This window comes from Bombus vancouverensis, unplaced genomic scaffold, assembly GCF_051014615.1.
Source record: "Bombus vancouverensis nearcticus unplaced genomic scaffold, iyBomVanc1_principal scaffold0031, whole genome shotgun sequence".
NCBI classification, from domain to species: domain Eukaryota; kingdom Metazoa; phylum Arthropoda; class Insecta; order Hymenoptera; family Apidae; genus Bombus; species Bombus vancouverensis.
Genome location: NW_027468922.1, coordinates 1 through 288,358, shown reverse-complemented (window position 1 = coordinate 288,358; position 288,358 = coordinate 1). Strand labels below are relative to the sequence as shown.

Here is a 288,358-nt window from a genome sequence, read left to right as displayed (position 1 = left end):
GAATGCAATAAAATTCGATGATCTTAATCTGTGACTAACTTTTAGTAGGACTAACTTTACCTTAAGCACATTTTTAGCTAGTAAAATTAAGTTTGCTTTTATTCGATCGAAATGTACGTTGATATCATGTTAAACGTGTATTAATCGCAATTTATTTACTTAATTATAGAACATTTGAATTTTTTATGAAATCTATATAAACGATGATTAAATGGTTAAAGCTTTTCTGTCAATTATGAAAAATATTCCCCCATATTGCCATCACATTTTTAACAGTTAGACGTTAATCATGACGTATGTAATTTTAATACATTGTATATGGACTGGATATATTGTACATTAATTATTTCCCCTTCGTCCATGATCAATTTTCAGGACATGCCCTGTCCCTTATTGTTGATCAAGCAAGCTTCGACTGACCACATTTCCGAAGTTTGTCGACCGTTCCTCGGTGGATTCCACCGATGGACGTCAGATAGCTCTTCGGGCTTGTTTTCTACGATTTTCGATAACTGTAATTCCATTTATTCCCTATTGCTATGCGTTTTCAGCCAGGTATCCTTGGAAATATCGAGTTGGACACGCTCAGCTGGCTCATGGATTGATATTACACGAAAGAGGAAACAAATCAGTTATTTGTAGTATCGACGATTTTTTCCAGGTACGTCGTGAAGAAAACGGTCGCGCACGTGGAACAGAAGGAGAGACAGAGACGCGATTTTTCCTTTTCATGATCATGGGGAATTATTGTAATCGATATTGTAAACAAGTCCTGGCGGAAATATTTTAATCAACTTGCGATTGGTTAAATAGAGTATATCAGGTTGAAGCAATTCTTTATCTCGTCGTAACTTGAAAGATATAATTACCATGAGCGATCGCGTGTATTAGTAATAACTATCGTGTATAATTTAATTAGCTTTTAAGTGAAATAATAATTGCAGGGCGGTTTGAGGAAAATTACGATTTTTAATATCTTTGGAATTATACAGCCCTCCTTAGCTCAAGTAATTTATATAACATTTGTTCATTTCTCGAATCATCACACATGACACGACTTGAGACATCGATATATCTTCATTCTGAGTTAACATTATTCTTTTCTTTTTTCATTCTTCTAAATAATGAAAGTCTAATAACAGGATGTATTGGTATCTCTCATACAAGAATTCTATTGACATTACTTAACTTCCTTCTTATATTCATTAAGACAGGAAAAGATTCAATAACGAAGTTTAGAAAGAATAAAGAAAAAGTTACACACGAGTAAACATATAGCGAGGAATCGATCTCACGAAAGTTCCAATGATGTAACCCGCGAGAGAAAGAAGAAGAAGAAGGAAATAGCGTGCAAGTTCAGGAATCGCCAGCGATCGTATAAAATATTCTATATAACGTTCAACGATCTTAAAATAGAAAAATGTCTTTTGCGAAACTATTGAAATTATTCCAACCCTTGAAAAAATCATTAAAATAATCTTATCTGAAGAATTATTAAAATAATACCCAACTGAAGGATTATTCAAATAATTCCATACTTAAATTATTTCTTACGCCCACTGTTACGCCGGGCCTCTCTGCCTGGCCCAGGTCACATACCGCGGGCCAGACGGACACCAGATGTCCGCTTTTCCGTACGGCGTACCCTCAATATCCTTAAGCACCCGTCATAAACCCGAGTCACTTGCCTGCTAAGGTCCTTCAAAACAAACAAACATCTGTGTTCGAAGCATTTCTAAAGACTATTGTCTACCACGGCGGGACAAGGGAAAGTTGGTTTTTCTCACGCACGCTGCAACTTTCCTCCCACTAACCACTTTCTCTCGAGGGCAGTTAAGACCCTTCGTTTAACCAATTAAAAACGAAGCCTATTCCCTCACTCTCCTAAATAACATCGGCACCAACAAATCCGATGGTCCCGTGCGCTAGACACACCCATCCTTAGCTTTCCTCGGACACAGCATCGTCACTCAACTTCACTTCTTCTACATCGTTGGAAAAGTCAACTACTAAGTATACGCTAATGCCCAACGGGGCAGTCTAAGCATAACGCGAGAGTCGGTCTCGGTATTGTCGAGCATACATTTCCTCTCCTAAATCTCATAGTGCTACGTCCACTAATACACTAAATCTAATTATAAGAGCCCTGCTCTAACGCACATATCTATCTTAGCTTCGTGCGACAAGTTGTTAATTACTTATTTCTCTACGTCAGTGTAATCTAAGTGCTGGAAACATATAATTTATAATTCTGTGAATCACAGGGTTATACAACCTCAATCACCCCTATTATCTCAACGGAAATCAGGGGATCGATCAATTCGTGGTGTCGATTGTTATAATCGTAACGGGGATTTACGACCCCCGTTGACGTCTCTCCTTGCGATTACGTCTCCCCGCGATTGGTCGAAGAAACATGGTCCTTCGAGCCGGATTTCGTGTCGCCCAAAAAGTGCACTGACCAGTGACTATACAGTGTCGCGTGAAATCCAAGTTCCAACCACTTAGTCAGCTGATCAAGGGAACCGCCATCGGAGAGGAGCACCTCCGTCGCTCAGCATCTACACGAGCCAACGCCGCATCGTAACGATCATCAACCGAGTCCCAGATCAACGTCCATTTGATCAAACAAGATCGTTCCTGTTATTAAACTCAAATATGGCCCAAGCTGATCTAATCAGCACGTTACGGCGGAGACGAGGCGCCGTAGCCCGTCGACTTGCAACCATAAGGCGCGAACTCGATGAATACGAAGCGTCTGGGAAGGCAAACAGAATCTTCCTAATATCTTGCCGCAGCTCGTTCGATGAAATTTGGAGGACGATACTCGCGGTTCAAGACGAGCTAGATGGGTTAGATGAGGGGGAAGCTGAGGGTTTAGATTCGTTATCGCAAGAGCATCGGGAGCTTGACGTGCGGTTCCTAGTTCTCTTTGAACAAATATCAGCAACAACCCCGTCGACAACAAAAACACGCGATTCATGCGTGAAACCCGAGCTGACGGAGAATATCGCATCGACTCGGACGCTGATCTTGTCGCATGACATGCGGACCTCATCGCGTGACACTCACAACGTGTCACCCACCCGAGACCCAACGACAACCTCGCTCACGTCATCAGCATCGCAACAATCTGATTCCACGCCATCAGACGCTTTGAATCAGACAGCCGCTCAAGAGTCTCTGGATCAACAGACGGATGAAACCTTACCAGCCGACATGCCGTCTCCTACTACATTATCGCCGAAATGGAGCACACCGACGAATGGGCTGAAACAAAACACCACACTCGTCGATGTCAGTGCAGCCTACAAGGTGGACCACTTGCTCTCAACGCAACAACCCTTAGGCCTGGCCATCCATTTTCCCTGGCAGCTACGGCACCTACGGACGGCAATGACTCATACGGAGCCGAGCATCTTGGACCGAGATGCAAAATCTTCCCGCTCCAGATCCAAACCTAACCAAACGGAAGGTAAGATGTCTCTAATTCTGTCTTTCGCAGTAAACTGGACCACGCCGGTCCAACCACCAAGCATCATCAAGAAGGCGCGATACGAATGGATCAGCGGGGGGAGCCCTGTCCCCCAATCCACCGTAGACCTCCTTCACGTCTTCATTGTGCAACCACACACGGATTTCACGTGCCTTTGTGAAATCGGCGAGTTGTACAACGACACCTCCTGGGACGAGGTGTCTCACGATACTTCATGGGCCGAGCTGTTTCACGACACTTCCTGGTTCGTGAACCGCAATAGAAAGTCGCCAGACAATGCAGATGACCACAGCGATCCAGAACGCAAGGAAGACAACATATCCTCAACGCACCGGACTTTCGACCGTATCTGCGAAGTCACCCTGGCGACAACGGCCTCATCCAGACTACCACAAGTCATACGGCAACGAGCATCTTGGAACGACGTGCCACACAGCTCGTCCTACCAACGAGCCAACCCGATCAAGCAGAATAAGGACAATCAGCAATCAACAAGGAGTCGGGCGGCTGCTCCAATTAACTCCACCTTTAATGAAATTTTGATCGGTACCCTCTCAACGGGGGGAGGATGTTACGCCGGGCCTCTCTGCCTGGCCCAGGTCACATACCGCGGGCCAGACGGACACCAGATGTCCGCTTTTCCGTACGGCGTACCCTCAATATCCTTAAGCACCCGTCATAAACCCGAGTCACTTGCCTGCTAAGGTCCTTCAAAACAAACAAACATCTGTGTTCGAAGCATTTCTAAAGACTATTGTCTACCACGGCGGGACAAGGGAAAGTTGGTTTTTCTCACGCACGCTGCAACTTTCCTCCCACTAACCACTTTCTCTCGAGGGCAGTTAAGACCCTTCGTTTAACCAATTAAAAACGAAGCCTATTCCCTCACTCTCCTAAATAACATCGGCACCAACAAATCCGATGGTCCCGTGCGCTAGACACACCCATCCTTAGCTTTCCTCGGACACAGCATCGTCACTCAACTTCACTTCTTCTACATCGTTGGAAAAGTCAACTACTAAGTATACGCTAATGCCCAACGGGGCAGTCTAAGCATAACGCGAGAGTCGGTCTCGGTATTGTCGAGCATACATTTCCTCTCCTAAATCTCATAGTGCTACGTCCACTAATACACTAAATCTAATTATAAGAGCCCTGCTCTAACGCACATATCTATCTTAGCTTCGTGCGACAAGTTGTTAATTACTTATTTCTCTACGTCAGTGTAATCTAAGTGCTGGAAACATATAATTTATAATTCTGTGAATCACAGGGTTATACAACCTCAATCACCCCTATTATCTCAACGGAAATCAGGGGATCGATCAATTCGTGGTGTCGATTGTTATAATCGTAACGGGGATTTACGACCCCCGTTGACGTCTCTCCTTGCGATTACGTCTCCCCGCGATTGGTCGAAGAAACACCCACTAAAAGCGAAACAGATTCGCTAACAAGTTCAGCGAAGACCAAAGTCAAAGAAAAAGCAAACTCTTCCCCAAAATTAGCAGAGAATCGATCACGCGGCAGTTTTAGTGGCATTAACTGGCATAAAGAAGCAGAGAAAAATGAGATGCAGGTTCACGAATCGCATGAGGATGACGATAGGTCAGGCGATGATATCCTCTCGTCGATACTCGGAGATTTCTTCGCGATTTCGTGCCGTGCCATTCAAATGAATTCAAATGTCTCATCAATAATTCATGAGGCCGGTTATCAAGGCTACAAATCTTAGGCTCGGGTCCTGTGCATCGTCTGTAATGTTTCATGGCACTCGAAAAGATTCTCCATGAGACGTTACAAAATTATATCAATACTAGTAACAACGGCAACAACGGCAACAACGGCAACAACGGCAACAACGGCAACAACGGCAACAACGGCAACAACGGCAACAACGACAACAACGACAACAACGACAACAACGACAACAACGACAACAACGACAACAACGACAACAACGACAACAACGACAACAACGACAACAACGACAACAACGACAACAACGACAACAACGACAACAACGACAACAACGACAACAACGACAACAACGACAACAACGACAACAACGACAACAACAACGACAACAACGACAACGATAATAATAATAACAACAACAATAATAATAACAACAATAATAATAATAACAACAATAATAACAATAATATTAACCGATTAAAACTTTTTCTGGAGACATCAACAAAGATGAACGATGAAGTGTTGTAATCAGGTGAGAGGCAAACGTTGCGTGCCGGAAATGTGAACGTGTCATCGTTAACGCGGCCGGAGGCCCGTCGTCACACTTCCCACTAGGGAGAAACACTTTATCTTGAGTTTCCCTTCGCGGGCTAACCTTGCTGAATTGCTTCAAACAAATGATTTTTTTTTTTTTGCTTTTGTTTTCCAAGGGAATCTAAGGTGGATTTTGAAAGTTGACGAGTTTCGAATCGATTGGATTTTGGAAGGGAAGTAGTGATGCTGTTTCTATTAGTTCCTAGAGAAAATCGTGGAAACTACTTTTTGAGATTTGTACATGTATTTTAGACATTGATTTTAAAAGACCGATATTTGTTTGGTACATTTATTTTTGAATTTTTATCGGTGGGAATTTACAGTGTTTTCACGATTCTGCTTTAACTTAATTTTTCACGCCGTTAACATGTTAGTTGCCACGGTGGTTATCGGTGACCAACTAGGTAAAATAAATTGAATCTTTTAAAATGGTTAAAACAGGAATTTCACGGATTAAAAAATTGTCAACAACATGAACCATTTAAATAACATCGTTGGAGAAAAATTGTACCTGTTGGGGTTATCTGTATTCTGTTAATGTGTAACAGAAATATATTCGAGTATAACGGTATAAGTTCAGTGTATGCTAATCCAGATCTGCACGCTGGCAGCGTGACATTACAATAGAGCCCCGAAGCCATGGGCCTATGGTATTTATAATTCCAAAAATCCAGTTTGTTTACATCTCGCTGCACCATCTACACAAGGCATATTCCAGAAAAGGCTATTGGTCTGGAAGGCTCTTCAAATTAATTTAGTAATAGATAATGCTTAATAGGTTCGAAAATCAGGAAAACTAAACAGTAGAGCAGACGTAGAATTTTCCTGGAAGAGTGGAGTGTTTTCCTCCAACAGTGCCAATACAAAATAACACATTACAAAGAATAGACATTACCTCGTACATCTCAATCTATCTTTTAAAGCAAAATATATAAAAATTGAACGCGTTCAAGAAAATAAACATAACGATAGCTATACAGCATATGGCATATGTCAAATCAAATATAATATATTTTTTAACGTACCAGAATTTCAATAGAATTTTAGCAGAATTTTGCTGGATAATTAGTTTAGACGCGCGGTAGGTTGAACAAAAATTGAAAATCGCTGCATTATATCAATCCGTGTGTAAACAAGAATCACGTATTAGACGTGTAACGTCACGAACAACGATTACAAGTGACTCCAAATTCCCTAGAATTTCTGAAAATATCACGGTGCATCCAGGAGGCATTCTACGACCGGGTTAGCCAAGGACAGGAAGTGTTTTCTTAACGAGTACCGGCGATAAATGGAACAGTTCCAGGGAAATAGTTGCACGATACGGTAAACGTGGTTCGATGGAAGTAATGAGTCGCGTTTTACGTCAAAGTATATCCATCGAAGCTGGGTCCATGGAAGTATCAACTAGACGACAGTGTTATACGATCTTTCAGTGAAACTCCATCTGCATCTATTACTTTATTTCATCGATCAATACTCGCTGATCCACTTCTAATAGGACGAAAGAACAAAAAGAATTCTCGCAACGTGTTAACAAGTTTCTATTGGTCGCAGTTCCGTGACTTTTTCCATTATCCAGAATCAATATACCGATAGATGAATATAAGATGAGGAAGAAAAAACTTCGCTTAAATCTAAGATCGAAATGGTTTGACGTAGCGCGTCATTATCGTAACACGATCGGCAAACGCGTTAGCTTTGGTTGGTGATTCGTTCTCAGCGATTATTAGCGACGTTTGTAGATTCTTTTCGTGGAAACCTTGATGTAACTTGCCTCTCGATCCGCTTTTTAAACGTTCAGACTATTTATTCGAATGGTTTTTCGTTTCAATCGAACGAGCAACCTTGGTTGATTTAGTGAACGTTTATTAGAGAACTCGAGTAATTATGCGAAAGGGAATTATGCTCGATCATCGTTAGTGTCCGGTTTTACGTTACAATAAATCATGTACCTACTCGAATTGATAATTCTATGAACATAATATCGTGTTTACAATGTTTCCATTCTGAATTACGATTTTCCTGCTTTCAAAAACGATGGAAGGAGAAGATTGAAATTTTCCAGTTTTCGCGTTTCACAGTTCGTTCCATTGTTTCATGGGATACATAATTTACGATAAAATTAATTATACAGTACTTTGTCTTAATTTCATTGGAAATAGCATGTAATGCTTAGTTAACGTCATCGAATCGCGAATGACTCATAAACGTTTCGTTTGGACTTATGTTATTATATTTTAGACAATTTTATTCTATTTCAATTTTTCACAGCATCTAACACCTAAACTGTAAAACTTAAGATATTTTATATCTGAAATTACTTTTCTGTCATGATGTTATTGTAAACGAGAATCACGCAGTTTTTCAAGGACTGATCGGAACCGCGTTCATTTTAGCATGTCACATGCCACGGGGGTCATCGGTCACCGACACTCAACTTGTCGGTGCCGCCATGGAGGTCACCGGTAACCGGAGTGCCAAGATTGGTAAAAATAAAATCAAAAAATTTGAACAAATGTCGATTGTTCATTATCACCATCGTTACTACAACGGCGTGACGAAATTAATACAGTATAAAACATATAAAAATAAATTTATTTATACATGAAATATAGACCTATAATACTTCACCGTTACATTTATCGCATAATAAAAAATTCATTATGGCGCCACGGGTAATCCCTGTAAAGCTAGCATTCAACGTGTTGAAAGCTTCTTTCAGTTCGATCAATAGTATTGGCATAAGAATGACGCAAAGGCTCATCGTTGTTGCGTTTATCGAATCAACGAGTTTATATTTATACGTTTTCCGTGATAAACATTTTTTGTTTTTTTCCTCGTCAACCACAGAATTAAAGATTTGTCCAGCTGTTATTACACGTAAGTTATGCAAGGCAGTTTATTTTACATTAGGCCTTCGTGTCTGACCACAACAAATTTAAATATATTTATAAATTCATAATAATTTACATAAGTATAAATAGTTTTTATTTGAAAGAATTTTTAATTGATTTGCAAAGAAGAAGATTTAAACCGAAAGATGGTATCAGTAGAGACCGTCTATAATCAGATTTTATATACAAAACGACAAACTTTAAAATTCTCTACGGTCTTTAACGAGGTTATCTCATCCGTTTGAAATTCTTAACAATTAGTTAAAAATATGAAACATTTAGTAGGGGACCTGTTGCTCTCATCGCTTTAGAATCCGTAAAACTTTCGACCACAAAGTACTTCGTTTGAATAAAAAATCCTGCTCGGTGCAGCACTTTACAATTCTACAAACCTCATTTTCTCTACTTCAAACCTATTTTACGCGTTTTTACGTTCTGTATTCGACTTATGTTCCAGGTACACAGTGTCCATGCTTAAAATTTCACACCGGCGCGATGGTACAAAAATTATTTTATACTGAATCTCGTGTTTTGTTGTTAAAAACTATGGATATTGATAAAAATAAATTTCACGCGAAACTTTAATTTTTGGAATCAAAAATCATTTTAATCGATCAATGAAATTATGAAAATTGTCCAGAGATTCCAAAATTATTAAGATTAATCTTCTCTTAAAGATCCTAAAATTATTAAAAATCAGAGATTTTTAAATCATTAAAAATTGAAGATTCTAAAGTTACTTTATTTATTTATTTACATTTCATAATTTTGCCTTCCGCAGTAAAGCGGACTTCCAGTTACACTTCTCCTTGGGATTCTAACGTTATCAAAAATGATTAAAAGCCTAAAGGCCTAAAAAGTTCTCTGTTTGCTATTTCACTGTTGTATGCTTTCTCACCCTTCTTCCCTAATCGATGAACATCGCTCTAATTCTTTTCTCTCCCTTTACTTTCAATCGCACGAGAGAAGCGTCGAAAAACCCACGACCACGAGGGATGAAAGGATGGTTTCAGGGATGGAGATTCGTGAAAGCAGGCCGCGAGGGAAGAAGTGAACCGAGATTGGTCCGATGTTTGTTCAGCACACAACCGTTTCGTATGTAGAAAGCGTTCATAGAGAGGTGGTTGCGCTCCTTTATGCGCATGCCCAATAAAACAATCTCCAAATAATATTCTGTTCTTCGAATTTACTTTTTCAACGTTCCATGCTTACGGGCTATAATTTTCTTAAGACGCTTAAAACGATCTCTTGAGCTTTCGCCTTTTCGGTGAAAACAAGCATTTTTTTATCTCCACTTTAGACTCGAACGCCAACTTCTTGACGTATTAAAGGATTTTAGAAGTTTCTTACCATTTTACAGTACGTTCTTGTTGAATTTTTGCTGGATGAAAAAACGCTTATCCGATACTTTTAGTATTTGCCTCGAAACTGTTTAACGGTATTATCCTTTTAATAAAATTTAATTATAACGCGCTTTTACGAAATGATAGCGTACACAGTGACTGTTAATAATTTCTGGTCAGAGCGTAATTTTATTTTGAAGTACTTTTTACTTTAATAAAATCCTTCGAGTGAAATGTTCCGCGATATTGTATAATATTTTTCTAAAAAAGAATATATTAATGCTAATCGATGGAACTATTAAAAAGATCGTACAGTTTTTCGAGAATGTTAATAGCCTTCTTGATAAGAAGACATCTCTTGTCCTATCTTGGTATGCGTTAAGGGTTGATGGTATAATTTACTATATTTTGAAGATCAAAGTTACGATATTCATAACAAGTTTATAAAAGTTTTACCTAGCGCCGCTTGATTTTATGTGATTATACTTATACTAAAGTTCTGTATCGCTTATTATACAGTTTTGTTTTTATCAAAAGAAAAGAAAAATACCTCTCATAGGGGTAGTTTGCATATTTTGGTGGAGACTGGTGAGTATAAGTGTCGTTGTCGTTGAGGGCGATGCACTTGGTTTAAGTAGGCTAATGGGAACTTTCGAGTAGCCATCTTCATAACTTTTCGTATCTCTTGCGAACAGCTTCACAATCTGTATAACATTGCGGCTCTTGATTTTCTACAAAAAACACTAAATACCTTCGAACCGTTTAAACACAGAGTGCAACTGGCAAACTTTCATTACAAGATCAAATTTAATTCCACTTGCCTCGATGGACGCAGGCTATCGTTAATTAAAATCCTCCCACCAATTTGTATAAATATATGAATATAATACGAAACCTTTTTAATGAGCTAAAAATAACACGAGATTTTTAGCAAATTTAAAAAAATAAAAGAATTAAGATTAAATTTAGACGTAGTCGAACCTTATTTCGTTAAGTAATTTCCGTGAGAAGTACAGGAAATATAACTGAACATAATGTGGCAGATCCATCATGATAGATTTCGTGATTTTAATGTTACGTGTTCAAAAACGTTATATTAAAAGAGCAATAGTACTAGGATAATTAATATTTCTGAAATGTGTAAGTGCATTTATACTTTCATGCTATTAAAACTGGAATTGTATGAGCGTTTTTATCATCTTCTTGAATAACTGCACTTACACGTCTATTTTACTAAGGTCTTCAGTTGTGATTTATTAAATTGTTTATCATGTTCATTAATTAAACTGTTAAACTGTTCATTAATTTGTATAGTTACAATATCGTACATATTCAATATGAAATTTCATTACTGTAATTTATGGATTGGTTTTACCTTACATTATTGCAACAATATACGTTTCATTATAATAATTTACGTTCCATATTGTAACAATATAGCTGCATAATTTGTGCAAATCAATGCAAACATTTGAGCAAAATATAATCCTTCGAAATATATCTCACAATGTCTTGACGCTTCGTAAAAATGTAAGTTAAATTTTTCAATTAAACATTCTGCTCGTTTCAAACCTCGTTATATGTTATTCAAACCCAATACGAAAGTATTTTAGTGTTAATAATTCGTGTTTCATCGAAACGGGTAAATGTGGATCGCGATTCTAATCGATACCTATTCGATCTTGAATTAATTAAAAAAATTAGCAAAAGCTCGTTACGAGGAGTGCGCACTTTCAAGGGAACTTTTTGCACGGCCGGGAGTAGCGTCGCACCGCGGAGGCAGCCGATTCTTTCATCCCGGAAGCGCACTGGAACTTGGAGATTTTATTACGAGCGTACAGTGATCCTGTTTAATTGCATCCGCTACAAGGCGACCCTCGAAAAGCAATTTCGAGTGTACCGGAGGCTGGATTTATCGCGACCGGTATTCACTGTAAACAGCTAACGGCGTTCCTCTTAATTCTGCCGCCGGCTTCCGATTCTTTACCTTCGCTCTGTTGGCCGCGGTTTTTCTTTCGTTTTCGCGGCACCGCGAAACGAAGAAAAGGCGCTTCTATCGCCGAGTAGGTTTTACTAATAGTCGATGCTCTGTTCTTCCTTATTTATTTATTTCTTTATCGTTTTCATGATTTTTATGGTCCGGGATTAGGTAGCTACCGCGATTAATAAAATACGTAACAAAGAGCAAAGCGTGGAATGCAATAAGGCAAGTTAGAAACTCAAACAACGATATCTATACTACGATACAGCGTATGTTAGAATTAAGCAGGTAGCTTACGATATCATAATTGCTGATACAGATTAATATCTTTGAGAAGATAAAGAAGATCTTCAATGCTTCTGATTTAGACATGCTGCATCTCGTTTGGCAGAGCGAATTTATTTCTTAATTTAATTTACTTTTCATGCATTAACGTTGCTACGATTAAGAAGATTATCATCTACAAATAGGATAAAGTTATGAGAGTGTGTCAGTTTAGTATGTCGAATTTTAAGTCTCATGAGAATGGCTTGCTTTCTCCGATCGGAAAGAAATACTGGACTTTTATCGATATACGTACGGATGTTATGTATGTTGAATGGGGGTGATTCCTGTGGAATCCTATGGAAGGGACGTTTGTACTCTCTGGAGTTTTGTTTCTCATTCTACGTTTTTAATCGAATGGAAACCGAGAGTAAAGATCTAAACACATTTAGCGCATGTCGAGATAAAGGAGTTTTTAAGCTACGCTGTGCCACAAGTTTCGAGCACCTAATGTGCTTCTTGTGTTTAACATCAAATCGCCTTTTGATCGCAATATCTGCAATAATTTACAAACACTGTAGAACCATATTTTACTTTTAACTCAAGTTTGACCAAAATGTGTGACCATTCAATTTTTGACTAGTATGCAACTTTTTACGCACTTATGGGAGACTTAAACGCGAAACATAAGCAAAAATATATGAATAAATTCGAACTATAGTACTTGTTACGTCGCGTAACACGCCACATGGCCGAGGCCACACACTGGGCAATGTGGCAACCAGAGGTCTTCGGATACTCGCAGCGTATCCTCCATAATTTTAAGCACCGTCATAAATCTTATAGATTTCCGAGAAAAGGTCCTTTAAACAAAACAAACATCTGGTCCCGAGAAGTTTCTAAACACTATTGTCTACCACGGCAGGACAAGGGAAAGTTGTTTTTTTGTCACGCACGCGGCAACTTTCCCCCCATTAATCACTTTCTCTCGAGGGCAGTTAAGACCCTTCGTTTAACCAATTAAAAACGAAGGCTAATCCCTCGCTCTCCTAAATAACATCGGCACGAACATATCCGATGGTCCCGTGGGCGAGACCGATCCTTAGCCTTCCCCCGAGACAGCATCGTCTCCCAGGGGGACTGTGTTTGCATCCTTCGAACGAGCAGCATCCTTCGAGCGGGTATCCACCAATCTCGTATATACGCACCAGTGTAGTATCCTCGTCATAAGTTGTGGAATAAACGGTGAAACATAACTTACTACTGTGTCATATTCAATCAACCACCTCTGTTATCCTACCCGAAACAGGGGAACGACTACTTCGCGGCGTCGATTCACCGAATCGTAGCGAGAAGTTACGCCTCTCGCTGACGCGTTTTCCTCGCGACCGCGTCTCTCCGCGAACGGTCGTAACATATGGTCCTTTCAGCTATATTCGTAAAGATATGAATTTGCATAAAAATCCGTAATCTATCTTTGATGGAAACTAAATTGAAAAGGTAAGCCGAATATTTTACATTTTGGGTCTGCGTTGACAACATTTTTGTTTTGTGTGATTTTGTGACATTTATATTTCCGAGATATAAAATGTGAAATTAATATAAAACTTATCACGTGATATTTAGACTTCTATTAATGATACGAGAATTTATGACTCCCCATTTTCTCCTTTTCTCTTTCTACAGTTTCTTTCTTTCTAAAGTCAATCTGCTGAAATAGGAAACGTCACATAATGCTGTATATCATTCAGAAAGTAAAAACCACATCGATTAATAACGTCACCATCAAGGTGTTAGCTAATCCGTGGCCAGGGTCAACGTAATAGCGCACACCTGAGATTGATGACTGCCGTTGATGTATCACTGCTCTGTTATTATGTATTTCTGTAAGAATTCTATTGTGTATTCCATTGTGTCTCGATTAAACCATTCAACAGATTTATCTTAATTTAGTCTATTAATAATTTCGACGTCTCTTTTTCTATCTTGATGAAAGATACATTGGTACATTTACGCGTCTTGAAGTGGCGTTTCCGGTTTATGCTGAATTTTATATATAAATCTTTCCTCTGTATTTTCGAGCTGACATTTTTCGGCATCTACATTCCCATACAAAAGTCTTCATAATAGAAAGGCTATTTATACTCGAGTAAAATCTTCTAAAATTTCAGCGTAGAGTTAACGTATTTCGTAACAAAACGATTAACATAACTGTTTTATTCTTGCGTAATAAAACAAAAAGTAACTACGATATAGAAATAAAACTGACCAATTCTATCGAGGTTAATTAATCGTTCCGTTTCTGCGAAATGAACCCTATCTACGTATTTTGATACGTAAAATTAAAAACTTTTCAAACATCGAAATCGATCAGTTCAGCTTGTCAGATTGACTCCTACATGCTTTATTTAAACAAAGAAAGAATACTTGGAAATGATTGTACATTTGTCATTTTCCCAGTGTCTGCTGGTATTTCTATTCTTTCTTCCAAGAGTAGAAGCTATCGTAACGATTTGTTATATTCGTTACATTAGCATGATCGATCGTGCGGAGCAAATGATCCACGTTTCGTGTACACACGCCCTCGTTACGCCGTGTTTTTCCCTAGTGATCGAGTGGATTTCATCATCGGTAAAATGCACTATATCAGACGTCTCTGACATTAATATTCAAGGTATTTAACGTTTAAAGACGCGGGCGTGTCGAGTAGTGCCTCTCGGTAACAGGCAATTCGATTGGCAAGCAACGAGGGAAAAAGCTGTTACACAATAAAATAATAGCCATTATGACTAATCGCGCGAGTGGAACTCGCGAGTATTGCGACCCTGACTAATTGTAAGCGAGTACGCGAATTGCGGTTGAATGGAACGTGCTGTCGCGTCCCGGAAACTTGAAAAAGTCAAAGGGAAACGCAATTTCGCGATAATGAATGTGGAATGTATTAATGTACATGGTGTCTCATTTTGATCGTTCCACGCAAACATATATCCTAAACTATACGTAATTCGAGAAAGAGCGTACAATACAATTGTACGGTTTCAATTGGCCCATCTTACGACGTTCAATTGGATTTGTCTAAGTGGAAGCGTTTACGAGATTCTAAGATAACCGTTGTTTCTTCCAATTGAATTATACGTTTTATCTTTCATACACCATCCGATGCACTTTTTAGTTCTCTACGGAAAAGTATCAAGGTAGTTGTATCTGAAAATTCTTAGCTTAAAAGATATCTCATTGTTAATTTCATTAAAATTGAGCGTGTGGAGGACAAGAAACATATAAACGTAAGTGCGCTGTGTTATCTTTCCTTGACTTTCATGCGATAAGTTTTACAAGGTTGAAGCTGGAATACCTTTTGAACTAATCATTTTTCCATTGAAGTACTCTAATACTGGTTTGTAGGGAATTAAAAAATCCATCGAATAGCGTATGAAAAAAATGTATGTAGAAATCCATTTGAATAAACGAAGGTCACCTTGAGATCTCGAAGCTATGTATTTTTCGAAGAAACACTTCTTTCGAATAATATACGGTTTAAGAGATATTTGCCTGGCTCGATCAAGACGAGACACCTTGTATATACAGGCTGTTGCAAAAACATGATAGGTGCAAGGATTTTGTTAAAGGGAATAAGAAATAATTTCGAAATACACTTAGCATTGTAATTATTAATATATTTATTTAGCATAACATTGTATTTATTATATCATACTAGTTAATTAGGTCCAAGTGTATTAATTTTGGTATTTGGTAAAATTTTATATTAGGAAAATGAAATATAGAAACTCATTTAATTCTAAGAAATGGTTCTTTATTATTCATATTGCTCGATCATTTTTCAGCATGGGAAAACCATGATTATTCAGAAGCAAATCTGAATTTACTTGAAGCAGTTTTTATATTAATAATTTAAACTGTATTTTTCCTTATTCCCATTATTCCAAAATCAACGCTTTCAACGTAAAATCTAATTTTGTATTTCTATGTAGGGTGACTTAATTTACTAGTCTATAAACGATAATTCAGTTAACGCATTAACAGTCGTCGATGTAATGTAATGTTTCGTAATTAAAGTACTTACTACCAGGTAAGACAATTATCAATGGCTCTGAGGGATTTCCTGGATTTATTTGAGTTAATTCTAGGAAACGATTAAGGTTTAATATTCGTAGGATATCGTTCTGCAAAATTATTAAACGCGAGTATATTACATTGCAACGCGCTGTAGTTAAAGATCTATAATGTTTAAGAGGAAAAAAAAGAAATAAAAAATATCGAGAGATTTTTGAAATCGATGTTCTTAATTTAAAATGTAATTTTGTCTCTTCTTATACTGACATTTAATGAGCTTAATTTACTCAACCCTAATGTAATTAAATTGCAACAACGAATATCTTCGCAATGTTATAATATTAATAATATATAAATATCGTAATATATATTTTTCCACAGTTTTCAATGTCTACTACAAGATCTTCATGTTTGTGACACACGGCATACTATTTGCCGCGATACGAACCGCATCGTTTTTGATTTTCGATCGATTTGAAAAGTTACTATGACATACAGTAACTTAGTTGTATATCAATCTAGTGATAATACGATTTTGATTTGCGCAGAGTACAAGCTATTTCAACAAGTTGGTAAAATTTATTACCATGTAATATGATTTAATACCGTAACGTAATTTAAAAGTCGAAGGATCGAATCCTGAGATTCTAAGATGATTAATAATTAGTCTTGAAGATACGGTCTTGTAATTTAAAGGTATAACAGCATAATGATACAATCTGTAATATAAATGAAGATTCAGTATATCTTAAACGTAAAACGCGGCTATAAAATGTTTCAAAATAGAAATATCCAATGTTTTAGAATCCTAAACCAGTTTGAATCTTCAACAAAACTCCGATTTTTTGAGGAACCTTGACAATACGCTAGCTTTTATAGAAGCTTTTTAAAGCTATGTTAAAGGAAAGAATCAACAAGTTTAACAATCATAATATTTAATACCATTCGCGTCACAACGTTTAAATTTATCAATACACATTATAAAAGTCCAAATAGTTGCATAAAGCCGCGTAAAAATCCTAAAGTATACGAGTTGAAATAAAACTTCTGAAACGGCGAACTTCTGAAAAAACTTCAGACCTCGACGATACGCTATCTTTCACGGAAGCTTTCAAAGTTATCGCGAAGGCAAAAACCAACAATTTTAGCAATTACGCCATTTAGTATAGTTCGCATCACGCCATTTAGATTTATCAATATACATTATGAACGTGCAAATAGTTGCACAATACAGTGTTTAACAATACTAAATCGCACAACTTGAACCTCTTAACGAACCATCGAACTCCTGAGAAATTCCTCTTGACAATAGGCTATCTTTTACAATTCTTTGCCAGTTATCTCAAAGACAAGAATCAACAATTTTAACAATTACAGAAGTGTCATCCGCGTCACGCCATTTAAAACAATCTAACACTTGCGCGTGACAAGCGCGAAACTGGTGTCGCCAGCTCGATTTCCGGCAGACGACACGACGGCCAACTCACTTGACGCCGTTCATCTAACGGCGTTTAAGCTTACTTTAAAATCGATCGATCGCCTGTCGAACAAGTGATTTATGGTGTTCGCGCCGTCCTATGTCAAATTCTTCGAAACATGACGTAAACGTCATGCAACATAGGGCGGAATGATGTCAATTGAAGAGAATTGCGCGAATTGAACGTTGTATACTCAGTTTCATCCAGCACTTTCGCGATGGAACACCGGTTTACGAAACCGTGGCATACAGTTTCGAATTTTCGTGGAAATTCCACGCCCGCGAATAAAATCACACGGATAATCAAGGAGTATTGTGTCCAAGTGGTCGACGTTGTTACAACGAACCTATCCACGGAATTTGTCGTTTTATATCCGTCGCGAATACAATCCGCGAATATGGCCGTAATCCTATCGTTTAATGAGTTTCCAGATCAATGACGACATGCGTTATAATATATCATTCGTTTTTTTGCACCACTATTCTTCATCGTCTGTTATTCTACGCGTTGCTGAAGTATTGTCAACTGCGACGAACTATTGTAAACTGCGTCGCGTTGTCGCAAACCTCGGCTCATAATTATAAAACAACCCTAAAACTTTTAATACGACGAAAGCTGCCTGGTTGAATTTAGCAAAGTTATTTTCCCCTCCTTTTTTTTTTACTGCACGAATCAACCTACGCTAATGAGAGTTTAAGACAAGACGCGTACAATCTTTATCTATTCGACATTTTACAACTGTACGAATAATCTTCTCGGTGGATTAAAAGACCTCGCGTTTCTTTTTTTCAATTAAAAGAAATTGCCTGGCGATTCGTCAAATTCGGTTGATGAACAATTTTTGTACGATCTATGTTTGAAAACGAGCTCTTTAATTCGTTAACGACTCGTAATATATCGTGAATTGGTAGAATATATCGATGGTCATAACTTTTCGCGAGGATATAATTTTTACTGATTAAAAGGAAAGCTTGTTCGATTAACGTTAAAATATTCTCATTTTATCATTGTATATAAATTGTATATAAAACCACTAATTTTTTCAAATACATTAGAACAAGAGGCTGTAACTGGTCAGAATTTGTGGTGAAAATAAAGAAAATGTGCAAACTAATTAAACTATCAATAAATACGACAATTAATTGAATAACTCGCGCACCATATTTCCTTTGATCGAACGTGGATTTTCTATTCGCTCAGATGAAGTTGAAACGAATGGCAATGCTGCTAAAACAAAATACTTGTTGTATGTCGCTTAGATTAACGAGTTGCAAATTCGTTGAACGCTGTAGCATACGAATAAGATGACTACTACATACATTCGCTGTCTCTGCTGCAAATTAATGCTACAGAGTGGAGTTTAAATTTTAAATGAGATAGGAATACAGAATAATTCCAACCTTCAGATGACATTAAAATTGACGTACATTACGAACTGAAAGTTTTGATGTAGCGCTATCCTTAGCATAAATCGTGAAAATAACGAATTAAATATTTGTCCCCTTAATATTAAATGGAAATTTGTAAAATAATCAAATGGAGTGACAGATGGATTTCGTTTGACTACTGCCCGCGTATATTAATTATTTGAACAAATTTATAAGAGAGAGTGAGCTACAAAATTATCGTGGAGAAATATTTGCAGAATGAGGTGGGTAGCAAATGAAGAAGAAATATTTGTATAACAGAATGCAGTTGCAGAATAAAGTTTTCTCAATATTAATAAATTTTTGCAATAAAAAATCCAATTGAAAATATTCCAGGTGGTGTAGTATACTAAGCGAAGTACAAGCGTATCAATTAAAATTACTTTCCAAAAATCTATCCCGACCGAAAAGTTTCAGAAGTTGAAACAAGCTCCTCAGTGATTTTAAAAACCCAACGTCTTTTCAATTAAAAGGTTTTCCATTTAATATTCTTCGATCGAGAAACTTGTCAATTAAAACTCAGATGTTTCAAAATGCTGAACCATGTCAACTATCGTAACTTTTTATCAAAGGGGAGAGAAAGTAAACGAAACGCTGGGAAAATACAAGAGAAAAGAAATTACATGTTGTTTAAGAGTTTATCTCCTCTCGAGCGAATAAACTTTTCTCTCGAGAAATTCGTTGACTCGCACGATCTCTACGTCTCGAATTCTCGCGACTCTGCTTCTCGAGTGCCCTTGGTCACGGCATCGATTAACTTATTAAGAACCAAGTAGCAAAATAATACATAAAAATTGTGTAAACGCAACGTTACGGTGAAAACTCTCTATGATCGTAAACCTGAATCTCGTGTTTTTCATTTTTCATTTTTTTTTTTTTTTTTTTTAGACACAATCATCTTTTCTTCTGAATTTCTTTCTAGAAGAAGAAATGTTACGTCGTGTTAATAAATGGACAGAAATGCTGTGCAATTCTAAGTTTCTGTGATAATTTTCATAGTTGAAAATGGTAATTATCATCGTCTAGGCTTTCTTTGACGAGCATGTATGAAATTTTAGCCCAATGCAGGGTTAAGCTCGTGCCTCGACCGCATATGCAACCCAGTTTCGAAGTTCAGGAGGGACGTCGGTCAAACAATGGTGTAACCCGACCTATGTGGTAATTGCAATTAATCTTCTCAATTTATTTTTGTTGTCCCGTCCCACGGGCTTCCTTGCTTTTTAGAATGTATCGATTTACCTGGAAATCGTGTCCGTGGCGAACAATCCAAATTCGATTTCAAGTTCCATTCGCTGGGACAATAGACTTGATCCGTCGCGGATTTTTGTTTCGTTTCTGTTTTGTACTTAAATTCAGGTAATTCTTTCACGCGAGACCATCTTCAGCGAAATATGTATTCTTGGAATTGTAGACAATTTTACTAATATTATATTTGTTAGAAATATTTTTGAATATACGTAAATATTATTAGAAAATTATTGAAAGATTAATCCTATGTGTGCTATATCTTTATTCACGCGGAGGACTTTGTTTTGAATTTTCCAAGCGTCCATAACAATGTATTTTGTAGTGTTTTATTTGAATTACATAGGACTGAAGATATCTCTTCACTGTTCCTTTAGGTTTTCAAGTTAAGAAACGTTGAAAAACTCTCTATGAAAAATTAATAATTAAAATATTGTATCATAAGATTGCATGTTAAATTTGGTTTATTTCAGTACCAAGTAACGACTTGTTAGATTAAATTCGTGTGAACCGATCGAAGTTAAGAACATAATGAGAGTACAGATTTTTTTTATTGAGAGATCAAATTAAAGATTTTGCCACTATTGTTTCGAAAATTCTTCATCATTTGTGAAACACGTTCTCTCAGAATTTAAAGTCGATCGGTTTTCTAATCAGAAACAAACAAATTGTTTGGTAAATTTATTATCACTTACGAAAATCACAATTTTTCAGTCGACAAGGTTTCCTGGCATGAAATATACGACAAAATTACGTGTTATTTATCGATAAGATTATTTCTCCACTGCCTCGGATTAACTCGAATTCACGCAACTAAATGCAGCAGATTTTTCTCCGGTACACATCTTAATTGCACGTTCGTCGCGATTAATCACAGTTTGATACAATGGAATGAAAGATGCATTAATTATTTCTGCGAAACGCGCTTCCACTAAGCTAACGACTTACAGTTCTCTTATATTTACCCCGCTAAAACAAAGAAATGAAAAACCACCCTCTCAACACTAAGATTGCTAAATCTGTTAAAATGACACAGACCGATTTTTCGTTTGTACATTACAATTGGCAAAATTGTTACGGTTTTCGTTATATCGCTTCAATCATAATTATTTACGCTATTGATCAAACATTTGTAATAAAATTCAAGAATTTAAGAGAAAGTCAGTTCAGGACTTTGTGTTCTGTTAGAAAACTTTTACATCAGAATTCTATCGAACTGAAGAAAATTACCACTGACAAATTTATTGTTTCAAAACAAAAATTACTAGGAGTAATTCGATGTAGCTATAGCTTAACAGGTTTTTAAAATGTGTACATATATTTTTACACATATTAAACCTTCATAATTCGAATACTAAAATCCTACAAGTAAATGTGATAACATTTCTCTTGACAATCTTTGCATAAAATATTTAAGACAAACTTTTAACGACTCGATCGAGGATAAAGAAAACCGATAGTCTTGAGAGAAAGGCACCATATCATATTCACTTTTTTAGATATTCTTAATGAGAAATAGTTTGGACAAACTGTAAATCCAGAAGACTCGCTACGTGCGTAAATGATGTAGAGACATCAGAGAGAAAGGAACCGAAATCGACGCGTAGGAACGTCGGTTTTTAGAAATATTCCATCCAATGTACCGATGAAGCAATGTACTCACGACAGAAATTCGAACGAAATCCTTTCTGGTCCTAGCCGCTACCGAAGAATAATGGCCGTGCAGAGGATTGCCACTTCACTCATCGCCGACTAACCTTGCACTAAAGCTCTGTCACCTCGCTCTGGCAACGATAACAAAACTTGCGGACGTAGTTCAGCATTTTAGAGGCCCTGCATTCGATCAGGGTACGTGGAGAGCGTGCCAGCGTGTAATTCTTCGCCACTTAGAGTGGGTCATTAACGATGCCCTCCACGATCTTTCGAAGCTCGCGTAATTCTCGTGCACGCGCTTCTTATCCTCTTTATTCTTTTTCGTTACGTTCACCTTCTTTGCTTCTTTTCTTTTTTCGATCGAAAAATGCAAGATAAAGTTATGATCTTCGTTATTCGCTGACTCGAGTCGATTATTAGATTGTGTGGATTTTTAAACGTTCGCGGGCAGTTGAAAAGGCTTTCGATGAGAACATTCAACGAATGTCGAAAGCATTGTGATTTTTAAAACGCACGATCCTCTACGAGGAGATCTAATTTTCTATAGTAAACTTGTTCCATATTGTCGTTGCTACTATCTACCATATACTTATTACGCGTGGTTGATAGATGGTTATGCAACGTACATTCTATGCATTTTTGAGAAACTAGAGAAGCTTTGAATAAAAATCACTACTGCATCATAAAAATATTCTATTTTTCGATGGATTCGGTGCTACATAAAAAGATGTCGTTCTCCATAGCGATCTTTTGCATAATTTATTCTTGTTAATCTCAACATTTCTTTAATTAATACTCTCCTAATACCTACCCAATGTAAAAATATTAATTTTCATTGAGACATTAATGTGCATAGATAGAACATTAGTGTGGAGTTTTATCCATCTATAGGAAATTTAGAAACGAGAAAATCCGTAAGACGCTCCTAATATACAAAAATGTATTCTTTATAATGTTCCAGAATATTTGGTAAATAAACAAATTTCTGCTTACAATCTATTTCGTTGATCATTCATTAAAGTATAAACTTTGCCTTTTGACATATCTTTTCTTTTTTTCTCTCATCTAAATAATGTCTTTGATACACGAAGGTATAAATTTACATAAATATCCTTGATCAAATTTGATTCTCACGCGAATAGTATAACGATGTGTTGTCACGATAAGCATTTTTGTATTCGAGTAAAGTCTGATCGAAAAAGAGGACTGAAGAGGGTTATACGATGGAAGAGAGGCTTGCAGAGAAGCTGGGAAACAGTTTACAAGTCGGGCTAGGAAATGGAAGATTGAGTAGTTTAGTTGTATGTTGGAAAAGAGGTTATATGAGAGGGACTGGGAAATAGAATCGAAAAATTATGCGTTCAAGCTTATTGAAAAGAACTTTTTTTAAGAGTGTTCGTAATATATTCATCGTACATGTTTTAAGGAATTTATTTGATACATCTGAGATATATGTAGCTTTTGCTTGTGTAATTCTGCTCATTTCTTATAGATGCCTTTTCTTTGTCGCAATATAATGTTATTCTTAACATGCAATAACATTTCCAATGGTGTTCCCTATCCTCGCATAATACGTATCGGTAATTCTGTCATAATACTTCATCTATGCACATATGCAGTCGACTACGTCAGCGATATGTGTAATACGTTTGTATCAGCTTTAAGATTAAACAATACTGCTATTGAGTTGGAAATTCATCCGATTGTTCGCATCGTACAGTGTGTAGTGTAATAGTGGATATTAAACAATAAATATTTGCTACGATATGTATAACTAATTGCTTCAGTTCGCAGTCAGAATTAGCTCAAACTCGCGCTATATCTAAAAAAATGTTCTTAAGTTACACAGACGGTTGTCTGTCATCTTGGAAGATGCAGTCATTGAAATCAGCGTTTGAATGTCATATTTTCTGGATGATATAATTTTCATCGGTAAAATTAGAACATATGAATTATCACAAACCAGTAATTAAGCCAAGTTTACGCAACGTGTTTATGCACCAGTTATAGTTTACATAAGAAATTCCAAATTATTTACGTAATACGTCATACTAATACGTCAAAAAAATCATTTACTAAAATCCATGTCTCATCGAAATATGAAAAATACGAAAAAGAAAGCAGGAAACTATGGAGAACGATAGAATTCGATGGAGGAATCGGTCTCGTTCGGATAAAGAGGCTCTAGAACGCACGCAGGCCTAGTGGCCCCGATACTGGAAGAGGCCTCCATTGTGCGAAACCCACGAAGATGGAGATAACGTAATGAAACTAACTGGCTTGCTCTGACCACTTAACCAACCCAACTACGGCATAATATTTAACGTACACTCGCCGCCTTCCCCTGTTCACGTGGCCACGTTTACGCGATGGATATAGCGTTACATGAAAACGCGTTGCGAGGGAATCTCGCGTGATGATGAATTCGCTCACGCGGATCATCCCAGCGTGAGTTACAAGTACCTTCACGCGATTGACGGATCAAATATTCATGGCAATTCGATTGGAATTATATTCGTGGGTCATAAAAATTTTCACCTTCGCGATTTTATCGATCTATTCAAGACAGATTGGAAATCGATGTGTCGGAGATGAAAGAACACCTGTCGGAGATAAAAGAACACCGGAGCCTTTGGAACTTTGGATAACCCCGCAACATTGTAACCTAGAGTCTACTAAAACAGTAATTAAACAATTGTAGTTATTCAATCCGATTGTAATTGTTCGAGATAGGTGATAGTGATCTCTGGCTCGAGGCGACAGTCTGTCGCCCAACGTAGCCGCGGCCAACGGGATGACAAAAGGACGTACTCACAAAGTCTAAGTCTGGTTAAAACGTGAAATAACCACTGATCGCGAAGATGTTACTCTTTAGTCGATGAAATCGCGAGCGAGAATGACTTTCCCGTCCCGATGATACCACGGAGGAAAACTATATTGGGGCGTGTCTAAGGACACGAGATCGGATTCGTCGAGAAAAGCCTCCGTTCAGAAAGTAAGGGAAATTGTCGTTGCCGCTAATTGGTCAATCTCTATACCGGTGGTTAGAAAATGATGCTGGCTGTTTTCGAGGGGAAGTTGCTAGTGGGAGACGCCGCTCGTTGAAAAATTGATCTCCCCTATTTTCCCGTAGTGGGGACAAAGATTGTTTGTCTGTTTGATGGACTTTAGTTGACTAAATCTTAAGATTTATAACGAGCCCTCGAGCTAGCTGAACATGTACTGTGGAGACGCATCGACATCTGGCAATTATCTTACTCCAGGAATAGGGTCTGCGCGTGGCGAGCCACGGGACAAAAGCCGTTGGAATATTTACTGTCACGTGTCGCCACGAATATTTCTTTTAAGGTATAGGATTTTAAGCTTTTGAGCTACAGGATTACTCCATACCTTTGTTGAACAAAGCGTTCATCCCTTGGCCGCGGCTACGTTGGGCGACAGACTGTCGCCTCGAGCCAGAGCTCACTATCACCAATCTCGAACAATTACAATCGGATTAAATAACTACAATTGTTTAATTACTGCTATAGTAGACTCTAGGTTACAATGTTGCGGGGTTATCCAAAGTTCCAAAGGCTCCGGTGTTCTTTCATCTCCGACAGATGAAATATTTTTATTCTCTGATTTATAATTTTGGAAGTGTAAGGATTTCGTCGAGTGAACGAAGAATATTCGTAACGGAGTACCACGTCTGTAAATCAGGAATTTTTGATAAATAAGTAACGTAAGGTTTTCTGAAGCAGATTACTGCAAAAAAAAGAAATTCATCATAAATATTTATAATATTAGATAAATATTAAAAATGCCTTTTTATGCAAATGCGAGAGGTATATTACCATGAGACTATGTTCGCATGATAACGATGATAATGGTCGCAGAAACTGTTTTTTGCCTAACGGTATTTTAACATAGACATCGTGTTTTTTGATGGTTACAAAAAAAAAAAATTAAATTTTATAGATTATGTATAATCAATTAATTCAGTGATCAGAATTTTAAAGAAACTTTTTAATAGAATAAATGAGAACTCGAAAGGGCAAATACGTGGAATTGTAACGATGTGTTAAGGTGTAGGAAGATTTAAGATTAAGCTGTTACTGTTAATTTGTGTTTCCGCCTGTTTGCACGCGTCTGACCATAGACAGGCACGCTCTACTGCGGCTGCCAGGCATCCGCTGCACGTGAGCAATCGTATTTGAATATAACATCTGTTTGATTTGTTTTTACCAACTTTGTGTACCACTAATTACCAGTGGCGAAATTCAGAAATTATTCCTATTTCCTCGAAACAAAAAACATAGAATCTCGTCTTTTTAGATATATGATTTTACTTGGATATGTCTTACAGTTCGAACACCTAACCGATTTTCTGTACATTTAGTATTTATAATAATAGACTTTAGACTAGCTTCACGTACGAATATACAGGGTGGTTGGTAACTGGTGGTACAAGCGGAAAGGGGGTGATTCTACGCGAAAAAAGAAAATATAGAATAGAAATCTTTCGTTCGAGGCTTTGTTTTCGAGAAAATCAACTTTGAATCTTATCTCGTTATAACGGATCTCACTGTAGATCGTTGTCTCGATGGAAAAATTAAGAAAAAAATTTTTATTCTATATTTTCGACTTCTTTCACCCCCTTTCCGCTTGTACCATCAGTTACCATCCACATCCATTCCATATACATCCTGTCCATAAAATTATGAAATACCTACATTTTTCAATTATGTTCAAAATTCTACAGACCTCCCCCTTCCCCGAAATCTCATTTTGCGCTTTCGTCAATCACAAAAGTTTATTTGCGAAAACAAGCAGCCCAAGAATAACAATTTGCGTTAGTCTAAAATTACCATCACGCATCAAGGAACGTACCTGACGTCAACAATCCTGAAGTCCCTCCCATATTTAACTCTACTAAGCCAACCACGGGAGTTCCGCGTTCAAAATACCAATCGTTCGTTTATTTGCATGAGAAAAGATTTGTCGGTGGCTGGGGAGGAAACGAGCCGAAGCGCGGATAGGTGAATGTCGGAAGAGAAGGGGAAAACCTTCCGAGTCCTGAAACAATTTTCGTTTCGAACAGCTCGTCCTGCTGGTGGGGAGGGTTGCATAAATATTCGAGGTTGCGCATCGTGCTCGACATAGCTGGAAACTGCTGGCAAGCGAACAAGTGGTGGAGAAGGAGCACCAGGACCTTAGTTTCGCCACAGCTCAGTACCAGTTGCGCTCCATACGAGTGTTCATCCAACCTGCTCGAAAGGGTGGAATTCCAACGTGAAGACATTGAGTTCGGTGACATCGGTGAGTTTAAATCCACTATATCTTCTATGAAATCATCGTGACGCTAAATGTAGTTACAAGAAATCATTCTAATTTATTTCTGTGTGTAATTTCTTTTCTTCATTTCGCGTTGTTTCTTACTTGGTCAAAAAGGTGAGGAACTTTTATGCGAGGATACTGTTGATAAATTTGCATCGTCCATCCTTTATTGAATTTATACGCAAGACCATCGACGTTGAGTTTCGCTCGATCATTGTCTATCGAATAATTATAAAATTTATTCTGATTTTTGTGCGTCTTCGGTCCTTTCCTTAGCTTTGTCCGATTCTTTTTTATTTGATCTGATTGATTGTAGCAATTTAAATACGAGGAGACTGCTGGTCAGTTCGAATCGATTATTTTCTGTGCAGTAATCGTAGCAAAATGAATATATTCTAATTTATACGTGTCCTTTGTCCCACTTTGTGCCCGCTCTTTTTCCCCTACTTTTTACTGTTTCGAGGCATGAATGAATCCTCTAAACTTGTTGCTCTGGCAGTGAATGAAAAGTGAAGTTTAGGATTGGAAAGTGAAATGAAAGTTTCAATTCCTCGTTTGTGTTTCACTTGTGGAAAGAATCTTCATCAGAAGTTTGACATTTTTGATAGACGCAAGTGTTTGTGCTTACATTTAGATTTTAGAAAGAATTTTGAATTGTATATGTCGATTACGTATATTGGTCATTTAAAAAAATCATAAACACTGTTCAAACTTCTAAGGTACAATGAGAAAAATACAATGTTCATCATTTTATCTTTCCCATGCATTACTGTACTATTACTTAGTGCTGGAAGTTATAAATACCTCTTGTCGTAACTTATCAAAATGTTCTGGTCAATGATATAATCCCATTCATCCCCTGTCATTCCCACCCACCATTTACATCTCATAACATAATAATAAAACAGTACTTGACATGATTAATAACATATTAAAAGCATCACCTAGAAGAGATGAATTATTTCAGAATATAAACATTCATGTTTATTAATCCCTTAATGTTTTTGTATTCTAATACTTTTGTATATCGCTTATGCTGTAGGTTGAATATGCAAATTAATATTTTTATAGATATAATTTAAATAATACTCGATAATAGCACTGGATAATATTATATCGAGTACTATTCCTCGAATATTTTACACGTTTTTCCATATTACATAATGGAACATAATTTTTGTCTAAATTACGATGCTTCTAATTAAATTTAAATATAAACGAAAGATTGCTTTCCTTCAAAGTTATTGAAATTCGTAAGAAAAGCGAAAGACAAAACAGAATCGATGTATCGATTAATTCCTTAAAAATTTCTACTCGATAACTGGCCCTTAACATTTCACGAACTATACGCGTTTTAATATTCATGGTTACAAGAAAGTAAGAAGAAAGAAGCCGAAATAGGTCGACGCGTGTTAGCGGCATATTTTTTATTCATGTACCCACTTCAAAGTCGTCTATACGTACCTCACCGACCTAATACGAACAGCTCTCTTTTCGGTCTCCTCCCTTTTATTTCTCTCGCATTTTTCTTCTTCCATTTCCTCCTGCCCCCCTCTCTCTCTCTCTCTCTCTCGTTCGTTCCTTTGGCCTGGATATTTTTCGCGTGGTTCGAGCAACGATGAATTTCCGTGCCGCGAAATTGATGACACGAGGGATAATGAAAATTTATCGAGTATAATAGCCGACGTTCTGATCAAAGACCAAGCCAATCCGTGCCTAAAAAAAAAATTTTTGGATACCGTCAATGAAGCTGTATTATATTTACATATAAACTATATTATATATGGGACGCAGGTGTTCTATATTAAACATAGCTAAATATAGGTAAATGCAATTAAATAGAGTTAAATATACCGTAATGAAATATATTTAGTTTATGAAACTTTTCCTAAATTAAATGGGAAAATTATTCGCATAGTTGGAAATTCGTATAGTATCTATAATAAAAATTTATAAAATAACAAGACAGCTCAGAGGACTTTTCAATATTTTTTATTTCGATATATATACTGCATTTCCATTAATCTTCGTTTCAGATATTTTTAAAAGGTACTTATTAATATCACTTCTAGTCATTTTTTAACATTATTCGATAAAGTTACATTAACAAAATCGTGTTTTTCAATTATACCATTTACTACTCTTTATCTTCATGATTATAATTGATTATACAAGTATCCCATATATCGTAATGAAGCAATTGTGTATAGTTGTAGCATTGTAAAGTTATGACTCTGAGACAACAAAATCGTAAAAATTCTTAAAAAAAATTGGCTGACAGAATATCCTACCAAGTATTATTTTCAGCGAAGCAACAGGTTTTGTCAAACGTATAACCTTTATAAATTTCTGACGTAAAGTATTTCAAATCCAATCTTCTCCAAAAAGAAGAACGTCGTAGGATAAAATTGTACATTTTAAAATGTACATTGTAAAATTATACATTTTCGATTTATTTCTTCACGTAGAAAATTTTACCTTATCCTTTATAGTACGATTAATGAGACACACTAAATATTTGAATGCTACGAAACTCGTAAGAACCAGTTGTACTATACTTTAACCAGTTACACATACTAAACGGTATCAAGTAACTTATCGATCAGTATCGCTTTCCTTTAATATGAAAGAAGGAAATAAACGTAGAACAGAATTTTTACGAACAGAGAAAGTATTAGGCTGTCCGGAAAGTGTCTTTCTTTCGCAAGCGTGTCTTTTACAACGATGCACCTTCGTACAAACGTAAAACCAAGTCTGTGAAATTTATCTCAACAGAACAAATTGGATCGTACGTAATTCGACAAAATAATATAAAACAAAAAAACGTTGTGCGTCTATTATTTCCTCATAAAACGAAAGAAACTTTTTGGACAAGCTAATAGTTTTCGAAAGATTTACGACTTGTCTATGGAAGACGAGGGATTGAAAGAACGCCGAAGAATGAGGTTCAATGGATGAACCAGCAGGAAGTTCTCGAAGCAGCCGCGAATCGCGAGTACCCCCTCGAAAAGAGATGAAAGTGAATCGAAACTGTAAGACTGTTACGACTTTTCTTCTCCGATATTCGTGAATTGAATCACGGTCAACTCAGCTTGAAAGAGAAGTTCGATTAAAAATCTTCTATTGTTAAATTCCTTAGTCACTCAGGCAGATCCATGCGATTAACTCTTAATTAGTATTCTTGGTACAGCAATAGTTACTCAATTTTAGAGTTTCAATAATATACGTTGATTTGTACTTCGTACTTTACGTAATAAGTATCATTGATATTATTTACGGCGTAACACTAAATAATAATTTAAATTTCAATATTGAAATTCTGTAATCATATATTAAAATATTGAAATTGTATACTGAAAGTATTTCATTCTGTTAGCTTAATTTGCTCAGGAGCCACGCTGATCACCTTCATAAATTCAAGCACAGAGAAAAATAACAGAAAACAATTACAAACGCTTTTGAAAATTTACCTTGGAGCCTGTGACTTTTTACAATTCCTTGCGATAGATAATTGCAAATTTGGAAAAATAGATCGTTCGTTTTTTAGCATGCTGAATATTAATTATATACTTAAATAATTAAATCGAGGAATTTTATATTAATTTTATATTTTTCACAAGGCTGATCAGTTTCTCGTGTGAAAATCTCAATGAAAAGAATTCATATGTTATTATTAAATTAATCCTCGTCTTAAATCCTCGTTACTGATCTAATTTATACAAAATAAGGTTACACACTTGCAACAATAAAGAAGCTATAGAGCGGCGAAGATATCCTCAAAGAAGAAGAGAAGAATCAATTATACGAGCCATTATTCGCCACTTACCTAATCTTAAATCTAACTGCAATTGTCCTTTGTTAATTTTATGATTTCCATTACGCGAATCGAGTTGAGTGTAAAAATTCTGTTTTACGACTAAACCATATTTACGACTAAACGAATCCTTACAAAACATATATATAAACATAAACATATATATAAACATTATAATGCAGAGATTGGAACACAATTCAATTTCGTGGACAGCATGTGTTCGTGATCAATCGACGCGTCAGATAATTTATTATTGAATAAACTGGCCGGTGGCGTCTGCGTTTCATGATTGGCAAGTCGATAACGATACAACCGATAGGTAACCGAAATAAATGTTCTACATCTGCGAAGTAAACGTTGTTCTACTAAGCTTTCGACGAGTGAATATTTCTCTTCTTTCTTTCCATCGATAAATCGCGTATCTCTTAGTAACATTCAACTAAATTTTACAAATTTCACCATAGGCAGAGTAATTCTATAGCCGAAAGATAGAAAAAAAGAAAAAAATGGAACAGCGAAAGAACCAAGTCAATTTCCCTCTTTCATCCAGTTTCAGAGCGAAATACGACATATATGATATTTTCATGCTTCAATTTACGATCAAAGGATATTCAGAGTCGCAACTTTTTATCGAATCGAAACTCCCAAGCTGCATGTTTCACGCAGAGGAAATGGGAGAAAGAGTTACATAAACACTGATAAGTGAGCCAGTGAGAAGTTAAATTGATCGATTCCATTTTTAAACAAGTTTTTTCGTTCTAAGATCCGATCGACTAAATCGCTACACTCACTGCTGATATTTATTTAAATTTATGTTTTTATAGAGCGCGACGAATGAGAAGAACCTAGACAGAAATTTATTTTACTTACTGAACTATTAATAGCTGCTAGACTTTGCATATTTGTACACTTTCGCGCGTATTTTTACATCTTTCAATTTACCGTAAAACCTTATTCACATTGAACTCTTCAGAAACCAAACAATTAATCTCAATAGAGTTAACCTTCTTTACAAACAAGGTATTTCTATATTGCAACTATTTTGAAACATATACACGTATGAAATATAAACATATTTTTCATCCTAATTCCGGACACTCTTTTCACATGGATTTCGTGAAAATTATGCGGCCTTGCGATTAAAAGAAATTTTCTCGAGAAGTGTCGCGATTAGGCAACTTATTGGTATTAACAGATTATTAACAGAAAGACAAAATAAACTCCGTTACACAAATCGGATGATCAAGTTTTCGGAGGAGAAAGAGAAAGAGACAGAGAGGGGGAGAGAGAGAGAGAGAAACAAGATTTATTGAAGGGAGAATGAGGGAACGGAAACACTTTGAGGAAACACTTTGAGCTCTATGCTTCGACCTGTCCAGCCGCCAATCGAATTAGCATTGATTTTGCGTCCATATCGTGGAACCATGCCGTATTTATTGTTTACCAGGTTTCCTGTGTCCTATGAATTTCAGTTTTTCCGCAAGATGCCGCAAGATGCAGCTCGTTTTCCTTAGACTCCGATGTGAAATCGCGCGAGAAAGTAAGAATGAAGTCGTTTCCATTGGATCGCGATTGCACTTTATCGTATTAATTAACTCGACATTACAGCGTAGTCCTAGAAAATCGTATTAATCGAGGTAATCCGATGCAATTGATTCACGGCCAGCGTACTGCTGCGCATCCCGCGAGTCGTTGTCTCAATTATTGAATTGCTCGTTGCGAAGTATTGTAGCGGAACCTCGGAAACGAAATTAACGATGTAATTGGGGACAGGATGCATTGTAACGATGGAAAATATTTTAGTTATAACAGCTAATTCGAAGGTTGAAAAATATCGATCGAACTGTTTGCTGGTGTTCGCCCAAGGATTCGAACATGTAGGGGTATAGTGGTTGAACAATTAGATCTGGTCATATCTGTTAATTTTTCTGTCGTTATTGCATAATTCATTGTATTCTTTGGTTTACTATATACACGTATCCCGTTTGATAAATTATATTTCTAATTTTCGTTAATAATATTAATACTTTGCATTCGAAGGTTTCATTTATTCATATTACCAGATACTCCAAGTAATTTCAGTAGAAAGAACGTGTTTTCGTATAATTGGTTAAATATATGCGTAGAATGAAGAGTCATAGCCGCATCACTCATCACCTACTCACTCACTCACTATCATCGCGCAGTGCGATACGATTTTGCTTGGTAGTGTAATATATCTTCGGCCAATACGTCGGTTTATTTTTCTGATCGTATCTTACCTGTTCGTTGCAAGAATACGTGAGATAATTATGATTTGACAGGTTAAGGACAAATTTTTAATTTATTGATTTATTAAATTTTTAATTTATTAATTATTTAATTTATTTGATATTATTAGCGGAGCCCTCGATTGCGAAGGGTTATAGTAGTGTCGAATAAAATTGAAATTGTTAATAGATCATTTTCTGATATTATATTTCAATGGATCTTCGTGGAAATTGGAATAATGTCTGATTCTATTATTTATCTTGGAAAACTTGAAAAACTAATTAATTATTCGTATCGAATTAGTAATATTCGTTTGTTTGTAAAATGTACTTGTCAAGATAGTATTATATAAAAATGCTGAATCTCGACAGGTTAATTTCTCATGTGAGTTTTCACGAAGCTTGAAAAAATAGAATTTGTAATTAGTGTTATTTGCAACAGACATTTATTTTCCCTGAAACCTATGTAGGTCACAAATATTCCTAGTAGCAATGCGTGTGAACTACATTCGCTTCTCTATGTACGTACATATGTACTCTCAAAATTTCATTAAAATCGTTCTTACGTTATTTTAAAATCCATTCTAAAATCGATTCTATGGTGACAACCAACGGTGTAACTTTATAATTCGACGAAATTTTCCAATGCGTTTCAAACAGACAAATTTTTACAATCCCAATATAGAGAAGGTATAAAAATAAAATAGTTATTTTTCTTGCTCGGTTCTAGATGAGAACAATAAAAGTTGCGTGGACAGTGATTAAATTGCTTTAAGGAAAAACCTCCTATTTTTTGTTTTATATATTGACTTTTTGTTGCAATATTTTCCAAGAGCTTCGACTGGCATCGAGTCGTGTAAAATCGTAGAAAAAGGCGCTAGTATTCTTTATAGTTGCATAGCTTCCATCATCGCCTGGGTAATAGGCCTCGCTTCGTCTTTGACGCGACAATCTCGTTACCAAGACTTCGATCCTCGAGTTGCTTAATGCGATATCGACATCAGAACGATGCCTCGACGAGCAATTCATCAAAAAAGTTTTTTAAATTTTATTCGTGTAATCTCGAAAGTGACTCGATATTGACCGAGAATAATACGATGTTTCATTTATTTGTCGAAGCTTGGGTGAAAATTTTCCGCCGACAGATTTTTGATTGCAACCAACGACATTTGAAATTACTGACACGAGAAATAGAAATTTATTGTCATAACTAGCAACGTTGTAAATTGTTCGTATTTGCTTTGATACGAAGATGAATGGAAATTATTAAAATTTAACAATTTAATAGCATTTACAATTATTCGTATTATCTCATTTAATTATATCATAATTGACAATACAGAAGTGTCACTGTTTCTGTATACCTAAATATATTATGTAGTATCGTTTGTTTTTTTACAATAACTGTGCAATTCCATCGTATTGATGCCTTTTCTACTGTAATTCTACTCCTAACTAATTACATTGAATCAACGTCAGTCATTCGCATAATAACAATTCTATTCCCTGATATTCCCAACCCGAAAGCAAATATCCTCTTCCAAATTGTTGCGTATGTATAACCATCCGATTTCTATAGTGATATATTAGCCGTACTGTATTATGTGGATTCTTCGTTGTACGAACGTAAGTAGTCAAGTGAAATTTGTGATGTTCCTTGATCTATGTACGTTACGATCAGTTTGCAACAGGCAACGGCAGTTTTCCTGAGTCGTTGCACGTTCAGCAAGAAATTAATCAGCAGTGAAGAAAAATATAAAGTTCCCCTGTATTTCTAACTTTGTACTCTGTAATGTCACGGTTTCTAATCTTTCATCCATAGTTCACACTTTAAGAAAAATTAATCAATTACATTAATTACGTTGCTTAAAATCATCGAATTTATCTAGTCGGTTAAGCGTGTAAAATCGACGAACGGAAGATTATTCAATGAGAAAACTCGACATTACCAAAATGAACGTTTGCCCATGTTGAAGTAGCATTTAAAGGATGAACGCGATACTCAGCGTCGAGTCGAAAACGTTTCGAGTTCGAGTTTCTATTCGCCTCCATATGAACCCATTGAATAATCGATACGAGTTGCTCGTTGCACGGTAATTCCTTGCTTACAAATTTGAAAGCCACCCCCATAGGCCCTGTTAATCGGTCAGACTAGCGCAGAGACGCGTTTCATTTGCTATAATTCGATCTTCGGACGGTTTAGTTATCGTCGCATTTTGACGCTGCTTACCAGCAGATTAATCTCTAGCAAACAATTGATAGGCGTCACAAACAGACCAGTTGCTTCGTAGTTAGCGAGTCTCTGGACGTTCAGAATATGAGGATCCAGCTGATCCACCATTACAATTAATCGGATTAATTCTCACTCCCTCTCGCCAAGGGATATATGTAATTGATTTTCTGAATCAGGGATGGCTATTCCGATAATATACAGTAAATATAAAATATAGCGAAAATACATAGTAAATCGAATTTTTCCTTTTCATTTCTTAACTTTATCTGTTCTCAAGATACATAGCTTTTGCAGTTTTCCGTAATGGGACAGAAAGCGGAACGTCTTTAGGCTACCATCTTTTTCTTTTTACAATTTAAATTCGTTTCTTCAATGTCCGTTAGAACATTTTCCAGCCAATATTTTCTAAAATTTCACACGTATCCTTCCTTCGCTATAAGACGCGAGATACACGTGTACTTCAGCATCGACGTGTCTTCAACTCATCGACGCCTCTTTCTCGGCGTTTCCCATAGTCCGTTTTCCATTCTGTCCGCGTTTCAACCCCCGACCACATTTTCTGTGCAACGTGTACACACATCCAAATATGGGTTGACTGCGACACGGGAAAACTCAGCGTTAGAAACGAACGAAGAAACGCCTAACCATCGTGAAAGCGATGTGAACGCGGAAATCGGACGAGGCGAAGTTAATTTCGACTATCAGCCAGCTTTGGGCAATGAATCTCGACGATTTCCGCGAGCATATTGGACTTATCTGCTCCAGCACGCCTTACAATCACGATAACACCTTCTGTTGCACGCACGTGAACACGCAACCCCCTCGTTACCCTCGAAACGAGCGGTCAGAGATCCGTGAACAAGATTGAAATTCGTTATGGTTACGGAAGCCGTTTACGAGCCTATGGATTACGAGGGTCGTTTCGAAGAATGCAGTGAGCGATCCCATGGAGCGTAATTCTTAGCCCATTAACGGGCAACGTTGCGTTAGCGAATTTCATCTGTCACCTTTTCCCCAATGAATTTGCGTTATCGAATTCTATTTGTTAACATTATCACCACGACAAGCAATTCCAAGGATGAGCTTCGCGTTTACTTCGTCTCTACTTTTTCTATCTGGATTCTACAATTTCATGAGTTTCAAAGGATGTGGATAAAACGGCATTATGAGAAACTGTTGGTTGATTCTTCATGGGTTAACGTAGTTTTGAAGAAATTCTTCCAGGACCCGGGAAGAATATTAAACATTGAAATCGGATACAGTACCAATTCTGAGAACTTTGAAAATGACACGGTACCACAATGTCGCTATAGAGACTAATATAATGTTACTCTAGAGGCTTTCACTGCTCGAATTGTCACAATTATTTTTTATACTTCCGATCCTTGATCATGCCAAAGCGTTATTTTTAAAAAATAAAATATATAATAGAAGTGTGTATAGAACTGTTGAAAGGGCCCGTGTAACAGACTTTCGTCGATGATCTATACAACTAAAATTCTTAATATTAAATTCAATTCGTAGAATATTCAAATCTATCTATAGTTTGATCGAATCTTCGATTATAAATCGACGTAAAATTTTTGGATACTACAAGCGTAGCCATCGTTCAGTATCTCGTAAACGTCTGATAAAGAAGTACATGTTACAAGGCTTATACGTCAAATCTATAGAACACCTGAATATAACTGACTTCCCAATATTTCAATATTCCAGGTCCCATAGCTATATCGGATGTCGATTAATACGAAACATGAGAAGTCAATCAATCGATATGTTCAATGGCACGTAATCTTGATAAAAGCTGTACAAACTTGCAGTCCTTTCCTTGTTTATAACGGGAAATTGAATACTTTGTAATTAAATTGTAGAAACAGAAGCAATAAAATGTTGCGTGGCCTGTCGCAATAACGTAACGAATCGATATAATGGTTGCCACAGATTAATTAATTAATATCAATCCCGCGATTCTCCATCGCAGCTGTCTTTATTTCCGCGTAGTTTGTATCGAATTCGTCGCGTTTCATCGTGAGAAATCTTCAGCCGTTCCAAAAGTTTCGTAAAGATTAATCCTTCATAATTGAAGAGCGGAAGTAGATAAAGTTGCCAGTATCGAAACTAAAGCTTTCTGGGAAACGACTGTTTATGAGAAATTGTTTGTTTATGGGAATGTTATTTATTAGAAAAATATAACGATACTTATTTATTACGCATATTATAATACTTTATATAATTTTACGATATCTCTATTCTATCGTTTCAAAGATCTGTTAATTAACGATAAAAAAAATATCTTCTTTATATCTTAAGAGAAGATATGTAAGTCCATTATGTAGTTTGCTTAAGAAGGTCAGTAGAGATTTTCTTATCTGATGGGATAATCGAGGCAGATTTATCTACGCACATGTTCAAGCACGATGGAGGGAGTTTGCTGGCACATGGTGCACACAGTCTAATTTAGGGAACTAATCGTATAACATACATCATACACAACCTATATCACGTAAAAACGTGTAAACTGAAACGTTAAAAACTGTACGAATTATTATGATTACACTTCCCTTCATATTTAGTGATATTAACCTTCATACAAACAACCTCTTCAAGGAGAAACAAAATTCTTTTTCGAAAATGGCACTTCCAATTCTTCTTATTCTCACTATTTAATTGCTAGCCGTATCAAGTAACAACGAAAAAAATAATAATATCTAAACGTTAAGCAGGTCCATATTTTTGGGGATACAATTAAAAAAGTAAATCGTCGGTGGAATATTGTTTCACCTATCAAGAATTTTGGAAGATATAATTAGAAAGGTACAACCTGGGTAGAAAATTGTACTCCTTATCGAGCATTTTTGAAAATATAATTGAGAAAGTGGAATCTGGATAGAAAATTGTTTTACCTACGAAGCATTATAAAAAGTAAGTTTAATAAAACTATACCTTGGATATTTCATATATTTTTTCATATTATACGCATTACATTATAGAAGCAAACGCGGACTGCTCAACGTCATAGGCTCAGAATCTAAAACTCTATTCGGAACTCTCCTCGAAAAAGATCTAGAACTCATTAACGAAAATATTGATACATTTGTAGCGGCACTCGACACAGCACAAATACCGCTACTCGACATAAACAACTAACGGACGACGGTAGCGCAGTGGTTAACGCATTAGGTTACGAACTTTCGGGGAAAGTAGTGGGGGGATATATGGGAGGCAGACGTAGAGAGGACGGAGCTGCGAGCGTAATCGAAATCTCCGGAAAACTGGAGAGCTTGGGCAAGGGAGGTAACCAGAGTGGAGGACTAGTGCCCGTGAACGCAAAGCGGATGTGGATACGGGAAGTCTGGCTTGGACAAGGAGTTAAAGCAAAACCAACCAAGTGTGAGGTTAGGACGGTGGAGTAGCCATATTAGGACGCGTGACAACAGCGCCGCTACACGGGCTACCCGAGAAACTACCCAGACGCAGCCATATTGGCGCGTGCGCCGAAGCGCTTCGCGCGGGCCACTTGAAAGTGACAGCGACTGGCAGAGTGGCAAGTGCTGACCGAGCGACATTTCCCGCCCAACGGGGAAACAGACGCAACCATGGCGAAAGGGAAGGAGGTAGAGGAAAACGCTAGGGGACGAAGGGAAACGGAACTGGCTGCGGAGCTGCCACACGTCAGCACCAGGAGCATGACGAAGGCGATGCCGCCAAAGGAGGGACTCTCCCGCTTCACGCTGGACAAGGAGGGAATATGGACTGAGGAAACAACAGAGGAGGAGGAAACCCCCGCCAGAGAAGCACCCCGAGCGAAGAGAAAGAAGTCCAACGAATCCCCCGAACTCCCCGCGGACCCGGCTGAAGAAATGAGAACAGCCACAACGGCGGACATAGGAGCCAAACTGATTCGCCGGGCCGCCGAGGTGGCCAAGGCTGCCGAGGCACCCCGCAACCACAAGGACACGCAGGTGAAAACCCTGAAGGAGGCGGCGAGAACCATCACCGCGGGCGTGACCGAAATAGTGAGGAGAACGGACCCTGTCACCGACGCACTCGCTATAGCGCAAAGACGCATAGCAACACTGGAGGCGGCGGTAGAGGCACTCCGAAAAGAGCCGGCCTCGCGCCCCACCGCGGATGAGAGCAGCTACAGGGCGCGTCTCGCTGCAGTCAAACACCATGCAGAGGAGATGAGATCCTTGCTGCACCGACTGGAGGAACGACTGCAGAGAATAGAAAAAGGAGAAGGAAAGGAGGTCGCTCCTGCCGCGAACACGAGAGGGATGGAGCCTGGAGCCCCAAACGCCCCAGCGCCCAAGGGAGGCCGAACAGCTGTCATCGAATGGCAGACGGTTGAAAGGAAAAGAAGCGGAAAGAAGAAGGAAGCAGGAAAGAAGCAGCCGGCGAAGCTGATCCCCGAGACAGGGGCGGTAAGACAGAGGGAAACTCCGGAGAGTGGATTGGAGAACGCACGAAGAGGGGGAGGCAGGGGGCCCCTCCCGCGCGCACCGCGAACGTCAGCGGTAACAATCACCCTGACGGACAAATCGAGCCAATCCTACGCGGAGGTGCTGGCTGCGGCCAAGGACAGTGTCTCCCTGACCGAGCTCGGAATCAACACGATGAGGATGCGGAAGACCATCGCCGGAGGCGTCATCTTAGAGGTCCCCGAGGACCAGGGAAGGGAGAAGGCCGCAGCGCTCGCAGCACAGCTGACGCGGGCTCTGGACCCGAACGAGGTCCGCGTGGCGACACCCTTCCGAGCCGCGGAGGCAAGGGTGTCCCTGATAGACATAGCGGCCACCAAGGCGGAAATCCAGAACACCCTGGCGAGGAAGAGCGGCTGCAAGCCGGAGGACATCCGGCTGGGAGAAATCCGCCCCGCCCGGAACGGACTTGGCACCGTGTGGATACGAGGCCCTGCCAGTGCAGTGAGGAAACTGGCCCAGGCTGGAAAGGTCGCCATAGGCTGGTCGACGGCGAAGGTCGAAGCCATCGAACGGAGACCGTTGCAGTGCTACAGGTGCCTTGGGATAGGACACACGGGGAAGACCTGCACCGCCAAGGAGGACAAGGGGCACCTGTGCTTCAGATGCGACGAACCAGGCTACCAGGCGAGAGCATGCACTACTGCGAGCCCGAAATGCCTGCTCTGCGAGGCGCTTGGAACACCGTCGGTGCACAGGATGGGGGGACCGGCCTGCGCCCCCTCGAAGAAAGGAACGAAAGGAGCCGCCCGCGGATCCACGGCTGCATGAGGCAGCGAGAAAGGCTCCCCGTCGCAAAGCGACCCTAAGCCCGCGAACAAGGAGGTAGGCACGGAGGAAGCCACAAACAAGGAAAGAACACCAAAGAACTGAGAATGCGCATCCTCCAGACTAACCTGCGAAGGTCAAGGCGAGCACAAGACCTGCTCCACCAAACCATCCGGGAGAGCACGGTCGCCCTAGCGGTGGTGGCGGAACCGTACAGAGTTCTGGATGCCCCGGAGTCGGTCGGAGACACGGACGGAATGGTTGCCGTCACCTGGACATCAACGCCCGGGGCGTTCGCCCACGGAGCCCTGCTGGAACGCGGCAACGGATACGCCGCGGTCGAGTGGGCAGGGATGATGGTGGTGGGGGTGTACGTGTCACCTAACAGCGGACGGGCAGCGTTCGAGGAATTCCTAGACGGAGTTGGCGACTGCGTCAGGCGACGACTCCCCCGACAAGTGCTCGTCCTGGGAGACTTCAACGCGCACTTCACGGAATGGGGGAACGCCAGGACCAACGCGCGCGGCCGCACGCTATCAAACTGGGCCGCGGGACTTGGACTTCTGTTAGTGAACAGGGGCTCGACCAGTACCTGCGTGACGTGCAGAGGGAGCCCATTGTTGACATAACATGGGCCTCCCCCGAGGCATTCAGGCGGATCTCAGGCTGCAGAGTGGCCCAAGGAGTCGAGACGCTGTCGGACCACCTCTACATATTCATGGAGGTGGACGCACCTGGACCTGGAATGCCGACGACAAACGACGGGCACGGCCCGCCGAGGGGGAGGCGCGCGCGCCCACCGCCCAGATGGAAAATAAAAGAAAGGAATGAAGATCTACTCCGAGCGGCTGCTATAGCAACAGCTTGGAGCTGGGAGGCCTCGACAACGACGACCGAAGCAGACGTGGAAGAGGAGGCCGAGAACCTCCGCCAAGCCACGACAACAATCTGCGACGCATCCATGCCACGGGCCACACCGGGCACGGTGCGAAGCAGAGCAGTTTACTGGTGGAACCCCGACATCGTGGAACTGAGGACGAGATGTGTCCGGGCCCGAAGACAGTACCTAAGGGCCCGCCGCTGGCGACGACGCGACGAAGAAGAAGTCTCCTTGCGCTACCGGGCGTACCGCGCGCTACAGCGCTCGCTACAAAAGGAAATTAAAAAAGCGAAGGACCGTGCTTGGTCCGAACTGGTCGAAACAGTCGAGTCGGACCCATGGGGAAGGCCATACAGGAAGGTGACACAGAAACTACGCGCGAAGGGCCCCCTGACAACGACGGAGATGGAACCTGCGCTGCTGACGCGGATCACCGGAACGCTCTTTCTCCCACAAGAAAACAGAGCGGTGGAACGGCCACGGGAAACGACACGACCGCTGGAATGGAGGGACGACTGGGAAGTCACGGAGGAGGAGATATGGGAGGCTACCAGAAGAATGACCCCCCGCAACGTGGCACCGGGCCCGGACGGAATCCCTAGCCGGATCTGGGGGGAAGTGATGGGGGTCATGGCCCCCAGACTCCGGCACCTCTTCACAAGATGCATGAGGGAGGGAGTCTACCCCCGGGCGTGGCGGACGACGAGACTGGTCCTGCTCCATAAAGAGGGCCGACCGACGACCTCGCCGTCAGGCGACGAGGTCGGCAAACTACTCGAGAGGGTAGTCGCCGCCCGCTTGGAACGACACATAGCGGGCCAAGTGCCAGGTTTGCACGAAAGCCAGTACGGCTTCCGGAAGGGGCGCTCGATGATTGACGCGGTCAAACGCGTACGAGCGATTGCGGAGGACATGGTCTCCCGGAAAGGCGTGGCGCTGGCGGTTTCCCTGGACATCGTCAACGCGTTCAACACCATGCCATGGGACAGGATAGTGACGGCCCTGGAGCACTTCGAGGTTCCCAGCTACCTCGTCCGATTGATCCGAGCCTACCTCGACGACAGGTGGGTGTGTTACACCAGTAAGGAAGGAGAGGAAAAGCGATCCGTCGAGCGTGGCGTCCCGCAGGGCTCGGTGCTGGGCCCCATACTATGGAACGTTGCGTACGACGAGGTACTGCGATGTCCGCTACCCCCAGGCGCGGCCATGATATGTTATGCGGACGACACCCTAATCCTGGTCGAGGGTCGTGGCTGGCACGAGACGCTGCGCATTGGCGAAATCGCAACGGCCTGTGCGATCCGTGCCGTGAACGAACTGGGCCTGAGAGTCTCCCCTGCGAAGTCGGAGGCCACAGAGCCGCCCCGCCACCACCCCAACGGACTACGGCCAGAAGAAGTGACAGCGCTAGGGGCAACGACCTCCCCCTAACGCCTACTCAATAGCCGGCTCGAACAAGAGAACGCGAGAAGGGGGTGCAACTGAAGTTAATTCATAAGAGGTTCTTGGAGCACCCCTGTCACGCGCATAAGGTGGTCATCGTGGAGTTTTAGTCGGTAGGAGTCCGACACTACTCTGCTGTTACGCGATTATTGCAGCAGCGGAGTGTCCATGAGGATTTCTCCACGTACAAAAAAAAAAAAAGGTTACGAACATTCGGAACGCGGGATCGAATCCCGGCGACCGAAGTCCGATTTTTATTCCACGATTCTAAATAGGAAGAAAATATAGCAGTACCCCCAGCAGCGACATCTACAGCCGCCAACCACAATCATCACGGACTCGACTCATCCTCTACACATTATTTGACTCCAACAATAAAATAAAAACGATCCTCAGTAATCAAACCGCACTTATCAAACGCTTGCTAGACTATGCTAAGACGAATCAACTCGAAAACGTTAGCAATGTCATACGCAAGATTGAAAACCATAACGAGAAAAACGAAATATTGATCTCTTTACTAATTCAGACTGAATCTACCATATCGGAGCTCCATATTAACATCGACGAAATTTTTAACACTATAGTATCAGGAAAACAAGGAATCATAAACCCGCAAATTATGGAACCCAAACAATTCTTAACAACACTCGACCAAATAACGAAGCAAAACTTTATGAGTAATCATATCGATCTTTCAGTTCAAAACTTTCTACTAATTCTAGATCTAAGTAAACTAAAATTATGGACAAATGATAACAAACTCATATATATGATAACTGTATCGTTTTCAGAAGACAACGAATGGAAAATAACAAAAATTTATCCGATACCTTTCAAGCAAAACTCTGTATTTATCGCACCTGTAGTAGAAACTGATACTAATCAGCTTAGAACGATACACCTTTGTCGATAGCCACTACTTAAACAAATATAAACGAACGGCAATCATCGACATTTGTAAGGGAACTCAGTCAAGTCACAATAGAATCAGTTCACCTAAATGTAGAATCGAATTAACTAATAATCAACAGACAGTCAAAACCTGCCCAACTGCTGTATTCAAGTTGGAAGAATTGACGTTCGTACCCTTACAGACAGAAAATCATTATATCATTATCATTAGGAAAAATGTGCAGATCGACGTATCGTGTAAAACACATAAAATCTTAGAAATCAGACAACCGAGTTTAATTAGCAGCAAAACTGGAGTTCGACTCGAGACGTCGTTGCTTGCGGACGTGTTTGCCGCGAGCTCCCGCTCGTGAGCATAAGGCTAGTTGTAATAGTAGTTGGTTAGGGGTAGATGTGTCATATCGTGGGTGGAATTAGTTTAAAGGAAACATGAGAAATACCAATTTTTAACGAGCTAGATAGTGATGGATAATTCCCATTTGAGATGAATTAGGGTGTCGTGGGTACGTACAGTGATTTTAGTTTATTGTTGACTTGAATAAGATGAGAGGGTTTAACGGATGCAAGAAGTCACAGGCTAAATTGGAAGGCGTAGCGGGGCTAAAATCGATATAACAATTAATGTTATTGAGTGAGTAAGCGTTTAGTGGATTTTAATTGAAGTTAAAGTGAGCTAAATTAATATTAAGTTAATCTATTGGCTAAATTAAAGGAAATAGAAATTAGAATTTGACTAGGATAGGAATTGAAATAAAGTGTAATTACGGTTCGGGAACTATAACAAATGAATAACTACGAGTCACATGTTAAGGTGAACGTAGGTTATAGACAGAAGTCTGGTTCGCGACGCAATTGAGAGCGGACATGTTGGTGGATCGCTCTCGCTAGCTAGGTGTTTGACAATATACGATGATACATGCGTGTGAAAATGCAAGCAGGATTGCTAAGGATTGTGGTGAATTACAAGGGGTGTGAGTGGAATAATATTGAGACGATATCAGAGTGTATGCATATGGAGGCGACAAGGATTATAATCATATGATCGTTTGAGTACAATTAAAGTGGGAGAAACATGAAGCGTGGCGGTCAATATTGGCATGATAAGTTGTAGGGGAATAGCTGTTAAATTAACTCGAGTACAGCAGCAGCAGCGTAGGATAAAAAAGTGTGTGATGCATTAACGGCTCATTGGTGATGGTGTCTATGATGGATAGCGGTGAATAAGTAAAAGGAGGAGTAATATAATATGTGAGTGTTAGCATACGCTGGTGATCTTCAAACCAAACAAGGGAAAAAGAACGAGTAGCATACATTATATGAATAAATATGTCGGGTTTACATTAGAATTAGGGTTAGGGGCGTGAAACGAATCCTCGCTTGGATTACGCGTTGTCGTTATGCAATAGAGAAGACATTGACTAGTGCAAATACGATTATCATAGAACCGGACAAGTAACCGTGGTGATTAGATACTCGAGAAACTAATGACAATGATCCTAGGTTCAATAACGAATCGGCGGTCGACGGGATGATAGATGAACGTACTCACAAAATCTAAGTCGGACGCGTAATATTCACTGGTCGTAAAGAGTTACTCCTTTCATCAATGAGATCGCGAGCGAGAATGCCTTTCCCGTCCCGATGATGCCACAGAGGAAAACTATAATGGGGTGTGTCTAAGGATACGAGATCATCGGATTCGTCGAGAAAAGCCTTCGTTCAGAAAGTAAGGGAAATTGGCGTTGCTGCTAATGGGTCAATCTCCATATCGGTGGTTAGAAAAAGATGCTAGCCGCCCTCGAGGGAAAGTTGCTAGTGGGAGACGCCGCTCGTTGAAAAATAGGTCTCCCCTATTTTCCTGTAGTTGGGACAAAGACCGTTTGTCTGTTTGAAGGACTTTAGTTGACTAAATCTTAAGATTTATAACAGGCCCTCGGGCTAGCTGAACATGTACTGCGGAGACGCATCGACATCTGGCAATCATCTTACTCGAAGAATAGGGTCTGCGTGTGGCGAGCTACGGGACAGAGCCCGTTGGAATGTTTACTGTCGAGTGTTCCAACTATTTCCTTTTTAAAGAGAACTATAGAATTATTCCATGCCTTTGTTAGACAAAGCGTTCATCCCGTGACCGCGGCTACGTTTGGCGACTGACTGTCGCCTCGAGCCCAAGCTCATTATCACAACTCGCGAACAATTACAATCGGATTGAATAACTACAATTGTTCAATTACAGCTATAGTAGACTCTGGGTTGCAATGTTGCGGGATTATCCAAAATTCCAAAGGCTCCGGTGTTCTTTCATCTCCGATATATATTACACTCCGAAGACCTCGATAACCTTCTTGTACGCACGCTTGTTGTCAACCGACCCCACCAGATTCTTCTAACAGCTTCGAATCGTCTTTCGTCTCAACTGAGACCTGGACGCTCTCCGACGCTTACACACACATTCACATGTACAGTGTAAATGTATCGTCTACCTAACAGTAGTAAAATTTATTGTATGAATCCAAAATAGTGGCGGTTCAGAGTGCTATAATAAAAAAGATGTCGAGCGCTAATTTAGAAAGGTTTTTATGCTGAGATTTTAGTCCTCCTGTAGGGATTATCGCCGGGTGTATATCAGAGGCGGCTATTCCGTTACTATCTGGTTATTGTTTCGATAGCTGTGGCATGCAGTATGTTTTGTTCACCCTATTACTGCTTCTTAACATGTGACGTTACTGAGCGTGTGACACTAGCACATCCGATACCAGGCGGGCCCGTCAGCCTCGCGGTAGACGCATCGGATTACGCCATAGGAGCAGTATTACATCAACGCGTGAACGACAAATGGCTGCCGCTAAGATTCGTTACAACATCCTTGACCTCCGCGCAGCAAAAAAATATAGAGCATATGACCGCGAACTTCTTGCTTTGTACACCGCAGTTAAACGTTGTAGATAAGCCGTAGGAGGGAGAAATTTCGCGATATAAACCGATTACAAACCCCTCATGTGCGCGTTCAATCAATATCTACACAAATGTTCGCCGCGACAATTTCGCCATCTTGACTACTTCGGACAGTTCACGACCGACATCCGATACATTAAAGGCTTGGACAATAATGTAACCGACGCTCTATCTGGCATCGAAGCGATAGGGAAATCTGTGGACCATAAAACTCTCGCCGCAGCGCAAGAAAACGACACCGAGCTACGCGACATCGTCAAGTCCGATACATCCGTATTACAATTAAAGAAGATACGTTTTCCTGATTACGGCGTATCAGGCGATTTTGTATGACCGTTTGTATCGAAATCCTTGCGGCACAGCGTATATAATTCGCTCAGGGACTTTCCCATCTTTGGATACGCGCTACGCAAAACATGGAGACGACGTGTTTCGTCCGATCGTCAATAAACAAAGATTGTAGAAACTGGGCACGACAATGCCTGGCAGCCTATGGTCCACGTACCGTCATTCCGGTCCTCAATAAACCTAAGGACCCACCATAAACCTTAACTTTTTAGTTTAATTGTTAGCACATGTTTTCAAGTTAATGTGCTTATCCGGAAGGATTTTCTAATCCTATAAGTGTTTTCGGTTTATGGCTGGTTCTTAGAAAACTCGTCAGGTTTATTAGACTCTGTTAAACATTACGGAGAGAGCGGGTAGTCACCTAATGGGAAAAACGAATGTTTGTCTAACGACAAAGCTGGTTTTTTCCATGAACAAGTTCACCCATGAGCCACGTTGGTAGGAGGCTTCCTCCTCATACCTTTATGCATTAAGGTGGGTTATAATCAAGCGGCATCGCGGACCGTTACCCTCACTTTTCATAACGAAAAGTGTGAACAACGAATCCGCTTCCTTTGTTCAAAAAATACCTACAAACCGAGCTTCCCTCCATAATTACATGAGAGCGGAAGTTCAGTTAACTCTCCATTCTAACATACTCAACACCTCAAGACTTCCTCTACGACAACATATCTACTAGGACTCGAGCTCTGTCTTCAGATCAGTCATCGTCTCTACACTGATTCTCTCATCTAAGAGCAATCCATTTATTCTTCACTTACCTCTTACGTATCGGCGTTACTATCTTGTGTAAAGTTGTTGGAAATACATATTTTATAACCCTGTTAATCGCAGCGTTATATCACCTCAACCACCCCTAATATCTCAACGGGAATCAGGGGATCGATTTGTTCGCGGCGTCGATTATTACAATCGTAACGGGAATTTACGACTTCCGTGGCGAATTTCCTAGCGGAAGCGTCTCCCCGCGATTGGTCGAAAATACAGTATGCTTATGCGAATTTCAAGAAAATTGCAATGGGTTACAATGGATTACAAAGGGAGAGGGAAGTGCAATGAATTATTACGATAAATTGTAAGGGGTGTGAAGTGGGATGAGATGATAGGAGAATTGGTGTGAGTGGAATAGTATTAAGTGAATATCAGGGTGTATGTTACAAGGGAGTCGACGTGGATTATGATCGAGTGAGTAAGTTACAATATGTTTGGGTATAATTAAATGGTAATATCCTAGCTGAACAAAAATAAATGGAATAATTGGAGGATCTAATGTTAAATGTGAGAGAAACAAGAAGTGTAATGCTCGATAATCATGGCGTGATGAGTCATAGGTGAACAATAACAAAGAACATAAAGCAATAAATTATTGAACTATTGAATTAAAATATGAAGAGGAGTTGGTAAAGTCGAATATCTATAGAAAATGCAATTACGAATTTCAATTTAAATGATAAAACTTTAAAAGGAAATAAAATTAGAATTGAATTAGAAGAAGCCAGAGTTAAATAAAATATAATAAAGAGTGGTAATATAATGGAGGAGTATTCTACGTAATATAATTGAAGAGCTATATAAATATAAAGTTTTAAGAAGAAATTTATTTTCAATCTTAAGTAATTTAAATACAATAGCTTAGGATAAATATATTTGGAACTATAATGACTCATCAGATAAAGTCAGTTCATAATGGAAAACAGTGGAAGAATTAGAAAGTGGTAGTATATATCGTTGATTTTCAAAACTAAAAAGGAAAGGAATTAGTAGGAAACAGTAAATAATTTAAAAAGTAATAAATTAATGTATATAACGTATTCGTAAATGTTTAATATGCGTGAGTACGTTGTTGTAGATAATTCGAAAGGACGTTGGTTGTTCGCATTTATTGACGAGTTATTATAGCTCCATAACTACAAATTAATTAATTAATTACAAACTACTAAATTAATGGTTAGGGCAAGAATTGACACAATTCGAATTTTTTACATTAAGCTACGTTATATGGGATAGAATATAGAATATCAAAAAATGTAACTAAATAAAGTTTAGCTAACTAAAAAGTGAAAGATTAAAAAAGCCTTTAATAACAATAACTCATCACGCTAAGCCTGTTTATCGTGTTTTGTTTTTGTTTTAGTCGTTATTTATTTTACTTTTAACTGAATAACGAGAATGGTTTTGTATTAATTGACAACGCAACAGTATTTAAAATTGGCTTCGAGATGATAATTAATATAATAGATTTAAATGTTGTAAGATTATGAAGTATGATAGAGAATGCAATTGCACACGATGGAACACAATAGTACACTAACACTACCCTTTGGGTGGCTTCGACACGGTTAATACCTGCTGGATTGGCACATGAATGTCAGTAGATCGATGAATTGAAGAAAGTACATGTGGGTGGTAGCGAACACGGTGGGGTTTTCTTGTCACTGGGGTCAACTGTGAGTTGATGGGATAGGGGAAATGTAAATGCAAATGCTTATATGCAGTGGAGTGTAGGAAGTAGGGATCACATAATAGTTTGAACGACGTGATGAGACGCGCACGTGTCACACGGTTGCCATATTGGTAAGCGGGCCCCTTCTTTAGGGGCTTTATGATACATAAAGGAGTGGTGCCATCTACATGCATGAAGTAAAGTATTATTCAATATGAAATGGTATGTGTCAATCTGGCTAAGTGGGTCACTTGGTAGCAATGGTTAATTAGGAAAGCTTAGTAACAAGTACCGAGGGACATCTATGCAGTAGGGCTCGATGTGCGCTGTTACGGTGGAAACCCCATGTACCTCCGAATTAAAAAGGGTTTACCCTCCAACGGGCAAGAAAAATCATAATTATTGGCGGAATGAACAGTTGATGAAGTTAAGAAAGGAGGAGGTGATGACGACGAGAAGAAGAACTCAGAGAGCAGTGGCGTGAGGAACTGAAGACGCGGTACAGTGGGTTCAGGAGTTGCAGAAAAAGAAGAGGCAGACGAGGAAACTGATTCGAGCCCTTGTCGATGAGCTTTTCTTAACGAGACCGAGGGGAAATATAAGTAGAATCCACGGGAGTATTAGTGTCAGCGAGGGCTTGATCACGAAGGAAGCGCTACTGGATGCCGGAGCTGAGATGAACCGGAATAAAGCGGTTGGTGTAGATGGCATACCAGGAACGATGGTAAAAGAAATTGAAGATTGCAAAATTACGTGTTGAACAGTGTTATCAACTGAGCACGAAGAAATTCGTTTTTCTTGAAAATGAAGCTTTATACGGAAAGATTTTATTCCACATTTTTCTCTTATTTTTGCACGTAAAATAACTTCCATCTGCTTAATCGGTAACTAACCAAATTTATATGTTTCAAACAGATTTCCAAGATCAATTTTCTCGAAAACAAAGCCTGTTATTCTTTATATCTTTCTTGTTTTTCTTCGTACAAAACTGTTTTTCGTTTGTTCCTAGTACTTGACCGGACCTTATGTTTCACATATTCTAACATACTCTATTCATATAAAAATTCGTATTATAATAATCGTTATTTTCGATATTAAAATTATTATTAAATATTCGTTTAATTAATCTTAAAATTCTGATACAGTTATGAAAAGCTATCAAAAGAATGATGTCTAGATTTTACAAGTATGCCACAAAATATATGTAGAGTTTACATTAGAATTAATGTTAGGGGCGTGAAACGAATCTTCGTTTGGGTTACACGTTGTCGTTATGCATTAGAGAAGACATTGACTAGTGCAAATACGATTATCATAGAACCGGACAAGTAACCGTGGTGATTAGATACTCGAGAAACTAATGACAATGATCCTAGGTTCAATAACGAATCGGCGGTCGACGGGATGATAGATGAACGTACTCACAAAATCTAAGTCGGACGCGTAATATTCACTGGTCGTAAAGGGTTACTCCTTTCATCAGTGAGATTGCGAGCGAGAATGCCTTTCCCGTCCCGATGATGCCACAGAGGAAAACTATAATGGGGTGTGTCTAAGGATACGAGATCATCGGATTCGTCGAGAAAAGCCTTCGTTCAGAAAGTAAGAGAAATTGGCGTTGCTGCTAATTGGTCAATCTCCATATCGGTGGTTAAAAAAGATGCTAGCCGCCCTCGAGGGAAAGTTGCTAGTGGGAGACGCCGCTCGTTGAAAAATAGGTCTCCCCTATTTTCCCGTAGTTGGGACAAAGACCGTTTGTCTGTTTGAAAGACTTTAGTTGACTAAATCTTAAGATTTATAACAGGCTCTCGGGCTAGCTGAACATGTACTGCGGAGACGCATCGACATCTGGCAATCATCTTGCACGAAGAATAGGGTCCGCGTGTGGCGAGCCACGGGACAGAAACCGTTGGAATGTTTACTGTCGAGTGTTACAACTATTTCCTTTTTAAAGAGAGCTATAGAGTTACTCCATACCTTTGTTAGACAAAGCGTTCATTCCTTGTCCGCGGCTACGTTCGGCGACTGACTGTCGCCTCGAGCCCAAGCTCATTATCACAACTCTCGAACAATTACAATCGGATTGAATAACTACAATTGTTCAATTACAGCTATAGTAGACTCTAGGTTACAATGTTGCGGGATTATCCAAAATTCCAAAGGCTCCGGTGTTCTTTCATCTCCGACATATATAGATGAAAGGACACCGGGTCCTTCCTTTGGAATCCATCGGAAAACCCCCAATATTTTAGCCTCTATAACTTAACTCGATTACAATTGTTCGAGATTTGTGATAATGAGCTTGGACTCGAGGCGACAACCAGTCGCCGAACGTAGCCGCGGTCAGGGGATGGACGCTTTGCCTGACAAAGGTATGAGGTAATAGTATAGCTCTCCTTAAAAAGAAATAGTTGTTGCGGCACTCGACAGTAAACATTCCAACGGTTTCTGTCCCGTGGCTCGCCACACGCAGACCCTATTCTCCGGGTAAGACGATTACCAGACGTCGATGCATCTCCACAGTACATGTTCAGCTAGCTTGAGGAGCCGTTATAAATCTTAAAATTTAGTTAACTAAAGTCCTTCACACAGACAAACAGTCTTTATCCTAACAGTCCCTAAATCTCCAACACCTACTACGGGAAGATACGGGAAGTCTGCTTTTCTCAAGGACGACTCTTCCCGCTAGCAACTTTCTCTCGAGGGCGGTTAGCATCCTTCTTCAACTACCAACATAGAAATTAACCAATTAACAGTGACTTCCATTTCCCTCACTTTCCTAAGGAAAACTTTCCTTAACGAATCCGATTATCTCGTACCCTTAGCCACACTTCCGTAGCGTCATCGTCACAGAAAGACAGTTCCTCTACGTTCCTTGAGTAGTCATCATTTTAACTTATATCGCGCACTTTGCTCAATCGCCACCTTAACTCGTCGTCTATCAGTTGTAACCGAGAATTGCGAATCGTTAAGTGTAATCGCAAGTTCTACGCAAAGTATAGAAAGAGAGAATTGTTAATAAATATACGGTTTAAATATCTCCGAGTGTTTCTTTGGCACCTATCACGTCCGACACACTTCAAATTCAGACGACATGATCCGTTAATTTCGCGATTTCCTGTGTCTTCTACGTGACACTATATTCCATTATTGTGTGGAAGAGAAATCGAATAATATTAATAACTTAAAAAGGAAGAAACAAAATCAAGAGAACATGGTAGTCGCCAAAAGAATAAAAATTGAAAAGTTACAAGAAGTACCAAAGATGAAAAGCAAAGGGAAACGAAACAGAGAAAAACGAACGTGTGTTTAACGAACAGGAGAAGAAAAGATTAAACTGAAAGATACCAAACCTTCCAAAAAAGATTTGAGATATGCGCTTATCAATGTTAATAATGGTGACGATAACGAGCAGAAGCCAAGGATATTTGCGTATGGATTTTACTGGGATAACAACCCTGATTTAACTCTCCTTCAACGTAAAGAGTAATCTAGCGATTGTGAAGAAAAGCTAAAACTGAGAAATAAGAAATTAAGTGCCGCTGAACGTTGAGAACAGAAAACACAGAAGGAACGTGAAGTTCGTCAAAGAGAAGAAGCGCTCGTCGATAACCAGTTATCAAATTCTGCAGATCAGTTCGACAGATTAGTTTTAGCAAGTCCAGACAGTTCAATAGTATGGTTACAGTATATGGCGTACCATTTACAAGCAACAGAAATAGAGAAAGTAAGTGCAGTGGCGACAAGAGCGGTGTAGACGACTAATTTCAGGGAACAGAAGGAAAAATTAAACGTTTGGAAGGCTTAGTTGAATTTAGAATCGAAATTTGGAATTCCTGACTCATTAAATGATGTTTTTCAAGAGGCAGTGAGGTCTAACGACTCACTGAAAATATACAGTCACATGTTGACTGTTCATGTCTGGCTGGCAGGCAGATGGAATTAGAGAAAAGAATTAATACCATGATTGGGAAGTTTAAACATATTCCCGAGACATGATTTAATAGTGGAGAAGAATGATTAAAAATGGGTTTGAAGGATAAATCGAGGCACATTATGCAGAGAGCATTGCAATCTTTGCCAGCATCTGAACGTAACAAGTACTTTCTCCAGGACATTCCTATAATTTCATTTATGAAGTAAGCACTCTATGAAATATCAACTCTTTTTAGTTATTATTATCGCACAACTTGTCTTCTACATAGTATTTCTTTTCGAAAGCAAATCTTACCATGCAAATAGGCGTAATACTTTATTCTGAGGAACTTAATGAGATATATCGTTTTGAGGTGGTATGGTGATAGGTGCGTAAGGAACTACTCTTGGTGTTTTTAACGAATAACAGTTTATTAGAACTGTTACGACCGATCGCGGAGAGACGCGGTCGCTAGGAAAACGCGTCAGCGAGAGGCGTAAATTCTCGCTACGATTCGGTGAATCGACGCCGCGAAGTAGTCGTTCCCCTGTTTCGGGTAGGATAACAGAGGTGGTTGATTGAATATTACACAGTAGTAAGTTAGGTCACCGTTTATTCCACAACTTATAACGAGGATAGTTACACTGGTGCGTATGTACGAGATGAGTGAGTGACTGATCTGCGGGTGTGTATACCCGCTCGAAGGATGTTGACCGTTCGAAGGATGTGAAATCAGTGTTTTTGGGAGACGATGCTGTCTCGGTGGAAGGCTAAGGATCGGTCCCTCCAGCGCACGGGACCATCGGATTTGTTGGAGCCGATGTTATTTAGGAGAGTGAGGGAATAGGCTTCGTTTTTAATTGGTTAAACGAAGGGTCTTAACTGTCCTCGAGAGAAAGTGATTAATGGGGGGAAAGTTGCCGCGTGCGTGACAAAAAAAAACAACTTTCCCTTGTCCTGCCGTGGTAGACAATAGTGTTTAGCAACTCCTCGGGACCAGATGTTTGTTTTGTTTAAAGGACCTTTTCTAGTAAATCTATGATTTATGGACGGTGCTTAAGGATAATGAGGGTACGCCGTGCGGACGAGCGGACCTCTGGTGTCCTTCTGGCCCGCGGTGTGTGACCTGGGCCAGGCAGAGAGTCGCGCGGCGTAACATCCTCCCCCCGTTGAGAGGGTACCGATCAAAATTTCATTAAAGGTGGAGTTAATTGGAGCAGCCGCCCGACTCCTTGTTGATTGCTGATTGTCCTTATTCTGCGTGATCGGGTTGGCTCGTTGGTAGGACGCGCTGCGTGGCACGTCGTTCCAAGATGCTCGTTGCCGTATGACTTGTGGTAGTCTGGATGAGGCCGTTGTCGCCAGGGTGACTTCGAAGATACGGTCGAAGGCCCGTTGCCTGGATGGCACGTTGTCCCCTTTGTAGTCTGGATCGCCGTCTTCCTCGCCGATGCCGAGCGATTTCCAGGTGAAATTCACGACCCAAGAAGTGTCGTGAATCTTGCTTCTGGAAGTGTCGTTAAACACCTCGGCCCAGGAAGTATCGTCGAAGGGAACGTCGGTGATGCTTGGTGAAGATTCATCAAGCGCGGTGCGGCGGTTTGAGGTTGATTGGGAGGCTGGACTCCCCCCGATGACCCGCTCGAATCGCATTCTCTTAGTGATGATTCTTGATAGAAGAGAAGCGTTGGGCGTCGTGATTTGGACTTGTTTTGCCATTGGAGAGTGTGGTAGCGTCGTTGCAGCCAAGGGTGACTTCAGGGAGAAGTCCGTGACACGCGACTTGTTCGGTGTGGCGCTCTGTGAACTCAGCAGCGAATCGTTGAGATCAGATAGAATGTTCTGTAAATTACCGATACCATTTGAGTGATTAGTCATGGTATTAATAATGAGGCAATGATTCTGAGTAGGGCCAATTGCAGGCGTAGCACATCTCTGAGGTGGCGAAGTAGGAGTCTTCGCGTTACGTCTCGAAGTGTGACTGTCCGATGCAATGTTTCTAATCTCGGGTGGTGCAGATGACGTGATGTAAGAGAGATGATTGGACGTCGATACGTTGTGTTGGACGTCCATCGTAGAAGTATTGCCCGAAGAAACACTGCCCCTGGATGGTTTGAGCACAGTGGATTTCGAAGCCTTTACAGTAGGTTTCGACTCGACGTTGACCTTGTAACTATCCTGGATGGGATTCAACCCGTTACTATCTAGGTTGTGGGCTGCGGTTAAAGAGTCATGAACGTTCGATGCTAATGTGGTTGTCGTCGGGCCGCGTTTAGGTGACACGTTGCGAGTGTGATGCGATGAGCTTCGCGTGTCTTGCGATGGGATCGGTGGTCTCTGGAACCTGGTCTAGGAGCCTTGTTGCTGCATTCCGGAGGTTTTGGATTCGCTACTCTCTTGGAGGCATCCGTTGAGGAAGAATTAAGTTCGATGAGAGCGCTCAATCGTACTACCAGATCCACATAGACATCGAGTAAGTCCACAGGTGCGAAGTCGTCGAGCTCAAGTAATTGGTCGTTGACAATGTTAAACCGTTTCCAAATGTCGTCCACTTGTTTTCGATAAGTTCTTAAGGTGGCCTTGTAGTGCTGACCAGACTGTTCGTATTCGTCGAGTGATTTCGATACGGCTTGGAATTGGTCGCTTAGATTGCTTCGCTCCCGATGCAAGGAGGTGATTTTCTCTGCGTTTCCGGTTGCCATTGTTTGTTAGATAAGTGGAATGGTTATAACTTACTTCTGTTGAAGATTGTCCAGTTGCGGCAGGAGGTTGCGTGGTTGCGTTTTAACCACCGAATTTTACCTCTTCAAGGGTGACGATCCTTGACGTTACTGACCTCGCTGGGGGGTAACGCTTCCGCTGCTGGTTATGTTGGATTCACGTGGCACTGTATGATAGTGGGTGTCACTGGTGTGCGCTTTTCACTTGACGCGTGATGCGGCTTTGAGGATCGAATGATTCGACCGGTTACGTGTCCACACTTTTCACTTGTCACTGAATCCGGCTCGAAAGATCGAATGTTTCGACCGGATGGGTGACAAAACTATCCACTGCCACTGATAATCCGGCTCGAAGGACCAAGTGTTACGACCGATCGCGGAGAGACGCGGTCGCGAGGAAAACGCGTCAGCGAGAGGCGTAAATTCTCGCTACGATTCGGTGAATCGACGCCGCGAAGTAGTCGTTCCCCTGTTTCGGGTAGGATAACAGAGGTGGTTGATTGAATCTGACACAGTAGTAAGTTAGGTCACCGTTTATTCCACAACTTATAACGAGGATAGTTACACTGGTGCGTATGTACGAGATGAGTGAGTGACTGATCTGCGGGTGTGTATACCCGCTCGAAGGATGTTGACCGTTCGAAGGATGTGAAATCAGTGTTTTTGGGAGACGATGCTGTCTCGGTGGAAGGCTAAGGATCGGTCCCTCCAGCGCACGGGACTATCGGATTTGTTGGAGCCGATGTTATTTAGGAGAGTGAGGGAATAGGCTTCGTTTTTAATTGGTTAAACGAAGGGTCTTAACTGTCCTCGAGAGAAAGTGATTAATGGGGGGAAAGTTGCCGCGTGCGTGACAAAAAAAAACAACTTTCCCTTGTCCTGCCGTGGTAGACAATAGTGTTTAGCAACTCCTCGGGACCAGATGTTTGTTTTGTTTAAAGGACCTTTTCTAGTAAATCTATGATTTATGGACGGTGCTTAAGGATAATGAGGGTACGCCGTGCGGACGAGCGGACCTCTGGTGTCCTTCTGGCCCGCGGTGTGTGACCTGGGCCAGGCAGAGAGTCGCGCGGCGTAACATCCTCCCCCCGTTGAGAGGGTACCGATCAAAATTTCATTAAAGGTGGAGTTAATTGGAGCAGCCGCCCGACTCCTTGTTGATTGCTGATTGTCCTTATTCTGCGTGATCGGGTTGGCTCGTTGGTAGGACGCGCTGCGTGGCACGTCGTTCCAAGATGCTCGTTGCCGTATGACTTGTGGTAGTCTGGATGAGGCCGTTGTCGCCAGGGTGACTTCGAAGATACGGTCGAAGGCCCGTTGCCTGGATGGCACGTTGTCCCCTTTGTAGTCTGGATCGCCGTCTTCCTCGCCGATGCCGAGCGATTTCCAGGTGAAATTCACGACCCAAGAAGTGTCGTGAATCTTGCTTCTGGAAGTGTCGTTAAACACCTCGGCCCAGGAAGTATCGTCGAAGGGAACGTCGGTGATGCTTGGTGAAGATTCATCAAGCGCGGTGCGGCGGTTTGAGGTTGATTGGGAGGCTGGACTCCCCCCGATGACCCGCTCGAATCGCATTCTCTTAGTGATGATTCTTGATAGAAGAGAAGCGTTGGGCGTCGTGATTTGGACTTGTTTTGCCATTGGAGAGTGTGGTAGCGTCGTTGCAGCCAAGGGTGACTTCAGGGAGAAGTCCGTGACACGCGACTTGTTCGGTGTGGCGCTCTGTGAACTCAGCAGCGAATCGTTGAGATCAGATAGAATGTTCTGTAAATTACCGATACCATTTGAGTGATTAGTCATGGTATTAATAATGAGGCAATGATTCTGAGTAGGGCCAATTGCAGGCGTAGCACATCTCTGAGGTGGCGAAGTAGGAGTCTTCGCGTTACGTCTCGAAGTGTGACTGTCCGATGCAATGTTTCTAATCTCGGGTGGTGCAGATGACGTGATGTAAGAGAGATGATTGGACGTCGATACGTTGTGTTGGACGTCCATCGTAGAAGTATTGCCCGAAGAAACACTGCCCCTGGATGGTTTGAGCACAGTGGATTTCGAAGCCTTTACAGTAGGTTTCGACTCGACGTTGACCTTGTAACTATCCTGGATGGGATTCAACCCGTTACTATCTAGGTTGTGGGCTGCGGTTAAAGAGTCATGAACGTTCGATGCTAATGTGGTTGTCGTCGGGCCGCGTTTAGGTGACACGTTGCGAGTGTGATGCGATGAGCTTCGCGTGTCTTGCGATGGGATCGGTGGTCTCTGGAACCTGGTCTAGGAGCCTTGTTGCTGCATTCCGGAGGTTTTGGATTCGCTACTCTCTTGGAGGCATCCGTTGAGGAAGAATTAAGTTCGATGAGAGCGCTCAATCGTACTACCAGATCCACATAGACATCGAGTAAGTCCACAGGTGCGAAGTCGTCGAGCTCAAGTAATTGGTCGTTGACAATGTTAAACCGTTTCCAAATGTCGTCCACTTGTTTTCGATAAGTTCTTAAGGTGGCCTTGTAGTGCTGACCAGACTGTTCGTATTCGTCGAGTGATTTCGATACGGCTTGGAATTGGTCGCTTAGATTGCTTCGCTCCCGATGCAAGGAGGTGATTTTCTCTGCGTTTCCGGTTGCCATTGTTTGTTAGATAAGTGGAATGGTTATAACTTACTTCTGTTGAAGATTGTCCAGTTGCGGCAGGAGGTTGCGTGGTTGCGTTTTAACCACCGAATTTTACCTCTTCAAGGGTGACGATCCTTGACGTTACTGACCTCGCTGGGGGGTAACGCTTCCGCTGCTGGTTATGTTGGATTCACGTGGCACTGTATGATAGTGGGTGTCACTGGTGTGCGCTTTTCACTTGACGCGTGATGCGGCTTTGAGGATCGAATGATTCGACCGGTTACGTGTCCACACTTTTCACTTGTCACTGAATCCGGCTCGAAAGATCGAATGTTTCGACCGGATGGGTGACAAAACTATCCACTGCCACTGATAATCCGGCTCGAAGGACCAAGTGTTACGACCGATCGCGGAGAGACGCGGTCGCGAGGAAAACGCGTCAGCGAGAGGCGTAAATTCTCGCTACGATTCGGTGAATCGACGCCGCGAAGTAGTCGTTCCCCTGTTTCGGGTAGGATAACAGAGGTGGTTGATTGAATCTGACACAGTAGTAAGTTAGGTCACCGTTTATTCCACAACTTATAACGAGGATAGTTACACTGGTGCGTATGTACGAGATGAGTGAGTGACTGATCTGCGGGTGTGTATACCCGCTCGAAGGATGTTGACCGTTCGAAGGATGTGAAATCAGTGTTTTTGGGAGACGATGCTGTCTCGGTGGAAGGCTAAGGATCGGTCCCTCCAGCGCACGGGACTATCGGATTTGTTGGAGCCGATGTTATTTAGGAGAGTGAGGGAATAGGCTTCGTTTTTAATTGGTTAAACGAAGGGTCTTAACTGTCCTCGAGAGAAAGTGATTAATGGGGGGAAAGTTGCCGCGTGCGTGACAAAAAAAAACAACTTTCCCTTGTCCTGCCGTGGTAGACAATAGTGTTTAGCAACTCCTCGGGACCAGATGTTTGTTTTGTTTAAAGGACCTTTTCTAGTAAATCTATGATTTATGGACGGTGCTTAAGGATAATGAGGGTACGCCGTGCGGACGAGCGGACCTCTGGTGTCCTTCTGGCCCGCGGTGTGTGACCTGGGCCAGGCAGAGAGTCGCGCGGCGTAACAAGAACTAATCAACAATCTGAGTTAACAATTAATAATCAACAATTACACTTAACAGACAACGGGTAACAACTAACAAATAACGATAGACACCGAGATGTCGTTCGTCGCGTTGCTATCGAAAGGGACCGAGGAGTTACACTTCTAATGACGCAAGACAGACTGACCCTGCTTTTTGTTTTTCTTCGCGCAGATCCTTCCCTTCGTAGCCCATCGATATCCCCACTAGCGTGCATTCATAAGATGTGCCGCCTGTGCTGGCGCGTGTATGCTCTTCCGAGAATTCGGCGGAAAGAGTGTGAGGATATCGATGATACATTGGGCACGTCGGTGTTGCGCTTTGGTGGCGTCGCGCTTTGTATCCGGAGCCGTTGAAAAGTTCCGTGGCCCGTGCCGCCACAGTTTTATTTTAGAATGAACAGTATAAGACAGATTTATCTTTAAAATTCTTCAACAGGCTCTGATTTTTTTGCTTTACAAGCTGCAGGCAACTGATCCTAAACCAGATGGAGGAACCGGCTACACCGGGGCAATAAGCAACGAGCCAACCCACGTGCGACTACATCACGAATCAAGAACATTATATCCAGAGATGAATTTACCATAGACCTATGGTACGATCCATATTTTTATGTCCATAGTCTATGACTACATTTAGGAAGAAGTAGACGGTGGCCGCGCGGTTTTTGATTTAGCTTCTCAATTTTGGCTACTAACTATTAAAAATTTGTAGTTCGTCCAAAAATTCAAAATGTGTCTTTCTTCAAATTGATCAATGGTACACTTCATACAGAGCATCACATAAATGAATCGGGTAGATATCTCGAGTCGAAACAATATAAATCTACATTATTTAATGTCTTCAGGATGCATCATGGATTATCTCAAAAAATATGCTTAAGATAGACGCAAAACGTAATAACCACGAACGGGAAGTACAAAAACGAAGACTTCTTGGACAAGGGTATCTACCTGGGTACCTACAAAACCAACTTGTATAATTTCAGGCACAATTCAAATGTCGCCGAGACCTCTGAAGAAGTCAATAGCGCCGACGTGGTTGTAACGATCGGTTAGCTAAAACTACTGCTGCACAATGGAGCAGTTGCGTCCCAAACGTACTAAAACATTTTTGATTAGACATATTCCTGGTTTTGTCATTACAGAATAATCAATAAAAAGGACGCACTTAAGATCAGAGAAATTGTAAATATGTCAAGTTATTATTACCTTTTTCATTTTTATATGTATCAATATTAATAGTATTTTGCATATGTGGTAGAAAACTTTACATAACTGGACTGTTTTAGGTATTGTGTAATTAAGGTTGTATTTTCGACCAATCACGGGGAGACGCAATCACGAGGAAAAACGTCAGCGGGAGTCGTAAATTTCCGTTACGATTATAATAATCGACGCCGCGAATAGATCGATCTCCTGATTTCTGTTGAGATAATAAGGGTGGTTGAGGCGGTATAGCGCTGCGATTAACAGGGTTATAAACTATATATTTTCAACAAGTTGATACCGTTGTACTTACAACTTACGCCGTTGCGTATGATATATGTCGTAGACGACGATTTAGCGTATGAAGATGCGATACACATGCACAATATTCTTTGGTAATCGAGCAAGACCCTTACAGTTGAGTTTCTTGTTGTAGTTGACGTAGCAATAGAGGAGACTGATGTTCCGCTCTCATGCAATTACGGAGGAAAGCTCGGTGTGGGTATGTTTTCTTGAACGAAGAAAGCGGATTCGTTGCTCACACTTTTCGTTAGTAAGGTGAAAGTAACGATATGTGATGCCTATTGGTTGTAGTCATGTTACTGAGTGGTGAAAGGAGAAGGAAACCTCCTACCAACCTTGCTAGGGGGTGTCATTGTTTACGGGAAAAAACCGGATTTTCCGTTAGATAAATATCCACTTTTTCCGTTAGGTCACTACCCGCAGTCTCCGTAATTTTTAAGAGCGCCTAATAAACCTAAGCACCTTTCCAATAACCCTCCATAAACCGAAAACCTTTCTAGGCTTAAAAAGTCCCTCAGGACAAAAGGATTAACTTAAAACATGTGTTAAAATAATGACGTTGGAAAGTTAAAGTTTTATGTGGGGCCTTAGGTTTATTGAGGATCTGTTTAATGGTGCTTGGGTCTTGACGGTCTGACAATGAAGGACGTCGCACAGATCATCTTGCGCGAAGTAACGAAGGTTTTGCTCACATGATGTAATGAAATATGTGTCAAAACGTTTTATTATTTTTAATCATTTTGTACACTGCTTCTCTGGATATTCTACAGCCATTTGTTGAACACGAGTCACGACTTCCTCAGTACCATGCTGCTCTTCAAAATTGATGAACTTTTTAAAGAGGATCTTCACCTTTCTAGGCGGTAATGCCTGAACAACTGCTCTCTCTAGAACTTTCCTGTAAATGCAAATTATTAGAAGGTAAATTCTCTATGAAATTAAAAAGACAAAATATAGTTGAAAAAATATTTTTACCTTCCTATATCAGTATCATTAGATTTAATTAGAGAATCAACATAACAAGACCATATATCCACCCGTTTCGGATAAGAACATAGAATTTGCTCAAACAGAGTTACTGCTCTCTCTTTATTTCTGTAGTGTACATACGTTCAGATGCTGGCAAAGATTGGAATGCTCTCTGCATAATATGCCTCGATTTGTCCCCCAAGCCCATTTTTAGTAACCCTTCTCCACAATTAAACCACATTTCGGGAATATGGTTAAATTTTCCAATCATGGTATTAATTGTTTTCTCTAGTTCCATCTGCCTGCTAGCCTCGACATGTACAGTCAACATGTGACTGTATACTTTCAGTGCCTCTTGAAAAACATCATTCAGTGCTTTAGGAATTCCGAATTTAGACTCTAAATTCAACCAAGCCTCCCAAACGTTTAATTTTTCCTTCTGTTCCCTGAAATTAATCGTTTTCACCGCTTCTCTTGCAACTGCTCTTGCTTTCTCGATTTCTGTTGTTTGTAAATGATATGCCATATACTGTAACCATACTATTGAACTGTCTAGACTAGCTAAAACTAATCTGTGGAACTGATGTACAGAATTTGGTAACTGGTTGTTGGCGAGCGCTTCTTCTCTTTGACGTATTTCATGTTTCTCCTGTCTTTTTTGTTCTCGACGTTAATTTCTTATTTCTCAGATTTGGTTTTTCTTCTACTTCATCTTTACTATCGCAAGATGACTCTTTATCCTGAAGGAGAGTTGAGTCAGCATATTCCAAATCTTTTTCGGAAGGTTTGGTCTTCCAGTTTAGTCTTTTCTTCTCCTGTTTGTTCAACACACATTCTCTTTGAATATTCCTTTTCTAAATCTTTCTCTGGTTTCTCTCTGTTTCGTTTCCCTTTGTTTTTCATGTTTCGTCTTCCCGTATCTTTTCAATTTTTATTTCTTTGGCGAGTGCCACATACTCCTGATTTTGTTTCTTTCTTTTTAAGTTATTATTATCATCCGATTTCTCTCTCACATAACACTTCTTTTCAAATGCAGATTTTATGACGCTGAGAGGCATAATATCGGATTTTTGGGAATTTAATGAAGAGTAACATTTAATTTTAAAATGAATAATATAAGGTGTTAGATCTAGCAGTAAACTATTTATGTGACGACGTACAGTTATCGCAGCTAAAGTTCCGTTGCCAATACCTTGAAGGAATATCAAGATAAATCAATTTGTCACCATTAAGATTCTACCACGTAGCAATTTACCGCCAGGAAATTGTATTTATTTATTTTGTTTGGCACTTATTTTATGCATTATTGACGATAACGTGGTTATAATCGTCCCAGAAATTTTGTCCCCTATTTTTTTATTCTCGGAGTAATGATTCTTAGACACTATACCTAGCAAGTTATTCTGCAATTGAACAACCAACCAATCAGGCGTAATTTTTTCAATCTTTCCAGTAACTCTTCGCCCTAATTTAACAGATGCAATGGGTCTGTTTTTGTAATATGAATTTCTTGAAAGTTCTACTAATTTATTAAAATACAGGATCAATGGATCCAATGCTGCCACTATTCTACTTTTAGGATTAGATGGATCATCGTATATTTTCTTTAGCGACAATGTTAGTCCTAATTGTTGTTCTTCCCTGTTAATAGAAAATATTTTTGTCAATGAAATTTAGTTTGTGTGCAGTAGATTAAAATTACGAACGTTACTATGGGACACATATCCAAATGGCGTACATTCTGCAACTGGTAAAATAAGTCTTATACCATCTGACCCCATATCTTTGATCGTACAAGGTATACAGTCTCCTATTTTCAGTTTTTTAAAATTCCTGTACCTTCCTTGAGTTGCAAAATTCCTAATTAAAATTAAATTAGGTACTGTAGCAAACACAAGAGCTGAAAGTGTATGATCAGGAACATATTTTGATGCTAGTAGAGCTGCAATTTCCACACAAGGTGACATGTGACCAGCTGGTAAAAATCCTGTACTAACAGTTTGTCCTTTATATCTACTGACTCTTAAATATAATCCCTGGGTGGATGATTCTATTATTGTGCCCTCTACTTCTTCATCGAGAAAGCGAGAGAGCGGGAATCAAAGACTAATGTAAAATAATGCCTAGCATAATGCTAATGCCACGTATCATATAGTTGCTGAAACTTTCATGCTTCCTACATAGATATAAAGATAAATTGTTTCATTATAAATATTAATAATAAATATTAATTGAATAAATATAGATAACAATGACCACTATAGGTTTCATATATGAAGTATTAGACCGAACGAAGTATGAAATATACTAGTACTCCTTATAACATTTATAATAAAACAATCGTCTACTCAGATTTAATTTTTTCAATTTATAAAAATATGAATTTACACAAACACCCGCACTTTACTTATCATTACTTCCACAACAACGTTCTGTTTCTAAAGTTCAGATTTTTGTAACTGCAGTTAAACGTGACACCCACATAAGCACGCATCATTTTTTTGTATTCTGCTACAATAGCACTTGTAATAGTTCTGCTCATAAAGAAATTTGACAGGCGTGTAATAGACAAAAAATCATTTATAAAGTCGTTTCCCCATTTACCCTTGTGCTACGTGCATTGTTTTTTACATGAAAATGCGACGCATTTACAGTTCGCCAGGCCTATTATACCGACTGCCAGTCATTCGGCTAATCCGTTTCCCATTCTTATTCACCATTCTTCACTCGTCCTACACTCTCTCCCGTAATCACTGTAGTGGCACATGAGTCAGAGGACAATTCAAATCATGTTGTTGTTTTGCCTTGCAAGTAATGTAAGAACAAATAAACTCCATGCAAAACAGTGTCGCCGCTTCGTGCAACCGTAGATCAAACGTAGACGAATTCGAATTTTCCGGTTCTCCCCCGGCCAGTATAAATAAACGGACGCGATCGCGTGCGTTTTAGTGTGGAATAGTATCGAAGAGTATTGAAATGTATCGAACAGTATCGAACAGTACATATAGAGTATCGAATATTATCTACAGAGTATCTCCGATTATTTATCGAGTTACGCGACGAACATTAATGAGTATTTATTCCGCGTCTTGTATTTTGTACCAACGACTCACATATTCGGCTGTAAATAATTTATTTATTTATTTATTCAAGATATATTTGACGGACTGCGACAGCAATATTTCGCTCTCGTTATTTCGCACAACCTATCATCGACCAATTTTCCACATTGGTGAACCCGACGTGATTTGAGTTAGCGAAATTTAGGATTGTGAGTCTGAGTGCGCTAACAATGTTGAGCAAAAACACAACGGTTGCGACTAGTCAAACAATTCGCGTGCCTCCGCTGAAGCCGCTGAAGATCGTGTTCTGGTTCTCTTTATTCGACAGACAACTTGCGGCGGTGGGCGTCACGGGTGACGAAGAAAAATCCACCGCCCTTCTCGGGTGCCTCGAACCAGGATATTTAGAACGGATAAGGGACATTCCATTGGATCCCCCGACCACCGGACAATATGACCAACTAAAAGATGAGTTAATACGAAGTCTGTCCGAGTCCGACAGCGAACGGGGAAAAAGGTTGGTAAAAAACGAAATTATGGTCAACAATTGAGCACTGCAATCAACGTAATCGTGAGTATGTGATACACATGATTATTTGAATTTACGCACGTGAGCTACCATCCATCATGAATCTTATAATACTATACTTATAATTAAATTACAAATTTCAATCCATCATCTTAGCCTTAAAACTTACATACTAAATTAATAATTCAACACTATTAACGCCCATATTTATATAAATAATTTATTTCCATATTTATAATATGACACTTCGTAACCTAAGCAAGTCTCATACAAGTACTAAAAATACTTATAACCTAAAGCACTTAACTATCCAATTAAGTCATAACGTCAACTCTGCATCTAAACTACTATTCCTTTTCATTCTTCATCCTAAAAATCCGTCACAGTTACCACTCAGTCAATTATAATACCATCACTTCTGTGTACACACAATATATAACAGTATAAACCTCCTCTTAACAAATTAACTATAGTAAAGTTTCATTACATTTATACGTCAAACTTATGAAATTCACTGACTAAACCATCCATACTATAATATATTGTTATACAAGTATCAGTTACTAAAAGACTATGGGGAGCCTGAGGCGGCTATGGGTTCTCAGGGCGTAGGACCACGCCCTGGGAATCCCCGACGAATCTGATATTCTCCTATAGCCGGATGGTGACTGGTCGGCGCCTTTGGCACCCGCCAGTTTGCCGATCCGATGCGGAGAACTCTCGGAGAAGTTAGTGGGCCCGTATCTCCCAAGAACACTTACCTCACATTCTTGTGGGGCTCCCCGTCACTCTGCACCAGCTTTGACCGGGGCAGGGTGCGAAAGAGTGAGTGGCACCAGGATGGAAACCCTTGTTGACGACCTCGGCGATTTCTTAGAGTTACAATGGATAGAAAAACGAATCAAAGAATCGTTTACGGTGGGGAGGGATACCATAATACCGGCGCAGCCGCGAGTTGTAAAGCGGCCCCTCTGCGTCGTCATCGAGCAACCGTGGCCATCCGGGGATGGGCCGCCAGTGCCCTGGACACGCTCATGCGTCTGGCGAAGGGGACACGCGAACTGGGCGGACTCGGAGAGGTTCGGAGGAACCCGATGTTATGACCGTCGGCCCGGTATCTTCGTGGGGTGGGATGAGGCGGCGGCGCGGCGGCCGGGGGGGGAGTGAAATCCGACGACGAAATGTCGTCGTGCTCTTACTATTCGACCGTTGCGGGCACGCTCGGCAAGCGATCGTACCGCAGGATTACCGGGTCCGCGGAAAGCACCACCCCCGTCGATAACGGTCGCGGCGGCGGCGCGGGACACCGCACACGGCGGGGGACGCGTCCGCGGGGGATCCGGACTCCGCACCACTGCTGGCTCACGATAAAAGGAAGAAGAGGGGCGCGAAGCGCGGGAAGGATAGCGACAACGACACCGACACCGAGGCTGCCACCGTGGCCGCCGCCACCTTTACCATCCGCGACGGTGCCGACGGCGGCAACGACACGCGGAGTGACGAAATGAGGATCGGACCGGTCGACAAGCAAGCTACCGTGAAGGACGTGGAACCGACCCAGGATCAGAAAGAGGAGGAGGTCGCATACCTGCGAAGGAGGGTGCTTTCAGGAGAGAGAGACGGTGTCTCCAAGAGACGGTTGACCAAGGAATGCACGGAGAGCAGCCAAAAATGATAACATCGACGGTGAAGGACGAGAGGTGAGGATCACCTCTACGAGGGGAACGAAAGAAAATGCTCCCGGGGCCCCAACGGGAACGATTATGGGTCCCCCTCCCCACCTCCTCCACACACCTGGTCAGCGTCGCGCCGTTTCCGCTGTCCCGACGGGTCGGAGAGCAATAATAAACAAACGAAGAAAACGAATAGAGGTCCAGGACCTCGAGATCCACTAGAGGATCTCAAGATCCTGTTCCTCCGCAAGTTGGAAGAGTGTCGGCGATAAATAATGCCAGGGGGGGGGGGCGATCCTCCCGGCTACAGACGCCGGTGTCATGTAAACTTCAGGGTTGGTTGATGAAATAAAATAGCTGAGTCGTAACACAACTATTAATTTTGTTTTAATTAAACTTTATTATGCATTCAGCAATCACAATGTAATACACACTGAATTAACATAAATCACAATTCACTGCAACCACGTTATGTAAGACTTAGTTACAATGATACGTTAAGTACGCGACTGTTATAAGGGGTGAGACCGATAAAGATATGTTGACTATTCTAAGGATACAGAATAAGGAAGTTTTTCTGGCAATAGTGTGTCTGAGGAAGGTTAGGGTTGGGTGTGTCTAAGGACACGGCGCTATCGGATTTGTTGATGACAATTTTGGTTAAGGAAGTGAGGGCAGTAGACACCGTCTCCGATTGGATAATAAGGCGGTTGGTGGACCAGGAAGGGTTTCAGCCGCCCTCGCGAGAAAGTTGCTAACGGAACATAAAAGATGTGAAGAAAACCAACTTTCTATGCTAACACGTGGTAGACAATAAACGTAAAGGAAATCTAAGACAAGAAATACTCGCTTGGTCCGAAGGACATTAACTATGAAAATTCCAAGACCCCTGGTGGGTACTTAAGACTATTGAGGGTACGCGCCAAGGATGTGCAGATATCTGAGTGCCATCCTGTCCGCAGAGTGTGGCCCGGTCTCTGATGTGAATCGACGTTACAGTAGCGTAGCCGTAAGAACCGTACAAGCACGATTGCGGCCGGCGAGAGACACCTTGCGGTCGACCGTGGAGTCGTCGGCCGACGAGGCAGGGTTTATTACCGTCATAGGCGGAGGAAGAGGGAGAGCGAGGCGAAAGAACAGGAAGCCCACGGCGCAACCTCTTCCAACGGTCCATGCGCCGACCGACGCAAGAACCAAGGGACGGGTATTGTTACGCCACGAGGCTTACCACAGGCTGTATTTTCTAACCGTCGCTCGCGGTCCTACAGTGTCGCAGGCAGATCGGCTTATCTGCCTGCCGGATCATATACAATGTATCGACGAGAGCATAGTTGTCGCCAAGCAGCGAGCTCTAGAAACGTCGATTTTTGTCCGTTACGTTTTTCACACAAGAAGAGACATACATGATCATAGGCGCGAGCGGTGGTGTGACCCGAGCATAGTGGGGGCGTCTTCCAAATGAGACAAAGAAATCATCGAAAGGCGATCAAACTTCTGACGAGTCAAACGTGACACAACGAGAAATCTGACGAGCAAAATCAAATAGTCTAACGAATTCATCTAGAGATATCGTAAAGTCGAGTCAACTTTATGTAATATATTCATCATATTATTGTAAAATATATTATTTTATGTTAACCTGTTAATAGTGTTACATTCATTGAACCACCTCTGTTATCTTAACACAAACAGGGGAACGACTATTTCGCGGCGTCGATTAACATAATCGTAGCGAGAATTTACGCTTCTCGCTGACGCGTTTTCCCAGCGAACGCGTCTCTTCACGAACGGTCGTAACAGGTATCGTCGTCTTTTCCATTGTCGACGTTGCGAACAGGGGCCTCGGCGCCCAGGACGGCGACCAACAGTGGCGGAACAAGGGCAGGGACTTTTCGGCGCCGCTCGGCCTCCGGTACGCCCCCGCATGGGAGGGGAATCCAAGCGAGGAGCGGGCAGGGGCGATGGATCCGGAGCGGTATCGCTCACCGTGAGGGACGGCTGGGGCTTCACGTACAGGGATGCGATATCGGTGCTGAAGAGGGAAGTCAAGTTCTCCGAAATCGACTTCACGGAGTTAAGACCGAGGAGGACAAACACGGGGGCGCTGCTGTTCGAAATCTCAGGCCAGGACGCTGGGTGCAAAGCTTCGCGACTGGCCGAGCGGATGGCGGCCACGCTGAAGGATTTGCCAGCCAGGGTAACCGTGCCGCGAAGGACGGCCGAGCTAGGAGTGATCGGACTGGAGGACTCGATCACCTCGGAGGAGGTGGCAGCCGCTGTTGCTGAGGCCGGGGGCTGCCACGCTGATGTCACAGACGAAATTCGAGCAACTGTATATAACAAACCGAAATTCCGAACGCCTTATCGCGTGTGACCGTCCTGTCAGCACCCGTTCTCAGCCGCCTGAGTGGCATTCGATCACTCCAGCCGTTCTCCGAATTTTACACTAAGTATAAACAAAACCTTCTCCCACTCCAACGAATGGAAGAATATAAATGCTCCCTTCAAAATCATCCAGTCAGTCTAATAAAAAAATTCTTAACTAATCCAAGTATCGAAAGTGTATCATCGCAAACCGAAAAAATTGTATAAATTGAGTAAAAAATAAAAAGAACTTAATCTCCTTTTCGGAAATTAACAAGTTCCTTATTTTTACCTTAATTTTACACGACACTGACGAGGTCAACGTGGCAGTCATACGCTCCGCTCCTCGGGACCTCGGATCGGTATGGCTACGCTGCCCGCAGATAACGGGCAGGAAAATCAGCAGAGGAGGAGACGCCCTACCAGGAGGTAGGATTAACATAGGTTGGTCAGCGGCGAGAGTTTCCCCTCTACCTGCGCGCCGACTCCAATGCTTCAGGTTCATGGAGTCGGGTCACGTGCGCCGGGACTGCACATCGATGGCGGACCGGCCGGAGCGTTGCTACGGGTGCGGGGCGGAAGGACATCGCGCCAGGGACTGTTCGGCGCGAGTACCCATGTGTCCGGTATGCGCGGACCTGGGACTGCCCGCGTCGCACCGTATTGGGTCACCGGCATGCAAACAAGGACCGTTCCACGCGACGGTGGGGACGTGGTGACGAGGAAGGAAACGATGCTGCCGTCAACTGACGCCACGAAGGCCAGAAGAGAGGACAGAGAAGTCGGACAAAACGACTGCGAGGGGAACGGCCCGGAGGAGCCTATGAAGACGGAGCCTTCCCCGACGTGAGCGGAAGAAGACGAGGTGGACAACTGCTCCTGCAGTGCAATCTTAACTGCTCCCGCCGGGTTCAGGACTTAATGTTCCAGAGGTTGACGGAGCGGCGGATTGGTCTGGCAGCAGTGGCCCAGCCGTACAGCATTCCCGGCGCGTCACGAGGAGCTGGGGATCTGATAGGCTCGGTCGCCATATTCTGGACCGGGATCGCGGGAAACCCCTCCTGCTCGGTCATCGAGCGGAACGGGGCTTCATAGCCGAGAAATAGGGCGACCTGGCCGTGGTGGCCGTCTACGTGTCGCCCAACATCAGCCGGACCGAATAAGCCTCCTTCCTGGACGGACTCGCGGCTGCGCGAGGCGTTTGGGCGCCTGCCCGACACTGGTCCTCGGGTACATCAACGCCCACTCAACGGCGTGGGGATCCCGCAGGACCAACGGAAGGGGGCGCGACGTGCAGGACTGGGCGTTCGCACTCGACCTCCGGCTTATGACCCGGGGTCGTCTAACACGTGCTTGGCACGGCGGGGCGAGTCCATAGTGGACCTCACATGGGCAAACCCTGCCGCATCGCGCCGTGTTTGCGGTTGGGAGGTCTCCCCGGCGGAGACCCTCTCGGACCACCTTTATATCTTGATGGATGTGGCGGTTGGCGCAGCGATGGGCGACCGTTCGTTGGGTGCGCGCGGTTCCAGCAGCCCACCGGGAAGGAGAAGAAGATTCCCGCAATGGGCGGTGACTGCTATAGCCGTTACTTGGTAGAACGAATCCCCGACCGACGAGGACGCGAAAGCGGGCGCGACTCGGCTGAGCCGCGACATGCACGCGATCTGCGATTCGTGTATGCCGCGGTCTGGAGCCCCGCGCCGCGTCGGCGCTGTGTACTGGTGATCCGAGGGGATCGCTTGTCTACGCGAGGCGTCCATCCACGCTCGGCGCCGGTACACCAGATCCCGCCGTAGGCGGCGGTTAGTCGAAATCACTGGTCCCGGGAGCAACGAACGAGGGAGATGGCAACTTTACCGAAGAGGAGGAGCAGGAGCCTCAACCGCCGGAAGAAGAACCACGTGTCACCGCGAGAAGTTGGAGTCCGGAATCAAGCGTCACCGAGGAAGAACTTGCCGGGGCCGTCGTAGACGCGGAAAGCTCAGGGTCCCGATGGAGTCCCAGCCCTCCTGTGGAAGGACGTCTCCGGGGTCTTGGCCCCGAGAGTAACGCGTCAGTTGCTGTAGAACATCGCGTATGACGCGGTGCTTCGGACGCCGCTGCTTCCGAACTCGGCACTGGCGTGCTACGCCGACGACATGTTGGTGCTGGTCTAGGGCACGGCATGGGGTAGAACCGTCCACCTCGCTAGCGGTGGCCTGCGTGATCGCCGAGATCAAGGGATTGGGACAGAGGGTGTCCCCTGAGAAGTTCGAGGCAATGTGGTTTTGCCGCAAGGCCGATCACGGGAGGCCTCTAGCTGGTTATTGTCTGAGGTTGGAGGGGGCTGAGATCGGGGTTGGAACAAGAATAAAGTATCTGGGTCTGACCCTCGACAGCCACTGGACCGTCGGCGCTCACTTCGAGCGCCTGGCACCGTCTGTTGAGGCGACGGCGAACGCCTCAGGATGTTTGCTGCCTTGGCTGGGCGGGCCCGACGTCGGAGTGCGCCGGCTGTACGCCCGCATGGTGCGATCGAGGCTCCTCTATGGAGCTCCGATCTGGGCGGAGGATCTGATGACAAACCGTCGCAGTCTCCTAGCGGTCAGGAGGCTGCACAGGACGGTGGCCATCAGGGTAGTGAGGGGCTTGCGTACCATTTCGGCGGCAGCAGCGGCGGTGCTCGCCGGGTTTCCCCTGTTCGAATTGCAGGCCCTGAGGTGTCGCGAGATTTATCCTCACACTCGGGGTCTGTCGGGCGGGATAGACCCGATGGGCGCCGACGTCAGCGTTCGGGCTCGGCGGGCTTTGCTTGACAGATGGCGCGCCAGCCTCGACACGAGATGGGGTGCGCCGGGGATAAGGGTCCTTGGGACCGTCCTTCCAAACTGGGACGCTTGGTTGGACGACAGCGGGTCTCCCCTGACCTACAGGGTGACGAAGGTGCTCACCGGACACTGTTGCTTCGGCGAGTATCTGCACCAAATCGGGAAAGAGGCGACCGCGCGTTGCCACCACTGCAATGCGACCGTGGATTCGGCGCAGCACACGCTGGAATACTGCCCGGCCTGGGCGCGGTCGCGCCGCGACATCATCGTGGAAAGCGGATGGGACCTCTCGCCGCCGACGATCCTCGAGACGTTGTTGGCAAGCGAGAGAAGGCGGATGGCCGTGACCTCCTTCTGTGAGCAAGTTATGCTTCGAAAAGTGGCCGCGAGGAGGATGAGGGTGCGGTACTCTCACCTTGAGATGATCGACTTGCGAGGGCGCTGCAGAGGCTGTGGGCGCGCTTCGGTGAGGCGCACTAGGTCCGCCGAACCCCCCGGTGGGGTGCAAACTTAGGCGCTGGTAGCTCATCGCCCCGGGGCCGCAAAGAATCCCGGTAAGGGAACCGGACTGTCGGGCACGGCGGCTCCGGCGACGACGCGCGGTGTTACGTGGCCGCACAGCGCTCCATTAGGGGACGTATTAAGCGCGGGGGGGGCGGTGTATCGCTCACACCGGTTCCCGGGCCCCTCTCGATCGCAGCCGGGACGATCATCGTGAAGGTTTTAGTCGGTTGGAGTCCGGCATTACCACGCCGCTTTACCCCATCCCCCATCCGCCGCTTTGCCCGTGCGGATTTCCTCCATGTTAATAAAAAAAAGGCTACTACAAGACTATAAAATATTCATTTAAAATACCCCTATAATAATTCAGCCATAGGCTTACATGTATGATTTCATTTAGCTGACACGCCAATTTATACATCGACTGTTCTTGTAGCATCGAAAAGCTCAATTTATCAAGCAATTCACAACTAAACGTTTGTATATATTAAATATTATAACCACCGATTACATCAAATTCAAACTTTTTAATTTCCACTATTTATTAGTGCTTATAGACGACTAATTGTCCTCTCCACATCACACGAATATACCTCTATCTCCTTACTGTTCATTAAACGGTCAATTAATAGTCTATTAAAGTATTTGTCACGAATTGTCTCTCCTCAACTGTCATAACAACATTATATTTATCTTTCTTCGAAATTTTAGTTGGCTGTCCGTTTATGGCATGGATAAGCTCATTTCCCTCATTAGGAAATTCCGACTTACCAGTCCTCCCAGGGCTATAATTCGGAATTTGAGTAGCCGTCTGTTTATGACACGGACAGGCCCATTCCTCTCGTTAGGAAACTCCGAGTTACATGTCCTCCCAAGGCGGTAAATGTAATGACTCGAGGCCAGGAAAAAACCCAGGAAAGGACCAGCCGGAAGAGTACGGTGGAGAGAAGAAATACAACGGCGGGAGGAGAGAATCAGGAACGGGGAAGTTTAGTTCATCTTCAACCATCTGACATTACAGACTTAGGACGACAGTGGTCCTCCCTTAGTTCGGTTAAGTGCTACAACTAGTACAAATAAAGTGCCATCTAAATCTAACACTCGAGTTATTTCATCTCCTCCATCTTGAACGTTGAGTTATTCGAGGTACGCGATATCGACCGATCGGTTTGACCTGACCGGTTGCTCTTTAGTCGATAATACACCACAATCTTATTTGCGTTATTACAACCATCCACTCTTATTTCCATTGTTTTAACAAATTCGAATTATAGTTATTACACGTTATATTTGTCGGGTTTACATTAGAATCAGGGTTAGGGGGGTGAAACGAATCTTCGTTTGCATTACACGTATCGTTATGCAACAGAGAAGACTTCGACTAATGCAAATACGATTATCATAGAACTGGACAAGTAACCGTGGTAATTAGATACTCGAGAAACTAATGACAATGATCCTAGGTTCAATAACGAATCCGCGGTCGACGGGATGATAGATGAACGTGCTCACAAAATCTAAGTCGGACGTGCAATATTCACTGGCTGTAAGGGGTTACTCTTTTCGTCGATGAGATCGCGAGAGAGAATGACTTTCCCGTCCCGATGATGCCACAGAGGAAAACTACGTGGGGTGTGTCTGAGGACACGAGATCATCGGATTCGTCGAGGAAAGCCTTCGTTCAGAAAGTGAGGGAATTTGGCGTTGCTGCTAATTGGTCAATCTCCATATCGGTGGTTAGAAAAAGATGCTAGCCGCCCTCGAGGGAAGGTTGCTAGTGGGAGACGCCGTTCGTTGAAAATAGGTCTCTCCTATTTTCCCGTAGCTGGGACAAAGACTGTTTGTTTGAAGGACTTTAGTCAACTAATTCCTAAGATTTATGACGGGCCCTCAGGCTAGCTGAACATGTACTGCGGAGACGCATCGACATCTGGCAATCATCCTGCACGAAGAATAGGGTCTGCGTGTGGCAAGCCACGGGACAGAAACCGTTGGAATGTTTACTGTCGCGTGCCGCCACGAATATTTCTTTTAAGGAGAGCTATAGAATTACTCCATACCTTTGTTAGACAAAGTGTTCATCCCGTGACCGCGGCTACGTTCGGCGACTGGCTGTCGCCTCCAGTCCAAGCTCATTATCACAACTCGCGAATAATTACAATCGGATTGAATAACTACAATTGTTTAATTGTAGCTATAGTAGACTCTAGATTACAATGTTGCGGGATTATCCAAAATTCTAAAGGTGTTCCACAGAGGTGTCGTTGTACAGAACTCTGGTGGTGCTTGGTGACGATTCAGCAAACACAGCGCGGAGTTTTGAGGGTTTGATCCTTTCCCTGACTGAATCGTGATGTGGCAGGTAGTAGCTGTTGTCTGAGGGATGATCTGCCTTGGAAATGTGGACGATGTCTGTAGTGGGTTGGGAGACTGGCCTCCCCCCAATGACCCGCCTGAATCGCATTCTCTTGGTGATGATCTTTGGTAGAGAAGAAGCGTTGGGCGTCGTGCTTGGGACGCCGTGGCAGCCAAGAGTGGCTTCAGGGAGAAGTCTGTGGTACGCGACTTCTTCGATGTGGCGCTCTGTGAAACCAGTAGAGAATCGTTGAGATCACATGGAATGTTATGTAAATTACCGATGCCATTTGAGTGATTAGTCATGGTGGTAATAATGCGTAAATCATTCTGATTAGGCCCAATTGCAGGTGTGGCGCATCTCTGAGGTGGCGAAGTTGGAGTCGTTACGTTAGGTCTCGGAGAGTAACTGTCCGATGCCATGTTTCTAATCCTGGGTGGTACAGGTGACGTGATGTAAGATAGATCATTGAACGCCGATACGTTGTGTTGGACGCTCATCGTGGAAGTATTGCCCGAGGAAGAACTGCCCCTGGACGGTTTGATCATAATGGATTTCGAAACCTTTACAGTACGTTCCGACTCAATGTTGACTTTGCTGTCCTGGATGGAACTCAACCCGTTGTTTTCTAGGTTGTGAACTACGGTTAAAGAATTATGAACGTTCTGTAACAGATTAGGAGAGATTAGGTTTTGAAACGAGTTGTCGCCTGGTGAGACCTTCTCTTTCTTCAGGTCCAAAGGCTCGTTAAAGTTTGTCAAATTCAAGGTGATTTGTGGCGTTGGGTGAGACGATCGAGATAATGCGGACGCGAACTTGGTTGTCGTCAAGTCGCGTGTGGGTAATGAACTGCGGGTGTCATGCAATGAGTTCCGTCCCTTGGCTCGCTCAATTATATCGATGGCGCGTCCTTTACAGTCCAGAAATTCATATTTAATGTCTAGTCGTTCCTGTACTGTCTGACCCTCGTCTATCCCGTCTAAGTCGCATTGATGTTTTTTACATATTGCGTATTCGACTTCCAAGTCTTCTAACATAAATTGAACTGTGTTTAGTGATCCCTTTGCCTCATAATTATCAAGGATCATTCGAAATCTCGCCACTTCGTGTTTGGATACCTCCCGCTCCAGCTTCAATTGTTTTATGCGTGCTTCCTGGTTAGGGGCCATGGTGGCTTGGCGCACGATAGCTCTGATAATTTACGTAGGTTCGGCGTCCGAGGTGCTTCGCGACTACAAGTGTGCGACTTATCTTAGTCGTGATAGGCTTGCCTCGGCTGTTCGTGAACGCCGGTTACGGTGCAACGGGATGTTACATCGTGTACCTTGTGGTGAAGGTGATTCCTTCCCGATGGTGACACTCCGTTGATTGTAGCTCGTGGATTCTGATATCCTCCGGACTGATGCTTCCTCCAACGGCACCGAATCCGGCTGATATTTTGCGTAGGTTCTGCGTCCGAGTTGCTTCGCGACTAACAAGTGTGCGACTTGTCTTAGTCGTAATAGACTTGCCTCGGCTGTCCGTGAACGCAGGTTACGGTGTGACGGGATGTTGCGGAAATATTTCAAAGATATATAACAAATACAGAAAGTTGATAGGAATCGCATTCAAAGATAATGGTTTATATGAAATAAGTAGTTACATTGAAAGGCAATAATCTCACGCTAAAATTGTGGGAAAAATGACAAATAAAGAAAAATATCACAGGATCTTGGGGCATATAAACTTTAATTATTTAGATACAATGTGTAGGAAAAAAAATAGTTGAGGGAATGCCAGAAAATTTTGAACAAGTAAAATTAAAATGTGGTACATGTATCCAAAATAAAATGCACAATTTACCCTTCCAAAACAACAGTAGTAGAGCACGAGAGATTTTAGAATTAGTACATACCGATTTAAATGGACCTCATAAAAATACCGGGTTTGATGGATCCAAATATTTCTTAACATTTATAGATGACTACAGTAAGTGCGCATTGATTTATACTTTGAGATCAAAAGATGAAGTTTACAATTGTTTTCTTGATTACATAAACAAAGTTGAAAATCTTACTGGAAAGAAGATAAAGAGATTAAGATGCGATAATAGAAAAGAATATATGAACAAAAACATGTACAATCTAACTAGGGCAAAGGGAATTGTCGTAGAACCATGCCCACCTTATGTTCACGAATTAAATGGAACAGCTGAGCGCTACAATAGAACAATTATGAATTCCGCTAGATGCTTATTATATGATTCAAAGCTGAATATTAAATATTGGCCGGAAATAATTAGAGCTGTGGCGCAATTAAAAAATAGAACCATTACGAACACGTATGAAAATAAAACACCATTTGAAATATTTTTTAAAAGGAAATCGAATATAAATAATTTAAGATTGTACGGAAGTAGAGTTTTCGTAAGAATGCCTGAAATTAAAAGAAATTCGAAATGGGACAAAAAAGCAGATACTGGGATACTTGTAGGTTATGAAAACAATGGATATAGGATCCTAGTTAATAATAAAATTATAATTGCAAGACACGTAGAATTTATAGGTGAAGATGATAATTTAGTAGGATTTCAAGGAGAAGATGGACCAAACAATGAAACAGAAAAGGATTTAAACGAAAAGGTCGAGCAGGCCACAATAAAAGAGGAGAGAAATTTAAGTAACGAATCAGAAAGTAAACTTGAGAACAGAAAATAATTTGGGACGGTCAGAACGGGAAAGAAAGAAACCTCAAAGATATGGCCAAGCGAGCTCATATTTCATTTATGTGAATGTAGTTAGCGTAGGCAGTCCTCAAACCTATGAAGAAGCTTTAAGTGGAGATGACAGCATTTCATGGAAATGGATGTAGAAACAGCATTCCTAAACGGAACTATAAAAACGGAAGTATCTGTAAAACAACCTATAGGTTACGACGATAAAAGCGGGAGAGTATGTAAATTATCAAAAGCGTTATATGGATTGCGTGAAAGTTCAAGAGCTTGGTATGAATGTTTCGACAAGTATATAAAAAGATTAGGATTTCAAAGAAGTAAGAGTGATTATTGTCTGTATATGAAGTATGAGAGCGATGATTTTATATATTTAATTCTATTCGTAGACGACTTATTAGTATGTGGAAAAAACAAAAGAAAAATCGATGAGATTAAAAACAAATTGTCAAACCAATTTGCGATGAAGGACTTAGGTGAAGTAAAGACTTACTTAGGAATAAACATTGAGTACGATAATAAGAAGTGTGAGATGAAATTGGATCAGAGTAGTTATATAGTCATTAGCAAGGCAATATAATATAGAAAATAGTAAACTATATTTTATACCAATGGAACAAATCTTAAGTTTAGAAACCGCACAATCAGCTTCAGACGATATAAGATATAGAAATCTCGTAGAAGCTTTATTATATATTAGTTCTGGAACAAGATTAGACGTTAGCTATAGTGTAAACTATTTAAGTCGATTTCAAAACAGTTACAACGAGACACACTATAGATATGCATTGAGAATTTTGAAGTGCTTATATTTAACTAGGAAATTAAAATTAACTTATAAAAAAAATTTGAATGCTGGAGTTATTGATTGTTTTGTTGATGCTGATTGGGCTGGAGATAAAGTAGATAGAAAATCCACTACGGGATTTATCATAAGATTTTTCGGAAACGCAATTTACTGGAAATCGAGAAAGCAAAGTAGCGTGACAAAATCATCAATAGCCGCCGAGTATGTAGCTTTATCGGAAGCTGTGAGCGAAATTAAATTTGTAAGAAAATTGTTGAAAGATTTTAAAATAACGATCGAGACACCAATAAAAATTTACGAAGATAATTCTGGAGTGATTGCGATATCAAAATTTGGAAACTTAACAAAAAATTCTAAGTACATTGAAGTTCACTTCCATTTTGGGAACGAAAGATACGACAATAAAAAGATTGACACTATAAAAAATAGATTCAGAAAATAATGTAGCTGATATTTTAACGAAGGCTCTAGGGAGGAACAAATTTGAAAATTTTAGATTATTTTTAAGAATAGTTTGATTGACTTATAAAAGGAAATGAATATGCAGCACAAAAAATTAAGGAGGTGTGTTGAGGTATGTATAATTTTCTGTGCTGGACTAGGTTAAATGCGTAGTAGAGATACTTCTATGTGAATATCAGTGTGTGGAAGTATGTGTGTCCGAAGCGTCTCGAAAACAAATGAATGTAAACTCTTCAGTCGGTTAAGAGTCGTCGAAGAGTTGGTTTACAGTCAGGTATAGAAGAAAATGCTGAGACGCGTGCAAGTGTGTATCGATGAATATATAAGGAATCATCCATGAAATAAATATTTGATTATTTTAATATTAATCCTCAGTATAAATTTAGTGTTCCTATAACATTATTTCGGCCTCAAAGATCCACAATTTTCAACAAGTACGATAAAGATGGAGTTGACAAAACTAAAGCTAAAATAGTTAGATTTAACGCCGGTGATTTTATATTACGCAAAATTTTGATTTTGTAATAGCAGAGAATTTTGAGGGAGACAGATATTCTAAAAACGTTAGACGGCAAACGCTCTTACAAGTACAGTCACGACAGGTTGATGAAAGTGCCAAATAGTCACATTCCTGCGGATTTGGACGTTGGTAGTAGCGGCGAGAACAGTGCCCAAAACGATATGGGTACCCCGACCCCTGAGGGTCATTAACCCAATGCCACGAAGCTGAAGCGGTCGTGTACTCACATGCACTGCCAGCGACAGTGCCACGGAGCTGAAGCGGTCGTGCATTCGCACGTACTGCCAGCTGCAATGTTACGAATCTAAATCGGCCATATATTCGCACGCACTACCAGTGACAATGTAATAAAACTCTGTGCGGTCGTGCAATCTACAAAATCAAGATTCAACTGGGTACAAAATCGCAAATAGTCCATCATGCCATTACGATCCGACTGATAAACCACAGGACGCAACTAACACTTTGAATACAAATTATAACGCTACAAATTCTCGTTCTCTTTCATTTTTCTGTTATCAAACCTCCGAACGAAATTTCATTGTTGGAATGGACCCTTGACTTATTTGGAACATTTAGTTGAACGGTAAATAATATGAGTTACGTCGAGTCTAATGTTGGAAAAACGCAATATTTTAGTTACACACGAGGACGTGTGATTGTCAGGATGGCTTTGTCGGAGATGAAAGGACATCGAAGCCTCCCCTTTGGAACTTCGGGATAATCCCCTAACACCGTAATCTAGATTCTACCATAGGCATAATTAAACAATTGTCGTCTTTCGATCCGATTTGTATTTGTTTGAGATTTGTGATAATGAGCTTGGGCTCGAGGGGACAGCCAGTCGCCGAACGTAGCCGCAGTCACGGGATGAACGCTTTGTCTAACAAAGGTATGGAGTAATTCTATAGCTTTCCTTAAAAGAAATATTTGTGGCGGCACGCGACAGTAAACATTCCAACGGTTTCTGTCCCGTGGCTCGCCACACGCAGACCCTATTCTTCGAGCAAGATGATTGCCAGATGTCGATGCGTCTCCACAGTACGTGATCAGCTAGCCTGAGGGCCCGTCATAAATCTTAGAATTTAGTTGACTAAAGTCCTTCAAACAAACAGTCTTTGTCCCAGCTACGGGAAGATAGGAGAGACCTATTTTTCAACGAACGGTGTCTCCCACTAGCAACTTTCCCGCGAGGGCGGCTAGCATCCTTTTCTAATCACCGATATGGAGATTGACCAATTAGCAGCAACGCCAAATTCCCTCACCTTCTGAACGAAGGATATCCTCGACGAATCCGATGATCTCGTGTCCTCAGACACACACCATCATAGTTTTCCTCTGCAGCATCATCGCGACGGAAAGTCATTCTCTCGTGAGGTCGTATTAGCGAGTTACTTAGAGTCTGTACGCTCGGTGGATATTCCACGGTTTCGCAAAGAGTCCGACTTATATTTTGTGAGCACGTACACCTATCAACCCGTTGACCGCGGATTCGTTATTGAACCTACGACCAACATCACTAGTATCGCGAGTGTCCAACCGCCGCAGTTGATTGTCGAGTCGGTAGCATCCATACTCGTATTAATAGACCGTACCTTCGTTATAACAAGACGATGGCCGATTCCAATGAAGATTCATCGAACGCCCACAACCTTATTCCTGACCCTTCTCCGACATGTTTAATTCGGTAGTATTCAGGAAGTATGTGCCAATCATCAACGAGTGTTGCATCAAAATATCTGAAACTACATGTATCGTTACAACGCACGACTCATCATCTATCAGAATATCTGTCGAAAATTCTTCGAGTGTACAATTTCTTCCGGACCCGATACCGCGAAATTCAACAATTTTGTGACTTAATCTGGACGCCCCAATTTTCACATACTGATCCGCTCTCATTAAAGTTAGTTCGCTACCGGTATCTATTAGCGCGCTCAATTCAAAATTTCCGATCTTAACGTCTTTACCACGCTTCGTCTGCAACGATTGCCACATACTAGAAACAACTTTATGGGACTCGTTCAGGTTGTCGCACTTCGATACGATGTGTCCGTACTCTCTACACTTAAAGCACTTAGATCCTCTCGACCTATTCGGGCACTCTGCACACTCATATTCTTCGCCGCCGCAATTGTAACATCTCGTCTTCCTCAATTCTGTAATGGATGTAGTACCGTATAGTGTAGACTTATTGTTTTCTTCATCTACTATTCCTTCTACAATATACTCCACTTTCGCCTCCTCCTCCATATCAACATGGCTGGCTATTTCAAGCATGCGGTACATATAAGCCAATCATGTTTCGTCGCTTCTCTTTTTCGTATCTCTAAGTCTTTGATGTACTTGCCGACTATTAATCTTTTTAGAGAATTCTTTAATCAGCCCTCCCTTCAGCTCATGCCAAGTCCTAACATGGCACTCGAAACTCGCGAATATTCTACCTGATCCTTTCAGCAATCTCTTCGGATAAATCGCTTTCTGTCCCTCTGACCACATGCACATGTCTGCGATTTACGACACCCCCCAGGCCCCTCATTCATGATACCACAATAATGTACAAATTGCACCAATTCTTTTTAACCTGTTACATTACAACGTATTACAAGTTCTACAAAGCTATAGAAACATTAACTAATAGACTTTTATAGTGGCTTGTAGACTTATATTATAAATAACAATAATGTAAATTATACAAATATTAATTCATAATAACAATAAACTTTTTAATTTACTTTTTAATTTTAACTTAATTTTACTTTAAAGGAATATAAGCATAATTAAGAGAAATATGCGCGTTTCTATAAGAATGTTTTAGTGAAGCTTTTATTCCTGTATGGAAACATTATTATAATATGATCTACAAAAACACATGCTTTGATGTGATAACGAATAATAAAATTGACAAAATAATTTATATATGGAACTTAGTCAGCTTCGTTAATAATATATAGAACTTTCTATAAAATACTCATTAAACATATATTTATACAACTTTATTACCGACTTTAAAACATATTATATAGTTTCTAGTAATCAAATTGTAAATATAGTAAACAAATAATTGTGTTAAGTTATTGTAAAGATCCATAATCCATATAATATGACATATTACGTACATACGATTATTGTAACATTAATCACATATATATACAACAATACAACGTTATTATTACTTATTTAGTTATTACTTATTATTATTATTATATTAGTAAAATTTATAATATCGAGTTTTTCAATCAGGTTTTTTCAAATAGTAGTTTCATAAGGTTTTGTGCCCAATAGAATCACACAGTTTTCATAGTTGTCAAACACGTCCACATTGCGTATAAGTAGCGTTTGCTTAGAATAACGTCGTTTTTGTACCTCACAACTCCATTATATAAATATCCTAATACCTGATCGTTATTTTTACAACCGCGGACGCTAACAGAAAATTATTTTACGTGAAGATACAATGATGGAAATTGATAATTGTTCGACTAATCAAATTACATCGGATGGAATTTAACTTTTAGAGAAAAATGGCGCACCCGGGAGAGTAGATCGCGTTAAACGCAATGATCCAAATTGAACTGAAAAGTCGTTATGTATTTAGAGGACTTGTGTGTAGAGGATGGTTGGTCGTGAAATTTATTAGACGAGATTGCCCGTTGTAGAAGCCGTCAGTATATTTTAAAATGACTAAATACATAAGAACAGATAATGCTCGCAAAGACGCTCGTACTAACAGATTCGCTAAGACAGTGTATAATCGCTCGCGGATAACTCGTTAGTAACTGATCAATACTCGGTAGATAGTCGGTAGAGTCATAGGACGAGGCGGATGGAGAGCGTGCACACGGAATGGAGCAAATATTACGCACAGCTGCCATTATTGAATAACGTGAAGTTTCCACGTAAAACGATAATCAAACCCGTAGCGGAAATTGAGTTACACGGGTTCTGTGATGCCAGCGAAAGGACATATGGAGCATGCGTTTACCTTCACACCATCACCCCGGATGGTCATGTCTGTACACGTCTCCTCACTGCGAAGTCGAAGGTAGCTCCACTCAAATCACTAACCATTCCAAGGTTGGAACTGAGTGGAGCACTCCTTCTCGCGTCACTGGCCACTACAGTCCTCCAAGCCTTACGAAGCAACATTGCTCGAACCGTTTATTGGACTGACTCCACAATCGTTCTACATTGGATCAACACATCACCCCACCTCCTCCAGTGGATTACATAATGGGCGACCTTCCAGCTGCACGGATAACAGAATCTCGGCCATTTACCAACGTCGGAATCGACTACTGCGGACCGTTTTACATCAAGGAACGAAAGGATCGCAACCGACGCAAACTCAAGGTATACGTAGCAATCTTTGTATGTCTTGCAGTTAAAGCAGTCCACATCGAGTTGGTCAGCGATCTCACTAGCGAGGCCTTCATTGCTGCTCTGAGAAGATTCATCGCTCGCCGAGGATTCTGTGTGACAATTTACTCCGACAACGGTACCAACTTCGTTGGCGCCAACAATGAATTACGAGAGCTCCGAAATCTCCTGCAATCTGACGATCACAAGGCACAGGTCCAGTCCTTTTCAGCCGACCGACGGATCGAATGGCGCTTCATCCCTCCCAACTCACCTCACTTCGACGGGTTGTGGGAGGCTGCAGTGAAGTCTTTCAAACGACATCTCAGACGTGTCGTAGGTAACGAGCTTCGAAAACCTTAATACTCTCATCATTGAAATCGAGTCTATCTTCAACTCCCGCCCGCTGACTCCGATATCTTCAGACCCAAACGATCTCCTAGTTCTCACTCCCAGTCATTTCCTCATCGGAGATTCACTAACAAGTTTCCGAGAACGAGATTTCAGGGACACGCCATCCAATCGTCTCTCCTGCTGGTAGCATATTCAGAAACTCAAACAACATTTCTGGCGCCGGTGGAATCGAGAGTATCTAAACGGGCTACACATCCGAAACAAATGGAGCAAGGGCAGTCACGACATACGAGAAGGCACCATCGTCCTTCTCAGAGAAGACAACGTCCCCCCGATGCAATGGCCATTGGGCAGAATCATCAAGGCCCAATCCGGCGCAAACGGCATCATACGCACGGCTATCGTTCGAACGGCGACGAGTACCCTCGATTGGAGCATCAAGCGGATGGTACCACTACCGAGCAGAACGACTCCAGACGACTCCGAACCAATCAACAGCTCCGAAGTCTGACAAGAGATCCACCTGACAACATCACACCATATCACTTCATCGGTGCCCTCTCAACGGGGGGAGGATGTTACGTCGCGTAACGCTCTACCTAGCCCAGGCCACACACCGCGGGCAATATGGCAACCAGATGTCTTCGGATACTCACTGCGTACCCTCAATAGTCTCAAGTATCTTCCATAAATCTCAGGAATTTCCTAGTAGGGGTCTTTCAAACCAAACACATGTCTGTTCCCGAAGAATTTCTAAAGACCATTGTCTACTACGGCTAGACAAGGGAAAGTCGGTTTTTCTCTCGTATGATACAACTTTCCTCCCACGAACCACTTTCTCTCGAGAGCGGTTAAGACCCTTCGTTTAACCAATTAACAACGAAGCCTATTTCCCTCATTCTCTTAACTAAAATCATCACCAACAAATCCGATGGTCCCGTGCGCTAGACACACCCATCCTTAGCTTTCCTTTGCCACCGCATCGTTTCCGAACATCACTGATTGTACATCCTTCGAACGGTCAACATCCTTTAACCGGGTATACACACTCCTAAATCAGTCACTCATTCATCTCGTACATACGCACCAGCGTAATTGCCTTCGTTATAAGTTGTTAGAATAAACGCTGAAATATAACTTACTATACTGTGTCATATTCATTCAATCACCTCTGTTACCTTAACCGAAACAGGGGAACGACTAATTCGCGGCGTCGATTAACCGAATCGTAGCGAGAATTTACGCCTCTCGCTGACGCATTTTCCTCGCGACCGCGTCTCTCCGCGAACGGTCGTAACAATATCATACGTAAAGGTGTAACTATTTAGTGTATTAAGTTATTGGAAATATGAATTTTATGACCCTGTCAATCGCTATATTATACCATATCGTCAATTACCCCTATTATCCCACAAGAAATAAGAGGATCGATCTGTTCGTGGTGTCGATTCTTATAATCGTAATGAGAATTTACGACTCTCGTTGACGCGCTTCCTCGCGATCGCGTCTCCTCGCTGGTCCTCGCTGGTCCTTCGAGCTGGATCACGTGCCACTGAAAAGTGCACTTACCAGTGACCATACAGTGTCACGTGAAATCAACATTTTATCGACTTAATCACCTAATCACACGAGTAGCCATCGGAAAGGAACTCCTCCCTCGCTAAGCATATGCGCGACCCCACGCCGCACAATAACGAAAGGCAACCGATTCCCGGACCAACGTCCAGTTCTTCAAGATAAACTCGCTCAATCTATTAAACTAACACATGGCCCACGCTGAACAGATCAGTATATTGCGGCGGAGACGAAGCGCCTTAAGGAAAATTTAAAAAGACATAATGCTGTTCAAGGGATTTGTGGCGGATCGGTACCAACAGGACGCCGACAGGTCGAGGCATCAACACGGTCGTAACACCTCTAGGACGATCCGGGTACCAACCGTCGGCACCAGAGGGCCGCTACGACGACAACGAGTCTGTCTATCTCGCTAGCGGTCGAATATAGGAGGCATGATACAAATACCGCACCTAGCTAGACTTCCTCTACGTCTAAGGCAGAGACTACAGGGCATAGCCTTACTGACGAGTCCACCGGTAGTCCTGGGACGAAACGCTCAGTCCCTCCTCACACGGCAGTGCCATAACACTGCCAAAATGACTGCAAGCCTGGATTCATGAGCATGAAGAGATCGTTGATCTCGTTGATCCTGCGGCTGCTCGAAATATATCAAGTAAGTCTAGTTATTTTTCTCAATTCGATTAGTCGAAGTTGGAATTAGATGTACAAAATAATTTTTAAGCAACGCAACCTATAGTCGCTATTAATTCAAAAATAGCAACTATAAAGCGGAAAGATCGTGAATTTAAGACTACGTCTGATGGCCGTCTTATTGTCACAGTAGAAAAAGATGAACCAGAACGCAAGAGAAAGAAGAAATCTGCACTTTTGTGCAGTGATTCAGAAGACGATTGTGGTAAGAATTGGGGTTAGATTTGGGGTTAGGAATTGTAGAATGTTACGTTTTGCCTGGCTCGTTTTGGTTGAGTTGCCGTTAATTTTTGAATTTAGACTAAATTGTAGTATTGTCTGTTATATAATGCGATTTGAAATTAAACTCCACGTTTCGGCTAACCTGCTATGCGCAGGAGTGCTAGCACGGGAGAGGATTAAAGTTGGTGAAAATAAATGTTCGCTTAATCCTGCTATATTATTAGACAAATATTCTTCACAAAAAATGTTTATTCGTATTCTAATTGGATATTGACAGAATAGTCGTTGAAATTTCGAATGCTCGGAGTTACAATCGTTCGCAATACGTTTCGCTCTTATTAATTACAAGATTTTAATTTCGATAGATTTTCGATAGTTTACAAATTGACAAATACAAACACGTCGATTAACAAGACTAACAAGAATTGGAAACTAATAAAACAAAGAACTAAAAGCTAAAGAACTAAAGGACTAGAGAATCTAAAAGCTGAGAGCAAGATCTAAGAGCTAAAGGAATTAAGAGCTGAAAACTAAGGAACTGAAGAATTAAAAAAAACAAAGGAATTGAGAAATTAAGAGCTAGAGGAATTAAAAATTAATCGCTATGAACAAGAAATTACTTGCCAGGAAATGAGAACTAATCGCCAAGAACCAAGGAATTAATCATCAAGAACTGAGGAACTAATCACACAAAACTGAGGAATTAACTACTCTAAAACTAAGGAATTATTACCGCTTCTTCTATGCCGCTACGCTTATTTATATTTAGGTCTACCGTGGGGGGGTTGTCATGTGACGGGTTATTCCGTGGGGGTTGTGAGGTTCGAATTTGGTTTATACAAATTGTTAAAATTTATTTAAATTTCAAATTGGAACGCTCACTCGCGCTATTGATAGTTTTAGCCTACGTTACGGCGCGTGCGCAGCGCGGGACGTGACAAGAAAAATGTAAAGTAATTCAAAGAAACAAGTGAACGAAGCCAATGAATTTTTATGTTACATGATCAGAAGATGATGTTCAGTCTGTAGCCATGTCGCAAGCAATGGATAAAAAACGTAAATATAACGATAGTTATAATAACGTCAGCGTAAGGAGTGGATCCACATTAAAGTATCGAGGTATAATAGTAATATATAACCTATAGTAAATTTTGGTCTGTTGTTTAATAACAATTTTGGTATCCGTAGCAGGAGGGTCTGGAATACATCGACCATTGAAAAAATCAAGAACAGAATGTATACCAGGAGCGGAATATAAAGCATCAAAGGCTGGAGGTGATGTTAAAAGGAAAGGAAAACCAAATCCATATGCTTATGTACCTTTGTCAAGAGCAGCATTAAACAAAAGGTAAATAATGATACCATGAATTTTGATTTAAATCGAAGATACGCATTGAATTGATTCATTTTTATCTTTAGAAAAAAGAAGAAAAATGCGAGTAAATGTTTATAACTTTATAACTATGAGAAAACTCGAAGCAGCCCGAGCGCAACTGCATATACGAGGCTGCGAAAAGTATCTGTTATAACTCAATTAAGAGCGAGTATCATCAATGTATTGGGTTTAGATTTGGGTCAGATTTTTCAATGCAACAGTAGCAAGGTGACCCTGGCAACGCTTGCACGAAATAACAACTATAATTTTATTTCATAAAATAACAAATCGGAAGTTATATCTGGTTCTTCGCACACGATAAAAATTTTATTACGGAATTGTGTCGGTAAAATATGTGAAACCGAAGAATCAATGAAAACGTAAGATTAGATTTAATTATTATTTTTCGTATCTATAATTTATATTTCATCATTTATATCATACTTTTAGATATAAGGACACTATCAATCAGATAACTTTTATGATCCATCAAGCATTAGGTTATCAATATTTGGAAGCTTGGTATCATATTCTTCATTTAATAGCCCTACTGTTTCAGGTAATATCGATTTTCTGCTTCTTACCCATTTGTCAATGTTGTACATTTCAACGTTTCCTTTTATTACAGGCAACTGGTAAAGCGAGAAGTCCGCAATTAATAGAGATATTAAAAAGTCTTGCTGAGTAACGTGATTCTTACAATTTTGCGTGGAAAAATGACGCTGAGTACGCTATTGGGGCTGCGATAAGAGTGCTAGGACCGGAGACAGTATTAAATTTGATTCCATTGAAGGCAAGTAATTCTATATGAACCGGATTATGCTTAGAAAAAAAACTTTATTTTATAATTACAGTAATATAAATCTCTATTCTATAGGTATCAGACAATGCGATTAATTTAAAAATAACTTGGCTACTACCATTATTGAAAGATTGTGTGCTAAGTGGGTCACATACTTTCTTCACGGAAGCATTGCTACCTATCGTTGCATTGTGCGAGTAAGTATTGTAATCTATCTTTATTATAAGAGTATAAATTATCTTATATTGATATTTTGAATGATAATTATACTCAATTTTAGAAAAAAAGCAACCGAACACCTGTACGCAGGAAAACTTACGAATTTCTCGTTTACCAAGTCTGGGCTATTTTACCAAGTATATGCAACAACGCTACTGATATGAAAGATAATTTCAAGGTATATAACAGAGATAAATATAAAAGATATAGTATCAAGTATCCATGAGATAACTTTTATCTTGTTTAGAATATATTTAAACTGTTAGGAACAAATTTAAATGAAAGAAAGAATTTAAGGACGTCGATAACGTCTGCCTTACAAAGATTAATAACGAAAGCAGTCGAAGACGACAAAAAAGAAGATATACACGAACTAGCTAGATTTGCAAAGAATTATTTACCATTGTTTTTAAATCTATACACTACTAAGCCACTTGGAACTGACGAAGAAGGACAACGCTTCGCCACGTTTGATACAATAAGAGTAATTTGTGAATAGAAGGAGTAATTTTCTTTAAAGAGATTAACTAATATTTTGTACAATTACAGGTGTATCTTACAATTACGGATAAAGAATTGGTACACGAATTATTCGATCGTGCATTATTTAAGTTGAAAGAACCTGATATTGACGATTTTTTCAAAGAAAGTATTCACGATATAATAAGATTATTTATTAATCATACTGACATTAATAGATTAAGGACGTTTTACGATATGTGTGTACCACTTCTTAAAGAAATTTCTAAAACCAAGGAACAGAAGAAAGCGTATAGGTAACTTTTTAATATATTTGGAATTAAATATTTTAACTATCTTTTCTGCAAAAACAAAAATTATTTTTTATTTGTATGTTCTTTCGGGTTTTTAGAAGAGATATGTGGCAGTGAGAAGGAAACGTGTAAAGAGTTTGTAGTGCAATACAGACGCGAGATACAAAAATTATTAATAATAATAATCCTCTGCTACTGAAGTCGCAAAGCCAAGCAGAGGAGTATGTGCTAATTTTACAAACGTTGTTCTATAATATCAATTTCTTATGAAAATTTTAACAAATAAGCCTTACTCATTTTTTAATTAGGTACGATTAAGATGCTTAATTCATCTCATAAAAATTCATCCACAACTTGAGAAAACTAAGTTCTTCGAAGCCATTGTGCCCGAAGCAATAAAGAGTTTAAAAGAGTTAAATGCGAAATGTTGAACTTCTGCATATCAACTTTTAAACATTATTGCCGAGAAATTTTTAGGAAATCCTACACATCTTAAAGATTATGTTAATATGCTCATGGTTGGTTTGAGTGGTGCGATAGAAAATATACAAAAGTATTGTACCGCATCCTTGCTGGCACTTTCTTCTATCACTTATCATTACAACGGTACAGTTTATTTCAAACTAAAGTCAAAATAAATATTTCGTATAAAAATAAATTGCAAGTCTGACAAGAGAAATTGCAGAAGCTGCATTGTCATACATCAAAATATATATTACTGTGATGCCATCTCATATTGCTGCCTCGAATTTAAAATTGTTGGTTAGTAACAAAGGCGTTTAATTAATAATAATAACAGGTAGTAACAAAATCCCGTATATCTCAATAAAAAAACGAATAAGTGAATTTGCAGATAGGCGCTTTATGTGCAATGAATGATGACTGCCATACGCATTTCAGACAAAAAATACGATATTCTGGTACAGTTAATAAGAGAATACGGAATGGAAACAATTTTTGGCATGATTCCAGCTTCCAATGCGATGTTACGTAAGAGATTAAAAAATATGAATAAGGCAGAAGAAGCGAAGAAAAAGAAAAAAGAATTGAGGAAATTGAAAAAACAAGAAAATGACGAGGATGCTGAATTCAATGCAAAGAGAAAACCTAAAAGGTAACTTTGTATTTTCCTTTAAACGGAATTTTTCTTAAACCGAAACAACTCTACAATCTTTATCAAAATTCAGTATAGAAGAAATATTGGCGGATAGCGATGATGAGTTCGACGAAGATATGGGCAATGAAGAGTCAAAGAAAAGGAAGAAAAGAACATCGCGAAAGGAAGCCTGGATTCATGAGAATGAAGAGATCGTTGATCTCGTTGATCCTGCGGCTGCTCGAAATATATCAAGTAAGTCTAGATATTTTTCAAAATTCGATTAGTCGAAGTTGGAATTAGATTTACAAAATACTTTTTTAGCAACGCAACCTATAATCGCTATTAATTCAAAAATAGCAGCTATAAAACGGAAAGATCGTGAATTTAAGATTACGTCTGATGGCCGTCTTACTATCACAGTAGATAATGAGAAAGATAATGAACCAGAACCCAAGAGAAAGAAGAAATCTGCGCTTTTGTTGCACAGTGATTCAGAAGACGATTATTCAGAAGACGAATTGGGGTTAGATTGGGGTTAGGAATTGTAGAAAAATGTAAAGTAATTCAAAGAAACAAGTGAACGAAGCCAATGAATTTTTATGTTACATGATCAGAAGATGATGTTCAGTCTGTAGCCATGTCGCAAGCAATGGATAAAAAACGTAAATATAGCGATAGTTATGATAACGTTAGCGTAAGGAGTGGATCCACATTGAAGTATCAAGGTATAATAGTAATATATAACCTATAGTAAATTTTTAATAATTATATTAAATTGACATTGAGATGGATTCCTCTAGCCTAGACTGTGTAGCTATGTATATTAATAATAATTTACTTCTCTAGATTAAGTGACTTGTACTTATAAAGATGGCTACGTTAAGTGGTTTGTATTTTTATATCATAAGTAATTGAGTGGAACTCAACTGTTTCTGTGAAGCAGAGTGTATACTGCGAAGGAGGTGGCGATACCTGAAAGAGGTAAAAACGAGTATTATGGGGATAGGTTGCTACCTTACTTTTATTAAGTTAATATGAAATGGTGCCTTATAAGGTTAGCTGGTAGCTATTTAATACGTGATGGGTTTTTTACAACGATTGTGTTACGTCGTGCGACATTCTTTCTAGAACAGGCCACACACCGCGGACAGGATGGCAACCAGATGTCCGCACGCCTTCACTGCGTACCTTCAATAGTCTTAAGAGCCGATCATAAATCTTAGAGGAACTTCTAAGGTCCTTCAGACCGAACCAAACATCTGCACTAAGTCACTGTCTAAAGGTTATTGTTTACTACGGAAAGATAGGAAAAGTTCGTCTTTCTCATATACGATGTTTTACACTAGCAACTTTCTCTCGGGACGGTTAACACCCTTCCTCCACTCTTCCACCACCAATCCAGAAAATTAACCTATTACCAGAGAAGTCCTTCCCTCACTCTCCCAACAAGAACTTGGTCTTAACAAATCATCTTTTCTCGCATCATTAGACGCACCCATCGCAAGTGTCCTCCGCTGCATCATCGTTACAGAAAGTTAGTCTTTATACGTTTTTTTGAACCTTCAACATCTAAGCGTGCGTCGCGTACAACACCTCGTTACTCTAGCTATCAATCGAATTAATTGTACATTTCTAGTCAAAAAGTTGTTGGAATAAACATTAATTGTATTCGTTAATTCAGTGTAAAATCAATTTAACCACCCCTATTATCGCAAACGAAATCAGGGGATCGATCATTTCGTGGCGTCGATTATCCAATCGTAATGGGAATTTACGACTCCCGTTGACGTGCTTCCTCGCGATCGCGTCTCCCCGCGAATGGTCGAAACAGATTGATTACTGCTAAGTGTTTTGTATTCTTATTTACTATAAGTGAATGAGATAGTTTAAGTGCTTTGTATTCTTATTTATTATAAGCATGTATTCCGCAATTAAACGGCGAAGACGATATCGGAAGTACGTGAATTGCGAGCCATGTGTAGCGAACCCACGCTACTACTAAAAATGATCAAAATCGGGAAAATCGCGGGTAAAGCCGCAATGGCTATCCGCAATATACCAATAAACGAATACGGACACCTGTACGATGCCCTACGACGAAACGTAGCCACCCAAGATACTGTTAGAGAACAACAAGACCAGCTACGCGAAACGAGACAGCGTCACGACGAAAGTGTGCAAAGTTATATCATCAGGTTCCGCAGAGCACTCAATAAGCTACAATACAGTATAACGAACGAATACTGTGACGAAATTACTAGACGGGCTATGAACGACAGGATTTTAAGAGACTCCGTAATCGATTTTATTCGAGGCCTGAAAAGCGAAATAGGACAATTACTACTCGCCAATCCACCATACAATATCCTTGAAGTCGTAAAGAAAGCCACCGACATCGAGCGCATCTTCAGGGAAGATCGAAATCGACGACCAAAACCAATGGAACGATTACGACTCCACGAGCAGCGACGACTAACAACCAATAATCCCTATTCAATCATTAGAAAACCAACTCCAACACCCAGTCCAATGCCAAGAAGCTTCCGACAAACTGAACAAATACCACTTGCCCAAAGTACACAATTAAAATGCTTCAAATGCAATCAGATCGGACATGTCTCCAGTTAATGTAGAAATTTTCGAATACCCAGCCAATTTCCGAGACCACCAGCAGTCCACAATCTCGAGACAAGCAAGGAAGAAATAGAGAAACCAATATACCAGACTTACGAATTAACGCCACAACAGGAAGACTACCCACAGTACTTTTACGATCCGACGGACAACGATATAAATTCCTCATTGACAGCGGAGCAGGAATTAATATACTCAAGCGAAGATGCCTATTACGACCAAGAATACAAAAGAACGAAAATTCTCGATGGGACACTCTAAATTTAAAACTAACGAACACGCTTTGATAAAACTATTTGGCAAACCTCTAGAATTCTTTGTGGTAGAAGACAACTTTCCAATTATAGAAGACAGCATACTCGGTTTACCAGCCCTATCTAAATCCAAATTTGAACTCTCAAATCAACAATTATAACGTGACAATAATATACTTTTATTGCAACAGGAAAACGACGTACCTCCAAAACAAGCAGTGTCAAAAACAGTCTACCTGGAAGGAAAACCGACAACGACATGCTTTATCAATGGTGGTGAGTGTCCAGTCAAAATGACTAATTTTATCGAAAATTCAAACACGTACGATCAAGTCTCCACGTTTAAAGATTTAGTCAGACTTTCGCATACAAAGAAAACTCACCGTGAACCAATCGAAAAGATATTGCTGTTTTACCTCGACGTATTCAATCTAGAGACCGACTTATTACCATACACTAACCTTGCTAAACACACAATAACGTTAAAAGAAAATAAAATCATTAACACAAAATCTTACCGACCGCCTGAATGCCATAAAGAAGAAATCAAACGATAAATGGACGAAATGCTACAAAAGAACATCATAGAACCATCTGATTCTCCTTACAATTCACCAGTCTGGGTAGTACCAAAAAAGGCTGACGCCTCAGGGAAACAGAAATGGCGAATTGTAATAGACTTCTGAAAAATAAACGAACTAACTGACCAGGACGCATATCCATTACCTGACATAGACGACATACTATCCCAACTAGGCAACGCAAAATTTTTCTCAGCCCTCGATTTATCCTCCGGATTCCATCAAATCCCAATGGACACAGACTCTAAGAAATACACAGCATGCTCCACACCACAAGGACACTACCATTACAATAGAATGCCATTCGGTTTAAAGAATGCACCTGCAACATCTCAACGCATGATGGATACCGCGCTAAGAGGACTCATAAATAAACATTGCTTCGTATATTTAGACGACATTATAATATTCGGACAGTCGATTGAAGAGCACAATAGCAACCTCGCGATAGTATTGCAACGCCTACGCGAACTCAGACTCAAAATACAGCCGGACAAATGCGAATTTCTCAAACCAGAATTAGAATATCTCGGACATATAGTAACCGCCGAATGTGTAAAGCCAAATCCCCAAAAATTAGAAGCCGTTAGCAATTTCAAACAGCCACGTAATCCCACAGACATCAAATCGTTCTTAGGACTAGCAGGTTATTACCGCAAGTTCATCAGAAGCTTTTCTAAAATCGCGAAACCATTGACCGAACTTACAAAAAAGGAGACACCATTTCATTGGACAGATAAAACCCAGAAAGCATTCCAGACATTAAAAGACAAACTCTGTTCATCACCCGTACTAAAATTCCCAGACTTTGCGAAACCATTCACATTAATGACTGACGCCAGTAACGAAGGTATAGGTGCAATCTTATCACAGGACGGACATCCATGTTGTTATATCTCGCGAACTCTAAACCCACCGGAACGAAATTATTCCACCACAGAAAAAGAACTTTTAGCAATAGTATGGGCCATGAAACGCCTCCGACAATATCTGTTAGGGCGGAAATTCCTCATCCGAACCGATCACCAAGCACTAAAATGGCTACAGAATTGCAAAGACCCCTCATCACGCTTGATGAGATGGCGATTGAAACTAGAAGAATACGAATACGACATAGAATATACGAAAGGAAAAAATAACACTGCAGCCGACACACTATCTAGAATACATATTCTGACCAGTCGACGCGAAAACTTGAACATAGAACTCGACAAAAAGTTTCACGATTGGGAAAAATCTACCGACGCGTTACCCAAAATTCTCAAAATGACTCCGAACCGTAAATCTTTCTATCAATTATCCAAAACAGAGCTTGGAAATTACGACAGAGTCGAATGGTTAACTAAATTAAGCGAAATTATTCATACAAACTAGAAGATAGGTATAGGCGACGAAGAAACCGAGAAGAACGCGATCAAACGAATTTTATTATTCCTGAACGGCACAGTAAAAGAATTAAATTTTGCATGGGAACCAATCCAAACATATAGCGCCGAAGAAATAGACGAATTATTAAAAGAAAATCACCATTTAGTAGGATACCCCGGTATACAAAAGACATACGACCGCATTCGTGAACGGCACAGAGTACCAGATTTGATGAAACGCATACAACAACATATAGAATCATGCGACACCTACCAAACATCTAAAACTACACGTATCAGACCGCGCGAAGAACCTTGTATCACCGACACACTCCTCGAACCAAACGATAAAATTGATATGGACTTATTAGGCCCACTGAAAAAGACGAAGAAAGGCAATCAGTACAATCTATCCATACATGACGAACTGACAAAATACTTAATACTCGTACCACTAAAAACTCAGCAAACGGAAACAATTTGGAACGCACTCCTCAATCGTTACATTTACATCTTTCCGCTCCAAAAAAGATATTAACTGACCGCGGACAGAATTTTATATCTAGTTTAATGCAACAGTACGAAGACGCGTTTAAAATCAAACATATCAAAACGACATCCTTGCACCCACAAAGTAACGGATCTTTAGAACGGACACACGCAGTAGTAACAGACATGTTAAAATCGATACAGCGAAATTCGGATGAAGAATGGGACGATCAACTTAACTTTGTATGCCTTGCATATAATACAATGATACACGACTCCACTGGTTACACGCCATTCGGACTCACATTCGGACACCAAGCCAATCTTCCCTCCACAATATCCAAGAATCCCCAACGCACATACGCAGACGAAGTCACGTTCCGCAAAAAGGAATGGGACTCTAGACTCCGAAACGCTCGCGAAACATTGATTAAAAGTAAACAGCGATATCAGCGCGATAAAAAACGTAAAATTATAAAACCTCAATCAGTTTTCAAAGAAGGAGTCTCCGTTTTAATACATAACGATCATAAAAGGCATAAACTTGATGCGGAATGGTTAGGACCATACACGATTGATAAAGTATGTACTCCATACTGTCTGATTCAAGACAAAAAGATACACGGTAATCGTTTAAAACCTTACTTTCCAGGTCGACGATCCTCTTTGCCGGAATAGTATCCGCGCAAATAAATATTACGCCATTAGAAGGAAACTCTGTATTCGTAGAAAACATAGGAAAAGGATATTTATACAGAGATACTGCCAATAGTAGGATTAGACACTAGCGACATATACGAACAGATAAGCACAATAGAATCATATAAATTAACAATAGACTCACGTGTAATCAGCAAACAATACGTTGAAGAATTAGGCGGATTACAAAATCGTATCAATAACCTAAAACAACTCGCAAAACACTTGAAAGCGTTAACACATACCTGAAGCACACGAGGTTTACTCAACATCATAGGTTCCGTATCGAAAAGTCTGTTCGGAAATCTCGACGATGACGATCTTACGATCATAAACAATATGATAATAATAAATGATAATAATAATGATAATAATAAAATCAAGACCATAATAGCTAATCAAACAGCACTTATTAGAAAAATTATAAACTCAGAAAACCTAAACTACTTAGAGAAATCATATAGTTATATATTAAAACTACAACAACAGACAAATATCGATAGATTTATGCTTAAGATGATCATGAAAGTCGACACCGCGATGCAAACTTTACACTTCCAATTAGATGAAATACTTAACGTCATGATATTAGGCAAACAAGGAATAATTAGTCCACAAATACTCGACCCCGATGAATTCATAGAAAATTACGCCAAGGCAATAGGTAGCCAGATGTACAACCCCGCGATTTCTGCCAAAACCGAACACTTTCAATTCATACTCGACATCAGTGATCTTAAAATCTTCACAATAGATTACAAAATATTTTTCAAAATCATAGTACCTTTAGTCTCTAACACAGAATGGAACATATTACAGATATATCCTATCCCGAGTAAAAGAAATGGAGTATTTTTGGCTCCAGTAGTCGAACATCAGATATATTTAATCTCAGGTCTTTCATTTATAAACGCTGATATCGAGCATTTCAACAAACTTTGTAAGAATCGAGCCGGAACCACTATATGCAAACAAACACTACCAATCCATGACAAAAACTCAAGAACCGATTGTCGCAGCGAAATAATAAACTTCAAACCACACATTGAACATTGTCAAACAACTGTACTTAAGATTGAAGACATTAGCTTTATACCGCTCAAAACTAGCAACTGTTACATTGCGATACCAGCAAATCCGATAGAAATAGACACAATTTGTCAAACGAAACATACCTTACAAAAACTTGACAAGCCTTCCATCATAAGAGCCAACACTTCTTGCGATATATTCTACAAAGACGAACACACGCGTAAGGGCGAAACAACAAACGAAGTCAAATACGAAATCGAAACAAAAACCCTAGCGGTCAAAACAAACGATAGTTTCACTCATCTGTTAGATAAACTCGAGCGAGCACCGAAGATAATAGATAATTTACAAGGCTATAAAACAACGATCGATAAAATAGGCGACGAGATAGAAACTCTTAATTTCGAACATAGAATAAAAAATATACAGTATTGGGGACTAACCACGCTCCAGATATTAGGGTACATAGCATTAGGCATACTAGGTATATATGGATTAAACAAAATAGGGATATTCAAATGCATCAGGAAATGTATACCGAACAAATTATGTATCAATCTATTTTGCTGCCGAAATGAAACCGTAATCAACAGCCACGATGCGACAGTCCCACCAGTATCACTCACCCTGGCCTCAACACCCAACATCTATATTCCAACCAACACATACCACTTAGATGAAGAGGAGGAATCAGCTGTAATTTTCAAGCCACGTCAAGTTCGATTCCACAAAAGTCATCTGAAGAAAACTTCTGAAGAGACCAAGTTCAATCTAAGAAGGGGGAATGTCACAGGTGAAATTCGGGCAAGCCATATGATAAACCAAAATTCCGAGCGCCTTATCACGTGTGACCGTCCGGTCAGCATCCGTTCTCAGCCGCCTGGTTGGCATTCGGTCACTCCAGTCGTTCTCCGAAATACATGATAAGTACAAGCAAAGCCTTCTCCCACTGCAACGAATAAAAGAATATAAATGCTCCCTTCAAAATCATCCAGTCAGTCTAAAAAATTCTTAACTAACCCAAGTATCGAAAGTGTATCATCGCGAACCGAAAATAATATTGTACAAATTGAGTAAAAATAAAAAGAACTCGATCTCCTGTTCGGAAATTGACAAGTGTCTTATTTTTATCTTAATTTTACGCGACACAGGATTGATACCTTTTTTTTTTTTTTTTTTTTTTCGTGGAGGAAACCTTCATAGGCACCCCGCGCCCCTCCGGGGAGAGGGCGCTGGGTAGTGCCGGATTCTTACCGGCTAAAACCTCCACGGTGGCCTGTCCTGACGCCTGAGTCGAGATGCACCCGGGATCTCTCCCGAATTACTCCGGTTGCCCCCGGGCGTCTATCTCTCCTTCTTTGTCGAAGGGAGGCGTCCTGCTCTTCTTGGACCGCTGGGGGGGAACCACGCCCCCCAGCGCCTCGCTCCTGCTGCGTCATCTTGGGACCCCGTCCCCTGACGCCTCTTCCTGGTTCGACGTGGTCCTGGCAGGCGTGGGGCCCACTAACTTCTCCGAAAATTCTCCGCACCGGATCGGCGCACTGGCAGGTGCCGCGGACACCGCCAGCTGCCATCCGTCTATGAGAGAATATCAGATCCGTCGGGATGCTCACAGGACTCCGTGGGGGCCACCAACTTCTCCGAAATTTCCGCACCGGATCGGCGAACTGGCTAGTGTCGCGGGCACCGGCCAGCCGCCACCCGACTATAAGAAATATCAGATCCATCGGTGTTTTCCCAGGGTAGTCCTGTGTCCCGGGGGCTTCTGCCTGCCTCGTGCTCCTTGGATGGTCCCGGAAAAATTGGCTTCGGTGCGCCTCCTTCCTTTTTTCGTCAACGCCTCACGGAGCGGTCACCCATCCTAGACCGCTCCGTGACCGCTGCTGCTTAACTTTCGTGATCGGCCGGGAACGAGTGTTTCCAGCGCGGCTAACGGCGTTGACACAGGATTGATACCTATGATAATAAAATGAGAATGAATCAAGTGGGTATATCAGTTGGCGAGGAAGCCGGGTACTTACTGCTTACTGCTCATAAGAAATTGTAAGAAATTATTAGGAGTTAACGTGTGGGGGCATAATACCAGTAATTAGAGATGAGATACCGGGGGATGTGAGATGGTGCGCCGTTTGTAGACATTGACGGAGGAGAGGGACATGCCACGCGCGGCCGAGTTGCGAGTGGTTAGGCGGATAGCGTAAGTACTTCTTCGTATGTTTCTTCGTTGCATACAATGAACGATGGAGGATTAAAATGGCATGAGAATAGACGCACTGTCACGCGTCGATATGGCCGATGCAAGTTAGTAAAAGTTGTCAACGATTATCAATTGGTAATCGGGAAATTATCAATTGGTAATTGGTAATTGACGCCGTATACGATCACGCACGACGCGGCACATTTGTTTGTTAGATGTTTGCACTCGTAGGGCCGCGACACTTTACGGTCGCGCGATGCGTAATACTTAATTAATATATGCACGTGGGAGGCATTTGATGCCATCTTGCCCGTTGAAGCGCTAGAAAGCACGCGCACGCGCATGAGATGTGCTTCGCTGCGTCGCCATGTGGCGTAGAGAACGTATGGTCGGCTAGGTGTAAGCCCCTATTACGAAGGAATAAAGTCGGGTTGACCAGAGTTCTATTCAGATATCTTTTCATTATTTTATCGAACTATGCAAAGTGTGGGAGAAGTGTCTCAAGTTGATTATCGAAAGATGTATGGGAGTGGACCCATTTCATAGGGGACAATATGGGTTCAGGAGAAGAAGGAGTACGGTGGACGCGATCACACAGGTGATTAAATTCGCGGACACCTGCAAGAAGAAAAGGATGGTATGCTTGATGATTGCGTTGGACATCAAGAATGCATTCAACACCCTTAGTTGGAACAGCATTGTTGACGAACTGACCAGGAGGTAGCTGCCTTGCAAGATCATTAGACTGGTAAAAAATTACCTGACGGACAGGAGGATAATCGTCAGCAACCAGTTTGGTACGGTGGAGTACCTGGTTGCGGCTGGAGTTCCGCAAGGATTTGTGCTGGGGCCTTTCCTATGGAACATAGTCTACGATCGGTTGTTGGAAAGGCTAGATAACAGGGTAATGTTTAAGGCGGTCGCGTTTGCAGATGACATGGCAATCGCATATGCCGTGAAGAAAAACGGAGGCGTTAGCGGAATAGTAAGGGAGATCATGAGAACAGTGTGCGATGGGTGTGCAAGAGTGGGTTTGACGCTGGCTAAGGAGAAGACGGAAATAATCCTCATTACGGGCATGAGGGCGCCCAAAGTTATCGGCCTGAATGTGGACGGCATGGCTATCAACACGGTAGAGGCCACGAAATATCTTGGCGTCATGATTGACACGAATAGGAAATTTGGCAAGCACATTGTGCCATAAAGCGGGCATCAAATAGGAGCATTACGAGGAATCCTACCGAATATTAAGGGCCCGCCTGGTTTGGCAAGAAGGCTATATTACAGCGTGTGGGAATCCATAATAATGTACGGTGCGCCTGTGTGGGCTGATGCGATGAAGTATGAGAAAGACAAGAAGATCATAAAAAGGGCTCAACGAACTGCCCTGTGCATCACATCCACGGCCTACCGCACTGTATCCCACACCGCGCTTTCTGTATTGACCGGGAACTTACCGATCTACATTAAAGTGCGAATGTTGATGGGGATATATGAGAGAAAGAAGATCTATAAGACCTCAGCTGTTGGAGAGGAGGTGATTGAGAGGCATGCGGAAAAGAAAGAAGATTTGGAAGAAGTAAAGAAGAAGGCCTCAACGGAGTGGCAGGCGGAATGGAGCATGTATAATGAGGATAATGTGACCAGGAGATTAATAAGTAATGCGATCATATTCGCCAGGAATAGATGAGACATCGATCACGCGACACGGCATCTTCAACAGCTACCGTAAGAGGATCGGTAAGGAGGTCGACACGCAGTGTTGGGACTGTGGAGACCCGAATGACGACGCCGAGCATGTCTTATTCGCGTGCCCTAAATGGATCAATAGAAGAATCGAGTTCGAAAACTTCTTGGGTAAGCGTGGACAACTTGGTGGACACTGTAGTTACCAGGGATAAATACTGGAGGAAGTTCAGAGAGTTCTGTAAGGGCATAATGAGATATAGAAGGGATATGGAGAAGGCAATGGAGTCAGCGAATAGGAGGGGCACCACCAGTACGCGACGATAATACGCCGCGACACGGTTGAGGACAACCCTGATGAATGCTGATCGGCTCTGCTGGGGTTGTCTGTGTCTAACAAATCAGAGGAAAGAGGAGGGGTTTTTAGTGGGTATGACGATGTCATCTGGAGTCCCACATAACCTGGTGTCGCGAGTCACTGGGTATGCTTAAATTCATTTTCCTCTCCTCGCGCAAAAAAAGGCCCCACCGACTTGGAGGAGGAGTTCATCCTTGGTACCGGTGGGAGTGAAGAATGCTGTGCCACACAAGCACTTTGGGGGGCTTTTTTTATTAACGTGGAGGAAGTCCGCACGGACACCAAGTCGCTTCTGGGAAAAAGCGGCTTGGTAGTGCCGGACGCCAACCGACTAAAACCTCCACGATGACCGTCCCGGCTGCGATCGAAAAGGGCCCGGGAACCGGTGTGAGCGATACACCCCCCCCCCCCGCCGAATACCACGGCTTAATGGAGTGGTGTGTGGCCATTCTCACACCGCGCCTCGTCGCCGGAGTCGCCGGGCTGCTTTGCGGCCCCGGGGCGCTGAGTTGCCAGCGCCTAAGTTTGCACCCCATAGGGGGGTGCGGTGGAACTAGCGCGCCTCACCGAAGCGCGTCCATGGCATCTGCCGCGCCCTCGCCGGTCAATCCTCTCAGGGTGAGAGTCCGCACTCTCACCCTCTCCGCAACCTCTTTTCGAAGCATAACTTGCTCACAGAAGGAGGTCACGGTCCATCTCCTTCTCTCGCTTACCAACCTCGCTAACTAATGCCTGGAGGATCGTCGGCAGCGAGAGATCCCATCCGAATTCAGCGAAGAAGTCGTGGCGCGGCCGCGCCCACGCCAGGCAGTACTCCAGTGTGTGCTGCGCTGAATCCACGCTCGTGTCGCGTAAAATTAAGATAAAAATAAGACACTTGTCAACTTCCGAGCAGGAGATCGAGTTCTTTTTATTTTTACTCAATTTGTACAATATTATTTTCGGTTCGCGATGATACACTTTCGATACTTGGGTTAGTTAAGAATTTTTTAGACTGACTGGATGATTTTGAAGGGAGCATTTATATTCTTTTATTCGTTGCAGTGGGAGAAGGCTTTGCTTGTACTTATCATGTATTTCGGAGAACGACTGGAGTGACCGAATGCCAACCAGGCGGCTGAGAACGGATGCTGACCGGACGGTCACACGTGATAAGGCGCTCGGAATTTTGGTTTATCATATGGCTTGCCCGAATTTCACCTGTGACATTCCCCCTTCTTAGATTGAACTTGGTCTCTTCAGAAGTTTTCTTCAGATGACTTTTGTGGAATCGAACTTGACGTGGCTTGAAAATTACAGCTGATTCCTCCTCTTCATCTAAGTGGTATGTGTTGGTTGGAATATAGATGTTGGGTGTTGAGGCCAGGGTGAGTGATACTGGTGGGACTGTCGCATCGTGGCTGTTGACTACGGTTTCATTTCGGCAGCAAAATAGATTGATACATAATTTGTTCGGTATACATTTCCTGATGCATTTGAATATCCCTATTTTGTTTAATCCATATATACCTAGTATGCCTAATGCTATGTACCCTAATATCTGGAGCGTGGTTAGTCCCCAATACTGTATATTTTTTATTCTATGTTCGAAATTAAGAGTTTCTATCTCGTCGCCTATTTTATCGATCGTTGTTTTATAGCCTTGTAAATTATCTATTATCTTCGGTGCTCGCTCGAGTTTATCTAACAGATGAGTGAAACTATCGTTTGTTTTGACCGCTAGGGTTTTTGTTTCGATTTCGTATTTGACTTCGTTTGTTGTTTCGCCCTTACGCGTGTGTTCGTCTTTGTAGAATATATCGCAAGAAGTGTTGGCTCTTATGATGGAAGGCTTGTCAAGTTTTTGTAAGGTATGTTTCGTTTGACAAATTGTGTCTATTTCTATCGGATTTGCTGGTATCGCAATGTAACAGTTGCTAGTTTTGAGCGGTATAAAGCTAATGTCTTCAATCTTAAGTACAGTTGTTTGACAATGTTCAATGTGTGGTTTGAAGTTTATTATTTCGCTGCGACAATCGGTTCTTGAGTTTTTGTCATGGATTGGTAGTGTTTGTTTGCATATAGTGGTTCCGGCTCGATTCTTACAAAGTTTGTTGAAATGCTCGATATCAGCGTTTATAAATGAAAGACCTGAGATTAAATATATCTGATGTTCGACTACTGGAGCCAAAAATACTCCATTTCTTTTACTCGGGATAGGATATATCTGTAATATGTTCCATTCTGTGTTAGAGACTAAAGGTACTATGATTTTGAAAAATATTTTGTAATCTATTGTGAAGATTTTAAGATCACTGATGTCGAGTATGAATTGAAAGTGTTCGGTTTTGGCAGAAATCGCGGGGTTGTACATCTGGCTACCTATTGCCTTGGCGTAATTTTCTATGAATTCATCGGGGTCGAGTATTTGTGGACTAATTATTCCTTGTTTGCCTAATATCATGACGTTAAGTATTTCATCTAATTGGAAGTGTAAAGTTTGCATCGCGGTGTCGACTTTCATGATCATCTTAAGCATAAATCTGTCGATATTTGCCTGTTGTTGTAGTTTTAATATATAACTATATGATTTCTCTAAGTAGTTTAGGTTTTCTGAGTTTATAATTTTTCTAATAAGTGCTGTTTGATTAGCTATTATGGTCTTGATTTTATTATTATCATCGAATAGTTTGTCCATATCCTTGTTTATGAGCGTAAGATCTCATCATCTGAACAGACTTTTCGATACGGAACCTATGATGTTGAGTAAACCTCGTGTGCTCCAGGTATGTGTTAACGCTTTCAAGTGTTTTGCGAGTTGTTTTTGGTTATTGATACGATTTTGTAATCCGCCTAACTCTTCAACGTATTGTTTGCTGATTGCACGTGAGTCTATTGTTAATTTATATGTCGGAGATGAGAGGACACCGGAGACCTTCCCTCTGGAACTTCGGAGAATCCGTAGTATTGTAATTAAGCGGTTTGCTATCATTGTACTTGTTTGCGATGTGTGATAATAAACTTGGGCTCGGGGCGACAGTTAGTCGCCAAACGTAGCCGCGGTCACGGAATGAACGCTTTGTCTAACAAAGGTATGGAGTAACTCTATGGCTCTCTTTAAAAAGGAAATAGTTGTAACACTCGACAGTAAACATTCCAACTCTCTCTGTCCCGTAGCTCGCCACACGCAGACCCTATTCTTCGAGTAAGATGATTGCCAGATGTCGATGCGTCTCCGCAGTACATGTTCAGCTAGCCTGAGGGCCCGTTATAAATCTTAAGATTTAGCTAACTAAAGTCCTTCAAACAGACAAACAGTCTTTGTCCCAACTACGAGAATCTCCTCGTAGGAGGAGACCTATTTTTCAACAAACGACGTCTCCTACTTTCTCTAAAGGGCGGCTAGCATTTCTAACCACCGATATAGAAATTGACCAATTAGCAACAACGCCAATTTCCCTTACTTTCTGAACGAAGGTTGTCCTCGACGAATCCGATAACCTCGCGTCCTTAGACACACCCCATCATAGTTTTCCTCGGTGGCATCATCGGGACGGAGATTCATTCTTTTTGCGATCTCATCGACGAGGAGTAACGCCTTACGGTTCGTGAGTGTTACATGCTTGAGATAGTGTATTGTGCAAGTTGATCTATCCTCCCGTTGGCCGCGGATTCGTTATTGAACCTAAGACCAATATCACTAGTATCGCGAGTGTCCAACCGCCACGGTTGATTGTCAAGCCTGTACTATCCATACTTGTGTTAGCAAACCGCGACGATGTTTGTTATACCGCGACGATGGCCAGTTCCAATGAAGATTTATCAAACGCCCACAACCCTATAGCTGTCACCTCTCCGACATATATATGTATGTAGTAATAAATTTGTGATCTACAAGGCGCAGGGAAATTTTGAGTTGAGTTGTTTAGACAGCGGGCTGATCGACATTATTTTGATGATCCCTCCTAAAAACAAATATCGTCCATTGGTTACGTTGGATAATCAAAGGTAATAGATAATTATAATTATTAATAGGAGCCTAATTCGATGGGTTAGTGCAAGGGAGGAGGTATGGCCTACATGGCCTAAGTATATAGCAATAGAAAGGAACAATGAGTTTATATGGTATGACTGGAAGTATACTCGAATGATTTTATAAGGCATGACTCGAAGTTTTATATTAATTATATAGATGGATGAATAATATAATGAGTAGTATCACGATCTTATAGTATGAGTTTACAGATGGTTCTATTTTAATGAGATATGTGGGCAAATTAATTTATATTATTAATTTAATTATGTTATGAGATAGGGGGAATATAATGGAAGTAGTTTTTAATCAGCATGGGATGAAGATAAGTATGGGAGTGTGGTATTGTCACGTCCCGTGCTGCGCACGCGCCGTAACATAGACTAAAACTACCAATAGCGCGAGTGAGCATTCCAATTTGAAATTTAAATAAATTTTAACAATTTGTATAGCAACCAAATTCGAGCCTCACAACCCCCACGGAATAACCCGTCACATGACGACCCCTCCACGGTAGATAAATATAAATAAGTGTAGCGACATAGAAGAGAGAGAAAATAATTCCTTAGCTCAGAGTAGTTAATTCCTCAGTTTTGTGTGATTAGTTCCTCAGTTCTTGGTGATTAATTCCTTGGTTCTTGGCGATCAGTTCCCCATTTCTTGGCAAGTAATTTCTTGTTCATAGTGATTAATTCTCAATTCCTTTAGCTCTTAATTTCTCAGTTCCTTTGCCTTTCAATTCTTTAGTTCCTTAGCTTTTCAGCTTTTAGTTCTTTTAGCACTTAGTTTTTGCTCCCAGTTCTTAAGTTCTTTAGTCCTTTAGTTCTTTAACTTTTAGTTCTTTGTTTCATTAGTTCCCAGCTCTTGTTAGTCTTGTTAATCGACGTGTTTGTATTTGTCAATTTGTAAACTATCGAAAATCTATCGAAATTAAAATCTTGTAATTAATAAGAGTGAAAACGTATTGCGAACGATTGTAACTCCGAGTATTCGAAATTTCAACGACAATTCTGTCAATATCCAATTAGAATACGAATAAACATTTCTTTTGTGAAGAATATTTGTCTAATAATATAATAGGATTAAGCGGACATTTATTTTCATCAACCTTAATCCTCTCCCGTGCCAGTACTCCTGCGCGTAGCAGGTTAGCCGAAACGTGGAGTTTAATTTCAAATCGCATTAAACAACAGACAATACTACAATTTAACCTGAATTCAAAAATTAACGGCAACACAACCAAAACGATCCAAATAAAACGTAACAATTTCATGTCCGTGGCATTACGGGGTAATCGAAAGTTTTTTACAGCGTCTAATTTCTTGGGGTTTGGTTTAACTCCTTCGGATGAAACTACCTACATGGCCTAAGTATTCTAGTTTGGGTTTTACGAATTCATATTTGTCCGGTTGCCAACATTTTACCAATTATCTCGAAACGATTTAGGAGAATACGACGAGACACTTTGGATCAGAAGACTTTACAAAATTCTTAAAGATACAACAAAAGTCGGCAAAGGAAATAACGATTTCACTGAATTAGAGAAAACACAGATTAAACTCATGCTAATATATTTTAACGACACGTACAAGAAAATTACTTATGCACCTAATCCCATCTTAAAACTAGACGAAAACGAAATAATACAAGCAATAAATGAAAACCACAACGACACCGTAGGACATTTAGGGATACAGAAAACGTATCAACGGATCAAGGATAAATTCAAAATTTCCGGACTTTTAGAAAGAGTAGAAAACTTTGTGAAAACATGCGACACATGTCAAAAGGAGAAACTACCACGTATCAGACCCAAAGAATCCCCACAAGTCTCAGACACGCCACTTAACCCTAACGACAAAATCGCTATGGACATCATAGGACCGATGATGACCAAACCAAACGCGATGAAAACCAAACGCGGAAACCAATACATACTTTCAATTCACGATGAACTTACGAAATATCTGATATTAGTCCCCCTTAAAACGCAGCGAACTGAATCCATAATTAACGCGCTCACTGAACACTATATTTACGTATTTTCGGCATCAAAGACGATCCTAACAGACCAGGGACAAAATTTTGTTAGCGATTTAATGACGAAATTTGAAGAAGCTTTTAAAATCAAACACATCAAAACAACTTCATTTCACCCACAAAGTAACGGATCCCTCGAAAGAACGCATGCCTCAGTTAAAGATTTAATTCGTACTGCATTACACGACAATGACAAAGAATGGGATGAAGTACTTAATTTCATTTGTTTAGGGTACAACACCGCGAAACATGAAGGAACAGGATTCTCTCCCTTTGAATTGACCTTTGGGCGAAAAGCTAACTTACCTTCCGCAATATCCAAATTCCCCACACTTACCTATGGTATGTACTCACTTTGGCAGAAATAGTTGAATAAATATTGGGAAACAACTCGCAAAACGCTCATTCAGAATAAGCAACGATAAAAGCGAGACTAAGAGAGAAAGATTGTTAAAACTCAGGCCGTGTTTAGGAAAGGAGACTTTGTTTTAATTCACAACGGCCATAAAAGAGATAAGTTGGATATTGAATGGTTAGAACCCTACAGAATCAACGATGTGAAAACTTCTTATTACTTTATTTCTATTGACAATGTTAAGAAAAAGATAGATGGTGACCGATTGAAAACGTACTTTTTTCAGGATACTGCTAATAATAATACTAATAATAATACTCTAAAATAATACTAGTAATAATACTCTTAGTTGCCTTAAATTCACGGGATAGGAATTACGCTTTGTAAACAAACCCAGCCAATTCACGATCGAAAACTACAACATGATTGCTCCTCTAAAATCATTAGCTTTTTGAACACTATCAAATATTATAAAATTGCTATATTTAAGATTAACGAAATAACTTTTGTACCATTACATGCAGGAAATCGGTTCATAGCGATCCCAATATTTTGTAGCAAATACAATTCCTCGCAAATTTTTCAAAAACCTTCGTTGGCGCGATCAGACAAACCCCGATGGACTGATGATGGAGATAAAGATGTGGCGGCACTCGGCGACAATTTATATCGCCGAAGTGCTTAATGAGCAAATTGTAAGAGCTTCAATCTTGGAAAGTCACGGCTGGAGTTCAGAACCAAATCGTAATTAGTATAAACCACGTGTTCAAAAATAAATTCTCTTTTTATTTTTTTATATTTTATTTTTCTTTTCATCTGAGATTTCCTTTTCTTATTTTACGTGACACGAGTTTGGTTCCCGGTTGCTGCCACCTTGTCGGCGGCGTACTGGTAAAACTATGAACTAGTGACATATGAGAGTGGCGACTCGAAGTGGAGAAGTAAACTGCCAGTGAATGTATTGAACATAGAGCCGAACTCAGTTGTAAATCTGGTACATTTTGGAAAATGCGAATTAAAAAAAAAATGTTTAGAGAATAAAGTTGCTAAATACTATGAAACGTAATTTATTTGATACGCACGCATAACGATAAAAATAATGAACAATAAAATAAATGTTGTTATTTCTATACTCAGAGGTAGAATCATAATAATTATTATTTTATTGAATGGATAAATCTATCACACCTTCTGAGCCAAAAAGAAAGACCTTTATTGCATGCTCTTACAAAAACGAGGGGTAAAAACAAAAAGGCATCTTAAGCCTATCGATTAAATCTATCGATTGTAACTAGGACTATCTTCTGTTACTATTTCTTATAACTAACGCATTTGCATATGGATGGCGAGCACGAATTCACGTTGTCGTTTACAACACCCCCTCTCAACGGAATTCGAATGCTCGTCAAACCAATGGTCTCTAGGTGAACACTATGACTTGGCTTGCTCAAGCTTTTCGTTAGTAAATCGGCTGGCATCTCATTTGTGGGCATATAGCGAATTCCAATGATTCCTTTTTGGAAAATTTCACGAATATAATGATGGCAGATGTCTATATGTTTCGTGTGACCGTGGAACACTGGATTTTGAATTCACTTGGCTGCATTCTGGTTGTCACAATATATTTCGATTGCTCTTTCTTCAGCGATCATATCAAACTTGCTTAGAAATCGTCGCAAGTATACGGCTTCTGGAGTGGCTTCTGTTAGCGTCATGCATTCTGCTTCGGTGCTGGAAATTGCCGCACCTTTTCGCTTTCTAGATTCCCATGATATAGCACCATTCGATAGTTTGAATATGAAGCCAGTTCTGGATTTTTTATCATCAATATCACCCCCCCCCCCAGTCGGATTCGACATATCCTGTTATATCATCACCAATATCCCTGAAACACGGACCAATGTTAGACGTTCCCTTAAGGTAACGTCAGACCCTTTTGGCGGATAACCAATGACTTTCCTTTGGGTTGTTATTAAAACAACTTAGTACGCTCACAGCATACATTATATCGGGTCAGGTAGCTATGACGACATACATTAATGATTCGATCAATGGTTGATAGATGTTCGAATCAATTTCAGGTGAATCGTCATCTTTGCTTAAATTTATTTTTGCTTCCAATGGGGTAGTTGCGATTTTAGCATCTTCAAGACCGAATTTCCTCACCATATCTGTAATATATTTCCTCTTGACTTATTTTTACCTCTTTGATCTCTTCATTTTGATAAATAGCCCAAACAAAAATTCAATTTTCCAAGATCTCTTATTTCGAACTTTTCCATTAAATTTTCTGTTAAGTAAGTAAACAACATATATCTATTAGTGGCTATTATTAAGTCATCCACATAAACTGCCAGTGTGAGGATTTTATCTCCATCTCTTATTGAATAAACACAAGGATCTTCTTCAACTTGATTAAGGGGAAGTTCTTTCAAGCAGTCATTTAATTTATCAAACCATTGTTTACCGGATTGCTTCAATCCATATAAAGATTTCTTTAGGTGGTATATATAATCTTCCTTGCGCGGTACTTCAAAATATTTGGCTTGATGCATCTAAATATTTTCATTCAGATCACTATAGGTATATGCCATGGTTATATCCAATTGATATAAATCCAATTTTAATATAGCAGCTAAAGCCATTATAACTCTAATGGAAGTTAATCGTGCCACAGTAGCGAAGGTTTCATTGTATTTAATACTTGGTTTTTTAGCAAAACCTCTCGCTACTAACCTAGCTTTTCTGCGTTCAACTTTTCCATTTTCATTGTATTTGGTCATTAAAACCCATTTTGATGCAATTGCAGATCTATTTACTGGACATTTTACTAATTCCGAAACGTTATTTTTGATCAAGGCGTCATGTTACGTCGCGTGAAATGGTCCGTGCGACGTCCTTCACTGTCTGACCGTCAAGGCCCAATCCTCTTTCGACAGACCCTCAATAAACCTAAGGCCCCACCATAAACCGAATCTTACTAGCTTGCAGGAACCTTTAATCCTGCAAGTATTTTCGGTTTATACCTGGTATTTAAAACTGTCTTTAGGTTTATTGCACGTTCTTACAGATTACGGAGAAAGCGAATGGGTGTTTAACGGAAAAGCAGGTTTTTCCTATGCACAAGGTCACCCCCGAGTCACGTCGGTAGGAGGCTTCCTCCTCCAATCTTCACTTATTAATATTGGCTATAACCAATGGGCATCACGGATCGTTACCCTCACTGTTCTAACGAAAGTGTGAACAACGAATCCACGTTCTTAGTTCAAAAGACACATCCACTCCGAGCTTTCCTCCGTAATCACAAAAGAACGAACGTCACTGATCCCCTAGACTACAAAGCAGTCACTACATCTCTATACTTCTTCTACGACATCAGCAGTGTCAACTCTACGTCTCCTCTATTGCTACTTCAACTACAACAAGAAACTCAACTGTAGGGGCCTTGCTCTATTCCCAAAGAATATTGTGCATGTATATCGCATCTTGATACGCCAAATCATCGTCTACGACTTATATCATACGAAACGGTGTAACTCTTGAGTGTATTAAGTGTTGGAAATATAAATTTTATAACCCTGTTAATCGCAGCATTATACCACCTCAACCACCCCTATTATCTCAACGGAAATCAGGGAATCGATCTATTCGCGGCGTCGATTATTATAATAGTAACGGGAATTTACGACTCCCGTTGACGTGTTTCCTCGCGATTGCGTCTCCCTGTGATTGATCGAAAATACACGTCATGTTCCTCTTTCATGGCTTCTTTCCATTTTTCTGCATGAGGTCCAGATAATAATTCATCTATTGACTCAGTCGAATCATCATTGACTAATTGTACCGTTTCTTGATCAATTGGGACAGTCTTATAAATTTTCCTTGGTCTACCGACATTTCCTGTTTGCATTATGTGTGTCCTTCCTCCCCCCCTCCCCTCTTGACCACAGATCTATCTTGAACATAATTTTCATTTTGATTTATGTTTTCACCATCATCATGTTCTTCCTCATGAATCTCTTCTGTGATTTCTTCGTCAAGTTCTTGACTTATCAGTTCATATTTAAATTGTTCAAGTTTATTTTTAATTTTATCATTGTGGTACTCAATATTTCTTAAGAAAGAAACATCTCTACTTATTAAGATTTTTCTTTTACTTGGATCCCATAGTCGAAACGCTTTTGATTCATCGAAATATCTTGCTTCAAATTTACTTTTATCGGGCCATTTATTTAATACATAGGCTTCGGTACCAAAAATTTTAAGGTGATTCACATTTCGTTTCCTTTTGTGCCAAATTTCATATAGTGTTTTACCATGACCTGTTGGGCACCTATTCCTAATGTATGATGCCGTATTAATAGCTTCTGCCCAAAATTGGATAGGTAACTTTGACTGGATCAACATGCATCGTGCCATCTCCACAAGTGTTCTATTCATTCGCTCAGCTACTCCATTTTGCTGAGGTGTGTGGGCAGTTGTAAATTTCCTGCAAATACCACAATTTCCCAATTCATTTGTGAAATGCTATCCCAAATATTCCAAACCATTATCAGTTCTGAGGGTGTTACGCAGCCTAAAACATCTGCACGCCAGCCCGCGCGACCGAACAACAACCGGCCTGCGTAACGTCACTTCGACCCTCAATAAACCTAAAGACCCACCATAACTTTCACTTCCCTGTATTGTTTCGCCGTGTGTCTTCAATCCGTTTGTCTTGAAGAATTTCTAAAGCTTAAAAATATTCTCGAAACACAGTCGGTTTTTAGAGAGGTCCTTGGGTTTATTAGGCGCACTTAAAACACGAAGAAAGCGGGTATGCGCCCATTAAGAAAATCCGAATAGCCCTCTAATAAAACAAGCTGGGTTTTCTTCACGAATACGGTCATCTATCCACCACGACGGTAGGAGACTTCCTACTCATCCCTTCGAGCAGTAGTGCAGGTCATGACCAATCGACACTGCGGTTCGTTACCCTCACTTTTCCTAACGAAAGTGGGAACAACAAATCCGCGTTCTTTAGGCACAGGGGCACACCCACACCGAACTTTTCTTCCGTATTAGAAAAAGAGCGACAGACAGTCTAAAAACTAACGCCTAACGCGGCAGTCTACACATAGCGCGAGAGTCGCATACTTCACGAAAATCTTTTGTCGGTTCTCGGTGTTGTCGAACATACATCTTCTCTCCTAAATATATTATAGTGCTAAGTCCATTAATACATTAATTTCCATTATAAGAGCCCTGCTCTAGCGTACATATCTATCACATCTTCGTGCGACAAGTTGTTAACTATTTATTTCTCTACGTCAGTGTAATCTAAGTGTTGGAAATATATAATTTATAATTCAGTGAATCACAGTGTTATACAAACTCAATCACCCCTATTATCTCAACGGAAATCAGTCGTTGCTTTAATAGTCTCCTTTAACAGTTTTCTTAACTTGATTTCGTTCTGCTTCTGCATAGCGTCTAGTATGGCCCGAATACTTGGATCCACACCAGTAGCCATAGCCAAGCCGGTGAAAATTATCCTTTGTTCCGTGGTATATATAGGGTAAAACGAATGGTAGACCGCAGCATAGTGGTTTCCAACGATCCACACTTGTTCTAATTCCTCACTCAACGTCTTTCATGTCCATTGACGTAGAAAAAGGTAAGTTATTGTAATATCGGAATATATTAAAGGTGTAATTTTGTCCGATTAATTATAATTTATTAATAATGGATTGAAAATACAGATATTAGTTAGACAGAGAAACGATGTTTGATTAACAGGAAAACTAAATGCAACGCTCGTATTTACATCAAATAACTTGACAACTATTTGGTAACTCTCTCTCTCTCACTAGCAACTCTAACACTCGACACCACTCGCAACTCAATTCTAACGACTCTATGCTTCGACGTCTCGATCAACTCTGAACCTCACCAATGCATTCCTGCTCGGTCCTACACACACACACACACACACACACACACACACACACACACACACACACACACACACACACACACACACACACACACACACACACACACACACACACACACACGCACGCACGCACGCACGCACGCACGCACGCACGCACGCACGCACGCACGCACGCACGCACGCACGCACGCACGCACGCACGCACGCACGCACGCACGCACGCACGCACGCACGCACGCACGCACGCACGCACGCACGCACGCACGCACGCACGCACACACGCACGCACGCACGCACACACGCACGCACGCACGCACGCACGCACGCACGCACGCACGCACGCACGCGCACGCACGCACGCACGCACGCACGCACGCACGCACGCACGCACGCACGCGCACGCACGCACGCACGCACGCACGCACGCACGCACACACACACACTCTTTTCGGCTCACATACTCTGGCCTCTCGATTGCCACTCCTTGAAATATGAAACCGTACTTCTGTTTTGACGCTGCTTATCTTTTCTCGCGTCGCTGTTACTAGGCGCTCTTGGATGTAAACAAACCACAAAAAGACGGCGTACACGGTGTTTTCTAATTTCAGCTGATCTCCAAACAAAGTTATTCTACGATATTACATTATCGTATAATAATAAGCTTTTAATCGTTTAATAATAACTCGTCAAGTAGAAATTCCACACGAAGCATTGTGAAGAATAATACTTGAAGAAGATCTATGTTCTTACGAGATTGGCTGTGTACAAGAACTTTGTTGGATAGATTGTATCGTTTGACGAAAATTTTATTGTTGAAAGTTAAGAAAGTTGGAAAGAAAACCCACGCTGTCTCGAAGATGTCTTGGTTTTCAGATGCTGTAAATTGACAAATAACTAGATATTAGTATTGACATTATTTGATGTCATATCTGACCTTAAAGTATAAATAAAATCAATCTAGGAATTAATGAAATTTCAAACATTTTTTCTAAGAAAACAGAAGTTTTGTTCCTCCTAATGAGTATCACATGATGCAATAGAAAAATAATTTGACATTGAAAATCGTGTCAAGATGAATTTCGAAGCTATAAAATCGTCTTAAAAAAACGCTGTGATAAAAAATTTTTTGACACCTTGTACAAAGGTGTATATCAACGTAACTGTACCTGTATGTCTATATTCGAGATTATTTATCTATTCAAGATAGCAAAGTAAAAATACTATATAGAGGATTTAATTAATGTGTGGATCAACGTATGTATCACTATATGTAACAATAATATTGACTGTATATGTACGTGTGTAATAAAAGATTTCCGGTTTACAATGTTTACGATACTGATATAAAAATACCATATAGAGGATTTAATTAACGTGTATATCTACGTATATATCATTATATGTAACAGTAACATTATGTGCATATGCGTATAATATTGGTTAAATGTTAAATGTTAATATTGGTTAAATGCGTTAAAGTGAAATGTTATTTACCTATTCAAGATAGCAAAGTAAATATACCATATAGGGGATTTACTACTGTCAACACTCGGTATTCTCGTATTCAAAGTATTTAACCAAATAATTTGGGAATCCAGCGGACGAGCTTGTATTTAATATGATTATATTTAATATAACAACTTTACTCAATATACGCGTAGGATTTTAAATGTCATGAGAGTTGCAGCGGACTCAATTTTAATGTACCTCGATATCTTAGCTTCTTATAATATCCTAATAAAATGTCATTTATCGATTACAATTGTCCTGTCGTATTTTATAGTGTTTGCTTTATAAATGTGAACTTTATTCAAAAAGAGTTCATCGATGATTATCCATTACAGGTTGTTAATAAACCTGAATTATGCACAAAGGAATTGCCGTTAATAACTTAAGATTCTCTGCCCGTCGTACAGGGTACATATAGTAATTATTCTCGACGATCGTAACGTTTAAGTCCAATTCGAGCTTATAGTCCCATGCGAGTTAAACAACGACAATAGTTTGAATTTCTATTTGTTCGTTTGTCGTCTGTTTATACCCGGAGCACCTGCTGTAAACCAATACAAAATTTATTAGATCTATAAATAACACATATAAAACTTATTAATTTATAATTAATATATAATAGGAGAGCACGAAACTTCCTATTTTATGGATATGTTAAATCTTTGTAAAAAATACCATATCATTAGTATCATTTTAATCGTTCTAAAGGATTTAGCCGCATAAAGCTGTGACCCTTGGAAGAATCGATGTTCACGCGTGACAAATTGAAATTGTGCGAAGGTTCCGGTACGAACATCACAAGCCGAACATCGATACCAGGGGCACAGGCACATGTTCTGGGTTCATTATACATTTATAAAGGGCTGACGATTCAGTGGATGGTCCGGGTAAATTTAAATTGCAAATGAACGCATTGCTGGTTTCAAGTAAAAGCCTGGATAAGAGCGGATATGGTATGAGAGTCTGTCGTGGAAAGGGGAACAGGCCGCTTTTATTTGTAAAGTTTGAATCTCCTCGATATTGAAGATGTTGAAGCTGCAAGTATGTATTTCATTTTAATCCATTCGAGACCGAGATTTAATTGTAAGACGATAGACGATACCTAGGTGTCGGTACGATCTGAATGTTTAGTTGGAATGATTCTGTGTTTTACTCTCTCCGGGGTATCCTTTTCATACTTTGATTTTAAATCGATGACAATCTTAAATAGTATGCCTCATATTTTTAAAATATAAAATTATATACTATGTTATTCTATAATGTATTATGTACAGTATATATATATATATATATATATATATATATATATATATAACTATATATATATATAATAATTCTATGTTGAAAAAAATATGAAACTAACATGATATATACATTACTACATAAGTTATATATAAAATATGTATATTATATCCTTGCCTACTGACTGATATGAATTTCTTTCGGTCTCGAATGCGTTAAAAGAGAGCGCAAAGAAGTCGAAATTACTTATTGTAATTAGTAAAACGACCTGAGAGGCAGACAGATACAAGAAAGAAGGAATATTATATTAGCGGCATCATCATGTTTTTGCTCTCTTTAAGTCTTTCATCGAGACAGACAATCTACAGGTATTAATCGACCAATTTCTCCAAGCTGATAACTTCGAATTGATGTTTATATATAAGAAGTGTTATGTGTTAATCTGTCTAAATGTTTAAAAGGTGTTATAAATTAAATGTTGTTAAACGATACGTAATTGCCTTTTGATCGTAAATTTTACTATCAAGGGGTCTTTTATGTATGCGTAATCATTGTGAATTATACCAATTTATGTGATCGATATTAAAGGTGTTTAAAAGCATGTATTTTTTTCTATATTATTATTCTCCTATATTATTATTCTATATTATTATAGCATTCCTATATTATTATAATATCCAATTACATGTTGATACACAAGATATACAGATTATTATTTATAACGTTTCGGTTTTCTTAATTGAGTCATTCGTTTAGTACAAATGATAAGAAATTAGTAATAATTCACAAAAAAGGGATATTGCAGTAGAAATATTATAAAAAAACATTTTCTGTTTTAGTGTAGAGTTACTCCTTCTTACAGACAGTGTCGTACAAATCTGTACGTCTCTGAGAAAATGTAGGCATCTGAGCCCTTACTTCCTCAACAACTTTTAGATCTGATAGAAAAAAGAAACATACGAAGTAATAAGTAATGCTTACTAATAAATTCAACAAATACAGAGGAAGATGGCTAAATCGATAAATTAACGAGACTAAAAATTAATTACATCATGGATCTCTCGCTTTTAATTTTAAGCTGTAAATTACCGATATCGGTGACTGCCATATTCTCTTGAGTTTCCAAATCGTAAAGAATCTTTCCCCAGGGATTGGTCAACTGTGTATGTCCCCATGCGACGTAACTTGCTTAAGGAACACGAGCCGGTGATATGCAGGCAACGTATAATTGATTATCATTCGCTCTGAAACGCTGAAGTAATGACCAGTGCAGTGGTCCAGTGGTCATATTGAATGCCGCTGGATATATCAGCATTTGGCAACCTAACCCAGAGAAGCAGGAAATATGAAGCCACCGAATACCAATTAACTTCGTAGTTGCACGGTTCACATTCCATCATTTCTGAATATGCGAGGACAGTCCTCTTATTGTGCTTTTAATTCTTTTATTTGTTTCATTTTCAGCAAATATACTGGTTTTTTAAATTAAGCTTCTTTTTATACAGAGTTACAGATTATATTAATTTTATATAGAATATATTTAAGAAAGATATTTAATTTTTTGCTAGTTAAGTATTGATCGATTAAGTTACTGTACCTTTGTTCCGATAAATGCGTGCCATTTCCTCGAATCTAATATCATAGCAAATGCCAATACCTATTTTGCAGCCCTTCACATCGAACGTCGTTAGGGAGTTACCAGGACTGAGTGAATCACTCTCTCGAAAAGTAATCTTATTAGGAATGTCGATGTCGAATAGATGTACCTAATAACATAAAAATGTGGTCGCTAATTCTATTGCTGCAACTTTTCTAATTTAATATCAAAGTTACCAACTCCTAAACTTTAATTATTTTTTATTTAATAACTGACAGCGTTTTTATCACTTTCTTTTATTAAAGAATCTTATCATTTAATAATGTTTAAAAAGGAGAAAAAATAAGTATAATAATATTTTAAGTATGTGAAAAATTTATACAACAACAAACACATTACAACAAAAATGGGCGTTTCCCGTATCATAACGTATTTTATAAACCGTAAATTATAGAATTGGTTATAGTATACGTATGTACATATGTATATTCCTAAATTATTCCTAGATAGAGTCACTTTCTTCACCCCAATATTTTCAAATTCAAAGCCATAAAGGAATATATTACTTACCTTTCGGTGCTTTGCTATCAAAGTTCCATCGGGACCCCAAATAGTACAGGTATTGTACAATTTATCGCCCTCTATTTCAGGCATCGTACCACCAACTACATAGATGTTGTTTTCTTTAGCTGCGTTCGATGAAGCAACGCTCGTTTCACCATCAGGAATACTCTCGGCGTATTTTGGAAAGTACTCTGCATTGCAATATTTCAATTAATGAAAAATAACTGTCTTTTGTTCCAACCATAAATTAAATTGAAATGTTTGTCAGTTTTTTATTTTTTAAATTATTAAAATAACTAAGTTTTATATTTCGACTTAATTAAATATGCAATTACTTAGCTAATAGTATATATAATAAATTGTTTCTACAGGTTCAAAATGAAAAATGAATATTTAGAAATATTTAATTACGACAATGCTATTTGTGTTAGCATCAGTGGCTTGTTACTCAACGACTTTGCTAGTACTTTTTGAAACATAAAGTTAGTTTTCAATTAACACTTATACTAGAGGCGGAATTATAAATGCAAAATAATTGACAATACTAATTTATAAGTACCTAATTATTAGTATCTTCACAAATATATTTATACAAAAATCACGATAATCATGAAAATGGGGAAATCCTATATTCTCGAATCAATTCACAATTTATTTTGTATATTAATTAGATTCCGCGCTCATCAGTACGTACTCACTGGCGACATCGAGAAAATGTATCGGCAATTCCTCGTACGACCAGAGGATCGGCAATATCAAAGGATATTATGGCGCAGCGCGAGTGGAGAAACAGAAACATATGAGCTTAACACCGTAATACTCTTATCATAGAAATAGAAGCAGTCCTCAATTCCCGCCCGCTAACTCCTATCTCCACCGATCCAAATGATCTCCTAGCCCTCACTCCCGGACATTTCCTCATTGGCGATTCATTAATGTGCTTACGTGATCGAGATTTCAGAGACATTCCATCGAACCGACTCTCCAAATGGCAGCTGGCATAAGGAGTATTTGAACGAGCTAACCAACCGCAATAAATGGAGCAAGGGTGGACACAGCATCCAAAAGGGCACAATCGTCATCCTCAGAGAGGACAACGTTCCCTCCATGCATTGGCCTCTGGGCCGAGTTATCAAGGTTCATCCAGGCGCCGATGGCGTCATCCGGACAGTTCAGACGGCAAAGAGCATTTTGGATCGGGGCGTCAAAAGGCTTGTCCCACTGCCAATTCAACCCGATCTCGAGAAACCCGAACAACTAGCCACCGAGACGAAATAAGATGGGAACTTCAACCACACCGCCCTAGTTTGATCGGTACCCTCTCAACGGGGGGAGAATGTTACGCCATGCGGCTTACCATAGGTCATATTCTTAACTATCGATCGCGGCACTATAATGTCGCAGACGGATCGTCGCGTCTGCCCGGCAAACAAACATTGTAGTGGCAAGCGCGTGGTTCATTAAGCAGGGCGACTTCCAGAAACGTCGACTCGTGGCCCGTATTTTACCTCGCAGTGAAAGAATGTGGCGTGATCCGAACGTAGTGGGGGTCGCCTTCCAGAAAAAACGAAAAAAATCGAAAGGCGTTCAGAACTTTTCGAGAAGTCGAACCGTCAACACATGTGGTATGTCACGCATTACTTATCAACCAAAACGCAGTTACATTTTTTTTGTTCCTTTTATATCTTTCTAGTTAATAAGTTGTTGAAATAAACATTAATTTATTTGTGTTAATTCTGTGGAATTTCATTGAACTACCCTTATTATCATAATCGAAATAAGGGGATCGATCAGTTCGTGGCGTCGATTATTTAATCGTAACGGGAACTTACAACTCTCGTTGACGTGCTATCTCGCGATCGCGTCTCTCCGCGAACGGTCGAAACAAAATGATTCACTAAAAACTGTCCTGAATTCCTAAGAATTTATTTACCGCAAAACTGACAAAGTGTTTATTTAAAAAATGAGGTTGAAGGTAGTCCTTTTCTTTCATTTCATTCATTTTCATTTTCTTTCTTAAGTATGGCTAACACAATATCTAATCAATTAAAATTTTATATTTTCACGTGAAAAGTTTCTTTAGATAATTATTATCAACATGATGACTAACTCTTACGGATTAATACGTGTCTGTAGGGCAATCCGGTGGACTTGATCGGCTTTTTACTTCGAAAGTTGAGTAATCGGTGTCGCTTTCTTACGCATCTTTGAACTGTATAAATGTTTTAAAATTGTTTGATCCAGAATGTACCACACCGGACAATCAAGAAGGCAGGTGCCTTGACTACAGAAAATGTAAACCTCTGCAAGAAATATGGCAGATACAGTACCGTACAGCCACCGATTTTTATAGACGATCAGTGTGCAGATACCAGGGCAATGTTACGATCGTTTGCTGTCCGAACGATCCAAACAAAGAGAAGAGAGAAATTTTAATAAAAACTGTGTACAAGTATAAGGCTTTGCGACCACCATACTGTGGTTTTAGCAACGTCTCTCATACCAGGCTGGTCGATGGTAAACCAGCTGAACTTGGTACGTTTTATGTCTTTCTTTCCGATTAATAATAAGCCATTTACTGCAAAGAATGAACTTTAAAGGCATTAAACAGCACATCAATGTACATTTCAATTAGACTAAATAATAATGCTATGATTTCATCGGTAGTAACTTTACTTATTAACTTGAATTATTTCTTTCTTTTACTTCATGTTAGAAAGAGTATCTTTTTGCTTGAAATAAAAAATTGATATAGGAGTAATAATATGGATAGAGATCAAAAACTGTTAGGGCAGAAATTACACGTTTGAACTTTATAGTTCAGTATAGTTCAAATAGAAATTATATAGAATTATTTAATAATTTGTATTTCACTGGAATAAAAATTTAATTTCTGTCTTTATCAAATCTCTATTTCAGAGTATTTGTACGTATGTACTTATCGTCTGCTGTATGATCGAATATCGAATAGGTAATAATCGTTGTTACTCGTTACGTGAGAAAAAATTATGTATATTCACAACTATGACTATTGCATTTTAGGCGCTTGGCCATGGATCGCTGCATTAGGTTTTCGTAATCCCCGACACCCAGACAAACCACTATGGAAGTGCGGAGGTTCCCTGATATCGGCTAGGCATGTTTTGACCGCAGCACATTGTGCACATATGGATGGAATAGAAAACATACGCAATCATAATATTGCCATTCTTAGATTGGCGGAGGAGGTGCCATTTTCGAGTAAGTCCTCAAATATATATATATGTATATATATATATATATATATATATATATATATATATATATATATATGCTATTGAGTATTACTGAAGTATCATATCCTGAAATTTCTTACTGTACACATATATTGTGTCATAAAGCGTGTACAATTCTTTCTCATACTTTTGGTCATTCGTTTCCTGCATTTTCATTTATTTTTTTATTTTTCAGGGTACGTATATCCCATTTGTACGAAAGAGCCCCTACGAAAGAGCAACTTCGTCGGCTATAACCCCCTTGTTGCTGGATGGGGAGCGTTAAGATATAGTAAGTGATATCAATTTTATAATAAAATTAAACAGTTCCAGTCTTAAATATCTTTCTTATTTTCTTCGTAGGACGACCACGACGTAATGCATTAATGGTAGTACAAATGCCAGTGATTAAGAACGCCGAATGCAAAATAGCTTGTTCCAAATTTCCTAATGCACCTGATATCACTGATGGTATAATATGCGCCGAACATGCTCAGGGTGGAAAGGATTCTTGTATGGTAATTAAGTTACAGAGTTACTACAAACTATACGGTATCTGAAGACACGTCAATTCGAATTAACATCAAATCGACGTCTTAAACATTAGAAATAATAGATAAACACAATTCAATAGTTTTGCCCACTTCTCACACCTCATTATGGTATTTAATCTAATTTCCTTCTAATCTTAGTTTTGCTCAAAATACATATAACATGTACATTATAAATTGGAGTATTTCAATACACAAATCAATAGAAGATTATTACTGTATATAAGTATAATTTCAATACAATTCGATCGATATATTTCAGTATCTTTGATTAAAAATTTAACGATCCTTTCAGGCTGACCGCGGCGGACCACTGCTGATACAACATGAATTAACCTCGTATTTAATAGGTATTGTGTCTTATGCTTATAAGTGCGGCACAGCTGGCTATCCCAGCGTTTACACTAGGGTCACATCGTACCTTGACTTCATTCTCCAAGCGATGCAATAATATGATATTACTGTTCCATAAATATCATTGTGTAAAAAACCTAAAGTTGGATTTTCTTATTGTGGAGATCAGAAACAGCACAAATTTGCATTGTTTTGTACGTTACAAATTATAGGCTTAAAATGTACGAAATGTAACTTTGAAACGACACTAATTTTCTACGCACGATAAACCTCCACGACTTAGGTATGTAAAGATGATAAACGTATATTAATTCTATTAATTTGGTAATAATAAACCAACTTTCTGAGAAGTTCTGTAAATTTCGTTTCTGTTGTATCAAGAGAATAATGGAATATTCCACTTAGATCGTATACTTCTTGTATGTACATACAAAATTTTCCGGCTAATCTAAAACACTTCATAAGATAGAGAGATTCTGGAGATTCGGACACAGAGAGTGCATAAAATACAAGATAAGTCTCGTGTCTTTCAAAATTATTTTTTATTCGCTAAAAACATCCTGTGTACTCATGCAATCACATGCAACCTCGAAACTTCGCTTATTTTTTATCACTTTCCAATTCAATACACTGTTTCTGCATTTTTGACTATATGTAAGAGAAATTTCCATTCAGCCAAAGGTGTACTTACAAATTATAGATTCCTATACGACTCTCGGTAAAAATTTATCCGCACTCCAGATAGTTAAAATTTCTGTCGACCGTATTGATCCATCTGCACTCTTCGTATGACGTCAATATCTGTTCAGTGCTGCTGCGTAGGTTTCATTATGTTACGTCAATTCGTTTGTGACCGTTGCGCGAGTAATGGCGCTTTGCAATGGCGATTTGCAGGAGAACAGTGCAGGATGCTGTGATTCGTTTCTTGTGGTCGGAGGTTATGTTTGATGCCTATATTTATCAAAGATTTAATGCACATTATGGAGAAAGTGTTTTGTCACGAAGTGCGTTTGAATGGGCACAAAAGTTCAAAGAAGATCGCACAAGTGTTATGAAAAAACAGCTGGACGCCCGTCCACATCCACGATGACAACATTGAACGTGCTCATGAACTTATGCTCTATGGAATAGACGAGTGACACTGGATAATGTGGCAAATCATTTGCAAATCAGCCACGGCTCTGCTTATGCAATAGTGCACGACAGATTTGTGTTTTAAAAAGTTTGTGCGAGATGGATGCCGAGAAAGCTGATGAAAAGGTGAAGACGACGATGCATTCGTGGTTCGCAGCTCAGCCCAAAACATTTTTTAATGAGAAAATACGAAGGTCCTTCAGCAAATGGACAAAGTGTATACAGAAATTGAGTGATTATGTCAAAAAATGATGTATGTCTTTTTTGACAATTGCTTAAAATAAATTCTACACCGACAGAGCGGGTAACTTTTTACTCACCCTCGTAAGACACTTAAATTTCCAATCTATTATGATGAATAAAAGAGCTTATACTATTAAATCTAATTGTATTTTGTTGCATGAGAGTACACGTGTATGTGATGTACATTACCTTTATATCCCCTTGAACGCTTCAATATTGCGCATATATACTATATTTTGTGCAGCTTCTATAAAATTTTGTATGTTTGTTTAGGCTGCTAATCCAGAGGCTGGAGTACAAAGAAGTGGCACAATGATGTGGGCTGATGACATTTATAATTATCGAGGAATCACCCCTACATTCGCTCAGGTATATATCGTTGACTATAATGTATTTAACATATATGATTGTTAGAATATTAATAATTAATTTTTAATTCTATCAGAATTTTAATGAAACTGTCCCTTGGGAAGGAAGAACTGATACCTTGATATCACGGTTTGTACATCCTATATGTACGACAAATTTTAGAACATTATATAACGAAGAACCAGATCGTCGTGGCCATGTGATGTGAATAAAAGGACTTGAATTTGATGATATTTTTATAATGTTAGATAACATAACTAAGTATCTTCACAGTAAGATAGGATGACATGGTTTACATGATCTTAATGTTGTTCACTTGAGTGATGATATTATAAGGAAAAGTGTAATATCACAGGTAAGATGATTCATAATTTAGAACTACTAACTCATGTATGTATTAAAAATTAAAGAAATATATTAAATTTTATAGGATATTTATGTTTAGTAACCAGTAATTGAGAGATCGGTATTCATGGTTACTATAACGAGGCTGTAGAAACGCACCCTTTCTTCTTTGCAAATGGTCCTGTATTTATGTCTAAGCCGAAACTGGAACCTCTGAATAATTTAGATTTATTCTTGTTATTTTCTAAAATACTTCTCTACAGTATACCATAAGGAATGATACCGTATCGCACCTAATCAAGTGCCTTAAGAAACATCAACAGGATATCACAGTAATCCCTTATCGACTGATATGTAAGTAAAAGTTATGTGTCATTGTTATACACAGTTATTTATCATTTTCTATTAATTCAGTTGTAGCCACTACAATATCTATGACACTGGTAGTAATTATGAGAACAATAATGATGTTCTATAAGAGGAAATGATGATTGGGAACAAAAACTTACAGGTAAGTCAATGTATATGTTATTTGCCATTTGAAAAGAAAGTTACTAACTTAGAATTTTTTGATAAATAATAATTGTGCAAAATATATTGGATTTCAAATTTGTCAAAAATTGAAATTTAAGAAGCATTGTAATAATATAACATTAATATTTTGATTTTTCAGGAGATATCATGCGGTGGATGGATAATATGTAAAAAATATTAAGCAGTATATGAATTTTCATATTGCGTAGAGATAACAAAATGAATTTTAAAAAATGTCGACATGGTAATAAGAAATAGCATCATGACAAAGAATATATAAAGACAGTTTCATTTTTTATAAATAAAAATTTGTTGTTCCAGATTTTGAAATATAGTGAAACGTTTAATTAGTATCTTAATATCTTCAAATAATTATTATTTTAGAATCAATTGTAATTGTATCATACGTACTTTTGAATTCGTGCAAGAACATATGTAATTTTGAAGTAGTTATTATTAGGAAATTGTTAGACGCGAACAGTATGCGAAATGTTAGTATGCAGTGTAATAATTATCAATCAAAACACAAGAATTAAATTCTTGAGGAAAAAATTTCCGGAATTTCTTATTTACACGATTATAAAGAAATCCATAATAAAAAGGAGCTGCTTTCTAATACTTCTCTTCCTTGTAATGCCTATGTTAATGATAACGAGGTTCGACTTTTTGTTTTTAGAGGGATACTGGAAAATTTGAAAGTACAGTACCATTGGGAAGAAAATCACGATATTGAAAACGATATTTGCAAGTAAATTTCCAAAAAATCTGTTTTCAAATTTTCGCTTTCTATTTCACATTAAAAGAAAGGGAGGGCTGCCTTCTTTTTCTGCAAGACAAAACAAACATTCTGAATCTCGTATCAATGAATGATGTCAATGAGTTATTTTTCTTTTCAGATTGAACAATATTCCAGATTTATTCATAATTTCATACTACGCGAAGAATAGACTTTCATAGGTATATAAAGGAAATATTAAGTATAGGAAAACTCTTTTTCGTTGTAGGTGACATATGCTTCACGGTTGAACACATATAAATGAAAAAGTACTCTTATGGAGAAAAAGAATTGATACCTTCGATTGACATTAGATAATGTATATAAACTTATGAACAATCACTATCAGTTTGTATTTTAGGTGCACACGCAGATTTGTTGGAGTTCTTATAAAATGTACTTCCTGTACGAACGTTTTATTCTTCCAAATTTTACGATACTATGTCTCATATAATAACTATATGGATTAAACGTAATATAAATGATCCGAAAATAGACTCGAACGACATTAATTGTCTTTCTATTTATACCAATATCGAAAATACAAGTAAAGCCGGAGCAATAGTATGCAAGAATGGACTATTTATTATTTTAAAGCAAATCATAGCATATTCAGAATGCACAGTATTATCATGAAATGTAAATGAATCAGTTGTAAACGAACGATTTTACTGTAAAATCGTTGCCTCCTTTTTTTCATCTGAAATATAGCAGCAATGAGTACATTCTTTTAATATATAATAAAACGAGATATCTTTATAAAGTTACATATGTCATCACTGGTAACTGTTATCTCGTATGACACCAAATATACCGTTAGTATGGAATGATATTTTTATGAAGATATACTTTAATGATAGATTTTATGAATGAAACGTTATATAAGAAAAATTATCTCTTGTCATTCTATGAAGTGTAGTAGCTAATGAAGATTAATTTTACGAAGTATTAGAGCAAAAGAGAATTAAAAAATTAAAAGGATCTAAATAAGATTGTTCGTGTGGCTTAATTATCTCAATTCTGGTACACCACTTGTTACATTCTAACTAATTAGCGCTAAACAATAACTTGCAAATATTAAAGATATTAACACCTTAATATTAACACCTAAAGGTTTTCAGGAAATTTTATAATATTTGATTATTGTATATCTAGTCATTGATTGATAAAATTTCTTGTATAAGCATAGATCGAGGTTGACGTCATACGCAGATTGCATATCATTGACAGGTATCGTTTTAATTTATTTTATGGCTAGAATCATTTGAATATTATACGAATAATTATTTCCATTCGAACGATTAATAGATCACGTACCTATAAAAGATATATTATGAAAAAGACGTGACGAAACAAAAAAATATTGGAAATTCCGTTGTCATTAGATCAATTATTTTTGCAATGATTTTTATTTCCATGTAATTACATATGAAATGGGTAATTCATTAACATCTCCTCGAATCGAATATAATTCGTTACACTTCACAACGATTCAAATAATGGACGGGAAATATATAATAACTTTCCTGTCCTTGCGTTAAAATAGTACTGTACAAATCAGATGATACAGGAAATACCCAAAAAACCCAATTACATCCACATTGCATGACAGCACACTTGCAATGGATTTTTGTGATTTCAATGTCACAGACAATGACACAACTAATCAGAACACGTTCGAGGCTATAGACATTGAAATTACCGCGTGTTTAATACGTTTAAAGCATAAATCTAAATTTCACGCGATTATTTCTTTGTACATTGTGAAACTCTTAAATTATCTTAATCGAATAAATAATCCTAATGTAATAAAACATCTTGAAATAGACCTAGATATCTGAAACAGAAACTCGAAGGATAAGAAATCCTAAAAGGTACTAATCCTAAAATAACAAACTCCTAAATAATAAACAAGTGATAAAACCTGTTATAAATAATAAAGCTTACCTGGAATAATCAAATCCTAACTAATCGAAAATAAAATAAGGCAAGCAATTCTTAATCTTTCAAGTAATTTTTCCGAAAACACAGAAAGATAGAGAAATTAAAAAGACGCAGCACAAATTGCAGCACAATGAAAGTTTCAGAGCGATGAATACGATCGTATTAAACTAAATAATTTTCAAAAGTGAAATTACACTGAAACGTATATCGATGATATTTGTCATTTCTACGATCTGTTTCGCTTGATCGTGTTTCTTTTCTGATGTAAATTCAATTTATAATACGAACTAAGTTTCCTTTATTATTATTAGTTCTGCGTCTTTTTAATTCGTCACTTCTTTTATTTCAGAACAATGACGGGCTCCAAGATGCTGTTCGGATGTTTGGCGTTAATTGCTTTTCTGCATCCATTAGTTCACGTTTGTACTTCGAGTAGTACAGCTCAAGGTTTGTACTTCGAGTTGTCTTTTTCCATGCACTTCAAATTCCAATACGATCTGGTCACGTGGCCTTCGTACAATTTCGAAATTTTACCTGTTTGGTAATCGTCAATGAAAAAAGAAGTTATGCGTGACCTCAACACATTGAAACAATTTTTATGATTTTTTATTTGCCGGTTGGTCAGCAAGTTAATGGAAAAATTTCACTTAACTATTCGCGTTAATTTCTTCGGTTTAACTTTTGGGAAATGCTTCGTTAGCTTCGGGAATATTCCAACGATTCGTTTTACGTACAAAATAAGCATGATAAATATTACATCGCGATAATGTAATATCGGAATATATTAAAGGTGTAATTTTGTCCGATTAATTATAATTTATTAATAATGGATTGAAAATACAGATATTAGTTAGACAGAGAAACGATGTTTGATTAACAGGAAAACTAAATGCAACGCTCGTATTTACAACAAATAACTTGACAACTATTTGGTAACTCTCTCTCTCTCTCTCTCTCTCTCTCTCTCTCTCTCTCTCTCACTAGCAACTCTAACACTCGACAACACTCGCAACTCAATTCTAACGACTCTATGCTTCGACGTCTCGATCAACTCTGATTCTCGCAACACGCGCACTTTTCGATTCGCCTTGGATAGCGAAACCGTCCTTCTTCTAACGCGTTTTTAAAACGCGAAGGCGCTATCACTTTCTAAAAGCGTCGTCTTTACATTTCCGATGGCCACGGGCACATCCGACTGCCAGATATACAATGTATTATAAGAGTATCATTACCATACTTTTCATGAAAAGAGCAATTTTTCTTGATAACTATACTCTGTAACATAGATTGAAGTCGCTGATTTGATCCCTCTGATATCGTTGTCTTATGAGAGTCTCGCCTGGTCTTGATTGGTTCTGTTGACTCTTATCGTTGTGAAAAATCGATTCGTTGTGTACCTTTTTTGTATAGAGAATTATTTTGTGGTAGAATATAACGTTGTAATATTTGTGGTCTTTACTTTGCTAATTTTGTCACTGAGCCGCTCTTTGGTTCGTTGAGCGATTCATATTCCGCATATATTCCGTACTTGCTTCGCTTGGTACTTTTATAATTTTCGCAGTTACAATAAAAAATTTAATTCTTAACAGATTAAAGATTTAACCTCTTGCTTTATAGTGTACAATAATTTTTTTCTTTTTTCTTTTTTTTTTTTTTTGTATAGGTTATGTGATCCATAGTTTGAGTAAGTAGTACATATATATATATTTACGTGACAAGCTTTCATTTCAATCTATATTTAAGATTAATATTTTATCAGTTTCTGTTCGTAACAACATCGAAGTAGTCAATAAGTTTGAAGAGTATAATTAAGGAAGTTATGAAGCAAGAGCTTAAGAACAAATTCTGAAAGAGGTTATGTACAACTCAGTAGTACTGCTTTACATTACTTTGCGAATTACTTTTCAAGCATAAAAATAGTTTAACAGCCACTTATAGTTACTTCCTTACCATTACATTCATTAAATTCGTTTGATTTTGTAAACAAAATAACCACGCTGACCAGTCTCTCATTTAAAATAGAATTATTTTGTCATATATCCAACAGTTTACTTTCTCTTCGTAAATATTATTAATAATTTTATCGATTTCGTATACTTCCATCCTTCGTATAAGTGACAATGAATCAGAAGAGTTTCATAGCAATATTGAACAACATACAGTCAACTACAACACCATTAGATACATCCACCATACAGTCAACTACAACACCATTAGATAACAGCAATACAATAGATTATAATTTTCTACGTGTCATTGATTCATCATCATCATTTTCCATTTTTTTAGCATATGTAAAAACCATCCAATTTAAAATGTTTAAATAACAATAGCCTATACAATATAATTTTATGTAAAAAAATTGATTATACCGTGTTTTAAAACCGTGCTTTAAAATCGATATTCGCTGAAACAATACATCGCTCTGCGCTTCCAATTTGTTTTCGCACGAAGTATCAGTCCACTCATTGTTACCGTCACCATCTCTACCGTAATCTATATTACTCGAATAAATTCTATATCTTGATTATTTTAACGAACTTCCTTATTTTTTGTTTTTTATGACTTTAATTGGCAATTTCCATAATGTTCTATAACTTGACAATAGACTGATAATATTTCAGGATATATATATACATACATCATGTTTTTGAGGATTCTGTAGTAAAATATATTATAATAAATTATAGGAAAAACAAACTATTTAAGAAAAAATTACCACCTTCGAGTAATAAATTATAGAAGGTTACCAATGTAATTTAAAACTTAAAACTTAAAAATAATCTATTACACGTAACAAAGAAAAAGATTTCTTCGCAAACGGTAACTCGAAAATTACAGCCATTGCTGTAGAAACATAGTTTTACAGGGAGAAGAATTTCGCTAGAAACTCTCGACGATGTCACATCAAGCGAAAATTCAATAAAGCGATTACTAACCATACTACCAGCGGCAATCGTGTTACGGCAATTCGTAAATAAGTTAGTCTTCTATTTGCAGAAACGTCTCTGGCAATATCGTCACACTCTTGATTACGTCGGCGCTATCAAATGGTCTTTGGAAGAAAGTTTTCCATTATCTACTTTTGCCCATGGCGTCGTTCCAACAAATGAATTCGAGTTCTGAATCGCTTTGTCTCGTATTACGACTTTATAACGGTGTTTCTTTAAACTTTAAACGATCGTAATAAATGTATTTACCCTGAATCATTTATAAACTGAACCGGAATATAAAATTTTATTCCGCAAAAATCATAAAGTTGAAAGTTAGGAACGAATAACAAATGAATAACCTAGTTTCATTAAAAGGCACGTGGTTAAGGTACGCCAATCCGCGTAATAACTTTGACACTCCAATTATTATAAAATATGTATCCTTAAGGGATTTTTTTGCGCGAATGCAAAATACTTTTCATACGTGCATAAATACTGAATAAATGGGACGTGATTTTCAATATTTCTTTTTGTAGAATTTTTAAACAAAGTAACTTTTTCACAAATGTTTTCGCTAACATTTTTACAACGTAAATGTCTTCTTTTGTAATTAATAATTTCAACATTTCTCTGAACTTTCTTCGTTGCGATAAAAAAAATATACAAAGCTTATGACGTGCTTGTTTAAAAATATTTATACGGAACAAGACTTTGAATTTGTCAGACCAATCGTCCTAACGAACGAATAAATTAAACGACCCGTAACAAAAAATTATTCCTGTCATTGAGTTGCGTTGAGTGGCGGAAACCATTTATAACACGTCCCATACAGCGTAGATCGCATACACGTCTTAGGATGTATTTTTGGTACTTATATATACTCTATATATATTCTTACTCTATATATACTTATATGTACTCTATATATATTCTCTATCTTAGATATACCATAAAATATTTCGTGAAATCGCGTATTCGTGTCTAATGTCAGGGATCCTCTTTCCACAAGTCCGCGTTTTCTATATTATCTTTCTTCCTTATCAGTAGGCATTCTCACAATTTGTGATTAATACTGCTCGTACAGGAATGTTAGGTTTTTGACGTTGTAAAATTTCACGTGAAATAATAATGCCTATATATTGACTAATTTATCAATTAATTAAATCCGTGTATATCAAGTTTTCTATAATTTACTACTTTCGTGTAACTACAGAAATTTGATGCAATATAAAACTTGATTAAAACAGCGATTCATTAGGAAACGAGAATAATGATGCAAATATTTTTTGTAGCCATTATATAGGATTTCGATCGCATAATTCATCAGTATCAACTTACCGGTCTTTAACGGTAGAATAGAAAGAAGTGCAGGCGGTACAGAGACCGCAATTATGATCACTTTCAGGTAGAATCTCCAACAGTGGTACATCTTCTTAGTCGTAATAAGTCGCGATCAGAAGCGTAAAAGAAGTTTAGCAGTGGCGTAAGTACCGCACTAGCCAGAAGTATCTGAGACAGAAATCAGAATACACTCTTTTTCGCATGGTTGGATCAATTTCGCGTGGGACTAACCTGATTGAACCTAACGCGGGATAATTGTGTTAAGGAAGTGATACATTTACACTGTACATGAGAGTGTGTGTGTAAGGGCCAGAGGGCGTCAAGGTCTTAGTGGAGACAAAAGACTGTTGCCAGATGTTAGAAGAATCTAGGATAGTCGGTTGGCGACAAGCGTGCGTGCAAGACGTTCTTCAGAGTGTAATATAGATGTATAACTGTTGTGTGGGAAATATAGTCAATTATTTGTATTCCCAAATCCTCGAATTTCCTTAACATGGTAGCAGAGCGTGGTTACTAGTTTTGCAAGATATTTAGTGCGTGGTTACGATCTTGCGAGTGAGTTTTCAGTAAAGAAAAAAAAACTTTCAGAGGAACAAAATATACTTCGAGCACGTAGGAACGCTTGAGTAAGAAAAGAAAAAAAAAAGAAGAATCAATTAAAATGGAGAGATCGGAAATCATGATACCTATATTCGATGGCGAGGATTATGGAATGTGGAAGCAAAGAATCACGATGTTTCTCAAATATAAGGAATGCGAGGTTGTTACAACTAGAATGAAGAACGAAAGAGACGATGAAGGCTGGGACAAAAAGGATTTGAAGGCGATAAATATAATTTATAGTGCAATATCGAACAGACAATTGGAGTATGTTAGGGAAGGAAAAACGGCGTATGATATAATAAAAAGGTTCGATGAAATGTACTTGAAAGAGTCGACGGCACTGCAGATCGTATGCAGAAGGAGATTGGAAAACATAAGACTGGAGAACTACAGTGATTCAGCATCATTCTTTAACGATTTCGAAAAATTAATAAATGAATTAAAAAGTGCGGGCGCACAAGTAAGTGAGAGGGAAAAGCTGAATTACATGCTGAATACGTTAGCCGAAGAATACAGCTACATAGCGGACATAATAGACGCATTGAAAGAAGAGAATCAAACGGTAGCGTATGTGAAAAATAAAATAGAAATAGCAGAGAAGAAAAATAAATCCAATGGAGGAGAAAGGCAAACCAACGCCTTTTCTGCAAAAAAGGAAGGATGCTTCAGATGTGGAAGATTAGGACACTTTGCGAGAGAGTGTCAAAATGGCGTCCAAGCGGGAAGCAGTAACGGCTATTGGCATGGGCCAACACGTGGTCGAAACAGAGGAAGAGAGAACAAAGGCAATACGAGCAGAGGACGTGGAAACTTTCATCGTCAATCAAGAACCGGCACGGGCGAGCATGGAAACTCAAGAGCAGGCATATGGACAGCAACGGCGCACGCAGCAAACAGCAGTGAGACGAATGAAATAAGTAAGAACGAAATAGTGTGGCTATTAGATAGCGGTTGTACCGATCACATAATTAATAATATAAATTATTTCGATAAATCTATCGACCTAAAAGAACCGGTAAATATATTATATATTTAGGCGATAATAGACCGATAAAAGCGACAAAAGTTGGGAATGTTATAAGTCATTTTGAAGCATTCGGAAAACAAAATAAAATAAATATGAGGAAAGTATTTTACGCGAAAGAAATGTCCGCAAATTTGATTAGTTTAGGTAAACTAACAGACAATAAGAATACGGTTATTTCCAAAGGAAATATTGCGAAAGTAATAGATGAGGATAATATACTTACAGCTGTAGCGTTCAAAGAGAATGGGACATATAGAATAAAAAGTATATTGAAAGGGAAGAAGCACTTAGTAAACAGCGCCGAACGTAGTGGTATGAGTAAAAAGGAAAGATGGCATAGGATGCTAGGACACGTAAATTTTAAATATTTAGAGATTTTGGGTAAAGAGCAGCTAGTGACTGGCATACCGAATGAATTTGAAAAGGAACTTTTGAAATGTAGGGTGTGTATAGAAAGCAAAATGCATAACTTACCTTTCAAAAATAATCGAACTAAGGCTAAGGAAATAATGGAAATTATTCATACGGACGTATGTGGTCCCTTTAAGACTACCGGATTCAATGGAGAAAAATATTTCATTTCATTTATCGATGATTATAGTAAAATAGCTAGGATCTATTGTATAAAATCAAAAGATGAGGTCTTTGATTCTTTCGTACAGTTCGTAAATGAAGCCGAAAATTTAACGGGCAAGAGGTTAAAAATATTAAGATGCGATAATGGTAAAGAATATTTAAATAATCGAATTTATAAATTTGCTAGGGATAAAGGTATAAGAATAAATAATTGCCCAACATACGTACATGAATTAAACGGGACAGCGGAAAGGTATAATAGAACAGTGATGGACATGGCGCGTTGCTTGTTAGCGGAAGCGAAAGTACATAAAAGGTACTGGCCGGAAATAGTTTGTACAGCGGAATAACACCAGCTCAGATAAATGACCCTCTAACTTACCTTTGTCCTCATCGACGTCAGTGATTTTAAAGCTAGTTATAAAGTGCACTTCTCAGCCAGCGTCCACGGCAGTCAATATTATTTAACGGGTCTTAACGCGATGTAAAAAGGGAAAAAGGAGGAAAGAAGGAACAGGGAAGCAAAGAGGAAAAACGAATTTTTCATTTTCTCGAAACTGGATCAAGTTTCAGGCTGCTCGCCAAACTTCTGTAGCTAACTCAGTCTGTAGCTAACGAGACAAGATTAGACAAACCACGCTTTAAAATTCCCACAGAACTATAATAATCCTCGAAATCAATACGATTCGTCGATCCATCGCCTGATTAAAAAATGAGATAGGATGAAGCTCACTAGTCGGCCTTTGAACTTTCAATAGTGATTCTCTGTAAATGCTTGAAATTGACGCTTGGATTCTTTCCGGATTAACTAGCTTTGCCCCTCCCTCCCTTTATCTATTTTCTTAGATCGACTTAGACTGCCACAACATATTATCTTTCTTCTTTTCTTTTCTTTTCTTTTCTTTTCTTTTCTTTTCTTTTCTTTTCTTTTCTTTTCTTTTCTTTTCTTTTCTTTTCTTTTCTTTTCTTTTCTTTTCTTTTCTTTTCTTTTCTTTTCTTTTCTTTTCTTTTCTTTTCTTTTCTTTTCTTTTGATCTTTTAAAGCCCTAAATCGCTGGCTATTTTGTATACTATATATTTTGTACACTCAATTACTCTGTAAGTCATAAGTACATATGTTTTACAACGTTATTTGTCATATTTCAGTTAAACCCCAGAAAAGCCAGAAATATATTTGCAGCGTGTTTTAACGCGTCCCTGGCAAAGATCTCAAAAACGAGTTGCGACACAATTTAAAGCGACAAATAGCACCGCGTATCTCGTTGTGGTAACACACGGTTCGCCAGCTTTTTAAAAGCGCTCTCCGTTTGCTTTTTCCTCTCTTCTCTTCCCCTGTCTCTTCGTTTTTTCTTAACGAGCAAAACCATTTTCGCGAGGACGAGAGTACGGAAATGACGTACTGGCAATTTTGTTTTGTGATAATACAAGCAGCTCGGTTTCAGTGAATTAAACTTGGCCCCAAGCTTCTACTTATCCCCACCTTCCTTTCCTTTATTTTCCCTTCTATATCCCGTGTTACTCGTGAAGACGAACAATGGTTCAGATAGATGATAGGCAGATTTTCGAGAACTAAATAAATATACGGTCGCGGATCGGTATCCTTTACCCCTCATTGCGGATCGAGTCGCGAGATTGCAAAAGCGAGATATTTTATTATTCTGGACATGGCCGGTGGGTTTCTCCAAATCCCTATTCATCCTAATTCTAGGAAGTATACAGCATTGATTACCCTCGATGAACAATTTGGATAATAAGTTGTTGTTTTCTTCGAATTCTTTTGTGCCTTTGTTCGATCCATTCTAAGTCGATCTAAGAAAATAGATAAAGGGAGGGAGGGGCAAAGCTAGTTAATCTGGAAAGAATCCAAGCGTCAATTTCAAGCATTTACAGAGAATCAAGCGGGCTGGTTAAGGTCGTGAGTTGAGCAATTATCCCGCGTTAGGTTCAATCAGGTTAGTCCCACGCGAAATTGATCCAACCATGCGAAAAAGAGTGTATTCTGATTTCTGTCGCAGATACTTCTGGCTAGTGCGGTACTTACGCCACTGCTAAACTTCTTTTACGCTTCTGATCGCGACTTATTACGACTAAGAAGATGTACCACTGTTGGAGATTCTATCTGAAAGTGATCATAATTGCGGTCTCCGTACCGCCTGCACTTCTTTCTATTCTACCGTTAAAGACCGGTAAGTTGATACTGATTAATTATGCGATCGAAATCCTATATAATGGCTACAAAAAATATTTGCATCATTATTCTCGTTTCCTAATGAATCGCTGTTTTAATCAAGTTTTATATTGCATCAAATTTCTGTAGTTACACGAAAGTACTAAATTATAGAAAACTTGATATACACGGATTTAATTAATTGATAAATTAGTCAATATATAGGCATTATTATTTCACGTGAAATTTTACAACGTCAAAAACCTAACATTCCTGTACGAGCAGTATTAATCACAAATTGTGAGAATGCCTACTGATAAGGAAGAAAGATAATATAGAAAACGCAGACTTATGGAAAGAGAATCCCTGACATTAGACACGAATACGCGATTTCACGAAATATTTTACGGTATATCTAAGATAGAGAATATATATAGAGTACATATAAGTATATATAGAGTAAGAATATATATAGAGTATATATAAGTACCAAAAATACACCCTAAGACGTGTATGCGATCTACGCTGTATGGGACGTGTTATAAATGGTTTCCGCCATTCAACAATGACAGGAATAATTTTTTGTTACGAGTCGTTTAATTTATTCGTTCGTTAGGACGATTGGTCTGACAAATTCAAAGTCTTGTTCCGTATAAATATTTTTAAACAAGCACGTCATAAGCTTTGTATATTTTTTTTATCGCAACGAAGAAAGTTCAGAGAAATGTTGAAATTATTAATTACAAAAGAAGACATTTACGTTGTAAAAATGTTAGCGAAAACATTTGTGAAAAAGTTACTTTGTTTAAAAATTCTACAAAAAGAAATATTGAAAATCACGCCCCATTTATTCAGTTGCACGTATGAAAAGTATTTTGCATTCGCGCAAAAAAATCCCTTAAGGATACATATTTTATAATAATTGGAGTGTCAAAGTTATTACGCGGATTGGCGTACCTTAACCACGTGCCTTTTAATGAAACTACGTTATTCATTTGTTATTCGTTCCTAACTTTCAACTTTATGATTTTTGCGGAATAAAATTTTATATTCCGGTTCAGTTTATAAATGATTCAGGGTAAATACATTTATTACGATCGTTTAAAGTTTAAAGAAACACCGTTATAAAGTCGTAATACGAGACAAAGCGATTCAGAACTCGAATTCATTTGTTGGAACGACGCCATGGGCAAAAGTAAATAATGGAAAACTTTCTTCCAAAGACCATTTGATAGCGCCGACGTAATCAAGAGTGTAACGATATTGCCAGAGACGTTTCTGCAAATAGAAGACTAACTTATTTACGAATTGCCGTAACACGATTGCCGCTGGTAGTATGGTTAGTAATCGCTTTATTGAATTTTCGCTTGATGTGACATCGTCGAGAGTTTCTAGCGAAATTCTTCTCCCTGTAAAACTATGTTTCTACAGCAATGGCTGTAATTTTCGAGTTACCGTTTGCGAAGAAATCCTTTTCTTTGTTACGTGTAATAGATTATTTTTAAGTTTTAAGTTTTAAATTACATTGGTAACCTTCTATAATTTATTACTCGAAGGTGGTAATTTTTTCTTAAATAGTTTGTTTTTCCTATAATTTATTATAATATATTTTACTACAGAATCCTCAAAAACATGATGTATGTATATATATATCCTGAAATATTATCAGTCTATTGTCAAGTTATAGAACATTATGGAAATTGCCAATTAAAGTCATAAAAAACAAAAAATAAGGAAGTTCGTTAAAATATGTGATTTTCCAATCAAGATATAGAATTTATTCGAGTAATATAGATTACGGTAGAGATGGTGACGGTAACAATGAGTGGACTGATTCTTCGTGCGAAAACAAATTGGAAGCGCAGAGCGATGTATTGTTTCAGCGAATATCGATTTTAAAGCACGGTTTTAAAGCACGGTATAATCAATTTTTTTACATAAAATTATATTGTATAGGCTATTGTTATTTAAACATTTTAAATTGGATGGTTTTTACATATGCTAAAAAAATGGAAAATGATGATGATGAATCAATGACACGTAGAAAATTATAATCTATTGTATTGCTGTTATCTAATGGTGTTGTAGTTGACTGTATGTTGTTCAATATTGCTATGAAACTCTTCTGATTCATTGTCACTTATACGAAGGATGGAAGTATACGAAATTGATAAAATTATTAATAATATTTACGAAGAGAAAGTAAACTGTTGGATATATGACAAAATAATTCTATTTTAAATGAGAGACTGGTCAGCGTGGTTATTTTGTTTCCAAAATCAAACGAATTTAATGAATGTAATGGTAAGGAAGTAACTATAAGTGGCTGTTAAACTATTTTTATGCTTGAAAAGTAATTCGCAAAGTAATGTAAAGCAGTACTACTGAGTTGTACATAACCTCTTTCAGAATTTGTTCTTAACCTCTTGCTTCATAACTTCCTTAATTACACTCTTCAAACTTATTGACTACTTCGATGTTGTTACGAACAGAAACTGATAAAATATTAATCTTAAATATAGATTGAAATGAAAGCTTGTCACGTAAATACATATATATATATATATATATATATATATATATATGTACTACTTACTCAAACTATGGATCACATAACCTATACAAAAAAAAAAAAAAAAAAAAAAAAAAAAAAAAAATTATTGTACACTATAAAGCAAGAGGTTAAATCCTTAATCTGTTAAGAATTAAATTTTTTATTGTAACTGCGAAAATTATAAAAGTACCAAGCGAAGCAAGTACGGAATATATGCGGAATATGAATCGCTCAACGAACCAAAGAGCGGCTCAGTGACAAAATTAGTAAAGTAAAGACCACAAATATTACAACATTATATTCTACCACAAAATAATTCTCTATACAAAAAAGGTACACAACGAATCGATTTTTCACAACGATAAGAGTCAACAGAACCAATCAAGACCAGGCGAGACTCTCATAAGACAACGATATCAGAGGGATCAAATCAGCGACTTCAATCTATGTTACAGAGTATAGTTATCAAGAAAAATTGCTCTTTTCATGAAAAGTATGGTAATGATACTCTTATAATACATTGTATATCTGGCAGTCGGATGTGCCCGTGGCCATCGGAAATGTAAAAACGACGCTTTTAGAAAGTGATAGCGCCATCGCGTTTTAAAAACGCGTTAGAAGAAGGACGGTTTCGCTATCCAAGGCGAATCGAAAAGTGTGCGTGTTGCGAGAATCAGAGTTGATCGAGACGTCGAAGCATAGAGTCGTTAGAATTGAGTTGCGAGTGTTGTCGAGTGTTAGAGTTGCTAGTGAGAGAGAGAGAGAGAGAGAGAGAGAGTTACCAAATAGTTGTCAAGTTATTTGTTGCAAATACGAGCGTTGCATTTAGTTTTCCTGTTAATCAAACATCGTTTCTCTGTCTAACTAATATCTGTATTTTCAATCCATTATTAATAAATTATAATTAATCGGACAAAATTACACCTTTAATATATTCCGATATTACATTATCGCGATGTAATATTTATCATGCTTATTTTGTACGTAAAACGAATCGTTGGAATATTCCCGAAGCTAACGAAGCATTTCCCAAAAGTTAAACCGAAGAAATTAACGCGAATAGTTAAGTGAAATTTTTCCATTAACTTGCTGACCAACCGGCAAATAAAAAATCATAAAAATTGTTTCAATGTGTTGAGGTCACGCATAACTTCTTTTTTCATTGACGATTACCAAACAGGTAAAATTTCGAAATTGTACGAAGGCCACGTGACCAGATCGTATTGGAATTTGAAGTGCATGGAAAAAGACAACTCGAAGTACAAACCTTGAGCTGTACTACTCGAAGTACAAACGTGAACTAATGGATGCAGAAAAGCAATTAACGCCAAACATCCGAACAGCATCTTGGAGCCCGTCATTGTTCTGAAATAAAAGAAGTGACGAATTAAAAAGACGCAGAACTAATAATAATAAAGGAAACTTAGTTCGTATTATAAATTGAATTTACATCAGAAAAGAAACACGATCAAGCGAAACAGATCGTAGAAATGACAAATATCATCGATATACGTTTCAGTGTAATTTCACTTTTGAAAATTATTTAGTTTAATACGATCGTATTCATCGCTCTGAAACTTTCATTGTGCTGCAATTTGTGCTGCGTCTTTTTAATTTCTCTATCTTTCTGTGTTTTCGGAAAAATTACTTGAAAGATTAAGAATTGCTTGCCTTATTTTATTTTCGATTAGTTAGGATTTGATTATTCCAGGTAAGCTTTATTATTTATAACAGGTTTTATCACTTGTTTATTATTTAGGAGTTTGTTATTTTAGGATTAGTACCTTTTAGGATTTCTTATCCTTCGAGTTTCTGTTTCAGATATCTAGGTCTATTTCAAGATGTTTTATTACATTAGGATTATTTATTCGATTAAGATAATTTAAGAGTTTCACAATGTACAAAGAAATAATCGCGTGAAATTTAGATTTATGCTTTAAACGTATTAAACACGCGGTAATTTCAATGTCTATAGCCTCGAACGTGTTCTGATTAGTTGTGTCATTGTCTGTGACATTGAAATCACAAAAATCCATTGCAAGTGTGCTGTCATGCAATGTGGATGTAATTGGGTTTTTTGGGTATTTCCTGTATCATCTGATTTGTACAGTACTATTTTAACGCAAGGACAGGAAAGTTATTATATATTTCCCGTCCATTATTTGAATCGTTGTGAAGTGTAACGAATTATATTCGATTCGAGGAGATGTTAATGAATTACCCATTTCATATGTAATTACATGGAAATAAAAATCATTGCAAAAATAATTGATCTAATGACAACGGAATTTCCAATATTTTTTTGTTTCGTCACGTCTTTTTCATAATATATCTTTTATAGGTACGTGATTTATTAATCGTTCGAATGGAAATAATTATTCGTATAATATTCAAATGATTCTAGCCATAAAATAAATTAAAACGATACCTGTCAATGATATGCAATCTGCGTATGACGTCAACCTCGATCTATGCTTATACAAGAAATTTTATCAATCAATGACTAGATATACAATAATCAAATATTATAAAATTTCCTGAAAACCTTTAGGTGTTAATATTAAGGTGTTAATATCTTTAATATTTGCAAGTTATTGTTTAGCGCTAATTAGTTAGAATGTAACAAGTGGTGTACCAGAATTGAGATAATTAAGCCACACGAACAATCTTATTTAGATCTTTTTAATTTTTTAATTCTCTTTTGCTCTAATACTTCGTAAAATTAATCTTCATTAGCTACTACACTTCATAGAATGACAAGAGATAATTTTTCTTATATAACGTTTCATTCATAAAATCTATCATTAAAGTATATCTTCATAAAAATATCATTCCATACTAACGGTATATTTGGTGTCATACGAGATAACAGTTACCAGTGATGACATATGTAACTTTATAAAGATATCTCGTTTTATTATATATTAAAAGAATGTACTCATTGCTGCTATATTTCAGATGAAAAAAAGGAGGCAACGATTTTACAGTAAAATCGTTCGTTTACAACTGATTCATTTACATTTCATGATAATACTGTGCATTCTGAATATGCTATGATTTGCTTTAAAATAATAAATAGTCCATTCTTGCATACTATTGCTCCGGCTTTACTTGTATTTTCGATATTGGTATAAATAGAAAGACAATTAATGTCGTTCGAGTCTATTTTCGGATCATTTATATTACGTTTAATCCATATAGTTATTATATGAGACATAGTATCGTAAAATTTGGAAGAATAAAACGTTCGTACAGGAAGTACATTTTATAAGAACTCCAACAAATCTGCGTGTGCACCTAAAATACAAACTGATAGTGATTGTTCATAAGTTTATATACATTATCTAATGTCAATCGAAGGTATCAATTCTTTTTCTCCATAAGAGTACTTTTTCATTTATATGTGTTCAAAAATACATGTGTTCAACCGTGAAGCATATGTCACCTACAACGAAAAAGAGTTTCCCTATACTTAATATTTCCTTTATATACCTATGAAAGTCTATTCTTCGCGTAGTATGAAATTATGAATAAATCTGGAATATTGTTCAATCTGAAAAGAAAAATAACTTATTGACATCATTCATTGATACGAGATTCAGAATGTTTGTTTTGTCTTGCAGAGAAAGAAGGCAGCCCTTTCTTTTAATGTGAAATAGAAAGCGAAAATTTGAAAACAGATTTTTTGGAAATTTACTTGCAAATATCGTTTTCAATATCGTGATTTTCTTCCCAATGGTACTGTACTTTCAAATTTTCCAGTATCCCTCTAAAAACAAAAAGTCGAACCTCGTTATTATTAACGTAGGCACTACAAGGAAAAGAAGTATTAGAAAGCAGCTCCTTTTTATTATGGATTTCTTTATAATCATGTAAATAAGAAATTCCGGAAATTTTTTCCTCAAGAATTTAATTCTTGTGTTTTGATTGATAATTATTACACTGCATACTAACTTTTCGCATACTGTTCGCGTCTAACAATTTCCTAATAATAACTACTTCAAAATTACATATGTTCTTGCACGAATTCAAAAGTACGTATGATACAATTACAATTGATTCTAAAATAATAATTATTTAAAGATATTAAGATACTAATTAAACGTTTCACTATATTTCAAAATCTGGAACAACAAATTTTTATTTATAAAAAATGAAACTGTGTTTATATATTCTTTGTCATGATGCTATTTCTTATTACCATGTCGACATTTTTTAAAATTCATTTTGTTATCTCTACGCAATATGAAAATTCATATACTGCTTAATATTTTTTACATATTATCCATCCACCGCATGATATCTCCTGAAAAATCAAAATATTAATGTTATATTATTACAATGCTTCTTAAATTTCAATTTTTGACAAATTTGAAATCCAATATATTTTGCACAATTGTTATTTATCAAAAAATTCTAAGTTAGTAACTTTCTTTTCAAATGGCAAATAACATATACTTTGACTTACCTGTAAGTTTTTGTTCCTAATCATCATTTCCTCTTATAGAACATCATTATTGATCTTATAATTACTACCGGTGTCATAGATATTGTAGTGGCTACAACTGAATTAATAGAAAATGATAAATAACTGTGTATAACACTAACACATAACTGTGTATAACAATGACACATAACTTTTACTTACATATCAGTCGATAAGGGATTACTGTGATATCCTGTTGATGTTTCTTAAGGCACTTGATTAGGTGTGATACGGTATCATTCCTTATGGTATACTGTAGATAAGTATTTTAGAAAATGACAAGAATAAATCTAAATTATTCAGAGGTTCCAGTTTCGACTTAGACATAAATACAGGACCATTTGCAAAGAAGAAAGGGTGCGTTTCTACAGCCTCGTTATAGTAACCATGAATACCAATCTCTGAATTACTGGTTACTAAACATAAATATCCTATAAAATTTAATATATTTCTTTAATTTTTAATACATACATGAGTTAGTAGTTCTAAATTATGAATCATCCTACCTGTGATATTACACTTTTCCTTATAATATCATCACTCAAGTGAACAACATTAAGATCATGTAAACCATGTCATCCTATCTTACTGTGAAGATACTTAGTTATGTTATCTAACATTATAAAAATATCATCAAATTCAAGTCCTTTTATTCACATCACATGGCCACGACGATCTGGTTCTTCGTTATATAATGTTCTAAAATTTGTCGTATATATAGGATGTACAAACCGTGATATCAAGGTATCAGTTCTTCCTTCCCAAGGGACAGTTTCGTTAAAATTCTGATAGAATTAAAAATTAATTATTAATATTCTAACAATCATATATGTTAAATACATTATAGTCAACGATATATACCTGAGCGAATGTAGGGGTGATTCCTTGATAATTATAAATGTCATCAGCCCACATCATTGTGCCACTTCTTTGTACTCCAGCCTCTAGATTAACAGCCTAAACAAACATACAAAATTTTATAGAAGCTGTACAAAATATAGTATATATGCGCAATATTGAAGCGTTCAAGGGGATATAAAGGTAATGTACATCACATACACGTGTACTCTCATGCAACAAAATACAATTAGATTTAATAGTATAAGCTCTTTTATTCATCATAATAGATTGGAAATTTAAGTGTCTTACGAGGGTGAGTAAAAAGTTACCCGCTCTGTCGGTGTAGAATTTATTTTAAGCAATTGTCAAAAAAGACATACATCATTTTTTGACATAATCACTCAATTTCTGTATACACTTTGTCCATTTGCTGAAGGACCTTCGTATTTTCTCGTTAAAAAATGTTTTGGGCTGAGCTGCGAACCACGAATGCATCGTCGTCCTCACCTTTTCATCAGCTTTCTCGGCATCCATCTCGCACAAACTTTTTAAAACCCAAATATGTCGTGCACTATTGCATAAGCAGAGCCGTGGCTGATTTGCAAATGATTTGCCACATTATCCAGCGTCACTCGTCTATTCCATAGAGCATAAGTTCATGAGCACGTTCAATGTTGTCATCGTGGATGTGGACGGGCGTCCAGCTGTTTTTTCATAACACTTGTGCGATCTTCTTTGAACTTTTGTGCCCATTCAAACACACTTCGTGACAAAACACTTTCTCCATAATGTGCATTAAATCTTTGATAAATATAGGCATCAAACAAAACCTCCGACCGCAAGAAACGAATCACAGCATCCTGCACCGTTTTCCTGCAAATCGCCATTGCAAAGCGCTATTACTCGCGCAACGGTCACAAACGAATCGACGTAACACAATGAAACCTACGCAGCAGCACTGAACAGATATTGACGTCATACGAAGAGTGCAGATGGATCAATACGGTCGACAGAAGTTTTAACTATCTGGAGTGCGGATAAATTTTTACCGAGAGTCGTATAGGAATCTATAATCTGTAAGTACACCTTTGGCTGAATGGAAATTTCTCTTACATATAGTCAAAAATGCAGAAACAGTGTATTGAATTGGAAAGTGATAAAAAATAAGTGAAGTTTCAAGGTTGCATGTGATTGCATGAGTACACAGGACGTTTTTAGCGAATAAAAAATAATTTTGAAAGACACGAGACTTATCTTGTATTTTATGCACTCTCTGTGTCCGAATTTCCAGAAGCTCTCTATCTTATGAAGTGTTTTAGATTAGCCGGAAAATTTTGTATGTACATACAAGAAGTATACGATCTAAGTGGAATATTCCATTATTCTCTTGATACAACAGAAACGAAATTTACAGAACTTCTCAGAAAGTTGGTTTATTATTACCAAATTAATAGAATTAATATACGTTTATCATCTTTACATACCTAAGTCGTGGAGGTTTATCGTGCGTAAAAAATTAGTGTCGTTTCAAAGTTACATTTCGTACATTTTAAGCCTATAATTTGTAACGTACAAAACAATGTAAGTTTGAGCTGTTTCTTATCTCCACAATAAGAAAATCCAACTTTACGTTTTTTACACAATGATATTTATGGAACAGTAATATCATATTATTGCATCGCTTGGAGAATGAAGTCAAGGTACGATGTGACCCTAGTGTAAACGCTGGGATAGCCAGCTGTGCCGCACTTATAAGCGTAAGACACAATACCTATTAAATACGAGGTTAATTCATGTTGTATCAGCAGTGGTCCGCCGCGGTCAGCCTGAAAGGATCGTTAAATTTTTAATCAAAGATACTGAAATATATCGATCGAATTGTATTGAAATTATACTTATATACAGTAATAATCTTCTATTGATTTGTGTATTGAAATACTCCAATTTATAATGTACATGTTATATGTATTTTGAGCAAAACTAAGATTAGAAGGAAATTAGATTAAATACCACAATGAGGTGTGAGAAGTGGGCAAGATTATTAAATTGTGTTTATCTATTATTTCTAATGTTTAAGACGTCGATTTGATGTTAATTCGAATTAACGTGTCTTCAGATACCGTATAGTTTGTAGTAACTCTGTAACTTAATTACCGTACAAGAATCCTCTCCACCCTGAGCATGTTCGGCGCATATTATACCATCAGTGATATCAGGTGCATTAGGAAATTTGGAATAAGCTATTTTGCATTCGGCGTTCTTAATCACTGGCATTTGTACTTCCATTAATGCATTACGTCGTGGTCGTCCTACGAAGAAAATAAGAAAGATATTTAAGACTGGAACTGTTTAATTTTATTATAAAATTGATATCACTTACTATATCTTAATGCTCCCCATCCAGCAACAAGGGGGTTATAGCCGACGAAGTTGCTCTTCCGTAGGGGCTCTTTCGTACAAATGGGATATACGTACCCTGAAAAATAAAAGAATAAATGAAAATGCAGGAAACGAATGACCAAAAGTATGAGAAAGAATTGTACATGCTTTATGACACAATATATGTGTACAGTAAGAAATTTCAGGATATGATACTTCAGTAATACTCAATAGCATATATATATATATATATATATATATATATATATATATTTGAGGACTTACTCGAAAATGGCAATTCCTCCACCAATCTAAGAATGGCAATATTATGATTGTGTATGTTTTCTATTCCATCCATATGTGCATAATGTGCTGCGGTCAAAACATGCCTAGCCGATATCAGGGAACCTCCGCACTTCCATAGTGGTTTGTCTGGGTTTCGGGGATTACGAAAACCTAATGCAGCGATCCATGGCCAAGCGCCTAAAATGCAATAGTCATAGTTGTGAATATACATAATTTTTTCTCACATAACGAGTAACAACGATTATTACCTATTCGATATTCGATCATACAGCAGACGATAAGTACATACGTACAAATACTCTGAAATACAGATTTGATAAAGACAGAAATTAAATTTTTATTCCAGTGGAATGCAAATTATCAAATAATTCTATATAATTTCTATTTGAACTATACTGAACTATAAAGTTCAAACGTGTAATTTCTGCCCTAACAGTTTTTGATCTCTATCCATATTATTACTCCTATATCAATTCTTTATTTCAAGCAAAAAGATACTCTTCCTAACATGAAGTAAAAGAAAGAAATAATTCAAGTTAATAAGTAAAGTTACTACCGATGAAATCATAGCATTATTATTTAGTCTAATTGAAATGTACATTGATGTGCTGTTTAATGCCTTTAAAGTTCATTCTTTGCAGTAAATGGCTTATTATTAATCGGAAAGAAAGACATAAAACGTACCAAGTTCAGCTGGTTTACCATCGACCACCCTGGTATGAGAGACGTTGCTAAAACCACAGTATGGTGGTCGCAAAGCCTTATACTTGTACACAGTTTTTATTAAAATTTCTCTCTTCTCTTTGTTTGGATCGTTCGGACAGCAAACGATCGTAACATTGCCCTGGTATCTGCACACTGATCGTCTATAAAAATCGGTGGCTGTACGGTACTGTATCTGCCATATTTCTTGCAGAGGTTTACATTTTCTGTAGTCAAGGCACCTGCCTTCTTGATTGTCCGGTGTGGTACATTCTGGATCAAACAATTTTAAAACATTTATACAGTTCAAAGATGCGTAAGAAAGCGACACCGATTACTCAACTTTCGAAGTAAAAAGCCGATCAAGTCCACCGGATTGCCCTACAGACACGTATTAATCCGTAAGAGTTAGTCATCATGTTGATAATAATTATCTAAAGAAACTTTTCACGTGAAAATATAAAATTTTAATTGATTAGATATTGTGTTAGCCATACTTAAGAAAGAAAATGAAAATGAATGAAATGAAAGAAAAGGACTACCTTCAACCTCATTTTTTAAATAAACACTTTGTCAGTTTTGCGGTAAATAAATTCTTAGGAATTCAGGACAGTTTTTAGTGAATCATTTTGTTTCGACCGTTCGCGGAGAGACGCGATCGCGAGATAGCACGTCAACGAGAGTTGTAAGTTCCCGTTACGATTAAATAATCGACGCCACGAACTGATCGATCCCCTTATTTCGATTATGATAATAAGGGTAGTTCAATGAAATTCCACAGAATTAACACAAATAAATTAATGTTTATTTCAACAACTTATTAACTAGAAAGATATAAAAGGAACAAAAAAAATGTAACTGCGTTTTGGTTGATAAGTAATGCGCGACATACCACATGTGTTGACGGTTCGACTTCTCGAAAAGTTCTGAACGCCTTTCGATTTTTTTCGTTTTTTCTGGAAGGCGACCCCCACTACGTTCGGATCACGCCACATTCTTTTACTGCGAGGTAAAATACGGGCCACGAGTCGACGTTTCTGGAAGTCGCCCTGCTTAATGAACCACGCGCTTGCCACTACAATGTTTGTTTGCCGGGCAGACGCGACGATCCGTCTGCGACATTATAGTGGCGCTATCGATAGTTAAGAATATGACCTATGGTAAGCCGCATGGCGTAACATTCTCCCCCCGTTGAGAGGGTACCGATCAAACTAGCGAGGTGTGGCTGAAATTCCCATCTTATTTCGTCTCGGTGGCTAGTTGTTCGGGTTTCTCGAGATCGGGTTGAATTGGCAGTGGGACAAGCCTTTTGACGCCCCGATCCAAAATGCTCTTTGCCGTCTGAACTGTAGCTGTCCGGATGACACCATCGGCGCCTGGATGAACCTTGATAACTCGGCCCAGAGGCCAATGCATGGAGGGAACGTTGTCCTCTCTGAGGATGACGATTGTGCCCTTTTGGATGCTGTGTCCACCCTTGCTCCATTTATTGCGGTTGGTTAGCTCGTTCAAATACTCCTTATGCCAGCGGTTCCAAAAATGTTGTTTAAGCTGTTGGATATGCTGCCATTTGGAGAGTCGGTTCGATGGAATGTCTCTGAAATCTCGATCACGTAAGCACATTAATGAATCGCCAATGAGGAAATGTCCGGGAGTGAGGGCTAGGAGATCATTTGGATCGGTGGAGATAGGAGTTAGCGGGCGGGAATTGAGGACTGCTTCTATTTCTATGATAAGAGTATTACGGTGTTAAGCTCATATGTTTCTGTTTCTCCACTCGCGCTGCGCCATAATATCCTTTGATATTTCCGATCCTCTGGTCGTACGAGGAATTGCCGATACATTTTCTCGATGTCGCCAGTGAGTACGTACTGATGAGCGCGGAATCTAATTAATATACAAAGTAAATTGTGAATTGATTCGAGAATATAGGATTTCCCCATTTTCATGATTATCGTGATTTTTGTATAAATATATTTTTTAACATACTAATAATTAGGTACTTATAAATTAGTATTATCAATTATTTTGCATTTATAATTCCGCCTCTAGTATAAGTATTAATTGAAAACTAACTTTATGTTTCAAAAAGTACTAGCAAAGTCGTTGAGTAACAAGCCACTGATGCTAACACAAATAGCATTGTCGTAATTAAATATTTCTAAATATTCATTTTTCATTTTGGACCTGTAGAAACAATTTATTATATATACTATTAGCTAAGTAATTGCATATTTAATTAAGTCGAAATATAAAACTTAGTTATTTTAATAATTTAAAAATAAAAAACTGACAAACATTTCAATTTAATTTATGGTTGGAACAAAAGACAGTTATTTTTCATTAATTGAAATATTGCAATGCAGAGTACTTTCCAAAATACGCCGAGAGTATTCCTGATGGTGAAACGAGCGTTGCTTCATCGAACGCAGCTAAAGAAAACAACATCTATGTAGTTGGTGGTACGATGCCTGAAATAGAGGGCGATAAATTGTACAATACCTCTACTATTTGGGGTCCCGATGGAACTTTGATAGCAAAACACCGAAAGGTAAGTAATATATTCCTTTATGGCTTTGAATTTGAAAATATCGGGGTGAAGAAAGTGACTCTATCTAGGAATAATTTAGGAATATACATATGTACATACGTATACTATAACCAATTCTATAATTTGCGGTTTATAAAATACGTTATGATACGGGAAACGCCCATTTTTGTTGTAATGTGTTTGTTGTTGTATAAATTTTTCACATACTTAAAATATTATTATACTTATTTTTTCTCCTTTTTAAACATTATTAAATGATAAGATTTTTTAATAAAAGAAAGTGATAAAAACGCTGTCAGTTATTAAATAAAAAATAATTAAAGTTTAGGAGTTGGTAACTTTGATATTAAATTACAAAAGTTGCAGCAATATAATTAGCGACCACATTTTTATGTTATTAGGTACATCTATTCGACATCGACATTCCTAATAAGATTACTTTTCGAGAGAGTGATTCACTCAGTCCTGGTAACTCCCTAACGACGTTCGATGTGAAGGGCTGCAAAATAGGTATTGGCATTTGCTATGATATTAGATTCGAGGAAATGGCACGCATTTATCGGAACAAAGGTACAGTAACTTAATCGATCAATACTTAACTAGCAAAAAATTAAATATCTTTCTTAAATATATTCTATATAAAATTAATATAATCTGTAACTCTGTATAAAAAGAAGCTTAATTTAAAAAACCAGTATATTTGCTGAAAATGAAACAAATAAAAGAATTAAAAGCACAATAAGAGGACTGTCCTCGCATATTCAGAAATGATGGAATGTGAACCGTGCAACTACGAAGTTAATTGGTATTCGGTGGCTTCATATTTCCTGCTTCTCTGGGTTAGGTTGCCAAATGCTGATATATCCAGCGGCATTCAATATGACCACTGGACCACTGCACTGGTCATTACTTCAGCGTTTCAGAGCGAATGATAATCAATTATACGTTGCCTGCATATCACCGGCTCGTGTTCCTTAAGCAAGTTACGTCGCATGGGGACATACACAGTTGACCAATCCCTGAGGAAAGATTCTTTACGATTTGGAAACTCAAGAGAATATGGCAGTCACCGATATCGGTAATTTACAGCTTAAAATTAAAAGCGAGAGATCCATGATGTAATTAATTTTTAGTCTCGTTAATTTATCGATTTAGCCATCTTCCTTTGTATTTGTTGAATTTATTAGTAAGCATTACTTATTACTTCGTATGTTTCTTTTTTCTATCAGATCTAAAAGTTGTTGAGGAAGTAAGGGCTCGGATACCTACATTTTCTCAGAGACGTACAGATTTGTACGACACTGTCTGTAAGAAGGAGTAACTCTACACTAAAACAGAAAATGTTTTTTTATAATATTTCTACTACGATATCCTTTTTTTGTGAATTATTACTAATTTCTTATCATTTGTACTAAATGAATGACTCAATTAAGAAAACTAAAACGTTATAAATAATAATCTGTATATCTTGTGTATCAACATGTAATTGGATATTATAATAATATAGGAATGCTATAATAATATAGGATAATAATATAGGAGAATAATAATATAGAAAAAAATACATGCTTTTAAACACCTTTAATATCGATCACATAAATTGTTATAATTCACAATGATTACGCATACATAAAAGACCCCTTGATAGTAAAATTTACGATCAAAAGGCAATTACGTATCGTTTAACAACATTTAATTTATAACACCTTTTAAACATTTAGACAGATTAACACATAACACTTCTTATATATAAACATCAATTCGAAGTTATCAGCTTGGAGAAATTGGTCGATTAATACCTGTAGATTGTCTGTCTCGATGAAAGAATTAAAGAGAGCAAAAACATGATAATGCCGCTAATATAATATTCCTTCTTTCTTGTATCTGTCTGCCTCTCAGGTCGTTTTACTAATTACAATAAGTAATTTCGACTTCTTTGCGCTCTCTTTTAACGCATTCGAGACCGAAAGAAATTCATATCAGTCAGTAGGCAAGGGTATAATATACATATTTTATATATAACTTATGTAGTAATGTATATATCATGTTAATTTCATATTTTTTTCAATATAGAATTATTATATAGAATGTCTCTGAAATCTCGATCACGTAAGCACATTAATGAATCGCCAATGAGGAAATGTCCGGGAGTGAGGGCTAGGAGATCATTTGGATCGGTGGAGATAGGAGTTAGCGGGCGGGAATTGAGGACTGCTTCTATTTCTATGATAAGAGTATTACGGTGTTAAGCTCATATGTTTCTGTTTCTCCACTCGCGCTGCGCCATAATATCCTTTGATATTTCCGATCCTCTGGTCGTACGAGGAATTGCCGATATATTTTCTCGATGTCGCCAGTCAGTACGTACTGATGAGCGCGGAATCTAATTAATATACAAAATAAATCTTCCTGTAACTTGGGTCCTGTGTAAAGTGTATCGTTTAGGGAGGTTCCGGCAGTGCTTGGTGCCGATCCGTCGAAAACTACACGGAGTTTGGTGGTTTGACTCGATGCTTTGGTCACGCCATGATGGGGTAAATAGTATCCGTTGTCGTCGGAGTGGTTGACATTGACCTTCGTCATGTGTCCCAATGCCAGGTATTCCTGTATTACCGTTCGATATTCTGATTCGAAGCGTTTGTCGTGCTGGAATCGGCGATTGAGTGAGGCGAGTCGTTTAATTGCCAGCGTTTTAGAGGATCCGAGTGACTGAAGCTGATCATTGAAAGGTAGAGCGACGATGTATCGTCCTTCGCTGGTGCGTCGGGTGTGGGCTTGGAAGTGTTCTTCGCATCGTCGATCTGCCCTCTGAGATATGTTTAATTGAGGGTCCTTCATCGATTTCCCAAAACCGCGAGGGGTCTGCTTGTAAAGTCGTCGTGGATGTGTGAAATATGTTTGTCGCGGTTTGGGAAGTTGGACTCCCCAACTATAATTATTTTACTACAGAATCCTCAAAAACATGATGTATGTATATATATCCTGAAATATTATCAGTCTGTTGTCAAGTTATAGAACATTATGGAAATTGCCAGTTAAAGTCATAAAAAACAAAAAATAGGGAAGTTCGTTAAAATATGTGATTTTCCAATCAAGATATAGAATTTATTCGAGTAATATAGATTACGGTAGAGATGGTGACGGTAACAATGAGTGGACTGATTCTTCGTGCGAAAACAAATTGGAAGCGCAGAGCGATGTATTGTTTCAGCGAATATCGATTTTAAAGCACGGTTTTAAAGTACGTGTGCGTTTGACTAGGTGTGTTAATTAATATTGCTGTCTGATTTTCGATATGTAAATACAATATCTACATATCTTTAAACTTATGATAATTGAACTAACAATTTTTTTTAATAATAACTTCACTCGTAAGTCAGCTGCGCACATATTTGATCGTTCTTTAAAGCTTGAATCTCTGCGAAGAGAAAAAATCTTTCAACCAACAAGAACTGGTTCTACGTTTTCTATCCATTTCCTTCCAGATAAATCTCTCTATCTAAAATCCTTATTTCCGTATTTCCTTGAAAAGGTTAAAGTCGTTTTGTATAAAATCCAATGTAGAGAAGAAGGAAGATCCGCAAAAGATTCTTTCAGCTTTCCCTATGTTTGAGCTCGAATCAAAGCAATCCTATTCCCAATAGGGTGACTATGCGTTTAACTTCTCATAGAATCTCTCTGATTCCGTGTGATACCTTCGGTGTTTTTGAAGTATGTAATTGATATCGTAACGTCAACGCTTTGCAGTGCGAATTCAATTTTGAGTTGCAATTTCCCTGTTTGCGTGGCAAAATCATAAAATCGATAGCGCACGTTTCGATAAACACGTTTTCTTTGCTGATGCCGCACTGTAAATATAAATATTTGAATAAATATCGCGAATTTCATGTTGCTAAAAGATTTATACTATTTATTCGTAAATAACTGTTGGATATGTTTAAGTTGAAACCACTGCATTAGGTCTTTTTTCTTGTTTAAAATTATTTGTATTGGTAAATTGAATGAAAGTTCTAACATGTAATTTGTTCTTCTTTTATAAATAGTTTACAGAGGATAAAGCGTGGGTAACTCAAGACTGTCGCGATCATGACACTATACATACTTATGTATAGCACGTATACTAAGCTAACTCAAATAGCAAGTCAGAGAAATGGAAACTTAGGAAAATCTAAAGGAAGATAAAACGTTCGAGCCTTGACAGGAATATGAGATGCTAAGTAATCTTCCTAAGTAATCTCCTCCAGCTTTTTCTATTTTGATCAATAATTATTAGTACATGTTAGGAAAACAAATAGAATTTTTGTTCTCAAGCGAGGTATAATTTAAATTTTGTATGTACACAAAAATGTTAAATATCTGTAATAAACATGGTACAATCAATTTTTTTACATAAAATTATATTGTATAGGCTATTGTTATTTAAACATTTTAAATTGGATGAAGGAAAAAAATGACGCAAATAAAACGTAGAACATTTTAATTAAAGAGACTAATATAGAGATTTATCTACTTAACTGTGATTAAATCATCTCCACTTAACGCTCTACCTCTTCTATTAATTATGCTTCGTTAAACTATGATTACAGAGAATGGGTTTTTTGATAAAATGACATTCTGACAAATATATATAGATCGATATATATAGATATAGATAGACAAATATATAGATTCTTACAACAGTAGTTACGAATGAACAGTAGTTATTGTATCAATTCCGTTCTTCAGAAGCTTCATTTGTGAAAAGACAATTCGCCAGAATATGGATTCACTGTAGTTATAGCTATAGGATTTCAATCTAGTTGACAGACTTGCTTTACGTAGAGAATATCTGTCTCTTGTTCTACCTTATCGCGATTCTCTCCTCATCTTATACGCTTTGTCGAACAAAGTAATATTGGCATATATCTCGGCTCTGGTTACAATCATTAGTTTCCGCCTAAACGGTTAGAATCACATAGCTCGCGCTCTACTCTCGTTTATTGAACATTCAGGCCATATGGTCGCATGCGACTAGTTTTATGTTAATTCCGACCGATTACAATACCTTTCTTTCGTTTACAAGGAACGACGAGACTGGCAGTTGCGTGATTTCCAATGCAAAAGCCGCGATATCTGCACGATAACCTAACCTCAACCGATTTTGTTGTACTATTCTTATGTGGACTTCGTTTGTACCACTTTCGTAACAAAAATAGAATACGTAGAACACAGCATTCCGTTATGCGATATTGTCGATTCCTAACATCCGAAAAATCAGAGATAATTTTTTCCCTACAGTTGTACATTTGTGTGAAAAATTACGAACGTAAAGTTGTTTGGTGCATGCACAGTCCTCCCCTACCCTGCATTTGCGTGGACATGCTAGAAAGATTCACTTTTCCACGGTGAAACTGTATGTATTATAATTTCATTTTTACAAAGGTCGAACATCCTACTATGCATAAATTTAATATTAATATAAGCAGGTTTCCTGTTAAGTATTACATCTGACGTATAAGCACACGTGTGTACGAGCCTTGGTTTTAAATGTCTTATAGTAGACACCGAAAAGATTATTCAGTTGGATATCTGACTCAACATCAATATTTTACTAGGAGATAACATGTTAAGAACACGTTGGTGGATGGCATGGGAGATGATGAATGAAGACATACTTCTGTGAGATACATAAAATAGTAGTCAGAACGTATTTTGGCGCTTGGGGACAGCAACAGCTGGTGATACTGTCATACACCTCCATTTATAAACTTTCGAAAATCGATGTGACCTTCAAACTTTAGTGTATTCTGTTTCACAGCACAAAATGTTTCCGAAACGTACGTTTATTGTTACAATGAACTTGACTAATGGCTCTGAAATACTATCCTTGAAAAAACAATGGGGGAATTAGAGCAAAAAAAAGAAGGAAATAAACAAAGACCTTGTTGGTTCGTAAAAATAAAATATGCTACAGGAAAAACTTTTTCCAACTGATTGAGATGCGACAAGCTTTAAAAGCTATGACGCGAATCGAGCGTTTGTCTACAAGAGCGCATTTTCGGTGGATATATAGATATACATGTATATGTGACGAAATATACTAAAGCAATATTGACCCTTTGTCGCTGAAAGTATCAAACTACAAAACTTCCTTTCAAATTTTCAGAATAAGGAAATCAGGATCATGATAAATAATTGGAACATAATTAAAAATAATATATCTTCTCTATAAGATAATGAATACATTGGTTCATTTAATTTTTATGGATATTCAAACGCTTCTGTGAAATAAAACGTCAAGATTATAGAGTATAAAATTCATAGCTATGAAATAACTAAAACTCTGATGTATTATTAAAAATATACGTTAGGTTCTATGTAGTGATACATACAAAGATTACATGTACAAACCCATAATTAACACAATGCTACCGCAACCATTCTGCAATCTACCTTGCCCAAAACACTCTTCCAGTCACCTCCAAACTCTTCAATTCTCTCCACCTAACCACCCACAAACCATTCACAAACATGCAATTCTCGACAAAAGAAGAACTTGTCGTCAGTTGTCCTTAACATCTCGTTCATTCATTTGGTCCCTATCCCCCTATTTCCTCCCACTGCGATGATCGCACTACATTTTTCCACGTCTCTATTCTATTCTCTGGATGACCTGAATTCTCGAGCAGTCGAGTGACGATTGATCTGTACAATTGATCGATTTCTGTTTACTACAGCCATGCAGGAAATTTCGTCTTGGAAAGCGATGTTGTGATTTCGAATGCTTGGACCATGTAAAAAACATTACCGGAACCGGTGAAATTTATGTCCTTGAGGATGAGAAATCCTCCAGCTCCTCGACTCACCAACAAACGTGATGAGCTCAATGGTGCTGTTGCGGCTATTTGAATTTTTCAACAAGGATCCAGATGGCGCCGTGGACGAAATTCAATCATTATAAACGTCAACGATCAACATCAGCCATCAGGCAATTTCATATTGGTGACTTATTTCTTCTGTGTTATTTCTTCTAATTTTATTGTTAGTTCTTCCATTTGTATTCCAAAAGATTGAACTCTTTTTACGTGCGTGTGTGTTTTTCTTTTTTTTGTAACTCGTCGAGTTGCAATTCTAATTTTTGCACTTCCTCCTTCATGTCCTCTATGTGCTTCTCGAACTCTTGTGTCGTCCTGTCTTTGTCGGAACATTCTACTTGAAGATCAGCGAGTTGATGCTCGGGATCGTAATTCAATTTTTGGTCATTCTATTGCTGTCATTTTATCAACTTCTTTCTTCTTCTTTCTTTTTTTTTTTTTTTTGAACTTAAAATCTTGATTTAAGGTTTGTGTTTCACTATATGATTTATTATTATTAACTAGTTCAACATTATTTTCAGTAGATTTTTTTTTCGCGTGATTTTTATACTTATTTAAATAGTTTAACATGAGCAAATGCATCGTACGTCAGATATACCATTTTTAATAAATTGTCGCCTTTACAACTCGAGTTACCTCTGAACGAGTCGCATGATTGATCAATAAGCCATGAGTAATTATGCAAATTCAGTATTTTTTTCATCTATCTATCTGAATATTATAACAAAGACTTTACATTGAATATTTTATTAAAATTGTAAGTTTTTCATAAACGCTTCAAAATCCACAGTCTATTGATCAACTCCTCTATCCTTTCTCTTTCTCCTCACTAAAATAGATAAATTCCTAATGTAGTTTGTGGATAATATTTTTTTTTTTTTTTTTCTAAAGCAAATCACATTTATCATCTGATATATTTTTTGAAATAATTTCTGTCTGTACATTTTCTTCTTTCCCCTTACTCCTCTTTCTCTTTCTAATGAATTCTTTTTATTCCGTAAAATAGTTTTTGTATATTCAATTTTGTTAAGTGCAATCCTTATTTCTGATAACTTACTTTTATTAGATAATTCTTGTGAATCTTCTACTACATCTTCCATATCATTTTGAGTGCGGCTTCTACCTTCAGTAAATTTAATATCTTGAACCGTATCATTAATTTCAATAGCTCTTTCGGTATCAAGTAAATCGCACTTATTATTTAATATACCTTTTGAATTGACTTCTGTCTCTGTAGTTTCTTCTTTTGTATCTTCTTCGAGTTTTCTTCGTTCTTCTAATCCACCCTTCTCATTTTCTAGGATCTTCCTTGTTGTTACGCCGCCTAAAACATCTGCACGCCAGCCCGCGCCAGCTCGCGCCACCGGACAACAACCAGCCTGCGTAACGTCACTTCGACCCTCAATAAACCTAAGGACCCACCATAACTTTCACTTCCCTGTATTGTTTCGCCATGTGTCTTCAATCCGTTTGTCTTGAAGAATTTCTAAAGCTTAAAAATATTCTCGAAACACAGTCGGTTTTTAGAGAGGTCCTTGGGTTTATTAGGCGTACTTAAAACACGGAGAAAGCGGGTATGCACCCATTAGGAAAATCCGAATAGCCCTCTAATAAAACAAGCTATGTTTTCCTCACGCACACAGTCATCTATCCACCACGATGGTAGGAGACTTCCTACTCATCCCTTCGAGCAGTAGTGCAGGTCATGACCAATCGACACCGCGGTTCGTTACCCTCACTTTTCCTAACGAAAGTGGGAACAACGAATCCGCGTTCTTTAGGCACAGGGGCACACCCACACCGAACTTTTCTTCCGTATTAGAAAAAGAGCGACAGACAGTCTAAAAACTAACGCCTAACGCGGCAGTCTACACATAGCGCGAGAGTCGCATACTTCACGAAAATCTTTTGTCGGTTCTCGGTGTTGTCGAACATACATCTTCTCTCCTAAATATATTATAGTGCTAAGTCCATTAATACATTAATTTCCATTATAAGAGCCCTGCTCTAGCGTACATATCTATCACATCTTCGTGCGACAAGTTGTTAACTATTTATTTCTCTACGTCAGTGTAATCTAAGTGTTGGAAATATATAATTTATAATTCAGTGAATCACAGTGTTATACAAACTCAATCACCCCTATTATCTCAACGGAAATCAGTCGCTGCTTTAATAGTCTCCTTTAACAGTTTTCTTAACTTGATTTCGTTCTGCTTCTGCATAGCGTCTAGTATGGCCCGAATACTTGGATCCACACCAGTAGCCATAGCCAAGCCGGTGAAAATTATCCTTTGTTCCGTGGTATATATAGGGTAAAACGAATGGTAGACCGCAGCATAGTGGTTTCCAACGATCCACACTTGTTCTAATTCCTCACTCAACGTCTTTCGTGTCCATTGACGTAGAAAAAGGTAAGTTATTGTAATATCGGAATATATTAAAGGTGTAATTTTGTCCGATTAATTATAACTTATTAATAATGGATTGAAAATACAGATATTAGTTAGACAGAGAAACGATGTTTGATTAACAGGAAAACTAAATGCAACGCTCGTATTTTTTATATTTGGTAACTCTCTCTCTCTCTCTCTCTCTCTCTCTCACTGGCAACTCTAACACTCGACAATTCTAACGACTCTATGCTTCGACGTCTCGATCAACTCTGACCCTCGCCAATGCATTCCTGCTCGGTCGTGCTCGCTCTTGCTCTCGTCCTCTCACACACACACACACACACACACGCACGCACACACGCACACGCACACGCACACGCACACACTTTCTGGCTCACATGCTCTGGCCTCTCGATTGCCACTCCTTGAAATATGAAACCGTACTTCTGTTTTGACGCTGTTTATCTTTTCTCGCGTCACTGTTACTAGGCGCTCTTGGATGTAAACAAACTACAAAAAGACGACGTACACGGTGTTTTCTAATTTCAGCCGATCTTCAATCAAAGCTATTCTACGATATTACAGAATTATATTTCCCCCTTTTTAATTAATTATATGTCGGAGAAGCAGGGGGGATAGGGTTGTCGGTATTTGAGGAGTCTTCGTTGAAGGTAGCCATCGTTGCGGTGTAACGAAGATACGATTTATTGACACAGGTATGAATAACACAGGTTTGACAATCTACCACGGCGGTGAGACGTCCGCGGCACTAGTGACAGTGGTCTCCGGTTCAATAACGAATCCGCGGCCAACGGGATGACAGATGGGCGTTCTCGCTGAATCTAAGTCTGACTCGTAAACGATAATTGCTGAGCGTAAAGACGTTACTCTTTGGTCGACGGGAGCGCGTCAAAGAATGCGCGTCCCGTCCCGATGATTCCACAGAGGAAAAACTATACTGGGGTGTGTCTAAGGACACGAGATCATCGGATTCGTCGAGGAAAGCCTTCGTTTAGGAAGTAAGGGAAATTGACGTTGCTGCTAATTGGTCAATCTCCATATCGGTGGTTAGAAAAAGATGCTAGCCGCCCTCGAGGGAAAGTTGCTAGTGGGAGACGCCGCTCGTTGAAAAATATGTCTCCCCTATCTTCCCGTAGTTAGGACAAAGACTGTTTGTCTGTTTGAAGGACTTTAGTTAACTAAACCTTAAGATTTATAACGGGCCCTCGGGCTAGCCGAACATGTACTGTGGAGACGCATCGACATCTGGCAATCATCTTACTCGAAGAATAGGCTCTGCGTGTGGCGAGCCACGGGACAGAAACCGTTGGAATGTTTACTGTCGCGTGTCGCCACGAATATTTCTTTTAAGGAGAGCTATAGAATTACTCCATACCTTTGTTAGGCAAAGCGTTCATCCCTTGACCGCGGCTACGTTGGGCGACAGACTGTCACCTCGAGCCAAAGCTCACCGTCACTAATCTCGAACAATTACAATCGGATTGAATAACTACAATAGTTTAGTTACAGTTATAGTGGCCTTTAGATTGCAATGTTGCGGGGCTATCCCAAGGTTCCGGTGTCCTTTCATCTCCGACATATATTTAACTATATATATTAACTATATATTTTCCCTAGGAACAGTAAGATTTTAACGATACAACTTTATTAAGAGATCTTAATGTCATAAACGGTATCGAAACTTCGTAATTAATATTGTTAAGGAAGAAAATATTGGTAATCTCCTCGAACGACGAGCGCTTGATATTCACAATTAGAACTCGATATCTTAGCTTCTTATAATATCCTAATAAAATGTTATTTATCGATTACAATTGTCCTGTCGTATTTTATTGTGTTTGCTTTATAAATGTGAACTTTATTCAAAAAGAGTTCATCGATATAACGGTATTGAAGAGAACTACTCGAGAAACTATATCTAGCCCTTGGATGGAGGGATTGCTTGCTTCTTACAATCGAATAATTGGAGTGTAACTAGAAACACGAACGGTAGTTTAGCAATGGAGAAGAACTTTAGAACGACAGCAATTTTCTTCTTGTTTCTTTGAGAAAGGCACCGTTCATTTTATGTTTGCGAGAATGGGGTTGTTGGACGAATTTGATTAAAAAGGAAAGATCTTTAACAAATATTCTTCCCATTGATACATTCCTATATTTTTGATTTAATTATTTGAAAATGCAATTTTGCATATACCTATGTGCTATTATATACTATAATCGCAGGTGTTTCTTTAAAATGATGTACTATTGAAACAAGGCAAAGTATCGTCGAATTCTTCTAGATTCAATTTCTCAAAAGAATGGCTCTATTGATTAACCAAACATAGTTCCCATAAGCATATACGTACTTCTCAGAAAAGATAGTTATATCTAGATCAATATTACTCCCCACAGTGACCTATATGTCAAAGAAAAAAAAGACACATCAAGTATTAAATCATACTACTATTACGTCCACTATCTCTACAAATCCTCCACTCTTGGAAAAGTCTATCTTATTCAAACGTAACGTAACTCAAATTAAATCTTTTCCATCATCATAAATACGAAACATTTATAAAATTATCATCTTCGATTATTTACTCAACATCTAGCTAACAAAATCTTCTCCATCGCCGTACCCCTTAATCCTGACCGCGTACAATTAACGTATGAATAGTTAATTTATTGAAATTTAAACGACCATTTTACGCTACTTGTACTCGAATGATTTTAGGATCTTGCTGTATCTCTTGCACAGTGTTATACTGACAGGCGAGAAACATAGAAACGTAACTTCCGATCCACTGATTTACCCTAAACAGACGATGATAGGTTATACGGTGCACGCAATACAGAAGCGTTTCCGATGCAATTCGAAGGTGCGTTGTTACAATGGAGTTCATCGATCCATAATGACTATTTCCCCGCCAACTACAGCCTGTAATAACGGAATAGCCAATAAAGTATATCCTGTCGATTTAATCGTTACCCCCACGGTGCACCGCGCGCACGGAGATCGGATCGGTGATTTTCACGTGATGTTTCGCAAATCGTGAGGCGCTCGCGTGATTCGCGCGTTTTAAGCGTTCCCGCTCTTCCCGTCCGATAGAAAGAGAAAGGGAACAGGGGTGGAAGGAAGAGGGAAGATACGTGATGCGGGTTCAACCTGCCGCGGGAACCTTTAAAGAAGGTCGGTGCAACGGGGGAGATGTAATTTTAATAAGTTGGAGAACAAGTCATTGTAAAAGATGGATATTCAGATGTTGGAGATGCAGCAGATTTACGACTCGCTGGAATTAAGTTAGTTAAGGTGTTGAAAACCTAACGTCTTTTCAAAGGCGTTTGCCGCGTTTCTTTTCAAATCAAAATACATACATACGATACGTACAATGTATGCGCCTAAAGTTTTAAAGTTAATTTCTATTCAAGGAATGGACTGTTTTATTATAGGTTTAGGAAATTGAAAAGAAGCAATTGCTTGTTTCTAAGGAAGAATCGCGAGAAGTACAGTTAGAAACTGTATTGTGAATCACTTTTCCTGGTTTCCGTAACGAGGAAGTGAAAAAAAAAAACGCAGACAAGTCAGCGTTTACCGTAGCTAAATGGAAGATACGCAGGTACGAGTCGTTACAGTTTTGTCGTTGCAACGATTCCCGCTGCGTAATTTGATAATGAACAGTTGAAAAATAGCAGCGTTGTGTCCGTACTCTTTAATATCCCATTATATGGAAGTTAACGACCGGAAAATACACCGCTCAACTACTTGAAGGAAGTAGCTCATGAGCAAGTCTTTTGTATCCTCGCAATGGTATAATTCCTGTAACGTCTCGTTCTCGGAGGATTTATTTCGTTGATTTGTACTTGTTTATTGCTTTTGTGTTTTCATGAATGGAGCATGTCGCATGCGAATCGTAATATGGTTTTAATGGCGTTTCGACTTCAATGATATCAGCGGCTGATTGCGCTTCCCGTAAGAAGCTTCCAATCATTATGTATTTTAGGAACAACAAATAAGGATATTTAGAGAACGAATTAATTATTCAATTGTTCGCGCAAGAAATACCTGTCTCTTTTTCGAAAGTTATAAATGCTGTTTTCAAAGAGTTCCTTAGCTCACCATAAACCAGATAAGAATCTTTGGTTCCGTCTAGAAAAAGAAACCTTCAGATCAAACCGAAAGGGGTTCGGATTATATTTTCTAATCGTATTTGTATATTTCTTTTTACGGTCAGCTTGTCATCCACGTACAATCGAACAGAGAGTCCATTAATTATTTCCCTTCGACTTGTTTCAGGGGGAGCATCTCTGAAGCCATGCCGGCTGACGAGTTCGCTGGAAATCGAAACAGAAGCAAACCAAGACTGCAACCACCTTAACGAACCGCTATTATCACTGGCAAGGTCATCGGGCAGATCTAATCATGCTCACGCCGACCATGCTTCCTGTGCACTCGTTCCTCTTTCTTAACGACGTCAACCAGAAGATCGGGTGCTAAGAAATTCGAAATCGAGTTGATTGAAAATCTCAAGGAATATTAAAAAAAATACGAATAAACAATTTGATATAGAAATCATCCATTTTGGGCAAAGAAAAGAAACAATCAGAAAAAGGAATAACCACAGAAGCTCTGAATTTCATTGCTTCCTAATGGTACTTCCTTGGATATTTTTACATTCTGGAGGCGTGAACGAACTCTGAAAAACAGAAACGACTTCTATCGGATGATCGAAAGAACTACCTGGACACTGAGTATAATTATTCACACGTGCGGATGCCATTTCCGGCATGTTTCTCCATGAAGAAGGTCAGCTTCAGTTTTTGCCACTTGTAGATAGAAGTTGAAGTGGCGGACGTCTTAACGAGGTTGCTAGAATGTCAAAGAAATAGATGAGGGAAATATTATGAAGATATATTTATGAATATCTAATTGAGCATTTAATTAAGAACTTAATCGAAAGACCAAAATAAGTTGGTTCTTGAGACCAAGTACCTATCTAAGTATAATAGTCTTTTGTACTTACGGTTTAGTAAGAGGACTCGAGTAAAACGATTACTCGTTAAAAGGAACAATAGAATAATCATGCCTCCGCAGACGGTGGTCTCTGCTTTCATGCCTCATCGCGGAGAATCTCAGCGAAAAAAGTGTCCCGAAGCGTGAGCTGAAAGGTGGCTATCTAGGCTGCCTAGTGAATGCCGTCGCCATGGTGGAGCTGGCGTGTAGCAACTCCCTAAGTCCAGGAACCTAATCCTGCGTCAGAAAGACAAAATTCGCTACGGAGAAAAGTAAACAAAAATATATATATAGGGAAGAAGCGACAAAGATTAAAGATCGTTAAGAATTACAGGTAATTTAATGATAAAAGGGAGAAAGAATTGTGTAAAAATTCTACTGGAAAAGAAAAGAAAGATTAAGCCTCCAACGAGAAAGACGTGCTCAGAAGCGAGTCCTGCGTAGCGCCATGTAGAGGAGCAGGAAGAAAATATTGGTAATCTCATCGAACGACGAGCGCTTGATATTCACAATTAGAACTCGATATTTTAGCTTCTTATAATATCCTAATAAACTGTCATTTATCGATTACAATTGTCCTGTCGTATTTTATTGTGTTTGCTTTATAAATGTGAACTTTATTCAAAAAGAGTTCATCGATATAACGGTATTGAAGAGAACTACTCGAGAAACTATATAGAGGATTTAATTAATGTGTGGATCAACGTATGTATCACTATATGTAACAATAATATTGACTGTATATGTACGTGTGTAATAAAAGATTTCCGGTTTACAATGTTTACGATACTGATATAAAAATACCATATAGAGGATTTAATTAACGTGTATATCTACGTATATATCATTATATGTAACAGTAACATTATGTGCATATGCGTATAATATTGGTTAAATGTTAAATGTTAATATTGGTTAAATGCGTTAAAGTGAAATGTTATTTACCTATTCAAGATAGCAAAGTAGACATACCATATAGAGGATTTACTACTGTTAACACTCGGTATTCTCGTATTCAAAGTATTTAACCAAATAATTTGGGAATCCAGCGGACGAGCTTGTATTTAATATGATTATATTTAATATAACAACTTTACTCAATATACGCGTAGGATTTTAAATGTCATGAGGGTTGCAGCGGACTCAATTTTAATGTACCTCGATATCTTAGCTTCTTATAATATCCTAATAAAATGTCATTTATCGATTACAATTGTCCTGTCGTATTTTATAGTGTTTGCTTTATAAATGTGAACTTTATTCAAAAAGAGTTCATCGATGATTATCCATTACAGGTTGTTAATAAACCTGAATTATGCACAAAGGAATTGCCGTTAATAACTTAAGATTCTCTGCCCGTCGTACAGGGTACACATAGTAATTATTCTCGACGATCGTAACGTTTAAGTCCAATTCGAGCTTATAGTCCCATGCGAGTTAAACAACGACAATAGTTTGAATTTCTATTTGTTCGTTTGTCGTCTGTTTATACCCGGAGCACCTGCTGTAAACCAATACAAAATTTATTAGATCTATAAATAACACATATAAAACTTATTAATTTATAATTAATATAAAATAGGAGAGCACGAAACTTCCTATTTTATGGATATGTTAAATCTTTGTAAAAAATACCATATCATTAGTATCATTTTAATCGTTCTAAAGGATTTAGCCGCATAAAGCTGAGACCCTTGGAAGAATCGATGTTCACGCGTGACAAATTGAAATTGTGCGAAGGTTCCGGTACGAACATCACAAGCCGAACATCGATACCAGGGGCACAGGCACACGTTCTGGGTTCATTATATATTTATAAAAGGCTGACGATTCAGTAGATGGTCCGGGTAAATTTAAATTGTAAATGAACGCATTGCTGGTTTCAAGTAAAAGCCTGGATAAGAGCGGATATGGTATGAGAGTCTGTCGTGGAAAGGGGAACAGGCCGCTTTTATTTGTAAAGTTTGAATCTCCTCGATATTGAAGATGTTGAAGCTGCAAGTATGTATTTCATTTTAATCCATTCGAGACCGAGATTTAATTGTAAAACGATACCTAGGTGTCGGTACGATCTGAATGTTTAGTTGGAATGATTCTGTGTTTTACTCTCTCCAGGGTATCCTTTTCATACTTTGATTTTAAATCGATGACAATCTTAAATAGTATGCCTCATATTTTTAAAATATAAAATTATATACTATGTTATTCTATAACGTATTATGTACAGTTATATATATATATATATATATATAATAATTCTATATTGAAAAAAATATGAAATTAACATGATATATACATTACTACATAAGTTATATATAAAATATGTATATTATACCCTTGCCTACTGACTGATATGAATTTCTTTCGGTCTCGAATGCGTTAAAAGAGAGCGCAAAGAAGTCGAAATTACTTATTGTAATTAGTAAAACGACCTGAGAGGCAGACAGATACAAGAAAGAAGGAATATTATATTAGCGGCATTATCATGTTTTTGCTCTCTTTAATTCTTTCATCGAGACAGACAATCTACAGGTATTAATCGACCAATTTCTCCAAGCTGATAACTTCGAATTGATGTTTATATATAAGAAGTGTTATGTGTTAATCTGTCTAAATATATATATATATATATCTGTCATATATATATATATATATATATATATATATATATATATATATATATATATGAAATATAGTGCGATCATCGCAGTGGGAGGAAATATATATATATATATATGTACTACTTACTCAAACTATGGATCACATAACCTATACGAAAAAAAAAAAAAAATTATTGTACACTATAAAGCAAGAGGTTAAATCTTTAATCTGTTAAGAATTAAATTTTTTATTGTAACTGCGAAAATTATAAAAGTACCAAGCGAAGCAAGTACGGAATATATGCGGAGTATGAATCGCTCAACGAACCAAAGAGCGGCTCAGTGACAAAATTAGTAAAGTAAAGACCACAAATATTACAACATTATATTCTACCACAAAATAATTCTCTATACAAAAAAGGTACACAACGAATCGATTTTTCATAACGATAAGAGTCAACAGAACCAATCAAGACCAGGCGAGACTCTCATAAGACAACGATATCAGAGGGATCAAATCAGCGACTTCAATCTATGTTACAGAGTATAGTTATCAAGAAAAATTGCTCTTTTCATGAAAAGTATGGTAATGATACTCTTATAATACATTGTATATCTGGCAGTCGGATGTGCCCGTGGCCATCGGAAATGTAAAAACGACGCTTTTAGAAAGTGATAGCGCCATCGCGTTTTAAAAACGCGTTAGAAGAAGGACGGTTTCGCTATCCAAGGCGAATCGAAAAGTGTGCGTGTTACGAGAATCAGAGTTGATCGAGACGTCGAAGCATAGAGTCGTTAGAATTGAGTTGCGAGTGTTGTCGAGTGTTAGAGTTGCTAGTGAGAGAGAGAGAGAGTGAGAGAGAGAGAGAGAGAGAGTTACCAAATAGTTGTCAAGTTATTTGTTGTAAATACGAGCGTTGCATTTAGTTTTCCTGTTAATCAAACATCGTTTCTCTGTCTAACTAATATCTGTATTTTCAATCCATTATTAATAAATTATAATTAATCGGACAAAATTACACCTTTAATATATTCCGATATTACATTACCGTGATGTAATATTTATCATGCTTATCGTAAAACGAATCGTTGGAATATTCCCGAAGCTAACGAAGCATTTCCCAAAAGTTAAACCGAAGAAATTAACGCGAATAGTTAAGTGAAATGTTTCCATTAACTTGCTGACCAACCGGCAAATAAAAAATCATAAAAATTGTTTCAATGTGTTGAGGTCACGCATAACTTCTTTTTTCATTGACGATTACCAAACAGGTAAAATTTCGAAATTGTACGAAGGCCACGTGACCAGATCGTATTGGAATTTGAAGTGCATGGAAAAAGACAACTCGAAGTACAAACCTTGAGCTGTACTACTCGAAGTACAAACGTGAACTAATGGATGCAGAAAAGCAATTAACGCCAAACATCCGAACAGCATCTTGGAGCCCGTCATTGTTCTGAAATAAAAGAAGTGACGAATTAAAAAGACACAGGACTAATAATAATAAAGGAAACTTAGTTCGTATTATAAATTGAATTTACATCAGAAAAGAAGCACGATCAAGCGAAACAGATCGTAGAAATGACAAATATCATCGATATACGTTTCAGTGTAATTTCACTTTTGAAAATTATTTAGTTTAATACGATCGTATTCATCGCTCTGAAACTTTCATTGTGCTGCAATTTGTGCTGCGTCTTTTTAATTTCTCTATCTTTCTGTGTTTTCGGAAAAATTACTTGAAAGATTAAGAATTGCTTGCCTTATTTTATTTTCGATTAGTTAGGATTTGATTATTCCAGGTAAGCTTTATTATTTATAACAGGTTTTATCACTTGTTTATTATTTAGGAGTTTGTTATTTTAGGATTAGTACCTTTTAGGATTTCTTATCCTTCGAGTTTCTGTTTCAGATATCTAGGTCTATTTCAAGATGTTTTATTACATTAGGATTATTTATTCGATTAAGATAATTTAAGAGTTTCACAATGTACAAAGAAATAATCGCGTGAAATTTAGATTTATGCTTTAAACGTATTAAACACGCGGTAATTTCAATGTCTATAGCCTCGAACGTGTTCTGATTAGTTGTGTCATTGTCTGTGACATTGAAATCACAAAAATCCATTGCAAGTGTGCTGTCATGCAATGTGGATGTAATTGGGTTTTTTGGGTATTTCCTGTATCATCTGATTTGTACAGTACTATTTTAACGCAAGGACAGGAAAGTTATTATATATTTCCCGTCCATTATTTGAATCGTTGTGAAGTGTAACGAATTATATTCGATTCGAGGAGATGTTAATGAATTACCCATTTCATATGTAATTACATGGAAATAAAAATCATTGCAAAAATAATTGATCTAATGACAACGGAATTTCCAATATTTTTTTGTTTCGTCACGTCTTTTTCATAATATATCTTTTATAGGTACGTGATTTATTAATCGTTCGAATGGAAATAATTATTCGTATAATATTCAAATGATTCTAGCCATAAAATAAATTAAAACGATACCTGTCAATGATATGCAATCTGCGTATGACGTCAACCTCGATCTATGCTTATACAAGAAATTTTATCAATCAATGACTAGACATACAATAATCAAATATTATAAAATTTCCTGAAAACCTTTAGGTGTTAATATTAAGGTGTCAATATCTTTAATATTTGCAAGTTATTGTTTAGCGCTAATTAGTTAGAATGTAACAAGTGGTGTACCAGAATTGAGATAATTAAGCCACACGAACAATCTTATTTAGATCTTTTTAATTTTTTAATTCTCTTTTGCTCTAATACTTCGTAAAATTAATCTTCATTAGCTACTACACTTCATAGAATAACAAGAGATAATTTTTCTTATATAACGTTTCATTCATAAAATCTATCATTAAAGTACATCTTCATAAAAATATCATTCCATACTAACGGTATATTTGGTGTCATACGAGATAACAGTTACCAGTGATGACATATGTAACTTTATAAAGATATCTCGTTTTATTATATATTAAAAGAATGTACTCATTGCTGCTATATTTCAGATGAAAAAAAGGAGGCAACGATTTTACAGTAAAATCGTTCGTTTACAACTGATTCATTTACATTTCATGATAATACTGTGCATTCTGAATATGCTATGATTTGGTTTAAAATAATAAATAGTCCATTCTTGCATACTATTGTTCCAGCTTTACTTGTATTTTCGATATTGATATAAATAGAAAGACAATTAATGTCGTTCGAGTCTATTTTCGGATCATTTATATTACGTTTAATCCATATAGTTATTATATGAGACATAGTATCGTAAAATTTGGAAGAATAAAACGTTCGTACAGGATGTACATTTTATAAGAACTCCAACAAATCTGCGTGTGCACCTAAAATACAAACTGATAGTGATTGTTCATAAGTTTATATACATTATCTAATGTCAATCGAAGGTATCAATTCTTTTTCTCCATAAGAGTACTTTTTCATTTATATGTGTTCAAAAATACATGTGCTCAACCGTGAAGCATATGTCACCTACAACGAAAAAGAGTTTTCCTATACTTAATATTTCCTTTATATACCTATGAAAGTCTATTCTTCGCGTAGTATGAAATTATGAATAAATCTGGAATATTGTTCAATCTGAAAAGAAAAATAACTTATTGACATCATTCATTGATACGAGATTCAGAATGTTTGTTTTGTCTTCAGAGAAAGAAGGCAGCCCTTTCTTTTAATGTGAAATAGAAAGCGAAAATTTGAAAACAGATTTTTTGGAAATTTACTTGCAAATATCGTTTTCAATATCGTGATTTTCTTCCCAATGGTACTGTACTTTCAAATTTTCCAGTATCCCTCTAAAAACAAAAAGTCGAACCTCGTTATTATTAACGTAGGCACTACAAGGAAGAGAAGTATTAGAAAGCAGCTCCTTTTTATTATGGATTTCTTTATAATCATGTAAATAAGAAATTCCGGAAATTTTTTCCTCAAGAATTTAATTCTTGTGTTTTGATTGATAATTATTACACTGCATACTAACTTTTCGCATACTGTTCGCGTCTAACAATTTCCTAATAATAACTACTTCAAAATTACATATGTTCTTGCACGAATTCAAAAGTACGTATGATACAATTACAATTGATTCTAAAATAATAATTATTTAAAGATATTAAGATACTAATTAAACGTTTCACTATATTTCAAAATCTGGAACAACAAATTTTTATTTATAAAAAATGAAACTGTGTTTATATATTCTTTATCATGATGCTATTTCTTATTACCATGTCGACATTTTTTAAAATTCATTTTGTTATCTCTACGCAATATAAAAATTCATATACAGCTTAATATTTTTTACATATTATCCATCCACCGCATGATATCTCCTGAAAAATCAAAATATTAATGTTATATTATTACAATGCTTCTTAAATTTCAATTTTTGACAAATTTGAAATCCAATATATTTTGCACAATTATTATTTATCAAAAAATTCTAAGTTAGTAACTTTCTTTTCAAATGGCAAATAACATATACTTTGACTTACCTGTAAGTTTTTGTTCCTAATCATCATTTCCTCTTATAGAACATCATTATTGATCTTATAATTACTACCGGTGTCATAGATATTGTAGTGGCTACAACTGAATTAATAGAAAATGATAAATAACTGTGTATAACACTAACACATAACTGTGTATAACAATGACACATAACTTTTACTTACATATCAGTCGATAAGGGATTACTGTGATATCCTGTTGATGTTTCTTAAGGCACTTGATTAGGTGTGATACGGTATCATTCCTCATGGTATACTGTAGATAAGTATTTTAGAAAATGACAAGAATAAATCTAAATTATTCAGAGGTTCCAGTTTCGGCTTAGACATAAATACAGGACCATTTGCAAAGAAGGAAGGGTGCGTTTCTACAGCCTCGTTATAGTAACGAATACCAATATATAGTAATGAATACCAATCTCTGAATTACTGGTTACTAAACATAAATATCCTATAAAATTTAATATATTTCTTTAATTTTTAATACATACATGAGTTAGTAGTTCTAAATTATGAATCATCCTACCTGTGATATTACACTTTTCCTTATAATATCATCACTCAAGTGAACAACATTAAGATCATGTAAACCATGTCATCCTATCTTACTGTGAAGATACTTAGTTATGTTATCTAACATTATAAAAATATCATCAAATTCAAGTCCTTTTATTCACATCACATGGCCACGACTATCTGGTTCTTCGTTATATAATGTTCTAAAATTTGTCGTATATATAGGATGTACAAACCGTGATATCAAGGTATCAGTTCTTCCTTCCCAAGGGACAGTTTCGTTAAAATTCTGATAGAATTAAAAATTAATTATTAATATTCTAACAATCATATATGTTAAATACATTATAGTCAACGATATATACCTGAGCGAATGTAGGGGTGATTCCTTGATAATTATAAATGTCATCAGCCCACATCATTGTGCCACTTCTTTGTACTCCAGCCTCTGGATTAACAGCCTAAACAAACATACAAAATTTTATAGAAGCTGTACAAAATATAGTATATATGCGCAATATTGAAGCGTTCAAGGGGATATAAAGGTAATGTACATCACATACACGTGTACTCTCATGCAACAAAATACAATTAGATTTAATAGTATAAGCTCTTTTATTCATCATAATAGATTGGAAATTTAAGTGTCTTACGAGGGTGAGTAAAAAGTTACCCGCTCTGTCGGTGTAGAATTTATTTTAAGCAATTGTCAAAAAAGACATACATCATTTTTTGACATAATCACTCAATTTCTGTATACACTTTGTCCATTTGCTGAAGGACCTTCGTATTTTCTCGTTAAAAAATGTTTTGGGCTGAGCTGCGAACCACGAATGCATCGTCGTCCTCACCTTTTCATCAGCTTTCTCGGCATCCATCTCGCACAAACTTTTTAAAACCCAAATATGTCGTGCACTATTGCATAAGCAGAGCCGTGGCTGATTTGCAAATGATTTGCCACATTATCCAGCGTCACTCGTCTATTCCATAGAGCATAAGTTCATGAGCACGTTCAATGTTGTCATCGTGGATGTGGACGGGCGTCCAGCTGTTTTTTCATAACACTTGTGCGATCTTCTTTGAACTTTTGTGCCCATTCAAACACACTTCGTGACAAAACACTTTCTCCATAATGTGCATTAAATCTTTGATAAATATAGGCATCAAACAAAACCTCCGACCGCAAGAAACGAATCACAGCATCCTGCACCGTTTTCCTGCAAATCGCCATTGCAAAGCGCTATTACTCGCGCAACGGTCACAAACGAATCGACGTAACACAATGAAACCTACGCAGCAGCACTGAACAGATATTGACGTCATACGAAGAGTGCAGATGGATCAATACGGTCGACAGAAGTTTTAACTATCTGGAGTGCGGATAAATTTTTACCGAGAGTCGTATAGGAATCTATAATCTGTAAGTACACCTTTGGCTGAATGGAAATTTCTCTTACATATAGTCAAAAATGCAGAAACAGTGTATTGAATTGGAAAGTGATAAAAAATAAGTGAAGTTTCAAGGTTGCATGTGATTGCATGAGTACACAGGACGTTTTTAGCGAATAAAAAATAATTTTGAAAGACACGAGACTTATCTTGTATTTTATGCACTCTCTGTGTCCGAATTTCCAGAAGCTCTCTATCTTATGAAGTGTTTTAGATTAGCCGGAAAATTTTGTATGTACATACAAGAAGTATACGATCTAAGTGGAATATTCCATTATTCTCTTGATACAACAGAAACGAAATTTACAGAACTTCTCAGAAAGTTGGTTTATTATTACCAAATTAATAGAATTAATATACGTTTATCATCTTTACATACCTAAGTCGTGGAGGTTTATCGTGCGTAAAAAATTAGTGTCGTTTCAAAGTTACATTTCGTACATTTTAAGCCTATAATTTGTAACGTACAAAACAATGTAAGTTTGAGCTGTTTCTTATCTCCACAATAAGAAAATCCAACTTTACGTTTTTTACACAATGATATTTATGGAACAGTAATATCATATTATTGCATGGCTTGGAGAATGAAGTCAAGGTACGATGTGACCCTAGTGTAAACGCTGGGATACCCAGCTGTGCCGCACTTATAAGCATAAGATACAATACCTATTAAATACGAGGTTCATTCATGTTGTATCAGCAGTGGTCCGCCGCGGTCAGCCTGAAAGGATCGTTAAATTTTTAATCAAAGATACTGAAATATATCGATCGAATTGTATTGAAATTATACTTATATACAGTAATAATCTTCTATTGATTTGTGTATTGAAATACTCCAATTTATAATGTACATGTTATATGTATTTTGAGCAAAACTAAGATTAGAAGGAAATTAGATTAAATACCACAATGAGGTGTGAGAAGTGGGCAAGATTATTAAATTGTGTTTATCTATTATTTCTAATGTTTAAGACGTCGATTTGATGTTAATTCGAATTAACGTGTCTTCAGATACCGTATAGTTTGTAGTAACTCTGTAACTTAATTACCGTACAAGAATCCTCTCCACCCTGAGCATGTTCGGCGCATATTATACCATCAGTGATATCAGGTGCATTAGGAAATTTGGAATAAGCTATTTTGCATTCGGCGTTCTTAATCACTGGCATTTGTACTTCCATTAATGCATTACGTCGTGGTCGTCCTACGAAGAAAATAAGAAAGATATTTAAGACTGGAACTGTTTAATTTTATTATAAAATTGATATCACTTACTATATCTTAATGCTCCCCATCCAGCAACAAGGGGGTTATAGCCGACGAAGTTGCTCTTTCGTAGGGGCTCTTTCGTACAAATGGGATATACGTACCCTGAAAAATAAAAGAATAAATGAAAATGCAGGAAACGAATGACCAAAAGTATGAGAAAGAATTGTACATGCTTTATGACACAATATATGTGTACAGTAAGAAATTTCAGGATATGATACTTCAGTAATACTCAATAGCATATATATATATATATATTTGAGGACTTACTCGAAAATGGCAATTCCTCCACCAATCTAAGAATGGCAATATTATGATTGTGTATGTTTTCTATTCCATCCATATGTGCACAATGTGCTGCGGTCAAAACATGCCTAGCCGATATCAGGGAACCTCCGCACTTCCATAGTGGTTTGTCTGGGTTTCGGGGATTACGAAAACCTAATGCAGCGATCCATGGCCAAGCGCCTAAAATGCAATAGTCATAGTTGTGAATATACATAATTTTTTCTCACATAACGAGTAACAACGATTATTACCTATTCGATATTCGATCATACAGCAGACGATAAGTACATACGTACAAATACTCTGAAATACAGATTTGATAAAGACAGAAATTAAATTTTTATTCCAGTGGAATGCAAATTATCAAATAATTCTATATAATTTCTATTTGAACTATACTGAACTATAAAGTTCAAACGTGTAATTTCTGCCCTAACAGTTTTTGATCTCTATCCATATTATTACTCCTATATCAATTCTTTATTTCAAGCAAAAAGATACTCTTCCTAACATGAAGTAAAAGAAAGAAATAATTCAAGTTAATAAGTAAAGTTACTACCGATGAAATCATAGCATTATTATTTAGTCTAATTGAAATGTACATTGATGTGCTGTTTAATGCCTTTAAAGTTCATTCTTTGCAGTAAATGGCTTATTATTAATCGGAAAGAAAGACATAAAACGTACCAAGTTCAGCTGGTTTACCATCGACCACCCTGGTATGAGAGACGTTGCTAAAACCACAGTATGGTGGTCGCAAAGCCTTATACTTGTACACAGTTTTTATTAAAATTTCTCTCTTCTCTTTGTTTGGATCGTTCGGACAGCAAACGATCGTAACATTGCCCTGGTATCTGCACACTGATCGTCTATAAAAATCGGTGGCTGTACGGTACTGTATCTGCCATATTTCTTGCAGAGGTTTACATTTTCTGTAGTCAAGGCACCTGCCTTCTTGATTGTCCGGTGTGGTACATTCTGGATCAAACAATTTTAAAACATTTATACAGTTCAAAGATGCGTAAGAAAGCGACACCGATTACTCAACTTTCGAAGTAAAAAGCCGATCAAGTCCACCGGATTGCCCTACAGACACGTATTAATCCGTAAGAGTTAGTCATCATGTTGATAATAATTATCTAAAGAAACTTTTCACGTGAAAATATAAAATTTTAATTGATTAGATATTGTGTTAGCCATACTTAAGAAAGAAAATGAAAATGAATGAAATGAAAGAAAAGGACTACCTTCAACCTCATTTTTTAAATAAACACTTTGTCAGTTTTGCGGTAAATAAATTCTTAGGAATTCAGGACAGTTTTTAGTGAATCATTTTGTTTCGACCGTTCGCGGAGAGACGCGATCGCGAGATAGCACGTCAACGAGAGTTGTAAGTTCCCGTTACGATTAAATAATCGACGCCACGAACTGATCGATCCCCTTATTTCGATTATGATAATAAGGGTAGTTCAATGAAATTCCACAGAATTAACACAAATAAATTAATGTTTATTTCAACAACTTATTAACTAGAAAGATATAAAAGGAACAAAAAAATGTAACTGCGTTTTGGTTGATAAGTAATGCGCGACATACCACATGTGTTGACGGTTCGACTTCTCGAAAAGTTCTGAACGCCTTTCGATTTTTTTCGTTTTTTCTGGAAGGCGACCCCCACTACGTTCGGATCACGCCACATTCTTTTACTGCGAGGTAAAATACGGGCCACGAGTCGACGTTTCTGGAAGTCGCCCTGCTTAATGAACCACGCGCTTGCCACTACAATGTTTGTTTGCCGGGCAGACGCGACGATCCGTCTGCGACATTATAGTGGCGCTATCGATAGTTAAGAATATGACCTATGGTATGCCGCATGGCGTAACATTCTCCCCCCGTTGAGAGGGTACCGATCAAACTAGCGAGGTGTGGCTGAAATTCCCATCTTATTTCGTCTCGGTGGCTAGTTGTTCGGGTTTCTCGAGATCGGGTTGAATTGGCAGTGGGACAAGCCTTTTGACGCCCCGATCCAAAATGCTCTTTGCCGTCTGAACTGTAGCTGTCCGGATGACACCATCGGCGCCTGGATGAACCTTGATAACTCGGCCCAGAGGCCAATGCATGGAGGGAACGTTGTCCTCTCTGAGGATGACGATTGTGCCCTTTTGGATGCTGTGTCCACCCTTGCTCCATTTATTGCGGTTGGTTAGCTCGTTCAAATACTCCTTATGCCAGCGGTTCCAAAAATGTTGTTTAAGCTGTTGGATATGCTGCCATTTGGAGAGTCGGTTCGATGGAATGTCTCTGAAATCTCGATCACGTAAGCACATTAATGAATCGCCAATGAGGAAATGTCCGGGAGTGAGGGCTAGGAGATCATTTGGATCGGTGGAGATAGGAGTTAGCGGGCGGGAATTGAGGACTGCTTCTATTTCTATGATAAGAGTATTACGGTGTTAAGCTCATATGTTTCTGTTTCTCCACTCGCGCTGCGCCATAATATCCTTTGATATTTCCGATCCTCTGGTCGTACGAGGAATTGCCGATACATTTTCTCGATGTCGCCAGTCAGTACGTACTGATGAGCGCGGAATCTAATTAATATACAAAATAAATCTTCCTGTAACTTGGGTCCTGTGTAAAGTGTATCGTTTAGGGAGGTTCCGGCAGTGCTTGGTGCCGATCCGTCGAAAACTATACGGAGTTTGGTGGTTTGACTCGATGCTTTGGTCACGCCATGATGGGGTAAATAGTATCCGTTGTCGTCGGAGTGGTTGACATTGACCTTCGTCATGTGTCCCAATGCCAGGTATTCCTGTATTACCGTTCGATATTCTGATTCGAAGCGTTTGTCGTGCTGGAATCGGCGATTGAGTGAGGCGAGTCGTTTAATTGCCAGCGTTTTAGAGGATCCGAGTGACTGAAGCTGATCATTGAAAGGTAGAGCGACGATGTATCGTCCTTCGCTGGTGCGTCGGGTGTGGGCTTGGAAGTGTTCTTCGCATCGTCGATCTGCCCTCTGAGATATGTTTAATTGAGGGTCCTTCATCGATTTCCCAAAACCGCGAGGGGTCTGCTTGTAAAGTCGTCGTGGATGTGTGAAATATGTTTGTCGCGGTTTGGGAAGTTGGACTCCCCAACTATAATTATTTTACTACAGAATCCTCAAAAACATGATGTATGTATATATATCCTGAAATATTATCAGTCTGTTGTCAAGTTATAGAACATTATGGAAATTGCCAGTTAAAGTCATAAAAAACAAAAAATAGGGAAGTTCGTTAAAATATGTGATTTTCCAATCAAGATATAGAATTTATTCGAGTAATATAGATTACGGTAGAGATGGTGACGGTAACAATGAGTGGACTGATTCTTCGTGCGAAAACAAATTGGAAGCGCAGAGCGATGTATTGTTTCAGCGAATATCGATTTTAAAGCACGGTTTTAAAGTACGTGTGCGTTTGACTAGGTGTGTTAATTAATATTGCTGTCTGATTTTCGATATGTAAATACAATATCTACATATCTTTAAACTTATGATAATTGAACTAACAATTTTTTTTAATAATAACTTCACTCGTAAGTCAGCTGCGCACATATTTGATCGTTCTTTAAAGCTTGAATCTCTGCGAAGAGAAAAAATCTTTCAACCAACAAGAACTGGTTCTACGTTTTCTATCCATTTCCTTCCAGATAAATCTCTCTATCTAAAATCCTTATTTCCGTATTTCCTTGAAAAGGTTAAAGTCGTTTTGTATAAAATCCAATGTAGAGAAGAAGGAAGATCCGCAAAAGATTCTTTCAGCTTTCCCTATGTTTGAGCTCGAATCAAAGCAATCCTATTCCCAATAGGGTGACTATGCGTTTAACTTCTCATAGAATCTCTCTGATTCCGTGTGATACCTTCGGTGTTTTTGAAGTATGTAATTGATATCGTAACGTCAACGCTTTGCAGTGCGAATTCAATTTTGAGTTGCAATTTCCCTGTTTGCGTGGCAAAATCATAAAATCGATAGCGCACGTTTCGATAAACACGTTTTCTTTGCTGATGCCGCACTGTAAATATAAATATTTGAATAAATATCGCGAATTTCATGTTGCTAAAAGATTTATACTATTTATTCGTAAATAACTGTTGGATATGTTTAAGTTGAAACCACTGCATTAGGTCTTTTTTCTTGTTTAAAATTATTTGTATTGGTAAATTGAATGAAAGTTCTAACATGTAATTTGTTCTTCTTTTATAAATAGTTTACAGAGGATAAAGCGTGGGTAACTCAAGACTGTCGCGATCATGACACTATACATACTTATGTATAGCACGTATACTAAGCTAACTCAAATAGCAAGTCAGAGAAATGGAAACTTAGGAAAATCTAAAGGAAGATAAAACGTTCGAGCCTTGACAGGAATATGAGATGCTAAGTAATCTTCCTAAGTAATCTCCTCCAGCTTTTTCTATTTTGATCAATAATTATTAGTACATGTTAGGAAAACAAATAGAATTTTTGTTCTCAAGCGAGGTATAATTTAAATTTTGTATGTACACAAAAATGTTAAATATCTGTAATAAACATGGTACAATCAATTTTTTTACATAAAATTATATTGTATAGGCTATTGTTATTTAAACATTTTAAATTGGATGAAGGAAAAAAATGACGCAAATAAAACGTAGAACATTTTAATTAAAGAGACTAATATAGAGATTTATCTACTTAACTGTGATTAAATCATCTCCACTTAACGCTCTACCTCTTCTATTAATTATGCTTCGTTAAACTATGATTACAGAGAATGGGTTTTTTGATAAAATGACATTCTGACAAATATATATAGATCGATATATATAGATATAGATAGACAAATATATAGATTCTTACAACAGTAGTTACGAATGAACAGTAGTTATTGTATCAATTCCGTTCTTCAGAAGCTTCATTTGTGAAAAGACAATTCGCCAGAATATGGATTCACTGTAGTTATAGCTATAGGATTTCAATCTAGTTGACAGACTTGCTTTACGTAGAGAATATCTGTCTCTTGTTCTACCTTATCGCGATTCTCTCCTCATCTTATACGCTTTGTCGAACAAAGTAATATTGGCATATATCTCGGCTCTGGTTACAATCATTAGTTTCCGCCTAAACGGTTAGAATCACATAGCTCGCGCTCTACTCTCGTTTATTGAACATTCAGGCCATATGGTCGCATGCGACTAGTTTTATGTTAATTCCGACCGATTACAATACCTTTCTTTCGTTTACAAGGAACGACGAGACTGGCAGTTGCGTGATTTCCAATGCAAAAGCCGCGATATCTGCACGATAACCTAACCTCAACCGATTTTGTTGTACTATTCTTATGTGGACTTCGTTTGTACCACTTTCGTAACAAAAATAGAATACGTAGAACACAGCATTCCGTTATGCGATATTGTCGATTCCTAACATCCGAAAAATCAGAGATAATTTTTTCCCTACAGTTGTACATTTGTGTGAAAAATTACGAACGTAAAGTTGTTTGGTGCATGCACAGTCCTCCCCTACCCTGCATTTGCGTGGACATGCTAGAAAGATTCACTTTTCCACGGTGAAACTGTATGTATTATAATTTCATTTTTACAAAGGTCGAACATCCTACTATGCATAAATTTAATATTAATATAAGCAGGTTTCCTGTTAAGTATTACATCTGACGTATAAGCACACGTGTGTACGAGCCTTGGTTTTAAATGTCTTATAGTAGACACCGAAAAGATTATTCAGTTGGATATCTGACTCAACATCAATATTTTACTAGGAGATAACATGTTAAGAACACGTTGGTGGATGGCATGGGAGATGATGAATGAAGACATACTTCTGTGAGATACATAAAATAGTAGTCAGAACGTATTTTGGCGCTTGGGGACAGCAACAGCTGGTGATACTGTCATACACCTCCATTTATAAACTTTCGAAAATCGATGTGACCTTCAAACTTTAGTGTATTCTGTTTCACAGCACAAAATGTTTCCGAAACGTACGTTTATTGTTACAATGAACTTGACTAATGGCTCTGAAATACTATCCTTGAAAAAACAATGGGGGAATTAGAGCAAAAAAAAGAAGGAAATAAACAAAGACCTTGTTGGTTCGTAAAAATAAAATATGCTACAGGAAAAACTTTTTCCAACTGATTGAGATGCGACAAGCTTTAAAAGCTATGACGCGAATCGAGCGTTTGTCTACAAGAGCGCATTTTCGGTGGATATATAGATATACATGTATATGTGACGAAATATACTAAAGCAATATTGACCCTTTGTCGCTGAAAGTATCAAACTACAAAACTTCCTTTCAAATTTTCAGAATAAGGAAATCAGGATCATGATAAATAATTGGAACATAATTAAAAATAATATATCTTCTCTATAAGATAATGAATACATTGGTTCATTTAATTTTTATGGATATTCAAACGCTTCTGTGAAATAAAACGTCAAGATTATAGAGTATAAAATTCATAGCTATGAAATAACTAAAACTCTGATGTATTATTAAAAATATACGTTAGGTTCTATGTAGTGATACATACAAAGATTACATGTACAAACCCATAATTAACACAATGCTACCGCAACCATTCTGCAATCTACCTTGCCCAAAACACTCTTCCAGTCACCTCCAAACTCTTCAATTCTCTCCACCTAACCACCCACAAACCATTCACAAACATGCAATTCTCGACAAAAGAAGAACTTGTCGTCAGTTGTCCTTAACATCTCGTTCATTCATTTGGTCCCTATCCCCCTATTTCCTCCCACTGCGATGATCGCACTACATTTTTCCACGTCTCTATTCTATTCTCTGGATGACCTGAATTCTCGAGCAGTCGAGTGACGATTGATCTGTACAATTGATCGATTTCTGTTTACTACAGCCATGCAGGAAATTTCGTCTTGGAAAGCGATGTTGTGATTTCGAATGCTTGGACCATGTAAAAAACATTACCGGAACCGGTGAAATTTATGTCCTTGAGGATGAGAAATCCTCCAGCTCCTCGACTCACCAACAAACGTGATGAGCTCAATGGTGCTGTTGCGGCTATTTGAATTTTTCAACAAGGATCCAGATGGCGCCGTGGACGAAATTCAATCATTATAAACGTCAACGATCAACATCAGCCATCAGGCAATTTCATATTGGTGACTTATTTCTTCTGTGTTATTTCTTCTAATTTTATTGTTAGTTCTTCCATTTGTATTCCAAAAGATTGAACTCTTTTTACGTGCGTGTGTGTTTTTCTTTTTTTTGTAACTCGTCGAGTTGCAATTCTAATTTTTGCACTTCCTCCTTCATGTCCTCTATGTGCTTCTCGAACTCTTGTGTCGTCCTGTCTTTGTCGGAACATTCTACTTGAAGATCAGCGAGTTGATGCTCGGGATCGTAATTCAATTTTTGGTCATTTTATTGCTGTCATTTTATCAACTTCTTTCTTCTTCTTTCTTTTTTTTTTTTTTTGAACTTAAAATCTTGATTTAAGGTTTGTGTTTCACTATATGATTTATTATTATTAACTAGTTCAACATTATTTTCAGTAGATTTTTTTTTCGCGTGATTTTTATACTTATTTAAATAGTTTAACATGAGCAAATGCATCGTACGTCAGATATACCATTTTTAATAAATTGTCGCCTTTACAACTCGAGTTACCTCTGAACGAGTCGCATGATTGATCAATAAGCCATGAGTAATTATGCAAATTCAGTATTTTTTTCATCTATCTATCTGAATATTATAACAAAGACTTTACATTGAATATTTTATTAAAATTGTAAGTTTTTCATAAACGCTTCAAAATCCACAGTCTATTGATCAACTCCTCTATCCTTTCTCTTTCTCCTCACTAAAATAGATAAATTCCTAATGTAGTTTGTGGATAATATTTTTTTTTTTTTTTTTCTAAAGCAAATCACATTTATCATCTGATATATTTTTTGAAATAATTTCTGTCTGTACATTTTCTTCTTTCCCCTTACTCCTCTTTCTCTTTCTAATGAATTCTTTTTATTCCGTAAAATAGTTTTTGTATATTCAATTTTGTTAAGTGCAATCCTTATTTCTGATAACTTACTTTTATTAGATAATTCTTGTGAATCTTCTACTACATCTTCCATATCATTTTGAGTGCGGCTTCTACCTTCAGTAAATTTAATATCTTGAACCGTATCATTAATTTCAATAGCTCTTTCGGTATCAAGTAAATCGCACTTATTATTTAATATACCTTTTGAATTGACTTCTGTCTCTGTAGTTTCTTCTTTTGTATCTTCTTCGAGTTTTCTTCGTTCTTCTAATCCACCCTTCTCATTTTCTAGGATCTTCCTTGTTGTTACGCCGCCTAAAACATCTGCACGCCAGCCCGCGCCAGCTCGCGCCACCGGACAACAACCAGCCTGCGTAACGTCACTTCGACCCTCAATAAACCTAAGGACCCACCATAACTTTCACTTCCCTGTATTGTTTCGCCATGTGTCTTCAATCCGTTTGTCTTGAAGAATTTCTAAAGCTTAAAAATATTCTCGAAACACAGTCGGTTTTTAGAGAGGTCCTTGGGTTTATTAGGCGTACTTAAAACACGGAGAAAGCGGGTATGCACCCATTAGGAAAATCCGAATAGCCCTCTAATAAAACAAGCTATGTTTTCCTCACGCACACAGTCATCTATCCACCACGATGGTAGGAGACTTCCTACTCATCCCTTCGAGCAGTAGTGCAGGTCATGACCAATCGACACCGCGGTTCGTTACCCTCACTTTTCCTAACGAAAGTGGGAACAACGAATCCGCGTTCTTTAGGCACAGGGGCACACCCACACCGAACTTTTCTTCCGTATTAGAAAAAGAGCGACAGACAGTCTAAAAACTAACGCCTAACGCGGCAGTCTACACATAGCGCGAGAGTCGCATACTTCACGAAAATCTTTTGTCGGTTCTCGGTGTTGTCGAACATACATCTTCTCTCCTAAATATATTATAGTGCTAAGTCCATTAATACATTAATTTCCATTATAAGAGCCCTGCTCTAGCGTACATATCTATCACATCTTCGTGCGACAAGTTGTTAACTATTTATTTCTCTACGTCAGTGTAATCTAAGTGTTGGAAATATATAATTTATAATTCAGTGAATCACAGTGTTATACAAACTCAATCACCCCTATTATCTCAACGGAAATCAGTCGCTGCTTTAATAGTCTCCTTTAACAGTTTTCTTAACTTGATTTCGTTCTGCTTCTGCATAGCGTCTAGTATGGCCCGAATACTTGGATCCACACCAGTAGCCATAGCCAAGCCGGTGAAAATTATCCTTTGTTCCGTGGTATATATAGGGTAAAACGAATGGTAGACCGCAGCATAGTGGTTTCCAACGATCCACACTTGTTCTAATTCCTCACTCAACGTCTTTCGTGTCCATTGACGTAGAAAAAGGTAAGTTATTGTAATATCGGAATATATTAAAGGTGTAATTTTGTCCGATTAATTATAACTTATTAATAATGGATTGAAAATACAGATATTAGTTAGACAGAGAAACGATGTTTGATTAACAGGAAAACTAAATGCAACGCTCGTATTTTTTATATTTGGTAACTCTCTCTCTCTCTCTCTCTCTCTCTCTCACTGGCAACTCTAACACTCGACAATTCTAACGACTCTATGCTTCGACGTCTCGATCAACTCTGACCCTCGCCAATGCATTCCTGCTCGGTCGTGCTCGCTCTTGCTCTCGTCCTCTCACACACACACACACACACACACGCACGCACACACGCACACGCACACGCACACGCACACACTTTCTGGCTCACATGCTCTGGCCTCTCGATTGCCACTCCTTGAAATATGAAACCGTACTTCTGTTTTGACGCTGTTTATCTTTTCTCGCGTCACTGTTACTAGGCGCTCTTGGATGTAAACAAACTACAAAAAGACGACGTACACGGTGTTTTCTAATTTCAGCCGATCTTCAATCAAAGCTATTCTACGATATTACAGAATTATATTTCCCCCTTTTTAATTAATTATATGTCGGAGAAGCAGGGGGGATAGGGTTGTCGGTATTTGAGGAGTCTTCGTTGAAGGTAGCCATCGTTGCGGTGTAACGAAGATACGATTTATTGACACAGGTATGAATAACACAGGTTTGACAATCTACCACGGCGGTGAGACGTCCGCGGCACTAGTGACAGTGGTCTCCGGTTCAATAACGAATCCGCGGCCAACGGGATGACAGATGGGCGTTCTCGCTGAATCTAAGTCTGACTCGTAAACGATAATTGCTGAGCGTAAAGACGTTACTCTTTGGTCGACGGGAGCGCGTCAAAGAATGCGCGTCCCGTCCCGATGATTCCACAGAGGAAAAACTATACTGGGGTGTGTCTAAGGACACGAGATCATCGGATTCGTCGAGGAAAGCCTTCGTTTAGGAAGTAAGGGAAATTGACGTTGCTGCTAATTGGTCAATCTCCATATCGGTGGTTAGAAAAAGATGCTAGCCGCCCTCGAGGGAAAGTTGCTAGTGGGAGACGCCGCTCGTTGAAAAATATGTCTCCCCTATCTTCCCGTAGTTAGGACAAAGACTGTTTGTCTGTTTGAAGGACTTTAGTTAACTAAACCTTAAGATTTATAACGGGCCCTCGGGCTAGCCGAACATGTACTGTGGAGACGCATCGACATCTGGCAATCATCTTACTCGAAGAATAGGCTCTGCGTGTGGCGAGCCACGGGACAGAAACCGTTGGAATGTTTACTGTCGCGTGTCGCCACGAATATTTCTTTTAAGGAGAGCTATAGAATTACTCCATACCTTTGTTAGGCAAAGCGTTCATCCCTTGACCGCGGCTACGTTGGGCGACAGACTGTCACCTCGAGCCAAAGCTCACCGTCACTAATCTCGAACAATTACAATCGGATTGAATAACTACAATAGTTTAGTTACAGTTATAGTGGCCTTTAGATTGCAATGTTGCGGGGCTATCCCAAGGTTCCGGTGTCCTTTCATCTCCGACATATATTTAACTATATATATTAACTATATATTTTCCCTAGGAACAGTAAGATTTTAACGATACAACTTTATTAAGAGATCTTAATGTCATAAACGGTATCGAAACTTCGTAATTAATATTGTTAAGGAAGAAAATATTGGTAATCTCCTCGAACGACGAGCGCTTGATATTCACAATTAGAACTCGATATCTTAGCTTCTTATAATATCCTAATAAAATGTTATTTATCGATTACAATTGTCCTGTCGTATTTTATTGTGTTTGCTTTATAAATGTGAACTTTATTCAAAAAGAGTTCATCGATATAACGGTATTGAAGAGAACTACTCGAGAAACTATATCTAGCCCTTGGATGGAGGGATTGCTTGCTTCTTACAATCGAATAATTGGAGTGTAACTAGAAACACGAACGGTAGTTTAGCAATGGAGAAGAACTTTAGAACGACAGCAATTTTCTTCTTGTTTCTTTGAGAAAGGCACCGTTCATTTTATGTTTGCGAGAATGGGGTTGTTGGACGAATTTGATTAAAAAGGAAAGATCTTTAACAAATATTCTTCCCATTGATACATTCCTATATTTTTGATTTAATTATTTGAAAATGCAATTTTGCATATACCTATGTGCTATTATATACTATAATCGCAGGTGTTTCTTTAAAATGATGTACTATTGAAACAAGGCAAAGTATCGTCGAATTCTTCTAGATTCAATTTCTCAAAAGAATGGCTCTATTGATTAACCAAACATAGTTCCCATAAGCATATACGTACTTCTCAGAAAAGATAGTTATATCTAGATCAATATTACTCCCCACAGTGACCTATATGTCAAAGAAAAAAAAGACACATCAAGTATTAAATCATACTACTATTACGTCCACTATCTCTACAAATCCTCCACTCTTGGAAAAGTCTATCTTATTCAAACGTAACGTAACTCAAATTAAATCTTTTCCATCATCATAAATACGAAACATTTATAAAATTATCATCTTCGATTATTTACTCAACATCTAGCTAACAAAATCTTCTCCATCGCCGTACCCCTTAATCCTGACCGCGTACAATTAACGTATGAATAGTTAATTTATTGAAATTTAAACGACCATTTTACGCTACTTGTACTCGAATGATTTTAGGATCTTGCTGTATCTCTTGCACAGTGTTATACTGACAGGCGAGAAACATAGAAACGTAACTTCCGATCCACTGATTTACCCTAAACAGACGATGATAGGTTATACGGTGCACGCAATACAGAAGCGTTTCCGATGCAATTCGAAGGTGCGTTGTTACAATGGAGTTCATCGATCCATAATGACTATTTCCCCGCCAACTACAGCCTGTAATAACGGAATAGCCAATAAAGTATATCCTGTCGATTTAATCGTTACCCCCACGGTGCACCGCGCGCACGGAGATCGGATCGGTGATTTTCACGTGATGTTTCGCAAATCGTGAGGCGCTCGCGTGATTCGCGCGTTTTAAGCGTTCCCGCTCTTCCCGTCCGATAGAAAGAGAAAGGGAACAGGGGTGGAAGGAAGAGGGAAGATACGTGATGCGGGTTCAACCTGCCGCGGGAACCTTTAAAGAAGGTCGGTGCAACGGGGGAGATGTAATTTTAATAAGTTGGAGAACAAGTCATTGTAAAAGATGGATATTCAGATGTTGGAGATGCAGCAGATTTACGACTCGCTGGAATTAAGTTAGTTAAGGTGTTGAAAACCTAACGTCTTTTCAAAGGCGTTTGCCGCGTTTCTTTTCAAATCAAAATACATACATACGATACGTACAATGTATGCGCCTAAAGTTTTAAAGTTAATTTCTATTCAAGGAATGGACTGTTTTATTATAGGTTTAGGAAATTGAAAAGAAGCAATTGCTTGTTTCTAAGGAAGAATCGCGAGAAGTACAGTTAGAAACTGTATTGTGAATCACTTTTCCTGGTTTCCGTAACGAGGAAGTGAAAAAAAAAACGCAGACAAGTCAGCGTTTACCGTAGCTAAATGGAAGATACGCAGGTACGAGTCGTTACAGTTTTGTCGTTGCAACGATTCCCGCTGCGTAATTTGATAATGAACAGTTGAAAAATAGCAGCGTTGTGTCCGTACTCTTTAATATCCCATTATATGGAAGTTAACGACCGGAAAATACACCGCTCAACTACTTGAAGGAAGTAGCTCATGAGCAAGTCTTTTGTATCCTCGCAATGGTATAATTCCTGTAACGTCTCGTTCTCGGAGGATTTATTTCGTTGATTTGTACTTGTTTATTGCTTTTGTGTTTTCATGAATGGAGCATGTCGCATGCGAATCGTAATATGGTTTTAATGGCGTTTCGACTTCAATGATATCAGCGGCTGATTGCGCTTCCCGTAAGAAGCTTCCAATCATTATGTATTTTAGGAACAACAAATAAGGATATTTAGAGAACGAATTAATTATTCAATTGTTCGCGCAAGAAATACCTGTCTCTTTTTCGAAAGTTATAAATGCTGTTTTCAAAGAGTTCCTTAGCTCACCATAAACCAGATAAGAATCTTTGGTTCCGTCTAGAAAAAGAAACCTTCAGATCAAACCGAAAGGGGTTCGGATTATATTTTCTAATCGTATTTGTATATTTCTTTTTACGGTCAGCTTGTCATCCACGTACAATCGAACAGAGAGTCCATTAATTATTTCCCTTCGACTTGTTTCAGGGGGAGCATCTCTGAAGCCATGCCGGCTGACGAGTTCGCTGGAAATCGAAACAGAAGCAAACCAAGACTGCAACCACCTTAACGAACCGCTATTATCACTGGCAAGGTCATCGGGCAGATCTAATCATGCTCACGCCGACCATGCTTCCTGTGCACTCGTTCCTCTTTCTTAACGACGTCAACCAGAAGATCGGGTGCTAAGAAATTCGAAATCGAGTTGATTGAAAATCTCAAGGAATATTAAAAAAAATACGAATAAACAATTTGATATAGAAATCATCCATTTTGGGCAAAGAAAAGAAACAATCAGAAAAAGGAATAACCACAGAAGCTCTGAATTTCATTGCTTCCTAATGGTACTTCCTTGGATATTTTTACATTCTGGAGGCGTGAACGAACTCTGAAAAACAGAAACGACTTCTATCGGATGATCGAAAGAACTACCTGGACACTGAGTATAATTATTCACACGTGCGGATGCCATTTCCGGCATGTTTCTCCATGAAGAAGGTCAGCTTCAGTTTTTGCCACTTGTAGATAGAAGTTGAAGTGGCGGACGTCTTAACGAGGTTGCTAGAATGTCAAAGAAATAGATGAGGGAAATATTATGAAGATATATTTATGAATATCTAATTGAGCATTTAATTAAGAACTTAATCGAAAGACCAAAATAAGTTGGTTCTTGAGACCAAGTACCTATCTAAGTATAATAGTCTTTTGTACTTACGGTTTAGTAAGAGGACTCGAGTAAAACGATTACTCGTTAAAAGGAACAATAGAATAATCATGCCTCCGCAGACGGTGGTCTCTGCTTTCATGCCTCATCGCGGAGAATCTCAGCGAAAAAAGTGTCCCGAAGCGTGAGCTGAAAGGTGGCTATCTAGGCTGCCTAGTGAATGCCGTCGCCATGGTGGAGCTGGCGTGTAGCAACTCCCTAAGTCCAGGAACCTAATCCTGCGTCAGAAAGACAAAATTCGCTACGGAGAAAAGTAAACAAAAATATATATGTCGGAGCGCACATTAGAATTAGGGTTAGGGGCGTGAAACGAATCTTCGTTTGGGTTACACGTTGTCGTTATGCAATGGAGAAGACATTGACTAGTGCAAATACGATTATTATAGAACCGGACAAGTAACCGCGGTAGTTAGGTGCTCGAGAAACTAATGACAATGATCCTAGGTTCAATAACGAATCCGCGGTCGACGGGATGATAGATGAACGTGCTCACAAAAATCTAAGTCGGACGCGTAATATTCACTGGTCGTAAAGGGTTACTCCTTTCATCGATGAGATCGCGAGCGAGAATGCCTTTCCTGTCCCGATGATGCCACAGAGGAAAACTATAATGGGGTGTGTCTAAGGACACGAGATCATCGGATTCGTCGAGAAAAGCCTTCGTTCAGAAAGTAAGGGAAATTGGCGTTGCTGCTAATTGGTCAATCTCCATATCGGTGGTTAGAAAAGGATGTTAGCCGCCCTCGAGGGAAAGTTGCTAGTGGGAGACGCCACTAGTTGAAAAATATGTCTCCCCTATCTTCCCGTAGTTGGGACAAAGACTGTTTGTCTGTTTGAAGGACTTTAGTTAACTAAACCTTAAGATTTATAACGGGCTCTCGGGCTAGCCGAACATGTCCTGCGGAGACGCATCGACATCTGGCAATCATCTTACTCGAAGAATAGGGTCTGCACGTGGCGAGCCACGGGACAGAAACCGTTGGAATGTTTATTGTCTCGTGTCGCCCCGAATATTTCTTTTAAGGAGAGCTATAGAATTACTCCATACCTTGTTAGGCAAAACGTTCATCCCGTGACCGCGGCTACGTTCGGCGACTGACTGTCGCCTCGAGCCCAAGCTCATTATCACGACTCTCGAACAATTACAATCGGGTTGAATAACTACAATTGTTCAATTACAGCTATAGTAGACTCTAGGTTACAATGTTGCGGGATTATCCAAAATTCCAAAGGCTCCGCTGTTCTTTCATCTCCGACACGGCCTTCCTGACTATCACACGTCCTCGTGTGTAACTAAAATATCGTGTTTTCTTTCATTAGATTCAACTGACATTATTTACGATTTAACTAAATGTCCAAGCAAATCAAGGGTCCAGTGCAATAACAAAATTTCGTTCGGAGGCTTGACAACACAAAACTAAAAGAGAACAAGAATTTGTAGCGTTATAATTTGTATTCAAAGTGCTAGTTGCGTTCTGTGAGTCGCCAGACCGTAATGACACGACAGATCATGTTCGATTTCGTACACTGATGAATCTCAGTTGGTTGGATCATATTGCTACGTTGGGTGTATCACTATGGGTATATTGCAGATGTATGAAACATCACAGTGGATATATTGCAGACACGCAAAACGTCACTGTGGGTATATTACAGATGTATGAGACATCACAGTGGATATATTGCAGATACGCAAAACGTCACTGTGGGTATATTACAGATACATGAGACATCACAGTGGATATATTGCAAATACGCAAACGTCACTGTGGGTATATCACAGATGTATGAGACATCACAGTGGATATATTGCAGATACGCAAACGTCACTGTGGGTATATTACAGATGTATGAGACATCACAGTGGATATATTGCAGATACGCAAAACGTCACTGTTGGTATATTACAGATATATGAGACATCACAGTGGATATATTGCAGATACGCAAAACGTCACTGTGGGTATATTACAGATATATGAGACATCACAGTGGATATATTGCAGATACGCAAAACGTCACTGTGGGTATACACTACGACCACAACGTGGTGTTAATGATCCTCTGAGGTCAGTGCACTTGCATCGTTATTATCACCATCGTTATCATCACCGCAGACGTCAATCTCAGCAGGGGCGCAACTTTCTAGCATCTTTCTCAGTCTGTCATGTCTGTCCTTATATGATTGTTTGCCGTCTAAGGTTTTTAAAGTATATCTACCTCCTTCCAAAATCTTTGCTATCTCGAATGGACTTCTGAATTTCGGATCTAACTTCGTCTAGTTTCTTTCCTCGTTTTTGCATAATACAAAATCACCAAGGTTAAACCTAACTACCTTAGTTTTAGTTTTGTCAACTCCACCTTTATCGTACCTAGCACTAATTTCTATATCCTCTATTGCCCGCTGTCTTACATCAGAGATATCTACTTCTTTTTCTTCGATATTATCGGGTATCAATGAGTCGTAAGGTCCTTGCTGTTCCACCAATTAATAGTTCCAATGGGCTCGATTTAGTCACGCGGTTGGTGGTGCAATTTAAAGCCAGCCGTATTTTTGCCAACCGCGTCTAGCCACGATCGCCCGGTCGTTTCTATGATCGTGAACATAATTTTCAACGTACCGTAATACGCTCTACCTGACCGTTGGCCCTACTCGCACCGGTTGAGATTAAGTGGAGTTTTAGTGTTCACCTTGCCAGAAATCTTGGAATTCTTTACCCGTTAGGACACCTCTCTTGGTCCGCTATTATCCGGCAAGGACTGCCGAATAAAAATATAGTACTTAAGTGCTTTACCGGTACTAAGGAAATCTACTTTGCGAGTATGATGCAGATATGCGAATTTAGTGAAGACGTCGACCAAAACAATGACATACTCTTTCGAACCACTTTTACCGCTTAGTTTGCCCGTTATGTCCACGTGAACTGTAGGCCAAGGTATGCTGGTCTTAGGTATAGGATGTAATTCAGCTTGTATTTTACCTGAACTGGCCTTTGAAACTTGACAAGCGTGACAGTTCTCTACGAATTGGCGAACATACTCCGCCATTCCTTCGAACCAGTAACACTCGCACGGTTTCTCAAGCGTTTTATCCCAACCTAAGTGCATAATTGACTGTTGCACATGGTTAATAACAGATCATCTAAAACCTCTGGGGACAATGGACAAGCAGAGAGTTCTGCCTTTTCTCTGTATTTTACGGTGAAGGGTACCGGACCGTAACTCATACGTATTCGCGACGTCTTCCGCGAGCTCTTCGTTCTGTAATTTATTGACGATCCCAGAAATTTGGGAGTCGCGACGTTATTCCACTAATAGCTAGTCTTCGGAGATTTCGGTCAGATTGATTTCCTTCTCTATGACTTCGTTGATCGTAAGGTGATCCAAGTCTACGGGATTTCGCGAGACAAAATTTACGTGGGCCATTCGTTTACCTTCCCGGTACAGAATGTCAAGAGTAAAAGTTTGTAAGTAAGCCCACCACCTGTAAACCCTGTCATTTAAATTTACCTTACTACTGGGAGCCTTCGAAGGATTACAATCGGAGACGACAAGAAATTCTCGTCCGTGGAGATAATGACGGAAGTGCTTGACGGCGTTTACAACTGCTAGCGTTTCTAATTCGTAGGAATGATACCTAGATTCTGCAGGGCTAGTTCTTTTGCTGTAATATTCCACTACTTGATTTTTACCTTCAACCCTGTGCATTAAAATGACCTCATATCCATCCGAACTAGCGTCGATACGAAGTTCTATCGGGTAGTTCGGGTCAAATACCATTAACACCGGCGCGTCGGTCAGGGCGGAAATTACCTTTTGCCTTATTTTTCCATGCCTATCTGTCCAAGTCATGTTTTTATTATCGGAAGTAAGCGCATACAAGGGTTTCATTACCCGTGAAAATTTAGGGACGAATTTTCGGAAATAAAGGGCTAAACCTATGAACTGCCTGAGCTGTGTGACGGTCGTTGACGCAGGTAAAGAACTCAAGGCGTGCATTTTACCCGGATTGGGACGAACTTCTCCGACGTAAATTACATATTCCAAATAGAGTACCGATGCCTTTAGAAAAGAACATTTTGAAAAGTTAAAGGAGAATCCGGCTTTTACAAGGGTATCTAGTACGGTGTGCAATACTTTTAGAGCTTGATCTATCGAGTCGGCAATAATTAGGACATCATCCAAATAGACGACAACGTACGAATGGCACGTTGGCTGTTATACGTGTTTTCAAAGGAATCTCAAGAACGATCTCTCGTTTCGTTTGTTCGCAACATCGAAATCAGCAGCCGCTGCTGAATACAATGAAGGAAAGTGTAGTACAGATCACTCCGACCAAATGATTTCTTATGTTACCACAATTAAAAAGGGTCAAATGCTACAGAAGACTTGGCACGCGACTACTCCTGAGGGTTTCCGTAGTAAACGCTTTGATGGTTTACAAAATTGTAGCAAGGAAGAACATAAATATTAGAATATTTAGACAAGTATGAGTTGCAAAATTATTAGGGTTGTCCGAAGATATAAGAATCCCCATTTTCGACGGAGTCAGCATAGTATCGCCGTCCCGAAAATGACTTCCGGAAGAAACATTAAACGCGCACGCACTTATGTTATGCAAATAAAGGACATCGAATGGATCGAACAAAGGCACAAAAGAATTCGAAGAAAACAACAACTTATTATCCAAATTGTTCATCGAGGGTAATCAATGCTGTATACTTCCTAGAATTAGGATGAATAGGGGTTTGGAGAAACCCACCGGCCATGTCCAGAATAATAAAATATCTCGCTTTTGCAATCTCGCGACTCGATCCGCAATGAGGGGTAAAGGCTACCGATCCGCGACCGTATGTTTATTTAGTTCTCGAAAATCTGTCTATCATATATCTGTACCATTGTTCGTCTTCACGAGTAACACGGGGCTCGCGAACGGTGAATTACTAGGCTTTATGATTTTTGGCTGTAATTAAGTCGCTTGTTCTATCACGTACTACTCTGCGCTCGCGAAGTCTATTAGGACTCCTTGTACGGCGATGTTAGGATCAATTAATTGTACTTCTAACTGTCCTGTATTTTTTGTACGAGTACGTAGGGAACCCGTAACGGATGAATCTCTGAATTTTCGAAAAGAAAGATTAATCGACTTTTATCACTACCACGTACCTCATTGTCAACTTCATTGACATCGATCTCGTTTTCAGCGGTTTTATTACGGGCATGAATTATTTTTGTTTTACACATAGCGAGGCTAGTTTGTGTAATATTACGTCAAGATCTTGGCTTAAAATTTGACGAGCAATCGCGATATCGTATTTTTAAATAACTATCAGCCAGGACATGAAAAATTTATCTCTAACCACTAACACCTGCAACGGGCAAGATTTGAGCGATACGTTTAGTACCAATATCTCTTATTCCTCGCATTACTACTATATCAATCGTTCTTTTGCCAGAAATTCTCAAGACTACGGATTCTTTAATTAGCGAACACTCGGCTCCGAAATCGGGGTAAAATGGAAACGACTCACCCGGATGGCTTGATCTACCAGTTGGCGCCTCCACTACGTGGAAGTCGATTCGACACTCGGTATTGAAATTATATTCAGGAAACTGCTTTGTAAAGGATTTTCCTCCATAATCAGATTGGTAGCTGCGCACCATGCAGCGGAGTCGAAAAATTGTTAGGTTCCACACTCGATTCTTGCACTAGCGACGGAATTAACTCGCGCACGATGGTCGTAAGCTCTTGCACTGTTATAACCGGCACTGATCCCACTTCTGATGTCGGAGCGCACATTAGAATTAGGGTTAGGGGCGTGAAACGAATCTTCGTTTGGGTTACACGTTGTCGTTATGCAATGGAGAAGACATTGACTAGTGCAAATACGATTATTATAGAACCGGACAAGTAACCGCGGTAGTTAGGTGCTCGAGAAACTAATGACAATGATCCTAGGTTCAATAACGAATCCGCGGTCGACGGGATGATAGATGAACGTGCTCACAAAAATCTAAGTCGGACGCGTAATATTCACTGGTCGTAAAGGGTTACTCCTTTCATCGATGAGATCGCGAGCGAGAATGCCTTTCCTGTCCCGATGATGCCACAGAGGAAAACTATAATGGGGTGTGTCTAAGGACACGAGATCATCGGATTCGTCGAGAAAAGCCTTCGTTCAGAAAGTAAGGGAAATTGGCGTTGCTGCTAATTGGTCAATCTCCATATCGGTGGTTAGAAAAGGATGTTAGCCGCCCTCGAGGGAAAGTTGCTAGTGGGAGACGCCACTAGTTGAAAAATATGTCTCCCCTATCTTCCCGTAGTTGGGACAAAGACTGTTTGTCTGTTTGAAGGACTTTAGTTAACTAAACCTTAAGATTTATAACGGGCTCTCGGGCTAGCCGAACATGTCCTGCGGAGACGCATCGACATCTGGCAATCATCTTACTCGAAGAATAGGGTCTGCACGTGGCGAGCCACGGGACAGAAACCGTTGGAATGTTTATTGTCTCGTGTCGCCCCGAATATTTCTTTTAAGGAGAGCTATAGAATTACTCCATACCTTGTTAGGCAAAACGTTCATCCCGTGACCGCGGCTACGTTCGGCGACTGACTGTCGCCTCGAGCCCAAGCTCATTATCACGACTCTCGAACAATTACAATCGGGTTGAATAACTACAATTGTTCAATTACAGCTATAGTAGACTCTAGGTTACAATGTTGCGGGATTATCCAAAATTCCAAAGGCTCCGCTGTTCTTTCATCTCCGACATATATATAGGGAAGAAGCGACAAAGATTAAAGATCGTTAAGAATTACAGGTAATTTAATGATAAAAGGGAGAAAGAATTGTGTAAAAATTCTACTGGAAAAGAAAAGAAAGATTAAGCCTCCAACGAGAAAGACGTGCTCAGAAGCGAGTCCTGCGTAGCGCCATGTAGAGGAGCAGGAAGAAAATATTGGTAATCTCATCGAACGACGAGCGCTTGATATTCACAATTAGAACTCGATATTTTAGCTTCTTATAATATCCTAATAAACTGTCATTTATCGATTACAATTGTCCTGTCGTATTTTATTGTGTTTGCTTTATAAATGTGAACTTTATTCAAAAAGAGTTCATCGATATAACGGTATTGAAGAGAACTACTCGAGAAACTATATAGAGGATTTAATTAATGTGTGGATCAACGTATGTATCACTATATGTAACAATAATATTGACTGTATATGTACGTGTGTAATAAAAGATTTCCGGTTTACAATGTTTACGATACTGATATAAAAATACCATATAGAGGATTTAATTAACGTGTATATCTACGTATATATCATTATATGTAACAGTAACATTATGTGCATATGCGTATAATATTGGTTAAATGTTAAATGTTAATATTGGTTAAATGCGTTAAAGTGAAATGTTATTTACCTATTCAAGATAGCAAAGTAGACATACCATATAGAGGATTTACTACTGTTAACACTCGGTATTCTCGTATTCAAAGTATTTAACCAAATAATTTGGGAATCCAGCGGACGAGCTTGTATTTAATATGATTATATTTAATATAACAACTTTACTCAATATACGCGTAGGATTTTAAATGTCATGAGGGTTGCAGCGGACTCAATTTTAATGTACCTCGATATCTTAGCTTCTTATAATATCCTAATAAAATGTCATTTATCGATTACAATTGTCCTGTCGTATTTTATAGTGTTTGCTTTATAAATGTGAACTTTATTCAAAAAGAGTTCATCGATGATTATCCATTACAGGTTGTTAATAAACCTGAATTATGCACAAAGGAATTGCCGTTAATAACTTAAGATTCTCTGCCCGTCGTACAGGGTACACATAGTAATTATTCTCGACGATCGTAACGTTTAAGTCCAATTCGAGCTTATAGTCCCATGCGAGTTAAACAACGACAATAGTTTGAATTTCTATTTGTTCGTTTGTCGTCTGTTTATACCCGGAGCACCTGCTGTAAACCAATACAAAATTTATTAGATCTATAAATAACACATATAAAACTTATTAATTTATAATTAATATAAAATAGGAGAGCACGAAACTTCCTATTTTATGGATATGTTAAATCTTTGTAAAAAATACCATATCATTAGTATCATTTTAATCGTTCTAAAGGATTTAGCCGCATAAAGCTGAGACCCTTGGAAGAATCGATGTTCACGCGTGACAAATTGAAATTGTGCGAAGGTTCCGGTACGAACATCACAAGCCGAACATCGATACCAGGGGCACAGGCACATGTTCTGGGTTCATTATATATTTATAAAAGGCTGACGATTCAGTAGATGGTCCGGGTAAATTTAAATTGTAAATGAACGCATTGCTGGTTTCAAGTAAAAGCCTGGATAAGAGCGGATATGGTATGAGAGTCTGTCGTGGAAAGGGGAACAGGCCGCTTTTATTTGTAAAGTTTGAATCTCCTCGATATTGAAGATGTTGAAGCTGCAAGTATGTATTTCATTTTAATCCATTCGAGACCGAGATTTAATTGTAAAACGATACCTAGGTGTCGGTACGATCTGAATGTTTAGTTGGAATGATTCTGTGTTTTACTCTCTCCAGGGTATCCTTTTCATACTTTGATTTTAAATCGATGACAATCTTAAATAGTATGCCTCATATTTTTAAAATATAAAATTATATACTATGTTATTCTATAACGTATTATGTACAGTTATATATATATATATATATATATATATATATATATATATATAATAATTCTATATTGAAAAAAATATGAAATTAACATGATATATACATTACTACATAAGTTATATATAAAATATGTATATTATACCCTTGCCTACTGACTGATATGAATTTCTTTCGGTCTCGAATGCGTTAAAAGAGAGCGCAAAGAAGTCGAAATTACTTATTGTAATTAGTAAAACGACCTGAGAGGCAGACAGATACAAGAAAGAAGGAATATTATATTAGCGGCATTATCATGTTTTTGCTCTCTTTAATTCTTTCATCGAGACAGACAATCTACAGGTATTAATCGACCAATTTCTCCAAGCTGATAACTTCGAATTGATGTTTATATATAAGAAGTGTTATGTGTTAATCTGTCTAAATATATATATATATATATCTGTCTATATATATATATATATATATATATATATATATATATGAAATATAGTGCGATCATCGCAGTGGGAGGAAATATATATATATATATATGTACTACTTACTCAAACTATGGATCACATAACCTATACGAAAAAAAAAAAAAAATTATTGTACACTATAAAGCAAGAGGTTAAATCTTTAATCTGTTAAGAATTAAATTTTTTATTGTAACTGCGAAAATTATAAAAGTACCAAGCGAAGCAAGTACGGAATATATGCGGAGTATGAATCGCTCAACGAACCAAAGAGCGGCTCAGTGACAAAATTAGTAAAGTAAAGACCACAAATATTACAACATTATATTCTACCACAAAATAATTCTCTATACAAAAAAGGTACACAACGAATCGATTTTTCATAACGATAAGAGTCAACAGAACCAATCAAGACCAGGCGAGACTCTCATAAGACAACGATATCAGAGGGATCAAATCAGCGACTTCAATCTATGTTACAGAGTATAGTTATCAAGAAAAATTGCTCTTTTCATGAAAAGTATGGTAATGATACTCTTATAATACATTGTATATCTGGCAGTCGGATGTGCCCGTGGCCATCGGAAATGTAAAGACGACGCTTTTAGAAAGTGATAGCGCCATCGCGTTTTAAAAACGCGTTAGAAGAAGGACGGTTTCGCTATCCAAGGCGAATCGAAAAGTGTGCGTGTTGCGAGAATCAGAGTTGATCGAGACGTCGAAGCATAGAGTCGTTAGAATTGAGTTGCGAGTGTTGTCGAGTGTTAGAGTTGCTAGTGAGAGAGAGAGAGAGAGAGAGAGAGAGAGAGAGAGAGAGAGAGTTACCAAATAGTTGTCAAGTTATTTGTTGTAAATACGAGCGTTGCATTTAGTTTTCCTGTTAATCAAACATCGTTTCTCTGTCTAACTAATATCTGTATTTTCAATCCATTATTAATAAATTATAATTAATCGGACAAAATTACACCTTTAATATATTCCGATATTACATTATCGCGATGTAATATTTATCATGCTTATTTTGTACGTAAAACGAATCGTTGGAATATTCCCGAAGCTAACGAAGCATTTCCCAAAAGTTAAACCGAAGAAATTAACGCGAATAGTTAAGTGAAATTTTTCCATTAACTTGCTGACCAACCGGCAAATAAAAAATCATAAAAATTGTTTCAATGTGTTGAGGTCACGCATAACTTCTTTTTTCATTGACGATTACCAAACAGGTAAAATTTCGAAATTGTACGAAGGCCACGTGACCAGATCGTATTGGAATTTGAAGTGCATGGAAAAAGACAACTCGAAGTACAAACCTTGAGCTGTACTACTCGAAGTACAAACGTGAACTAATGGATGCAGAAAAGCAATTAACGCCAAACATCCGAACAGCATCTTGGAGCCCGTCATTGTTCTGAAATAAAAGAAGTGACGAATTAAAAAGACGCAGAACTAATAATAATAAAGGAAACTTAGTTCGTATTATAAATTGAATTTACATCAGAAAAGAAACACGATCAAGCGAAACAGATCGTAGAAATGACAAATATCATCGATATACGTTTCAGTGTAATTTCACTTTTGAAAATTATTTAGTTTAATACGATCGTATTCATCGCTCTGAAACTTTCATTGTGCTGCAATTTGTGCTGCGTCTTTTTAATTTCTCTATCTTTCTGTGTTTTCGGAAAAATTACTTGAAAGATTAAGAATTGCTTGCCTTATTTTATTTTCGATTAGTTAGGATTTGATTATTCCAGGTAAGCTTTATTATTTATAACAGGTTTTATCACTTGTTTATTATTTAGGAGTTTGTTATTTTAGGATTAGTACCTTTTAGGATTTCTTATCCTTCGAGTTTCTGTTTCAGATATCTAGGTCTATTTCAAGATGTTTTATTACATTAGGATTATTTATTCGATTAAGATAATTTAAGAGTTTCACAATGTACAAAGAAATAATCGCGTGAAATTTAGATTTATGCTTTAAACGTATTAAACACGCGGTAATTTCAATGTCTATAGCCTCGAACGTGTTCTGATTAGTTGTGTCATTGTCTGTGACATTGAAATCACAAAAATCCATTGCAAGTGTGCTGTCATGCAATGTGGATGTAATTGGGTTTTTTGGGTATTTCCTGTATCATCTGATTTGTACAGTACTATTTTAACGCAAGGACAGGAAAGTTATTATATATTTCCCGTCCATTATTTGAATCGTTGTGAAGTGTAACGAATTATATTCGATTCGAGGAGATGTTAATGAATTACCCATTTCATATGTAATTACATGGAAATAAAAATCATTGCAAAAATAATTGATCTAATGACAACGGAATTTCCAATATTTTTTTGTTTCGTCACGTCTTTTTCATAATATATCTTTTATAGGTACGTGATTTATTAATCGTTCGAATGGAAATAATTATTCGTATAATATTCAAATGATTCTAGCCATAAAATAAATTAAAACGATACCTGTCAATGATATGCAATCTGCGTATGACGTCAACCTCGATCTATGCTTATACAAGAAATTTTATCAATCAATGACTAGATATACAATAATCAAATATTATAAAATTTCCTGAAAACCTTTAGGTGTTAATATTAAGGTGTTAATATCTTTAATATTTGCAAGTTATTGTTTAGCGCTAATTAGTTAGAATGTAACAAGTGGTGTACCAGAATTGAGATAATTAAGCCACACGAACAATCTTATTTAGATCTTTTTAATTTTTTAATTCTCTTTTGCTCTAATACTTCGTAAAATTAATCTTCATTAGCTACTACACTTCATAGAATAACAAGAGATAATTTTTCTTATATAACGTTTCATTCATAAAATCTATCATTAAAGTATATCTTCATAAAAATATCATTCCATACTAACGGTATATTTGGTGTCATACGAGATAACAGTTACCAGTGATGACATATGTAACTTTATAAAGATATCTCGTTTTATTATATATTAAAAGAATGTACTCATTGCTGCTATATTTCAGATGAAAAAAAGGAGGCAACGATTTTACAGTAAAATCGTTCGTTTACAACTGATTCATTTACATTTCATGATAATACTGTGCATTCTGAATATGCTATGATTTGCTTTAAAATAATAAATAGTCCATTCTTGCATACTATTGCTCCGGCTTTACTTGTATTTTCGATATTGGTATAAATAGAAAGACAATTAATGTCGTTCGAGTCTATTTTCGGATCATTTATATTACGTTTAATCCATATAGTTATTATATGAGACATAGTATCGTAAAATTTGGAAGAATAAAACGTTCGTACAGGATGTACATTTTATAAGAACTCCAACAAATCTGCGTGTGCACCTAAAATACAAACTGATAGTGATTGTTCATAAGTTTATATACATTATCTAATGTCAATCGAAGGTATCAATTCTTTTTCTCCATAAGAGTACTTTTTCATTTATATGTGTTCAAAAATACATGTGCTCAACCGTGAAGCATATGTCACCTACAACGAAAAAGAGTTTTCCTATACTTAATATTTCCTTTATATACCTATGAAAGTCTATTCTTCGCGTAGTATGAAATTATGAATAAATCTGGAATATTGTTCAATCTGAAAAGAAAAATAACTTATTGACATCATTCATTGATACGAGATTCAGAATGTTTGTTTTGTCTTCAGAGAAAGAAGGCAGCCCTTTCTTTTAATGTGAAATAGAAAGCGAAAATTTGAAAACAGATTTTTTGGAAATTTACTTGCAAATATCGTTTTCAATATCGTGATTTTCTTCCCAATGGTACTGTACTTTCAAATTTTCCAGTATCCCTCTAAAAACAAAAAGTCGAACCTCGTTATTATTAACGTAGGCACTACAAGGAAGAGAAGTATTAGAAAGCAGCTCCTTTTTATTATGGATTTCTTTATAATCATGTAAATAAGAAATTCCGGAAATTTTTTCCTCAAGAATTTAATTCTTGTGTTTTGATTGATAATTATTACACTGCATACTAACTTTTCGCATACTGTTCGCGTCTAACAATTTCCTAATAATAACTACTTCAAAATTACATATGTTCTTGCACGAATTCAAAAGTACGTATGATACAATTACAATTGATTCTAAAATAATAATTATTTAAAGATATTAAGATACTAATTAAACGTTTCACTATATTTCAAAATCTGGAACAACAAATTTTTATTTATAAAAAATGAAACTGTGTTTATATATTCTTTGTCATGATGCTATTTCTTATTACCATGTCGACATTTTTTAAAATTCATTTTGTTATCTCTACGCAATATGAAAATTCATATACTGCTTAATATTTTTTACATATTATCCATCCACCGCATGATATCTCCTGAAAAATCAAAATATTAATGTTATATTATTACAATGCTTCTTAAATTTCAATTTTAGACAAATTTGAAATCCAATATATTTTGCACAATTGTTATTTATCAAAAAATTCTAAGTTAGTAACTTTCTTTTCAAATGGCAAATAACATATACTTTGACTTACCTGTAAGTTTTTGTTCCTAATCATCATTTCCTCTTATAGAACATCATTATTGATCTTATAATTACTACCGGTGTCATAGATATTGTAGTGGCTACAACTGAATTAATAGAAAATGATAAATAACTGTGTATAACACTAACACATAACTGTGTATAACAATGACACATAACTTTTACTTACATATCAGTCGATAAGGGATTACTGTGATATCCTGTTGATGTTTCTTAAGGCACTTGATTAGGTGTGATACGGTATCATTCCTTATGGTATACTGTAGATAAGTATTTTAGAAAATGACAAGAATAAATCTAAATTATTCAGAGGTTCCAGTTTCGACTTAGACATAAATACAGGACCATTTGCAAAGAAGAAAGGGTGCGTTTCTACAGCCTCGTTATAGTAACCATGAATACCAATCTCTGAATTACTGGTTACTAAACATAAATATCCTATAAAATTTAATATATTTCTTTAATTTTTAATACATACATGAGTTAGTAGTTCTAAATTATGAATCATCCTACCTGTGATATTACACTTTTCCTTATAATATCATCACTCAAGTGAACAACATTAAGATCATGTAAACCATGTCATCCTATCTTACTGTGAAGATACTTAGTTATGTTATCTAACATTATAAAAATATCATCAAATTCAAGTCCTTTTATTCACATCACATGGCCACGACGATCTGGTTCTTCGTTATATAATGTTCTAAAATTTGTCGTACATATAGGATGTATAAACCGTGATATCAAGGTATCAGTTCTTCCTTCCCAAGGGACAGTTTCATTAAAATTCTGATAGAATTAAAAATTAATTATTAATATTCTAACAATCATATATGTTAAATACATTATAGTCAACGATATATACCTGAGCGAATGTAGGGGTGATTCCTTGATAATTATAAATGTCATCAGCCCACATCATTGTGCCACTTCTTTGTACTCCAGCCTCTAGATTAACAGCCTAAACAAACATACAAAATTTTATAGAAGCTGTACAAAATATAGTATATATGCGCAATATTGAAGCGTTCAAGGGGATATAAAGGTAATGTACATCACATACACGTGTACTCTCATGCAACAAAATACAATTAGATTTAATAGTATAAGCTCTTTTATTCATCATAATAGATTGGAAATTTAAGTGTCTTACGAGGGTGAGTAAAAAGTTACCCGCTCTGTCGGTATAGAATTTATTTTAAGCAATTGTCAAAAAAGACATACATCATTTTTTGACATAATCACTCAATTTCTGTATACACTTTGTCCATTTGCTGAAGGACCTTCGTATTTTCTCATTAAAAAATGTTTTGGGCTGAGCTGCGAACCACGAATGCATCGTCGTCTTCACCTTTTCACCAGCTTTCTCGGCATCCATCTCGCACAAACTTTTTAAAACCCAAATCTGTCGTGCACTATTGCATAAGCAGAGCCGTGGCTGATTTGCAAATGATTTGCCACATTATCCAGCGTCACTCGTCTATTCCATAGAGCATAAGTTCATGAGCACGTTCAATGTTGTCATCGTGGATGTGGACGGGCGTCCAGCTGTTTTTTCATAACACTTGTGCGATCTTCTTTGAACTTTTGTGCCCATTCAAACACACTTCGTGACAAAACACTTTCTCCATAATGTGCATTAAATCTTTGATAAATATAGGCATCAAATATAACCTCCGACCACAAGAAACGAATCACAGCATCCTGCACTGTTTTCCTGCAAATCACCATTGCAAAGCGCTATTACTCGCGCAACGGTCACAAACGAATCGACGTAACACAATGAAACCTACGCAGCAGCACTGAACAGATATTGACGTCATACGAAGAGTGCAGATGGATCAGTACGGTCGACAGAAGTTTTAACTATCTGGAGTGCGGATAAATTTTTACCGAGAGTCGTATAGGAATCTATAATCTGTAAGTACACCTTTGGCTGAATGGAAATTTCTCTTACATATAGTCAAAAATGTAGAAACAGTGTATTGAATTGGAAAGTGATAAAAAATAAGTGAAGTTTCAAGGTTGCATGTGATTGCATGAGTACACAGGACGTTTTTAGCGAATAAAAAATAATTTTGAAAGACACGAGACTTATCTTGTATTTTATGCACTCTCTGTGTCCGAATTTCCAGAAGCTCTCTATCTTATGAAGTGTTTTAGATTAGCCGGAAAATTTTGTATGTACATACAAGAAGTATACGATCTAAGTGGAATATTCCATTATTCTCTTGATACAACAGAAACGAAATTTACAGAACTTCTCAGAAAGTTGGTTTATTATTACCAAATTAATAGAATTAATATACGTTTATCATCTTTACATACCTAAGTCGTGGAGGTTTATCGTGCGTAAAAAATTAGTGTCGTTTCAAAGTTACATTTCGTACATTTTAAGCCTATAATTTGTAACGTACAAAACAATGTAAGTTTGAGCTGTTTCTTATCTCCACAATAAGAAAATCCAACTTTACGTTTTTTACACAATGATATTTATGGAACAGTAATATCATATTATTGCATCGCTTGGAGAATGAAGTCAAGGTACGATGTGACCCTAGTGTAAACGCTGGGATAGCCAGCTGTGCCGCACTTATAAGCGTAAGACACAATACCTATTAAATACGAGGTTAATTCATGTTGTATCAGCAGTGGTCCGCCGCGGTCAGCCTGAAAGGATCGTTAAATTTTTAATCAAAGATACTGAAATATATCGATCGAATTGTATTGAAATTATACTTATATACAGTAATAATCTTCTATTGATTTGTGTATTGAAATACTCCAATTTATAATGTACATGTTATATGTATTTTGAGCAAAACTAAGATTAGAAGGAAATTAGATTAAATACCACAATGAGGTGTGAGAAGTGGGCAAGATTATTAAATTGTGTTTATCTATTATTTCTAATGTTTAAGACGTCGATTTGATGTTAATTCGAATTAACGTGTCTTCAGATACCGTATAGTTTGTAGTAACTCTGTAACTTAATTACCGTACAAGAATCCTCTCCACCCTGAGCATGTTCGGCGCATATTATACCATCAGTGATATCAGGTGCATTAGGAAATTTGGAATAAGCTATTTTGCATTCGGCGTTCTTAATCACTGGCATTTGTACTTCCATTAATGCATTACGTCGTGGTCGTCCTACGAAGAAAATAAGAAAGATATTTAAGACTGGAACTGTTTAATTTTATTATAAAATTGATATCACTTACTATATCTTAATGCTCCCCATCCAGCAACAAGGGGGTTATAGCCGACGAAGTTGCTCTTTCGTAGGGGCTCTTTCGTACAAATGGGATATACGTACCCTGAAAAATAAAAGAATAAATGAAAATGCAGGAAACGAATGACCAAAAGTATGAGAAAGAATTGTACATGCTTTATGACACAATATATGTGTACAGTAAGAAATTTCAGGATATGATACTTCAGTAATACTCAATAGCATATATATATATATATATATTTGAGGACTTACTCGAAAATGGCAATTCCTCCACCAATCTAAGAATGGCAATATTATGATTGTGTATGTTTTCTATTCCATCCATATGTGCACAATGTGCTGCGGTCAAAACATGCCTAGCCGATATCAGGGAACCTCCGCACTTCCATAGTGGTTTGTCTGGGTTTCGGGGATTACGAAAACCTAATGCAGCGATCCATGGCCAAGCGCCTAAAATGCAATAGTCATAGTTGTGAATATACATAATTTTTTCTCACATAACGAGTAACAACGATTATTACCTATTCGATATTCGATCATACAGCAGACGATAAGTACATACGTACAAATACTCTGAAATACAGATTTGATAAAGACAGAAATTAAATTTTTATTCCAGTGGAATGCAAATTATCAAATAATTCTATATAATTTCTATTTGAACTATACTGAACTATAAAGTTCAAACGTGTAATTTCTGCCCTAACAGTTTTTGATCTCTATCCATATTATTACTCCTATATCAATTCTTTATTTCAAGCAAAAAGATACTCTTCCTAACATGAAGTAAAAGAAAGAAATAATTCAAGTTAATAAGTAAAGTTACTACCGATGAAATCATAGCATTATTATTTAGTCTAATTGAAATGTACATTGATGTGCTGTTTAATGCCTTTAAAGTTCATTCTTTGCAGTAAATGGCTTATTATTAATCGGAAAGAAAGACATAAAACGTACCAAGTTCAGCTGGTTTACCATCGACCACCCTGGTATGAGAGACGTTGCTAAAACCACAGTATGGTGGTCGCAAAGCCTTATACTTGTACACAGTTTTTATTAAAATTTCTCTCTTCTCTTTGTTTGGATCGTTCGGACAGCAAACGATCGTAACATTGCCCTGGTATCTGCACACTGATCGTCTATAAAAATCGGTGGCTGTACGGTACTGTATCTGCCATATTTCTTGCAGAGGTTTACATTTTCTGTAGTCAAGGCACCTGCCTTCTTGATTGTCCGGTGTGGTACATTCTGGATCAAACAATTTTAAAACATTTATACAGTTCAAAGATGCGTAAGAAAGCGACACCGATTACTCAACTTTCGAAGTAAAAAGCCGATCAAGTCCACCGGATTGCCCTACAGACACGTATTAATCCGTAAGAGTTAGTCATCATGTTGATAATAATTATCTAAAGAAACTTTTCACGTGAAAATATAAAATTTTAATTGATTAGATATTGTGTTAGCCATACTTAAGAAAGAAAATGAAAATGAATGAAATGAAAGAAAAGGACTACCTTCAACCTCATTTTTTAAATAAACACTTTGTCAGTTTTGCGGTAAATAAATTCTTAGGAATTCAGGACAGTTTTTAGTGAATCATTTTGTTTCGACCGTTCGCGGAGAGACGCGATCGCGAAATAGCACGTCAACGAGAATTGTAAGTTCCCGTTACGATTAAATAATCGACGCCACGAACTGATCGATCCCCTTATTTCGATTATGATAATAAGGGTAGTTCAATGAAATTCCACAGAATTAACACAAATAAATTAATGTTTATTTCAACAACTTATTAACTAGAAAGATATAAAAGGAACAAAAAAAATGTAACTGCGTTTTGGTTGATAAGTAATGCGCGACATACCACATGTGTTGACGGTTCGACTTCTCGAAAAGTTCTGAACGCCTTTCGATTTTTTTCGTTTTTTCTGGAAGGCGACCCCCACTACGTTCGGATCACGCCACATTCTTTTACTGCGAGGTAAAATACGGGCCACGAGTCGACGTTTCTGGAAGTCGCCCTGCTTAATGAACCATGCGCTTGCCATTACAATGTTTGTTTGCCGGGCAGACGCGACGATCCGTCTGCGACATTATAGTGCCGCGATCGATAGTTAAGAATATGACCTATGGTAAGCCGCATGGCGTAACATTCTCCCCCCGTTGAGAGGGTACCGATCAAACTAGCGAGGTGTGGTTGAAGTTCCCATCTTATTTCGTCTCGGTGGCTAGTTGTTCGGGTTTCTCGAGATCGGGTTGAATTGGCAGTGGGACAAGCCTTTTGACGCCCCGATCCAAAATGCTCTTTGCCGTCTGAACTGTAGCTGTCCGGATGACACCATCGGCGCCTGGATGAACCTTGATAACTCGGCCCAGAGGCCAATGCATGGAGGGAACGTTGTCCTCTCTGAGGATGACGATTGTGCCCTTTTGGATGCTGTGTCCACCCTTGCTCCATTTATTGCGGTTGGTTAGCTCGTTCAAATACTCCTTATGCTAGCGGTTCCAAAAATGTTGTTTAAGCTGTTGGATATGCTGCCATTTGGAGAGTCGGTTCGATGGAATGTCTCTGAAATCTCGATCACGTAAGCACATTAATGAATCGCCAATGAGGAAATGTCCGGGAGTGAGGGCTAGGAGATCATTTGGATCGGTGGAGATAGGAGTTAGCGGGCGGGAATTGAGGACTGCTTCTATTTCTATGATAAGAGTATTACGGTGTTAAGCTCATATGTTTCTGTTTCTCCACTCGCGCTGCGCCATAATATCCTTTGATATTTCCGATCCTCTGGTCGTACGAGGAATTGCCGATACATTTTCTCGATGTCGCCAGTGAGTACGTACTGATGAGCGCGGAATCTAATTAATATACAAAATAAATTGTGAATTGATTCGAGAATATAGGATTTCCCCATTTTCATGATTATCGTGATTTTTGTATAAATATATTTTTTAACATACTAATAATTAGGTACTTATAAATTAGTATTATCAATTATTTTGCATTTATAATTCCGCCTCTAGTATAAGTATTAATTGAAAACTAACTTTATGTTTCAAAAAGTACTAGCAAAGTCGTTGAGTAACAAGCCACTGATGCTAACACAAATAGCATTGTCGTAATTAAATATTTCTAAATATTCATTTTTCATTTTGGACCTGTAGAAACAATTTATTATATATACTATTAGCTAAGTAATTGCATATTTAATTAAGTCGAAATATAAAACTTAGTTATTTTAATAATTTAAAAATAAAAAACTGACAAACATTTCAATTTAATTTATGGTTGGAACAAAAGACAGTTATTTTTCATTAATTGAAATATTGCAATGCAGAGTACTTTCCAAAATACGCCGAGAGTATTCCTGATGGTGAAACGAGCGTTGCTTCATCGAACGCAGCTAAAGAAAACAACATCTATGTAGTTGGTGGTACGATGCCTGAAATAGAGGGCGATAAATTGTACAATACCTCTACTATTTGGGGTCCCGATGGAACTTTGATAGCAAAACACCGAAAGGTAAGTAATATATTCCTTTATGGCTTTGAATTTGAAAATATCGGGGTGAAGAAAGTGACTCTATCTAGGAATAATTTAGGAATATACATATGTACATACGTATACTATAACCAATTCTATAATTTGCGGTTTATAAAATACGTTATGATACGGGAAACGCCCATTTTTGTTGTAATGTGTTTGTTGTTGTATAAATTTTTCACATACTTAAAATATTATTATACTTATTTTTTCTCCTTTTTAAACATTATTAAATGATAAGATTTTTTAATAAAAGAAAGTGATAAAAACGCTGTCAGTTATTAAATAAAAAATAATTAAAGTTTAGGAGTTGGTAACTTTGATATTAAATTACAAAAGTTGCAGCAATATAATTAGCGACCACATTTTTATGTTATTAGGTACATCTATTCGACATCGACATTCCTAATAAGATTACTTTTCGAGAGAGTGATTCACTCAGTCCTGGTAACTCCCTAACGACGTTCGATGTGAAGGGCTGCAAAATAGGTATTGGCATTTGCTATGATATTAGATTCGAGGAAATGGCACGCATTTATCGGAACAAAGGTACAGTAACTTAATCGATCAATACTTAACTAGCAAAAAATTAAATATCTTTCTTAAATATATTCTATATAAAATTAATATAATCTGTAACTCTGTATAAAAAGAAGCTTAATTTAAAAAACCAGTATATTTGCTGAAAATGAAACAAATAAAAGAATTAAAAGCACAATAAGAGGACTGTCCTCGCATATTCAGAAATGATGGAATGTGAACCGTGCAACTACGAAGTTAATTGGTATTCGGTGGCTTCATATTTCCTGCTTCTCTGGGTTAGGTTGCCAAATGCTGATATATCCAGCGGCATTCAATATGACCACTGGACCACTGCACTGGTCATTACTTCAGCGTTTCAGAGCGAATGATAATCAATTATACGTTGCCTGCATATCACCGGCTCGTGTTCCTTAAGCAAGTTACGTCGCATGGGGACATACACAGTTGACCAATCCCTGAGGAAAGATTCTTTACGATTTGGAAACTCAAGAGAATATGGCAGTCACCGATATCGGTAATTTACAGCTTAAAATTAAAAGCGAGAGATCCATGATGTAATTAATTTTTAGTCTCGTTAATTTATCGATTTAGCCATCTTCCTTTGTATTTGTTGAATTTATTAGTAAGCATTACTTATTACTTCGTATGTTTCTTTTTTCTATCAGATCTAAAAGTTGTTGAGGAAGTAAGGGCTCGGATACCTACATTTTCTCAGAGACGTACAGATTTGTACGACACTGTCTGTAAGAAGGAGTAACTCTACACTAAAACAGAAAATGTTTTTTTATAATATTTCTACTACGATATCCTTTTTTTGTGAATTATTACTAATTTCTTATCATTTGTACTAAATGAATGACTCAATTAAGAAAACTAAAACGTTATAAATAATAATCTGTATATCTTGTGTATCAACATGTAATTGGATATTATAATAATATAGGAATGCTATAATAATATAGGATAATAATATAGGAGAATAATAATATAGAAAAAAATACATGCTTTTAAACACCTTTAATATCGATCACATAAATTGTTATAATTCACAATGATTACGCATACATAAAAGACCCCTTGATAGTAAAATTTACGATCAAAAGGCAATTACGTATCGTTTAACAACATTTAATTTATAACACCTTTTAAACATTTAGACAGATTAACACATAACACTTCTTATATATAAACATCAATTCGAAGTTATCAGCTTGGAGAAATTGGTCGATTAATACCTGTAGATTGTCTGTCTCGATGAAAGAATTAAAGAGAGCAAAAACATGATAATGCCGCTAATATAATATTCCTTCTTTCTTGTATCTGTCTGCCTCTCAGGTCGTTTTACTAATTACAATAAGTAATTTCGACTTCTTTGCGCTCTCTTTTAACGCATTCGAGACCGAAAGAAATTCATATCAGTCAGTAGGCAAGGGTATAATATACATATTTTATATATAACTTATGTAGTAATGTATATATCATGTTAATTTCATATTTTTTTCAATATAGAATTATTATATATATATGTCGGAGAAGCAGGGGGGATAGGGTTGTCGGTGTTTGAGGAGTCTTCATTGAAGGTAGCCATCGTTGCGGTGTAACGAAGATACGATTTATTGACACAGGTATGAATAACACAGGTTTGACAATTTATCACGGCGGTGAGACGTCCGCGACACTAGTGACAGTGATCCCAGGTTCAATAACGAATCCGCGGTCAACGGGATGACAGATAGGCGTTCTCGCTGAATCTAAGTCTGACTCGTAAACGATAATTGCTGAGCGTAAAGACGTTACTCTTTGGTCGACGGGAGCGCGTCAAAGAATGCGCGTCCCGTCCCGATGATTCCACAGAGGAAAAACTATACTGGGGTGTGTCTAAGGACACGAGATCATCGGATTCGTCGAGGAAAGCCTTCGTTTAGGAAGTAAGGGAAATTGACGTTGCTGCTAATTGGTCAATCTCCATATCGGTGGTTAGAAAAAGATGCTAGCCGCCCTCGAGGGAAAGTTGCTAGTGGGAGACGCCGCTCGTTGAAAAATATGTCTCCCCTATCTTCCCGTAGTTGGGACAAAGACTGTTTGTCTGTTTGAAGGACTTTAGTTAACTAAACCTTAAGATTTATAACGGGCCCTCGGGCTAGCCGAACATGTACTGCGGAGACGCATCGACATCTGGCAATCATCTTACTCGAAGAATAGGGTCTGCGTGTGGCGAGCCACGGGACAGAAACCGTTGGAATGTTTACTGTCGCGTGTCGCCACGAATATTTCTTTTAAGGAGAGCTATAGAATTATTCCATATGTTTGTTGGGCAAAGCGTTCATCCCTTGACCGCGGCTACGTTCGGCGACTGACTGTCGCCTCGAGCCCAAGCTCATTATCACAACTCTCCAACAATTACAATCGGATTGAATAACTACAATTGTTCAATTACAGACTCCGGTGTTCTTTCATCTCCGACATATATATATTTTTTACATTTGTAGTTGCGCACAGATTTTATTAAAGAAAAGTGTTAACAATGTGTTTTCATGATTTATTTCTCGCGACTGACTTCCATTAATCCCTAATATTCCTGTCGCTATACGCGTGTAAATCTAACATGGCTGCTCATAAATGTCATCAGTAAAGTTATAGTGACGGGTCTTTAGTTTTCCTTAATATCGAAGTAATTTTCCGTCTGCCGCTCGTTTTTCCTTATTCTACCGCAATTAGAACATTTATTTATTAATATTGCTTTAAAGTGACAAAAGTATTGTTCGTGTGAATATACGTATATATATATATATATATTTATACGTATATATATATATATATATATATATATATATATACGTATATATATATATATATTTATGTTGCGTGTCATTTTAATATGGCTAATGTTTTGTAATTCTTCGATTGCGTTATTTATTGTTTTGAGTAGTTTATTTTATAGAGTATTCGATAATATAAATATATATATATATATATATATATATACGTATTCATATGCATATTTCTCTTGGCAGTGTAGTATTCATACGAAATGAAATGTCAATTATTTATTTATCCTTTACCGGAATGTAGGCTAGTTTTAAGTATGTATCTTAGATTATCGGTTTGATAGAATTCGCACACATATATATATTTCTGACAATGTAACCTTCATTTCTTTAATAATACAATATTGTATGTTTTATGTATTCGTTAAACTATTAGTTTTTGACTTCATGTATACTTATATTTCATAAATTGATAATATTGTATTTATTGCATAGTATTGGAAGCACTGTCTCTAATATTTACTAGGTTATTACATGTTCGGCATATATGTTTATACTTATATGTAACTCTCCAAATTGATTGATTGAAATATATTTATATATATATATATATTCCTGGCGTTTCAATTATTTTCCCCTTTTATAGTTATTCTTATTTCCTGGTTTATTTAGAATTGTGTGTATATGTATTTTGTTTATTGGTTGGATCCGTTAATCGCCCTCGTTTTGTTAATCCTTCCTTTCGTTTCGTAGTGCCGTGTGTTCGTTTGTGCATTCAAATCCTTATTCGCGTGTTTTGTATAGAATGGTTTTCTTGTTCTTGTTACGGCGCGTGCGGAGCGCGGGACGTGACATCCCCGCCCTTGGAGTTCAAATTTCCAAAGGAAATTTGACTGATGGTATCTCTGAGTTCGCTCAAGGCGGACGTAGATGTCGTTGGTAGTTGAGTGACTACCGGTGTTATCGATATCCCTTGAGGTTGTGCTGTTTGATCATCGATATTTCGTCTTCTTTTGAGGTATAGTAGCGGGTGGGTGACTGAGCCGCATATTGTTCCTAATAGGGCGATTTTCCAAATATTGCTGCACTGACAGTTCCAAATTCCATAAAACCAGTCCATAAGCTTGATACGGTATTTTTCGCTATTGTCGTTAATGTGTTTTGTCCATCATTGCCAGGATGTTTACTGTTCCAGGGACGATTGTTTTTCCTGTTGCTCCTCTGGCCAATGCGTTCAAGACTGCAGATTTTCTGCCGGGAACATGACGTGGTCCCGTAGTGCATCGAGGTCTTTTGGGTATACATTCCGCTTGTGGCCAACGACGATGGTGCTGAATATCGCCACGTTTGGCGCACGTCCGGGCGGAGTTCCTGTGGTGCGATTCCTTTGCCAAACGGGTAGTTCCGAGTAGCATTTTGTTGTATGTCGTACCTTTACTTGTACCGGAATGCATTTGACTATATGGACCGCTTCTCCTGCGATCAAAGCCATGTGTCCTGGGTTTTGGTTATGGTGTATGCAAATTCGTCGGGCGGTAAGTTTGCCAAGCTTAAAGCGTTCTCTATTAGTTTCTTCTGTGTGGTGTATCTTTGTGTCAGTGTATCATGGTATAATGTTTTCATTTCTCGAGTTTATCAGAAATAGGAATAACCTTTTATAGAAAAAGAAAATTTTATATTTATATATATTTGTTAAGGAAATTCGAGGATATGGGAATACAAATTATTGCCTACATTTCCCACACAACAGTTATACATCTATATTACTCTCTGAAGAAGTGAATGTTATAAATATCGCCTACTTTACAACATGCGTGTATATATATATAGTGGTGAACATAAGTGAAAATTATATGCATAGTTATAAATGTTGTTTGTTTACAGGTGGATAGCATCAGTGTTTGGTTTCGTGAGTGGCGTACAAATACTTTACAGTTCCACTGTGTGGATGGCTATTCATGTTCTTCCATCCGTCGTTCAAAAAATGGTTGATGAGTTCGCCATCAGTTCTGTACACACATATAAAAATAGTTAATGTATATATGTAGTATCGTGAGTGAGAGGCCTGGGAGTTGGCGGGTGAACCGCGTGGAATGTCGCGAGAGCCGAGGCGTTTGTTTTTGATCGCGTAGTTTTGAAAAGAGGAGACCTACGTGATCTTGGCCACGAGCGGTTGCCAAGGGACGGGAAAAAAGGAATCAACAAACAGAGTTTGCGAGTGGCGTTGCCGAGAGAGTGTTGATTGCATTTTGTGAAAGTCGAGTCGTTATCTAATTATTTAGTTGTGCTGTTTTCTGTACGTTTGGTGTGAATAGTTCAGGTTGAACAACGATCGTCTTTTTCTGTCCGATTAACATCTGTATCATCCATTCCTTGTAAATATATTATATCACGATATTACATATATATATTATTTATTTTTTTTTTATATATATAATTTTCGTTTGGATCTGTTCCTTTGTATGAATACTGTATCCCTGTATATAATATAATATATATAATATGTTATAATTATGTTAGTTGTTATTTATTATATATATTTTCCTTAACTCTCTCCCCCATTTTCTTGTGTTTTTTTTTTTATTAGTACCTAACATTGCTATTATGATGCTGTATTGTATTGCATTGGCTGTTATTTGTATGTGCGCGCGACAAATTTTTCAACATGGTCGCTCGCGTGTCTCTTTGGTATGGCGTTGGTTTAATGTCAACAGTAACGTGTTGTTGAAATAACTAATTAATTGTTAATCACTATAATTTTATTTAGTAGTGTTTTGTAATATTGTTTTGTGTTTCGTGATATTGTGTGTGTCAATACCGTGTGCTACTTTAATGCGATAGCATGGATTGTATTGTTACCGAATTTCAATAGTCATTGTTTCGATTATACGTGACTTGCATTTATGTAAGTCTCGTTTAATTTAGTTAATGTTTTGTGTATTGTGTTACCAGTTATTTCGTGTAGCATAACTTTATTCCTTTGCACCGAGTTCAGTCATGTCTTGTCGTTAATATTTAGTTAGTCTATCTTGATTAATATATATATTTAACAAATATTTAAGAAACAATGGCGGGTGTAGTGGAATCGTTGGACGAAGAAATGGTTTTGACATTGTCGGAAAAGCTTAAAGTATGGGATGCGAACTTTCGCGATATGAGTGCAAAACTCGCCGAATTACAAAGCGGCTTATTCGAACTTAAAACAAGAACCTAAAACACCCGTATCGCCGCCGACAACGCAACAAGAGACGGTCCAGCCGAGTGGACATACCCAGCCAATTAAGCTAAAAGATGCGATCGAATCGGTGCCAGTGTTTGACGGATATCGACCATCGGTATTCCACTTTTTAAGAGCTTGTGAGCGCGCGCGAAATATGATTCCCAGATATCAAGAACCTCAATTGGTAAAATTGTTAGTAAATAAGCTCCGTGGACACGCGCTCCTCGCCATCGAAGACACAGAATTAATGAGTCTAAACGGTTTCGGAAACAAATTAAAGGATCTATTCGGCCCAAAGAAATCTCTTAACGAATATAAAGAGGAATTAGGAACGATATTTCAACGACCCGGGGAAGACATATTACATTATATGGATCGCGTTAGAAATCTTAGATTGGCAATAATGGACGGAGAAAGAGGCGACTACGGCATCATATCCCCCGATATCCAAGATACTATAGATTGGGAAACGAAAGAAGCTTTCGTTAAAGGACTTCCGAACGAGGTATATGTGCGAGTAAAAATAGCAGGGTACCATACTTTAGAAGATGCGTATCGTCAAGCCGTCAAAGCAACACACGAATTGAAACAAATAACCGATAGAACGCAACCCCAACGACCGACACCCTCGAACTATTACAGACGCGACAACGCACATCCTTCGAACACTAACAACAATATCAGGAACAACCGCCAAGATCGAAGATCGCTACCTCCATCGCAGAATTTTTTGAATTCTACAAGACAAAATATCACGTGTAACTATTGCAAAAAACCCGGGCATCTAGTGAAAGACTGTTACAAATTCAAAGCCCGAGTAGATGCCGGATTAATCGTACCCTATGCTTCGAGACCATCGGGAAACCAAACACGTCCTTCGGGAGAATGGAGCGAGCCACGAAGGAACGATACGCCGAATCGCCCAAGAGTACAGGCGGCAACCAGGCGACCGGCGCCGACGGCAACAAACACAACAAGGACAGCCACCCCCGCGAGATCGACTCCACCACCCATAACGAGAGACAGAGCGAACGCAATGCCGACCATAAGATCGAACGAACAACCACTAAATATTGTGGGGGAGTCATCCCACAACCAAACGAGGTCACAGACAGAGAATCCAGAATCTCAAGGCAAAAGGAAAAGAGTGAAGCACAAGCAACCGGCGAAGGAAAATCATCAGGAGTTGAATTCAGATTCGGAAGGCGACCTCTCCGAATTATTTCAATAAAATTTAACGATTCCCCAACGACCCCAACTGCACGAATAGTTTCCCCAAATCTAAAGACTAAGACGAGTTTATTATTAGACTCTGGATCGGAAATCAACATTATCAAGAAACCTGCTATACTCGATGCAGCCATCATCGACGAAAAGGAATCAATCGAAGTGCGAGGAATTACGGCAACGAGCCTGGTCTTCTTAGGGCAGACGGTAATACAGGTTGCGGGCCATCCGGTTGTTTTTCATGTAGTCGATGATTCATTGCTAATCGATCAAGACGGAATCCTACGATCCGAATTTTTTGCAGGTTGTAAGGCTCGTTTAGATTATGAGGGAAAACATATCAGATGGGGAAATATTTATATTCCCTTCGATACTAAAGAAAAAATAATTATACCGAAGCGAAGTTCAATAACGTGTTCGATTAATATCGCTAATCCAGAGATAAAAGAGGGATTTATTCCAAGAATCGAGCCGAACAAGGGAATCTATTTTGGTAATGCAGTTGTGAGGAATCATAAAGGAAAAGGTTACATAAGAGTAATAAATACTACTTCGAGAGATTACGTATTTACAACACCAACGATGGTAATTAAAGAATTTGAAAATCCCCCCCCCCCCGCCTCCTAGGACAGCGTGCAATACAGTTCTAAGATCGGAGGAAAGTAGATACGATAAAATAAATGAGTTACTACGACTCGAACATTTGAACGAAGAAGAAAAGGAAAATGCTAAAAAATTGATTCGTAATAATCAAGATAGGTTTCATATTCCAGGAGATACATTGGAAGCAACCGAAGTTCTGGAACATAGGATAATTACAACGGATAATATACCCATCAATACTAAACAGTATCGATATCCACCAATACATCGAGAAGAAATAAATCGACAGGTCCAAGAACTACTAGATACGGACGTAGTGGAACCATCAATATCTCCATATAACTCCCCGTTATGGATTGTGCCCAAAAACCCGATTCGCAAGGAAAGAAGCGCTGGAGATTAGTCATCGATTATAGAAAATTGAACGATAAAACGATTGGCGATGCCTTCCCACTACCCAACATTACAGAAATATTGGATCAATTAGGAAGTGCAAAATATTTTTCCACATTTGACTTGGCATCGGGCTTTCACCAGATCCGTATGTCACAGGAAGATGCCCGCAAAACTGCATTTTCGACACCATACGGGCATTTTCAATTCAAAAGAATGCCCTTTGGATTAAAAGATGCCCCAGCAACATTTCAACGTTTGATGAATTCAATATTATCTGGTCTGCAAGGAGTAGAACTATTCGTCTATCTGGATGACATAGTGATTTATTCCACGTCTCTCCAAGAACACGAAATTAAATTTAATAAATTAATGGAAAGACTGAGGAAAGCTAAATTACGATTACAACCTGATAAGTGCGAATTTTTACGACACGAGGTGAATTATTTAGGACATGTAATTAGTGAGGATGGCGTGAAACCCGACCCAAAGAAAGTCGAAGCCGTATCAAAATTTCCACGACCAAAGAGGGCGAAAAATATCAAACAATTTCTGGGACTAGCAGGATATTACAGAAGATTTATACCCCGATTTCCCCAAGGTCGCGAAACCATTGACACAACTATTAAAGAAAGACACTCCCTTTAAATGGACAGAAAATCAAGAAAACGCATTCAATAATTTAAAGACAGCGTTAGTGACGAAACCCATCCTGCAATATCCAGACTTTTCTAAACCCTTTAACCTTACTACAGACGCATCAGGATATGCAATAAGCGGTGTACTGAGTCAAGGGCCAATCGGAAAGGATTTGCCGATTGCGTATGCCTCAAGGCTATTAAATCCCGCCGAACAAAACTACTCTACCATAGAAAAGGAGTGTCTGGCAATTGTTTACAGCGCAATGCACTTCCGACCGTATCTTTACGGAAGAAAGTTTACCATCGTAACCGATCATAAACCTTTAGTGTGGATGCATTCTATCAAAGATCCTACTTCAAGAATTTGGAAATGGAAATTAAAGTTATCGGACTTCGAATTTGATATTGTATACAAAGAAGGCAGGGCGAACGCAAACGCAGACGCATTATCTAGGAACCCTCCGGAAGTTTGTTTATCAATCAGAAAGAGAGAGGAAGTCTCACCAATTCGCTATCCTGTCTCAAAAAGATTCGAAATAGATACGTCAACCGAAGACTCTCCCATATTCGAAGCTAAACCACACGTCTTGCCTCAATCCAGTGATTCTAAAAATCAAGGAAAGGGTTTTACCCGAAAACATTTTACAATAGAAGAAACCCCCATAAAATATTTAAACCAAGCATTAGCAGAAATCGATGTAAGTACAGATAGAGAAATAACCAATCGAGAAAAAGAAGGCACGGATACAACAAGCGAAAAAGAGACCTCCACTGTAATTCCAGAACTAATTCAACAACGAGAAAAGGACACGAGACTTACGATAATTGCGGAACTAAGAATTTCAGAAACCCGAGACTCAATTGCGAGAGTAAATGACCATAAAGTAGTATTTCTAGATATACATGGCAATCCGATAGATAAAGGAACCTTAGAAATGAAGGAAACGGGAAAATTACCTCGTTATGAAGATTTAATGTTAGAAAAAGCAAGATTGAATTACGATTCTGGAAAATACATTGTATTCCTACCGATAAAGGAAAATAGAAATATTCCAATAACACCAGAAAATTTATTAAACTCGCTAAGATCTCTATTAGACGCAGTAAATGAAAAACAGTTAACTTCGTTCAGCATTAGCAAAGGAAACTTGGAGGAAATACCCTGGCGATATACAATCAGAAAATTAAAGGAAATATTTATGGAAAAAACCTTATCCATCACCATTTGCACTGGAGAAGTAATTACTCCACCTGTGGAAGCGCGGAACAACATAATACGAGAAAAACATGAATCAAGCGTAGCAGGACACAAAGGAATTACCAAAACTTATCAAAGAATACGACAACACTACTATTGGGAAAATATGAAAAAGGAAATTCAAGATTACGTAAGAACATGTAAGGAATGTCAATTAAAGAAACTCACAAGAATAAAAGCAAAACAACCAATGGTACTTACAGACACACCAGGTAAAGCATTCGATAAAATTAGTATGGATATTGTAGGACCATTACCAAAAACTCAAAAGGGAAATGAATATATATTAACCATCCAAGATTTATTAACAAAATACTCAATTGGGATTCCACTAGGAGGAATCTCTTCAGCCGAGATAGCGGACGCTTTTGTAAAGCGATTTATTTGTCGTTTCGGATCACCGAGAGCTATTCTCACTGATCAAGGAACGAACTTTACATCCTCACAAATGAAGAAAGTAGCAAAGAGATTCCGCATCAAACAATACACCACGACGGCATATCATCCACAAAGTAACGGTTCAATCGAAAGACCTCACCACGTGCTGATAGAATATCTCAAATTATACATTGAAAATTCCAAAAATTCGGACGAATGGGTAGAATTAGCTATGTTTTCCTATAATACCTCTGTACACGAAGGAACGAAATTCTCCCCGCACGAATTAGTTTTTGGACATTTAGCCAGAGAACCTACTGGTGAAGTAATAATCGAAGAGAACATGGAACCAACTTACGCAGAATATCTCGAAGACCTGTTCGATAAAATTAACACCGTACAACGAATGGCAAGAGAAAATTTGATAAAATCCAAACTAAGATCAAAAGAATACTACGACCGACGAATCAACCCCCAAGATTTTAAAATAGGAGATTCGATATATTTACTAAAAGAACCCAGTAAAGGAAAATTCTCCGATCAATATACTGGACCATACAAAGTGCTAGAAATCTTGCAGAACCAAAACGTCAAGATCGAAGTAAAAGGGATTCCGCGAACGGTGCATTTAAACAAGTTAAAACTAGCGCATAATCGAAATAAGCAATGAATAAAGCGATTTCAGTGGGCAACGTAGTGCGGTGGTATATGTTATAGTGCTGTTCGTCGAATAATACAGATATCGAACACCTAAAAGGAAAAAGGAAAATTATTATACGTGTTTCAATTATTGCTTAAATATAAAACGTGTTAACTCAATGAACAATTAACTAGTGAAAGTGAAAGTTACCTTGTGAACAAGTGATCAACATACAAGAAAGTGTACGTGCAAGTATAGGTTATGGATCATTGTTCGTGGAACACAATGTATGACAGCTACCTAAAATAAGTGAATAAATTAGTTTCAATTGTCTCGGTGCAAAATACAAGGTTACTAAATGTTATAACTATATTATGGATAAATCAAAAGGAGGTGTAACACTGTTCGTCGAATAATACAGATAGCGAAAACCTAAAAAGAAAAAGGGAAAATTATTATGTGTACTCCAATTATTGTTTGAATATACAACATGTCGATTCAATAAATAATTAAAAGAGGGGAAGTGAAAGTTACCTTGTAAACAAGTAATCATCATACAAGAAGGTCTACATGCAAAATAGGTTATGGCTCCCTGCTTGCGGAACACCATGTACCAGCTGAAAATAAACGAACGAATTAACTTCAATTGCCTTAATGCAAAGAGCAGCATCGCTAAATGTTATAACGGTGCTGTGGAGGCGTGGCACTGTTCGTCGAATGACACAGATAGCGGAAACTTGGAAAAAGAAAAGAAGTTTATTACGAGTGTTCCAATTACTGTTTGAATGTAAAACGTGTTAGTTCAACGAATAACGAAAACAGTGAAAGTGCAACTTACCTCGTGAACAATCAATCACCATACAAGGAAGTGTACATGCATGGATTTCGCAGATTAACAAGAAGAAATAAAATAGCTGATAAATATAGAAAGTGGTTAGAAAATAATTAAAATAGATTAATTGAGAGTTAGTAATAAATATAACCGGAGTAAAAGGATATTTTATTATGTATTAATCTACGTAGTATTGTTATATTATTATATCTAACATGTAGAAATGGATTTTGTACGCATATATGTATATAATTCCAATCCAAGTAGTATTCATAATATTTATTTTCACTGATAACAAGTACGTAAAACCTAAAATAAAACAAAGGTTTTAACAATAAAAAAAAACAAAAAAAAAAAGAAAAGGGGAAGAAGAAAAAAAAAGAAGAAAAAAAAGGAAAGAAAAAAAATATAATATACATAAATATAAAATTTTCTTTTTCTATAAAAGGTTATTCCTATTTCTGATAAACTCGAGAAATGAAAACATTATACCATGATACACTGACGCAAAGATACACCACACAGAAGAAACTAATAGAGAACGCTTTAAGCTTGGCAAACTTACCGCCCGACGAATTTGCATACACCATAACCAAAACCCAGGACACATGGCTTTGATTGTTATTTAATAAGGTTTTGGGTTTATAAAATAACGATTCACTTAGATTCGTTTTCTCCAATATATTTCAGTCTTATAACACGTCTTACCACACAGGAATCTCCAGGTCAATAGAACAACGTGGTCGACTTCTAAGACAAAAGAGCGTCGTTAGAAGTCGTACCAACTTAGCTTGTAGTAAGCAGCGATCGTACCAACTTAACATTTCTCAACACTCCCCTTTGATCGCTAGTTTCTACAAGCCCCATAGCTTTGGTAAATTGCTGAGTCTTAATCCTATTTAGGCCTTTGGTGAGAATGTCAGCCACATTCTCAGGACTAGGTACATAAGTATAATCTAGTATCCCCCTCGATACGCAGTTCTTAACGTAAAAGTAACGCACTTGGACGTGCTTAGAACTCTCAGCAACTATTTCGTCCTTTGACCATGAAATAGCTCCGATGTTATCGCAGAATATCTTGCAGGGGCGAGGGCAATATGACAGTTGACCCAATTCCTTTAACAGTAAAGAAATCCACACTGTTTCCCTTGCTGCTTCCTGCATTGCCACAAATTCCGCTTCGCACGTCGATTGAGCTATAATCGGTTGTTTTTTGGATAGCCAGGATATCGCACCACCAGCGAGTATGAACACATACGCGCTCCTGGATTTCCTGTCTACCGTACAACCCGCAAAATCCGAGTCGCAAAACACCTTCAGAGGTTGCCCGGTCCTTTGGTATACTAACTTCAAGTCTTTGGTCTTTAGTAAATATCTGAATACCCGCTTCACTGCTTTCCAATCGGATACAGTCGGATTCGCGCATCTTTGGCTTAGTTTCCCTATTGCACACGCAACATCAGGACGACTTACAGTAGCTACATACATTATGTGCCCCACAGCTTGTTCATATAATTTACTGTCGAAAGGCTCATCACGTTCAATATCAAAACCAGCCTCACATTCTCTAGCTAGCGGTGTCGACACTCCCACCACCCCAACCTCACTGGTAATGTCAAACAGATCCAGCATTTGACCTATCTGTACAGATTGATCGAATACTACAGTGGTGCTGTTTGGCTTACTCAGGTGGATGGACAGAAATTGAGTGTCTACACCTAGCATTCTAACATCTAATTTGTCCTTAATCCTAGTTTTGAATATCTCAATCCACTCATTCGTCCCAAACACAAGGATGTCGTCCACATACACAGCTACAATAAATTTTTTAGACGCATCCACATACACACATGGACCACTCACGCATGGGTTCAGACTCATACCTCTTAAAATGCTATCGATGTGTCTAAACCACATTCTTCCAGCTTGCTTCAGTCCATACAGGCTCTTTTTGAGCTTACACACAAATTTAGTTCTGTCTTTACCTGGAACTCTAAAGAGTTCTGGTTGCTCCATGTATGTAATATCGTGATGTAATATGTTTACAAAAAGTGGACAATAGAGATGTTAATCAGACAGAAAAGACGATTGTGGCTTAACTTGAACTATTCATACTAAACGTACAGAACACAGCGCAATCCACACTCTCTCGGCAACGCCACTCGCAACCTCCGTCTCCGCTCGACTCGCACTCGGCTTCTCCGCTCGCACTCTGTTTCTCGACTCGCACACTGTTTCTCGACTCGCACTCTGCTCCGCGACTAACACTCTCTGGCCGTTGTCCCATTCTATTGCCCTTTTCCTAGACCCACCGCACACGTGTTCTGCAGACGCTCGTGGCCAGGGTCACGTAGGTCTTTTCCACGAAACTATGCACTTGAAAAGACCGATGACACATTGATGGGCCCGACGGCGCCTCGGCTCTCGCGACACTGTTCATAGTTCGTCCGATATTTCCCAGGCCTTTCGTCCACGATACTACATGTATATATCCTCATCCAGAAGGCTGTTGAGATACCCACATTCCACATCGATGTGCCCGTAAACCCACTCATTTTCCGCACATAGAGCAAGCAGAATTCTTAGAGTTTTGCGTTTTACTATTGGACTAAAGGTTTCTGAATAATCTACTCCAGGCCTCTGCCAGAATCCCCGAGCTACTAGCCTAGCCTTATACCTATCAGGGTCTCTCTTTATCACAAGCACCCACTTACAGTCTATAACGTTTTTATTTAAGGGTCTTTGCACAATGTCCCACACATCTTTACTTTTTAGATTGTCTAGTTCCTTCCTTATTGCATCAGTCCATTTTTGAGCGTCTGGCCCCCTCAGGGCTTCATACACATTCACAGGTACACACACGTTTTGAGCTTTACAAACAGTCGCAGTGTGAGCACAACAATCACATATTCTTGGTTTGTGTAGTCTTGCCGACCTCCTCGGCACAAACGGTACACTCACAGTATTCACTGGATTGTCCTCACACGTTAAACTGTCCATAAAGTAGTCGGTTTCCCCTTCGTCGTTTTCTCCGTCACTCTGTGTCTCGACGTCAGTTTGACCGGCTTCTCCCCTATGTTCAAAGGTTTCTACATCCCATATCCATTCCGAGGACTTATCCTTTATATGGTTCGTTTCCGCCTTAGCGCTCTTGTAGGGAAACGTGTTCTCCTCGAACCTGACATGACAGGATATTATCACCTTTTGGATCTTCGGTAGGTAAATTCTATAACCTTTGACCTGTCTGTCATATCTCACAAATATCCCCTCATCCGCTCTGCTCTCGAATTTTCCTCCGCTTGGACTCTTTAGATACCAGACTCTGCATCCAAACACTCTCAGTCTGTTTATCTCCCCTTGGAGGTCACATCCCTTACCCTTCCATAATTCCAGTGGGATCTTGTCTCCGATGGCAGCGGATGGGCATAGGTTTTTTATGTGGCATGCCATGTTCACAGCCTCCCCCCACAGATAGTCAGGGAGTCCAGATTGGATGAGTAAACATCTGGACATCTCGACCAGGGTTCTGTTCGCTCGTTCGGAGACCCCATTTTGTTCAGGGTTTCTAGGAACAGTTTTCCTGTGTAAGATGCCTTTCTCCTTCAGGTAGTTCTCAAAGTTTTCTCCTGTGTACTCACCCCCGTTATCTGTTTGAAGGGCACTTATCTTGGATTGGTGTAAAGCCTCCACCTCCGCCTGGTACTCCTTGAAGCGCTTGAGTACTTCATTCTTCCTACTGATGATTCTGACGTGCATGAAACGAGAAAAATCATCTATGAACGTTACGAAATAATTACCTCCGCCCAGCGACTTGCATTGCGTTCTGCCACTAATATCGCTGTGAACTATTTCTAAAGGACGTTGACACATGTGGTGGGCTGTCTTCGGAAATGGTACTTTTGTCATTTTCCCTTTCACGCAGACCCCGCATGGTTCCTCATGTATCCTAGAGCCCTCCTTCACGTTCCTCACAGGGATCTTTCTCATCGCGTCCCCATGTAGATGACCTAACCTCTCATGCCATGACACGATACCTTTGTACGCCTTAGCTTCAATAACCTCGGCGTGGTCGTCATCATTTCCAGGTTCCTCTTGATCGTTCTCCATGGAAACGTTTGCTACATGCCTCTCAGGTGGTATTGTCTCTAGGTAGTACACGTTGTCTCCTACCTTTGAGTTAAATACCACATCCCCATCATCATGTGTGCCGACGGCCTCATCCTTCGTACACACTGTGGTGACGCCTTTCACTGCCAATTGCCTGATCGAGATTAGATTTACATCTAATTCAGGCACCCACAGGGCGTTCGACAAGGATAGACTCCACCCGCCACAGGCTTTGGTCATCTTCACGACGATCGTGCTTTTTCCCTTGACTTCCAGGTAGCCCTTACCAATCCGGATCTGTCCAGTCGCAGGCACGAAGTCCACGAACCGATACCTATCCGGGGTCATATGGTTTGAGGCTCCCGAGTCAAGATAGCTGATCTTGTCCCTTTCCACGTGGTTGATAGATGATAAAGCCAGTGTGGAGATAAGTTCCTTGGATCTCGGTTTATCTTCCGATCCTTTCTCCACTTTGTTTTCTGGGTCTTTCTCTTCCTTGTCTTCTTTTCCCTCATGGCAGTTGTACGATATGTGGCCTCGTTTTCCACATTTATAGCATTTTTTATCCTTTGGGTTTTTGTGCTTTTTCTTAGCGCCATCTTGATTTTGTTGGGGCTTGGTCTTCGATTGTTTGCAAGCCGCCATTGCACTGTTCTTCTCGGAGGGACCCATGGCCGCTTCCATTCTCCTTTCCTCAAGTAGGAGATCGGATTTCACGACCCTCGAGGTTAGTTTCTTATCGAGTCTTACCGTCCTAAGATATGTCGTGTAGTTTGGGTCCGCCACGAGGCCGGCTAAGATGAAACACGCCATCATGTGGTCTTCGATTCTTAAACCTGCGTTGGAAATTTTTTCGCACAGATTGTATATCTTTCCGCAGTATTTTGCGACGTCCATATCGGGGTTTTTTCTATGGTACCCAGTTCCCGTATGCATAGGACAGTGTCCATCGACGTGGACCTTCCATGGACGTCCTCTAGCGCCTTCCAACAATCCCTCGCTGTCTTCAAGGATTTAATTTCTCCGATATATTCGGAGCGAATATGTCGGAAAAGATATGCACGTGCCATGTTATCCTTCCTCATGCATTCTGGGTCCAGCCTTTGCGCTTCCGTAAATCCTGGTTCTATTGCCTCCCAGCAACCCAGGAAAATTAGCGAGGCTTCCGTCATTGTCTTCCAATACTCGTAATTCCCCTTTCTTAGGACCGGCTTCATATCGCTGTCCACATCACTTACTTTGTCGTGATCGGCCATGGCGTGGTCTCTTCTCGGATTGTCTTAGAAAACACAAAAAACTCAAAAAAATAATACCGTTTTTCCCCGCAGTTTACTGCTCTGGGCCCATAACCTGTTATTTAATAAGGTTTTAGGTTTATAAAATAACGATTCACTTAGATTCGTTTTCTCCAATATATTTCAGCCTTATAACACGTCTTACCACACAGGAATCTCCAAGTCAATAGAACAACGTGGTCGACTTCTAAGACAAAAGAGCGTCGTTAGAAGTCGTACCAACTTAGCTTGTAGTAAGCAGCGATCATACCAACTTAACATTTCTCAACATTGATCGCAGGAGAAGCGGTCCATATAGTCAAATGCATTCCGGTACAAGTAAAGGTACGACATACAACAAAATGCTACTCGGAACCTCAATCACCCCTATTATCTCAACGGAAATCAGGGGATCGATCAATTCGTGGTGTCGATTGTTATAATCGTAACGGGGATTTACGACCCCCGTTGACGTCTCTCCACGCGATTACGTCTCCCCGCGATTGGTCGAAGAAACAAGCCGGATATATATATATTTTAGCGTTGCTGGATTGGATAGGAATGTGAGATTTTTCGTTGTTTTATATAAATTTATTTTTACGTTTGACTGCTTCTTCTCTTTTAATTTCGCTGTAATAGTTTGCCGTTAGAACCGAAACTCAATTCATTTACTACGATGGATTCTCTTACCACGATTTTCTTGCCTTTTGAGTTTAATAATCGAGGATGATTCTAACGATCCTCTCTGTGTGGGACTCGTGTGATTTCGCAAGCCTTGCCCATAGACGGGTAGTATTTTACCAACAGTGGGAGGAGGAATGCGAGGATCGACGGGTGTTTTTTTGATAATCGAAAACACCGTTTGCACAAGCCAACACAGCGAACGATCCTTTGCTTAAATTTCCGAAGGGAAATTGTTCTGATATTTCTCTCTTACAATCGCATGCACGATGGCAAGAATATCAATTATTAGCAATGCCGGTATTGCTCTTAATTTTCGATTGACCCCGACGATGTATTTAATAGTCCTTTCTGTGCGGGATTTGTGTGATTTCGCTAGCCTTGCCCAAAGACGGGCAATATTTTGCCAACAATGGGAGGAGGAATGCGAAGATCAGTGGGTGTTTCAGTAGCTGAAAACACCGTTCGCACAAGCCGACACAGCGGACAACTCCTTTGTTTAAAGTTTAAACAATGATTCTATCTTCAAAACTGTTCACGAAAATAAAACGAGACCGATGATAGGAAGTTCTAATTCGATTCTCGAGGGCAACGAAATTATCAGAGAAAAAGGAAATTCTCAAAATTAATTTTCTTACCTTGAGGAGTAGGCGCTGTCTGGCGCCATTACCTCAGCTGCTCCAGTGGTCGTCGAAGTTTTTGCTGGGTTTATTACTTGAACTCGAATATAGTTTACTATCAACTTTTACTTTATTTATCTATTTCGATACAGACAGAACAATTTACTAACTGGATTAATACCGCAATTACAATGCGCGTTCAAAGATAAAATTTTCTTTTTACTTAGTCGCGGCTCTCTTTTCTTGACCGAAAAACTAAAGACCCCGAAGCGCAAAATACTATACAAAATTTCTAAAGATGAGCGCAATAACGAACGTAGTAACAATGAGCTCAAAGAGTGAACAAAATAATTATGAACCGTAACAACGAAGATCGCAATAATAATGAACAAAGAATAATGAACGGTAATAACAATGATCACTATAATAATGAGCGAAGAATAATGAGCGTAATAAGAATGTTTACCAGAATAATAATGAGCAAAGAATAATGAACGAAGAATAATGTAATAAGAATGTTCACCAGAATAATAATGAGCAAAGAATAATGAACGAAGAATAATGAACGTAATAAGAATGTTCACCGGAATAATAATGAGCAATGAACGTAATAAGAATGTTCACCAGAATAATAACGAGCAATGGACGTAATAAGAATGTTCACCGGAATAATAATGAGCAATGGACGTAATAAGAATGTTCACCGGAATAATAATAATGAGCCCTGCTCTACATTGCTTTGCTTATTTATAATGCCATCCCCCACGGGGTGGTGGTCCGCTGGGGGTACGCTTATGATTGTTTTTGCGATTTTGATGTTTTTCCCTTTCTTGTTGTTTCCCTAGGGTTCGGAGATCGACGTTCGAACAATGTTTGCGGAGGCATTTCCATCAGAGGTTCCTTAATATTATTATTTTTTTTCTTCTAAATGTCTTTTGTTTTTATGTATGATATATATATATATATATATATATATATATATATATATATATTTATATATTTTTTAAATGTGATATCTATTTTATGGTTGTTAAATATATGTATTTTAATTTTATATTTCCCCCTTTTTAATTGATTATATATATATATGTCGGATCAGGATTCGAATTTTGGGCGCGCGACGACTCTTCATGTGGACTAGCCATCGTCTCACAAAGCCGAGATTTTATTTACACGTATATACAGGTCTATCACTAAGCTTAACAAATAATAAGTACAACTAATAATAAGTCTAACAAACACTAAGCCTAATGAATAATACGATCTACGAATAATTAAATTAAATAATACTATTAGCAATGTTTGAGTTCAAACGAATCCACGGTCACCGGGATAACTCCTTACTAAGCGAAACTAACTTAGACGCAAATGCGATCGTCGAAAAAGCTCGATGTATCACTCTCCAAGGCAATCGCAAGAATGCCAGCCTCGTGGAGATTTTTCTCCCTGTACGATTGCATTTTGTTTTCTATACCCGTTTGGAAGCATCGAGAAGGTTCCAAACGCCGTTGCTAGGCACACTCGTTGGAAGCATCGAGAAAGTTCCAAACGCCGTTGCTAGGCAGTTTCTGCCTGGAGTTTTGGTTACTAAATACAATGTATGTCCCATTGCATCGGCACCTCCGAGGCAACATCACACGTGGCTCGGCCCGCTCTCGAGGCCGCATGCCGCCACAACCACATTTCTCGGAAAACACATACAACCATTCCAGACCTCCGTTAGATAAAACATCCATCCCGTGACCGTGGCTACGTTCAGCGACCGATTGTCACCTCGAACCCAATCTCGCTTATTACAAATCTTAAACAATTACAACTATAATAAAATCTAGGCTAAGGTACTAGAGGATGTTCCCAAAATTTCCAAGGAAGGGCTTCGGCTTTCCTTTCATCTCCGACACGGCCATCCTGACTATCACACGTCCTCGGGTGTACCTTCGTTAACAAAACAAAAGGAAACAAGATTAGTGTCATTGTGATTAGCATTCAAAGTGCCAGTTGCATTCTGCGTGCTTTCAGTCGGGTCGTAATGACATGACGGACCATTCTCGATTTCACACCCAAATGGGTCTCATCCTTCGAATCGCACATACTCTCAAAGTTCGTTACATAACCAGCTTCGTAACACGATCGCTGTCAACACTAGACCGCCTCCAGCCTCGTGACATTGTCACTGTCGGTACTAGACCAGCTCCAGCTTCGTGACATCGTCGCTGTCGGTACTAGACCAGCTCCAAATCCGTGACATTGTCGCTGTCGGTACTAGACCAGCTCCAACCTCGTGACATTGTCGCTATCGGTACTAAACCAGCTCCAACCTCGTGACATTGTCGCTGTCGGTACTAAACCGGCTCCCAGCTTCGTGACATCGTCGCTGTCGGTACTAAACCGGCTCCCAGCTTCGTGACATCGTCACTCCCAGTGCCTGACCGCACTGAACTCCGTCCCATGGCCGCACCTGGGCTCATATAATTCTACGATCCTCTGGGATCGAGGTACTCACATCGCCATGGTCACTGTTCTCGTCATCACAACAGACATCCAACTCCGCAGGAATGCGACTATCCGGCATTTTCCTTAACCTGTCATGACTGTACTTGTATGACCTTTTCCCATCCAGTGTTTTCAAGGTATATCGGTCTCCTTCCAGGACCTCCGATATCACAAACGGACCCCTGAATTTTGGATCCAATTTTGTCTGGTTCCTTTCTTCATTTTGGCGTAGTACCAAATCACCAGGATTAAACCTAACTACTTTAGCTTTGGTTTTATCGAATCTCTCTTTGTCATACCTAGCACTAGTTTCCATCTCTTTTATTGCCTGTTGTCTTACACTGGAGATATCTATTTCTTTTTCCTCGATGTTATCAGGTAGTAATAAGTCATACGGTCTTGCTGCTCTACCAATCAATAACTCTAAAGGACTCGATTTGGTTACGCGGTTGATGGTGCAATTCAAAGCCAATTGCATCTCCCCGATCGCGTCTTGCCATGAACGCCCGGTCGTTTCTACCGTTGTGAACATATTTTTTAACGTGCTCATAACACGTTCTACTTGCCCATTGGCCCTACTTGCACCGGTCGCGATCAAATGAACTTTGATTTGTTTGCTTGCACAGAATTCTTGAAATTCCCGGCCCGTGAAACATCTACCCTGATCTGCTATTATCCGACAGGGACTACCGAACAAAAACACGGCGGACTTAAGTGCCTTGATAACGCTGAGCGAATCCAATTTGCGTGTGTGATATAAGTGCACGAATTTCGTAAAGGCATCGATCAAGACGACGACATACTCTTTCGAGTCATTCTTGCCACTCAGCTTGCCCGTTATGTCCATATGCACCGTATGCCACGGTATGCCGGTCTTAGGTATAGGATGCAGTTCAGCCTGTATTTTACCTGAACTAGCCTTCGAAACTCTACAAGCATGGCAGTTCTCGACAAACTTGCGAACATACTTCGCCATTCCCTCGAACCAATAATACTCATAGAGCTTCTCGAGCGTTTTATCCCATCCTAAGTGCATAATTGACTGATGCACATGGTTGATGACGGACCATCTAAAACCTCTCGGAACAATGGGTAAGCAAAGGGTTCTGCCCTTTCGTTGTACTTTACGGTAAAGTGTACCGGATCGCAGTTCGTAGGTATTCGCGATATCTTCCGCGAGCTCTTCGTTCTGTAATTTATTAACGATTTCGGAGATTTGCGGATCGCGACGTTATTCCGCTAATAGCCAGTCTTCGGAGATCTCGGCCAGATTAATCTCTTTCTCTGCGACCTTGTCTATCATACGGCGATTCAAGTCTACGGGGTTTCGCGAAAAGAAATCTACGTGGGCCATTCGTTTACCCTCTCGATACATGATGTCAAAATCGAATGTTTGCAAATAAGCCCACCACCTATAAACCCGGTCGTTTAAGTTTACTTTGTTGCTGGAGGCTTTCAAAGAATTACAGTCCGTAACTACTAAGAATTTCCGTCCATGTAAGTAGTGTCGGAAATGCTTAACGGCGCTTACTACTGCTAGTGTCTCCAGTTCGTACGAATGATACCTAGATTCCGCGGGACTGGTCCTTTTACTATAATATTCGATGACTCTGTTTTCCTTTTCGACTCTATGCATTAAAATAGCTCCATACCCCTCCGAACTAGCGTCGGTATGTAGCTCTATGGGCCGATTGGGATCAAATATCATTAACACCGGCGCGTCGGTCAGAACGGAAATTATCTGTTGTCTTATCTTTTCGTGCCTGTCCGTCCAAGTTATGTGCTTGTTACTAGAAGTGAGTGCGTACAAGGGTTTCATCACTTGCGAAAATTTAGGAATAAATTTTCGGAAGTAAGAGGCCAAACCTATAAACTGCCTAAGCTGTGTGACGGTCGACGGTGCAGGTAAAGAATTCAAAGCTTGTATTTTTCCCGGGTTTGGACGAACTTCTCCGTTACGAATTACATATCCCAAATAAAGTACCGACGTCTTCAGAAAAGAACATTTAGCGAAATTGAAAGAAAATCCGGCGTTTACGAGAGTGTTTAGTACAGTGTGCAACCTTTCTAGAGCTTGATCTATTGAGTCGGCGATTATTGGAACGTCGTCCAAATAAACAACGACATACGAATAAGCGAGGTCGCCTAAGGCCTTGAAAATGGCTCTCTGGAAAACGGCTGGTGCATTTTTCAACCCAAACGGCATCGTCACGTATTCGTATTGACCGTCGGGGGTAACGAACGCAGTATATTCCGTCGAGTTAGGGTGAATGGGAATCTGGTGAAATCCGCTAGCCATGTCCAGGCTAATGAAGTATCTCGCACTCTGCAATCTCGCGATTTGGTCAGCAATAAGGGGTAAGGGATACCGATCCGCGACCGTATTTTTATTCAGCGCTCGAAAGTCTACGCACAATCTGTCTGAGCCGTCCTTCTTCTTCACGAGTATTATAGGGCTCGCGAACGGCGAATTACTAGGTTTTACAATTTGTGCTTTAATTAATTCGTCTATCCTCTCGCGTACTATTCTTCGCTCTTCCACGCTAAGCCTGTAAGGGCTTCTCTGCACGGTGACGTTGGGATCGATTAGCCGTATTTCCAACTGGCCCGTACTGACGCGAGTGCGCGAGAAACCCGTAATGAATGATTCTTTAAATTTTTCGAGAACAGAGATTAATCGATCTTTATAGTTACCGATCACATCAGTGTCAACCTCGTTAATGTTGACCGCATCTTCCGCGACTTTACCACAAGCGTTAACGACCTTTGTTTTACAAATAACGAGGCTATCTTGCGCGATATTTACGTCGAATCCCTGGCTCAAAATCTCGCGACCAATCATGATGTCGTATTTTAGGTAATCGTCAGCAAGGACATGAAAAACTATCTCCAATGTAAGATCGTTAATACGAACAGTGGACAAAATCTGAAGTGTACTCTTAGTACAAGTATTCCCGATCCCCCGCATCACTACCACATCGGTTATTCTTTTACCCGAAAATTTCGAGGCTAGGGACTCTTTGATTAACGAACACTCGGCCCCAGAATCAAAGTAAAATGGATACGACTCACCCAGATGGCTTAATCTACCAGCCGGAGCTTCTACTACACAGGAGTCGATCCGGCGTTCGTCAATGGAATCGTAGTTTCTTTTCCGCGATGATGGGCAATTAGGCGCGATATGTCCCTCCTCGTGGCATTTGAAGCAGGTCACCTTCGACGATGCGGCTGGTCGTTTTTCCTTCGGGTTTCGTATATCCTGCTCCTTCCCCGTTTGTGTTTGCAGGCGACACTCCGTTCTCCTATGTCCGTGAGCACCACAGCGGTAGCACTTAATCCGAGGAACTGATAGCCTGCTGCGTTTAGCTTCAGGTTCCGTTAGTGAATTTCTTGGCGAAAATGTCGGCTGATCGTTGTAAGGGAGAATCCTCATTTCATCATGAAATTGGTCCTCCGTCCTGATATTATTCGCGAGCGTTAGTCGCCGAAAGCGTCGATCTTGTGAACTCAGCATATAAAGGGCGAGGGCATTGATCACTTCGGGCATCGTTAGATCTTGCAACTTCATCTGCAGCATGGAGCGGAGGCGACTACCGTACGCTCCCGGAGATTCAGTCTCCGACGGTCGTTCTCTGGATATCCTTATTAACGCCGAAGCGGCTGTCTCTCTGCCACCAAAACGCGAAAGAAATTGTTCCTTAAACGTTGGCCAGGTAAGCTTTCCACCGCGCACCATTTGTGAAAGCCAATGCGCAGCAGAACCCCTTAGGGCGCGATTTAGAGCGGAAAGTAACGCACTCTCTTGCATCGGGTGGTCTTTCAAAATCAGATCAGCATGAGAGCACCACGCGGATGGATCGGCGCCCGCGCCTTCAGGGTCAAAACGTGGTAACGTTGCATCCTTAGATTCCGTACTCGGTCGTTGCTCCCCCGGTTTGTGCGCTAGCGTCTGAATTAACTCGCGCATAAGGTCCATTTGCTCTTGTAGCACTTTAAACGGTTCTGATCCCACTTCTGATGTCGGATCAGGATTCGAATTTTGGGCGCGCGACGACTCTTCATGTGGACTAGCCATCGTCTCACAAAGCCGAGATTTTATTTACACGTATATACAGGTCTATCACTAAGCTTAACAAATAATAAGTACAACTAATAATAAGTCTAACAAACACTAAGCCTAATGAATAATACGATCTACGAATAATTAAATTAAATAATACTATTAGCAATGTTTGAGTTCAAACGAATCCACGGTCACCGGGATAACTCCTTACTAAGCGAAACTAACTTAGACGCAAATGCGATCGTCGAAAAAGCTCGATGTATCACTCTCCAAGGCAATCGCAAGAATGCCAGCCTCGTGGAGATTTTTCTCCCTGTACGATTGCATTTTGTTTTCTATACCCGTTTGGAAGCATCGAGAAGGTTCCAAACGCCGTTGCTAGGCACACTCGTTGGAAGCATCGAGAAAGTTCCAAACGCCGTTGCTAGGCAGTTTCTGCCTGGAGTTTTGGTTACTAAATACAATGTATGTCCCATTGCATCGGCACCTCCGAGGCAACATCACACGTGGCTCGGCCCGCTCTCGAGGCCGCATGCCGCCACAACCACATTTCTCGGAAAACACATACAACCACTCCAGACCTCCGTTAGATAAAACATCCATCCCGTGACCGTGGCTACGTTCAGCGACCGATTGTCACCTCGAACCCAATCTCGCTTATTACAAATCTTAAACAATTACAACTATAAGAAAATCTAGGCTAAGGTACTAGAGGATGTTCCCAAAATTTCCAAGGAAGGGCTTCGGCTTTCCTTTCATCTCCGACATATATATATATATATATATATATATATATATATATATATATATATATATATATATATATATATATTCCTGGCGTTTCAATTATTTTCCCCTTTTGTAATTATTCTTATTTCCTGGTTTATTTAGAATTGTGTGTATATGTATTTTGTTTATTGGTTGGATCCGTTAATCGCCCTCGTTTTGTTAATCCTTCCTTTCGTTTCGTAGTGCCGTGTGTTCGTTTGTGCATTCAAATACTTATCCGCCTGTTTTGTATAGAATGGTTTTCTTGTTCTTGTTACGGCGCGTGCGGAGCGCGGGACGTGACCACTGGAAATGTAACGCACTACCGTTTAAGCGTCGAAACAAGCAAAATAGCTCGCAAATCGCGAAGATTTCGTCGATTTCGATGAAATCTAGCCGTCATTTCCTTCCCGTTGGAGATAATTCAACGTTTAAGCGCTCGTTGAACTCCATTTTACACTGCAAATGCAATGCACTACCGTTTAAGCGTCGAAACAAGCAAAATAGCTCGAAAATCGCGAAGATTTCGTCGATTTCGATGAAATCTAGCCGTCATTTCCTTCCCGTTGGAGTTATTTAGACGTTTAAGCGCTCGTTGAACTCCATTTTACACTGCAAATGCAATGCACCACCATTTAAGCGTCGAATCAAGCAAAATTGCTCACAAATCGCGAAGATTTCGTCGATTTTGATGAAATCTAGCCGTCATTTCCTTCCCGTTGGAGATAATTCAACGTTTAAGTGCTCGTTGAACTCCATTTTACACTGCAAATGCAATGTACTACCGTTTAAGCGTCGAAAGAAGCAAAATTGCTCGCAAATCGCGAAGATTTCGTCGATTTTGATGAAATCTAGCCGTCATTTCCATCCCGTTGGAGATAATTCAACGTTTAAGCGCTCGTTGAACTCCATTTTACACTGCAAATGCAATGTACTACCGTTTAAGCGTCGAAACAAGCAAAATAGCTCGAAAATCGCGAAGATTTCGTCGATTTCGATGAAATCTAGCCGTCATTTCCTTCCCGTTGGAGTTATTTAGACGTTTAAGCGCTCGTTGAACTCCTTTTTACACTGCAAATGCAATGCACCACCATTTAAGCGTCGAATCAAGCAAAATTGCTCACAAATCGCGAAGATTTCGTCGATTTTGATGAAATCTAGCCGTCATTTCCATCCCGTTGGAGTTATTTAGACGTTTAACCGCTCATTTCACTCCATTTTACACGCCAAGTGTAATGCACTACCGTTTCAGCGTCGAAACAAGCGAAACTGGTCGCAAATCGCGATGATTTCGTCGATTTTGATGAAATCTAGCCGTATTTACCATCCCGTTGGAGGTAATTCAACGTTTAAGCGCTCGTTGAACTCCATTTTACACTGCAAATGCAATGCACCACCATTTAAGCGTCGAATCAAGCAAAATTGCTCGCAAATCGCGATGATTTCGTCGATTTTGATGAAATCTAGCCGTCATTTCCTTCCCGTTGGAGATAATTCAACGTTTAAGTGCTCGTTGAACTCCATTTTACACTGCAAATGCAATGCACCACCATTTAAGCGTCGAAACAAGCAAAATAGCTCGAAAATCGCGAAGATTTCGTCGATTTCGATGAAATCTAGCCGTCATTTCCTTCCCGTTGGAGTTATTTAGACGTTTAAGCGCTCGTTGAACTCCATTTTACACTGCAAATGCAATGCACCACCATTTAAGCGTCGAATCAAGCAAAATTGCTCACAAATCGCGAAGATTTCGTCGATTTTGATGAAATCTAGCCGTCATTTCCATCCCGTTGGAGTTATTTAGACGTTTAACCGCTCATTTCACTCCATTTTACACGCCAAGTGTAATGCACTACCGTTTCAGCGTCGAAACAAGCGAAACTGGTCGCAAATCGCGATGATTTCGTCGATTTTGATGAAATCTAGCCGTATTTACCATCCCGTTGGAGGTAATTCAACGTTTAAGCGCTCGTTGAACTCCATTTTACACTGCAAATGCAATGCACCACCATTTAAGCGTCGAATCAAGCAAAATTGCTCGCAAATCGCGATGATTTCGTCGATTTTGATGAAATCTAGCCGTCATTTCCTTCCCGTTGGAGATAATTCAACGTTTAAGTGCTCGTTGAACTCCATTTTACACTGCAAATGCAATGCACCACCATTTAAGCGTCGAATCAAGCAAAATTGCTCACAAATCGCGAAGATTTCGTCGATTTTGATGAAATCTAGCCGTCATTTCCATCCCGTTGGAGATAATTCAACGTTTAAGCGCTCGTTGAACTCCATTTTACACTGCAAATGCAATGTACTACCGTTTAAGCGTCGAAACAAGCAAAATTGCTCGCAAATCGCGAAGATTTCGTCGATTTTGATGAAATCTAGCCGTCATTTCCTTCCCGTTGGAGATAATTCAACGTTTAAGCGCTCGTTGAACTCCATTTTACACTGCAAATGCAATGTACTACCGTTTAAGCGTCGAAACAAGCAAAATAGCTCGAAAATCGCGAAGATTTCTTCGATTTCGATGAAATCTAGCCGTCATTTCCTTCCCGTTGGAGTTATTTAGACGTTTAAGCGCTCGTTGAACTCCATTTTACACTGCAAATGCAATGCACCACCATTTAAGCGTCGAATCAAGCAAAATTGCTCACAAATCGCGAAGATTTCGTCGATTTTGATGAAATCTAGCCGTCATTTCCATCCCGTTGGAGATAATTCAACGTTTAAGCGCTCGTTGAACTCCATTTTACACTGCAAATGCAATGTACTACCGTTTAAGCGTCGAATCAAGCAAAATTGCTCACAAATCGCGAAGATTTCGTCGATTTTGATGAAATCTAGCCGTCATTTCCATCCCGTTGGAGATAATTCAACGTTTAAGCGCTCGTTGAACTCCATTTTACACAGCAAATGCAATGTACTACCGTTTAAGCGTCGAAACAAGCAAAATTGCTCACAAATCGCGAAGATTTCGTCGATTTTGATGAAATCTAGCCGTCATTTCCTTCCCGTTGGAGTTATTTAGACGTTTAAGCGCTCGTTGAACTCCATTTTACACTGCAAATGCAATGCACCACCATTTAAGCGTCGAATCAAGCAAAATTGCTCACAAATCGCGAAGATTTCGTCGATTTTGATGAAATCTAGCCGTCATTTCCTTCCCGTTGGAGTTATTTAGACGTTTAACCGCTCATTTCACTCCATTTTACACGCCAAGTGTAATGCACTACCGTTTCAGCGTCGAAACAAGCGAAATTGCTCACAAATCGCGATGATTTCGTCGATTTTGATGAAATCTAGCCGTCATTTCCATCCCGTTGGAGATAATTCAACGTTTAAGCGCTCGTTGAACTCCATTTTACACTGCAAATGCAATGTACTACCGTTTAAGCGTCGAAACAAGCAAAATAGCTCGCAAATCGCGAAGATTTCGTCGATTTTGACGAAAACTAACTGTCATTTCCTTCCCGTTGGAGATAATTCAACGTTTAAGTGCTCGTTGAACTCCATTTTACACTGCAAATGCAATGTACTACCGTTTAAGCGTCAAATCAAGCAAAATTGCTCACAAATCGCGAAGATTTCGTCGATTTTGATGAAATCTAGCCGTCATTTCCTTCCCGTTGGAGTTATTTAGACGTTTAACCGCTCATTTCACTCCATTTTACACGCCAAGTGTAATGCACTACCGTTTCAGCGTCGAAACAAGCGAAACTGGTCGCAAATCGCGATGATTTCGTCGATTTTGATGAAATCTAGCCGTCATTTCCATCCCGTTGGAGATAATTCAACGTTTAAGCGCTCGTTGAACTCCATTTTACACTGCAAATGCAATGCACCACCATTTAAGCGTCGAATCAAGCAAAATTGCTCGCAAATCGCGATGATTTCGTCGATTTTGATGAAATCTAGCCGTCATTTCCATCCCGTTGGAGATAATTCAACGTTTAAGTGCTCGTTGAACTCCATTTTACACTGCAAATGCAATGTACTACCGTTTAAGCGTCGAAACAAGCAAAATAGCTCGCAAATCGCGAAGACTTCGTCGATTTCGATGAAATCTAGCCGTCATTTCCTTCCCGTTGGAGATAATTCAACGTTTAAGTGCTCGTTGAACTCCATTTTACACTGCAAATGCAATGTACTACCGTTTAAGCGTCGAAAGAAGCAAAATTGCTCGCAAATCGCGAAGATTTCGTCGATTTTGATGAAATCTAGCCGTCATTTCCATCCCGTTGGAGATAATTCAACGTTTAAGCGCTCGTTGAACTCCATTTTACACTGCAAATGCAATGTACTACCGTTTAAGCGTCGAAACAAGCAAAATAGCTCGAAAATCGCGAAGATTTCGTCGATTTTGATGAAATCTAGCCGTCATTTCCATCCCGTTGGAGTTATTTAGACGTTTAACCGCTCATTTCACTCCATTTTACACGCCAAGTGTAATGCACTACCGTTTCAGCGTCGAAACAAGCGAAACTGGTCGCAAATCGCGATGATTTCGTCGATTTTGATGAAATCTAGCCGTCATTTCCATCCCGTTGGAGATAATTCAACGTTTAAGCGCTCGTTGAACTCCATTTTACACTGCAAATGCAATGTACTACCGTTTCAGCGTCGAATCAAGCAAAATTGCTCGCAAATCGCGATGATTTCGTCGATTTTGATGAAATCTAGCCGTCATTTCCTTCCCGTTGGAGATAATTCAACGTTTAAGTGCTCGTTGAACTCCATTTTACACTGCAAATGCAATGCACCACCATTTAAGCGTCGAATCAAGCAAAATTGCTCACAAATCGCGAAGATTTCGTCGATTTTGATGAAATCTAGCCGTCATTTCCATCCCGTTGGAGATAATTCAACGTTTAAGCGCTCGTTGAACTCCATTTTACACTGCAAATGCAATGTACTACCGTTTAAGCGTCGAAACAAGCAAAATTGCTCGCAAATCGCGAAGATTTCGTCGATTTTGATGAAATCTAGCCATCATTTCCTTCCCGTTGGAGATAATTCAACGTTTAAGCGCTCGTTGAACTCCATTTTACACTGCAAATGCAATGTACTACCGTTTAAGCGTCGAAAGAAGCAAAATTGCTCGCAAATCGCGAAGATTTCGTCGATTTTGATGAAATCTAGCCGTCATTTCCATCCCGTTGGAGATAATTCAACGTTTAAGCGCTCGTTGAACTCCATTTTACACTGCAAATGCAATGTACTACCGTTTAAGCGTCGACACAAGCAAAATAGCTCGAAAATCGCGAAGATTTCGTCGATTTCGATGAAATCTAGCCGTCATTTCCTTCCCGTTGGAGTTATTTAGACGTTTAAGCGCTCGTTGAACTCCATTTTGCACTGCAAATGCAATGCACCACCATTTAAGCGTCGAATCAAGCAAAATTGCTCACAAATCGCGAAGATTTCGTCGATTTTGATGAAATCTAGCCGTCATTTCCATCCCGTTGGAGTTATTTAGACGTTTAACCGCTCATTTCACTCCATTTTACACGCCAAGTGTAATGCACTACCGTTTCAGCGTCGAAACAAGCGAAACTGGTCGCAAATCGCGATGATTTCGTCGATTTTGATGAAATCTAGCCGTCATTTCCATCCCGTTGGAGATAATTCAACGTTTAAGCGCTCGTTGAACTCCATTTTACACTGCAAATGCAATGCACCACCATTTAAGCGTCGAATCAAGCAAAATTGGTCGCAAATCGCGATGATTTCGTCGATTTTGATGAAATCTAGCCGTCATTTCCTTCCCGTTGGAGATAATTCAACGTTTAAGTGCTCGTTGAACTCCATTTTACACTGCAAATGCAATGCACCACCATTTAAGCGTCGAATCAAGCAAAATTGCTCACAAATCGCGAAGATTTCGTCGATTTTGATGAAATCTAGCCGTCATTTCCATCCCGTTGGAGATAATTCAACGTTTAAGCGCTCGTTGAACTCCATTTTACACTGCAAATGCAATGTACTACCGTTTAAGCGTCGAAACAAGCAAAATTGCTCGCAAATCGCGAAGATTTCGTCGATTTTGATGAAATCTAGCCATCATTTCCTTCCCGTTGGAGATAATTCAACGTTTAAGCGCTCGTTGAACTCCATTTTACACTGCAAATGCAATGTACTACCGTTTAAGCGTCGAAACAAGCAAAATAGCTCGAAAATCGCGAAGATTTCGTCGATTTCGATGAAATCTAGCCGTCATTTCCTTCCCGTTGGAGTTATTTAGACGTTTAAGCGCTCGTTGAACTCCATTTTACACTGCAAATGCAATGCACCACCATTTAAGCGTCGAATCAAGCAAGATTGCTCACAAATCGCGAAGATTTCGTCGATTTTGATGAAATCTAGCCGTCATTTCCATCCCGTTGGAGATAATTCAACGTTTAAGCGCTCGTTGAACTCCATTTTACACTGCAAATGCAATGTACTACCGTTTAAGCGTCGAAACAAGCAAAATAGCTCGCAAATCGCGAAGATTTCGTCGATTTTGACGAAAACTAACTGTCATTTCCTTCCCGTTGGAGATAATTCAACGTTTAAGCGCTCGTTGAACTCCATTTTACACTGCAAATGCAATGTACTACCGTTTAAGCGTCGAAACAAGCAAAATAGCTCGCAAATCGCGAAGATTTCGTCGATTTTGACGAAAACTAACTGTCATTTCCTTCCCGTTGGAGATAATTCAACGTTTAAGTGCTCGTTGAACTCCATTTTACACTGCAAATGCAATGCACTACCGTTTAAGCGTCGAAACAAGCAAAATAGCTCGAAAATCGCGAAGATTTCGTCGATTTCGATGAAATCTAGCCGTCATTTCCTTCCCGTTGGAGTTATTTAGACGTTTAAGCGCTCGTTGAACTCCATTTTACACTGCAAATGCAATGCACCACCATTTAAGCGTCGAATCAAGCAAAATTGCTCACAAATCGCGAAGATTTCGTCGATTTTGATGAAATCTAGCCGTCATTTCCATCCAGTTGGAGATAATTCAACGTTTAAGCGCTCGTTGAACTCCATTTTACACTGCAAATGCAATGTACTACCGTTTAAGCGTCGAAACAAGCAAAATTGCCCACAAATCGCGAAGATTTCGTCGATTTTGATGAAATCTAGCCGTCATTTCCTTCCCGTTGGAGTTATTTAGACGTTTAACCGCTCATTTCACTCCATTTTACACGCCAAGTGTAATGCACTACCGTTTCAGCGTCGAATCAAGCAAAATTGCTCGCAAATCGCGATGATTTCGTCGATTTTGATGAAATCTAGCCGTCATTTCCATCCCGTTGGAGATAATTCAACGTTTAAGCGCTCGTTGAACTCCATTTTACACTGCAAATGCAATGCACCACCATTTAAGCATCGAATCAAGCAAAATTGCTCGCAAATCGCGATGATTTCGTCGATTTTGATGAAATCTAGCCGTCATTTCCATCCCGTTGGAGATAATTCAACGTTTAAGCGCTCGTTGAACTCCATTTTACACTGCAAATGCAATGTACTACCGTTTAAGCGTCGAAACAAGCAAAATAGCTCGCAAATCGCGAAGATTTCGTCGATTTTGATGAAATCTAGCCGTCATTTCCATCCCGTTGGAGATAATTCAACGTTTAAGCGCTCGTTGAACTCCATTTTACACTGCAAATGCAATGCACCACCATTTAAGCGTCGAATCAAGCAAAATTGCTCGCAAATCGCGATGATTTCGTCGATTTTGATGAAATCTAGCCGTCATTTCCATCCCGTTGGAGATAATTCAACATTTAAGCGCTCGTTGAACTCCATTTTACACTGCAAATGCAATGCACCACCATTTAAGCGTCGAATCAAGCAAAATTGCTCGCAAATCGCGATGATTTCGTCGATTTTGATGAAATCTAGCCGTCATTTCCTTCCCGTTGGTGATAATTCAACGTTTAAGTGCTCGTTGAACTCCATTTTACACTGCAAATGCAATGTACTACCGTTTAAGCGTCGAAACAAGCAAAATTGCTCGCAAATCGCGAAGATTTCGTCGATTTTGATGAAATCTAGCCGTCATTTCCTTCCCGTTGGAGATAATTCAACGTTTAAGTGCTCGTTGAACTCCATTTTACACTGCAAATGCAATGTACTACCGTTTAAGCGTCGAAACAAGCAAAATTGCTCGTAAATCGCGAAGATTTCGTCGATTTTGATGAAATCTAGCCGTCATTTCCATCCCGTTGGAGTTATTTAGACCTTTAACCGCACATTTCACTCCATTTTACACGCCAAGTGTAATGCACTACCGTTTCAGCGTCGTAACAAGCAAAATAGCTCGAAAATCGCGAAGATTTCGTCGATTTCGATGAAATCTAGCCGTCATTTCCTTCCCGTTGGAGATATTTCGACGTTTAAGCGCTCGTTGAACTCCATTTTACACTGCAAATGCAATGTACTACCGTTTAAGCGTCGAAACACGCAAAATAGATCGCAAATCGCGATGATTTCGTCGATTTTGACGAAAAGTAGCCGTCATTCCCTTCCCGTTAGAGATATTTCGACGTTTAAGCGCTCGCTGATGTCACGTCCAGCGCTCCGCACGAGCCGTAACAAGAACAAGAAAACCATTCTATACAAAACGCGCGAATAAGGATTTGAATGCACAAACTAACACACGGCGCTACGAAACTAAAGGAAGGAGTAACGAAACGTGGGCGACTAATAGATCCAACCAATAAACAAAATACATATACACACAACTCTAAATAAACCTACCAATAACCGACTTGCAATTTGAAAAACTTATGGTTCAATATAATATAAATCCAACCAGTATAAAATAAAATAAATAGAACCAGCTAATGGATTGAACGAGTTACGAACCAAACAAATAAACCAGGAAATAAGAATAACTACATAAGGGGAAATAATTGAAACGCCAGGAATACATGTATATATATATATTTTAATCAATCAACTTGGAGAGTTACATATAAGTATAAACATATATGCCAGACGTGTAATAAACTAGTAAATATTAGAGGCAGTGCTTCCAATACTATGCAACAAATACAATATTATCAATTTATGAAATATAAGTATATATGAAGTCAAAAACTAACAGTCTAACGAATACATAAAACATACAATATTGTATTATTATAGAAATAAAGGTTACATTGTCAGAAATGTATATATATGTGTGCGCATTAAATCAAATAGTAATGTAAGATATATACTTAAAACTAGCCTACATTCCGGTAAAGAGTTATAAAATAAGAACTACATTACTGTTTAGGAAATTCGAGGATTTGGGAATACAAATTATTGACTATATTTCCCACACAACAGTTATACATCTATATTACTTTCTGAAGAACATCTTGCACGCACGCTGGTCGCCAACCGACTACCCTAGATTCTTCTAACATCTGGCAACAGTCTTTTGTCTCCACTAAGACCTTGACGCCCTCTAACCCTTACACACGCACTCTCATGTACAGTGTAAATGTATCACTTCCCTAACACGCCTCCTTACATTTATACTGTACACTTAATTTTATTTACATACTTGTCGAATTAACAAAATATTTAACATTTATCGCTTTATTTACATTTCTCTTATTTTACATTCATCCATGACCTAAACCTTTCAAATTTCTCTCTACACAGTGCCTTCGTAAAAATATCGGCAGTATTTTCTTCTGTACTTACTTTTATTATGTTTATCTTATTTTCCTTTACGTACTCGTGAACGTAGTGGTAATGAACTTCAATGTGTTTAGTATTTTTTGTAGAAGTTCCGTATTTTGCTATACTCATTACTCCAGAGTTATCCTCATAGATTTTTACAGGGTTATCGTCTACATTTACATCGAAGATTTTCATTAGTTCTCTGATAGTCATTACTTCGCTCACCGCTTCCGATAGAGCTACATACTCTGCATACGTCGAGGCTTTTGTCACACACCTTTGTTTTTTAGACTTCCATCCAATTACATTTCCATACAATCCAATTACATACCCAGAAGTCGATTTCCTATCTATATGATCTCCTGCCCAATCAGCGTCCACATAACAATCTATCGTTTCGCACTTTTCATTTCTTTTATAATGTAGCCCTAAATCTCTAGTCCGGTACAAATATTTCAATATTCGCAAGGCATATTTAAAATGTGTCTCGTTACAACAATCTTGAAATCTACTCAGATAATTCACACTATAACTTATATCGGGTCTGGTATTTACACTAATATACAGCAATGCGCCAATTAAATTCTTGTATCCAATGTCCTCTCTATTTATCTCAGCTTTTTCAATTTTTAAGTTGGTCTCCATAGGTGTACAGTACAATTTGCTATTATGTAATTTATATTTGTTTGCTAATGATTCTATGTATTTCTTTTGGCTTAATCTCATTTCATTTTTTAAATAATCATACTCTATATTTATTCCAAGATATTCTTTTACTTCACCTAAATCTTTCATTTCAAATTTATCAGTTAATAATTTTTTTTTACACTTTGTATCTTCCCTTTGTTTTTACTACAAATCAACAAATCGTCTACGTATATTAACAAATAAACAACATTTTCTCCCTCTCCATAAGTATATAGGCACAGCTCTATATTGTTCTTTTGAAAACCTAATCTCGTCACATACTTATCAAAACACTCATACCAGTCCCTCGGACTTTCTTTTAACCCATAAAGCGCTTTCGATAATTTACAAACTCTATTCGTTCCGTCCGCATATCCCTTTGGTTGATTTACATATACCTCCGAGGTTACTTCACCATTTAAAAAGGCAGTTTCTACATCCATTTGCTCAATTATTAATCCATTTTGACAACAATATGATAGCAATATCTTAAAGGTCTGATTACTCGCCACTGGAGAATATATGTCATCGGCTACGTTTCTTTGTTGAAATCCCCTTACCACTAATCTAGCCTTATACCTGTCCTCTGATTTTTTCGTGTAAACCCATTTTACATCTAATACTTCTTTGCCTTTTACCCTTTCTACCAATTTCCAAGTTTTATTCTTATAGAGACATTCTATTTCCTTATCCATAGCCTGTTTCCAAACTTCATTATTTTCGCAACAAATCGCCTCCTCAAATGTACGAGGGATATCTACTTTACAATAATTTGCATGAATCTCGCAAATATTTTCCTTTTCTGGATACCTTACTGGAGTTTTCTTAATACGTGTAGATCTCCTAGGAGTGTTTGAGCTTTCAATACTACTATTATTTTCATCTTTCCTACCTTCTAACTCTTCCTTATCCATACCATCCAATGAATAGTTATCTTCGCTATCATTTCTATCTGCCTCTAATGAATTTTCCTCAAAACCGATACATTTAGTGTCTGTCTCAATGACCTCTACATGTCTAGCTATTGTTATTTTCCCACCTAATAAGACTCTGTATCCTACTTCACTATATCCTAATAGAATTCCCATATCTGCCTTCTTGTCCCATTTGGAAACTCTTTTTTGTTCTGGCCTTCTTACAAAAACTTTACTTCCATATAGATGTAGATTTTTAACACTTGGTTTTTTCCCGAAGAATATTTCAAAAGGTGTCTTTCTTTCTATAGTATTCGCTAATATTCGATTTTTCAAGTATACTGCTGTATAAACTATTTCCGGCCAGTACCTTTTATGTACTTTCGCTTCCGCTAACAAGCAACGCGCCATGTCCATCACTGCTCTATTATACCTTTCCGCTGTCCCGTTTAATTCATGTACGTATGTTAGGCAATTATTTATTCTTATACCTTTATCCCTAGCAAATTTATAAATTCGATTATTTAAATATTCTTTACCATTATCGCATCTTAATATTTTTAACCTCTTGCCCGTTAAATTTTCGGCTTCATTTACGAACTGTACGAAAGAATCAAAGACCTCATCTTTTGATTTTATACAATAGATCCTAGCTATTTTACTATAATCATCGATAAATGAAATGAAATATTTTTCTCCATTGAATCCGGTAGTCTTAAAGGGACCACATACGTCCGTATGAATAATTTCCATTACTTCCTTAGCCTTAGTTCGATTATTTTTGAAAGGTAAGTTATGCATTTTGCTTTCTATACACACCCTACATTTCAAAAGTTCCTTTTCAAATTCATTCGGTATGCCAGTCACTAGCTGCTCTTTACCCAAAATCTCTAAATATTTAAAATTTACGTGTCCTAGCATCCTATGCCATCTTTCCTTTTTACTCATACCACTACGTTCGGCGCTGTTTACTAAGTGCTTCTTCCCTTTCAATATACTTTTTATTCTATATGTCCCATTCTCTTTGAACGCTACAGCTGTAAGTATATTATCCTCATCTATTACTTTCGCAATATTTCCTTTGGAAATAACCGTATTCTTATTGTCTGTTAGTTTACCTAACCTAATCAAATTTGCGGACATTTCTTTCGCGTAAAATACTTTCCTCATATTTATTTTATTTTGTTTTCCGAATGCTTCAAAATAACTTATAACATTCCCAACTCTTGTCGCTTTTATCGGTCTATTATCGCCTAAATATATATTTACCGGTTCTTTTAGGTCGATAGATTTATCGAAATAATTTATATTATTAATTATGTGATCGGTACAACCGCTATCTAATAGCCACACTATTTCGTTCTTACTTATTTCATTCGTCTCACTGCTGTTTGCTGCGTGCGCCGTTGCTGTCCATATGCCTGCTCTTGAGTTTCCATGCTCGCCCGTGCCGGTTGCTGATTGACGATGAAAGTTTCCACGTCCTCTGCTCGTATTGCCTTTGTTCCCTCTTCCTCTGTTTCGACCACGTGTTGGCCCATGCCAATAGCCGTTACTGCTTCCCGCTTGGACGCCATTTTGACACTCTCTCGCAAAGTGTCCTAATCTTCCACATCTGAAGCATCCTTCCTTTTTTGCAGAAAAGGCGTTGGTTTGCCTTTCTCCTCGATTGGATTTATTTTTCTTCTCTGCTATCTCTATTTTATTTTTTACATACGCTACCGTTTGATCCTCTTCTTTCAATGCGTCTATTATGTCCGCTATGTAGCTGTATTCTTCGGGTAACGTATTCAGCATGTAATTTCAGCTTTTCCCTCTCACTTACTTGTGCGCCCGCACTTTTTAATTCATTGATTAATTTTTCAAAGTCGTTAAAGAATGATGCTGAATCACTGTAGTTCTCCAGTCTTATGTTTTCCAATCTCCTTCTGCATACGATCTGCAGTGCCGTCGACTCTTTCAAGTACATTTCATCGAACCTTTTTATTATATCATACGCCGTTTTTCCTTCCCTAACATACTCCAATTGTCTGTTCGATATTGCACTATAAATTATATTAATCGCCTTCAAATCCTTTTCGTCCCAGTCTTCATCGTCTCTTTCGTTCTTCATTCTAGTTGTAACAACCTCGCATTCCTTATATTTGAGAAACATCGTGATTCGTTGCTTCCACATTCCATAATCCTCACCATCGAATATAGGTATCATGATTTCCGATCTCTCCATTTTAATTGATTCTTCTTTTTTTTTCTTTTCTTACTCAAGCGTTCCTACGTGCTCGAAGTATATTTTTTCCTCTGAAAGTTTTTTTTTCATTACTGAAAACTCACTCGCAAGATCGTAACCACGCACTAAATATCTTGTAAAGCTAGTAACCACGCTCTGCTACCAGGTTAAGGAAATTCGAGGATTTGGGAATACAAATTATTGACTATATTTCCCACACAACAGTTATACATCTATATTACTCTCTGAAGAACGTCTTGCACGCACGCTGGTCGCCAACCGACTACCCTAGATTCTTCTAACATCTGGCAACAGTCTTTTGTCTCCACTAAGACCTTGACGCCCTCTAACCCTTACACACACACTCTCATGTACAGTGTAAATGTATCACTTCCCTAACAATTACGAAACATGCATGTCTATATATAAATATATAAATAATCCATATTCTAAACTAAACCACTAATAATAATCTACAAAAGAAATAGAACACACAACGCAACACTTGGGACTAAGCGACAACCTGTCGATAGGCCAAACGCTCAAAATAATTAACACCGCAACGACTTGAGGAATTGCGTACAGAAATTCTATCATCAAACACAAATATGTAAACACACATTAAACACACAATAATCTAGAAACAAAACCTTCAATACTATGTTGTCACAATACAAGATATATATGTATATATGAAATCAAATAATTGACACATAACCTCAAATACACAACATTACATCTCTAAAGAATCTAAATGAAAATCACATTGCCAGAAGTATATACATATATACGTGTGCGTGTGCGTGTTCTATCTTATTAAATGAAGTTAATATAAAATAAATAATTAACATTTCATTTCGTATGAATACTACACTGCCAGAAGAAATATGCATATGAATACATATTTATATATATGTGTGTGTGTGTATGTTTTACACTATCGAACACACTATAAAATAAACTACTCAAAACAATAAATAACGCTATCGAAGAATTAAAAAACATTAGTCATATTAATATGACACACAACATAAATATATATATATATATGTCGGAGATGAAAGGACACCGGAACCTTCGGATAGCCCCGCAACATTGCAATCTAAAGTCTACTATAACTGTAACTAAACTATTGTAGTTATTCAATCCGATTGTAATTGTTCGAGATTAGTGACGGTGAGCTTTGGCTCGAGGCGACAGTCTGTCGCCCAACGTAGCCGCGGTCAAGGGATGAACGCTTTGCCTAACAAAGGTATGGAGTAATTCTATAGCTCTCCTTAAAAGAAATATTCGTGGCGACACGCGACAGTAAACATTCCAACGGTTTCTGTCCCGTGGCTCGCCACACGCAGACCCTATTCTTCGAGTAAGATGATTGCCAGATGTCGATGCGTCTCCGCAGTACATGTTCGGCTAGCCCGAGGACCCATTATAAATCTTAAGGTTTAGTCAACTAAAGTCCTTCAAACAGACAAACAGTCTTTGTCCCAACTACGGGAAGATAGGGGAGACATATTTTTCAACGAGCGGCGTCTCCCACTAGCAACTTTCCCTCAAGGGCGGCTAGCATCTTTTTCTAACCACCGATATGGAGATTGACCAGTTAGCAGCAACGTCAATTTCCCTTACTTCCTAAACGAAGGCTTTCCTCGACGAATCCGATGATCTCGTGTCCTTAGACACACCCCATTATAGTTTTCCTCTGTGGCATCATCGGGACGGAAATTCATTCTTTCTTGCGATCTCATCGACGAAAAGAGTAACCCCATACGACCAGTGAATATTACGCGTTTTATTAACAAAGAGTCCGACTTAGATTTTGTGAGCCCGTACATCTACTATCCCGTTGACCGCGGATTCGTTATTGCACTTAGGATCATTGTCATTAGTTTCTCGAGTATCTAATTACCACGGTTACTTGTCCGATTCTATAATAATCGCAGTTGCACTAGTCAATGTCTTCTCTATTGCACAACGACAATGTGTAATCCAAATGAAGATTCGTTTCACGCCCCTAACCCTAATTCTAATGTAAACCCGACATTTATAATGTAAAAAATGTATATGTAATACAAAAAGAATGCAGAATATAGGTACTAATGTTTAATCTGATTTTCTGTAATTTTGACAGTTTTGTAATCTTTTATTTTTATATTTTTATATTTTCTATATCTTTGTGCTCTTGTATTTTTCATACAATTCTATATTCAAGTAACAGTATAAAAAGGATACGAAAAGTATGGAATGGCAATGCATGTAACGGTACGTGAATGTTACGCGTGCGCAAGATAACCAGGAGAGGTTGTATAGGAATCAAGAGGTCGTTGGACAAAGAGAACGTTTTTTAGCATTACCTTATGTTTAAGACATTCATATATTCTGCAGATATTAGTTCCTATCAGTATACCCACGTCGTTATTAACAAGATGTTTATGTATTTCCATTATCTTTGTTCTAAAATTCACTGTTATTTTGGGAATTTGTTAAAAAATCTCTTAATCCTTTTAGGAGATGTATCACTCTAAACTGAGATCTAAACTCAGATCACAGGTTTTTTTTTATTTTATAGATTAGATTCACAATTTGTCCAGTTTGGACATTTGGTAGAATTTTTTAGCTGTTAGATTATTATGTGGGTAGCTACCCCCAGTGGGATACCATCTTCGTGTTTGTTTGGTTGTGTCCTTTGTGAGGTCTGCTGGGTATTTCCCTTTCAGCCTTCTATCCATGTTTGAGGTGTTGATCGTTTCCGCAGCTAGCCAGTTTGGCTGTGTTCCTATTCTTTCTTTGTATTTTTCTGCGTGTCTGCTAATTTTCTCTTTGACCATTGGTATTCCCAGGTCCTTCCGTATGCCTTCGCTTCTAACGTACCATGGGGCGTTTACTATTGTTCTAAGAATTTTAGCTTGTACTGTCTCTATTTTGTTTATATGGCTCATTGCCGCTGCCCCCCATAGTGGTATTCCGTACGTCCAGATTGGTTTTATGATCGTTTTGTATATTTTTAATTTATTTTCTATGCTTAATTTGGATTTTCGACTTGTTAGCCAATGCATTTGTCTCCTTGTTGTCTGTATTTTGTCTATTATTGATTTAGTATGCTGTTTCTATGTGAGTTGTGTTTCTAGGTGGTCTAGTCCTAGGTATTTGACTTGCCTTGTTTGCGGTATGTGCGTGCCGTTCAGTAGGATGTTTGATGGTGTCTGTTTTCGCAGTGTGAGTGTAATATGGTTGCATTTATCGGGGTTTGCTTTTATTTGTTTATCTTGCAGCCACTTTTCTATTTTTGTGATATGTTCTTGTAGTAATTTGACTGCTGTTTCTGGGTTAGTGTGCCTGACTAGTACAGCTGTGTCGTCCGTGAGTGTCAGTATTTTGCTATTGGTAGTTGTTGGTATGTTTTGTGTATAGTATTGATCCTAAGACGCTTCCTCGCGGAACCCCTGCCTTTATGTCTTTAACTTCAGAGTATGTGTCCTTGATTTTTATTACGAAGGTTCTGCTGCTTAAGTAAGATTTTATTAATTGGTATATTTGCTCCGGAAATTGTTTCCTGATTGTTTGTAGTAGGCTTTCGTGGTTTATTTTGTCAAATGCTTTATCTATGTCCATAGAGAGGGCTGTACAGTATTGTTTGTTTTCTAATGCTAGTATTATTTCTTTAATGAGCCTGTGCATTTGCTCTATAGTGGAGTGTATGTTTCTGAATCGAAATTGGTGATCTGGTATTAATTTTTCCTTCTATATTTGTTAGGGAAGTGATACATTTACACTGTACATGAGAGTGTGTGTGTAAGGGTTAGAGGGCGTCAAGGACTCAGTGGAAACAAAAGACTGTTGCCAGATGTTAGAAGAAAAACAATAGACAACGTTAGATCAGAAGGACGGTTTCAAGGTGGGACGACCGAAAGGTCAGAGTGTGCGAGTCGAAAAGTGTGTGTGTTGCGAGAGACAGAGCTAATCGAGTCGTCGAAGAGTAGAGTCGTTAGAGTTAATCGAGACACCGAAGAGTAGAGTCGGTTGGCAACCAGCGTGCGTGCAAGACGTTCTTAGAGAGGAATATAGATGTATAACTGTTGTATGGGAAATATAGCCAATAATTTGTATTCCCAAATCCTCGAATTTCCTTAACAATATTATTGGTTTTATGCGGTTGCATATTATTTCCTCTAGTATTTTGGAAAACACAGGAAGTAGTGATATTGGTCTGTAAGATGCAGTTTGGTGTGGTTCTTTGCCTGGTTTAGGTAACATTATCTCCTGTGCTAGTTTCCACAGTTTAGGAAAGTATTGGATTCTTAGTATTGCATTGAATATTATTGTCATTAGTGTTATCGCTTTTGGCGGAAGGTTTTTCAAGATTTTACCATTGATTAGGTCGATTCGTGGTGCTTTATTGTTTTTTGTTTTCTCGATTATGTTTCTAATTTCTTGTGCTGTTGTTTTAGGTATGGTATAGTGGTTGTCAGTTGAGGTACTAGTGGTAAACGCATCCTCGTCCGTATGACATTTGGGGTTGCTGTTGTTGATATTATGTGGTATAAATGTGTTTCAAAGGTGGTTGGAAAATTCTTCAGCTTGCTCTTCGTTGCTTCTTGCCCATGTGTTGTCTGCCGTCCTGATTGCTGGGACTAGTTTTATTGGTTTCTTTTTTTTTCGTGGCTTTCCATAGGGAGTAGTTGGAGTTCTCGTGAGCAGAGAGTGACTCTATGAATTTTGTGAATTCGTTATTGTTGTGCACTTTTATTTTGTTTTTTATTTCCTTTGCAAGTTTGTTTAGGTGATTTTTGTTTTCTCGTGTTCTATGTTTTTGCCATTTTGCTTTCGCTTTTCTTTTTTCTCTAATTTTTTCAAGTATGTCTGATGGAATTATTTTTGTTTGTCTGTTGGTTGGTTCAGGTATAGTGGTTGTCCATGATGCTTCTTGGATAGTTTCTGTCAATGGTGTTACTGCCTGTTCGACGTGTTCGGGTGTTTCCAATGGGATGCTGCAACTGGTTTTGCTCTCGATTATTTCTTTAAAAATTTGCCATTTGGTTGTTCTGTTGCATAGTGTCCCTGGATTGCTATAAAGTATTAATTTGTTTCTGTAAGCAATTGGGCTGTATGCAATGGGGCTGGGTGTTATTTTTAGTTTATTTGCGTTTAGTCCCTTTGTAACTGCAAAATCGAGTAGGCCAGGTATTTTGCTCAGGTCTGTCGGCCAGTATGTCTTCCTGTGGATAATATATTGAGGTTGTTGTTAATGTATTTTTCCAGGGTTCTACCTCGAGGTGTGGTAATTCTTGATCCCCATAGCGTGGGTTTGCATTGTAGTCTCCCGTTGCGATATACTTGTCACCTAAGTGTTGAAAGTACTCTTCCCACGTTTGTGATGTCATTTTGTGTCGCGGTGGTACATATACTGCTGACAACTGTAAATGGTTGCTGCTAGTTTGTACAGTAACGGTGGTTGCTTGTATATATTCCTTACTAGCTTGGCTGTGTTAGTGGTGTTTAATGTCGTTTCTTATTATTACTGCGGTCCCTCCGTGTGATTTTCCTGAAGGATGCTTGGTATCATATATTGTGTAGTACGGTATTTTTATGTAACTTTTTATAGTGAAGTGTGTTTCCGATACGAGTAGTATGTCGATATTATTATTATACAGGAATGTTTTAGTTTCTAGGGCCCTTTGTTGTAGTCCGTTAGAGTTCCAGGCTGCTATTTTAAGCATGTCCATTTTTATTTTTTACTTAGCAAGTTTGTGAGTAGTTGTAACATGACTGTTGTTTGTTGTACTTGTTGCCTTAGTATTGTGTTTTTCTCACTTACCATTTTTCTTAATATCTCTGTACCTTTAATGGATTGTCTGAGCATTTCTTTGATTTCTGTATCGTCTTCGGTGTTGTTGCTTTGATTCTGTTTGTTTGTGGGCGTTGTTTGTCTAATGTTTTGGGTTACTTGCGCGTAGCTGCGGTTTCCTTGGGGATCGGTGTTTCCGTTTATAGCTTTTGGTTCATTTTGTGCTTTCAATGTTACTTAATTATCCGTTATACTTTGTTGTGGTTGGTAGTTGTTGATTGATCTATTGCCAAGTGGTGGAAACTGTTTACGTTGTGATTGTTTTCTGATTTCGCATCCTTTATAGCTGGCTGGGTGGTTTCCATTACAGTTGTAACATTTTACTTCATTTATTTTCCCTACGTATGGACAATGTGTTGTTAAATGCTTCGTATCGTATCTTGTCATATTGTTTATTGCTCTTGTTTGATGACCAATTTTTGCTAATTCGTCACTTAATTTTTTTTGTGTTAGTTTTTGAATGTAGTCCTCTTATAACTATTTCGTAGCTCCTTTCCGTTTTCAGCTGGTATGTGTGGTACACAGCGTTTTTTCTTTTAATTCTTTTATCACTTTCCTATAATTTTCTGGGGTGTTTATTTGAATTTTTACTTGTTCTAATTTTGTTTGTTTTATTGTGTAGTTTTCCTTCCCAGCTATATCGTTTAGTGGATCAATAAGCGGGTCTATTATCTGGGCGTCGACAAATATTGGTGGTGGTTTTGTAGTTTGCGTTGATTTAGTTGTGTTTTTGGTTGTTGGGTCGTCTATTTCTTCCGTAAGTGAGCTGAAGGAGTTTCTTAATGGTAATTCTTGCAGCCATCGCTGCTTTTCTGTATCTGAATTTCCTGTTATTTTTCGTTTCTTGTTATAACTTGCCACCTTCCAGCCTTCATCCTGTTGGGTTAATTCGTTATTGGTAATATTCTCTTCATTGTTTGGTATTGTTTCCATATCAACTTCGTTTGTAGCTGAGCATTCCTGTTCTTCGTTTATTGGTTGGCTTGGTTTTGATATGTTTGTTGTTTTATTTATGTAGTATTGTTCGTCTTTGTTAATTATTTTTATCGGTGGGATGTGCTTTTTCATTTTAGTTTTGCTTGTAGTCTTCTTAGTAGAAGACACGAGTTTCCACCATTTAGCTATGGGCGTTGCCGTTCGTAACTTTCTCTTCCCCACTTGCCGCACTTTTTCTGAAGCACTGTTTTACACGTCCGTTTGGCTCGGTTGCTCTGGCAGAACTCGATTTACAACATTGAGAACATTTATATCGAAAATTCTTTCTCGCATGAAGCTTCTGTATTAATACAAAAGGCACGAATTAAGATATATGATTGTTCACAAGTATTAGAGCACTTGCTGATCTTATAGATTTTATAGAAAATGTGATACATGATTGACCAAGATTATTAAGAAAATGAAGTTTACATTCGTATGAGATTAACGATCCGAAATACACACTTTGTGAAAATTCGTGACAGTTGGAGGAAAAGTAATGAATTAACGATTATGTGACAGCAATTAAAATCCATCGATCTAAGGTCTTTATTAAATTAAATAGTTCAAAATCGTTTACATATTAGGTGATCCCATAAGTTTTTGTGTATATATTTCATGTGTCGATTTCTAAACATACGGCTATACGGGACCAATGCACTTGAGCTTAGCTGATCGAGAACAGGCTAGAGTAGATCTTCGTGGGCATAAGATCGTAATATAGTGAACACAGTGACTTCTAACAGTAAAAAATCACGAGTGAAATGCGTATCCATTTTCGACATCTCATGTTATATGAATTTCGGAAAGAAAGTTCGGTAACAATTGCCAGGAAAAACATATGTGCTGTTTACGGAGAAAATACGCTTTCATCTCGCACCTGTAGGAAGTGGTTCCAACGTTTTAGAGCTGGGAATTTCTGTTTAGAAGAGGAGGTACGCTCCGGGCGTCCTCCTCAGACAGACGGAGATAAAATTCGGGATCTTGTTGAAAAATCACCAAGTTTGACAGTTCAAGAGATGTCAAATGTCCTGAAAATACCTAAGACAACGATTCATAGGTGTTTAAAAAAATGGGGATGGTGTCAAAGTTGAACGTTTGGGTGCCCCATGAACTTACGGAACGGAACCGTCTTGAACGAACGACAGCGTGCATGTCATTAATTGCACGTAATAAACGTGAACCATTCCTTAAACGCCCCTGGTAACTGGTGATGAAAAGTGGATACTTTTCGAAAACCCTGAACGGAAACGTAGCTGATCCCAACGAAATCAGCCACCTGAACGCTGTGCAAAACCAGGGTTACATCCGCGTAAAGTTCTTTTGTGTGTATGGTGGGATTATAAAGGAATACTCTATTTTGAACTTTTATCTAGTGGTGATACCATTAATTCAGACAAATATTGCGCTCAGTTAGAAAAATTAAGGGAAGCACTAGCTGAAAAACGGCCAGGTTTAGTGAATAGGAACAACGTTATCTTCCATCACGACAATGCTAAACCGCATGTCGCGAAAAGCGTTACAAAAAAATTGTCTGAATTTAATTGAAAAATTTTACCACATCCCCCATATTCCCCAGACATTGATTACCATCATCTGATTACCACCTGTTCAGAGCATTACAACACTTTTTAGTAGCTAAAAGATTTGAAAATATTGACACTCTCAAAAATAGCATAGAAAATTATTTTAAAGAAAAACAAGAGAACTTTTATCGAGACGGAACCTACCAGAAAAATGGGAAGAAGTTGTACAACGAGAGGGGGATTACATTTTTTCATGAAACTGAAAGGTATGTAAACGATCTTAACATATATAACCTCTCGAAAAACGGCACGAACTTATGGGATGACCTAATAATTAAACAACTATAAATATATCAAAAGATTATAATAAAAGAATGTAATAGAATATCTAATGTCCGTACTTGTAAATACAACGAAAAACGTAACGTGTAGATTGCAGATGTTTATGAATGTAAAATTTGCGAAAAGCATATGAAAGTTATACACATAAAATATACAAATATTGACATATGCACGAAAACTATGCGTATATGCACAAAGATATGTACAATTTATGAGTAATATGTCTAATATTGATTTATTAACGTTATGTGAATTGATACAAAAGGATATTTAACAATTTCGTTTTAAATAAAAATCTATTTATGACGACGCGCCAAAATTCGCATTACGATAAATTACGATAAATTATAAATTGCTTTTCCGTATCTGCAGCACTCGAATTGTACAAGTAATGTGTGCGTTTGAGGGCCCGACCTTTTGGTCGACTGCGCCATACCTGCAGTAAAAACGCATACTGGCTTCGCATTTAGATGTTCGCGTTCGACTTGGGAATGGCGCGCATAGATGGTCGGCGCGCGACTTGCCCTCTCCTTGCGGATCATTGGACAAGTTAAACCTACCCTTTCGGGCGGCAGCTCGCTTAGCTGGCGCCACGCGATACCTGCCACCATATAGCTCGGTCCCAGCAGGTTGGCTCTCCAGCCGATTATTCCTGCTCGGCAACCATTTTGTAGGCTTACCGCTTGCACCGACGGTCACAGGTTTCCTCTCCAGCTCGCACGCTTCGTGCTTTTTTCTGCGCCCCGGTTCTTCGTTACTGTTGTTTTCTTGGTTCTATCTTGTTTATTGTTCTATCTTCGATCCAGTGTTCTGTTTGTTGTATCCGTTTATTTCTTCGTTGCGATTCTTTGTTTGGTTGTTGTTGTTGTCTCTATAAACTTGAAATATAAATGCAATTTCCTTTTAAATACAGTAACGAGGTTTATTCAATTTCGATAACATTGTATTAGTAAGATATCGAAGCTAGCAACTTTTCGTTGAAGTTTATTTTATATTTCTTAAATTATTCGGGTAAAGATAACTCCACACTGACGGCCTATTGTCCACAGACAGATGTCGTAGTAATCGGCGGACAATGTCTGTCAGTGAAACTTAAGGCGCGTACGGGCAGACTACAGGTATCTGTAGACATTGCCTGCCGACAACACATGCCAAAACATGTATATAAACTGCCTGCAAGCAACGTCGCTTGTCCACTAGAAGTTTGCCGGGTATCACTGCGTATCGATGAGTCGAAGATGCCTTGGAGATGCAACACACGGATCGTTTAAATCTACCTGTAATCCAATCAAGCTAGCCTAAAAAAAAGACAAATTCAACATTAAATTGTATCGGACATTTTGCTACAACGCTCAACTGATAGAAATCATGCTCAGGAACAAATATATGTCTTTGCTAACTTTCTAAATATATGTAGACGACGTTTTAAATTGCTAGTAGTTGAAACAAACAATATGATATATTTTTGAGTGATCTATAAGGATTTACAGGCCCACTGGGAAATCTTATTAGTGTTCTCTTGCACTATGTATTAAAGCGCATCAACACCGATAGAAGCACTGTACACGCGATATCGTCGCGTCGTGTCTCCTGAAAATCGCCGATAAGTCGCTCGAAACTTTACTGGAAACATTTCTCCATGTTCTACTGACAATCACATAGCATGTGTCATTGCTGGAATTTGATAAATTTGGTTGAGAACACGAAAGAATTTTCCGTTTACAGCAAAGCAAGGGACTATCGAGTTGGAACAATTCGTGTTTGAAAATAGCGTTCTATGCTAAAATAGCGGTGGAAATTATACTACATGTAAAAGTGAGTCATAAAAACAAATACAATTTTCTTATTTTCTATCTTTTTTACTTTTATCGCAAGTTTGATTTCTATACATATAACTGTTTTCAATTTAAGGAGGAACTTATTTTCTTAAGGGCTTTTCATACAAATTTGAAAAATAACTGTTGTTTTTGATCCCTTATCTCTATCTTTATCCTTCTATTTTTGTGAGACTGTATCGGTTATTTATTCTTAATATTTACAATCCGAAGTCTAATTTATGTGCCGTATTAATTTTCTGTGAATAATTTAGAGATATGTGAAATCTTGCTATATATATATATATATATATATATATATATATATATATATATATATATATATATATATATATATACTGTTTGGTACCTATTAGAAGTGCGTTCGATCTAATGTGGAAAATTCTTAATTTTAATAAAATAGTTTCAAATTGCTAAGGCTGGGGCAAACTAAGAAGTTTCTGGAATATACAGGGTAGTAAGTCGCTTCGCAGATATGTGTACATCGGGACAATATGTTACATATGTAATCCCTTACACAGTTTCGTATTATCTTGTAAAATAATCATTCTTCTTTTAATATCGGTTGGTTTTTATATTTTTATTTCATTTATCTCATAGATTATAATTCCTTTAGGAAATTTTTGCAAAAATTTTCGCGCGTATTCCAAGTTGGCCCGTTGACTAGTTGGCAAAAAGAATTCCGCCGGCAGACGTATGCCGATGCCGTAAATCATTTCGGCCGCCGTTGCGTTTAGGTCCTCCTTTATCGCGGTTCTTATACCTAATAAGACGATCGGGAGAATTCCGACCCAGTTGCTCGTGTCGTGGCATTTGATCACCGCCTTTAATTGTCTGTGTAGGCGTTCTACCATCCCGTTAGACGCTGGATGGTAGGCCGTTGTACGCAAATGTTTGACGCCGAGCAACCGGCATAATTCCTCGAATAAACGCGATTCGAATTGACGTCCTTGATCAGTCGTAATTTTCAAGGGTACGCCGAAACGAGATATCCAGGTAGAAAGGAGGGCCGAAGCCACGGTTGACGCTTCCATATCGGCGATAGGTATGGCTTCAGGCCAACGCGAAAAACGATCGATACACGTAAGGCAATAACGGTATCCTTGCGAATATTGCATTGTGATGATATCTACGTGTATATGCTCGAACCGGCCCGCTAGCGTTCCGAACGTTCCGACGGGCGAGGATACGTGTCTGGTGACTTTGTTGCGCTGACACGGTATGCATTGTCGTGTCCACGTTCGGCAATCTTTATTTACCGACGGCCAGACGAAGCGCGTCGCTACCAATTTTCGCGTAGCTCGCATCCCCGGGTGGGAAAGTCCATGTAGCGCTTGGAATACGGTGCGGCGTAACGGTTCCAGTACGTACGGTCGCACGGTCTCGGTTTTAATATCGCAGTATAACTCGACGTTGTGATCGGGAAATCGTACTTTTCTCAGCTGCAACGCGCTCGAGCCAGCGTTGATAATTTTGCGTAGCTCGCTATCCTTTTCTTGCGCTGCAGCTAGCGTATGGTGATCTATTGGTTTTCCGATCGCTTCGATGCGAGATAGAGTATCGGCTACGTTATTTTCTACCCCTTTTATGTGACGGATATCCGTCGTAAACTGTCCGACGTAGTCCAGATGTCGAAACTGTCTCGGCGAACACTTATCGAGGTTCTACAAACATTGTGGCCTTTTTCCTACTTAGTTCGGTAATTTTCAATTTTAAGGTGTTGAACAATTTCGTTTCGTTGTAATTTAAGATTTGTTAACGAGCACTTTTCACAAACTGACCGCTGTTACTTGTCTTTGGATCGTTGTTTTGTGAATACGGTGAATGTAGGAATAAGAAAGAAGAGAAGCAATTGAGATACAACGAGATACCTTACAGATTTTATATCTAGACAAATAAAGTCAAAAGAAATATAATTTAACCAGTGTCTGGATCCATTTGGACTAGTCAGCAAATAACGGAAGTTGTTTAACTTAGTGTCATAAGAAGCCAAGGTATCTCTAAACGACGGATTTAGTATCAACATTCATTGTAACTTCAAAGAATTGTGTCGGACTTAGGCATGGTCTTCTGTGCAGTTGACCGAACGTTGCGCATTTCCAGAGTTTAGCTATCGTCCAATATCATTTTGATCGTGAGATTCTCGAAAATCCAATTAAATCGTTTTATAACAATGAAATAAAAAATATGAAAACTTCGTTTTTCTTATTTTGGCAATTTATGAGTAATTGCGTTATCGCTGGAGCAGACAAAGAAAACACCGGAAACTACTTGCAGTGATCAGTTCCGCGAAGTAGTGGGGATAACTCGTATCCGCTTAAAATTTGAAGAGACAAATTTTCGACTCTCTGAGCGACGTTTATTTCGTCAGGACTATCAATTGTCGTTTGAACGTTGTGTTTCGATCGTTCGCGGAGAGACGCGATCGCGAGATAGCACGTCAACGAGAGTTGTAAGTTCCCGTTACGATTAAATAATCGACGCCACGAACTGATCGATTCCCTTATTTCGATTAGGATAATAAGGGTAGTTCAATGAATTCCACAGAATTAACACAAATAAATTAACGTTTATTTTAACAAATTATCAACTAGGAAGACATAAAGAGAACAACAAAAAGAAATGTAACTGCGTTTTGCTTGATAAGTAATGCGCGATATAAGAGATGTGTTGACGGTTCGGCTTCTCGAAAAGTTCTGCACGCCTTTCGATTTTTTCCGTTTTTTCTGGAAGGCGACCCCCACTACGTTCGGATCACGCCACATTCTTTTACGCGAGGTAAAATAACGGCCACGAATCGACGTTTCTGGAGGTCGCCCTGCTTAATGAACCATGCGCTTGCCACTACAATGTTTGTTTGCCGGGCAGCCGCGACGATCCGTCTGCGACATTATAGTGCCGCGATCGACAGTTAAGAATATGATCTATGGTAAGCCGCATGGCGTAACACGTTGCATTAATTTCTCTAATGTAATTTCGCGTACCTTTAACTGTAACTCAGTTCTTTCGGTACTTAACGAGAGAGCCGAAAATTTCGTCGTTTTAAAGTTTGACGATCTCGATAATTGTTAATTGTGTAATTTCGTGCTCCTGATAAGGATCGATAACTTACAATTAATATGCATAAAAATAATTACAAATATTGTTAAATATGCCCGCCTTGATATTCAGTACATTTATTATTTCTTCGTAACATGTTTTTAAAGACGCTTAATAATATCTCTTCACTTATTTGTGACACTCGCCTTTCGATATTCTCCTCAGCGGTTTCGATTTGTACACATCAGTCTCTAACATCCCACAGAGAAAGAAGATTATTCTATTCTCTCCGTTTATTACGCCCCAAGGCTTACTATAGGCCGTGTTCCTAACCGTCGCAAACAGATCGTCTTACATGACCGTCGAGATATACACAAAGTAGCGATAAACGCATAGTTGTCGTCAAGCAGCGAGTTCCAGAAACATCTATTCGCCTTCGGTGCGTTATTTTATCCGCATAAAGAAAGAAGCTGGTATACGTGATCATAGGCGCGAACGGTGGCGTGATCCGAGCGTAGTGGGGGTCGTATCTCAGAGAAGACAACGAAAAGGATCGAAGAGTAATCGGTCCCTTCTGAAGAGTCAAACGTTATAAATTGCTTAGTCTAACGAATTCATTGAGAGATATCGCAATGTCGGGTTGAATTCCTATAACATATCAACTGTATTTATCGCTAAATAATTTGTGACGTTCTTATTATTACATTCATTATTTTTAAATATACAAGCTATATTAACCTGTTAATACAGTGTTAAATTCATTGAACCACCCCTATTATCGTAACAGAAATCAGGGGATCGATCAGTTCGTGGCGTCGGTTATCTAATTGCAACGGGAATTTACTACTCCCGTTGACGTGCTTTCTCGCGATCGCGTCTCTCCGCGAATGCTCGAATAAACACGGATTGCTTTTTAACTAAACGTATTCATACCCTGTTTTCTCAAAATCGAAAGCTTAAAACATCCGTTCTTACTGATGTTATTTCAATTATATTTATATCGCGTTATTTCGATTATCTAATATATTTTTTACTTTTTTCATGTAAAATCATCATTTTACCAATTGTACCATAATTATTAGGAAGCTCTGTTAGAATTTAATCTTGGAATTAAGATTAATAATCTGTGGAAGACACAATGTTTGTGTTGAAACAATATAATGTGATATTTATTAAACAATTATTACAGGAATTATAAGTGTGTGTGTTCTGGAATGTAGACAGTTGGCTAGTTATTCACAGACTGACTGGCTTAGTGACCCATGGCCCTTGAAAAGGTTTTGAACCCCACTCTCTATGCAGTAATGAGTGTGACCTGTGTGGGTGTCTGTGTGGCGTCACATGTGCCACAGAACCTTCTAGTAGCTTCTCGACGTGCCCATCGGGAATGTTCCATCCATATTCCTACGCTTCTTCCGCCGAATTCTCGAAAGAGCATGCACGTGCTAGCCGCCGTGGTACATCTCACGAACGCACGCTAATGAGGATATCGCTGAACAACGAAGGAAAGAATCCGTTCGATCAATCACCTCATCTGTATGCGATTAATATCGTTGTATTCCAACAAACTCTGAACAATAACTTAAACACGAAACTGTAATTTGTGTCTTTATAATTTGCAACGTTGTTAAAATTTTGTATCTCCCTTTGCAAATGCAAATAATTTAAATGAAAAAATACATGGTTTTTAAATCGTTTCTCTTATATTCGTAGTAATAATTTCGTTCTACAGTGAATGCATTTATTATTCAACGACGTGATTTTCGGTTGTTTATTGGAAAGTTATAATGCTGCTGATCTATAGAATTAGTACTGACTGTTATAGTAATATGCACAGCGAGTCATTTGTAATAAATTGTAATTACTTGTAATGTATATCGATTGTAATTACTCGTAAACCACTCAATTCATAAATGCATACATATGTGGCCGCACTCGACAGCACAAATACGACAACTCGACACTAACTAATACCAGACAACGGCAGCGCAGTGGTTAGCGCCTCAAGTTACGAACGTTCGGGATCTGGGTTCTTAAATCCCGGCGACCGTAGTCCGATTTTTCTTCCACGATTCTTAAATGAAAAGAAAATACAGCAGTACCCTAGCAGCGACATCTACAGCCAGCGGTAGATTTTTCTTCATCGCCCGCGATGCTCGCCGCCGCGAGCTATCTCTCTAGTAAGGAGAACCATAGCACTATCTTCTAGGGCATCGTCAAAGGCACGCGGACTACTTCACTGGTCGTAACTGTTTTATTCTTGTTCGACATATCGTTAGCGCGCCCGGAATCACGATCATTGAAATCTCATTAGCTCGATCACGTCGGGGTCACTTACACCTCACATATTTCAAATAAAATCTGCATAATTCTGAAGGAAACACAACTACATTTGGGTTATCTTGTTTTCACAGAAACCTGAGAATTGCTCAGAGTATTTTAATAAAATATTCAACTACTTTAAAACGCAAAAAATAGTTTATTGTATGGAATATATAGAGTGGTTCACGCAATTGTTTCGGCATAATTGGAAAATTCGAAATGTGTAGCTTTAAAAATATTGCAGAGGAAAAATCGGATTCGTCGAGGACAACCTTCGTTCAGAAAGTAAGGGAAATTGGCATTGCTGTTAATTGGTCAATTTGTATATCGGTGGTTAGAAAAGGATGCTAGCCGCTCTCGAGAGAAAGTCTCTAGTGGGAGACGTCGTTCGTTAAAAAATAGGCGTTTCGACCGTTCGCGGAGAGACGCGATCGCGAGATAGCACGTCAACGAGAGTTGTAAGTTCCCGTTACGATTAAATAATCGACGCCACGAACTGATCGATCCCCTTATTTCGATTATGATAATAAGGGTAGTTCAATGAAATTCCACAGAATTAACACAAATAAATTAATGTTTATTTCAACAACTTATTAACTAGAAAGATATAAAAGGAACAAAAAAAATGTAACTGCGTTTTGGTTGATAAGTAATGCGCGACATACCACATGTGTTGACGGTTCGACTTCTCGAAAAGTTCTGAACGCCTTTCGATTTTTTTCGTTTTTTCTGGAAGGCGACCCCCACTACGTTCGGATCACGCCACATTCTTTTACTGCGAGGTAAAATACGGGCCACGAGTCGACGTTTCTGGAAGTCGCCCTGCTTAATGAACCACGCGCTTGCCACTACAATGTTTGTTTGCCGGGCAGACGCGACGATCCGTCTGCGACATTATAGTGGCGCTATCGATAGTTAAGAATATGACCTATGGTAAGCCGCATGGCGTAACATTCTCCCCCCGTTGAGAGGGTACCGATCAAACTAGCGAGGTGTGGTTGAAGTTCCCATCTTATTTCGTCTCGGTGGCTAGTTGTTCGGGTTTCTCGAGATCGGGTTGAATTGGCAGTGGGACAAGCCTTTTGACGCCCCGATCCAAAATGCTCTTTGCCGTCTGAACTGTAGCTGTCCGGATGACACCATCGGCGCCTGGATGAACCTTGATAACTCGGCCCAGAGGCCAATGCATGGAGGGAACGTTGTCCTATCTGAGGATGACGATTGTGCCCTTTTGGATGCTGTGTCCACCCTTGCTCCATTTATTGCGGTTGGTTAGCTCGTTCAAATACTCCTTATGCCAGCGGTTCCAAAAATGTTGTTTAAGCTGTTGGATATGCTGCCATTTGGAGAGTCGGTTCGATGGAATGTCTCTGAAATCTCGATCACGTAAGCACATTAATGAATCGCCAATGAGGAAATGTCCGGGAGTGAGGGCTAGGAGATCATTTGGATCGGTGGAGATAGGAGTTAGCGGGCGGGAATTGAGGACTGCTTCTATTTCTATGATAAGAGTATTACGGTGTTAAGCTCATATGTTTCTGTTTCTCCACTCGCGCTGCGCCATAATATCCTTTGATATTTCCGATCCTCTGGTCGTACGAGGAATTGCCGATACATTTTCTCGATGTCGCCAGTGAGTACGTGCTGATGAGCGCGGAATCTAATTAATATACAAAATAAATTGTGAATTGATTCGAGAATATAGGATTTCCCCATTTTCATGATTATCGTGATTTTTGTATAAATATATTTTTTAACATACTAATAATTAGGTACTTATAAATTAGTATTATCAATTATTTTGCATTTATAATTCCGCCTCTAGTATAAGTATTAATTGAAAACTAACTTTATGTTTCAAAAAGTACTAGCAAAGTCGTTGAGTAACAAGCCACTGATGCTAACACAAATAGCATTGTCGTAATTAAATATTTCTAAATATTCATTTTTCATTTTGGACCTGTAGAAACAATTTATTATATATACTATTAGCTAAGTAATTGCATATTTAATTAAGTCGAAATATAAAACTTAGTTATTTTAATAATTTAAAAATAAAAAACTGACAAACATTTCAATTTAATTTATGGTTGGAACAAAAGACAGTTATTTTTCATTAATTGAAATATTGCAATGCAGAGTACTTTCCAAAATACGCCGAGAGTATTCCTGATGGTGAAACGAGCGTTGCTTCATCGAACGCAGCTAAAGAAAACAACATCTATGTAGTTGGTGGTACGATGCCTGAAATAGAGGGCGATAAATTGTACAATACCTGTACTATTTGGGGTCCCGATGGAACTTTGATAGCAAGACACCGAAAGGTAAGTAATATATTCCTTTATGGCTTTGAATTTGAAAATATCGGGGTGAAGAAAGTGACTCTATCTAGGAATAATTTAGGAATATACATATGTACATACGTATACTATAACCAATTCTATAATTTACGGTTTATAAAATACGTTATGATACGGGAAACGCCCATTTTTGTTGTAATGTGTTTGTTGTTGTATAAATTTTTCACATACGAAAATACTTATTTTTTCTCCTTTTTAAACATTATTAAATGATAAGATTTTTTAATAAAAGAAAGTGATAAAAACGCTGTCAGTTATTAAATAAAAAATAATTAAAGTTTAGGAGTTGGTAACTTTGATATTAATTTACAAAAGTTGCAGCAATAGAATTAGCGATTACATTTTTATGTTATTAGGTACATCTATTCGTGTTAAGGAAATTCGAGGATTTGGGAATACAAATAATTGACTATATTTCCCACACAACAGTTATACATCTATATTACACTCTGAAGAACGTCTTGCACGCACGCTTGTCGCCAACCGACTATCCTAGATTCTTCTAACATCTGGCAACAGTCTTTTGTCTCAACTAAGACCTTGACGCCCTCTGATCCTTACACACACACTCTCATGTACAGTGTAAATGTACCACTTCCCTAACAATTTTTATGATTAGATTTAAATTATTAATATTTGTATTTTTAGTAATATTAATTAGTTCTTTTATTTTATTATATAGAATTAGATATATAAATTTAAATAATAAATATTTAATTAATCGTTTTTATTATTTAATATTAATGTTTTTAATATCAATAATTTTTTAAATTTTGAGACCTAATATATTAACTTTATTATTAGGATGAGATGGTCTGGGTTTAATTTCTTATTGTTTAATTATTTATTATCAAAAATTTTTATCATTTAATTCAGGAATAATTATAGTAATTTTAAATCGTGTAGGAGATTCTAGTTTATTAATAATTATTTCTTTTTTAGTAATTTTTGGTACATGAAATTTAATTTTATATAAAATAGATTTATTAATTTTATTAATGTTCTTTTTAATAGTATTTACAAAAAGTGCACAATTAATATTTATGATGTGATTACCAGCTGCAATAATTACTCCTACTTCTGTGTCTTCATTAGTTCATTCATCAACTTTAGTTACTGCTGGAATTTATTTATTAATCAATTATGAGATAATAATTGATTTTAAATATAAAAGATTTATTTTAATAATTTCAAGAATAACAATATTAGTTTCAGGAGTTATAGCTAATTTTGAAATAGATTTTAAAAAGATTATTGCTTTATCAACATTAAGTCAATTAGGTCTTATAATAAGAATTTATTCTTTAGGAATAACAGATTTAACATTTTTATCATTGTAATACAATACAATAATTCGCGAACAGATCACTCGTTAATTGCTTTTAAAAGAATTACCACGGAAGCTTCCTAACACGCTACCCGGGGGCCAGGGATTTATTTCGTCGATAAGTTAGGTTATTAAACTTATGTTCTTTCATTGAAGACATCGATGGACGCTGTGTTCCAGAAATAGCCAATCACACTTGGCGAAGCATAATAGTAATTTACAATAACAAATACTTAAGAATGCCTAATTTTGTTAAACATAGGGTTCAATTTACAATTATGTAAATATTACTTCTTGAAAGTAACTTCTTAATCAATTTTAACAAATTTTGTAAAATCATGTAATAAACCTTATTATTTATCATACGCGTGTATTAAGCCAATTGCCAACCGAACATATTCAAACTGTATTTTTTTCAAAACGGGACCTTAAGCTCAAAAGCTTTATTTCACATATTCGACTTGTTCTTGTATGTGGTATCAGCACCTAGTCGGATGCCCGCGTTATGCAGGACACCCTGATGGCGTTGAACGCAACGATTCAAATTGAACTGAAAAGTCGTTATGTTTTCAGAGGACTTGTGTGTAGAGGATGGTTGATCGTGAGATTTATTAGACAAGATTGCTCGTTGTTGAAACCTTCAAGTATATTTTCGAATGATTAAATAAATAATTATAGATAATGTTCGCAAGGACGGTAGATACTCGTAGATACTGATCCATAACTCTCGTGAACTCTTTACGATTGCGTCCGTTTAAACTGGTATAGTATAAACAGATCGGGCGAGAGTCGGAGAATTCAAATTCGTCTTTGTTCGACGGTTCGACGGTTCGACGGTAACGTAACGGCGACATTGTTTTGCCCGGAGTTTATTTATTAATATATTATGTATGTCCTCACGATCTTGATACTCCGAAGCAAAAAAACAACAACATGATTTGAAATGTTCTCTAGCTCATGTACCGCTACGTGTACTTTCAAGGAGCAAAACTGACACAGTTCCGCTTGTGACGCGAGACGGAGATTATCGTTTCACTTCCTTTAACGCATTTTTGCCATTGAAAGACACTAATTTCTGTGACTTGCTTTATCTCTGTTATAAATCTCTCTTTATATTTAAAATTTTATAGTTTTTGTGCAAACGTAAAAGGTAAGTAAATATTAATAAATATTATAATAATATAATATAATGCTATATAATAATATTAATAAATACTTCGCTATTTACTTATTTTATTTCCATTAAGGTATATTGTATTTTTCATTGCATTACTTTCATTTTTATTTAGTGTAATAATAAACGCATACGTTAATATTCATTGGCATTAGTGTAATTGTAAGCTTCACTGTAAATTTAATAAAATTTATAAGAACGGAATTATTAAAAGGGTATATATGTGTAATTAAACTAGATTCTATTCTCAATGTTACTTCATTATTTTATTATTGTTTCATATATATATATTTTTTTTTAATTTACATGTGCTTCTAAGTTAATAGAACTAAACACATGTGTATGTATTAATTGCTATATACGTCATAATTTCAACCATAATATTAAATTATGGTATGTATTATTAAAAAGTATAGTTTAATGTATATATTAAATATATATCATTTATTCGTAGATTTTAAATATGGATACTGGATCAAAGAAGGAGATTAAAGAAATGATTACCAAAGATATATCGAATATACATAATTACTTTCATTTCGAACTTTTTTAGTCTTATTGTTACGTCGATTCTTATATTTCAAGATCTAGTCTTGTATGTACGCTGGGGAGCGCTTTTATTTATTGATTCAACAAAGAATATCGTTGTAGGTGTCATACATGCGAGTAAAAGTAACGAAGTACGAGCAGTTTCACTGTAACATACTTCCTGATAATTTCTCGTTATTTATACCATAAGAAAGTATCAAAGAGGAACTCTTATCTCGAACGTGGATCTATTTGTCGATAATGCATGCGTGTAATACTCGAGTGTCGTTCACACAGCGTAAATATACGTGCAGATACGTAAACCTTTTATGATTTTTGTATCAAAGGCAGACCTGCTATAATACTCGCAAGTGAAATATAATTCTACGAAAGAAAATGGAGCAAAAGAGTTTCGTTGGTAATATATTCTTCCTTTTTCATCACAAGTTTCCTCTTTGTTGTGCTTCTGTTACATTATAATCCTGTTAGATTTACGCGCGTAAAATTTCACTTTGTTGCACTATATATCTCATCATCGCCATCTGCCGAACACCTGTGAGAAACGCGGTTTACTTTGTCTCAAAGCGAGCAAACGTCTAATTTCACAAATTGGATTTTCATCAACAGCGAGAAGGGCATATGCGATGTAAAGGAGGCTGTAAGGGTGTCCTAGGGCTTACGGTGGTTGTCACGATGCCGGAAGTGGCGCCGAGCAGACACGTCAAGGGAGAATCAGAATCGCTATTGGCAAAAACCATCACGAACATTTGTCCTTCGCGCCACCAAAATTCTATCTTCTGAGATATTTTTCGCGTTTCCGAGGTCATCGCCACTCTCCTTAACTTTGCCTTACGATGTATAATATCTCGATGTTACGGTAGTTAGAAATTTGTATCAATTTGGAGAACCTTGCAAAAGTACGCAAATCTGCTACGATAGTCGGATAGAGAGTATCGGCAGAGACCTGTTCCTTTATCGTGAAACTCTCTCGGACAACTTAGATGCTACCAGATATCGATTCTCGCATCCAACCATTTCGTAATAAACGTAGATCACCCAAGAAATTTCTCAATTGTCATCCGTTAATTTCGCGCAACTTTTGCTTTATTTTAGCTACGTGGGAACCTATTAGTGCGCAAATGTTACCCCGAAAATGTTACTCCTCTGTGCCAAATATCGTTCACGTGTATAATCAAAGTTGCATAAAACCGCGTACAATTGCATCAGGAAATTTCTAATAATTTGCTCGTCTCGCAGGACGAAAACAGGCTCACGAAGGATCCCTCTGTTCTGGCTATCGAATGTACCGCAAGCACGTAGTTTCAAGTGTCCGTTCTCTAGAAAATTCGAAACAATTTATGGTCGATGGTCGAGTGAACGGTGCAACGGTCGAGTCGGAAAGATCAGAAAGACAAATCGTCATAGTTCGAACAGACCGGGAAGCAGAAACGCACTTCCATGATCATTTGTATCGTTGCTCGATCTGTTGCTGCGCAATGACCGAGCAAGCTGTTGATTTTTCTTTTTCTGCGATGCTACTATACTCTACACTCTATGCTTTATACCGTTCTTTTGCCCGCTATTTACCTTGTACGCGAACTTTTTATCGCTAGTGGATTGCAAAAATCCTTTTTTATCACGAATTTTACGTGACAATGCGTAGGTCAAGGTGGACGTAAGACAAAGGAAGGTGTAGATAAATAAGACAGGGTGTATTTAAAAATAATAAGTTATTTATTACAGTTTATTTAATATGTATACAGGCTATTCGTATTATAGCAGCGATAGCTAGTGTTAAATTAACAATGACAGTTTCTATCGTAGTTAATATTATATTGGTTATTGGCCATGACGAAGGCGAATTTTGATAGCCCTGGTCGAGGTCGGTGGTCTGGATCTATAACAAATAATACTATATTAATATAGCAAAGAAATGTCGTAAATATCGATATCATTTGCAAGGCGATTCTTTTTGGCCATAGTGAAATTATGTTGATCAGTTTGTGGATATTAGGTTGAAATTAGATAATAAAGTTATAGATTTACCCGTTTTAAGGGATTGTTCAGGCGCCGTTAATTCACTGGATATGTCGCCCTGAAGCAGGATGTTTAAATTTTGGATCATATATTGTACTGATAGGAAGTATTTTATCGATACAATTATGAGTTTATTTGATTAAAATATCTAACGTAGTGTCTAGTCACCAAACGAATTAGTAGATCAGCCGTGAACAATGGCAGTAATTTGTATAATAACAAAGGATAAGCCAAATATAGCAGAATGACTCATCGGCTAGCGGGAGGTTGTGCCTAATTATCAAAAGCGAAAGAAATATGAAAGATCCTAGTTTGTAGGACTTGTTGACAATCAATGTCAACAATTTTTTCGTTTGGTCCATAGAATGTTTTGAGTGGGCTGTATTTCGACACACGACAAAATTGATAACGTAAATAAATCTTATATATTTGTTTCAAGAAATGATAGCTTGCTTGTGAGCGGTATCTTTAGACAGGTTGTTGAAAACTGGATGTTAATTCGGATTTTATATTTTCAATAACTTCGCATGAGTATTTTAGTCAAATCTAGCACGAATCGAACAGGTGAAAACAATCTATACGGCGTTCGTGCTGAGGTGGTATGGTGATAGGTGCGTAAGGAACTACTCTTGGTGTTTTTAACGAACAATAGTTTATTTAGAACTAATCAACAATCAGAGTTAACAATTAACAATTAACAATTACACTTAACAGACAATTGGTAACAACTAACAAATAACGATAGACACCGAGAGATCATTCGACGCGTTGCTATGCAAATAATACCGAGGAGTTACACATTTAATGGCGTAAGACAGACTGCCTGTGCTTTTGTTTCGGATCGCGCAGATTCTTCCCTTCGTAGCCCATCGATATCGTAGCCCAGTGCTGGCACGTGTATGCTCTTCCGAGAATTCGGCGGAAAGAGTGTGGAGATATCGATGGTACATTGGGCACGTCGGTGTTGCGCTTTGGCGGCGTCGCGCTTTGCATCCGGAGCCGTTGAAAAGTTCCGTGGCCCGTGCCGCCACAGTGCTTGGCAGGCTTTTATTTTGTTTACCTAGTGGATCGGTATGATAGAGTTCGAGACATGTGGAAAGTACGGCTTCCAGGCAAGCAGGGGCTGATTCAGCGCATTAAAATAAGAAGAAAATTTCGTATAAACGTTTTCGAGTAGACGCTTGCTTTGTGTCACAGTACTTTCTTACCTATCTTTAGAGAAATTACTCGAATCGACCAGTTCCAGTTTCTACGGAAACGCGAATGCGTCGCGTCATAGATCGTCCATCTTGTTCGAACAGCTTACACGAATTTGTCGAAAATTTTGATCGTCACGTCAACTAACGTTTTATAAGTAAGAGATTTTAAACGCGCCCGTATTTAATAATCGAACGGATTCGGATCCGAAGAGCGTATTGGTCCGGAAATAAGGCCAACACGATTTATCTATTTTCCAAGAAATCGTTCATCTGTGTAATGTTTAGCATCGCAAAACAAGCTATAAGCGGAACGTATGGTCATATTAGGCATATTATGTTATATAAAATTTTCTTCTTATTTCAGTATTCAGAATCAACCTCTGCCATATTTTCCACGTGTTCTGATTCACCTTGTATAATATATAAGAATGATAATTGCAAATATATTTGTATAATAACTCTATGACAAGCGCTTAATAATACATACAGTGAACTTGTAGAGAGTAACGTTTGCTGACTGTCGGAGGCACATTGTTGCTGTCTATGCAAAGACAAGTGCCCATTTCTTGTCGAAGAACTCCAGTCAATTCTAGCGTTTCACCCACATAAGTTTTCAACGCTGAAACATGAAAATATATAGTCGTTATTTTTTAGCTTTGCCTCTATTTCATCTTCATCTTATCTGCTTACGCGCTTAATAATAGAACTAGGTTTGGTCTATGTAAAAAGTAACTTCTTTTTATTAAGACTCATATTTATTAAGATTTAATAAGATACAATTTATTAAGATACATGTAACGAAAGGCAGGAAGTAGTAACATTTTACGTGAATTTGCATGGATCGAATATGCTGATGTGCTTACGAATAAGAGAGTATTGATCGATAATTATTAAAGCCAATTGTTTGTGACATGGGAATAAGCAAAAGTCATTTTTAAGTTTAAAGATCTTTAGTTTAGTATTGAAATGTGTTTAATGTATTTTAGCAAAAGTAGATAAAATAGGAATATTAAAAAGTTGTGTTTGGAAGACAAAATTTGACAAAAATGCAAAAATGCATATACAAATTCTATCTGTGGTCATTAATATATTTTTTCGTTATCGACAGAACATTTTCCCTTGATTTTATTGACATACTGGATTAATCACTTCTTTAAGTTACTCGTTCTTGAAACAACATCAAAATCGTATATTGTTTCGTGCTAAAGAATCTACTAAATCCATTGACAGTGAAACGATATTTCGTATACGGTTCTTACAAGAATTATTATTATTTAAGACTTAGGAAAACGTATATACAGTAGCCACGCACACTGTGCGTATTTCTGGCGCGCGTTTCCGTTCAGTGACAGTACTTCGGCGGACTGGATTGCCGAAGCGAAAGGGTTAAAAAAATGCGATAAAATCACATGTAGCTCTCTATTTGTCTAGTCGCTTTTGTAGCAATATCACTATGTCCTCTGACATACTTGAGGTTTCTTACAATTCACAAATTAAATGAACAACTGTGCAAGCGAAATCGCTGCTGTAGAATCCCCGCTTCTGTAGAATCAGTCGTATGGATTTCAAAATTTAGTGTGTCGCCGGGATTAGCGTTATCCAAAGTACGCCACAGGAATAGAACATAAAGATATTTCTCAAAATTTGTTATTGCTGGTATGATATTGCTGAAATACAAGGCTGCAGTTTCTTAATGTCGTCAAAACATTCAGTTCTTTTTTGGTCAGTCACTTTTCGCGTGTGTCACGACCGGCATACTTCAAATCCGACGGACTGACGATAGAGATAAAGCACTCGGCGACAATGTATATCGCCGAAGTGCCTAATGAACCATCAACATCCCAACGGTCCTTCCACCGAAGGTTCTAGAAGAAAGAGCACGTGGCAACGATCGCGGACGCCTAGCAAATGCATGGACGGTGGGGATGTTGAGGGATGACAAAAGAAAGTAATCGGATCCGATCGAAAGTAAAATCATAAGAGTCAGTCTTAGAAAGTCACGCCTAGAGTTCGGAAGTAGATTGTAAAGTGTATTGATGTTAGAAAAAAATAAAGTTTTCTTTTTTTATTTTTTACCTCAAATTCCTTTTTTATTTTGTTATTTTACGTGACACATACATCGACACTCTGTGTTACCACAGATTTTATACGAAATAGTGAAATTGGAAATTGAATACTGTATTCAGAGTTAAAATATAATGCTATATGGAAATGAAATAGCACTTCAAAAACTTGATAGATTTCGTTAATAAAATAAAGCAAAATAAATCTTTAATTCACTCACTACGAATTTATGGTATTGATTAAAATCAATGAATGTAGAGTTACTTCCGATTAAGGGTACAACTGTTATAAATTAAGAGCATAATTACATTGAATTAATGGGAAAATGTTGTTATAAATTATTGGTATAACTGTTAAGAATTAATGATGTAATTGTTTTAGATTAATGGCTTAAATGTTATAAATTAATGGCTTAGAAGGTATAAATGAATAGCTTAAATGTTATAAATTAATAGTTTAAATGTATAAAATAACAGTTTAAATGTTGTACATTATTGGCTTAGATGTTGAAAATTAATAGCTTAAATGTTATAAATTAATGGCTTAAATGTTATAAATTAATAGTTTAAATGTTATAAATTAATGGCTTAAATGTATAAAATAATAGTTCAAGTATTGTAAATTAATGGCTAAGATGTTGTAAATTAATAGCCTAAATGTTATAAATTAATAACTTAAATGTATAAAATAACAGTTCAAATGTTGTAAATTAATGGCTTAGATGTTGTAAATTAATAACTTAAATGTTATAAATTAATAGCACAAATGTTGTTGAGAATTGTGGATCTTTGAAGTCGAAATAATGTTATAAGAACACTAAATTTATACTGAGGATTAATTTTAAAATAGTAATATATTTATTTCATGGACGATTTCTTATATATTCATCGATACACACTTGCACGCGTCTCAGCACTTTCTTCTATACCCGACTGTTAACCGACTGAACAGTTTACATTCATCTGTTTTCGAGACGCCGCGCACACACATACATCCACACGCTGATATTCACATACAAGTATCTCTACTACACATTTAACCCAGTCCAACACAGAAAATTATACATATCTCAACAAATGTTATAAATTAATAGTTTAGACGTTATAAATTAATTGCTTATATGTTATATATTAATGGCTTAAATGTTATAAATTAATAGCTTAAATATTATAAATTAATTTCTCAAGTATTGTAAATTAATGGCTTAGACGTTATAAATTACTAGTTACAATGTTGTTATTTGATATTTTTTTTTATTTACCTTATATTTAAATTCTTCTTGGATGTTCACTGTCCGGAATTTCAGGCACGAAAGAGCTCGCGCGCGACTTCCGCGTTCCTTATATATCTTGACAAGGTGTCGAGATGTCAATAAAACGTTAACGATCTCTTGACATAGCGAAGGACGGGTTTTCCATGATAACAAAATCAAATTGAACAATTTCTTAATTTTTATCGTAAATTGGCGCCTTCGACGATTTAATACGGTATCCATTTTTATCATTTTAATAGTTTCTACAAACTAAGACTAAATTCACACCTCCTTGATACTAGTTTTCGACTATCAATTAGTTTGAACAAAAAGGGGAAGGAGCCTAACGGCAGTCGATGACGTTACTGTGAAATATGTTATGGTATTTAAATAATCAGCCAGATAAAATTCATATTAATCATTATATTATATTATCGATATTCGTTCATTTACTCGTGCTAATTACAAAATAAAATGTTCTCTTTTCTTGAATAACACCTACATCACCGTCTGCGATATTTAAATTTCTTATTTAATGCTTATTTAAAAGTCAGGTACCTTTTTAATTTCTCTCAAGTTAAACGAGTAAATTTACTCGTTATAGTTGTAACATAAAATGGCTATTTTCTTCAATACCACTTGCATCGCTGTACGTGATACAAATATTAATTATGTATCGAATAATATGTACCAATTGGCTGTAATCGCGGTTAGGTATTTCTTCGTTTGATCTATCAAGAGATCTATTAGGCTATTAGCGAAAGACTTATTGATTCCTCCAAGATGTATCTTAACTTAAATCTTAAAGATTAACTAAATGATTATATTTGATTAGTATTCGACAGTGTCTATCATATTCAGCCATCTTCTTTTATAATTGATACTGCTCGGATCAATTATTTTATAATAAATTGCAGATTATGCCACGGTATATTATAAGATATTTGTCTATAGCTCTTTTTTTCTAATTCGTTGATTTTATTATTAGTCTCGTTGGTTTTTCCTGTGAGTATCTGCTGTACGTACATTGCAAATACATAATGGATACGTACATTATATATATATTTTAAAATATAAAAATAAAAAATTAACAATACTATTATAAATATTGCTATTATAATTAATTAATAATAATTTAATTAGATAATTAAATTAAAATAATTTATAAATATTTAACGTAATAAAATAAAATTTTTTAATAAAATTGATAAAAATTGAATTATCTTGTATATAAGTATATATTAATATATAATTATTAGTTTTAAATATATTAATTTTAAAATCTTTATACATATATTTAATTTTATAAAAAAATTAAAATATAAATATAAATATTTTAACTTTAAATTGAAAAAATGCATTATATATAATTAAGTATTTATATATAAAAATTAATATAAATTATAAATATTTTATTATCTTGAGATATATAATTAAATTATTATTAATAATAGGTAATATTAATTTATAATTATTTATTATATATATATATATATACGTCAGGTTTACATTAGAATTAGGGTTAGAGGCGTGAAACGAATCTTCGTTTGGGTTACACGTTGTCGTTATGCAATAGAGAAGACATTGACTAGTGCAAATACGATTACCATAGAACCGGACAAGTAACCGTGGTTATTAGATATTCGAGAGACTAATGACAATGATCCTAGGTTCAATAACGAATCCGCGGACAACGGAACGGTAGTCGTACGCACTCGTAAAAAATCTAAGTCGGATTCTGTGTTAATATTCGCTGACCGTAAGCAGTTAATCCTTTTTTGTCGATGAGACCGCAAGAGAGAGAGACTTTCCGACCCGGTGATACCCCAGAGGAAAAATATGACGGGGTGTGTCTAAGGACACGAGATCATCGGATTCGTCGGGGACATCCTACGTTCGGAAAGTAAGGGAAATTGACGTTGCTGCTAATTGGCCAATCTCCATATCGGTAGTTAGAAAAGGATGCTAGCCGCCCTTGAGGGAGGGTTGCTAGTGGAAAAATAGGTCTCTCCTGTCTTCCCGTAACTGGGACAAAGACTGTGTATCTGTTGAAGGATTTTAGGTAACTAGATATTAGTGTTTATGACGGTCCTCGGGCTAGCCGATCACGTACTGTGGAGACGCGTCGACATCTGGTAAACATCCTGCCCGGAGAATAGGATCTGCGTGTGGCGAGCTACGGGACAGAAACCGTTGGAATGTTTACTGCCATGTGCCGCTACAAATCTTTCTTTTAAGGATAGCTATAGGATTACTTAATGCCTTTGTTAGGTGGAGAGTTCGTCCCGTTGACCGTGTGACACCAATTACCTCTCAGAGAAAAGACATCGACTCCCGACTGTCGGACGCCAACGCTGCGACGCATCTTAGTCCCCATCAGAGATAAGGCCCCAACCCCGACTTTCGGACTCCTTGGAATCCACACCAAACCCCCCAACATCCCCAAGCCAGGGTGTATATAAGCCGAGACTTCACCCAGCCCGGGGAGTTCTCGTTCTAGTTGCTGTTCTTGTACAACACCCCTTTCTCTGTTCAACGTTATTCTACTGTAAGTGCCAAAGTCATAATAAAGTTCGATAAAAGAGAATTAATAGTTGGGCTACGACTCAGCTTTCTTTTCTCTCGCAACCCAAGTACCAACTTTACGTGACATTTTGGCGATCCGTGCCAGGATCCATCAACTTCAAGAAAACGAAATTACGCATTTCGGCATACGTGCATCATTGAAGATTGAGGGATCAGCGGACCTCTGCAGATCAGCTCACTTTGCGTGAAAACGACTTCTACGGAAAGCGGACTACGGTCATCACCAAAATTGAAACTGGTCACGAAAAGAAGAATATTCAGGTAAAGAACTGGATTCTTTTAAATATTATCGTACTCGTCGCAATAGCTTCGCTAGTACAGACTCCAACAACAGTACAATAACCACTATGAGCAAAAAATCAGAAGACACATCTTCTGTTAGCCCTATGGCTACTGGTGTGGATCCAAGTATTCGGGCCATACTAGACGCTATGCAGAAGCAGAACGAAATCAATTTAAGAAAACTGTTAAAGGAGACTATTAAAGCAGCGACTAGTCGGAGTTATCAGGGTAGTTTAGTTTCTAATAATTTGAACAAAAGCTTGGAGAAAACAGACGTTACTGTGGGAAATGAAGAAATGGTTTTGAAAGAATTTTCAAAAGAATTGCAGTCTAATGTAGAAAATTCTTATGAAAAGAAAGTATCAATTGACACCGCTTCACAGGATTATATTTTCATTAAAACAGACTTAATGTTTGATGTCAATAGCTCAACAGAATACCAGAAAGAGTCTGTGAAACGAAGGAAAGAAGATATTGCAGTATTGTATAATGATTTATCACCATCTTCGTCACAAGATACTCAAAATTTACAAGAATGGTTTGACAAAAAAAGTAAAAGTTTAGGAGAAGCAGAAAAAGATCATAACAAGAAGGATAATATTTCAATGAGAAATATTTTGGACGGCGATACAAATAAAGAAAACCAAATTGAAACGAAGGAATTAGAAGCAGTTAGTAAATCAACTGCTGAAAATGATACAAAATCAATAGACAACGTTGAACAAAATATATCGTTAGAATCCATACAAAAAGCAAGAGATAATGCTTACAATAATGAACATTTGCTTATAGAAGAAGACCAAATGATGACAGCGAAAAATGCGTGTGACACTACAGAATCAAAAACTTCAGCAGATCTTATGTCGAGAAATTTAGATGCTAATACACAAGAGAAGTCTTTAGAGAATAAAGATGACAAGAATCCATCTCCATCTATGTTAGATAGTAGTAAACGGAGCAGTCGTTATAATGTTGCTGCAAAGCCTGCTACTTCGCCAAAATTTGAAGAAATTGTTTATAATCAAACCAGACAATCAAACACAAATAAAATTTTGCGAAGCGCTTTAAAGACGAAATTAATCGAAGACAAGTCTGAAATAATTAATAAACAAAAGGCATCGGAAAATGTAGAAAATAAATTTGCCAAAGAAGAAAAAAGAGGTGTTAAACAAAAATCAATTTCAGATAGTGAAACATAGTATATAATTTTATATTTTAAAAATATGAGGCATACTATTTAAGATTGTCATCGATTTAAAATCAAAGTATGAAAAGGATACCCTGGAGAGAGTAAAACACAGAATCATTCCAACTAAACATTCAGATCGTAGCGACACCTAGGTATCGTCTTACAATTAAATCTCGGTCTCGAATGGATTAAAATGAAATACATACTTGCAGCTTCAACATCTTCAATATCGAGGAGATTCAAACTTTACAAATAAATGTAAATTGCGATGTAAAACAAAGCGATGTAAAAAGGGAAAAAGGAGGAAAGAAGGAACAGGGAAGCAAAGAGAAGAAACGAATTTTTCATTTTCTCGAAACTGGATCAAGTTTCAGGAAGACCATCCAAGTAATTGATGTCCTCTGTAATTATTTGTTAATCATGCGCGGAATCAGAACGATTCGACCTCGTTCCAAAGCAAATCGTTACTAGAGTAGAGACGGGAATTAATAATTCGTGTCAATTGTTCGATCGTGTTCACAAATTCAAATGCGGTTGAGTGGCGGAAACCATTTATAACACGTCCCATACAGCGTAGATCGCATACACGTCTTAGGGTGTATTTTTGGTACTTATATATACTCTATATATATTCTTACTCTATATATACTTATATGTACTCTATATATATTCTCTATCTTAGATATACCATAAAATATTTCGTGAAATCGCGTATTCGTGTCTAATGTCAGGGATTCTCTTTCCATAAGTCTGCGTTCTCTATATTATCTTTCTTCCTTATCAGTAGGCATTCTCACAATTTGATTAATACTGCTCGTACAGGAATGTTAGGTTTTTGACGTTGTAAAATTTCACGTGAAATAATAATGCCTATATATCGACTAATTTATCAATTAATTAAATCCGTGTATATCAAGTTTTCTATAATTTAGTACTTTCGTGTAACTACAGAAATTTGATGCAATATAAAACTTGATTAAAACAGCGATTCATTAGGAAACGAGAATAATGATGCAAATATTTTTTGTAGCCATTATATAGGATTTCGATCGCATAATTAATCAGTATCAACTTACCAGTCTTTAACGGAAGAACAGAAAGAAGGGCAGGCGGTACACAGACCGCAATCATGATCATTTTCATGTAGACTGTCAGACTGCCGTACATCTTCGTTGGTCGTTAGAAGTAGCGACGAGAAGCGTAAAAGAAGTGCACTAGCCAGAAGTATCTGCGACAGAAATCAGAATACACTCGTTTTCGCATGGTTGGATCAATTTCGCGTGGGACTAACCTGATTGAACCTAACGCGGGATAATTGCTCAACTCACGACCTTAACCAGCCCGCTTGATTCTCTGTAAATGCTTGAAATTGACGCTTGGATTCTTTCCAGATTAACTAGCTTTGCCCCTCCCTCCCTTTATCTATTTTCTTAGATCGACTTAGAATGGATCGAACAAAGGCACAAAAGAATTCGAAGAAAACAACAACTTATTATCCAAATTGTTCATCGAGGGTAATCAATGCTGTATACTTCCTAGAATTAGGATGAATAGGGATTTGGAGAAACCCACCGGCCATGTCCAGAATAATAAAATATCTCGCTTTTGCAATCTCGCGACTCGATCCGCAATGAGGGGTAAAGGATACCGATCCGCGACCGTATATTTATTTAGTTCTCGAAAATCTGCCTATCATCTATCTGAACCATTGTTCGTCTTCACGAGTAACACGGGGCTCGCGAACGGTGAATTACTAGGCTTTATGATTTTTGGCTGTAATTAAGTCGCTTGTTCTATCACGTACTACTCTGCGCTCGCGAAGTCTATTAGGACTCCTTGTACGGCGATGTTAGGATCAATTAATTGTACTTCTAACTGTCCTGTATTTTTTTTGTACAAGTACGTAGGGAACCCGTAACGGATGAATCTCTGAATTTTTGAAAAGAAAGATTAATCGACTTTTATCACTACCACGTACCTCATTGTCAACTTCATTGACGTCGATCTCGTTTTCAGCGTTTTACACATAGCGAGGCTAGTTTGTGTAATATTACGTCAAGATCTTGGCTTAAAATTTGACGAGCAATCGCGATATCGTATTTTTAAATAACTATCAGCCAGGACATGAAAAATTTATCTCTAACCACTAACACCTGCAACGGACAAGATTTGAGCGATACGTTTAGTACCAACATCTCTTATTCCTCGCATTACTACTATATCAATCGTTCTTTTGCCAGAAATTCTCATGACTACGGATTCTTTAATTAGCGAACACTCGGCTCCGAAATCGGGGTAAAATGGAAACGACTCACCCGGATGGCTTGATCTACCAGTTAGCGCGTCCACTACGTAGAAGTCGATTCGACACTCGGTATTGAAATTATATTCAGGGCACTGCTTTGTAAAGGATTTTCCTCCATAATCAGATTGGTAGCTGCGCACCATGCAGCGGAGTCGAAAAATTGTTAGATTCCACACTCGATTTTTTGCACTAGCGACGGAATTAACTCGCGCACGATGGTCGTAAGCTCTTGCACTGTTATAACCGGCACTGATCCCACTTCTGATGTCGGGTTTACATTAGAATTAGGGTTAGGGGCGTGAAACAAATCTTCGTTTGGGTTACACGTTGTCGTTATGCAATAGAGAAGACATTGACTAGTGTAAATACGATTATTATAAAACCGGACAAGTAACCGTGGTAGTTAGGTACTCGAGAAACTAATGACAATGATCCTAAGTTCAATAACGAATCCGCGGTCGACGGAATGATAGATGAACGTACTCACAAAATCTATGTCGGACGCGTAATGTTCACTGGTCGTAAAGAGTTACTCCTTTCATCAATGAGATCGCGAGCGAGAATGCCTTTCCCGTCCCGATGATGCCACAGAGGAAAACTATAATGGGGTGTGTCTAAGGACACGAGATCATCGGATTCGTCGAGGAAAGCCTTCGTTTAGGAAGTAAGGGAAATTGACGTTGCTGCTAACTGGTCAATCTCCATATCGGTGGTTAGAAAAAGATGCTAGCCGCCCTCGAGGGAAAGTTGCTAGTGGGAGACGCCGCTCGTTGAAAAATATGTCTCCCCTATCTTCCCGTAGTTGGGACAAAGACTGTTTGTCTGTTTGAAGGACTTTAGTTAACGAAACCTTAAGATTTATAACGGGCCCTCGGGCTAGCCGAACATGTACTGCGGAGACGCATCGACATCTGGCAATCATCTTACTCGAAGAATAGGGTCTGCGTGTGGCGAGCCACGGGACAGAAACCGTTGGAATGTTTACTGTCGCGTGTCGCCACGAATATTTCTTTTAAGGAGAGCTATAGAATTACTCCATACCTTTGTTAGGCAAAGCGTTCATCCCGTGACCGCGGCTACGTTCGGCGATTGACTGTCGCCTCGAGCCCAAGCTCATTATCACAACTCTCGAACAATTACAATCGGATTGAATAACTACAATTGTTCAATTACAGCTATAGTAGACTCTAGGTTACAATGTTGCGGGATTATCCAAAATTCCAAAGGCTCCGGTGTTCTTTCATCTCCGACATATATATACATATACATAACTGTGTGCGTATATATATAATATACGTATAACAGCCAAAGTTCAGCTCTCAAGTGTACGCAAAACTTTTATGTTCATTTTACGCTATACCAGTATGTTTCATGAATTTGTTTGCTAACAGTATCGAAACAAATAACAAGCAGAGGACGAGCTATTCATGAATTGTTTTGCCAGCGTGTACGCTCCCAATATTTTCTATTTGAGAAAACATACTTGTTGCTATTGCAACTACAAATATCTTTACAGTCGACGCTTTTGCCGCGAATCATTGGCTAACATGTAAAATCGAGAAAAAACATGGTTTATTGTGATGGAAATGTGGAAAACCGCAAAACCGATATAGAAGGGAA

The 288,358-nt window shown here is 38.3% G+C and overlaps 5 protein-coding genes, 3 long non-coding RNA genes and 2 pseudogenes across 9 annotated transcripts; 4 read left to right on the top strand and 6 right to left on the bottom strand.

Annotated features, from left to right (window-relative positions):
• Positions 1–41,118: 41,118 nt before the first annotated feature.
• Positions 41,119–41,640, top strand: LOC143304343 (uncharacterized). Its single transcript, XM_076626800.1, has one exon. It carries the CDS (start codon positions 41,119–41,121, stop codon positions 41,638–41,640), a length of 522 nt encoding a protein of 173 aa, XP_076482915.1.
• A 20,975-nt stretch (positions 41,641–62,615) lies between these two features.
• On the bottom strand, positions 62,616–65,263 carry LOC143304342 (uncharacterized; annotated as a pseudogene).
• Positions 65,264–88,878: 23,615 nt separating this feature from the next.
• On the top strand, positions 88,879–102,572 carry LOC117164026 (RRP12-like protein; annotated as a pseudogene).
• An 8,839-nt stretch (positions 102,573–111,411) lies between these two features.
• LOC143304341 (uncharacterized) lies at positions 111,412–113,729 on the bottom strand. Its single transcript, XM_076626799.1, has 5 exons — positions 113,563–113,729; positions 112,732–112,822; positions 112,059–112,374; positions 111,855–111,990; positions 111,412–111,577 (listed from the first exon to the last, which is right to left on the bottom strand). Exons 1-5 carry the CDS (start codon positions 113,727–113,729, stop codon positions 111,412–111,414), a joined length of 876 nt encoding a protein of 291 aa, XP_076482914.1.
• Positions 113,730–117,336: 3,607 nt separating this feature from the next.
• LOC143304359 (omega-amidase NIT2-like) lies at positions 117,337–286,248 on the bottom strand. 2 transcript variants are annotated; one of them, XR_013061059.1, is made up of 5 exons: positions 125,517–125,629; positions 120,673–120,857; positions 120,103–120,271; positions 119,595–119,828; positions 117,337–117,807 (listed from the first exon to the last, which is right to left on the bottom strand). XR_013061059.1 is itself a non-coding variant. In XM_076626816.1 (5 exons), exons 2-5 carry the CDS (start codon positions 134,529–134,531, stop codon positions 117,767–117,769), a joined length of 483 nt encoding a protein of 160 aa, XP_076482931.1. In that variant the 5' UTR covers positions 134,532–134,611; positions 285,725–286,248; the 3' UTR covers positions 117,337–117,766. The 2 variants fall into 2 exon arrangements, 1 of the variants encoding a protein (XP_076482931.1); XM_076626816.1 differs by lacking the exons at positions 119,595–119,828; positions 125,517–125,629 and adding exons at positions 134,441–134,611; positions 285,725–286,248 and having other exon boundaries at positions 117,337–117,804.
• On the top strand, positions 138,729–154,218 carry LOC143304358 (omega-amidase NIT2-like). The gene is made up of 5 exons (XM_076626815.1): positions 138,729–138,834; positions 152,449–152,633; positions 153,035–153,203; positions 153,478–153,711; positions 153,863–154,218. The coding sequence occupies exons 1-4, from the start codon at positions 138,744–138,746 to the stop codon at positions 153,609–153,611; spliced, it is 579 nt and encodes a 192-aa protein (XP_076482930.1). The 5' UTR covers positions 138,729–138,743; the 3' UTR covers positions 153,612–153,711; positions 153,863–154,218.
• On the bottom strand, positions 143,894–147,607 carry LOC143304366 (uncharacterized). The gene is made up of 6 exons (XR_013061061.1): positions 147,025–147,607; positions 146,717–146,812; positions 146,362–146,640; positions 146,018–146,286; positions 145,838–145,934; positions 143,894–145,675 (listed from the first exon to the last, which is right to left on the bottom strand). It is a non-coding gene; the product is annotated as an uncharacterized LOC143304366 (long non-coding RNA).
• LOC117164044 (uncharacterized) lies at positions 165,462–167,236 on the bottom strand. Its single transcript, XR_004465556.2, has 3 exons — positions 166,908–167,236; positions 166,625–166,753; positions 165,462–166,377 (listed from the first exon to the last, which is right to left on the bottom strand). It is a non-coding gene; the product is annotated as an uncharacterized LOC117164044 (long non-coding RNA).
• LOC143304347 (uncharacterized) lies at positions 172,302–175,044 on the bottom strand. Its single transcript, XR_013061057.1, has 4 exons — positions 174,953–175,044; positions 174,237–174,876; positions 174,057–174,153; positions 172,302–173,894 (listed from the first exon to the last, which is right to left on the bottom strand). It is a non-coding gene; the product is annotated as an uncharacterized LOC143304347 (long non-coding RNA).
• Positions 212,365–214,109, top strand: LOC143304349 (omega-amidase NIT2-A-like). Its single transcript, XM_076626803.1, has 4 exons — positions 212,365–212,524; positions 212,926–213,094; positions 213,369–213,602; positions 213,754–214,109. Exons 1-3 carry the CDS (start codon positions 212,441–212,443, stop codon positions 213,500–213,502), a joined length of 387 nt encoding a protein of 128 aa, XP_076482918.1. The 5' UTR covers positions 212,365–212,440; the 3' UTR covers positions 213,503–213,602; positions 213,754–214,109.
• Positions 286,249–288,358: the final 2,110 nt, after the last annotated feature.

Coding starts and splice junctions, on each gene's coding strand:
- LOC143304343 (XM_076626800.1), top strand. CDS start 41,119: ATGCGCATCCTCCAGACTAACCTGCGAAGGTCAAGGCGAGCACAAGAC.
- LOC143304341 (XM_076626799.1), bottom strand. CDS start 113,729: ATGCAAACAGGAAATGTCGGTAGACCAAGGAAAATTTATAAGACTGTC. Junction 112,375..112,731: donor AAGAGGATTGGGCCTTGACG/GTCAGACAGTGA, acceptor GAAAATATTTAG/ATGCATCAAGCCAAATATTT. Junction 111,578..111,854: donor CCATTGATCGAATCATTAAT/GTATGTCGTCAT, acceptor ATGGGAATCTAG/AAAGCGAAAAGGTGCGGCAA.
- LOC143304359 (XM_076626816.1), bottom strand. CDS start 134,531: ATGTACCACTGTTGGAGATTCTACCTGAAAGTGATCATAATTGCGGTC. Junction 120,858..134,440: donor TATTCTACCGTTAAAGACCG/GTAAGTTGATAC, acceptor ATTGCAATGCAG/AGTACTTTCCAAAATACGCC. Junction 120,272..120,672: donor TGATAGCAAAGCACCGAAAG/GTAAGTAATATA, acceptor TTATGTTATTAG/GTACATCTATTCGACATCGA.
- LOC143304358 (XM_076626815.1), top strand. CDS start 138,744: ATGTACCACTGTTGGAGATTCTATCTGAAAGTGATCATAATTGCGGTC. Junction 138,835..152,448: donor TATTCTACCGTTAAAGACCG/GTAAGTTGATAC, acceptor ATTGCAATGCAG/AGTACTTTCCAAAATACGCC. Junction 152,634..153,034: donor TGATAGCAAAACACCGAAAG/GTAAGTAATATA, acceptor TTATGTTATTAG/GTACATCTATTCGACATCGA.
- LOC143304349 (XM_076626803.1), top strand. CDS start 212,441: ATGCCTGAAATAGAGGGCGATAAATTGTACAATACCTCTACTATTTGG. Junction 212,525..212,925: donor TGATAGCAAAACACCGAAAG/GTAAGTAATATA, acceptor TTATGTTATTAG/GTACATCTATTCGACATCGA. Junction 213,095..213,368: donor ACGCATTTATCGGAACAAAG/GTACAGTAACTT, acceptor TCTCTGGGTTAG/GTTGCCAAATGCTGATATAT.